Genomic DNA, 288358 nt, shown 5'->3' with positions numbered 1-288358 from the left:
ACTGGGGTAAATTTGAGTCCCTCTTTGAGGAGATTTAGGGATGTCCTTGATAAGAAATACAATTTGTGAATAAAAATGCTATGTTTCATTTAAAAAAAGCTAAGTGTGTGTGTGTGTGTGTGTGTGTGTGTGTGTGTGTGTGTGTGTGTGTGTGTGGACGTGTATGCCAGTATGCGTGCATTTGTTTGTGTGTTTAGTTACATTGTCATTCCCTCAAGTGCCTGAACATTCTCCTAAACATGTTTTTTTATGCATGGATAGAAGCATGTATTTGAGAATGCAAAATATGCCCTGTACCGGGATATTTCTGAATGCAGCAAACCTGTAATGGGCATTACCGGTGCCCTGGCAGCATTGTGCCCTGGAATGTGAGTGAAATGACCCGAACCTCCAATCTAGCACTCATTACTTCTGGGTTGCACGGCGGAAGAATCCACACGAAACACTGTGCTGCCTCATTGTGCTGTGTGTGGACCCACAATGATTGTTTTTAATGTGCATTCACTGGAAGTGATGGCGAGTCTGCGCCATCAAAGCACAAGCAGATAATTGTGGGCATCTGATCTCTTCAAGGACATTCAGTGTTAATTGGGAGCTTCAAATGGCCAAAGTGGCCAAAGTGAGGAGAGTGTTTTGTCTGTGCCGTACAAAGCGAGGGCTAAACTTTGCTCAGGCTGTGAGGTACATCTCGGCCCCTGACTGAATGCCTTGTTCTCTTCTGCAGGGCAGGCCTTGTGAAAAAGCCCATCTACCTCATTTATTCAAAGGCTGTCGGACATCTCCGTAATTGGAAACAATGACCTCTTCTCGGAAAGAAGAGTGGGATGGAAATAAATTATTTTTCCTCCTGACTACTAATTGTTTTTCTGCATTCAGCTCATTGTTGCAAACCAACCATGCAAATCTTGTTACATATTTTTCTAGATCTTTCAGGTCAACTCTTTCTATTTGGCACACAGGAATTGTGGGATATTGTGTATTGAAAGGTTTGCTGACTGACATGAAGGGATAGCCATTTCAAGCTTGACTGCCCCTGTTGCCACAAGATGGTGCCACCGTGGCATGAGACGGGCACTGCTGGTTTGTCTGGCACAGAGCCCTGCTCTTTTACATATAGACTGTATTCTTATTCATGTACTACAGCCATATTATGCATCATCTGAATGTATGAAAAAGTTTTTTGTCAAGTAGACCTTATAATGGCAGATTTTACTGTAAGTATAAGACTTAGCCTAAATAATGCCTTCACAAGCATACACTATGCAGCATGTGTAAAATAATAATGAGTGCTGATTTGATCTTTTTTGGGTGTTAATGGCTTTTTTTGGTCCACACAGATAAATGTGAACCCTGTTTATTTCCATTGATCTTTAGCTGAAGTGATCTGTTAGATATATTTACATCTGCATTATGCCTACAGATATGCTGTCCTCAAAACATATCCACAATTATTATTTTTGAATTTATAGTTTTTGTTTTATTATTTCAATGTTAGCTTAAAAGGTCGTTAATATGTAACTTTAAATAAAAAAGCCATGAAAATGCCAATTTTTAAAGCAGATAGATAGATAGATGTAAGAATAATTGTAATTTGACAGAATAGTTTTCTTTATGCATCTTTCATTATTCTTATTTTTTTTTTTTTTTTAAAAACAGACATTGTAAAAGTTGTAAACTCGTATTATTATTATAATTTTCTTTTTAACTAGTTGACTTAAATGCTATTTGCAAGGGCGATATTTTCTCAAAGAAACAAGAACCTGCAATGTTGCACTCTAAAATTTATGCTGGGTTGTTTCAACTTAACTTTGGGCCAAATATGAACTAACCCAGCTGTTGGGTTGATTTTTTACATTAAAATTTTAACCCAAAAGTTGGGTTAGTCCGTATTTTACCCAGAGTTGGTTTGAAACAAACCAGCATTTTTTAGAGTGTGTTATCAATCCTGTATTTTGTCCAAACAGACCAAAAATAGCTTGGAAACAGCATGCCACATACCTGGGTGGCACTTAATGACATCCCAGGGGGTCGCCAGAGTCTCAAACCCCCCAAATCTTCCATTGCCTTCCCTCTTTCAATGGGCTACACTTTACTCAATGCAACACAGGAAGAAGACGATGAAAAAAAACAGTCAACAAATCACAGCGTCCCCTTGCATGTGAAAAGAACCACAGCAGTGTGTGCCTGCTCTCACAACGGGCAGAGTGCATTAACATTCTGTGTTAGTCCTGTGCAGGCTTCTGGGCCCTGAAAGGCGATGCTGAATCGCTGTATGAGTGTGGTGGTCTGCTAGACAATGACTCCACTGTGTGACTTCCTCTTTTTTAACTTCCCTCTTTTGACAAGTAAAAATTCCCTCACCTCACACACAAAATTAATCTAAGCTAAAAAACTCAACTTTTTGGTTATTCTCTTGGTCATTGCCATCTCCCGCTCTTGAATGTCTCTGTGAGTTATTCTGCAAGCTTTGCTGAATGGAAAGAGGGAGACACTTTTCTCAACCCTTACATATAAGCTGATTCTTTTATCCTCTTCATATATTTAGACAAGCTTTTCGAAACCATATAGATGCTTCCACTCTCAAAGCTGTAATTATCTTCTTCTTTTGTGTGTGTAGAAAGGTTTTGAAACTTTCTGCGTTCTGGCCCTTTTGAGGCATGTGTACATGTTTTCTGGGTTGGATTATTTTGTTCTTATGGTGATCCTCAAACTGGCACTAGATGCCGCACTAACGAGTAGCTTTTATCTTTTCTGCACTACATGCTGCACAAAGAAATCATATTTATTAAAACGAGTTTGTTTCTATATAATAGAGGATAGAAATAGAACATATATTTGTATACAGTATACATGTACTTTTATGCAAATATGTGAACTTACATCAGTTCTGAAGTTGACAGTATTTCAGATGGCTGAAACTATAGAGAAATAATTGTTTAAAGAGTTTAAAAGTTATTTTAATTATTGATATTAATAATAATTAGAGTAATAGTAGTAATAACAAATAATTTCCATTATTATTTTTGTTATTATTATTATTATAGTTATTAAATATATTATTGTTGTAGGTGGTGTTATTATTACTACATTAAGCATCATGTGAATTCCATTGACTTCTCGGAGACGAGTGACAAATCTAAATTCTTGGCTGACTTAAACTGACTCTATTTAGATAAAAAGCTTTCTTTGTTTCTATAAAAGCGATTCAGTCTCGCCGTAGGAATCTTTTGAGATGATGATGAGTAGACAAAAGACCTGATGATAAAGACAACATGGCTTGTATTGATGCTTTAGCAATGTTATGTGGAGAAAAAAAAGTGATGCCCATAATGCACTGTCAAACTGAATATAGAAAAAAAAGACATTTATGGAGATTTAGCCTAACAGTGTTATAATAATAATAATAATAATAATACATATTAGTTTCATTAAATAAAATACCGTTTTATATATGTCTATGTATACGACATATTTGTTTAAATTGTAGTTACAAGTCACCTTTGTTTTTATTCCTTAATTGAATACACTGAGAAAGGCACATATATAAATCTCTGATCAATATTGATTCTCCATCGGGTCCATTTAATGCATTTTGTGACGAGTGGGGCGGGGCCGAGGGACATGGGAGCGAGGCCGGGGGAGTGATTGGAGATGAACTGCACCTGTTCGTCCCACCGGTCTCGAGGCCCATGGAGGAGATGGAAGGATATAAAACTGGAGCGACGACAGTGAAGGACGAGAGAGGACCAGGCCTGGGTTTTTAGTTGTGTTTTGGTTTTTATTTTATGCGCACCAGTCGTCCGTGAGGGGCTGGTGCGCTGTTTTGTGTTTATTTTGTTTTATTAAAATGTTGTTGATTGTCCGCCGGTTCCCGCCTCCTTCTTCCGGATGAATATGAAGGTTGATATCATTACACATTTATTTCGCTATAATTTCGTTTGCTTAGAATTTAAAAGTGCTTTTGCGAAATACGTTTATGCTTGAGCTAAATTTCTGATCTATTGTGTGAAACAAAGGCACACGGATATTGCAAGCGTGCAATTAACCAGAGGCCCATTTGGCAGTGCGCCAAATTAGGGGAATATTTGCATCACGAACAGTAGAAAGATGAGGGTTCATCTGAAAAACAGCTTTGTAGTCTACCTTAGAATGAAAAGTACAGTAGAGCCTGGACACTTTATTAAAAGCCTTTAGAACAATATTTGATCAAATATAAGGTGTTTTAAAAGGAAACACTCCTGAAAACATTCCTGAAAATCGTAGTTTATAATTGAATTCATTATGAATTGTAAAGGTCTGTAAGACTGTCTTTTGGAATGGGACAGTCAGTGATTTGGTTCAAACACAATTTTTGTTTTACCCCTTGTGATTTGCTAATTTAATTTAATCTTATGTTGATTCTTATTTAAATGTCGCCATCAAAAAAAGAAAAAGAAAAAATGCTGTGGCTTTTGAAATATGTCTGTATGACTATATTTCTAAATGATTTGGTGTTTAATATGAATGAGAACACTATTCCTTCGGACAAGAACCAGTATTTATTTTTATTATTATTATTTTATTTTTTGCTAATAAGAAAGTCAGAATATTTAACACATTTGTCCATACAAAATAAAAATGTCATGAAACTTTGATTAACACATTCTCACATCTATACAGGCCCTAAGCAATTATATAATATTTGTTAAAAAGTATGAAAGTTGTTTTCAATCAGAAGGCATATATGTTCCCTTTACAGCATATGCATCCATCACGACAGGCTTTTGTACTCGAGCTCGATACGCGCCAAATGTGGCACCTTCTTCTTGCCAAGTGTTACATTAGCTGTAATTATGTGTAAAGGGTCTATTCTGTGTGCTGAACGCTGCACCACAAGCACTAAAAGGCAAGTCAAACTGGAATTACAACAGCAGACCTCATGAACCGCAGAGCCTGGGTGTTTATGCAGGCCTCGATTGAGTTTGCTTTCCTCAAAGCATTTTCCCTTCTCTCAACCATGATGTTAAAGATACTGGACAATAAGTCATTAACACATTGTTAACGCCCTGCTTTATCAGAGGATGAGCACGCTAGCTCGTGCTGAGAATGATAGGTTAGTTATGTGTATACAGTAAGTATAATCAAATGTATTATAGGTGTCATAAATATATTATTGTTAACAAATTGCAGCTGAATTTAACATTGTTTTTCAGCACATTTTCCATCTCTGCAAAAAAAATTAAAATAAATGCATGTACATTTTTATTTAAAAACATTATTTTATAAATTATTTAGTTTTAAATGAAATGTGTGTGAGTTTATATACGAGAATGGGTTCTCGTGCAGCACAAGCAAAGGACTGAGACTAAAAGATCTGTTTATTCTCGCGATACAACGAGGTGCAATGTGACATCACACACAATTAGCCTATGCATAAATTAACTCAAGATAATTAATGTTGTTGATGCCTTGATGTTCACACAGTTTAAAATCCATTCAGCAGCTTACACCAACGCACATCCCCTAGATGGAGGCGTAGATCATTGTGGGGTAGGCTATTGATACTTTATTGATCATTTAGGGTTTATTTTCACGTGAGCCATGCCTGTTAGTTCTGCATAATCGCATGCATCTATTTCAGGATGAATCTAAGTGGTTGTTCAATGCCTTGTTTAAAGCATGCGGCGGGGTTGTGTCTTCTATTGTTGGTATTCCAGCCAAAAGATGTCGCCTTTTTCCTTCAGATGCAGATCTACAGATGCGTGAATAGGCAGTTCGCGTGGGGCGCAGAGGCGCGCTTGACGGGAAAGAAAAAAGAAAAAGAAAAACAATTGGGGCTCTCACATCCTCAGTGTCTCATTATTATTGGAAATCCATTAATAAACATTCATGTAACATTTAAATCAAATGCGCCGGGGCTTATTAATCGATGCATTATCATCAAACAATGAAAAGTACAGTAGGTGACCATCTGCCACATTAGATATTCACCATTCATCAAAGAGGCAGAGGCATTTCTTATTCTCGTGCACGCGCCTAATGCCTCAAACCTGCCTCACTGAGCAATTATAGAGCCAGTCTTGAGCTTTAACTTGCTACTTAGTTATATTTCAATAAACGGAAAACCCTCCAAAAAAAATATGTAAAGAGTTAGCAGCCTAGTTGCAAGATTTAGGGTGCATCCTAAGCGTGTTATTGTTGTGGATGTGATTTTAGACTAATCGTAGGCTACTCTCTTTTTATCAAAATGATACTGAAAAGATGAGAACACCATTCATCTTGGCTTTTTTAGGTTATAAGAAAAAGCTAGACCCGTAGCGGACCGAGCAAGGAGCTCTAATGACAAAGTGAATCGACATAGATGCCTACATCAAACTATAGAAAACTGGACTCAAGCAGCCGGGGGGCTTCAGATATATTAAATTACCATGATTGGGAATTTAGGCATGGTTCAAGCCTGTTGAAGAGGCTGGGGTGTCTGAAAGTGGTGCTATTCATCTCGGGAAAAGAGGGTCAGAAGGTCGGGGAAGTTCACAGGACCTGTTCCTATTCTTATGCTAACTTACAATACAGACTCTAATGCTTACTGGCTTGGAAGATATAAATGATCGGACAATAATCCCTGCGCTCTTGGCTTTGCTGAGCTGGTCTGTTGCTAATTGCTGCTCGTCTGGCTCTTAATGAAAGACTTTCGGTGCTGAGCTTTTTTTTCTCCGTGGATCTTTCAGAATCTTGGGGACCGGGTGTTAGGGGAGACCGAGGCGTGTTGCAACACATATACGCCTGTGGAGTTTGTGCTAAATGTGTCAAACTTCCGTTATTTGTAGTAAATCTATGACTTAAATGTTAAGTTTGGTCCGGTGAAAACTCTGTTTAAAAATTTACAGTTGTAATCAAAATATTTTTTATCTCATCACACCTAATTTTGAATATATATATATATATATTTCTTAATATACGAGAAACACTTTAATTTAAAGCAGCAAATAAAACGACAAACGCAAAAAATACACAACGCAAATATAAAAATATAGGCTGGTTGTGTGTGTTTATAACTAAACAAGTACAAGTACTACATAGGCTACTGATTATATTTCTGTCATTTAACATCAAACGACGCGATCACAAATCCATAAACTACAGTCTAAACAAATAATTTGTAGTCATTTTCTGTCTTTTAAAATATTTTGTGTTTCACGTCTCTACTGTCACATCAGAAGGGCGGTGCTCATAATTTTAGTAATGTATCTGATTTGTAATCGATTAAACTTAACCCCCCCCCCCCCCCCTTAATGAAAATTTCTTTATTTAGCCTAGCTACTTTTATATAATGGAAAAACAAAAATATGTTTTCCTACATCAAGCCTAACGATGAATTTCTCAGTATTTATAAATAGGTGAAACCTTTATGCCCCGCTGTACAATGGTTGCAATTTATCTGCTTATGACAAGCAGAAAATCCGAGCAGAATAAATGAATGAATACAAGCGATCATACAGCTCCACGTGACTAAACACCTGCAGTTAGCGCGCGCAGTTTGGTGGGTCATTTCCGGCAGTTTCAGCGTTCTAATGCGTTCCATTTAATACAAAACATGAAGAATGTACATCGGATTGCAGAATGCAGCAGAATACGGGGTAAGATTGTAGCCTACATTAGAACACATACAGCGTCCTTTCATGTTATGATTTTTATTTTTATTTAAATCGACACATTTTTTTATACAAGCTTAAACTAAGACGCATTTAACCTGTTTTATTTGGATTACTTTTTTTTTTACTTAGACATTTTTTTTTAAATGAAATTCGTGTTTTTTCATAAATATCAATAAGGCCTATGCCTTGTTTATGTCTAGATGCTTTCAACTAGTTTGTCTTTTTTAAGTTATATTAAGTCAAATGAATTAATAGTGGTACACAGAGCAAAATCATGCCATCTCTTTCATCTTAGATCATTCAATTGGCCCTTTGGGAATAACTGGACAAACCACTTGAACCTATCACATCACCTCTGACCCCTGTGTCAGCTGTGACTGGTCCTCAAGAGACTTGTGTTGACATCAACTTCAAATATGACACTAAAGAGCATCAATGAGGTCTTTTGACTGACGGATTGCAGATTGGTTGATATTTGTGTAAAATATGTACGTTTTAGACAAAATAATATTAATAGAATGCTTACATTTTGATAAAAGCAACTCATTTCAATGGATTTCACTGGTGGTCTAGATGTTTGTGAATTCCCTTTTTATTTAGGTTATTTTAACAATAAATCAAGACTAATATGTGTTGCTTGAGCATGAATAATTAATTTCTCTTCTTATTGAAGAAGTGGTATTCAAGTTATTTAACAGGCTTGTTTAGGGCAAAGTGCACGTGTCTGGTCAGTTCTGAGTCAGTCTAACCTATTGGTCAGACAGGTCATTACCCTATTCTATTGTCTAAAATGCAGAGGTCAGCTAGGAAAGATGTTGAAAAAATTAGGAGAGATCATGGTGTGTGTGTGTGTGTGTACCTTAACCATATTTTGGGGACAAATTTGTTCCCAAAGAGTGAACTAAACTTGACAAAATCTCACAGAATGTCCCTTTGGGGAAGTCCTCATTTGTAAAATTGGTATAAAAATAAAGTAAATATAAAGTTTTTTCTTTAAATTGTTTTTTATTGTAAAAACGCAGAAAGTTTTCTGCTAGGGTTAGAGTTTGGGTTATATGGCTAGGTTACAAAATGTGTAATAGTCTATAGGTCTACGTCCCAATTTAGATAGCTATGTAAACAATTTTTTTCTGGCTCCTAGTTAACATTGAGACATAAACATATTTATTATATTTTTAAAATAAAAGTTTTTTTTAAATGTGCAACCTACACCGTGCAATTAATGTCAAGTACAAAGAGTGCTATAATGTTACAAGCGCCATGGTGTATTGAAACATTAGTAGAAAACAGGGACATTTTAAACATTTTAAATTAACAAATATAGGACGATTTAAAGCAAAAAAGCAAATACGTTTTGGAACAAACACATGCTAACAACTGTAAAAACAGACGAGTGTTGAGTGTGTAAGGCATTCTTACAGTCACTGTATCGTTGTCCTCGAAATTTCTGTGTCCACTAAGTGCAATGGACTCTTCCTGTCTGGTCAGATATAAAATGTAGATTTTAAACATTTAATAAAAAGCTTGTATTTCAAATTTAACGATAGAACCTGCTCAATCAGATCACATGAACATATAACAATAATTCATCAAACTAAATTATAAAGAAGACGCGAACGTCTTGATGCTTTTTGTCTTGCGACTTGTTCTTCCACCTCACTGGATTGGTGCTCATGTATAGGCTATGATGCCGATTTCACCCCTGTAGCTTATTTCTAATTGCAAACTAATGGTGTTACAACTTACCCCGAATTACAGCAGTCCAGGTCTCTCCTACAATATTAACTCGATATCCGACGACTAACGAGTCTCTTCTTTCTCCACAGGCTTATTCAGATATGAACACTGTGTTTTTAATTTAGATTGCTGGAAATCTAATACAGAAGTCGTTTACTGCTTACAGTAAATGTTTATTGAATAGCATATAGCCTACGATGGATAGTTGTTCAGTATTTTTTGTTTTTTAAATAAAATATGATAAAATAATGTGTTCTGATGACATCGTCAGATAGTTTCTTCCCTTTGTTTTGTTAATATAATTGATGTAAGTTAATTCCGCCATGATAGCTGATGTAGCCTACAGGTGGGAAGGAGTTTCATTATGTAGTAACAAAAAAGACAGAATTTCCGCGTCTTTGTTAAACTTACTTTGTCCTCCTTAAAGGCCAAAAAAACAAACAAAAAACAAACAAACAAAAGTCTGTTACATAGGCTACAATTTATTTCTACCTTATTCAACGCATTTAACGATTGCCAGCAATATGCTGTGGGAAGAGGATATCGAAAAGGTAGGCTACTTTAAAAATATTTTTAATCTCTAAAAGGATCTGCTCGTCTTGTGTAGCCTATACGCGACAGAAAAACTGAATGAAGCAACATAATGATACTTTTATTTCTAAATAGAATATTCAACCTCCGATTAAGTTAAATACTGATTGAAAGTTATCCAAGTAAAATATATCACAACTGAATAATACGACATTTAAACGTTCGAGTTTACCTTGCTCACAGAGAACACGACATCTCATTGCCAGTTTACCTTTCATTTATAAAAGTTTGACGTTTAGTGAACGATACGCTGACGAACTCGAGAGTGAAACTCTTCCAGTATTTCTGTCATTCTTGAACTGCGGAGGGAAAACTCCCATTAAAAATAATTTCACGAAGATTATATCTTGTCTGATTTGGCACAGAGACATCCATCTTAACTTGAGAGGTGTGCGTGAATCCTTATTTTATGGCTTAATGTAATTTAACCAGTGTTTTACATCAGGTATATTTCTCATCAGCTGCCAAGGTGCTAAATGAGTATCCCAGCTCAGACATAGAAATGAACCCTACATTTTGGTTCAGAATAATGTTTTACTTAACTATTCTGATTATCTTTCAAATGGTACAACTTATGTATGCTTCACATGTAATCTTAGTAAATGGAAACAATCATTGACAGAATGTCTGCCAATCAAGCACATTCCTATTGACAGAATTATATAAAATCGTTTGATCTCCTTCCCACAGATTAAAAACAAAAACACATCACCTTAAGCACACTGCATTGACTCACTCCGGAGCAGCACATCTGTTTTTTGTGACTTCTGCATGAATAAGAGAGGTGATTTCACAGCTAGTTATTTTGCTCACTTGCTTATTATGTGCTGTCCAAGGTGCTGACAGGAGCACCAGTACCATGAGCTGTCAAGCTGTCTTGCAGTAGGTGGTTACAAAATAGCCTGTGGCCACTACATGTGGAGCTGTGTTGACGTCCACCTCCTATTACAGTAAATTTTTATATGGAGTATAACTTAGAATTGCTTTTTCAGTGTAATGCTTTAATGTCATTTATTTGTGCAGTGTATACAGCTTTTTTCATACATCACATAATCAGACAAATGAAATTCCAGAGAGAAACTGACCATAATTCTTGTATTAAACTCCATACATACAGTATAGCCATACAAAATATTTTGATTAAGCACAATTTCTTGTACATCCATTGAAACTGGAACATTTTGTAAATACAATAACAACAAAAAAAGAATGCTAACTTGAAAGTTCATGCTCTTTTGTGCAAGACAAAGAAGCATTAAAGTCCATTAAAGATAGAGAATGCAAAATTCAAGACATTGACATTAACATGAACTCTCATTGTAAACTTTTCACACATTAAGTCACATTATTCTCTTCAGTTTATATGGCACTGATAAGACTTTACAACAAATTTTCTAACATCTAAGATTAACTGGGTGAACAGACCAAATCCACACACCCATCCAGTTTTAGTGATTGTCTGAAGACTGCAAGGTTTTGACACCCAGTTAAATCAGTTAGTGCACATTTTAAACCATCCCTCATTTGCTTTCCACAGCAAACCATCTGGAAGAGACGCTGGATTCCTGAGGTGATGTGATTTACCATTTGATACAAACATAGCAGGATGGCATCAGTTTCTCCAGTAGCAGTTTTCAGTTTCATTGCCAGGAGCCTGGTTAGAGAGAAAAATAAAATAATTAATATGACATGGCTTATTGTTATGACATAAATGTCAAAAAGACAACAATAACAACAATGTGCAAAATCAAAAATAAATTTGCACTGTTGTTAGTAAGTGTAGTGCTGTTCGAAATATTGAAAATTAAAAAACGTATTAATGTTAACATTTGAAATAGACCCAAAGATCTGGAGTTGCATGGTCACAAGAGATGGCTGATTTTTTAATGAAGCCTCTGGAGTTGTTTTCTATGCTTCTGAAAGGAAAATAAAAATACTTCCAAAACTAATGCAGTGTACTGATGTTTTTGATGTCTTGAATGTCTCTTCAATATCAACTTGCAAATGCAAATGACAACCCTGCTGTCTTCTGTACTCCATTCCAGATTTAATTCAAACTTTAGAATTATCAATCAGTCCTGCTACAAATATGGCAAACTGAAACAATGCAATGCAAACACACCATCTTCAGATGGATTTTGTTCTTGTTTCACCCCACATAATAGGAAGTGGATACATGGATTTGCAACACTGCTAATATTCTAAATGTTGTAGATTTTAGAAAGGTTGGAGTCCATTTTGGTGGCTTTTCCAATAGTTTATTTTAATGAGAACAATCAAACATCTAAATTGCAGTTTAGGGTAATGCTGTGCTGTCCTCTGTGTGTGTGTGTGTGTGTGTGTGTGTGTGTGTGTGTGTGTGTGTGTGTGTGTGTGTGTGTGTGTGTGTGTGTGTGTGTGTGTGTGTGTGTGTGTGTGTGTGTGTGTGCGTGTGCGTGTGCGTGTGTGTGTGCGTGTGTGTGTGTGTGTGTGTTATTTGACAATTTTACAGCATCACTATGTTCATTCAGCTTAGTGGTCATTATAGTTTTAAAGAGGATGACATTTTGAGAAAATGTTGAGTTTTTTTTATTGCTCCAAATAATGCAGTCAGTAAAATAAATTTGTTTATCTGGCAAAGGTGAATACGTAAAACTTTTACATGCATTGAACGTATTTGTTTACAAGCCCTAATTCTTCATTTCCTTCCAAAAGTGGTGTGAATCATTTCTATACACTGTCACCCTTAGAATTTGTGTACGATGTGTACCAACGCCATTACCAGTTTTCCCAAATTATATGTAGAGAGGTTTATGGACAATTTAATCCCTGCAGGAGACTTGGCAAGACCCTTTTCTCTGTCAATTTTCACCCTCTGTTTCATTCAAACCCCTCTCTCTTTCTGCGCCTCTACAATGTGGGGTTTCTTTCTCTTTCTTTTTTTATATTCCCGCATATCTTTTTTTTTTCCACAAGCTCCCACCACCCCCAAAAAACCTTCAGACAGCATGCAGCTTATGCAAATCACTGGCCTTTTATTCTCAATTCTCGTCCTCAGCCTTGAATGAGACCTCAAGAAAATGCACACACACACACTCACTCGACTCACTTGTTCTCACCACACTCTACTGTAATGGGTATGGAGCCCTCCATGACATTCTAATGAACTATGTACCACAGCGCACCACTATTTTGATTATACTAGCAAAAATCTTATTAAAAATTTCTTAATATTGTTGCAACAGTCCACCAACGTGCCAAGAACTACACTCATAAAAATGAATGTGTTTCAAAAGGGGATTTTCACAGTGATGCTTTTGGTTGCCCAAAGAACCTATCAGGGAACTGTTAATAATAGGACAGTTTTAGCAATCTTAAAAACCTTTTTCTCTTACAAAGAACCTTTTGTGGAATACAAATGTTACAGGTTTTTCTTGGAACCTTTGATGCCAATAAAGAACATTCTTAAAAATAAATGTTCCAAAAGGGAGTTTTAGCAGTGATGCTTTAGAAGAACCAATTAAGTAAAAAACGAATTCACTAGAACCAGGTTTCTTTAAATTTATTGTATTTTATTTTTTATGGAATTGGTACAGAGTCATCATGGAAGCACTGATGCCAATAAAGAACATTCGTGGAAAAAAAACAGTCTGAAGAACATTTTAATAACTTTAAAAAAAAATTCCACTAAAAAGAACCTTTTTTGCAATTGAAAGGGTCCATGGATGTGAAAGGTTCTTAATGGAACCGTCAATGCCAGTAAAGAACCTTCTTTAAATTTTGTACACTGGTACAAAAAGGTATAAAACATCTCAGAAATTGATGGTAAAGTTCACAAACAATTACAAAGAAAGAGAAAGTAACACACCAAACTGATTGTGCAATTTTGAAGCACAAAAATGTGCTGTAAAACGTAGGTCAACAATCTGTGTTTTATTCACAACTTTGTGAAAATAATTTTTGGTGTACATTGTACTAAGAGAGTATAGTGTATTCATAAAACCTAAATGCCTGCAATCTTCTAACAAGAGTCACACATATTGTTCCTAGATAAAAAGTGGCAATGAGAAGGATTATGGGATGGAAGTAGACATTTTAGGAAGGAGGGGGGCTGTTTACCAAAGTCACTGCGGCAAGGGGGTGGTGGGGGCTGATGAATATAAAGTGCTTGCTGTCATTCCCAGGGTCTGGAACACACACACACACAAGCTGTATATATCAGAGTGTGTGTATATACGGAGGGGCGAGCCAACCATCCTGACTTCCCTCAGACACTTTGACAGACGGGCCTTTTCAGCAGCGCATTGCTGGGCCAGCCAGCTCTCGCTCCCTTAGCAACGGCACAGAGTGAAGAGCCCCCTCCAGCCCACCACCAAAACCACGGGGACGGGGCAGATAGGGTGTGGGTTACAAGGGGTGAGCTGGTCCACAGGGGTGGATGAAGAAGTTTGCAGTCTGGCTGGGACTCCCACAAGCAATGAACTTGAACTTGACTCTGATAGCATTAATGAGGATTGCATGTCCTTATACAATAATTGCATATGCACTGGATAGGGTGATTATAGCACTAAAACTAAAAGCATGAAAATGATGTTCATTATTTGAACTAAAACAAACATTAACAAAAATACACACACACAAAAAGTAAATAAATAAAAAATCAGTTAATGTTTGTTCTTTCAAGTAATGAAAATGTTTTATGGTTTTAGTTTTAGTTAATAATAACCCAATAATTTTAACAATAATAATCCTGAATTAAAGCATTGTTAATATTATTGGGTTTTATGGAAATAATTGTCTTATATTATCTTGTTTTTATTCAGTTGGTTGCTTACATTTATCATTGTCATTTAATTTAAATGTTAGCCCTTAAATAACAAAAACTAAAGCTTAAGAACTATACAGACATATAAATAAACTAACAAAAATGACACAACAAAATGACTTTATTAAACGAAAAATAAAAAAAGAACAGATATAACAAAAATGGGGGGTGGGACTCATTTTCCACGAGTTAATTTTTAAATGATGGGAAAGTTCTCTCAAAAATGTACATTCTGTCGTCATTTACTCACCCTCATTAAAAATGCCATTTTTCAATACACTAAAAATCAAAGAGGTCCAATGTTGTTTGGACCACAACAATTTTCCAAGTAAACAATGGCACACTTTTCTACATATATATACATTTTTTTTTCCTTTGGTGAACTATCCATATAAGAGCAAACATAAAAAACTATCATCTTTCAACAATATATATTTCCTTTCTATTTAAATTTTACAAGTGATGGTAATTCTCCTCATTAGGATGTAAAGTGGGCAAAAAATGAAGCTAAGCTACAAAGTGAGGATAATTATATCTCAAGGTCTTTTATAATTGTGGGGCCATGATGTGTTCCCTGGTTTCCACTCTCCTGTTTTTGAATTCCTAGTCCTGCCCTTTGCTCTCACATCCTCCAGGATACAGTTACTGATGTTCCTGTGAGTGCTTGAAGGATTTGCAGGGTAGTCCCAGCTTCTCTTTTATTTCATTGCTTTATTACAAATTACATCGGCAGAACTTGCAATGCAACTGTAGTCAGGTCACTCCAAACACATCTTTAGCTCTCTGCATTGTTACCAACAAAAGAAAAGTCTTTGAAAGAACTGCTTTCCAGAGTGACCTCATTTCTTTCAAGGTTATGCCCTCAAAACAATACAATACAGAAATTATGATTTTAATGGCATAGACCTGAATAATAAGGAACGAAACATCATCGAAACTGATCTGCAATCACATGAAGGTGCTTTTTATATGCTTAGAATTGGTCTAAAAGCCCACTTAAAGACACAGTTCACCACAAATAAAAATTTGTCATCATTTATTTACCGTCATGTTGTTTCAAACCTGTATGACTTTCTATCTTCTGTGGACCAAAATATATATTTGGAAAGGCGATCTTCCTTTCTTTGGGTCCTACATTAAAAAGACAGTGAAAAGAAGGTGAGTAAATGATGACAGAACTTGTATTTTACGGTTAACTGTCCCTTTAAGGTACAATACTGGCTTTCATCCATCTCTCAAGTTCATGCTTTGGATCAAGGCACCGTATAGTTCTGTGATCCTAACATCTCCATTGTGGCTCTGGATTACCTGCATTTAATAGTTCCGTTTAGATCTACCACTATTCTGTGGTTCTTTTTGCTGCCTGTTATTCCAGCTCGGGAATCCCAATCCCAGGCTTTTCATGGCCACTTGTCCAAGGAGGGGAGAAAAAGGTGGGGGAAACAATTTCAAAGCTCCCCCGTAGCTGATACAAAGCTGAGAACAACCCTTCGTCGGATAATCGCGTTTATCCCAGGATTAAGACGGGATCGACAGCTGAGGTATCCTAGGGGAATTTTACCGTAAACCACACAATGGCCTTTAACACAAACCCAAGAGATTCTTCTGAGTCATTTCTCGTCACTGTTCATTTCTTAGTTATGATCAGCGATGAAAGCGATTCGGAACTCGTCTACCCTTGTTAAGTGTCTTCATTAACACTATCCATTCTCAAATTGTCCTCGAGAGACATCTTCAGTAAAGCATGCATTAAAATGACTTCTATATACAAGTGTGAAGTTTTTCAGAAAGCAATAGCAGCTTCTATTCTCCTGCAGGCATACATGTTTCCAAATCTAATCTGGCACTAAGTTTTTATCACAAGAGCATGAAATGAAATCTCACAGAGCTGGCTTTTAGAAATAAATATGTGAGGCCCTATAACACTGGACATAAAGATGACATATGATGGGGAGAAAACTGTTAGTATGCCAGACAAATATTCCCAGATAGCCACCTCCCATAGGCCTTTGATATTAACATGCCAGCTGCAGCAACTGCCACATGGGGCCACAGACTGAGCCAGACAGAAAAAAGCCCTCCCCCACCTCCTCTATTCTCCGCCAAACACACGTTTCCTCGATATTTCATTGTTCATCAGTGTATTTATTAGCGTCAATTGTTTATCTCACCCTGTTTTTTCCACCGTGTTGCTGTCGAGAGAAGAAAACCTCAGTTGGTGACATAGTGTCCTAAGTGGCTTTCTATGCAAGTCCTCTAACTCTCATGCATTACTTTTTTCTCCTCCTCACTGCATCCATCTGCTTTTTTTCTATTTTATTTAGCATAAATAATTCCTCCTTTCTTTGTGACTCCGCTTTTGCTTTGCTGTGAAATACTGTCGCTGTCCCAGTGCAAACTTTCTCCGTGGTTTTCTGTATCACTGCCTCCATTTTACTGGGTAATATATTGTAATGAAGCTTTAATTAATTGCTTGCCCAACTGCTGTGCCCTAGCAGAAGGGGGAGAGGAACAAACTGTTCTTCAAATTCAACTCGATTTTACATGAAAAATGCATCAATATATACACAGAATTGTATCAATCCTAAATACAATGAAATGCACATCATGCATGATCTAAAATACATTACATTTATGCATTTAGCAGATGCTTGCAAAAACAATTTGTCAAAGAGCCAACAATAAGTGCAATACAAATAAATAATTAAACCGCACACACTAAGACAGGAGATGTAAATTAAAAAATCTGCCTTTTAGAATACACACACTAATCAATTAGCATTGACCTTTAACGACAAACTTGGTAACAACTCGATACTCTAGTAGGCACTGCAAAAATATGTCACAGAGAGGAGTGCATCTACATTGCTGCTAACAACACACTCTCAACACAGCCAAAGAAATAAAGCCCCATCCTCAGCCGTTCCCTCAGGATAGTCTCTTAGGGTTTTGGTGCAAATTTAGGCATCTGGCTCTGTCTGGGCCTGAGCATCATTCTCAGCTTATTACCCTCCAATGTCTCTGGCACTCCATCCGTACAGACAATGGTGGGAAACAGGGGGGACCGCGGACCCACGTCAAGTACTCGCAGTACAATGCTGCCATTGTAGAAGAGGAGAGGGGCCTGGAATAATAACATAGGCACTATCAAACTGTTTACCAACACAGAGCATACAGCTGATGATTTAATCCTTCTTTATTACAAATCATTTTTCAATTTCAATTTGTGATATTGCTATTGATGCTTGCATATGTGTAAGGAGAAGTTTTGTACAAAAACACTCTGAGACTAATTGACTTTCTTGCACACAGACAGTTAAACACATGTATCCATCATTCACACAGATGCAAATGACCTTGTGTTGAAGTGATTATTGTGCCAGACACCTTGGGAGATATTTCAAGGAATTGCCCTTTGCAGTCCATGAAAATATATTATCACGGTCATGCCCAAAATCCACATATGCCAGTCCATAGAGCACGTTATGTTGGACTACCAGAGAGAGAGCTATAGACCAGTAATCCAAACGTGCTAAGGATTTTATTTATTTATTTATTGTTTCATTTGAATTATTAGATTTTATTTCAAATAATTCCATTCATGCAAATACGCTTGTATGAATGAGTTATTTCACAGCACTACAGTGCATTATTCTCTAGCTTTTGTGCTTGCTTGATACAAAGAAAAAAAATCATTTTCAGACTCAAATACTCATGTGCATATTCTGCTTGACTGAAAACATAAAGAACTGGCAAACCACAAAAACAATACACAGTTCAGCGCATGATTTGCATATTGAAAACTGGAAAAATCTAGTATGGGTTTGGCACCGTGCCAAGCGGCATAATTAACACTTTTCAGCCACTGCTCTGCAGCAGTCACATTATGCTCTGACAAGCATCCACTCCCCCTGCTCGACCGCTTATACTCACACACACAACATGAACACACCAATGCAAACGTGAACATTTATTCTTGCTTCTATACATTTGTAAAAGCTGTTAACATTTGCTGTTAAACCATCTATGGTTGTGCTACCATTATGCGCCATTTGGGCAAATGCAGTGTTGTTGTGTAACAGTATCACATTAGACTCTCTGTTCAAGGGTGTAAAATGAGTTTTGTGTCCCTATGTGAGATATTTAAGCATTGAAGGTCTTTTACATAAAACCCTGAGAGATGCAGAGGGAGGAAACCCCTCCCCCTCACAGCAAGATACACAGCCTAATTAGAAATTCTCTATTAAAGGTACAGTCTCTAATTTCCAGGCTACTATTTCGTGTTTGGATGTAAATCCTCAGTTTTGTATTAGTCTGTCTTATTTTCTGCATGTAGATGGAAAAACCATTTTCATATATTAATAATAAAAAAACATCAATTGAGACAAATGTGCTGTGTTAAATCTGAAGCTTTGTGTTGTAGTATAATCTTTTATTTTACAGGCTCAAAAATGTCCTACATTATTCAGCTTTTGGCTATTTCCTTTAAAAATATGAACATGGATTGTTTTTGTCTTTCATATGCAAAACTGAGAAAGCAAATGCTCCTGCTTAATAAATATTGCAAAAATAATATCTTGGATTCAGAATGGACAAATTTTTGCATTGTACATTTGTGAGTGTGTGTGTGTGTGTGTTTATCCCTGGAAATTTCTAGAATGCATTTTAATTCTCTGCAAGAAAAAAAAGGCAGACAGAACACAAGCACAACAATAACATCAAAGTCTTTTTTTGCTTTGAAATTCAAAAATCGGAATTCAGATTTAAACGTAAACATTCAAAATAAAGAATTCTGCCACGTGCCGTTGCTAAAGCGCCACTGTGCCTTTAATTGGGGGCTCAGTCCTCTCTGCTTGTTCCTATGCAATTATGTTAATATGCAGAGCTTGTCTGGTCTTTTTCATTAACAGAGGCGCTTGCATCATTGTTTCCTTTATTTGTAAGCTCCACGGGCACCTTCCGTACATCAGTGATCTTTTTTTACATTTCTTTTTTGATGGGCTATTCTGCCAAGCCTCCTCTTTAAGGATAAAATGTCAGTCTTTTTTTTTTATCTCATTTTTGGACAACGAGGTGTTTTAGGCACACATGGTTTCCATGCTCAGTAAGTATGCAAAATGGTTTTCCTGTTATTACCAGGAGGATTCAATGGCTTTAAATATTCAGCAGATGACGCATCATTTGTCTCGTCTTCGCATTTCAATACGTTTTGACGTATTTTGAATATTTACGCTCTATTCGTTTGTGTTGTTTTGGTTACAGCACGAAAGCAAAGCTAATTTGTCATCCTAGGGCAAATATGTTTCAGAATGCCTGTGTTTCACCTATCGTAGTCATTTTCTGCAATGAACACACCAGCACAGCTCTGCATATCACTAGCAATCCATTATGACGCAACCAGTCACCTTTGTGAAATGCATTTCAGTGTCTTCCATCCATTTGAATGACATAACATGCAGCTCTCTTTAACCAGGTGGCCTGCGTATATTTCCGTTTACCACGTAACATCCTAGTGAAACGAGCGAGCAATGTGATGTTTTGCACCTCTCGCCTCTTGACCGGCTAATGATACAAACTGTGGCTATTTTCAAAGGCACCAAACATCATTAAAAGCATGGCACAGTGTGAGAGCCACATTTAAGCTGGGCAGGGCAGCATGCATGCTTTTGTAAGCTGGTGAGGGGCACTTGGCACCTTTGTGCCACCAATTTGGTGTATCATTTAGCAGCAGAAACAAAAGTGCTCTTCAGACCAGGTTGACTCTTTTGCTTTGGTCAAGAGGATGCTGTATGTCAATTAACTTAGTCTCTCGAGTAAATTCAAGCAGCTCTCGCTTTTTGGTTTCATCTGGAAATCTGCTATGGTCATTTCGGTGTCATCGCTGAACCGAGGATTTCGGCGCACGGTTTTGTCATGTACACACACATATCACAACCTCCAGTCAATTAACAGGGTAAGAGTATGAATTAATAGCTGCTTTCATTGAAAATGTGTATACAGCAGCAGGAGGAATTAATTTGCATTCAAAGCTCGCCACAAATCAGAAAGTCTTTGTGAATATCTTAGTGTGCGCTAATATCTTAGTTTAGATAACGGGGATATTTTCTTATTAGACAGGAAAGATGGGATTGTGATAGCTCTTTTTAAAAGAAAACAATTTGGGCCTAATACTTTCTAGTAGGGCATTCGCCTGATTCGTTTGCTTTACGTTTCGAGCGACCTGGCAAACCCTCCAGTGGAGCTAAAAGCAGTGCCAATAACGTCTTATATAGGCAATGATGCAGCTTACCTCATGCCAACACAGCCATTTTAGGGAGCAGCAGCCAGCTTCTCCATCAAGATGGCTTCCTGAAAGCACACCCCTCATTCAGACTTGCAGTCTTCCAGCATCTGGTGGTCCGTGGCAACTGGCAGCCTCTTTGTCCCCATTGGCACTTGGGATGGAGAGTCTCACTCCTTTCTTTTTTTCCTCTTTTCTCAGGGGGCACAGATGGCACTAAATGCTTCCGTTGACGAAGAAGGGAGGGGAGCTGGTAGAAGAAGGATGAGGGTTGACTATTATTTTTCTTTTCTTTCATTTGGACAATTGCACCATTTTTTCCTGGCTGGCAGTTGCTAAGGGGAAACAAGAAAATAAAGGACAGAAAAGCCTCTTTTATCACTGCCAAAGCAGATGTCATGGCAACTGCTATATATTATTTCTTTGGATAATATAAATGGTATCAGGCGACTATAAAGTTCTTGTTCGTGTCATGCTAAGTAACTGCACGTACAGAAAAACCTGGTATTAGTAATGTCAATAGTTGTGCATTAGCTCAACACGAATGGTGCGAAGACACGAATGTCTGGCATTTGTGTTCTCGATTGGTCACTTTGAAGGTATACTGAATCGGCCCACATCAATTACTGTCCACCCATAATTTCATTGAATAACCCTTATTCAATTGTCCTAGGTAACCAGTTTAGCAGGAAAAGATCATTGTTAATGAATAATGACAGAATTTCTTAGCTCACATTAATTTTACATAAAGTAATACAAATGTGATAGTGGCCCATACATTCTTATCATTATCGAGATGGAGACGGACATATAATTTCCTCTCTCCGATCATTTATCGCATTGAAGCCTTTGGCCTAATGTCCTGCAGTCATACTAACCACAGATTCTCAGGCATGTTGAAATATATTGTGATTTTGATTTATTTTCCTTCTTTTTACACAGGTCATGCCTGATGCTTTGAAGGATATTTCTAGAGACAATTATGCTGTTTATGTTTAACAGCCATAGCGAGTCCTTTTTTTATTCATTTGCTTATATTGTGTGTGAATTGCACATCTGCCTGATATTATTTGAATTCTCCGGAAAAAAAAAACATATACGCCATACAGCTTAACAAAAAATGTACCTACAGAAAAATTAAGAAAACATTTTTGATTATGATTTGCACTTTACTTTAAAGAACTTGTTTGTGTCTGGTACAAATGTGAAACTTTAATTAGTGTCTTTAAAGGTTGAATATCTACAGCATGCATTTATGTGCAATTTATCAAAAGAAAATTCATGAGGATCGTATAGGCAGATGGTTTGATGAGTGTAAATTTGTGAGGAATAGACTCTAATGCATACATACGCAAAAACAGGAACACATTCTCACAGATCTAGGTCACGTAACCACAAACAGAATGCTTTTTATGAATATGCATGTGGTGAGAGAAGAAGAGATTTGTGTCATGCATATAGTGTCTTGGACTTGATTGGGGATTACTATTTGCATTTGGTTCCTTTCAAGTGCATGCATTCATTAGCATATACTTTATGATTTACTGTGTGTTTGTATCAGATTAACTCAACAAATAATTGTTCTAATTACAATGTTGCATTGTAATATGCCTTGATTGCACTTACCAGATGGCGTTTCCCCCCTTAGCTCCAGTCCTCTGGTCTCTCACAAAGACACTGCAGTTTGAGAGGCTACAGTGAGGTGAAGTAATAAAAGACACCAGGATTAGACGATCATCAGAATATTTTAGTTTTACATTTAAATTATTGATATAATTCACAAACACATAGATGACAGCCAGATAATGAACACTAAATTAAAAAACTCAGTTTGCACCTTAAATCATATTTGGCATTTCAAACATTTTTTTAAGTGGCAAATATAGAGAGTGTAAAATGAAACATATTCTTTTTTGTTCTCTATCATCTCTTTGTTAGTTTTTGTTTTCTCTTCAAATTGAAATAATCAATCATTTCCTCTTCTCTTCAATTAGTTTAATTGGCACCCTAAGCATAGACACCTCTGTCTCTGAAAATAAAAGTATGCATCTTATGTATTTAGTATAAGCATTTATTATTTCCATAAAACAAAGATTAAAGTCAGGCAATCCATTGCGTAAGATTAAATTGGCCTAAATTTGATGCACACACGCCATTAGATTTTTTTTCGTGATTGCTTCAGAAATTTCTAATACTGTCTCTATAATAAATATCTTAATTAAATATAACCATAAATGAAGGATAAAGCATTTTTAACACGTGATTTACTGAAAAGCATCGTAACACACAAGACAGCGTGTGTGTGTGTGTGTGTGTGTGTGCGCGCGCGCGCACGCGTTTCTCGTGGCCTGAAGCTCCAAAAGCGCTTACACCTTTAATGATTTTAAACTCTAAACACAGACATAGTATTTACATCGTTTCCAGTAATTTTACAAAATTACATCTTATGTCATAAAAAAGCCACAGGGATGAAAAAAGAATGCCTTCATTCCGCATTCGTTTCCGCCTCATGTCTTCATCTTTGATGTGCAATTATGGCCAATCATAATGAAGCTGCTTCAGCATGATGTCACTGCCTAATGGTTGTTACTGTGAGCACATCAAGTGACGTCACGTTCATTTTTTGAATAACAAGGTTGTTTAAACATGCATTAATTTACTTTTTTATTATTATTATTATTAGTAGGCCTAGGCCTACATTCTGTTTGTCTAGTAACCTGTCTAGAGACAGTAAAAAAAATAATTCTCACTAAAAGTCCGAGATTCTTTTGTGATTTAAGATTACAAGATTATAGAGTAGGCTAATAATTCTTTATATTTTAGAACCTTTTCTACTAAATCATCACCAACACGAAGGAACCCATTTTGTGGACATGTGACAAAAACGATTTCACCTTTTCATCATCTCAGACATCCTAATTTGTCATCGTGTGAATGTTGAGAGAGGGATTTTCAACACACTTTTTAAGCGTTCATCTATACCCAATTAGTGATCGACTAGTTGTAATATTCACATGGTTTCCCTTCTAGATCAAACCAAGATCGATAAATGATATCTGATTCAAGCGTGTTGAACGCAGGCCTCATTTTGCGCGTCAGATGCTGAATAAACGCAGGCGTAACAGCAACATTGGGTTGGTCTGCATGGGTGAGGAAAAGATATCGAGGGGGTTTGAAGGAGGCAGTTTACGAACTAGCTACAAAGTTTTTTAACTTATCCAACGTAAAGTTAAATTACAAATTAAATTTAAAATACAAAATAGATTACTCGATTCTTGCTGTTTTTTCTCTCTCTCTGTTTCAGTTTTCTCTTTAAAATATTATAGGCTACAATAAACTTACTAACTCAGGCTTTATCTTCTTATAGCTTTTTAATCATTACTCAAACTAAATCACACATTTGACATCAGAACCAAAACTGACTGAACTGAAATCAAACTATAGTAAATCAACTCAAACTAATATATATATAAAAATAATGTATATATATAAACTGTAGGCTAAATTATAGACCATTTATAGTGTTTCAAACAAAAGTTAAATATAGTCCCTACTACTGTAGGTTTTCAAAATTGTTGCACGCGTCCACAAACGGGCACCTGTCCGAAGGTGCATTTAAAATGATAAAGCCTGAAACATTACTTTTGACCTATATGCACGATCATATTACTTTACATTGCAGCGATTTCAATAGTCTGTATTGCTCACACAGAGCAAAAGGGCCTGCTTACCTCATGCAGTTCCCTGCGATCATTGCTTCCCAGCTTGTCACTATGCAGTTAAGGAGGACGTTTCTACTTTCGGTTATCTAGCTTTATGAAGGAAGATAAACACTCATACAGCTAGATAACCAAAGATAGCAACTACCTCCTGTCAACACTTTTTTTTAAATGTGGAACATCTCATAAAGTTGACCTGATAAACGAAAACAGGGTTAATGCGCAATAAATAAATTACACTCAGATTACACACTCTTTTTATAGACTGTAAATACTGTTAACAAGTCAAGTGTTGAATGGATTTATGAGGTTCTCCAGACCTCGTGGTGAGGACATAATCCACAATAGTCAAGGCCTGAAGTTGCGCTCTGGAGACATTTCAAATTGAGCCTTTGGAGTTGTTGCTAGGGTTTCCATTCATATAAACGGGATTTTGTCCCTTCTGGTCACTAATAATGCTTAAAAAATGACGATTATTAGGGCTAACCATTTCAGCTGGCTCGTTAAGCCCCAGCAATCAGACAGTTATCACGCCTACATCACCATGCATCATTTCATCTTCATCTCGTGCATTATAATTCCGCAAACTGCAGTGGGTAAGGTCTTTTAGCCAACAGTTTAATGTAGCTAAATCTTACCTTTTCCTCCAAAATGATGCAATTAATAAATAAGACCCAAATAGCTTATAAAGTTAATATTATGTAACTTTTATTTTACAGGGACGCATGTTAAACAGATTTCAACATTTGAAACTGAAGACGTTTCCTGACTGTTCAAAACGTGTCTACTTAACCCACGTTTCTCTTACGTAAATGTGACGTCATTTAGTCAAAGCTATTGTTAATTACATTTGGTGATATTTCTAAATTCTACAAAATATTATGCTTTTTTCATCAAGTGTATGCAAACTGTATTGTATTCTAAAAACTATTTATATAAGCATGCATTAAGCAAAATGTCCGCAAATAGACTAAATTAATATAGAGCTATTTTTATTTATAAATATAATACTATACAAGAGTAGTTCAATAAACATGCTTTACCAAATCGAATGCCAATTTCAAAATGAAGTTATTAAAGGGCTAAAGCACTGCAAACATTCAAATAGTGTACATCATCCAAAATGACTTAAAAATGGCTTCTTAGGTTATGTAGTTATGTTGCCTATTCATATTACTGTTAAAGATACACACGCTACATATTTCATGAAAATGCTCCAGACATTCCAAATGCACCTGCTGTGATGTGAGTGTACAAAGTACAGAGGGCCACATGCACTTACCACTCAACATGGCCTGCTGTGGTCAGTTATAAGCAATCCACGCACATTTTTAGTATCATATATGCATGCATTTTTGCAAATATGTATTTATTTATAATTTTTTAAAGTCAATTTACAGACTTCCAAGTCACTAAGAGTTATTGCGACCAAAACAATTCAGTGATTCAAGCTGTGCTACGAGTCAATGTTTCAAAATACAAATGCACAAGAGTACGAAAAAACTGAGGTAATTTAAAAAGCTTACTTTTAACAATTGACGTGCATATTCCTCTCTGTCAAAAAGTAAGCTACGAGTGGCTGTGTGTCGGGGACAAATAGAGGATCCCGTGCGTCTCGCGTTAAAGAACATGACGCTAAAATCTCTGAGCAGTGCTGAAGCATCTAGTCAAAAGCCCAACTCTTCAGTGCATCTCTTCAGCGATGCGTTTTCCATTCAGAACTTGCAGTCCTTGAGTATTCAGCCATCGAACGCTGTGTCTCAGCCATCCAGATAACGGAACAGGCAGTTTAATTTCCACGATGGGGAATTCCTCCCTTGAAAAGCATGCTTACAGTGTTTATGCATGGACGTGAGAGGAGATGCGAGGTTTACTTTTTGAAAGCACGCACGCATGCGATGCTCTCGTTCCCTCCCCTCCTGCGTTCTGTGCATGCAATGTTCTCTCTCTCCAGCTTGAGAGAGTCTAGTTTCCGACTAAATGCATCCTCCTCTGGCAGTTCTCTCCTGCAGTGACGTCACTCCAGCAGCAGGCTGCCGAATGGCCAATCGCAATCCCACGCGCGTGCACCCTTTCTCCCCTTCTTTCTCTCTCTCTTGCGCGCGCTTTCCATGGGCTGCTGAGTGCGCGAGTGACAGAGTGTCGCCTATAGGTTGCAGAGTTCCTATAGTAACCTAAAATGAATCAAGTTATGCCTATAGTTTCAGCATTGCCCTAAATATTTGCCTTTTAAAACGATTAGGTTTAATAAACTCAAAATATAAAACTTTGTAGAAGTAGGTCGGCTTCATCATTTCAGTTTTGCATATACCTTTACATTGTAAATCACTATTCGTTTATCTCTTCGTGACTGCAATCTGTTACTCTGTTATCAAGTGTCTATTTGTCCCCAAGTACTGAAGCTTCTGGAACTGATCCTGGAAAAAATCCTTGTAGCTACTCCAATAAAGCAGATTATGGGTCTAAATAGAAAATACAAATGACAAGAGTGTAGGTACAATCGTGCTTTAAAAATATATCTACATATGCAGGGTTTTTTTTTTGGGGGGGGGGGGGGGGGGGGGGGGTTATATATTTATATTTAAAATAAACTGGAGGACAGCAGATGTAAATATTTCCCGTTTCTTTTCTGTTTCTGATGACCACTGTTGCATTGGGAATTATTATTATTGAAACACGTAACAGAATACATCAAAAAAGTAACACTTATTGTCGCATTTGCTACGACTACAGTACATCACAAATTACTGACAGGAGATGTTTAGCTCATGTATTGCTACAGAGAGTTTATTTCGGCGAACTTGTTGGAAACTGGTCAGCTATAAAGAACTAATTCTTGAAATCCACTAAAAATGTTTGCTCTGATTGGCAGTTACACACATCATACAGTCTATATTCCCTTTCCGCATTGAAATCCATTAAAATTGCATTTTGGACAAATATTTCCAATACGCACTCTCCACCTCAGTTGGTTTTAAATTATTTATTTGCTGTCAGTATACAATAGCTATGAATAACATTATTAAGATCAATTCTTACTTTAACCTATTATTATCAAATGTAAAATACATTTTCTCTTTATAATGTAGCCTCTTAGAATAACTTTTTTAACACGGATACGCGCGCGCACACATATTTTGATGAGTGTCAGTTTATATTCAATCAGCAAATAAGAAAATGTGTGCATCTTACAAGTCTGAAGGCAGAATGTCCATTCAGACAGAGCATGGAGACTAAATACTGTTAAGTTTCTTGACCCCTACACGCGTAATGAAGCGTGTTTAAGTGAAGAGTCCGCTCTCTTCATTCACAAAGGTCACTTGGGTTGAATGAATGTTCTGTGTCCAGTCCTGTGACTGCTGACCAAAGTGTCTCTTGAGTGTTTGGGCATACCTCTGTTACATGTGTTGATATGAACCTGTAGAGCACTAAACGGGACTTTAACCAGACAATGAACCCGAAGTAACAGCAGAAGAGCGCTTTTCTGGCTCAAGGGGGTTTTGTAGACTGGCATCATAAAATTGCAAACAGGATTAATGAGAATAACAAAAAAATACCCGTTCTGTTATTATCATTACATTTTACACCAGTCTCCATGTTACATTAGCCTACACAACTAATCGGTCTAATATTTAGGCTTGTGTGGTAGGCTACTGCTTGTAGAGACGTTTTGCTTTCCTTAATCCTGTAGTTTATATTTTCCATGCACATATTAGCATGTGATATGTGGACACTAATGTAAAGGGTTGCAAGGCCTTTTATAATCCTGTAGCCCAAGTTTTGCCAATGCTTAATTTTGGACACGTAACGTGCAACCTACAAACGCGTCTTGACATCAGCTACCCCTTGCGGTGACTTTCCCTTTATCAAGCGCGTATCAGGTGCTTTACACAATTACGTTTCTGTGCAGATAAATAGAAATAGTTGCAAAGAATTATACGTGATTTCAGAGAGTTGATAAAACTGTGTAAGTTTTATGTAAGCAGTCCTGTTTTCCATGTTTGTGAAGTCTAGATGTGTACAATAAAAGGCTCAAGATACTTAGGCTGCAGCGCTGAATTGTCACATATGTAACTGGTTAGTATTTTTTCTATTTCTATTTGAAATGCAGAGATAACTTGCGCCCCGCTGTAACAAATATCCTACAGAAACTGGGATCTAGATGGAGAAAACGATAGGCTATACATTTTATTTAATACAATCCAATCTTACAAATGCGCAATAGCCACATTTTAACGACAAATAATGTTTATTTAGACGTCGCAGCAGTCACTAATAGTCACTAATTTGCTATCATTTAGGCAATTTGTTTGTAAAATGTAGCTATTTTATTTTTTCATAATTTAACAAAAGAAACTGAAACAAAGAGCCAAAGACAAATCCATTCTCCAGTTCCTCTTTGTTCTTGTCATTAAAGGTTGATTTTACACATTTCTAAACTGTTTTATTGTCATTCATTTATACCTAGCCTATATTTACTCGTGCGTTATCATATTATTCTCATCATGTGATTACAGATTTGCATGTGCTCATTTATGACAGTCAAGATAATCCAACTTTTATGTGATTTTAGGTTTAAGATGATCGTTGATCATGCAAACGCAAAAGCATGCTAATGTAAGTGGAAAACGTATCAATAGCCTAATAAAAAAATACCTAGGCCTAAACAGCCTCATAATATATTTTTCAATTTACCAAAAACTTTTTGTCCGTTAGGACTCTCTACGTTGCTCTTCTGATAAAACGGTTTTAAATGCCCAACATATCAGAATATAGACTAGCCAATAAGAAAGGCTATAACAAGTAGCACTACAAATGTCCTTAGACTTTTAAATCGAAATATGTGTCTACTGTTTCCGAACACTATTTTAAGGTCAACTTTCTCACAGAAAAACGTAAAAGTGGGTGAAATACACATAATCACATTCTATAGAAGCCTGGAGCAGAAAATCTTGAAGTGTGGTGATATACCGCCACTTGGTGGTTATTTAAGCCATGCATTATTATATTGTTTTACACGTAAATAAATCTAAAGTACAAGCTTTTTCATTGATTTTTCAATGTTTTTGTTGGTATTTAAAGTGATCTAGCTAAACAATTTAAGCCTGCACGTTGTGCAGAAATAAGCTGATATAATCAACTCATTTATTTACGTCTTTTATGAGTCACTAATAATATCAGGTAAATTACAAACATTGATATATAAACTTGTCCATAAAGCTTTAAAACTGCGACCCCGGCAGGACTCGAACCTGCAATCTTCTGATCCGAAGTCAGACGCCTTATCCATTAGGCCACGAGGCCGATAAAATCATGTTGCAGGTCACGTGTCACAGCGCCAACGACTGAACGTTAGCTAGAAGAGTAGGTTTGTTCACCGCCAGAGGGCGCAAGGTGTATTCCTCTAGCATCACTTCCAATCAACAGATGGCCCAGAAGAGGGCGCAAGCAGACAAAAGATCACTTATTTTCGAAACGAGACGTTTTAATCATCAAAAGAGTCGCTCCGAGTCAGATTTTTCAGGTTTAAACCTAACATTACACCACTGCAAACTATTTGGCCTGTTAATTGTTACAATCAAACGCAGTACAGTTACTAAAATTAGCAAACATGTTCGCGGCAAAAAGTCTGTGACCACGGGGGCCAGTGGCGCAATGGATAACGCGTCTGACTACGGATCAGAAGATTCCAGGTTCGACTCCTGGCTGGCTCGGTTACCTTTTCAAAAGTACACAAATATTAATAATATTGCTTCTTAGTAATGCTATTTTATTTATTTTTCGTTTTTTAATAAAATATGATCTGGTTAAGGATTTTTTTTCTGTCAAGGCATTTTTATTTCATTGTTTATGAATAAAAAGCCCTTTTACATTAACTAAAAATGTGTCCGAGAGTGTCAGAAACCTGCAACAGTTGAATAAAAAAAAGTGCTTGAAATGTGACCAAATGAATCAAAAGTACATTCCAAGGACGACTGACAACGAAGAAGGAAAAATAAACAATGAGTAATCTTTATCAATAAAAAGAAGGATATTCTGAAAACAGTGGATCACTGGTACAATATACTGAGGATACTAACTGTACAAACTACACCGGATTTCTCCGAACATCAATTATTGCTGAACTGGAATGAAGTGGTCCTGTGTTGAGGCTCAATCTCCTTAATTCTCTCCGTGCTCTTGTCCCGTTCCAGTATGTGGAATTCATACCAGGCTGAATAATCCTGTTATTTGGCAGTTCACAAGCTGCTCTCTGCCTGAGCTCCTCCATGCTGTACTGGTCCTCCGTGGGGAGTGAAGAGCGCCTCCATGTTGGTGGAAGAGGGGCATGTACCAGCTCTCGCATCTCTTCTCTTGACTTCTGAACTCTCTCTGTATCAAGTGTAGATTTGGCATCTTCAGGAAGTCTGCCCTGGAACCCGCTCAAAAGCCGACTGTCACAGTTTGGACCTGAGAAAAGGTGTAAAAAAAACACTGAAAAACAAAAAATGAGCCCCTGGCACATTAAAAGCAAAAAGTCAGACAAAAATGTCATTCCAGCCCCATATTATTTTCTTTACCCTTAGATTTGCAGTCACATTTTCAAATGCACTGCAAGTGATCATGACACAACCAATATTTTTTCCTTGAAACACTATCAAACCATCCATGTCATGTCTAAGGCATGATTGTATAACTAAACACAAGCATAAATGAGATCTTTGAACTCTGGTTCTAGATGGCCGGGATAATGTCTTAAATATCAGTCTGTTCCTCACATACTGACTTCATAAGATTTAAATACGATGCACAAATGATCTCAAATGAACTATTCTTCAATTATGCTTTTTTCATCTTTGACAGTATAAATCCACTTCCATTAAGTGCAAAAAAGAAGCTCAGACATGCTGTGATTCATTTACAAAAATATATATATTTCAGAATAACAAAAGATAAAAACTACAAGAAGTAATGAAGAAAGCAGTTCATTTTATTTATTCTATTGCTGTCAAATGATTAATTGCATCCAAAATAAGTTTTTGTTTACAGAATATGTGTGAACTGTGTATATTTATGTATATATAAATACACATGCATGTATATTTCAGAAAAATGTTTATATATTATATTATATTTATTTATAATATAATTATATTAATATAAATAGACATGCAAATACATGTAAATATTTTCAGAATATGTACTGCATGTGTGTGTGTGTGTGTATATGTGTATATATATACACACATACACACAAAATAAATATACACAAAACACAAACATATATTATGCAAACAAAAGCTTTTATTTTGTAGTTGATTAATCGCAATAAATCGTTTGACAGCACTACTTTATACATAAAAAAAACTGGAAACTCTTAGAATTTAATTTCTTCCACAGAAAAATAAAAATGTAAAACACTGAATATTAAAAAAAAATCATTGTTATTGAGTGACAGCAGTTCTCACCTTTGCTTTGTTCTCCAGCATGATTTACAGGGCCACACATTTCCCTTAGTTTGGTGTTCAGCTCCTGATTGGCCATTTTGCAGAAGTTGAGCTCTTTGCTGAGGCTGTGGATCAATCCCTCATACTGCCGCTGTCTACCAGCCAAACCCTCATCCATTTGCTCTGGAAACAATAAATTGCCAATACGTTCACCTTACAAGTTTATAATGATTTGTGAATTCATGGATGATATTGCCTCATTTTTAACATGCCATAGCTGCTTTAAAAAAACATAGATAGGTTCTAAAGTCTCATTTTGCACTGAATTACATTACACCGGCTATGCTCTATAACTAAGGATAAATAATGACAAATAAAATCTAGTGAATGTGCTTAAAGGTGAATGTGCCTAATATTTAACATTTTATTAAAATGTCATTTACTCACATTCAGACTTTGAATCTATGAAACACAAAGTAATATATTTTTTAATGTAACCTGAGAGGTTTCTATCCCTTAACTGAAAGTCCAGGTAACTAAAACTTAAAAGACCCAAAATTTCATAAAAGTGAAAAAGAATCCATATGAATCGAGCAGTTTTAAAGGGATATTTCACCCAAAAATGAAAATGTGATGTTTATCTGCTCACCCCCAGAGCATCCAAGATTAAGGTGACTTTGTTTCTTCAGTAGAACACAAAAAGAGACTGCAATGGTTTGTGTTCAAAATCTCTGTTTGTGTTCTACTGAAGAAACAAAGTCACCTAAATCTTGGATGCTCTGGGGGTGAGCAGATAAACATCACATTTTCATTTTTGGGTGAACTATCCCTTTAATATCATGACTTGTCAAGAGATACGATCAGTTTATATAATGAACAGATTTAATTTAGGCTTTTATTTACATCTGGTATGTTTGCCAAATGTGATGTGCTCAATGTATCTGTCGATCATTGTTCAGATGTAAATAAGAGCCTAAATTAAATCTCTACATCAAATTAAGTGATTGTACCTCCTCAGTTGGATCAGGATTATAACACCTGATTCACTTTTTGACACATTTATTAGGCTACCTGGATTTTCAAGAGGGACAGAAACCTTTTAGGTTTACTTAAAAATATCTTAATTTGTGTTAAGTCTTATAGGTTTGCAACAACATGAGGGTGAGTAAATGATGAAAGTATTCCTTTTTGGGTGAACTATCCATGAAAACTGCAGTAGTCTCAGAACTCTAACCTCGGCACTGCTGCAGCAGCAGCTGGATGTTTCTCTCATGTTCCTTCTGCTGCTGTGTGAGTCTACGGTCTGCCTCGAGCTGCTGTCTTTCCAGAGCTGCTTCCAACCACTCAACCAAGTTCTGCTGCTCCTCGACTCTCAGCTCCAGCTCAGCTAGAGCCATCTGCAGCCTGCGCTCCTCCTCACGAAGTGACACGACCTTTGCAAAACACACAAAGCGTCATAACGGTCACATTCTTAGCTGAAGCTGAAGGTCAAGTGAATAAATAAATATTTCAATTTACTTGCTTCTCACAATGCATGGCGTTACAAAATCACACAATTACACAAGTCTTTGCCTTTCCCTAACGTGTTAAAAAGCTATTAAATGGCAGCATGAATATGGAAATAATGTGAGAAAACGTGTGGTGTTAAAAACTGTGTCTACATTTGCCAAAACAGAGTAAATGTGACCACACAGACTAGAAGCTAACGTGTGGCTGTGATAAACACAGACGTGCAAGTGTTGTTATTGTTTAACAGGGATTTGGTGCTGCATTACGATGCTTTGCCAACTGATAATAGATTGCACGTCTTTGAATAAAACACACTAAAGTGTCACCCTATAACTTCACAAAAGAGATCACTGGAGGAAACTCAGATGGTGTCTGACCTTATCAAAGTATTTACAAAGCAGAGCTCTAGTTTCAGAGGCAGACAGGTAGCTGAGTTTGGCCATCAGGTTCATCTCCCACTGGGTGAGCATGCTGCCCGATGCCCGCAGCTGCCTCTGTCTCTGGGTGATAGCCTCGTTTTTGTACTCTATTGCTGCATCCAGAGCCTCGATGGCCTCGTCCAGCTGGAACAGTGTTCGTTCTTCCTGATGTTTAAAAGAGGACAGTGCAGCTTTAAAAAAATTAATATGAGCATCATGCAGTTTTAGAATACTAACATTCTAAGGCACACATGTGGTTATGATATTCTAACTGCAGAATTAAAAAATTTAGAATTCTTAAAACTTTTAAAGCAGCATCTTAAACAGCAACTGTACATTATTTTTCTGTGAAATCTGTTGATTCCAGCTGCCTAAAGCAGAGATGTCCAAGCCTGCTCCTGGAGGGCCACTGTCCTGCAGAGTTTAATTCTAACCCCAATTAAACACAATCAATGTCTTATTAGTCATACTAAAAAAAAACTGAGAAATATCAAATATGAAAAATCCTTCATATACTTCAAGGTGTTTTTTTATTTTTAAAGTGTGCAAACATTTTATGAATATACTTTTTGGGATTATATAAATACATATAAGTAAATATATATATATATATATATATATATATATATATATATAAATACTATATATATATATATATATAAATACACATACACACACACATATATATATATATATATACATATACATATATATATATATATATATATATATATATATATATATATATATATATAAATACACGTACATATACACACACACATATATATATATATATATACATATACATATATATATATATATATATATATATATATAAAATATTAAATTGAATTGAAATATATAAAATGTTTTGTGCACATGAATTAGGTTTTGTGCATGTGAAATTGTCTACACTCCCAAAATTCTACATTCTGATGAATTAAAACAATGTTAGCTGGGAAATTCTAACACTGTGCACTCTTAAAAATTAAGGTTCCAAAAGGGTGTTTTGGCAGTGATGCCATAGAAGAAACATTTTTAGTTCCCAAAAGAACTTTCCAGTAAACAGTTCCTAAAATAATTCCTTTTGAAGAACATTTAAAAAAAAAAAAAATCTAAAGAAACTTTTTCCGACTATAAGGACCTTTTCTGAATTTGAAGATTCCATTGATGTTCAAGGTTCTTAAGAGGATCATTGATGCCAATAAAGAACCTTTATTTTTAAGAGTGTGTCTACACTCAGGGCTCAAGCTCAAATGCCGCTCTAGGCAGAGCACGATCGTGCCGCCCCCACCTCACACTCACACTTAGGTATACTTAAGATGCATGTAAACAAATAATAAAAAAAAAAAAATTCTATAAAATTACACTAAAAAAAAAACGTGTAAGCATTTTTTCAGAAGATTTTTTTTCATACTTAAGTACTGGAGGTTTAGTTTTTTTCTTGACTGATACACACAAAACACACAACTAATAGCCTACATTTCAGATGCGTTCGTGGCGGGCTTTCGCAGCGGCAAACGCTTTGATTGCGTCCTCTAGTTTAACTTGTACTTCGGAGATCATTTTTAATCAGTTTAAGCGTTGAGAAACTGCGTTCTCCAGAGCTCACAGTGACGGGAAGAGTGAGAAGCACTCTCAATGCTACAAAAACATTTGGAAAAATTAATTCCATCCCTTTTTCACAGATGAATTTGAGCGCATCCAGTGGTTTAGATCCAACAACCAGGCCAGGGGTCTCCACAAAACAGTCTTTCCAAACAATTCATTCTTCAACATCCCGCGAGTCTCCATGAGTCAGGGCCTTTTCCAGCCTTAAGCAATCCTGAAGAACTGTTGTATTCTCCTTTTCTTTAAGAGATGCGATGTCATATAAAAATCTAAATACACGCCCATGGTCTAGAAGCAGCGAAAAGCGCTCTTCCACGGAACGGAGGCGATGCATTTTTGGAGCCTCTTTGTTTCTCCAGTGCTTGCTCATTTAAAAGCTGTCATCTTTTGTACTCATGACCAGATAATTTTATTAGTTTTGACAATTTTTGGAATATACATTAAAATAATTTGCACGCAATAAAGTACTAATCGGGTGCGGTCGGGCGGAAATTTTTATTCAAAATTTTAAGTTAATTTAAATTTATACTAATGGAGTGGGGAAATTTTTTGTTGTTGATATAAGTGCGATAATTGTAACCTAATGTAAAACAAACAAATAAATTAATAATTCTCTCTTTCTCTCTCTCTCTTTTGCCTTCTTTCTCTCTTGCCGCCCTAGGCGGCTGCCTAGTTCGCCTATAGGCACGCGCTGGCCCTGTCTACACTGGACAATGAAAAAGACAATAAATAATGATTTGGTTTACACTGGATGTGGTGCAACATACTGTTGATGCCATGTTCTATTTCTGACATACTCCAAATGCTTGTGCTGAATTTGTAATGGTCACTTTGTCATGTCCAGTGTAGAGTGTCTCAAGCTGTTGCTGCGTGTCTTGTAAAGACATGGTTCAGTTTTGAAAGTTAAGACTTAAGATTTTACCTCAGGAGAGAGCAGGTTGCCCTGTCTCAGTTTGTCGTCCAGCTCTACCCTCTGTTTGAGATGCAGCTCCTTCTCCTGCCGGAGGTTGGAAATCTCCTGTCTGATCTGCTGGGAGTCCTGAGCACTGCTACTGCGCAGCAGACCGTTCCTCTCAGTCAGCTCCCGTTCCAGAGACTCGATTCGGCTCGACAAGGTCAACAGGTCTTTACTAAGAGCCTGCAGAGAAAACAGACCATGCCACAACTTGTAAAGACTCATAATGGGGTGGGGATAATAGGACAAAGCAAAGCCACAATGTTTTTACAGACTTGACTAGAGCGAAGTTTTTTGGATTCCAGGTCACTGCGTTCCAAGAGCAAGGCCTCCTTTTTGGCTAAAATCTCTTCTCTCTTGGTCAGTTCTCCTTCCAGGTCTTCAAGTCCACGTCGTTGTTCCAGAACCTTCTCCATTTCCTCATCAAGCCAGCGTTTCTGCTCCTCTATCTTCTGCTCAACCACAGAAAATTTTAATGCAATTATTTACATATAAATTATGTGCTCAATAAATTTGGAATGTATTCATCAGATGCTTTTATCCAAAGTGGAACTGAATTCAAGGTTTACATTTGAACTATATGTTAATTCCTTGGGAATCAAACCCACAAACATGACCTTGGAAAAAGCAAATGCATTGCACCAACATAAATAAAGAATATAACAATACCAGGCTGAGAGGGAATTTTGCCAGCAAACTGAACCCTGAACATGTTGAAACAAGCTACTGAAATGTACCCTTAGCCAAACGTCAGTCAAACTATTAAACACTGTGACGGAGTAAACAGATCTAAAAATAATATTTTATTGCTGGGTAATAGCTGAGGGGAGGGCATGATGAAAAGGAGCACGATTTCGTTTCTCTGTCTCAACCCACCTGCTGTTCCTCTAGTGATACGACCGAGCCGTTACTTCCACTTCTCCTCTGGCGCTGGAAGGCAGCGATTTCCTCCGTCTTAATCCTCAGAATTTTCTGCTGCTGTTCGTTCTTTATCTCCAGTTCCTTCGAGGAAAGAGAAAGAGGCTGTTTGGAAAATTATTCTCTATTGAATGACAAGAATAACTGAGAGGCTGAGGTTTTGCTGTAGATTATTGTTCAGAATACAAAAACGCAGATGACTAATGTTGGCCCTTACAGAACAGAACAGTTTCCTGAAAAAAAAAAAAACTGTGATGAACACTCCAAAAAAAACATGAAATGTGTAATTTCTGCAACAGTAGCAGCACCATATAAAGAAAGACGTGATCTGAAGCAAACAAGACAGAAAATAGCTACATTTTATACTTTATGAGGAAAATGTGTAAGCACATTTAATGTGTTATATTTTATACACTACTGTTCAAGTCTCTTATGCTCGCCAAAGATCCTTTTATTTGCTCAAAAATACAGTAAAAATAACAGCTTCCCATTTCAGTATTAAAATGGAATTTATTTTTGTGATGAAAAAAGTTGATTATTTCAGTCTTCAGTGACAACATTTATTATCAATGTTGAAAAAAGTTGTGCTGTTTATTATTTTTGATACTTTTTTAGGGTTCTTTGATATAATAATAAAAAAAAAACCTTCACATGACCAGCATTATTCGAATTTGAAATGTATTCACTGTCATTTCTTGATTAATTTAATGCATCCTTACTGGGAAAAAAGTCTAAATTTCTTTCTGACCTCAAACACTTGTATCCAGTATTTATTACATCAGGAACAACAGCAACCACAGCCTCTGTCTGGAAACAATCATTATTTCTGCAAATCCACTGCTAGTGAAGCATAAATTACACATTTCTCTTTTAATTCCATTTATACTGTTGATTTCTCTCAGGCTTCGTTTCCCACCTGTGCTGATAAAAAAATTGCTGAATGCAACACTTGGCTAACCTTGACTCTGTGCTTTCCTTTCTGCATCTCACTCTCCAGCCGTCTCTTCTGCTGGCTCTCCTCTCGCAGGCGGCGCTGCAGGAGGTCCTGCTGCTGCTTCATGTTCTGCACGTTCCTCTCGAGTTCCTGCACGCGCCGCTCGCTCTGCGCAGACAGGGAGGCCAGCTGCACAGTGTCCCGCTGCTTCTGCTTCAACACCTGAAAACACAGCACCTGTGAAGAGCTACATATATACTGCAGGAATCTAGTTTTGCAAATTAACTTGTATTGCCACCATCTACAGAATTAGTATTATAAATGGATAGAGTTCTTAAATATTTACTAAAAAAGGAACATTTCTTTATTTCTTTGAAGATTCTTCACAAACAATAAACCTTAAAGTCACTATTTTAATAAATATTAGTAAATTCTGAGTAAGGCCTGTTTCAAATGTCATTTTAGTAATTTTATTTGGTCAATTCTTTCTGTGATATTCAAAATACAGAAATTTTGGTGTGGTGACAACCCCTAAAACTGTTCTAGAGAAACGCCACTCAAATGGGATTTCCATAATGATGCCTTTCGGCAAGCCAAAGCTGCCAGACACAGACCTGAACTTTGCTCTGCGCAGCTGCGATTTTCCTCCTGCACTCTTGAGCTTTGGAGCGGTCAGCAGCGTCACGGCTGCCCTGAACCTCCAGGTCCTGCAGCTGCTTTTGTGCCTCTGTGAGCTCCACACGGGCCTGCTCCGCCTCTGCTTCCAGCTCAGAGATCTTACGACTGTACTGCCTGTTCATGGCCTGGGCATCCTTACCTAGAGAGAAAGAGAGGACAGGATCATTTTAAGAGAACAGACAGATTTGTAAACCACAAAAAAAAAAAAAACACTGATAATTATAAACTCATAACTTAGGGGTCAGTAAGATTTTTTTTGTTGCATTTTATTTTACAGCATGTGTACTTACAGTGTATTCACAGTGTACATACCTAAGAACGTTCTGTAATAAAAGGTAACTACATGGGGTAGGGTTAGGTTTAGAGGTAGGTTCTGGGTTAGTATCTAGTTATTGTAATTATAAAAATTAAAAAGCACGTAGTATGTACATAAGATACAGGACTGTAAAATAAAGTGCTACTTTTATTCATAAAGAAAACAATAAATTGATCAAAAGTGAGAGTAAACATTTTTTTTATATAAATGTTGTTCTTTTGAACTTTCTAGTCATCAAAGAATCCTGAAAAAATACAAAGCAGGACAACTGTTTTCAGCATTAATAATAATAAGAAATGTTTCTTGAGCAGCAAATCAGCATATTAGAATGATTTCTGAAGGATCATGTGACACAGAAGAGTGGTAATTAACGTATTTATCATAAAAACAGCACACAAACATTTTCAGATATTTGAGCCAGTACTCTATACAACAGATACTTTAGTTTTGTTTTAACACTGCCTTTTATTTTAGTGACCAGCAGGTTTTCTCAACAGCCTCACCTGTCTTGACCAGCTCTTTAATGAGTTCCTCCTTCATACGGATGGTGATGGAGAGCTCTCTGATCTTCTGCTGTGCCTGCAGAAGCCCTCTCTCTGAGCAGAACTCGCCTCCAAAACCTCTCACACTCTCCCACACCGAGCTCTCGCCAATGCTGGTGTCAGCTGGAGAATCAATCAAAACAAATCAAAGCTGACTGACTGAATATTGGAAAGAAACTAATGTGGGCCATCAAACACAGAGACCCTTGCCAAATGTTTTCAAGGACGTTTAACTCACATGTACGTCTGTTGCATTGTACACCCAGAGGATGACCGAGTCCAAATGCCTGAGACAGGGTTGCCCTGTTCCCAGCACAAGACCCTTGGAGCAATGGAGCATCTTTCTTCGTCCAGGTTACATTGATGGATCTGCCGAGAATAATGGCAATGCTGAATAGATTAGACATTTATTCTCAATTAACCTTTTTATTAGAACTAGATTATTTTAATTTTGCATACTTCCGTTTATCTCTGGTGGTTTGAACTTGGCCATCTTCATTTCGGTTCAATCCTTTCCCAGAGGTTTCATAGTAAGCGTCTCGTCTGCTTTCCCACTGGGTCTGGTCTGAAAATGAGCAGTTGTCTACTGACGCACACATTTCAACCTAAAAACAGTTCACATAAAGGTGAAAAAAATGCATTATAATGGTTCTGACTACATATTGTACGAATCGATCCCATAAAAAGCACAAGATATTTATTATTATTTTCCTCATGGATTTCAAAAAGTATTTGGTATATATTTTTCAGTCTTTAACCAAACAAGAAAGCTCTAATAATTTGAAGTGTTTAGGGTTGTTAGGGCACCCAATTGACCCCAATTAACAATTTCACCGATAATAATGCTAGTGAACAATATTATTTGGCAGAAAAACGTTATGTAATTTATAAAATAAATGCAATTTATTCCTGTGATGCAAAGCTAAATTTTCAGTATCATTACTCCAGTCTTCAGTGTCACATGATCCTTCAGAAATCATTCTTATATGCTAATTTGCTGCTCAAGACACATTACTTATTATTATCAATGTTGAAAACAGTTGTGCTGTTTCACTTTTTTGTGAAAACAAAATGGTTCATCTGAAGATGCATTTATTTGAACTTTTTTTGTAGAAGGGGAAAAGCTGTTTGTTGTCACTTGATCATGACGATGTTAAAAATAAGTGCTCTGACTGGCCAGCTATCCAGTAGGAATGCATTGATCCGATACTCATGATCGGTATCGGGTCTAATACTGGCAATTTTCCACGGATCGTGTATCGGTCAGACGAGACCGATCCATATCCACTATTGTGTGTGTACTATTTTGTGTTATTGTTGAGCCCCACGAAAGGCACAAAAACATTATAAAGCACCAAAACGTTTTCGTGGACATATTTCAAGTGTTCTGAAGCTGTTGCATAGTTCTATGTGAGGTACAAATTAATATAGAAGTCATTAAATTCAAGTTCACATAAACTCTTCTTTCCGCTGCGGCTGTCTGTCATCCTCTATTCAGCAATCAAACTGTGTGCCTTTGGTTACTACAGTCAGAACGATGAAACTCTCTTCAAGAGCGCACAGCAACTGAGGTTTAAAAATGTTCAAAGAAAATGCTCATTAAACTAACGCACAGATTTCGTCCGGTTCGCGAACGAATCGTTCAATTTAACTGGTTCTTCTTAGTGAACTTGTTGAACCAGTACACCAAATCGGACTAAATCATTTCGAAAGTACTTGGAATGTCTCCAAGTAAGCATTAATCCACAAATTACTTCAGTTATTTACTTTTTTAACGTGGCTGTCACTCGAGTCAAAATTAACCAATATCCCGGAGTAATTAATTTACTCAGAAAGTACACTTACTGAACCACTGTGAAGAGAGAACTGATGATGAACACGAGGCGGTAAGCTTGTGTGTTGTACTAACTGTTCAATGTGGACTCGGAGGGCTGAGCAGCCTGCACACTGTGTCTCTGTGTGGTTTCAAACTCATCATTCTATGCACGGGATGTGCATAAGCTCTCTGTGAAGCTCTGTATTGATGCCTTTAGTATTATAATACTTTTCTGCGAAATGATTATTAATAGTCTTTCTTGTTTTGTCATATCTATAATATGTTGCTGCCTTTATGACTGTGCTATACATTTAAAATAAACGTCTTTTATATTTCTATATAAATGTATATACTTATTTTTTCATGAATGTATTTACAACAATACAAAGAGCAATGTGTAACATTTGACCAGATTTTAGACTTATTCATAAAATATTTCACTAGTTTTTATAAAATTATTGTGCACCCATGATTTTTCTAGAATTTATAGTTCTTTCGCTGATGAATTATCCACTAACCTAGTTTATAATAGTTTTTTTTTCATTAAAATGAATTTGTCTATATGTAGTAGACTGTGTTTAACACACAAAAGAGTGATGATCAGGTCAACACAGAGAAGTATAGAAGTTCTACACTGTTTAAAAATGTAAACTGTTTTAAAAAAACTGCGCTGCTATTGGATTGGATCGGTATCGGCAGATACTCCGAATTTTCGGTATCAGATCGCTTCTGAAAAGATGGTACCGTTGCATCCCTACTATCCAGTGCATTGTGATTAGCCAGCAACAATACTATAGTGAGAATCAGTTACACCTTTCATTGCGGAAACATTTGAGTGTTGTTATGCAAATCTTCCAACCCAGTGATGTAGATATGTGGGGGTGTGTTTAAACGAGGCATTTTAGGAAAGCGTGGACAAGCCTTAACTTTTATAAAGAATTATATCTTTGGGTTAGAGACTTCAGTCTTTGCAACTTCACAGATCTTAGATATGCACAAACAGCTTTTAACACTCCATTGCATCATATGACCCCTTTAACGTGTCTGTGCTGAATAAAAGTATTCTTTGAAAAGACTTACTGATCCCAAACTTTCGACCAGTAGATGTAAATAAGTAATCTTGACTATTTTGTACAGTGTACCAGAGAAGAGTCACTGTAAATGCTGGTTGTTGAGTGTTTCTGTTTTATCCCCCTTTTGAATCTGAAATGAATAAAAAACTAATAATGTCATACCTAGCTAGGTAAACGTAAAATTTGGCAAGGTGCTTCTTCACTGCTGTTTCAGCTGATATTTTTTTCTGGGCTGCCATCTGCCATTTTGGAGAATAGTGCAGTTATTGAGTGTGTCAAGTATAAACATCTCTTGTGTGCGGTGAGCCATCCCAAACAAGGCTTAACACACAGCTCATAGCTTATTGCTTTAATAAATAACCCAGTATCCAAACAATACATCAAATGCCAGCTTGTTATACAACAGGCTTGAAAAAACAAGCATTAAAAGTGGGTTTAGGGTATATAATTGACTGTTAAGACATCATAACTTTACATTGGCAATTAGCTGAATTTGTTTGCATCTGAAAGTATGGGTGAAGTCAAAACACTGAATTACACAGCGTGTGTGGCAAGTGTTTGAAGATGTTTGTGTACTACTAACAGCTCAGCCCAGGTGGCGGCAGCTGTGGATTGTATCTTGAATTAAACTTGATTTGTGTTTGTGGTCGATGATGCTGTGAGACAAATCAAAACATATCAATTACCTGTCTGGCGAAGCTTCTGCCCACATCACTGTCGCAGGGAGGAGTGAGGCGGCCGGCGGTGTCTGAAGTCTGCAGTAGTGAGTGGATAGGAGCCGTGTGAGGTCTCTGTTTCAGGTGGAGCAGCCCCACTCCTTCAGGCTGGGCTATCAGACTGTGAAGCTCCGCTATTAGATCCTGCTGCTCCTGTAGCTTATCACTCTAGGAACAAAAGAAAACAACATCCGGTTACAACCAGGGGAAAACACAAAAAATGTCCCCAGTGTTGTTTTAAGTCTTGTGTGCACTGAACCAGTGATGTGGACCATTTAGAATTTAGTATAAAAGTGGCTGAAATGGGTGGATTTTGAGATTCCTAAAATTCACAAATTTGAAGGAGATGGATAGATAGATTTTATTTTTGCTGAAATTAGTTTAAGATTTTCATCTAACGTTTATTTTTACAGCTTTTTTTAATTTTTATTAACAAAATAGATTTTTAATGGTTTTAGTTAAAAATTACACAGATAGACAGACAGATAGACAGATTCATATTATCAAATCAACTTACACTTATTTTATTTCAGTTAGTTGCCAAAATAACACTCTAACTTTCTAAATGTCATTTTTCATGTAATATTTATATTTTTAGCTTTTTTTTATTAACACGTTTAAGGTATTTTTTAATGGTCTATTTAAAAATAACAACAATGAAAGAATGTACGCATTACAAACCGAACAATTCTATTTGTTGGACTAATCCTATTACATTTGGAAAATAAGAGAACTTAAGGTGTGTGAAATATAATGTTCTCAGTGACACTGTGCTCAACAAGGCAGCGCAAACAACGTAAAAGGCAACGCACTGTCTGCCCCACGATTACCTCCCCTTGCTGGGGCACGTTAAAATCATGGACGATGATCTTGTGTCAACGGTAGCCAGAGATACTGTCAAAAACATCAACTTTTGTCAATATTCAGATATTTAGCATTTCCAAATAATGTAGGTCTGTTACATACTTATTTTTATAATATGAAAATATGAAGCGTCAGATGCCGAAAGCTCCGTCATTACTCTGTCGTTCCCCATTTTTACTTTCTGCACAGTGAATTAACTGAGATTAAGACTTTCACTGGAATAACTCTTGCACAAAGTTTGCACGTTGCTTGTGTGTGACATCCATTGGCTCGCCTTGGTTTTAAACAGAAATATTTCCAACATTGCGATATAACCACTTACCACTTACCCTTGTACCGAACCATGATACCACAGTGTCATATCGACCATGAATTTTGTGAACCGTTACAACCCTAATAGATAGACAGACAGAGTACATTTTTTCTTGTTCTTTTTTTTTCCTATTCGCATGTAGTTATCAGGTTCCATAGTCTATTTAGGTGCCGATGGTAGATTACTTGAATGGTGCAAAACAAAGCGCACTTTCGTTTCATTAGCACATTAATGACACTGTCGTGATGCTGAGAGAGGTGCGAGATAAAAAATAAAGCACTTTAATTGGAATGATTTTAGCATGTGTGATTTAATGCGGGCATGGATCAGGTAACGGGCCAAATATTAATGGGTCTGGGCGTGTGCGGATTTAATTTTTATATTATCACGGGTTACGGGTCAGATCTGGTGCTGAACTTTGCGGGTACGGGTGGGCGCAGGTCTCCAAAAATGGACCCGTGCAGGACTCTAACATAGATATTATTAGTGCTCAGATAATCAGTACAACATGGTCTCTCTTAATTTAAGTGTTTTTGCAAGTGCATCTCTATTATATCATTCAGCGTTACAAAAACTCACAAGGACTGTGCATTAATTTGTAGTAAGAACACATTAAATTGATCAAAAGTGACAGTTAAACATTTACACGGTTACAAAAAATTAATTTAAAATAAAAACTGTTCTTTTGAACTTTCTAATTAAAAACTGAAGACTGGAGTAATGGCTGCTGATTTTTAGCAAATAAATGCAGCCTTGGTGAGCATAAAAATCTTGCCAACCCCAAAATGTTCATGAGCATTATGGAGTATTTTTTTCTAGATGTATAATGTTAATAACTTTGGAAACATTACTGTCTGTGAAAACGATCCATCTTGAGAACCTAATTAAAGCAGAACCCAATCAGACACATATTTACTATAGAAACTGAGTTTTTCCACTTTTAAGAATGCATTAATTTTCAACTCTGAAATATAGCATAATTAAATTCATTCAGAAACACAAAATCTAAAACCACAAAGAATTTGGTGGAGACTTCAGTTCCCTCACCTGTTGTTTGTATTGTTCCATGGCATCTTCCAGGGCAGCTAAGAAGTCTGTGTTTTCTTGCTCTAGTCGCTGTATCTGGGCTTGCAGCTGGGAAATGTAGTCCCGGCGGTCTCCGCTCCAATCCTCTTTCACATGGCCAGGATCCTTTGGCATAAATAAAAAGAATTATGCAGATAATCACATCATGACATCTCTAAAATTAATGCTTGAGGAAAAATGACCTGACAACACACATTATTGCCTTTTTATGATGAATTGTTAAACATAAAATATTCATATGTGAAAATGGATGTGCATGCAGCCAACCTGGTTGTTCAGTGGCGCCCGCCCTCTTTTCAGCGCGGTGCTGTCCTCGGTAGAGCTGCTCTCGATGCCGCTGTCAAGCCCTGATGCTGAGGTCAAACCGCTGCGTTCCTCCTCAACTGCGCAAAGCCACTCTTTCACCCGCAGGAGCTGACCTGCATTTAGGGTTCCTTCACTCAGCAGCTCCGTTAAAAGCCTGTAGGCCGAGTCTGTGCAAGTCCTATAGTGGGCGCTCTCTGCTTGCAGCTTCCTCGTGTCCAACTCAAAGGGCCGAAGTCTCTTCTCGGGGTCAGAGCGAGCGATGATGCGGGTTTCAGAGCGCTGGCGGTTCTCAAGAGCTCGTCTTAGCGCTTTGATCTGGAGTTCAAGGCCCTCGATGCGGTCTGGTTCCCCCTGGCAGTTGACTGTGGCCCGGTTCTGGATGTTACGAGCCCGCTTGGCGTAGTTGAGTGTGTTTAGGCTCTCATCAAAGTCTGAGGAGGAAGGGCTTACACAGGCAATCATGAGGGTTTTGGCGTTGCCTCCAAGAGAGTCCTTTAGGATCCTGACAACAAGATGCAACCAAGATTGACACATCTTAAAAGCCTTTAAACTATATCAAGGCAATTTCACACATTCCCTCTTTCCAAAACTTGACTACAAAAACACCACTAACAGCATTTCAATCAGAGATGGAAAAGGTAAAATAGCTTTTTCACACAACAAACTAACAATATATACACTACTGTTCAAAAGATTGTGGCCAGCAAAATTGGATTATGTTTTTTAAATAATTATTGTGATGTACTTATCCGGGCTGTATTTATTTGGTCAACACTATTATATTATAAAACTATATATATTTCTGAGATTTTTCTAATATGCTGATTTGATACTCAAGAAATAGTTCCTAATAGTAACTAGGACTATATTAAAATCTGTTTTGCTGCTTAATATTTTTGTGAAAACCATAATACTTTTTTCAGGATTCTTTGATCCTTTTTAAGGTATTGTGCAATTACTCAGAACATCTGGGTAATAAACATTTTTAAAATATATTAAAATAGAGAAGATTTATTTTAAATAAATGACTTTTTAAACAAATAAATGCACCTTTGGTGAGCATAAGATTTTATGATAAGAGAAAAAAAAATCAAAAAAATCTTACAAACCCAAAATGTTTGAAAATATGTCACACACTCAATTTAAAAATGTCCTAAAGAAAAAAGTCAATGTAACTTGGTTTTAGCATCTAAGACTACTTTCTCTGAATAAACAATGTATAAAGATTATACAAAAATAAAAATATATAATTTAAATCAGAAAGACAAGATTTACTTTGTTGAAGCTTCACTAAAATCACCAAACTAAAATTATATTTGCCTTTAAGAGTAAACAATAGCAATAGTGGTTTTTGCTTTAGCAAATACTAGCCATCAAGGCTAGATCTTCTTGCAATTATACTGTAATAATCAGCATTTTATTTTAAATGAGTAAAAATACCTGGTGATTTTGGAATCCCTGTATGGGATATGGGTGCCTCTTCTTTTGGGGTCCCCAAGTGCTCCAATGACATTTCCAAGAGCCAGAAGCCCACTGTTGATCTGAATGCTCTCTTTGAGCCGTTCACCAGTGTTCCCGGTTTTGAGGATACGCTCTGATCCAGCCAAGTCCACAAAATGAAATTTGGAAGAGAGGATCTGCACAGTCCCGGCCGCTGCTCGAGAACCTCCACGCCTCTGTCCCATGAGCACCGTGAAGATGGTGTGAGAGCGACTGGAGTAGGGGTTCATCTGGGTGGCCCCAGTGTGACGGGCCGTCTTTCCTGACTCTAAGAGACTCAGCACTTCATCAAGTCCCTCCACTTCACATTCCTTTACACCGCAAAGCACTGTGGGTAAACACAGAATATGTCTTTCTTTTTCCTGAACAGTCACATACTACAAAAAGACTTTCTGAAAACTTCCTGATTAGTCAGCTTGTCTAGACAGAGTTTTGAAGTATTATAAAAAAACAAACAAACAAAAAAAGCACAAAAATGACTTAATAAACAGATTAGTCTAAAACCAATTGTAAAAAATTCTTAATAAAAATGTTAAAGGATTATACTGTTTAGAACAAAATAGCAATTTAATATTCACAAATAATTTAAAAAATAAAATATTGCACATGGAGGTTTTTTTTTAAAAAGTCATTAATTGACAACTGATTTTTTTTTAAAGAAATTAATAGTTTTATGCAGCAAAGATGCATTACATCACATCACATAATTGAAAGTAAATCTAATGTTACAATTTATATTTTAAATAAATGCTGATTTTCTATTCATCCAAGAATTCTGAAAAAGAATAAATAAAAATTAATAAAAATCAGTTTCCACAAAAATATGAAGCAACACGGTTGTTTTTACACTGATAATTAGGGCTGCCCCCTAAAAGTTGACTAACCGTTAGTTGACCAGAAGAGGCTTGGTCGACCAACATTTTTTTTTGTTGCTTAGTGGAAGAAAAAAAAAATTCCACAGGTGAAGTCACACGGCTGGTCTGTGGTAATACAGTACATCTGGCAGGACATCCAAATGCTTGCCTCCTTTATCGACCTTAAATATGGCTAATCATATGAAATACAGGAGCATCTCAATAAATTAGAATGTCATGGAAAAGTTCATTTATTTCAGTAATTCAACTCAAATTATGAAACTCGTGTATTAAATAAATCCAGTGCACACAGACTGAAGTAGTTTAAGTCTTTGGTTCTTTTAATTGTGATGATTTTGGCTCACATTTAACAAAAATCCACCAATTCACTATCTCAACAAATTAGAATACTTCATAAGACCAATAAAAAAAAAACATTTTTAGTGAATTGTTGGCCTTTTGGAAAGTATGTTCATTGACTGTACATGTACTCAATACTTGGTAGGGGCTTCTTTTGCTTTAATTACTGCCTTAATTCGATGTGGCATGGAGGTGATCAGTTTGTGGCACTGCTGAGGTGGTATGGAAGCCCAGGTTTCTTTGACAGTGGCCTTCAGCTCATCTGCATTTTTTTGTCTCTTGTTTCTCATTTCCCTCTTGACAATAGCCCATAGATACTCTATTGGATTAAGGTCTGGTGAGTCTGCTGACCAGTCAAGCACACCAACACCATGGTCATTTAACCAACTTTTGGCAGTGTGGTCAGGTGCCAAATCCTGCTGGAAAATGAAATCAGCATCTTCAAAAAGCTGGTCAGCAGTAGGAAGCATGAAGTGCTCCAAAATTTCTTGGTAAACGTGTGCAATGACTTTGGTTTTCAAAAAACACAATGGACCAACGCCAGCAGATGACATTGCACCCCAAATCATCAGAGACTGTGGAAACTTAACACTGGACTTCAAGCAACTTGGGCTATGAGCTTCTCCACCCTTCCTCCAGACTCTAGGACCTTGGTTTCCAAATGAAATAAAAAATTTGCTCTCATCTGAAAAGAGGACTTTGGACCACTGGGCAACAGTCTAGTTCTTCTTCTCCTTAGCCCAGGTATGACGTCTGTGACATTGTCTGTGGTTCAGCAAATTCCTTGGCACATCTGTATGCCTTGACCCCAGCCTCAGTTTATTCCTTGTGAAATTTACCCAAATTCTTGAAATGATTTTGCTTGACAATCCTCATAAGGCTGCGGTTCTCTCGGTTGGTTGTACGTCTTCTTCCACACAACTTTCTGTTAACATGCTTAGATACAGCACTCTGTGAACAGCCAGCTTTGTTGGCATTGAATGTTTGTGGCTTACCCTCCTTGTGAAGCATATCAATGATTGCCTTCTGGACAATTCTTCCCCATGACTGTGTCGCCTAGTGAACCAAACTGAGAGACCATTTTGAAGGCTCAGGAAACCTCTGCAGTTGTTTTGAGTTGATTAGCTGATTGGCATGTCACCATATTTTAGTATGTTGAGATATTGAATTGGTGGGTTTTGTTAAATGTGAACCAAAATCATCACAATTAAAAGAACCAAAGACTTAAACTACTTTAATACAAAAATTTCACAATTTGAGTTGAATTACCTTATTTTCCGCACTATAAGGCGCACCTTCAATAAATGGCCTATTTTAGAACTGTTTTCATATATAAGGCGCACCGGATTATAAGGCGCACAGAATAGAAGATACTGCAGTTTCTTGAGCACTAAATCAGCATATTAACATGATTTCTGAAGGATCACGTGACCCTAAAGACTGGAGTCATGATCCTGAAAATTCAGCTTTGGAATCACAGAAATTTTCACAGGATTTTAAAAAGTATTAAAATAGAAAACAGTTATTTTAAATTATAAATATTTAAGATAACACTGTTTTGATGTATCTGATGACTCATTTAATACCGAATAGTAGTTTATTTTCTTACTTGTTCTATACTGGAGGAGAATTTGGCATCAGTTTTCCCTCACAAACTTACCTATGTTGCCCTTTTCATCCTCTCGAATATTTATGTCTTTACTGGCCGCCTCAACTTCCAAAAGGTCTCTGAAGACCTCTTTGTAAACCTCCAAGTACGACACTCGGACAGAGAAGTCAATGAGGTCATTCTCATCCAGCAGTTTGAAGATCTCAGCCACGGCTCTGGGAATGATGCCCTGTTCGTCATCCCTAAAAGTGGCTGGGGCCAAAAAACCAACAGCAGGTTAATGAATAACTCTATGAAGCAGAATGCTAAAACGCAAGATCTCAGATTGCAAGTGGAACGGTGGCAAATGAACCGGGGGAGGTGTTGTTGGCAGCACGAATGTGCAAACCCGTGGAAGCATTTTAACAAGACACAGACAAAGCCTTTACTAGCCTTGTGAATCATGCCTGGTCTAGATGAAGGCCAATTAATAATATGCTGTAAGGAACTGAACTCAGGCATGCTTTTGATCTGTTTACTCAACAAATCAGCTGTCACAATACTCAATACACCTCCAATGAAAGAAAAACATTCCACTTCTGTTATATATTGATGAATATTAAAACATTGTAACACTGTTTATTAATGTGAAGCAATCTGTATTGTATAAAGCTCTGCGGGTGGGCGATCTGACGATTTTCTAACAAATAACAGAGATTGTGACCAAACATGTTCCATTTATGTCTTAATTTAAATATCCACACATCTTTCAGTTTTAAAGATATTAACATGAATTAATGAGAAGGTAAAGTGCAAAGTTGTTAAAGGATTTATTTAAAGTCCTAGCACTCTCTATTCTAAATCTATTCTATAAAAAAACTTGTCCATTTTAGCCTTTTTTTTATTATTATACAATAAAAAAATTTTTAAAAAAATGCCTCTAACACTAGCTTGCTCTATTTTTTTTCTATTCTGTTTTATTTTTATTTATTACATAATATAAAAAACTTGGTATGTGTACTGTGTTAGGTGTATTGAGAACTGCTGGTTTCGTCTGGTCAGAGGAGAACTGGCCCCCCAACTGAGCCTGGTTTCTCCCAATGTTTTTTCTCCCTTCTGTCACCGATGGAGTTTCGGTTCCTTGCCGCTGTCGCCTCTGGCTTGCTTACTTGGGGACACTTCATCTACAGCGATATCGTTGACTTGATTGCAAATAAATGCACAGACACTATTTAAACTGAACAGAGATGACATCACTGAATTCAATGATGAACTGCCTTTAACTGTCATTTTGCATTATTGACACACTGTTTTCTTAATGAATGTTGTTCAGTTGCTTTGACGCAATGTATTTTGTTTAAAGCGCTATATAAATAAAGGTGACTTGACTTAGGCTAACTGAGACTTGTTATAGCAATTGCATATCATTGCTCTTTTGTTGATTTTGATTGCTTCCATTGTCGTCATTTGTAAGTCGCTTTGGATAAAATCGTCTGCTAAATTACTTAATTTAAATTAAAATCAAATCAACAGGCAGCTTTCTGTGCATGACTAAACAGTCAAAAACATACAAAAATACACATAAATACGTTTGATTGGGAAAAATCTTAAAGTGACAGCAGCCTAATAAACCTGCTGCTGTCTGTCATTAATGCGAATCAAACAACCTCTATTGTTGTTAGATTACAATAAGCTATTGTTAGACAGACTTAAAACACTGTTTATTTAATTTGTCATTTGTTTCTCTGCTCTGACCATTTACCTTTCCTAAATAAGTTTGAGTACTTGTTATATATATATATATATATATATATAAAACAAGTTGTATTAGTTGTAGGGCCTGGTTTTTACAGCACAGTGACTTGAAAAAGAATTTTAATAAGATTGTGGTCCTTCCTAAAAAAAAAAATAGTAATATGATATTTTTGCCATATTGCACACACCTATAAAGTGCTATATAAATAAATGGTTTGACTTATGTGTAAAAGGCTTACAAATGTTGGCTTCTCCAATGGTGTAGGTTTTGCCCGAGCCTGTCTGCCCATAGGCGAAAACTGTGGCATTGAAACCATGAAAGAAGGCCTCGATGAGGGGTTGAACACACTCTGTGTACACATCTTCCTGCGTGGAGTTTTCCTCAAAGACAAAGTCACAGTGGAAGTGGCGGTCATTGCCCAGAGTGACCCTCTTCTCCTCTGGGTCTGCAGTAATACAGCTCTCATGGTTGTGCAAAATCTCTTTGGGAAGCAGTGGACGCACCCGGACTGCAACCTGTACAGCCGTTTCCTCCACCTTACTTTGGCCGACTCCTTTGGGAGACATCCTTCATTACTTTTGTGGAGCTTTGATACTGTTTCCTATGGTCACTGAATGAAATACAAAGCAGTTATAGATAGACAGAGAGCAGGGCAAAACATCACTGACACAATCTAAGTCTACAAAAATACGGCCCAATGTACCATCCTAATATAAATAATTTTCTTCACTGATTTTTGACAATCCAGTATTTTTAATTATGCATTAAATTGTGTTGTGTTTTACGATTAAAGGAAATGTCTATAAACACTGGTAGTTTTCTGCCAGGACATTTTCAGTTTTTGTTAGGATTTTATTCTTACAATGCAGAGACCTATCAAACCAACTCAAAAATTAATAAGAATAATGAATATAAAATGAAAAAGTCACTTTACAAAATAATAACTGATAAATAACTGCAAATAAAAAAAAAATATTGTTGTTAATATTACAAGTTAACAAAAAGCAAACAAAAGAAACCAAGGTAAACACCACAATAAATAAAAAAAAATTATGTATTTTTAAAGATATAAAACAATAAGTACACACAAAAAAAAATAATAATAAAAAGGGAAATTGATCTTATGATATTCCAACTGAATATTAAACATGACTGAATATTTAATCTCTAGCAGTGCTAATATTTATTATAAACTATGTTTTAATTATTCTTAAATTACAATAAGTGCAGTTATTGTTAACGCCCATGAACTGAGAACAAGTTTTAAAAGTAGCTACATTACAACTATAAACCATAAACCAACAACTAATGCTCGCAGCCCCCGACAAAAGGGCTAACGTTAGTTAAGTTTAAATCTGATCGAAGCTAAACATGCTAAGTATTTCCAAAACACTTTTGCAGAGCAACAAATGACAACAATGACGAGATAAAGAAAGCCTCATTGAGTTCATAACTGCAGAGGAATGTGTTGAACTCTTTCCCAAAGTCAGATTAGCCGAGCCGCTACAACAGTTAGCCGCTAGCAAACACATTAAAAGTTTAAATCTCTCAAACACTCATTGACACACAATAGACACAAAGCTCAGCAAAATATGCACGCGTGGATTTGCCTTACAAGACTCAGCACGCGCGCACTCAAACGATTCTGTCATGTAAAGTTTTGAGTGTTTTTCATAACTTTCAAACTTACTGTTGTTTCCGAGTCCATAAATCCGAGTTCGCAGGGCACCGGCACATCCCACTGCCATTCCCATTTCCCATTCCCTGGATCCAAACCAGACCACGACGAGCGCAGAGGAGGCAGTGATGTCATTCAGTCGGCTTCCCAAATGCCTGAGTAAAATCTGACCTGTAGCGTGTTTGTTTAGTTTTTGTTGTAACATTTTGACTTAATTAAAGATAAATTATCTTTATGTTAAAATGAACCATTAACAAGTACTACTGAGTTTAGATTTGCTATATGGAGGATTAAAAAGAAAAAGAAAAAAAGAAATATATATATATATATATATATATATAATTGTTTTTGTTTGCAACTCCAGCCTGTATGTGATTTGTAGCCACACTATCATCTATGCTCTTATACGGTAGACTGGGGCTAGTTGTCACAGTTTATAGGCTACTGCAGACATGTTTGTTTATTATTTATGCAAATATAGGTTTATATTTGAAAGTCAATTTCTTTACTTTAAAAAAAAACAATAAACATTATTTTGGAGTTTGAAATAAACATGAACAAGTGAATTTGTCCTACTGGGGTAAGTTTTTTTTTGTTTTTTTTTTTATTTTGATTGCTTCCATTGTCCTCATTTGTAAGTCGCTTTGGATAAAATCGTCTGCTTAATGACTAAATGTAAATTAAAATCGACATGTGGCTTTTTGTGGGTGCCTAAACAGTCAAAACACACAAAAATAAAATGCCTGCTTTGGTGCAAAAAATAAATAAATAAATTTTATATATATATATATATATATATATATATACTTTAAATGGCTGATTAAAATATAAAACATATTTGTATAATCCGACTTTTGACTTAAACCGATAGACTACTCCCTCAGTCTACTAGCCTCAGTCTATTTTTTGGTGTTAGGAAACAAATGGCTTTCATAACTGTATCTGTGTAAGTAATTTCAAGATTCAAGATTTTTATTCGTCACATACATGATTATATAGAGCATATATAACCAGCAGTGAAATGTGAATTTTATCTTACATGTTGTAGTAATGCATCTTATAATGTATTTGTACATGCAATTGTTTATAGTCTCAGTTTTCATTAAACAACATCCCCTGACAAATGCACAAAAAAGAGACATAATTATTTTATTTATTTATTTAGTGAACACAGTACACATAAGAGTGAGTGAACAACAGTGGATATCACATTATTTAAAGTAAAAACAATAATTAGGATGCCAGTTTTTACAAATGTTCTCTGTATGTAATAGAATCCTGGATAATCATCATAAACATTTTGAATATTAATCTTTTGCCCCTTCAGACACAACGTCTGCAGTGATCTTTGTAGCTGGAAAGTTTACGCTGAGTGGATTCTGGTCACTGAGGCAGACTGTGACTTGTTGTCAGTACCGGTGACTTCACAACAACAAAATCACTAGTCTTCCATGGTGCCCAAAATATGTGAATGTGAAGACTTTATTCACAATATGTACCATGCATTTACTGATTACTCTTAGTTTGTTGTATTGCTCAGAACTAGACTGGCTGATGCCACATCAAATGCTGAGCTATCACTGAAACAAAAGCATGCATTTTAAAGCGTCTAATCATATTTTAACAGCTGCAGTTTGTCATGATGAATAATGACAATAACTAATGAATATAAAAAAAAGATAAATATGAATGCATAAAAAATGTAAACAAATAAATAAGTAACCATAAACAAATAGAGCTGGAACAGTTAATCAGAAACAAGGACCAAAAGACCAGAAAGCCAATAAAACCCTTGTTTAATATAAAGTGACTTGAAGACACGTTGAGAAATTATTTTTTTGGAGTTAATAATGTCAAGCCATTGAATCCCCCTGCCCTTTCCAGACGCAGTCTCTGCTGTCCATATCCACCTTTATATCTACTGGTTATCAACTGACTCCTCATTACTCAAGCCTCTTACACTGATCCTTTATTACATTTCAATGTTGGCTCCCAGTTTAAATGTGGATGCACAGAGGCTGCCCTCATAAAACATTTACCTGCACTCTCTTAACTGTAATGCTGCATAACTTTGACTTTCACCTGGAGGTTTAAAAAAAAAAAAAAAGCTCTATTGGACAGAACCCCATCCATTCGTACATGCATCAAAAAGCAAGATCTCACTGGGATTATGCAGACTGTCAAAATAGTCGAGACTGTAACCAAAGAGAGATCGTTTCTAACCATTCTGCACATCCGCATGCATTCAGGCATTTACCAAAGGTCTCGTCTCATGAAATAGGTCTCTCTTACTGTATGCTACCTCTTGGCAGATATAATGATTGAATACTAATGCATTATTTAAAAAATCTTAAGAAATCATGTCCTCTAATTGCAAAAAGGATCTTACATTTTGTGCAATTTCCACTGAAGCATGGGTAAAAGTGGGTGTAGTGGTTAGTGTGTCCTTGTGCGGTTTGAATGGACACAAATGGTCATAATAATCACTTGTGCAACTTGCTTGACTTGCCACTCGTGAACCATTTTCACAGGCACTCTGAAATGAGGGGGCAAACAATGCGAACAACAGAAATATTGTTCTGAGAAATTGTGCCCACCGTCGAAATAAACAACTGGACTACCGTTTCCAAAAGAATAACTTAATTAGTCGGTTTTGTGGGAAGAATACAATTCTCTAGAGCCACTTATGTTTTGGTGAGTGACAGATGTAAGAATAGGGAGCAAATTCACAGATCATATTTTTCAGAGAATGTTCAACGCTGTACACAAAGTGAATTCCTTTTTTGATGGTTGCTGTTTGCTTTGTATTGTGTTTTTGTGATTTAAAATGTGCTAAATGAATATAGTGAAATGTGCTATGCATTGTAAAACATGATTTTTTTTTCAAAGTTGTAAACAAAACAAAGATTTTTGGAGCATATTATTTCTTTCTACTTCAAAATTGTATTCAATGTGTCTCTTGGTGTTTCTTTGTAATTATTTGCAACATCTATTTGAGTGAGTAAATCCTGCACCATTTATTTTCAGTGCATAAAGAATATTTGTATATACTTTTGCTTAATTTTGGTTTATCATCATACATGCATGTCTGTTTTAGTTTTTGCTAATGAAATTATTAAATGTACTGTTTTTCTTAGCTGTGAACTGAATTCTACATACTGTACACCTACTGTAAAAATGGAAACCAAAAGTTACTTCATATGGTAAAGTCATTTAAAAAAATTTATATAACAAAAAAACATTACCAAATCCACCTAAATATATTAGGTACTCCATAAAACTAAATTTAAGGGTAAGATCACGTAGAAATAGCTCTTTAGCGTAACAACTGTGTGCAAGGTGCCTCATTTTACCATGCATTCTGTTCTGATTTAACCAAGAATTAAGCAAAGGCATATAGCTTAGATAAATAACAGTTCTGTGTGAGAAAAAAAAAAAACTAACATTAATTTGGAGTTGCATATAGTGTAATAGCATTTACTTAGAAATCATATCTGTAAGGTGAAGAAGAATTATCTGTCTGCTGTAATTTAATTATGATGCCTCATCAAGCAAGCTTGTTACTCACAACAGTGCAACAGGAAGGTCTAATATTCTTTTTTATTCATATGAATTGTATTAATTTCCTCTTCACTGAGCGTGAGCACTGAACTAAAATGCTTGGCAAAAAATAGACATTTTTGAGTCTCTTTCCTTTTTTTTTTAACCCTTGGCAGTTCCTTCACTAACAGAGAAACACAATCACACTCAGATATACTCCAGTTAAACGGCTGGGCTGTCTTGTTTTGGTGGTTTGTTTTAACAGGAGGCTGTCGGAGCTCAATAGGGAGGTTGATCATGCCATAAAACCATCATATAGTCAATTAATGAGGATGTATAATAAGAACAAACATCTAGATACCCTTGTTAACATAATGGTGTTCATCATAAACAAACTGACTAATTCAAATGCTGATCCTCTGTGTATGGTTGTATTGTTATGGAAGCAAACAGCACGGACCCAATTCATAATGGAAAAGCATTTTCCTATTCTCAAACATGTCATAATGCCAGTAAATAAATGTTAACATAACAAACATGTAATATCTGACAGATTAATCAACTATCTACTTTGAAAACTGCTGGTAACACTTTACAATAAGGTTTTATTTGTTCAAATTAGTTAACATGAAAATTTTTCTGAATACATTTTAAAATTCAAAAGTTGTATAGTTAATGCACTCTGAACTACCATGAACATGTTTTATCATCTAACATTAACAAAGGTTAATAAAAGCTGTAAAATACACTGTTCATTGGTAGTTAATGCAACAAATGAGACCTTGATGTATGTGTTACCAAATGATTTTAACAGTAGACTGATTTAAAAAAAAAAAAAAAGTACAGTCAGGCAAAAACAAGTTAGATATAACATTTCAAATAACAGATATAACTTTGCAGTTTTGCTAAATCATACATGTTGTTACCAATACCTCAATAAATCCTGTGGGATATATCAGGTATAAACATCCAAACATTAATATTTGTAAAACATTGTTTAGTCTATTTATACCTAAAACTACATCTTTGGTTATGCTTTCAACAAAATAAGTGAATTGCATGCAATCATTCCAAATATATATTGGTAACATTTTGCAATGAGGTTTCATTTATTAACAGTAGGGAACTATCTTTGTTAGCATAACATAACAATGAAATGCATTCTTAATGCATTAATGCAGTTCATTTCAACATTTACTAAATTAATTGAAATTAAATTAAAATCAAAAGCTGAATTTGTTAATATTACTTAATGGACATGAGCTAACATGAACTAACAATGAACAACTGTATTTATATTAAATAACATTAACAAAGTTGAATAAATCCTGTAATTTATAGGTCATTTGCTAATGTTACCTAATGGGACTTTATTGTAAAGTGTATAAAAATATGTCTATTAAAAAGCAAAAGGGAAAACGTGTTCTTCCACAGCATCTGTTTTATAACCTGAGGGGGGAAATATGTAGAATGCTTTTGAAAACCATTTTCTAATTATATGTAGATATAAAGTAGATTTTACAAATAATTCAATTCATATCTCATAATTTCCCGTGTGTTCTTTTTTTTCAGACGAGCTCTGTTTCTCTGCTGTATTGTATGAGTCATGTTGTATACCTTCATCTGATGAGGAGAGGTGAGAAAGGTTCTCCTCATGTGGGTGTCACCTTTGCTACGAGACTCGAATAGAGCAGGTTCTCCTATGACACGTCTCCTCATTAAGGCCTCTTGCTGTGTACCACGCCAGATCTGACCCTGAAATACACCCTGTGACACCAGCATGATCACATTATATGACAATTTTGCCAGTTAACCTTATTTAGCATTCTAACCCTATTTATCTATTGCATAGTTTTTCATTTGCCTTTAACACTAAGATGAAACCCAGGAAGGCGCATATCAGACGTGGCAGTAAACTGACCAGCCCATCTTTGTCATTAGATTACAAATGTCGCCAAAATGTAGGCTATAATGATAATTTATTTGGACTGGTTACAGTCATAGATAAGGATTTATATCCTGGTTTATCTCTCTTTTTTTTTTGCTACAAGCACCTGCCTCCATGAAACGCTATATCAAATACTGTCCTTGCTCCATGATGCCTGTAGGGATTGTAGGGCAAGCTTGGGTTCTCTTCCAGGGCTGATTGTAATGGCACATCAAATGTGTCCCTGTTTGTGCACATTCTATCAAGTTTTGACCTTTTTTTTTAAGGCCATGTGGGGCTTCAAAAGGCTTGCTCCTTCAAAAGCAGGTCCCCTTCAAAGTTGTGTGCACATTCATGCCAAACGCAAACCCAGCTATTTTCTAATCACTTATCTGTCCAGGTGGTGTCACACTGGCTGAATGGAATGCAAAATATATGATGCACAGCATTTGATGTGACGCTAACAGAAATGCATGAGGGTATACGTGCACATGTTGCTGTCAAGTGATTATGGTAATTGAACTGCATAGATAAAGATAGATTTAACAAAACATAAGCATGCATTCATATTTGAAAAATTTGCAAGCTGCACCAACAGCCTGCTTTGTTCTGATTTGCATTTATAAATGCACCATAACATCTTATAATTTAGAAAACATTGCATATCAAAATTGCATATTGATATAATGTTTTTGGATTGATTTATTATTGTACTATACACAAGGCCAGTTGGATCACACTGGAACAGAGCTTAAATCACTGTGGGGCCTTCACAACCCAAACTGGCACTTGAACATAGAGCTAAACAAAGCAAAATGATGGTATTCATGCACAAAATTAATATGCAAAACTCCCTCACACAATGCAAAAAAATTGACAAACACTTAAATAAAAATTTGTTTGCAAAAGACCGAAATAAAAACACCAGCACAAGCAAAGCATAATAATAACGAAGTATTTCAGAATTCAATCTATGTGGAACAAGCAGTATTTCAAGACAAAGACAGAATCACTCAGTCTGTGCAATGGGAGTGACAGGCTGAGTCAAACAGGATGATAAACATTTGTAATATTAAACACTCATTTGCAATCAACAGGTCTCAAATAGTTACATTGAAAACTTCCTAAAATAAAAATGGAAAACATAAAAAAAGCAGAAGAAGAATTTAAAACATTGATCTATAGCTCCCGATTGAGTCCGCTCCTGCCGTAAAATATTCCAAATTGTTTCACATGACAACATAAAATAATAATAATAATAATAATAAAAACAAATCAAGCCTGAAACAAACGTAAAATGTTATAAACGATTATAACTACCTGTTGCTTCGTCCAGTGCTGTCTGTGGCACTCATTCCCACGCCAACACACACAGATGACATTTTATCAACATGGATATTAAACTGAGAACATGCGAAAGCTAGACTGTGAAAACGACGTCTTGCTCAATCGATTCCGCTTCCCATCAGCGGCTCTTCAAACTGCTCGGATGCTATCCGGCATAAACAGCGTTTCTGCGCCGTTGTCTTCGCTCTCTCTAATGTCTCGGCGTCGTTCAGCACCATGTGTTGTGAACAGCTCCGGTTTTCCTCCTGCGGGAGCTTCTTAAAGGCGAGGTCCATTCCACCGACAGGTGGCCCGACAATTTCACCGACGTCGATGACGTCACAGCGATAGGAACGAGGAGAAAACCGAACGCCCATTACGTCACCATAATTATGAGTAGGGAACAAAATGACAAATATGTTATTTTTTACGCATGTGTAAGGCGAAAATACAAGTTTCAATCTAAATGTTTTATTATTTTAATTATTTTAATTTTTGCATTCATTTTTTTTCTTAAATTAACGTAAAATAACATTTTCTTTCTGCATTTTTGTATATTCTGTATTTTATTTTACTTTGCATATTCTTTTAAAATGATTTGAGATTGTAACTTTTAAAGGTTCTTTAGAAAATAAAGTTTTATAATATAATTGAAGTTAATTAATAGCTAATAATAATAATAATAAAAATGGTATTATTATTATTATTGTTGTTAGTTTTGGTTTGTTTATTTTTGGTCAACATGAAATACCAATTTTGAATTGTTTTGATGACTTTACTATTATTCTGAAATTTAGAATATTTGTTTTATGTAATATATAGGCTAGTAAAATATTTTTTATATTTTATTACACACGTAAATTCTAATTTTCATAATAGATAAACAATAATATCCTTTATAATAAGAGCGCTTGGTGGGGAAATGAATTAAAAAAAATAATTTCATTACATATTTAACTTTCATTAATAATAATAATAATAATAATATATATATATATATATATATATATATATATACACACGTAAATTCTAATTTTCATAATAGATAAACAATAATATCCTTTATAATAAGAGCGCTTGGTGGGGAAATGAATTAAAAAAAATAATTTCATTACATATTTAACTTTCATTAATAATAATAATAATAATAATAATATATATATATATATATATATATATATATATATATATATAGCTCCTTTTCATGGACTCTGGGATATACCAAAAATATTATTAGATTAAAAATAACATTTGGCATTATTTCTCAGCCACAAAATGGACATTTAAGATAGTCTGACTATGTGCAAAAACACTTACCAATAAATTATGCCCCTGAGTACTAATTGAACAATCAGGTTTGTTTTATTGCTCATTAATTTTAATATCATTAATTGCATGAAGCATTTCAAGAGGTGTTCAGTAAGCTCGCTCAAGTATTCTTGCTCTAGAAATAAGCAGGGCCACTTTAATCTACCACTATAATCCACTAATTGCCTTTATGCCCTTAAAGGTTTTTCAATTACATCCCATTCATTTCATCTAAGCACAGAGAAATTCTTTCAATCCTTCTTGTAAGAAAAAAAAAGCATTTAAGTGTATATAATTGGAATGATGCAGTATTTTTAAAAACAAGTTATAATAAGCATCTGAAGTTGAATGAACACACGGCCAAGGTTGAAGGCTGTTGTGCTGACTAAAACCTCCCTTCACCCTGAATGAATGCAGCATTGACATGCAGGTCACAGTAAGCACACACAAAAAAGAGAAAATAAAAATAACACTTGCTGGAAATATAAGGGAAAAAGCTTTCTCAAAAGCTCACATTGTGTCCTGTACTCATATATCCACATATATATGCAGCCCCATGTCCACACACATACAGTCCTGTTAACAAAATTCAGAACAGAGCACAAGGGCAGTCACCCACTTGCATCTAGGTTCCCCTCCCCTTCCTGTTTCCCCTTTTGTTTGCTTCCTAGATGTAACCATAGCAACCAGCATCATAACGCAACCAGTACTTTGAGAAATGTTTGCAAGTGACTGTCAGGATAGTCTACCATATGTGTCTCATATATAAGGAAAGGAATATAAACAAATAAAATAAACAAATTACATTAACATCTGTCACCAGCACCAGAGCCCTCATTGGTCTGTGCTGCATGATAAAGCATTAAAAATAGGGTCTGCAAAAGATTGTGTGCAATAACTATGTAAACACATGTACTTGAAGAGGGAACTACAGTACAAGTGTTGTCACTGCGAGTCTGCTTGGAGTAGATCAAGCGATGCAACAATTCATGCAGTCTAGTCATGTTCCTAAGCAACAGAGACCTGTCATTTTGATGGCAAATCATCCAAGCAATCCCTCGGTAGACCTTTTAGACAAACCAAATGCTGCATGTGGAGAGTTTGTTTTGCTGTTGCCAATTTACTGAATGGATGTGTGCAGGATTCTGACACTCATTTATTCAGGGTTTTTTTCTCATGGGTACAGGGACTTGGAACTTGGTGCTCTTTAACAAAACTGAAGGACCTTAAAATTAAGGATCATAATTCATCTACATTAATGAATATTTATATAATGAATTCATTTACATTTCTAACAGTGATAATGATTTTGGGATATTTGAAACTAAAATAAAATAAAATAAAATTGCTTAGTAAATTCTTTCAGCTCTCAGTCTGTCTGTTTCTAAAAGAGTATAGTGATAATGATTTTGGGACATCTAAAATTCTTGTAGACTAAACGCTTAGGAAATTTGTAAATACGTCTGAAAATCATATTAAATTGTCCTGAATCCATCTACATTTCTTAGCAGTATATAGCGGTGAAATGTTTTGGGACATGTGAATTTCTTGTAAAACAAAATAAAACAGAACAGAACAGAACAAAACTAAAATTACATTTGAAGGCCATTAGTAAATTCTTTGAGGATATTTTTGAAAATCATACAGTTATCAGTATCAGTTATCTTCCATCTACATCTAACAAAGTATAGTGATAATGATTTAGGGACATTCAAATTTTTGCTAAATAAAACCATAAGAAAATTCTTTGTGGACATTTTTGAAAATCACACTCAGTTAGGTTCTGAATCCATCTACATATCTATTAGAATATAGTGCTAATGATTTTGCGACCTCAAATTCTCATAAAATATAATAAAAGTTCTAAAAGCATTTGAAAACCATTAGGAAATTGATTGTGAATACGTATGAAAATGACACTCACAGACACTCATTCACCTTATACACAAGTCTACATTAGGCCAAAGATGTTTTTCTGTCTACAACTCAAAAAGGGAGGGAGCTAAAGGCAATAGCTAAAAACTACTCATTAATATAATGCTTCAACAATTAGCACTTGTCTCAGGGTTTTATATATGCTTCATAATATCATCTACAAAATAACTTAGCCGCTGATAATGCTTTGTGCTGCCGTATACGTATAAAGCCCAGTGGCTCTCCAATCTTCCCCTGCTCTTGGGCTTTAGAACAAAGGTGCTATTCAATGCAGCAGGACAGGTAAGAGCACCCAAATGGAGCTCAAGTGGGCACTAGGCTTCTTGACTAAATAGCCAATGAGCTTTCTAATCTTCCATTCTCTGCCTCCTATTCCATTTTGATAATGTACCATCACCAGCAGCAGCTAAAAGCCTGAGCGAGGAGAGGGAGGGGTATAACAGGAAATTTTTGGATGAAAACAAAACGCGAAAGAGGTTGTCTTCAAGATGCTTCTGCGGAGCTTGTGCAGACATATTACACTTCAACATTTTCTAAAGGGCAGCGCATTAAGACCAGCCCCTGTGGTCCAAAAATGCCACAAAATCAGAAAAATATTCAGCAATGTGAATATTACGCTTCTTCCAACGTTTTCTCTTTTTTTTTTTTTTTTTTACTTTTCTGCAACCCCACCACCACCACCACCACCTTGTCCACAGCCTGCCATTACAGAAAATTACAACTTATATGTCTACATTCTTGGAAGTCGATATTTGGACAGAGGCCCATTATCAAGCACTCAAGCCATGCATGGAGCTGTATTTCCTGCTTTTAATACTCTTACTTGTTCCTCCTTTAATTTTTGGCTTTAAGAAATATGTATACTGTTAAATAGAACAAGAAAAAAGATGTCAGTCGAAATGATGTCTCCAACAGCAAGAGTTCGAGTCATGGGACTCATTTCAGTTTCAAACTTACTACATTAGTCCACTTAGCAAAAATCAGAAATGAGTCGGTGAAGTCAAGTCATTCTTCTGATTTCATGAAAAATGTGGGTGAATCTCGCAAAACATTGGCACATTTCACCCAAATTCAACAGAGAAATCATTTTTGCATTTCAATATGTAATTAGCATGAAGGCAGTACAACAAATAATAGCATGAAGTGTAAATATACAATTTCAAGCATATAGAATAGTTTTTCAAATCAAAGTAACAAGAATAAACATTTTACTTTAATTTTGAGAATCAACTTAATTGTTAATAATAATAAAAAAAATGTTTATTGTCATAAAAGAGGGATAATGGTTTTTGGAGAAAATAAACATTCAAAAGACATTCAAAAATGTTCTGAATCCACCTTTTTTATAAATTATTTTTAAAACAGTAGTGTCATTCTTGTAAATACAATAAAATCAAATAAAATGCTAAAACATTTGTAATTCATTAACATTTCTAACAGAATACAGTGATAATAATTTAGGGACATCAAAAAAAAAAAAAAATTGTGGATCTTTCTGAAACTCGCACTCAATTACATATACAATGATTTTACAATGATCTTATAAAATAGGATATGCTTTAATCAAAATTAAACAATTTTATTACATTTGAAGGTATAATAGATATTTTCCTGACAGGTTTTTGTGAGATTAACCCATGTACAATAGAATGAATCACGGTGCCAAAATTGATAAAAGAACTCCGGAAGGAATTGCTGTATGGCTGCTGACCCTAGACTAAATGGCAAAACAATAAAAGCAAGAATAATACATACAGTGCTGTACAAAATTACACAATGCACATGTCAACTGAGAGGCTGTAGGTCCATTATTGTGTATAAAGTATATAGTGCTTTTAAAATAGTGCTGCAAAATTACGTTAAAGAACAGAATTAGGTGTTTGGGAAATATACAGGTGCATAGGAGGAGGTCTACCTGAAAGGTTAGTTGGGTGGGTTGTCACATGGAGTTGCCGAGTAGCCTGACAGCTTGTGGGAAGTCGGTTAAATGAGGAGACGGTGTTCACAACAGGGTAACAGAAAGTGCAAGTGCTCAAAAGATTCGGATAAATCCTTCCAATATGTATGTGCCTTTTATATGATTACCTCCTTTAAATAAGTCTACAATTATACAGAGAATGCACATTATGATTGCAAAATCTATGCAGATATCCAGCAGTGTATTTCCCTGCGGCGTATGAAAGTGTGCGATACTAATATGTGCAAATGGATGCCTGAGTAGCTCTCATTATATGGTTCCCAGGGTTACTTGGGTCTGGGTCATGTATGCATCCAAATCCATCTGCAATATTTACTGCCAGTTTAACCCATCACCTTGAAGGAAACTTAAATGAAGGCAAAACAGCATTCAAGAAAAATATCCATTTCAAGAGAATGCCACGTTGTAACAAATTATTCACTGGTACACAAACAGCAGCCACAGAATATGTATGTATAAATGTGTTTTTTTTTTTTTGTAAGCCCTTTGTTATGGGTTTTCACTCCATCCTGTGACACATGAATGTCAAAACTGGAGAAATCGAACAAAATCCCCGGTGGAAGTTATAATTTCAGTGCAATCAATTCAACGCTTTGTCACAATAGGGAAAGGTGAGATTTGTGTGGTACCTTAATTAGGAACAAATTGTATCTTGAAGTAATTGCATAATAACCCATTAAAACTTTCACCTCTCAACAATTTCCAAGTGCATTTGTTGATTTGAGAACAATGTGGTTTAAAATGCAACCCATGGTTCAAAATAATTAAGTTTTAAGTCTTGCATGGCAAAACGGTCATGTTGCATTTAACCAAGACTCCATTATTTGCTTTGTTCACAATACTGAACCTCACCGAAAAAACAACAACATTTAACTAAACATATTTTCTGATTTGGTGCTTGCTAAAAAACCTTTAAAAAACACAATCCATATGGAATACATAACAAAAAGACTTCCCAATTGATTGAGATGTAAAAAAAAAAATTACTTCGGCAAAGACCAAGAATGCAGGTGAACCATTTAACTCTATATTCAATCAACCTTGTTGGCTCCGGTTTCTAATCACTGCCCACAAAATCCCAGCAGGGATACTCAGGTTCCATGTCAGAGTCTCCACTGGATGCACAGGCTATCTGAGGACATCTGAGATGCTCGGCCATCTGGGTTAAACGTGGGTAGAAGTCACGCTTTGCCGCTGATGAGACGTGTTTTGTGGTGGCTCTGACGCTCTGTGTGAAAGGAGACTGGGAAAAGGACAGCTGTTGCTGGAGAGCCACAGAAAAACAGTTCCTGCATAAAGCACCAAACCAGTTTTTTACCTTGAAATGTTTTGGTTCTAAAATCACTGAATCGAATCCTTCAGATTTAAAACTGTAAGACTGAACCACAGACATCCAGCAAGCTTATACATGGACATTAACATAATTTGCTATTGTCATTTATGTCTTTTTTTTCCCAGTCCTCGAGCAATAGCGCACACTAAAGCTTGTATAAAAGCAGATGTGCGTTGCAGGCCTGACCTTGGTTGCTATGGGTACTAGGGACAGACTTATATTCAACCGCCTGCCTGAGTTCCTGCTAATTGCCGTTGTCATAGCAACGAAGCACCTGATGTAATGGTAGAAAAGGGCAATAATCTTACAATGGTCCATTTATTTATAGGGAGCTATTCCACCCTGTGCCTGTCAACTTGGAAATGGACTCAGATTAAGTGCTAACATATCGAACAATAATATTTATAAAAAAACAAAAAAACAAAACATATGTTCGAGAGCACACACACAATTTTGTGCAATTTCCCGAAACAAACAGCCACTGTAACATTCTGTCATATTTTTCTGTTTTTACTACTAAATTCATCAGAAAAATGTACTTGGATCCTAAAGTCTGTCACCACTGATTTTGTGTTTTTAATACAAAACCAGAATAACAATATAAGTGAAAAGTTCGATTGTAAAAAAAAAACGATTGTATTTATGTCGTTACCCTTGTACATTTATAACAGCAACGATCAAGCTGCATGAACTCCACAAGTTCCAAACCTGGTGGTCTGTGTTATCCAGCATGATCATTGTCACATTGTTTATTTCTAGGTTTTAATTTAGATTTTGAATCCCAAGGTTGCCTTTTAAATTATTCAGCCATGCGTAGCTGAAAGCTGTACATGCACTAATAAGAACAAAAACAGACGTGATGAGTGACACCTTCACACTTTAATAATTATCAAAAAGGTAAATAACATACATAGCACTGCTGTTGTGAAAAAGAAAAAAAAAGCATTACTCTCGAACAGCGTTGACCTGAATAAATGAGCATTTAACCTCTATATTCAGACTGGATGGTCAATGAAAATACAGAGAGAGACAAACAAGACTTCTGGGTTCATGGGTTTCTTCCTCCTCACATCCTTCGTGCTTTGCGAGGGCGACAGCCATTGTGTGGCACTGGGGTGTTGTCGGTGATGGAAACAACCTCCAGTCCTCCCATGGTTAACCCTTTAATGGCAGACTACACACAGGGGAGCAAAATCAATGTAGGCCAAGTTAGCTAAGAGATACAGTTTACAACAATACACTCTCTCTACAAAAGACGTGTGTGACTCTAATGACAAAACGATTCAATGAGTCCAAATACTCTTCAACATTATATACTTACTGATTTGGACAAAAATAAAATGTATGTAATATCTTTTAGTAGAGGTGCACAATATATCGGCACTATATTCGGAGTATATATATATTTTTTAATCTTTGCTGTCATCTAATGCTCAATTAAAGTTTAATATATGGGAATTAAACTTAACAAAAATTTTAATTTGCTGAAAATGTAGGCATGCAAGGTTTTGTTTCTTCATCGGAGCAGATCACCAGTGGATCCTCTGCAGTGAATGGGTGCCGTCAGAATGAGAGTCCAAACAGCTGATAAAAACATCACAATAAACCACACCGCTCCAGTCCATCAGTAAATGTCTTGTGAAGTGAAAAGCTGCTTGTTTGTAAGAAACAAATCCATGATTTTTTTAGGCATTTAAAATGGCTGTTTCCGGCTACACAATACATGTAATCAAAATATTTCCCAGACGACCTGAGGGTGAGGATATTTGAAAAAATATAATGTTATGATGGCTTAATTCACTTGTAGCATTTAAAATGACAGATTTTAATTAAATAGAATATTACCTGCCGAACTGTAAAATCAGTGCATCCCTGATTCCTATCCAGCTTTTCTAAGTTATCTAAGCACAAGTATTTACCCTGACTTGCCTGTTTAATAATGTGATTCAAATAAGCTAGCACTGCATTGATTTATTTATGGCCAACCACCATCTGCTTCAATGCAACTTAGTCCAGAAGCTTCTGACTGTGAAGAAACCGAGGGTAGGTAAAAGAGTAATGCAAGTCTTAAAAGCCCCCTGTTGCCTGCAGCTCTGGAGGGGCTCATTATATTCTCAACCAGCCTTAATGTCCTCCCACCCGGCTCAGAGTAAGAGCATGCAGACCGCTGCTGAGCTCACAGAACTCATCGGTCAGTTTCAGAGTATTGATCGAGTAGTCAGCACACATAACTGTTGCCGAACCATACAGCACATACAGAGAATAATATATAATCACTGCTGCCATTCTACTGAATGTATCACAAAAAGAAACTGGATGAAAAGCAGGAGGTCAATCAATCAACTAGATTTTTACATTTTTCTAAGAAAATGTGACTGGCTGTGCAAAAGCCACCACCATTATGTCCCTACGCAGTTGCAGATATGTTTTGGGTGGTGTCATAGATTATGGATAATTTTTATTTATTTCCGTACAAATTACTGGTTACAATAGAGTTTACTGACATTGTTTTATAATGTGTCTTGTGATTGGTGGATATCAAACCATCTCTTTTAATTTCCTTATTGATTGGCTGCAAGTTTGAATTTGCTCTTTGTTTGCATTTAGGTGTTTTTTTTATTTTTCTTTATTTGTAATTGTTTAGTCCTGATGAAGGCCAGTGTGCAGATATGTGTTGGCACAATAAAGGACATTTTTTTTCCATAGCTCCTTTTTTATTCTTTGATTTCTACACTCTACAAGTCTTGCTGGGTTTATAAGTACCTTTTCTTTTTTTCCACACGCCTCGCTGGTTTTGTGAAGCTGCCCTAGAATAACCCCATAAGACTTCTGGGTGGATGGGCCATATAAGTGAAAAAAGCCTCAATAATAATAGATACGGCATAGGCCCTTCAATAGATTTTAAGTTCTTTTTTGGCTGCAAATCATCACAGGAAGTCTTAAAGGTAAAAGCACATCAGAAAAGGTGACAGTTTTAAGACTACCTTAGCTATGAATTTCAAACAAGTCTTTTGTTTGTTTGCAACCCTGAACTTGTTTTAACTCATTTACACATTTGTGCACATCAAACTGTGAACGGAACCTCTAAGTTTCCATTTGCACATTAGCAACAGTGTTTAGCATCACTTCCACTGTACAGTACTAGATTTTTGTTATTTCTTGTTTATTCTTTCAGTGGTGTTTGTTAAAGCATACCCAGGGTTAAAAATCTGAACAAACAAACACCAAGAAAATTAATCAACATCAAATAAATCATTGTCTAATACCATTTATGCTTTGTTGAGAAGTGTGTCATTATAGTTTTCACCTTGCACATGATTACCTGGGTGGAAAGAAAATCTCATATACTACTGTTCAAAAGTTTTTGAAAGAAATTCATACTTTTCAGCAAAAATACATTAAATTGATCAAAAATGACACAAAATACCTTTATAATGTAACAAAAGATTTGAAATATATGTGGTTCTTGTTTTGAACGTTCTTTTCAAAGATGATTTGCACAAAAATTAACTCAGCACAACCGTTTTCAACACTGAAAATGCTCCAAATCATCATATTAGAAAGATTTCATTCTGAAGGATCATGTGACAGTGAAGACTGCGGTAATGATACTGTAAATTCAGCTTTGCATTACAGGAATAAATTACATTCAAAAAAAAAAATTAAGATAGAAAACATGTTTTTAAAATTTAAATAATAATATTACTGTATTTTCTGTATTTTTTTATCAAATAAAAATTCAGCCTTGGAAAGCGTAACTTTTCAAAAAACTGAAAAAATCATACGGACCCAAATTTTTTGATGGTAGTGTGCATCTGTAAATCATAACGACTTGAAAATTGTCTCTTTTGACCACAAAAAACAACAACTCTGCAACCACACACAACTAACTAAACAACTCACAACACACAAGCAGTCACTGTCCTCAGAAAATGTATAATGTAGTTGTTATTCCTATCTTCTTATTGTATTAATTATTAGATATACATCTTTTATTTATTTTATTCAATAGCTGCCTGCCCCCTTTACACATTTTCTATGTTTTTTGCTCCTTTTATCTGTATTGTGCATGTACAATACAACAATGAACAACAATATAGAGAATCTTGGACCTTTGAATTTACAAATATTTTAATTATTAAAATTTTGCATTTGCATTCTTCTATACCTTTCACCACTGTGACATTTTTTGGTATTCACTGCAAAATTCACTGCCTAGTTTATTAGAAAACAGCAATAACGTGTTTGTCTCATTTGAGAGTGGAGGTACTGTAAATGATTCAAGATGCCTCGTTTCCATTCAAATGTGCACAGCCTCACTTTCACACAGTTACAGATAAGCTGTCATGAGAAAGTCTTAATAATCAATGATATAAAATATAGGTAAATGGAAAATGTCACAATAAAAAGTAATATTATAGTTTCGCAGAGATTTTTATTTTTTTGCTGTAAATCTTTGGCCTTAGCAATCTACTCACCAAGCGCCCTGGACCGAGTCCTTTCACCAGCACACGGACGTAGCTGACCCCCTTAGCCCTCGCCTTCTGCTCAAGACAAACATACATACATTTAGAACATTTAGCATAATAAAAACTAATGAATCACTGAGGAAACACAAAATTGCAGGAGCCTAGAATCTGAGGTCTGTCCGAAACTACTAATTTAGATCATAACGCCTGTGTCCATACAGCAAATGAATGGTTATCAGTGGGAAGTCATATACTGATTATACAGCATGCTGTGACTCAGGGTTGTCATTAGACTCTTCACGACACACGCTGATGAAATTACAAACAAATAGAATGGAAGTAACCGAAGAGACATATAAACATGAAACCAAAGATTTGAAATGTTATTTTTAATTTTTCTATTTCTCCTTGCCAGGCATATAATCAGTATAAACACTGAAACAGTTAATAGGACACTGCTGATAACCTCAAACCAGAGAAACATACATGCACATAAGACCGTGATAGTTAACAAAAAAAAAAATACAAATACAAATCCTTTTACAAGTTCTCTATGTTTCAAATATGTTTCTTACATTATATTTAATGTCTGTCCTGACAGAATGTTTCAGCATGACTTTAAATTTAAAGCAGAAAACCAGTCAAATACAATCTAAGGAAGGGTACTTTAACAATTAAACAGGGTGTGGTAAATTACTGCAAAGAAATGTGCTGCCATCAAGTGGACAACATCTAAATGACAGAAACAAAAAAAGATGCACCCCTGCGATGACATGTATTAATAATTATTTTTGATCGAAATTTCTGATATATCTCTCTCTACTAGACAGTTCAAATGAAATAATATATGTGACCCTCGACAACAAAACCAGTCAGAAGGGTTATTTTCTTTTTTTTATTGAAATTCATACATCATCTGAAAGCTGAATAAATAAGCTTTTCACTGATTTTTGGTATATTGAGATAAAACTATTTGAAAATCTGGAATCTGAGGGTGCAAAAAAATCAAAATACTGAGAAAATCGACTTTAAAGATGTCAAAATAAAGGAAATTTACAAAATATCTTCATGGAACATGATCTTTACTTAATATCCTAATGATTTTTGCCTTAAAAGAAAAGTCAATAATTCTGACCCATACAATGTATTTTTGGCTATTGCTACAAATATACCCAAGTGACCAAGACTGGTTTTGTGCTGCAGGGTCACATATGTTTTATGCTTTGACAACTATACAAAACTTTTTTATTTTTTTTATTAAAATCTTTTGCACTCAGGATAAGTTCGCATGCATTTATTTTTATCAAGCAAAAGGACTTCAACAATTCTTGACACATTTTATTTCAGTATACAATCAGTATGATTTTATATTTGTCCATCTTACCGCAGCGGCTGAAATCCCAGCGGTCTGTGCTGCAATAGGAGTGGCTTTCTTCACATTCTTGAAACCCTCTGATCCACATGAGGTTCGGACCATGTACTGGCCCAGACAATCTGTGACGTGGATATGTGTGCTTGAGCAAGAAATTAAGGACAAAATACAGTTAGCTATATGTAAACATGCAGTATTAGGTATAAATAATAATTATAATGCATATAGTACTGTATTAACATCTGTAGTCCCTAGATACACAAAGAAAACACTGTAAATTAATTTCACATGGGCATTGAAACTAAAATGTACAGTAGTCTATGTTATGCAACATAAGCACTTTGACCAATGCAACAGATGGATAAAAGACAAACATAGTTAAGAGATTAAATAAGCTTATGCTATAGCTGCATGCGCACAGAAAAAAAACTGTAACTATATCTGAACTAAATCCATATTAATTTGTCAATCACGACCATTTTATTTTTTTGCCAAGCAACTTACTTGTTATATGTGGCTTTTATGTGTGCTATCGGTAACTCTTCAAACTTCTTGCTGTCCCATGTCAGGGAGCTCTCCTCACCCGGAAATGGAGGGAAAATACTAAATGGGGAAAAGAATATTAGCAACAACAATAACAAAGCATCTCTAGAGAAATAATTTATGTAGACAGAGATACTTTATACTAAATGATAACTATTACTATCAATGTAAAAAACAGTTTTTGCTACTAAATATATATACAAATTTTTTTTTTTCACAGAAACTGTGATACACTACCACTCAGATATTTAGGGTTGTACAGAAATTGAATAAAGCTGACAGTGAAGACGTTTATAATGTTACAAAATATTGTTTATATTGTTTTAAATAAATGCTGTTCTTTCTGCCTCTATTTATGAAAGAATCCTAAAGTGTATTACAATCCATTTATTATTTAAAATCTCTGGGTTTAATTTATGTGATCATTTATATTCTTAGAACTGACTAAAAGGTCTGGGAGACCCTGGGTTAAAATTATATTTGAAAGCAGGTGTGTGTCACTGTTTCTGTCATACTCTTTCAGTCTTTTGGCAGGGGATGATGGCTTCTTGGTTTCCACTGGTTTGGCATCAGCCTCTTGTAATCGGATGGCACTGCTTGATAGCGGATGCTGAAGCCCCACATTTCCCCCACTGCAGGAGACAACAACCAATTAGGTCCCTTAGTAACAAACGACATCCAGAGTGTGCAAAGCTGGTCTCTAGACTCATATGTTGATGACTTGGAAGAAGCTCAAACAGAAGACCTTTTATCGTGTTATTTCTTAGTTGTGATTACTTCGCTATTAAGGTAAAATAATACTTAGGAGGTACAGTGCTGTGCAAAAGTCTTAGGCCACTAGTATTTTCACTAGTATTTTCAAAAAATGGGCTTAAGTAATTCTATATTTATTTCTATATTTTGCTGTAGTTTGTAAGTAGTAAATATCAGTTTACATTTCCAAAAATTATTTTTGCTATTAAATGTAATAATTCAGTGAGATTTTTGATTGCACAAGGAGTCTGACAACAGCCAGTCCTCCACACAAAGATCTGATCATCATCATCACTCTGTCTGGAATAAAATGAAGAAACAGAACAAACGGAGACAGACTCAATCCAGAAGAACTGTGGCAACATCTCCAAGACACTTCAAGAGACATACCTGTAAAGCTATCTGAAAACCATGCACAAGTGTACCTAGGATAAAAGCTTTTTTAATGCATAGTGTGGTCACACCAATTGTTGATTTAATTTAAGTTAATAGAAGTTAATTAATAAAATCTATTTATGGCATTATATTCGAAGGCATCAGCCATTTAAATGGCTGCCCACTGCTCCGGGTGTGTGTTCACAGTGTGTGTGTGTTATCACTGCTCTGTGTGTGTGCACTTTTTGAGTATGGGTCACCATACTTGGCTGAATGTCACGTCACTTTCACTTTCATCTTCACTTCATAGCATTTTTACAAAAGTGCCTAAAACTTTGCACAGTACTGTAGCTTTGCAGGTTTCTTGAAGCGTCTTGGAGACGTTGCCACAGTTCTTCTGGATTGAGTCTATCTCAGTTTGTTCTGTTCCTTCATGTCTTTCCAGACAGACTGATCATGATGATGATCGGATCAGGTCTCTGTGTGGAGCACTGGCTGTTGTGCTAACAGAAATCTCACTGGATTATTATGTATATAATGGCAAAAATAATGTTTGGAAATGTAAACTGATATTTACTAATGACACACTACAGAAAAAAAAATAGAAATAACTTACTTAAAACCACTTTTTGTTGGTGAAAATACTAGTAGCCTAAGAATATTGCACAGTACTGTATGTCAAAGAACACCACGGTATAATCATTTTAGATGGTTTGAAAAAAAAAAAAAACCCTCAAAACATTATTAGTATGGTACATGTCCAGGAAAACATGGTATTACTAGGAAGCAATGTCCAAAAAGGCATAATTAATATCATATACCCTAGAATTCTAATAAGTCATGTCCAAAATCATAGTATTACCATAGTAAGTTACCATATCCTAAATAAATAAATGGCATAACAGTAGTATTATGAAACCATAATAATAAAAAATAGATTAATAGTATGTCAACTTTTGTTATATGATATATGAAACATTAAGTTAACAGTGGAGGATATTTGCCCGTCACACAAATATCAAACATGTTATGAGAGGGGCTGCTATAACAACCCCATAAGCTACTTACATTATCATCCGTCCAGATGAATTCAAGGGCTCAAAAAGCTGCTGACACGAACCTCGAATGAGGCTATATAACCTAAGATACATAGTATGTGTTTAAATCATGCAGTTTATTCACAAACACACACACACACACATGAAGCTAGGTAGCTTGGCTGACATTGACAGTCGCGATGCGTACAGAGCGTTCAAAGGAAAGTCACTATAATACTAGATTTCAGAGGGGTGTTGTATTTATATTTTAGACGCCAACGTATCGAATGTGACGTAAAGTATTTTGTATAAGGTTTCATATAGTAATAACAAATAATTCAAGTATAGTGTTTGTTTATTTTTATAAATATTATAAATTTTATAAAAATAATTTTTCACTTAAACTTGTTCCCCCTATTTTCGAAATAGTCGCGTCTATATGACAAACTCCGCAAAGCACTTCGGGAACACGTGCGGTCGAGATGGCGGCGCCCTTCACTAGAGTTTATCGACCATTATGGAGAATAATAACTACAACTATATTAAACAAAGGCGTGCGAAATTTTTCGTCCACTAGGCAACAGTGGTCTGCGCTAAATGTCAAAACTGCGGCTGTGGCGTCTCCGTGGGCGCTGCATGGAGCCGTGTGTCTGCAGCGGCTGCCCCTGGTCTCTCAAAACAGGAGCCCTATTGAGGAGGAGTTCATGGAGCTTATGCACCAGGTATGAAAAAATCAATATTTGACATGAAATATATATTGTGACCATGGACTACGAAACCTCTCGTAAGGGTTAATTTTTCTTAAAATATTCTGAATAAATAAGCTTTCTGTTGATATATGGTTTGTTAGGATAGGGCAATTTTTGCCAGAGATATAACTATTTGAAAATCTGGAATCTGAGGGTGCAAAAAAAAAAAAAGTAATAATAATATTAATAATATCATTGAGAAAATTTACGCCTTCAAAGATGCCCGAATTAAGTCCTTCGCAATGCATATTACAAATCAAACATTAAGTTTTGCTATATTTTTGATAGGAAATTTTCAAAATATCTTACTTGATATCCTAAGGATTTTTGTCATAAAAGAAAAATACATAATTTTGACCCATTCAATGTTTTTTTTTTTTTTGGCTACAAATATATCTCAGCGACTTAAGAATGGTACTGTGGTCCAGGGTCACATATAATGTTTTCGAATGATGTACCGGTAGTTGATTACGGCACCATTTACATACATATATTTTTTATTTTATTTTTCTAATTTTAGTGTGCTATGTAGCATATTTTGAGGCTGGGTGTCTGTATGTATCTTAATATTGTGATCTGACCTTCAAGCATCCCCCTATAATGCTGTCCATTCATTAATCTGGTCGCCATGAGACACCTATAACCCTCATAACTTACTGTTTCAGATGGAGTTAGAGAGAAGTCTGCTTTCGGATCATGAGCTGAGGCTCCTGGAGGACGCTGCACGGATGAGCCGAAAACAAGAAGAGGATTATGATTCAGATGAAGAGGAAGAGGATTACAGAGACAAAGAAATTGTCACAGCCCAAGATCTGGAAGATATTTGGGAACAAAAACTGAAGCAATTTCATCCTGCTCTGAGGTTGCAAGGTAAGCATTACATCGGCAGTGAAAGTGTCACAGATTAAATCATTGCTTTGATGCAAGTCATGTTTTTTAAGACATTTCAGAATTATAAAACGTGTTGAATGTACACAAATTACAGGTGTTGATGAGAAAGGCGTGAGCTCTTCAGAGCGTTGTTTAGCAGAAAGCCTGATCTTGCTGGTGAAGAAGGATGTTGGCAGTCAAAAGCTTTGGCTCCTGCCTCAGACACAGTGGCAGACGGGAGAGACACTTCGACAGACGGCAGAACGTGCGCTTGCAAGTCTTCCAGGTGCATACAGATTTGTCTATTTTGTTTATTTATACATATATGCGTATGTGTATTTTATTCACATACCTTAATTTTTATTATCTGTGTTTTGGAAGCTTATTCTGTCACCAAAATAAAATACTTGTATGTGCAAACATGCTTGGCAATAAAGCTCTGTCTGATTCTGATGCTTATATTGTAATAGTCATTTAGACAGCTTCGGTTTTAACTGGAGAGTTGGTTAGCTCTTAAGAAGAGCTGATCATAAAACATTTTAATAAGCTGACAATTAATGATGACAGTTTTAACACTGATTCACAAGCAGGGCTAGAAAAAATGTAAATAAAACATGATTTAATTTTCTGGTTAAAGATTAATTCAGTGCCGTTATGATTATATCAGTCTATATTACAAGACTGTAATTCTTAAATCGAATGGGCTGCAGGTTAAATTATTAAGCTTCTGTTTAATCTGTCCTCTGTAGGTGCTGATCTAAAGGCTACTTTCCTTGGCAATGCACCCTGTGGATTTTACAAATATAAATACCCAAAGGACTTTCAGAAAGAGGGCAGTGTTGGAGCCAAGGTGTTCTTTTTCAAAGCAGTGCTATCCAGCCATAAGCACTTACCTCTGGAAAATAATTCATTTGCCTGGGTAAAAAAGGATGAACTCCAGGACTTCCTGAAGCCAGAGTACCTAAAACAAGTCAGACGCTTCATTATGGCTCTGTAATATACGAAGAGATGGAAATGATGGAGAATATGTGGGAAAACAGACCGCAAGTTTATGCTTTTCATATTTTTGGACAATGATTCCATGAGATTGGACCCTATTCCATCATATAAGGGCAATATAAGTGATGTTCAGATTGTTATATAGATAAACTCTGTTGTCATCTGCATGCATTTGTATATTTATCCTGCTCGTAACTGGAAACCTATTTGACGATTAATGCAATATTAAAAAGGTCGGTTTTTGACTTCATAGCATGTGATCTTGTTGAGAAAAGTGTGCTCTGTCTTGCAAAATAATGCTCAGGAGGGAGAGTTCCAAAAATCAAAATAAGACTTTATTGCAAGAAGACAACAAAACCAAGATAACTGCAGAGCATCTGAATATTTCCTTGTCCAGGATACCATCTTTATTCTATTTTGTTATCGGTCACTGTCCAGTGAGTATAGAGACTTGTTAATGCGTCATTCCCGGTACTCTTCCACACTTGTATATTAGTTTTCATTATGCTTCATTTCATTGTAGAAAAATACTTTTCAAAAGAACTTCTCTTATCTAACACTTTCCAGGTGCTCAAGGTTACATTTTAGGATTTTAACGAGCTGTCAGGATTTTAATGAGTTGTACACACATGATCTATTTCCACACCATCTCATCCTGTTGCATCTCCCATCTTTGGTACTTCCTTCTGTATTCTCTATTCATAAGCAGAGTTATGCAGGCCATGAGGTCTACATAGTCAGTAAATTTGGCCTTGAGGCCTTCAAAATGCACCCAGCTCATGAGGTAGACTTACTGTCACAAACATGTAAAGTATCATCTTCAGTTGTGTTCTATAAGAAAAATAAAATATTTCATCAATCTCATCTTCGAGAATTTTGGTAAAATGTAGCATTGAATAATTTCCCCAGCAGGGTGGTAGTTATATTGTTTGTTATTCCTCTACTTCTCTGTCACTTCTTTATCTTTATCAGTCCATGTTGTCCTTTAAAAACTACCACTTGAGGGCAGTAGATGGACAAAGAATGGAGGACAGACCATCCAACAGGAACCCCCCCTTCATGAAATCACAAAGGATATCCAATTATGCTTTCAGCCAGTTTATTTTTATCTTGTCAAATTTAAATGCCTTGTACTTGGGGTTTCTCTCTCTTGCTCAGTTGTCAAATAGTCTTTGACTTTTGTGCTGTGCTGGTGGAAACTGGGATTAGTAATACTATGAATTATTTAGGCACCTTGATTATGTAGGTCTCTAAAAATTGGCTGTGGAAAGTCAGTTCTGCCAGCGTTTTGGGATTTGGAGGAGAAATTACTTTCCAAATTCCTCATAAATAGTGCAACTGAGGGCTTTGCAGTGGGACACATTTTTTTTTTTTTAAAGAACACAAACTTAAAAAAGGCCAGTTTTTGTAAGTCTAAGTGATATGGTTTATATAATAGGCTTAATTTTCTTTGTCCAAAAATGATTTCTTGTTTTATTTGGGGGGTAAAATAGGACCATAAAAAAAACAATTCTTAACAGTTTTTGTGTGATTAATGGAAGAGTCAATGTCAATGGAAGAGCTTTTCTTTGTACGCTGAAGCTGTACACTCACTATAAAAAGTACTTTTCAAGTTTAATTCTGCTTTGCATTCACCCCAATTAAGTGGCAGCAGTTTGTGCTTCTCCATTCGTCTTTCAAAACTGCAAACTACATGTTTCTTTCTGCACTTTTCAAATCAATCCATAAATCAGTTGGATTGACTGATCTTGCTACACCAGGACATGAACATTAACAACATCTTTTTAGCCTTGGACTAGGAATATTCTTTCGTGTCACAGAAAATGTACATTTAATGTACATTAAATAATTTGCATAAGTATTCACCCCCATCGAGTGGATGAGAGCAATTTCAGACTTGCATTTAAGTGGATAAGTTTCACTGGGGACTGCAGTGTTTCTCCATTCTTCTTTCAAAAGTGGCATGCTGCTTACATCAAATATCGTTTCAAGTCATAGGAGTCTTGTGGTTTTCCTGCAGGATTTTCCTGTATTTTGCACTTTTCATACCCTCACATGTCTTCAAGGTCTTTCTCTAGAGAAGCATCCCAACAGCACGATACTGCCATCACTATGCTTCACAAAAGATATGTTGTATTTGGCTGACGTGTGTTTAGTTTGATGGACAAAAAGCTTTATTTTGGTCTCTTCAGATGACAGAAACATTTCTTCCAGCTGGTCTTGGTGACCTCTCTCACTAGTCACTAGTGTCCTCCACGGTCACTCGGTTTTTTGAGGACAGCCAGCTCTAGATTTACAGCACTGCCATGCTCTTTCCATTACTTAATTATTGATTTAACTATACTCTAAGGGATATATTTAATGACTTCTTAAAGTCTTCTTGTAGCCGTTCCCTGACTTGTGCTTTTCAATTACTTTTCCGCTGAATTGCTTGGAGTTTTTTTTTTTTCGTTTTGAACTGAATGATGTAAGTTCTGCCACAATATTGACTCACCAGAAAGTTGGAGCTCCCAGCTAGAGTTGTTTTTATACAATCAGCTGTAACTCTCTGACGGCACACAAGTAATTTTATCTATTAATTTGATTTATTTACGTGTCATATTATATCATATTATGGGATGAATACTAATGAAACAAATTAGTTTGGATTTTATACTCTGTATTATTTAAAATGCCTTTATAGACTGTTTATGTGTTGATCAGTGGCAAGAAAGAATACCAGTGTTATTCATTGCTGTAAAGCCACTAAACATGAAAATTTATAAGCATTGTATCTCAAGTCTGCCATTAATCCAGATATTGGCATATTGTTCTAGTTTTATTAGTTTGGGTATACATACAGTGCTCTCCGCACCTAAGCATGCTACTCAGGACACTAGTGTCTAACCTAATAACGTTGAGAATAAAGAACATTATGCATGTTTTCTGCTAAGACATTTCGACCCAAATCCCATTTCAAATTAAATTGGCCACATTTAGCTCATAAACACATTTTACCACAACAGCTTAATTTATAATTGAAGGTTAAAACGGGGGCTCGGAGGTCTTCAGAGACATCTAAGTGGAGCCGGGAAAGCAATAAATGGGTGCGAGTATGAACCTTCCCTCCCTTTAAAGACCTCAAGCGCTGAGCTCAGCTGTATGAGATCAGGTGAGGTTATTGAGGTGATGTACAACAATTAGCTGATCAGCATGTTTTGTCCTCGCTCACGTCTCACATCTCTATCACGGTGCTTTGTCATGTCTGAGAAGATTAAACATCCTTTGACAATATTAGAATTGATATTTCCTCTGCACTTTTTCCTCTCCTGTTTTGTTTGTTATTAGACACCAAATCCCATTTCAAATTAAAGTGAATGACTGCCCCTAAAAAACAAAACCTGGAATCAATCAACCATTTACAAAAAGAGAGCACAATGCAAAATGTTTGGCTGTACGGAATGAAGTCCCAAAGAAGATATTTAACCCCAGTTAACCTAACATTGTTTCCATTTGTTTTCTTTTTTAATCCAGAAAAGCCAATTTAATTGAACAAGCACAGACTCTATTGGTCTGTAAAACTTCAGCATATATATATATATATATATATATATATATATTATATGCTTATCCCTCACTTACTTTTGTGAGTGACCCCTACAATATAAAGGCATCTGTTTATTTTCATTTCAAGACTCATTTATACCATGTGAGAAATGTATGCAACTTGTTTACAAAATTACATAATTCACATTCTGTGAAATATTGTCAGTGCACTTAAACCAAAACAAATATAACACATTTTTTTCATATAGCTAATTTACTATAAAATATTGAATTTATATTAAGATTTTTTTTCTATGCACAATTAGGCATAATGAAAACCATTTTGACTGTAACTATTGTCTAATAAACATATAATAAATGAAACATTTTAAATATTTTTTCCCAGTATAACTGTTTATTTTACATAACATTACATACATATATATATATATTAGGTAAAATTATATATTTTAATAATTTAATGTAATAATACTATAGCACTTGGTAAATTCATTAAGGTGTTGTGCAGACTGTAAAAAATGGTGCTGTGTCACAAAACAATGACTTCTACAGTCATAAAAATGCATTGATTTTTACGGTGGCCGAGACAGCTCAACACGCTGCAACTTAAGAAAACACATGCCAATTGAAAAAACATCAGCAAATGAAGAAAACATCTTCATCAGTTTGACAACACAAGTGTTGCAAATCATCACAACACATGCATATAACGAAACGCGCTGCAAATCATCACAACACCTGCATATAACGAAACGCGCTGCAAATCATCACAACACCTGCATATAACGAAACGCGCTGCAAATCATCACAACACCTGCATATAACGAAACGAGCTGCAAATCATCACAACACCTGCATGTAACGAAACGCGCTGCAAATCATCACAACACCTGCATATAACGAAACGCGCTGCAAATCATCACAACACCTGCATATAACGAAACGCGCTGCAAATCAATCACAATATGGAAGGCCAAGAGGGTCAAATACACGTGAATTTTAACGCGTCAACAACACGTTAAATACGTGTATTTCACGCGTAAACAACACATATTTAACGCGTTAAATGTGTTGTTTATGTGTGAAAAATCAGCCCGTATTTAACGTGTATTTCACGTGTTAAATACGTGTTAAATACACGTGAAGTACGCGTACCATTCATAGACAGGCAACCACCATTTAACATGCTATAGATCAGCTTATTCAGCCTTTTGTCTTTTTTTGTATAGCCTATAGAAAAAATATATTTAAATTGCAGTTTTATGAAATATTTATTTTTGACCACTCATGCCTTTTTGTAAATAAACATATTAGCGGACATTCTAGCTTTAATAGTGGTTGAACTTAAAGGCTTAGTAATTAAGCAACAAATCTTTTTTTATGGATGGTAACTGTAAAATTATAACTGAAATATTATTAGTAATTAGTTACTGCAAAATAAATATCATTAAAATAACTAAATTACTAGTTACTGCTCAACTCCGACTTTCAGTGAAAAAAAATAGTTTGAACATTCTCCTGCTGAGAAATAACTGATAAAAATGTAAGAAAATTTTGAGTGCTCAAGAGACATTTTTCATATCCATCTTATTTGACATTCAGTATCTCAGGGCATAAATAAGGTAAGTTAAGATGTATATGTTTAAAATTTTGTGGTGAAAGTATAATGTTTATAAAAGTTACAGTATTTTGTAATGAAACAGGACTTTTTGTTTAGCTCTTGCCTCGCCGAAGTATACTATTTAAATACTGTTGCTTTCTGAGTGCCACACACAAAAATACCAACTCATAACTCCACGAATACAGCAAGGAGAGTCAAAAGTTATAGTCTGATTCTACTGTGACGATCCAAGGGGCTGTAGTATTTTATTTTGTCCAGCAGGTTTCTCGGGGTAACACTTGTGTCTTTAGGTTAAGTGGTGTGATGCAGGTGTGGAAAATTGATTGTGATTAACCATGCTGCTTATAAGATGCTGGCTTTCTTACCCTCGGGAGGGAAGGAGATTGGAGCTTGGTCTCTGCTGGTCTTGCTGTTTGGTGGTCAGGCGGACTTTCTCACGCTCTCCAGTCCAATGCTTGATGTTGTGTTTTTGAATCTTTATATTTTTTATGTTTTACCTTAATGTAGTTATGTCTGTTTTCTGATTAAAATACATATTTGTGCAAATTTGATTATGTTGTATGGACTCTCCATTCATGTTGCTCTTTGAGCCAATGGGCTGTAACACTACACTGTAAAAAATTGCTGTAGTTTCTACAGCTAAATTTTACAGAATTTTACAGTATAAACATTTTACAAGATGCAGCTGTAATTCGCAATGCATTATGGGTCAAATAAGATTTTACAGTTGTTAACAGTATATTTCCACGTCAACTAATTCATTTACAAGAAGCAGGTGTTGTCACTGTAGTTCCTGCTTTTTACACTAACTTACAGTGTAGTAAATACAAGCGGACTACGCCACCTCCTTATTTAAGGCAGGAGGAGCCCTCTAGGGGTCACAATACGGATTATGGACAACAAATGTAGTTTGTTACAAAGGGTAACAATTTTATTGTTCCAATAGAACCATCAAATGTTAAAAACTGTTAATAACATTCACAGAAGTTGGAATTGGCTCTCCTCAAGACTGCAAGAGGGGTGGGCCTGCTCTTGTGGACCTCCTACCACCTGTAAGAGACAGAAGACAGAAGAAACCCCACAGCATACACTGCAAATAAGTAGTAACCTTTAGGTCACTATTTCAGTGCCAACTTCCAGTACACACCACACAGCAGTGTCACACCACCCAAATCACCCACACCGAAGGAGGTCTAGTGTAGATGCAGGCCCGGCCCTGTACAAAGCCTCTGACCACTGGAACACACAAAAGAGGAGAGCAGTACCAAAGAAAACAAAACAAATGACAAATAACATTTAAGATCAAAATCAATTAGAGCTGAAACGAATCGATTTAATCGATAAAAATCGATTATTAAAATAGTTGTCAACTAATTTAGTCATCGATTCGTTGGTAAATAACTTTTATTAGCCGTAAACGGCTCATTTCGTGCATATTTCAAATCTGCGGTGACCAAAGTGTGGCAGTAATGAGCCACCGGAGGTTTTACTCAGCCAGTACAGCAGGAGAAGTTGCGAATAGCCAATAGCTGGCCTCGTTTATGTCACGTGCTTCCCGAACAGCGTCTCTGCAGCATTTAGCGGGATGTGGGAGAACTTTACTTTGAGCCTTCAAAAAAGAAGAGTAACCTGTAAACTCTGCACTACTGAACTGTTTAAGGGGACGTTCACATATCGCGTCTTTTGCGCGCTCAAGTTCGTTATTTCCAACACCGCACCGAGTTAAAAACATCTCAACTTTTCAGAATGCTGCAAGCGCATCGCGGGTCATGTGACAACTAACCAATCAGCTTCATCCTTTCCCGTAACAACGTTAAAAGCTCAGTCAAGATGAAAAGGAACAGCTGATCATAGTTGTATATGGATTTCCATTTTGAAATAAATTTAGTAGCAGAGCTACTGCAAGCGATTTTTTGAGCTGCAAATCCATTTATCCTTTGCTGAAATTTCCGCGTCTTCAAGGAGAGAGCACGTCATGGTTGCTTATCAAAGGCAGACGCCTCAGGGGCGCTTCTGCGCGAGCGCTTTGGAAAGAAGGAGAAAGCGGCGCGCCTAGCGTTTTTAGGCGCGATTTGTGAACGGCCCCTAAGACTTTCATTTGTGCAGATTCTCCAGTACAATGTTGTTTGCAAATGTTTAGTCGTAAAAGCTGATAACATTGCTTTTTAACAGTTAACATTAAAAGCTTTACAAACATGTTCTGTGATCAGTTTGTAGTTTACCAGTTCAAAATTCAGTCGTGCAGCCTAATTATGACTGAATGACAGAGGTAAATGTTTAAGGATATTTGAAATGCACTTTTTTTCTAAGTATTCACTGCTCTTTTTCACACAGCAGGTTTTTTGTGTGTGACTGTCCAATTTTTTTTTCTGGACAACCTTCTGATGGATTTTACTTTAAATTGTGAGTTCCATTCAGGTTTCATGCCACTGGCACTTTATTCGAAGGATTGTTTACAATTTCTCAGCAAAAGCTATAAAGCTGTTTCCCAGTAAATAATAAGATACAATGCACTGCAATTTTATTCTGTTTTATCCTTATTCTTAGTGAAAATATGTTCTAAAAGGTTCCTTAATAAGCTTCGTTCGGGATGTTAAACTACTTTAGGAGCTCTTAGGACTGCCATGGTGAAAACATTATTTTAAATCTCCTTGTGAAATTTGCTAGAGTATGGGTCAGTGTTCTGATTGCAGAAGAGTTCGACAAAGGATTACTAACACAATAACACAACTCCAGGTATATTTTTGATTAGGATATAACAGTGCAAAATGGTTAAAATCTCTTAAAAATCTATGCTGAAGGATAAAGACCATTTATTAATAATTTACTTGGGGAAAAAAATGGAAAAAACTAAAATATAAGTACATAAACCGATTAATCGTAAAAATAATCGACAGATTAATCGATTATCAAAATAATCGTTAGTTGCAGCCCTAAAATCAATATCAAATAACAACAACAAACCACAATACAAATCTAAAATATACAAGAAACAGTGGCTGGTCTGCCCCTTTAACCATAAAGAGACATGCATGTTAATACACATCAATGCAGCCCACAATTTAAAACAACAAAACAAAACCTACTTCAGTGAAAGTACAACTGCAACAGTTACCCAATCTCAACTCTCAATCCCCAAACATGATTGATAAAAGGTACTATGAAACAAGAGAACAGATTACCACAACATCAAATACATTTATATATTAATTGCGTCAAACTCATAAATGATCAGTCTTAAAGTGTATATACTGTGTTTACCGTTATTCAGCATTCCAACACGGCCATCAGCCCATTGAAGGTACCGCAGCAATAAATGTTTGTCTGCCTCATTTCCCAGACAGAATAAACCTCTTAAATAATCAGCCTAAAAGAAGAAAATAACAAAGATAGAATTTCACCATCAAGGAGCAGTTGGAAACTTCATGCAAACAACCCAAACTAACAAATAAAACATACCTATGAAAGGGTACAGACACACGCCAGAACTGCAGAAAAACCACCACCTATTGCTGCAAGAACCCTTTATGCGATCTTAATAATAGAACTAACCATCTACACCTGAAACTGGTTGCTGGCCAGTCTCCTCCCACATACTGTAGTGTGGCATTATGGGATTGCGCCCGCATCATTCAAATCAGAAACCCAGCCGGCTGGAGCAGCCCGAGAACTATTGAAGATAAGAGGCTTTATTCATAATTCCTGGTAAGTTCACTTAATTATACTTAAGAAATATATCCTTTTATATTTATTTAATTTAATGTGTAAACGATTTCATGTCACAATAGCCTCCTATCCTGACATTTAGTGGCTTTGGTAACTTCTGTGCAGTAAACTGGGAATTGCTATCATAGCATAGTTACGCCAAATGTTCGATTTTTGGAAGTAACATTTTCTTACTGAGAGCATTAAAAAGTAGTGTTTACCTAACTTAAAATAAAACCCAATGCGAACGATTGTCATAGCAACTACTTTCTATCATAATAACTGACGAACAGCAAAATTTGAAATTTCATTTGTTTATATGTGTTTAACTATCCCATATTGACTTGACGCCTTACTATAATAAGTGAAAGACATCTTTATATGCCCGACTGGACAAGTTTGCCTGATTTAAAAAAAAAAAGAAAAGAAAAAAAGACTGAGGAATCATCGAAACGCGAGACTGATTCTGATTATATTAACCTTTCATTCAACTTCAAAACAAGCTTAACCGCACACATAAACTCACGGAAAATAAATGAGGTAAATGTTCAACTGTTGAGTTTATTCATAACATATGATATAAGAAGCATCACAAGTGAGCTGTTTTGCTGAGTATCACGATTGCAAATACATAGTTCAATAAACAATTAGTTAACAAGTTACTTACTTTTTTAGACACAATATTAACTGTTGTTGTATTTCACCAACGAATACAGTTCCAGACAAAGACCAAAGCAAAACTATTTTGCTCATTCTCAAATCAAAGTTGATTCCCTCATTAAGTTATTTACTGCCACCTAATGGCGGATTAGTTTCAGGTTTAATAAGTAGCTTTGCATTTTTCCAACATTTATTAATTGTATTTTCAAATTTCATGTCATTACACAGTTGTAATTTTGCACTGTTAATTATTTAATTTGGTTGGTGGTACAGGTCTACAATGTAATATTACAATTTATAATTATAAATTATATAATTTATAATAGTTTGTATATTTTAAAATATATGCCTTTTTGGGTGTTAATTTTGGTCTCATTTACAGTACATAATGCTTTAAAGAAATCACAAGATTATTTTCTTTATTTCTTGCAGGTGCAAAGAATAGCAGCTGATGTGGAGAAATGTTCGATGCTTCAAGACTCTGAAGCTGATTTTATTAGGTAATGTATTAATTATTTAAATAATTTGATAAACTTGTAATTTAGATTACATTTTATATTGAAATACTGCATTGTAGGTTACATTATTGCTTATATTTATTCATTTCAGGTCCACCCAGTGGCTTTTGACTATTTGAGGGTCAGATGGTTGTGAATTCATACCTCAACTTTGTGCGTCCTGGGAGCAGGCATTTTTGCACACATTCATTTTTTCAAAGGTAACAAGTTTTACTTAAGTAATTTCATTTGCGAAAAAGGTTACTTATTTAAAGGGTTACTCCACCCCATAATGAAAATGTAGTCATTCATCACTGTTAACTGTTAATGTCGTTCCAAACCCGTAAAAGCTATGTTCGTCTTCGGAACACAATTTAAGATATTTCAGATGAGAACCGGGAGGCTTGCATCTGTCCCACTGACTGCCAAACAATTAACAATGTCTAAGCCCAGAAAAGTATGAAAAGAATTGTCAGAATGGTCCATCTGCAATCAGTGGTTCAACTGTAATTTTACGAAGCTACAAGAATACTTTTTGTATGCAAAGAAAACAAAAAGAACAACTTTATTCAACAAAGTGGTTATTTTTTATTATGTCAGCCGCACCACATGGACACGCTGTTTTCGTTCAAATCAAAGCGTAAATAAACATAGAAAGCGTGTCCATGTGACCCAGCTGACACAGAACAGCGTATGTAGTGTGTGTCCAACAGATATTCTCCAAAAATGGCACTACACTGACGCAGAGGAGACTAATTGTTGAATAAATCCTTATTTTAGTTTTCTTTGCATACAAAAAGTATTGTCGTCGCTTCATAACGTTACTGTTGAACCACTGATGGACTATTCTGATGATGTCTTTCATACTTTTCTGGGCCTTGACAGTGGTATTTACTGGAGAGTCGATGGGACAGTCACAATCTTCCCGGTTGCATTCAAAATATCTTAAATTGTGTTTCGAAGACGAACAAAGCTTTTACGGGTTTGGAACGACATGGAGGTAAGTGATTAATGGAAAGATTTTCATTTTGGGGTGGAGTAACCTTTTAAGTACTGGTAAATGCTGATTGTATTGTATAAGTGGCATTTTGACATTTATTTTAATGAGCTAGTTTCATTTGATACATAACTTTATCCTGATGCTTTTGCTTGTTTTTATGTGCAGATGTTTTCTTGGACTCACAACACTAACTGGATACAAGACGGACACATAGAGGCAAAACAAGTGGAAAAGTCTCAGAGAAGAGGGACAACCCTCATGTGTGTGCTCATCTCAGAAAGTTGATGGACTTTCAGTATGTATTTATTAAATTGTCTTTTGCAGGAATATTCTTAATTTAATAGAACATAAGCTCAAACAACAGAATTTGTGATTTAATGTTGATTCCAGCATTTTATTTTAATCCTTTTCTTTAAAACATATATTTTTTTTTACCAAAATTATACAAATTCTGTTGATTGACCTTCATTTTTATAGAAAGTTAATGTTCTACTCTGAATATGGCTTTTTTTTAAACAGTTATTTGTGATGCTATGCTATTTTTATGATAAGATTTAACTGTTGAAAGACTGAAATTTTTATTTTACCAGTAAAAGCCTTGCAATGTCTTTCTGCCAGTTTTAATAAATACTTATTTGCAACATCATTGACTTGGTTTTTATTGATTTGTAAATGTATTAAGATAGAGCTCATGATAATGCATTTATCAGTATTTTATAGTTTATGCCAGGTAAATACTGTACTTTAGTGAATTTACAAAATATTGCTGTAAAATAAACTACTAGTAAAATTCAATGTTATTGTAAAAAAATACTACAAACTGCTGTATTTCACATACAGCAATTACCTGTAATTTGCTTTGCAGTAATGTCCTGTAATCCATTTTACAGCAATTAACATCATTTTTACAGGATTTTATTGGCAACTTTTTTGCCAGTAAAATCCTGTAAATTCTACAGTACATTTTTTACAGTGTACGTTCTGTCAAATGTTTAATAGAGCTCTCCAACTGATTCATGGGTTTAGGTATTATTTGCATATGAAAAATCGTAATGACTCATTTCAATCTTGAGAATCTGGTGTAAATAATGATATGCCATTTTTCACAATCAGAGCATGTTTCATGAAGTTATAAAGGTAAAACCATGAGAATATTGCAGCATGTGCGCATTTGGAGTTTTTTTTTTTTTTTATAATTCGATGACGAATATCTTCAAATCTAAATGACAGATTATTGTATAATTGGGCTCATTTTAATCGAGAGAATTTAAAATTTTCCATGAGCTATGCATGTTTCATGAAGTTATGAATGGAAACGTAACCTATGTTTTTTCTCAATTGAATGGTTTCATGTGTGTGATAATATCGTAAGTAATATATTTAGATCAAGTGAACAAATTACGATGAATTTGAGCTCCTTTTAATCTGGAAAATTTTCAGAAAAAATGACGTATGATTTTGCATGATCTATGAATGTTTCATGAAATTATTAATAAAAGCGCAAAGTGAAACTAAAGTTATTTTTCGTGCTGGGCCTGATGGGTTTTATGTGTTATAGCAATATGAGCAATATATTTGGATCTCATCCATGGATTACAGTATCTCTGGGCTCATTTTAATTGGGATAATTTTCTGAAAATATTGATCTATGCATGATTCCTGAAGCTACGAATGAAAACGAAACGTGAAGTATCCAGCTGTTTTTCTTTGCACCCTCAGTGCGCCAGTCCGCTTTCATGTGTCACAGGTCTATGAACGAAATCTTTCGATCTGATCAAAGGTAGGGATGTCCAGATCCGATCACGTGATCGGAAATCGGGCCCGATCGCGTGGTTTCAGACTCGATCGGAATCGGACGTTACCTCCCGATCAGGACTCGGATATATATATATTCTCATTAATTTTTAACACATCTTTTGTTATGCGGTGGCACAGAGTTGGACCCTTTTGACTCCACACAGAAACAGCAACGCGTGCGGCATGACATCACTTTGTTTTCAAGAGCTGGTGTGAATAAATATAGATTCAAACTCAAAGAGACATGATAGTTTGCGCATGACCTGATATTCCATTCGGACCCAGGATACAGCGAGATGAACATCACAGAGCGCTAAACTCTCATGCAGTGTGTGTTTCATTCATACTCGAAGCCGGAGCGCGCTCTCGCGCTGATATCAGGATATTCCTAATATGGACAAAAGCGTCCAGCTATGCTGTGGTGCGCACAGGAAAACAGAAACTTATGCAAACACGAAGACATTAATATACGATCACGACAATAAATTGTTCTTCAAGTCATCTCCAGCAGGTGATAAAGTATGAACAATGCAGTGCTGATTGACATAGTATTTATTACATATATGTATAGAAACTATTCTGCATTATGTGATAAACAGTGTTTGTAGTATATAAACAAATAATTATTATTTGTTATTGTCCAGCATTTATAGATTTCTTAGCCAATTAAAAGCTAGAAATTAGAGAAAAAATAAAGTTGCCTATACTACCAGTCAGAAGTTTTTGAACAGTAAGCTTGTTAAGGTTTTTTCTTTTTTTTAAGAAGTCCCTTCTATTCACCAAGCCTGCATTTATTTGATCCAAAGTACAGCAAAACAGTAAGATTTTGAAATATTTTTACTAGCCTATTTAAAGGGGCTGTAAGTAGGAATTACTCCCATCTAGTGGTGAAATTGTATTTTGCATTCAAACTGATTTTGCTCTCCAGCGCCTCGCTTTTTACATGCTCGCTTTTTTACAGGCTAAAATACATGCTCTCTGTGCAGTTTTATGTGTGTTATAAATTTATGAGGAAAATCTTTAGATATAAATGACAGATTTGACAGATAGTTTTGGGCTCTTTTTAATCAGGACAATCTGCTCTAAATGATGGTGCTTAATTTTACACTGAAATCTTGTTTTATGAAGTTACAAGTAAAACGGTGACATCAATAGGCCTATTATTATTATTATATGGGTCTGGGGTTGACTTCTTGTACAAAACTCGTTCCAGTTTATTCAAAGCCTCAAACAATTTCTCAATGTGTTGTGATGATTTGCAGCGCGTTTCGTTGTATGCAAGTGTTGTGAGGATTTGTAGCGCGTTTCGCTATATGCATGTGTTGTGGTGATTTGCAACACTTGCGTTGTCAAACTGATGAAGATGTTTTCTTCACTTGCTGATGTTTTTTCAATTTGCATGTGTTTTCTTAAGTTGCAGCGAGTTGAGCTGTCTCAGCCACCATAGGTAGTTTTTCCTTTTCAAATTTTTTGCAGATCGTTTAGCTCCCTCTTGTGGACCCTGGACCCAATTTGAATATACCAATGGATCTCTATAGTAAAACTCAATGAATTTCACTTATATTTAGAACTCATTTCTAGAGCAAACTTACACTACTAAAGAAGAACCATACAGTATATGCCGGGATTTACTTGTGCGAAATTAATCAAATCGAAATAAATGGTTGGCTTGACACTTCAGTGACAAAATGACATAAAAAAAGAGTCTTTACACCATTGTGGAAAATCTGACACTGAAAAACCAACATAAAATGTGTCATTGAATATGGGTTCCTTGAGCACAAAGCAAATGGTGTTATTAGGCGTCATTACAGATATATTCAGTGATTTGTTGCTTTTTCATATCTGGCCTTAGTTCATCTCTCAAACACTGAGCTTTGGATGCACTTTTGTGAGTGTACCCCTTTGAAAAGTCATTATATTTGTGAGAAACCAGGATGGGTATGACCCCCTTGGCAAAAAAGAGCTTCTGGAAATTGCCCCCATCCGTCATTATTACACCTTTTGGGCAGCGTTAAGGAAGACAGGGAGGCATGAGCCCCTTTCCTGACCTGGTATGAATCCTGAGAATGGGAAGAATGAAAATGAACTGAAATCCTTTGGGGAAAATGGAGGGATTAGGAAAGTTTGAAGAAGTCCCTGTTAAAGTGAGAACTAGATTTTACAATGGCTTTGAGATTTTTTCCCTTTGTCTGGGTATTATCTATCTCCATATGTTATCGATTGATACCCTACTAACAGTTTACAAGTTTATTGTCTCCCTCTCAAGATTCTTTCAAGAAGCTATTTTGAAAAGTGTTGGTAAATTTAAAATGTTTGTATCTGAAATAGCTGAAACGGTGTCAGTGAATTGCAGGACTTAGCTTCTCAATAGATGCACAGTTTTGAAAGCAGTTGCTCCACACTGGCCTGCCAAATGAAGCAATTATGTTTTGCAATTGTTTGTTGTGTTTAAATTAAGCCATAGATGCCAGGAAAGGCACTGAGGGTCATCAATCAATACACATTACTATTTAAAAACACTGTGGTGCCACACAAAGTGCGTAATTAGTGAGAAACATATGGCTGCATCATGCATGACTTTGCTTGGCTGAGCTTACTGTATTCAATCCCTCCAAGAGAAAAAGTATATGAAATGTTTATGAACACTTTTTGGTGGGGAGCCAAACACATTCAAATAACACAAAACAGCATTCCATTTTGAATTTAACTTCTTGCTTTATCAATACAAACTTGGAAGTACACTACTGTGCTATTTCAAAGTAAGAAACACAATAAAACAATTACTTTACTGTCCAACCGTTATTAGAACAGATTTCCAGGAATTTAGCATTAAATCACATGCTCACCAATGGATGCTCTGCAGTGAATGAATGGGTGCTGTCAGATTGAGAGTCCAAACAGCTGATAAAAACGTGTCATGTGGATTATTGTGATGTTTTTATCAAGTTTGAACTTTCATTCTGATGGCACCCATTCACTACAAAGGATCCATTAGTGAGCGAATGATAAAATGCTAAATATCTCCAAATCTGTTCAGATAAAGACAAAAACTTATAGCCTGAGGGTGAGTATTTGCAACAAACTGTAATTTAATGGTGAATTATTAATTAAATGTTTTTTTTTTCAGTTGATTTAACATCTTATAGTTATATCTGCTTTTTATTAACTTAGCAATATTTGTTAAACAACAAATTACAATATCATGCACTTTGTTCATTTGTCCTGCTTTGTAGTTTCAGCTTACTCCAGAACATACACACTGCATTAGAAAAACCAGTGCATTCATGTGCTGGCACCTAAATGTTTTCCAAGGCGGTCTATCATAGTGTTCCTGTAGTTCAAACAGTAGGGCAATGCACTAATAACAGCATGTTCCCAGGGAATGCATGAACTGATAAACTGCATACATTGAATGCAACATAAATTGCTTTGGATAAAAGTGTGTGCCAAATATAAATTGGCAATAAAAAATGCAGCAAGATAGCGGAACTTTGGAAGTGCATGAATTTACACGCAATGCAAAAATCTGTTTGGATGAAATTCCACATGAGTGCAAAAATGTAGTGAGAACTCAAACATAGAACCATAAAAACGACCTGAACAAACACTTTGCTAACATATTAAATTAATCATTTAGATACACATTCCACAAAGAGTGGAATGTGACAAGTAAAACCAACTGATGTTGGGAAATCAAGTAGGACAAAATAATTTACAGTGATTAATTCATTATATGTAATACAACCCATTTGAATGTACCTGTGACTGAACTCAAGTTGAAACCCACTAAACCAATAAAGTTTAGCGGAAATTCCAGAAATGGTTATGGTGAGTAAAACTATTACATTTTAATCACACTAGCAAGCCTTCAACACATAACCAACATTTTCTGAAAATGCTATACATGCACTCCTACTCCTAATTGTTGATGCATGAACAAGAGTAAAAACTAGATGGCTTTAAATTGCAATGCGGTTACCTGTAAAAAAAGAAGAAGCTAGATTTAATTTAAACTAACTTCCTTATGTCCTCCCACACCCATAGGATTTCCAAATAAGCACATTTGTAAAGATGCGTATACATTTCCCTTGCAAATGAGGCTAAATAAAAGAAATATAGAGATGGAGAGTGGTTGCTTTCCTATGTTGTTTGTGTTGGTCCACTAAAATGAAAACATTTTAAACAACCTTCAGAAAAGAGTAGCTGCCAAAAGAAAAATCTTTTCATCTCAGATGCATATGATGTATTACATCATGACTTACCTCAAATAACTGAGCCATTAACAAAGGTATCATGTACTGTAATCCATAATTTGACAGCCGTCCTGGATTAATGAAAGCAATTGGCCTCGCTGTTTAAACCTGCATATGTTCTTATGAGTTTTAATGCATTTTGCTGGTCAGGATGATATAATGAGTACTCCCTATGGACCATTAGACATCAAAGCACACAGGGTTTGCAACCTATGCATCATTTCCAGTTGTGAGAAATGATTTGTTACAATAGTGCACCACTGAAATGAAACCAAAACCACATGCAGCCTCTTTAAACTGTTGGATTTGTTTTCATAGGTCAGTAAATATTGGAACATGAAACAGCGAAAGCAATTTCACAGGTTAACTGAAAGTTTACCGACATAGCCCTTTCTGCAATTTTATGTCCATTTCTAGTTTTTAATCACCTCCAAAATCTGTGATAACACTAATAACCGGTTTTCACTCCAATATCATCTTCTCCCTGAGGATTATCAGAGTCCTTGAGAAATCCACTCTCACTAGAAGGAGATCACATAATTAGATCTGTCTGTCTTAATGCATTCATGATATAGATGGTGTGAGGTGTTAAAACCATGTGCGCATAATCAGCGATTGTGCTCCTTGGTGCCTTTTTAAATGGTTTTATTTTCTTTTGTGGTCTTGTTTTCTGCCTTTTCCCATATGGCGGTATCGATTAGGTGGCATTTGTGAGTCAATAGATCACTATAGATTTGAATGATTGCTGTGTGGCTCTCTTAGCCGCTGCTCCATCACTTCGCCTGAAACCACTGTGCCTTGTTTCTAGGTGACATGGAATCAATATGCACTTCACACTACAGCTTACCAGAGCAGTTTGTTTGTCATCAGTTAGTTTGGTTGGTGTGAAAGCAGTATTTCAAACTAGATTGTGGAATAAGAAATGGTGGAACTGGCATGAGCAGCAGTTCATCCTACATTATAAAAGTGATCTGCTACTGATTTTGTATAATCGTATCTTCGCACACTCCTGGTTACACTTATGTATTATATTTCTCATAGCTCCTTGAGCCTGAATAAATTTGTATTCTCTCTTTAATTTTACGAGCCACCTCATATCACTGCAGATAGATTAATATAGTCCCAATATAATGTAGACAATCTCTTTCTGGCAGATTGTCATTTGGCAACACTGGATTGGCGCTCCTCCTGTTTTGTGTCAGCTTTTTCCTGAGATCTATATATCTTGACAAGCTAATGATCCAATTATGTGTCTGTCTCAGAAATTTATTTATTATTATTATTTTTTTGAAACTCCAGATTCTGTCAATCACTGAATTATCTTTTATGGCTTTAAGGGAACAGTTCACCAAAAAAATGTAACATTTGCTGTCAATCACCGTTAGGCCATCTAAGATCTAGATGAGTTTGTTTCTTGATCAAAACAAGATTTGGAGAAATTTAGCATTACATCACTTGCATCACTCTGCAGTGAATGGGTGGCGTCAGAATGAGAGTCCAAACAACTGATAAAAAACATCACAATAATCCACAAGTAATCCACATGACTCCAGTCCAGTCACTTCCAGTCCACTAATCCATAATCCAAATCTTCAGTGAAAAGAAGTCCATCCCATATTGTCCTCTCACATCAAAATCCACAGATAAGTCACCTGAATTACTTGTGGATTATTGTGTTGTTTTTATCAGCAGTTTGAATCGTTTATTTTGACGGCTCCCATTCACTGCAGAGGATCCATTGATGAGCAAATGATGCAATGCTACATTTCTCCAAATCTATTCTGATGAAGAAACAAACTCATCTTCATATTTGGTGGCCTTTTTAGCACATTTAAATTTTTAGTTCATCTGTTTCTTTAATATACTGATACTTCTAATTAGCTGTGCTTTCTTATTCAGAAATCAGTTTAAGTGAACCCGAAGCCCTAATTTTAAATATTAAACTTCATCTCACACCAGTTTTGGATATGATACATACCTCAAATCATGTGACTTTTTAATGAAAGGTGTGCTATTAATTTTCTGTGTGATCATACTCACACTTTTGTTTTGAGTCAGTAAGAAACACCTTGCATCAACACAAAAACCAGACAGAACATTAACTACTGTGGCACTAAGAGTAATTCCCAGAAACATTTTGCACAAGCAAGCACCATTCAAAATTTCTTCAGAAAACATACCAATTCAGTTGATTTCTGAGCAGATAGCCTAACTGATAAAGTTTCATACTGTGACTTTTATTCAAGGGAATAATTCTGAATACATAGCTTATGTGGATGTAATTTGTACTTCAGCTAGCAGATAACCTAATGGATTTAAAACTAACCAAGTCTTTCCATTTTTAAAGATCCTGCAAATGATCCATAGGTAGCAAACTGACCCAGCATCAACAGACTCAACCATTCCAAAGGTCTGGATGAGTGACAGCTTGGCATCACCCTCTGCCCATTTAAGATGACAGAGGCAACTCTACAGCCAGGGGAAATTATGCAAATGTTATATTCCCATAAGTGAAACTTGTCATATCTGAATGTCAATGCTGATGTATTACCTACTGGAGAATTTAAACATGATCATGAATCCAGATGGTACATTTGAATGCTGTTTAATGAATCTTCATGGCTTAATTTAGATTATTGATTATTTAAATCTCAACGTCTGGCATCTTAAATCCTGCAGTGATATTTTATATGATTCACTCTCACTTTAGCTGAGAGGCAATATGATCAGCATACATTAGAAATGACAGCTGCTTTATTTTACATTCAAGGTCCAGCTATATAAAAAGATTCAATCTGTCCCTTCAATAAGCAGAATCAACATCCAAGTATCATTATCCTAGATAGTAATCTATATTTTTGCAATGTGCATTCAATTACAATCCTTCAGATTTTTCTGGGTCACATTAATGGTAATAAATAAATGATCTGTCCCATAGCAAACTCTGGGAGACTGTGCTGTATATTGCTAATAATAAGTCAGGCTCTGTTAAAATGCTACTTTCAGGCTTATATAGATACATACCTCTGCATGACTAACAGACAATGCAGTTATGCTGGAGGCGGTTGTGAGCTATGGTTCCATTTCAGTTTGTTGCAAGATTCAGCTCAAACACAAAGAATGATAACTTAAATATAACCCTAATCATAAAACAAGATGGGATTTTATTTCCAATTGTATTATTTTTTAAGCACGTTTAATAAAAATATACATCATTACATTGTGAATAAAGTACTGAAAACAAATGTCGCTGTTTTAAAGGGATTCGTTGAACGTGGTTTAGTGAATTTCTTCTTTAACTTCAGAGTCTAAATGTCCAGTGAGCAAATATTGTGACATTCACATGCAATTTGTGCACAGCTGTTACATTGAGAGCCATTCAGGATTTACATTACATTTACATAATTTAACATTTGTATATCATTTATTGCACAAACGTTATTAACATACTGTATCTTCTCTTTTTTGTTGTTCAGAACAACAACTGATTTGGACTCCACCATAAATCTACACAGCAGCTACCAAAAATATCCTTGTCTCCTCAAATAAATAAACACTAATTGATGTCGTGGTGCAATATATTTCTAATCAATTTAATGCCTCTCTTTAAAGTAGAAAAACACCAACTCAGCACTTTAGTCAACATTAGACTTACAAAAAACACATTAGAGAGGGGAAGATTAACTTACTACAAATATATTTCACCTAACGTAACCTAATAGACCTACAGACTTACTGATGCAGTCAATAGAATGCAAAACACTCACATTAATGGGTTTGATCAGGTTGAAAAATGCTGATGAGGACTGTTTTGGTTACTGGAAACCATTTGTCTCTAAAATAATTTGAGCGCTACGATCATTAGTGTGAAAACATGTCTCATAATTGTATTAAACAAGACACCCTCCATATAAAGGCTTCCAATTTTCCAATTTTGTGTACGACAAATGCTTGTGTCTCTGTACCTGGTCTGGATAGATGCATTGCTCTGTTAGGTGTTTTTATGGCCTCTGGTGGTAAACTGGAAATTCAGCAATACTACACTTTTGCCCTTAAAAAAAAAAAAAAAAAAAGATTTAATAACACAATTGTGGTTAGTAGAACAATTAAGCAGACAAGCAGGGCCGGACCGTGGCATAGGCGACATAGGCAGTTGCCTAGGGTGCAAAATGACTGCGAGGGCGCCGCACAAATTATTATTATTTTTTTCGGAATTAAGGGCCCTCTTGTGAACATTGTGCGCTCCTACACCCATATATTAAGCAAAATAATGCCTGACAGTTATCATAATTTTAGTACTTATTGATAATCGAACTGATTAAAATAATGTTAGAATAAAAAAATAAAAATAAACAAAAGATTTGACAACATGTAGTGTTGGACTAATTTAAACGTTTTCATCATAACGAATGAATTATGCATGGAGCAAGCAGTAAAAATGTTTAAACATTTATGTGCTCTTAAAATATTGTTTCTAAAAAGGCTTGAACTGTCCAATTGGGAGCTGTCAGGAGAGACGGGCTGGATTCAGTTGCAGGTTACACTGAGCTTTATTGAAAGCAGATAAGACAAGGCAGATGAGTATCATTCCACAGTTTAGCTCGTTCGACAGCCGAGTCCCAGAGAAATGAAAGCTGGAATCTTCTAGGAGTACTGCATTCATGAGAACAAGAGGCAGAGCAAAACAGCAAAAGACACTGGAGCCTGAAGACAAGACAAAGACAAGGTGAGGTGAGGTGAGGTGAGTACACAGACCAGCTCGAGCTATTGGTAAGAGTTACAACAGTCTGACAATGGACAGAGAAACACAGGGAACTATAAAGGGAAGAAATTAGAAGAACATTGAGAACAGGAGGTGGCGAACAATTAAGGTTAACAACGGAGAAACAAGGAGGGCGGGGAAAACTCAGATCAAACAGGCAGACGCAGTGAGCTGTCAACCCATCCAAACACACATTCACAACCCCAAAAGGCAGGTGATTAGCCCCGAACCCTGACAGGAGCACCGGGAGAATTTAGGTGGGACGGTCTGTATTTTTTTGTAATGGTGTTATCACGTCACTGGGTTGAAATATGGATGCTGTCTGCTAGCACTCATAGCAGCCCCATTTTTTTTATTGAATATTTTTAAGCAGCCCATATTATTATTTTCACTAGACCATATCAATAAAAAAAATCTAAATAGATCATTATCATTATTTTTGCAGAAATCATTGTTGTATTTGTGATCTATCTGTTTAGGAAGGCTTTAAGACCAAGCGGAATCCTCTGCTGGCTGCTCATGCTGCTCAGCAAGCGTCGGGACTCACGCTAGCGGCGAGTTTTTTTTCATTCCATCTACCTGAGAGAAGACATCTTTCATTGTAGTTAATGATGTTAGAGAGAGAGAGAGAGAAAACTTCTAGCGTATTCTTAATTGGACCTCATTATTGAAGTACAAATCCAAGCAGAAGCAGCCCACACTCTCTGAAGTTCTTTAATTGAAAAATATGCATTTTCATTCATTCAAAGGCTATATGTTTGTAATGATATTTTAGTTCAAAACTTTAAGTGCCATTGTTTAAACTGCTTTATTGACTGACATTTCATAGACCTTCAATGTTTAGCTTTCAAATTTCATGCCATTTTGTATTTTAGAGTATCTCCACCTTCTAAATTATACACTTGTAAGTCACAATTTTATATTGGTGCAATATACTCAGGCTGATGAAATTATTATAATTTTTTTTTTGTATGACATTACAATTATTTTTAGAATAAACAGGTTAAGCAAAACAATGATTATTTCTGAGAACGTTTTACCTGCATGCAGACTGCCTACATTAGGGTACAGTACAAATATTTGGAGTGTCCCTTAGTCTGTCCCTTATTTCCTTAAAGAATAAACACTTTTTTCTACAAGAATAAACACAATTTTATTAAAGAATAAAAGATTATGAACCACAATGGCACCTTGCTCAAAAAACAACAACAAAAAACTAAAATAAATAACAACAACAACAACAAAAAAGTCAGTTAGCAAAAACTAACAGATTAAAGGAAATGGGTAATAGAAAGCCCAAAGGTGGCACTAAAAAGGCCAGTACCGAAAAATAAATAAAATAAAAAATAAATTGGCCGGTCTAAGGCATGAAACTCCAGGGCTGAAAATGGGCACTCCGGCCTTATTTCTAAAAAAAATGTTGAAAAATAAAATTATCAGGGGCACAAGGCAGGAAGCGACACAAAGAAGAGGAGCAGAAAAAAATCAAAATAGAGGTAAAAATCCCAAGTTAACGACTATGTATTAGCCCGTGAACTTTATGTTTTATTTAGAAATAACATTTTACAACATCTTAACTGGCAACACTGACACCATGGAATGTTTTTGCTTGAGTTAACTGCTTATTTAAATTTTACTTTATTTTCTTTAAAATAAATGTAAGCTTTTGTAATGTTGTTTTAATTTCAGTTACATCACTGCTTGCTTTTAATTTACCAAAAAGTGTCTAACTGTCTTTTGAAAAAGACCATGACTAGAATTCAAAAAATGAAAGAGGCTAATTAAGTTCAAGTAATTTTATACTGTATGCACAAAATTTAAATGAAAGGTATGGGTATGCTAATTAGACTGGCTTGCTAGCTAGCTGGCTAATATCTACAAAATCTAAAATCTCGCCTAGGGCACCAGAACCTGGGCCCGCAATGAGGTAAAGGTTTAGAAGGCAGATTTCCTGCACCATAAAACACTGTAAAAAACATTGCTGCACATTGTAGCTTTGGTTGTTTTACTGTTATTTTTTTTTGGTAGCTTATTTTTGTCCATTACAATAGTTTAGAAAAGTTGAGTAGCCTTGGAAAAACTGATATTACTAAGGGTGTTCAGGGAAAATGCCTACAACAATGTTTTGTACTTTGTACATTTGTACTTTAATCTATCACTTTTACTATTGGCTGGTTATAGGGATTTGTGTTATGGACATGAGTGAAACACAAATGGACATGGTGATTAATTGTGTGCCTTGTTGAGAAGAGGTGTGATATTACTTTCAAGTGCCCTGAATTTCACCTCATCTAAAAAAAGACTTGAAATGAAGGAAGAGACATGTTTAGCCCTCAGTCTGACCCTCAAGAGGTTTTTCTTTTTCCTAAAAATTTTATCACATTGGACAAAATCCTACTGCTCACAACAACTTACTTTGTTCATTCTTTTTTTCTAGCTTGTTTTCTTGTAATTGACATGGGTTTTGAATTTCTTTTTGTTAGTGATTGATCATAGGCTTCTCTGATTTGAGCTTACACATCACTTTTTTTTAGTGAACATTACCAAAATCTCTTTCATTTAAAAACTGAGGTGCATATGAGCTCAGATAAATGAGGCCTACAATTAATTCCAAACCGAAAACAAGACCTGTTCTAATCGAACGAAATAAAAGTTGATTGAATACAAGGTTTGGCGATAACAGCATAATGACAGATTTACAATAGTGTGCTACTGGAGCACTTTACATTGCCACCAGTTTAAAAATGTCAATATTGCAAGAAAAGTACTTTTATTGTGCATCATTTTATTGTATATTTACATATTACAGATATATCACAGTAACTTTTGGGTCCTTCGATGTCAACTCAACCAAAGGTCTTTGTCTAAAAAAAATTAGTTTTCAAGTACTGATTATTACTGAGTTATCCTCTATAGGGCGGCCAAAATGATGATTTTCACCTTAGATTTGGAGCCAAAAATACTCTTTTTGGGGTGGTGTTGGTGCAGTGGATAAGACACACGCCTTTGGTGTGAGAGACCCAGGTTCAAATCCACTGTGAGACACCAATGTGTCCCTGAGCGACACACTTAACCCCTAGTTGCTCCAGAGGCATGCGACCTCTGACATATATAGCAATTGTAAGTCGCTTTGGATAAAAGCGTCAGATAAATGTAATGTAAATGCCAAATTATCTCCAGATATATCAGTATCCTTTTAGATTTGGATTTTTAACACATTTCCCTCTGCATAATCATTTTAAGACCCTGTATAGTTCAATTCCAGGCATATGTGATCTAAAGTGATCTATCTAACTGATCTATCTATGGTGATCTAAATGTGGCTCAGTTTGCCATATAAAAAAATAAATAAATAAAAAATAAAAAAAATAACACAATACAATATTATAGCTGAGTAAATTTCTGAAATATGGTTGATCTGACACGGAATGAACCTTAACAGATTGACTTTAATGACATTTACTGTACATGTACATTTAATCATTTACTGTTCATTGCACTGCGTTATTCTTATTTATTGGCTGATGATGTCTTTAACATTTATGGGAAAAACCTTACTTCTGCATTAAAAAATTCTGGTGAATAATTGACAAATGTCTGTGTGATTTTTTTTGTCTTTCGCATTAAATCAGCACAAAGCTTAAAAAAGGAAGAAATCTGCATCTGATTTAAAATCATTAAGATCATGTCATTCTGGGGTATCGAGCTGTGAATGACTCAGTCCCTGAAAATGTTTGCTGTACTTTTGTAGTCTACCATCTATCTTCCTCAAGACTTTGGGATGAGCAAAGAGTTTATACTGTCATCTTACTGTACTGTCATCTATCATCTCATGTCTTAACGTTGCAGACCAGCACAAACTCAACCTTCACTGTCTCTTACATAATGACATGGCCATGAGTTTTCTAGCTGGAAAGGCTTTTGATAAATAAAAGCCCCCGTGAAAGTACATTTTGTTTAAGTCTATTTTTAATATTTACTTTATTACGATTCAGACACAGGACACTTTGTTGTTTTATGAATACATTTTGCACATTGCATGCATGTAATATCATAATAATTTCCTCATCTCTACTCTTTCTAGTTGGCTAATAAAATGTCATATAAGATGAAAGATCTTTGGACAACCCTAATGACTTCACTAATAGGTACACAGCTCTTTACAAGCATAATCCACAGAGCTAGCTGTAGCCTTTAATTAGACACTAGGTGAGCACAAAAAATGGATTGCTCTTCCTATGTATTGATTCCTTCATCTTTAATAATTTACATTTAATCACATCTTTCATAAATGTTCATTGTAAATAATGTCTGCCTTGATGGATTTGCACACAGACTTGAGCCTATAGGAGAGAATTAGACTCCGATCTGTGTAAACATGTTTAATGCTTAGTGACCTCATATCTATGAAATGTCATGTCTGGTGTTTGTGTAGATAAAATTAGATGGCAAAATCAGGCTCAGTTTTAAATTCTGCTCCAGACTAATATATAACTGCAGAATTAATGCACTGTTTGTTGTGGCATATGTCTGCTGTCTATCATACCAAGATCAGTTCATAAGACATTTGATATGAATCTTAATTAAATTATTACCTTGAAATCCAAACAACCTTTGTCGCATCAACCGTAAACCTTCCTAGTTGTTGTTGTTGTGGTTTTTTTTATGAAATAAATTGCGAATTAAGGATTCTAGGCATTGCCTGTGGATCAAAGCTAATGAGAGAATTTGATTTGATTGTTCTACCTTTGTTGAAGCTCTGAATTATAATTGTATCACAGCTCTGCAATGCTCAAGTTGCCCTTAAATCCCCTCTGCGCAGCTAGATCCCTGTCATGTTGGTTAAAAGTTCATGTGAAAACAGATTCTTGTCAGACTCGATTAAGCTTTCATTTAAGATTTGATCATGGCTGTGAGCCAGTAATGAAATTTAAAACTTTACTGAATTAAATGATTCAATGATTAAAATGTGTCATGAACATTATTTCAATAAAGTCAAGTTAAAGGCCATTCCTGACTTACCCGTTGACGAGATATTTTGGTAGATGACAAAAGAAAAAGTACTGAAAATTAATCAGTTCAATCTGGAGTTTTAACAAAAGCCTGAATCTTTCAAAAGTCTGCCGGATGACACAAAAGTACATGTTTTGCATCATCTAATAGACTTTTGCTGACAACTAAACAGGAAGGAAACATGTTAACAACACAAAGCTGGTTAAAACTGAGCAAACGTGGGCATCAGATAAAAGTGTTTAATCCTATGTTATTAACCAGTATCTTTGCTTTACTCCAACCATACGAATAAGAAAAAGAAACTTTAGTTAATCACATTTGTGTTTCATTGCAGATGTAAGAGTGTTGAACATACTTCTCCAGAATTGAATTGCAAATTAATTGTTTGTCCTTTCCTCATTTCACTTCTGGTGTGAAGCTACGTTTACATTTGCCAAAGATATAATTATTTATATTAAAAACAAACATGCATGCCAGGCCCAGATGAGATAAGTAATGCAAAAGTAATGTAATATATGACTTTCCATAAAAAAGTAACTAAGTAATGGAATTAGTTACTTTGTATGATGTGCCGTAATATTGTAATGCATAAATGGTTCAAAATGATGTTTCTTTATTATTGTTCTTTTATATTGTAATCTGTGTGAAACATTTTTTGCTTTGTCCATTTTTGTGCACTGTTTTATTGTATTTGAATGTTAAAGTTCCTTTTTTGTAATATGAAAAAGTTACTAAACATTTCTGCTAAAAAAGCATTTTATGATGCCAGTTTTACTAATTTCCAACAAGAAGAAACTTGGTTCAAAATTATGCTCTTATTTGAAGTACAGTGGTTAATTTATTTTGCACACATTTATTGCTTCCTACCGTGGTTATACAGTCGTCTAACTGATGTCTTGTATTAAATTCAATGCAATGATTTCATATATATATTTAACATGTTTCGAGGTATTACTATTGCACAGAGAGCATATGAGAGGGAAGGAAGATGTAAAAAATATTACAGTTGCCCTCTGTTTCCTCAGCTGGTCATTAGATATTTAGCCGAGTAAGGTGTACCTGTGAATACAGAGATATGGTAATCTTCTCTTGGTCTGCATGGCACATAAAGTATTCAGTATTTCTCCCAGCACAAAATGTGCTGCTTCTTTGAACATATAGTGACAGAGGTTGATTTCTGTCTGCTCAGCACTTCAATAACATTTCCATTCAGTGCTTTGACACTTAAGAACTGCAGTTTGCCTTCAATTTAGGCGTTTCCACCATGGATGTGACCTTAACCTGTATAAAGTAATGCTTTATTCTCTGCAGGCTCTGCCTTGCATAAGATGTTACCTCTATATGTCTGTCTGAAACCAAAAAAAACATAGTGATACCAAACATGGAGATGCACTTCTTACGCAATTATATTCTCTGTTAATACATTTCACCAGATAATCAGGTTAGGAGCTGGTCAAATAGCCATGCTGTATTACACAGTGCTGTATTTCTCAGCGAGTGAATCAAATGTAAGAGATGACTCACTTCTAGAGACATTAAAAATGGACCTGAGTGGCTGCTTCCGCTGTTTTATGTCAGCTGATTATATCTTCATGGCAAATGGAGTGACAATATTTCCTTTTCAAAATCGTGGCCTGGGTGACAGGAAGTTGCTCAATACATGGCTTTGCCGGCTGACACATTTTCACAGTTACGGAGCAGAACTGAATGGTGTCCTTTGAGGTGTCTTGAAGACAGTTCGTGAGTGTCAGGGGAAAAGTCTGTAGCGCTCTGTGACTACACTTGTTGACTGTCAAGGCCTCTGATGCACCTGTGAAATTAAACACAAGCCTGGTCCTCTGACTCATCCGCATGTACAAGCCAGAGCATTCATTCAGTTAATGAACGACCAAAAAGGAGTTCAGAATACATTTGTCACACAAACAGTAAGTCCTTGATAATGATTATGTGTTATATATATATATATATATATATATATATATATATATATATATATATATATATAAACCATTTAATTCAAATTAAAGCAGTGGTTAAATCTGCACCATGGGAATTTTATGTATGTATGTATTTATTATATTTAATAATTTATTATATATTCTTGTTTTCAGTTAATGTACAAGGAACCAGGGTTAAAATGCTGACCTGAAAAAATAAATAAATAAAATAAAATAGGAGGATAGATAACAGAAGAAAGTAAATTTTAACCCCTTAACTGTCACCCCGTCCCGAATACGGGATGCCTAGGTTTACCTTACTATATTACAATCAAATCAAATCTAATCTTGACAAACTATATATCGTTAAAAAGGTCTAAGACTCCCAAATATATATTTTACCAATTTTTTTGTTCAAAATGATGTAGGAAAAGTAATAGATTAATTTATGACAAAAGTGCACTCTACATTATAACAGGAGTTTTGAGACTTCCTCGTTGCCTTTTTCTCTATCACATTTTAGAAATCATCAGAAATTATATATTGACTGAAAACTTCAAATCTCAAAATTCAGTGATGCAAATCGATTGGACTGTCCACATCTTTAAATAAACACTTTTTTTGGACCAGCAATAATAACAAAACTTATTAAAGACCTTATTCAATATATTATTAATTAGGAGTTGCATTCAAAATCCACATGACTTACAAATAGCATCAGTTTTTATTTGTATAATAGTTCATTTTAGTTTTTACTCCACAATGTTGGCCATTTGGTACAAAAGCACTTTTTTTTTCTTTTTTTTCTGCAGAATACATTTTCACAATGTTCAGTCAAACTGTGTTTTTTTCTGCAAAACAGAACAATGTAGAGGAAATAGTAAAGCAACATTCTTGTGCCTGTTAAATATGCTTCAGTGATGAGTCAAATATATTTGCTGCTCCAATATTTGACAATGACAAACATTTCAAATGTTCATTTATTCAGGACCATGAGTTATTTTTCCACCAGAATGAAAAAAATGCATTTGAGGAATGAAAGATATTTAGAAGCTTGACTGCCAGTCCTCCTTTCTTTCTTTCTTTCTTTCTTTCTTTCTTTCTTTCTTTCTTTGATTTCTGGAGAATCACACTGAACATGCTTATAGGACTAATAATTGTTATTATGTACTAGTATAGATGACTGCATATGGTTATAAAGTTACATTTGTGAAGCACAGTGAGGAAACATACTACATTCAGTCTAATTTCAACTTGAAAAGGACATAATTAGCATACATGATGGTATTGAAAATCAGTTCTGAAGATTGCAGCTTTGAGGCTGCCACAGCGATAATTAACAAGACTGCTATATCAAATTATGATAATATAACATTATAAATAGATCCAAAACATAATAGATAGAAGAATTAGACATGTGTAACGTACTGTGAGAGTGCAGTAATTATTCTCAAATGTAATGTTCTTCCATATGAAAACCCATTTTTGTGCTCCAGTATTTCTCTGCATGCACATTTGCTCACCCGCATAATGCAGAAGCAATCACGATGACTTTCCACTCTTATGATAAAACTATGCATAATTCGAAAAGCTTCATGAGATGGTTGCTTTTATTCAGTGATTCAATTGGTATAATAGGTACAGAGGAGACCAGGGCAAGTTGTCAAAAGGCTCTTAACTATGAAGTACATGTATATGAATGAATTATTATTAAAAAATAATCATAAAATAAATAAATAAATACAAATAGAACCATATAGTAAAATATATTATGTATATAAATTATATTGTGTGTGTATTCAGTGCCTTAATTGCTACTGCTGCCGTAAACAGATAAAGCAATGCAATAACAAAAGCCTAAAAGCAAAGAAAATAATAATCTATTAAATAAAGGGGAAATTTTATTGAAAATATGAACTGTAACAAAATTTTTATTTCATAAATATAAGGTTGCAAATGCTATCTCACAACCAATTCGTACGTATTTTACGAGGTGTGAATTCATACGTATGAGATCACTCATACGATTTTGTACGATTTGTCTAGACCCCAGTGATGTGTAGGTTTAGGGGCGGGGTTAGGTGTAGGTCATTCGTACAAATTCAAATGAATTGTGCAGCTTGTAAAATACGTACGATTTAGTACAAATCGTATTAATTTTTTACGAATGAGGTCGTACAAATTCATACGAATTAGCCACCTCATAAAATATTTACGGATTGCCGTGAGATCAGGCTGAAAGTTCACATAAGTGTCTTATGCATTACAATTTTATACAGTTTATTTTGGCCGGTGGTCTTAAATTCTTAAAATCTTTTTTTACATTTTACATTTACATTTAATCATTTAGCAGACGCTTTTATCCAAAGCGACTTACAAATGAGAACAATAGAAGCAGTCAGGTCAACAAGAGAACAACAACAGTACACAAGTGCCATGACAAGTCTCAGTTAGTCTAGTATAGAACGCATAGCCAGTTTTTTTTTTTTTTTTAATAAATGAAAAGACAAGAAAAGGAAAAGTGCTAGTATTAGTTGGTTAAGTGCAGGCGAAAAAGATGAGTCTTTAGATGTTTTTTTAAAAATGAGTAAAGACTCAGCTGTTCGGATTGAGATTGGGAGGTCATTCCACCAGCTGGGCACAGTCCAGGAAAAGGTCAGTGAGAGTGATTTTGAACTTCTTTGGGATGGCACCACAAGGCGTCGTTCACTTGCAGAGCGCAAACTTCTGGAGGGCACATAAGATTTAACCAGTGAGTTTAGGTATGTTCGTGCCGTGCCAGTGGTCGTCTTGTAGGCAAGCATCAGTACCTTGAATTTGATGCGAGCGGCTACTGGTAGCCAGTGTAACCTGATATGGAGAGGAGTAACATGAGCTTTTTTTGGCTCATTGAAGACAACCCTCGCTGCTGCATTCTAGATCAGTTGCAGAGGCTTGACAGTACATGCAGGAAGGCCCGCCAGGAGAGCATTACAAAAGTACAGTCTGGAGAGAACAAGAGCTTGGACAAGAAGTTGGGTGGCTTGCTCTGACAGGAAGGGTCTAATCTTCCTAATGTTGTATAAGGCAAACCTGCAGGAGCGGGTAGTTGTAGCAATGTGGTCTGTGACACTTAACTGATGATCCATCACAACTCCTAGGTTTCTGGCTGTCCTCGAAGGAGTAATGGTTGATGAGCCCAGCTGTATAGAGAAGTTTTGATGAAGCAATGGGTTAGCTGGAATCACCAGGAGTTCTGTCTTCGTAAGGTTAAGCTGAAGGTGATGGTCATTCATCCAGCTAGAGATGTCACTCAGACAGGCTGAAATGCGAGCAGCTACCATTGGGTCATCTGGCTGGAATGAGAAGTAGAGTTGGGTGTCATCAGCGTAGCAGTGATAAGAAAAGCCATGCTTCTGAATGACAGATCCTAATGACGTCATGTAGATGGAGAAGAGAAGTTAAAGTTTTTCTGTTTAATGTTTTGTACTATTTTACTATGCAAAATTAAAAGCACAGTAATTAGACTATAAATTCTATTTATTATCAGTTTCCTATTGTGACAACCTGTGATATGCTGTTGAGGCATGTTGTCATTATGTTTAATGAACTGTAACTTTTACCTGTGGAACATGGTGGAAATGTTTTTTTGCCCCTATACTCCCCCTTTGTCAATTATTGGAGTGGATATATGCATACTAATGCGTAAACATGTTTTGCAGCTTAATGTTCCAGCTAAGTTCACAGTGGGTAATGTGGTTATGTATAATTGAAACAGAGTCATAATGCAGCATTATGCAGATGTGGAAGACTGAGATTTGAGATCTTTTCCTTTCTGTCTCTCCCTCTGTCTTTACCTTTACTAAAGTGCAAGAGTGGAGAAAGGTGACAGAAAACATAATTCACACATGGTCTCCAAGCTAACACAGATACTCTTACCTTTATCACCCCCCCCCCTCTCTCTCTCTCTCACACACACACACACACACACACGCACACACACACGCATACACACACACACACACACACACACACACACACACACACACACACACACACACACACACACACACACACACACACACACACACACACCTCTCCTCTCACATATCTCTCATCTTTCTTTTACTGCTGTTGATCAGCAGCATTTTCACCCGCGCTCTACTCTCTCTGCCATTGTGAGACACACACAATAACTGAGACAGCACTTTCATCCCACATTATTTGACCTTACTGACAAAAAACACCTGCGCTTGATGTTCTTCAGTTTTTTATTTCAAAAAGTGTCTCACAGAACATGAATTTGGGATTGTAAATAACTACATTTCTTCAGCTCTCTTTCTCTTTTCCCCCCATACCATCTTCACTGGCAACAGCATAATGAGAAATCATTTTTACTGTAATAGGCATCATTTGGAAGATGAATATTAATAAAACTAGTAAGAACTAGATTTTTATTTTATTTAGTTTTGTTTGCTCATGTAGAACTTGCCAACATAATAGAAGTCTATGGGATTTTGGTGGCAATTGGGATTGGTAAGATTTTTATTATTAATTTTGATTAACTGAGAAATATTATTACAATTTGTTTTCTATTTTAGATGGCAAGACTTAATTTTCAGCAGCATTACCTCAGTCTTGCTTCAGATTTGCTGCTTAAGAAACATTTCTTATTATTAACAATGTTGAAAAGAGCTTAATATTTTTGACATTTTATTTCAGAATTCTTTGAGGACTTGAAATATATATTCTTGTTGTAACAATGTGAAAGTCTTTACTTTTATTTTAATGCATCCTTGCTGAATGAAGGTATTGATTTCTTGTAGTCTGAATATTATGACAACCCACATCCAATAGACTTAAATTAACATTACTTCACTTAGAAAAGTAACAGCACACCTTAACTGGAAAAAACAACAAACAAACACACATTTGAAGGTATTTTAGATGGTTGGATGAACTTTAAAGAGCAAAATGGAGTTAGCTTATATGTCAGTTTGACTCAAAGTTCCACTGATAAAAGCACAGATCAAGATTATGAATATGCGAAATGACATGACCAAAAAACTTTGATTGGTGTTAATGCACCAGCATGCATCTCTCTGGAGCATTGCACTGCTCTCCGCTCGGTGAGCTGGACGTGTGCCCTCTTGGCTAAACGCCTAGATTGCCCAACTCAAAGTCTCAGGCCCAAAGTTAAAATCAACCTCGGGGCTACAGCACGATCCACCCCATTAATTATTCTAAATTAATTATGGCATAATAATCACAAAATCGTGCTGACTTATGACTGAAAACTGGGGTACCTTGTAATAATTCTCGGGGGAATCGTAAAGGAATAGGCCGTGCCATTTTTCTATCTGACTAATTCTCATTGCATTGCCTTTTCAAGCTGCACAGCCTCCGGCTTCTCCGTTCACATTTATAATATAACTTATAGCTTATCAACTGTTCTAAGAGAGGACAAAGCACTTCTCAGATCTTCTGTTGTTGATGTTGAGGCAGTGCGTTCAATCTCTGGTATTTTGGAACAAATTCATCTGTCTCTTGGCTACTATTAGTAATGCATTATTTGGCTCAGTGTTTGTTCTGTGTGTTAGGCTAGTAAGTCATGTTTCTGTTCTTTTAGCATTTATGTAATTGTGCTATTCATCCTTTGTCATGTTAATGTAATATTTAAAGTTTTGCTTCAAGGACATTTCTCGTACTTTTATGTCTGTAATTCTGGTACTGTCATTAGGGATGCAGAGTATACAGTACATTAGCCATTGGCCAATGTTAAATATTTATTATTTATTATTATTATTATTTTTTACATATTTGATATCAACTGAATTAGGTATATGCCTATTTACCCTATTTTTTGTGTTTTCACATTACCTTTAACTTTTAATAGTGGTGTTAAATTGATAGTTCACTAGACTTCATTTTTCATAGTATATATTATAACTGAACATACTGTACATTATATATAACCCACATCCTAGCACATCCCTAAATCCTATTCTATTCCTATTCTAATCTATCTATAGCAAAACTGTACATGAAATTTATGTTATTTTTCATTTTATTTTTCTATTTTAGTTTATTTATATTTACATATGTGTATTTTTAGTCTCATCTTATTTTTTTTTATTGTTATTTTTTTTAGGCATACTTGGCAATAAAGCTCTTTCTGACTTCCGATAATTTTGCTAAGTTTTAATTCACTTGCAACATAAAAAAAAATAGTTAAATTTTTTTCAGTTTGTCTACTTCAAATATTTAATTAAATGTGTTAATAATTTCCATTTCTTTGTAATAGTTTGTTAAAAATTTACTAGCAATTTCTGTTAAAATTGTTCCAACACTATATTTTTTCAGTGCATAATAAAAATAAAAGCTCAGCATAACCCTTGGGTTTTTTGAGTTTGTTTGCAAACATCTCAATAATTTAAGCATGTTAAAAAAATGGTTGAAACTTCCTTTTATGTAAGAGTTTTCAAAGATTATACAACCTTATTCAGAGGAATTAAGGGTATGACAGATATAATTTGCAAACTTTTTGTGTGTTACTTTGTTGTTTGTGAACATATAATTAATTTCATATTCTGACATCTAGGTCATCACTTGAAACAAAGTCAAAATGAATCCCATCACACTGTTAATAATGAACATTGGGTTGAACTCATATGATGCAGTTAAATGTCTGAACTGCTGATGATGGTATAATAATGAGTAATGTACTGCTGTTGGACAGCTTTTGAAGCTGTAAAAGTGTTTCTACCTCTCAACTCACTCTTTCCAACTTGTCCTTGAACTGTATTTTCAGACAAGATCAAACAACCATCAGGATCCAGGATAGAGGTTCGTCCTAAGAGTCTTTGATGTGAGTAGAAATAATGAAACTAATGGCACCTTTCCTTGTATAAGCATAGAATTAAAAAGAATATTGCTTACCTGCATAGCAAATTCAACCTGCCCCAGGATGTTTAGGTCTTGTTTTTTTTTTTTTGGAGGAAGAAATCTAATTAAATCATAACCACATAATGTATGAATATTCATTTGTGATTTTGTTTTTATTTGTGGCAAGCTTATTTTTAATTTGGGGCAAAATGATTCAGAGAAGATGCCTTAGGGGTTTGCCAGAATATTTATTTAAAGAAAAAAGCTACATAAGACATGCACAAATGGTGTCATTTCTGGGTGAAGCTGTATTTGCAACTGTTCATGTTCAATTAACTTCAGATTGTCTTAAATGACACATATCTAAAATCATTTGAAAACTGACACAGATGCTGTTTTTTCAAATGCCATTTGCCTCCTGCTGGGGATGCTGCATATTGTTTTTCTCTCTCAACATCCTCACTGTGAGAAGGGCAACAAATTAAGCCTAACTTTTTCATTGCGACAAAGCTTGTAGGTGACCTTTAGTTGACATGAAAGTTGCCAGGTGCTGATCCGCTGCAGTGCTGAGAAGTACCACAGATTTCTATTTATTACCCTTAACAGAGCCTCCTTCTAATTTACACTTTAGCCACAGACAGAATATAACTGGTGGTTTAAAAAGAGCAAAAACAGCCCATGAGCAATACAAAAATAGTGCACTGTACTCATATAAAATTTAGAATAGATTTTTAAGGTCCTCATACATTGGTAATTCAGCTTTTGTAAATTATGCCCCAGAGTTATAGAATTATTACCAATGGATATTATTGAAGCCAGTTCACTAAATCAAGTATATTATTATTATTCCAATTGAATATATATATATATATATATATATATATATATATACAACCCGAATTCCGGAAAAGTTGGGACGTTTTTTAAATTTTAATAAAATGAAAACTAAAAGACTTTCAAATCACATGAGCCAATATTTTATTCACAATAGAACATAGATAACATAGCAAATGTTTAAACTGAGAAAGTTTACAATTTTATGCACAAAATGAGCTCATTTCAATTTTGATTTCTGCTACAGGTCTCAAAATAGTTGGGACGGGGCATGTTTACCATGGTGTAGCATCTCCTTTTCTTTTCAAAACAGTTTGAAGACGTCTGGGCATTGAGGCTATGAGTTGCTGGAGTTTTGCTGTTGGAATTTGGTCCCATTCTTGCCTTATATAGATTTCCAGCTGCTGAAGAGTTCGTGGTCGTCTTTGACGTATTTTTCGTTTAATGATGCGCCAAATGTTCTCTATAGGTGAAAGATCTGGACTGCAGGCAGGCCAGGTTAGCACCCGGACTCTTCTACGACGAAGCCATGCTGTTGTTATAGCTGCAGTATGTGGTTTTGCATTGTCCTGCTGAAATAAACAAGGCCTTCCCTGAAATAAACATTGTTTGGAGGGAAGCATATGTTGCTCTAAAACCTTTATATACCTTTCAGCATTCACAGAGCCTTCCAAAACATGCAAGCTGCCCATACCGTATGCACTTATGCACACCCATACCATCAGAGATGCTGGCTTTTGAACTGAACGCTGATAACATGCTGGAAGGTCTCCCTCCTCTTTAGCCCGGAGGACACGGCGTCTGTGATTTCCAACAAGAATGTCAAATTTGGACTCGTCTGACCATAAAACACTATTCCACTTTGAAATAGTCCATTTTAAATGAGCCTTGGCCCACAGGACACGACGGCGCTTCTGGACCATGTTCACATATGGCTTCCTTTTTGCATGATAGAGGTTTAGTTGGCATCTGCTGATGGCACGGCGGATTGTGTTTACCGACAGTGGTTTCTGAAAGTATTCCTGGGCCCATTTAGTAATGTCATTGACACAATCATGCCGATGAGTGATGCAGTGTCGTCTGAGAGCCCGAAGACCACGGGCATCCAATAAAGGTCTCCGGCCTTGTCCCTTACGCACAGAGATTTCTCCAGTTTCTCTGAATCTTTTGATGATGTTATGCCCTGTAGATGATGAGATTTGCAAAGCCTATGCAATTTGACGTTGAGGAACATTGTTTTTAAAGTTTTCCACAATTTTTTTACGCAGTCTTTCACAGATTGGAGAGCCTCTGCCCATCTTTACTTCTGAGAGACTCTGCTTCTCTAAGACAAAGCTTTTATAGCTAATCATGTTACAGACCTGATATCAATTAACTTAATTAATCACTAGATGTTCTCCCAGCTGAATCTTTTCAAAACTGCTTGCTTTTTTAGCCATTTGTTGCCCCCGTGCCAACTTTTTTGAGACCTGTAGCAGGCATTAAATTTTAAATGAGCTAATTAAGTGGATAAAAGTGTAAAATTTCTCAGTTTAAACATTTGCTACGTTATCTATGTTCTATTGTGAATAAAATATTGGCTCATGTGATTTAAAATTCCTTTAGTTTTCATTTTATTAAAATTTAAAAAACGTCCCAACTTTTCCGGAACTAAACCCCCTTTGGTATTTTCTCTCTTGACCTGCTGATATATGTGGAGACACTGATTAAACACTGTGAGATACCTGATGATCTAAGCTCACTATGACAGAGACTCGTCTCCCATGGGCAACCTGCTGGGAAAGTGAACGTTTGATGAAGTTCCTGGTAGAGAACTTCATAACGGCTTGTGTAATGCTTCAAAAGTTGCCTGACTCATGGGGATTTTGGATTCTATAGAACAACACCTCTCTCCAACCCAACCCAATCCATGCTTTTGATGTAATACAAGGCAAGGCGCTACTCTAATGGATGTTTGATGAAAGTGAGTTTCGCTTCCATTAAGTTATGAAGTTTTTTTTTAGAGAGCACGTCTCATCTAAAATAGCGCACAGTATCTTTTTTTTTTTTTTGGCACCTGTGAATGAGATCAGAACAAAACCCGATCAAAGATCTTAGGGAAAACATAAGCTCACCTCTGAAATGAGTTCAACAAACCGAATCAACACATTCTGTGCACGTCGAGTGCTTCACCAGCTCTGCGTCCACAGTGATCTCGTAATAATCTACTCACGGAGCCAGTTTGATTCCTATTAGCAAATCACATATTTACCTTTTGCTACACATGACACTTTCCACAAAGAGCATATAAATCAGGCTTCTTAAAGCGCTTTAACCTTTAGAATGCATTGTTTGCTCATGTGCTTTATCTTTTCTCAATACATGGTTCAAATATTCTGTTGACAAAGCATTGTTCAGTTAAAATGTGTAAGATTGAAAGAAATTGGATTTATAAATGAAGAATATATGAATATTTAAAACTGATTTAGTTTATTAGTACTATTACAAACAGGGTTTACAGATATATTTCTTGTGTTTTATCTGTTTTATGACTAACATATATGCATAACATTAAGTAGTTTGTGTATAAGTATATCTAAATGGATACATATTTTATATGTAATGTAAATGTAAAACAAGTACGAATATTTTTTATTAATTCTTTAACTTTAATTGAACAAAATGTAAATTATAAGCATTATATAATGCATAAGTACAGATGTCGCGTGTTGCTATTTTTCATGTTAAGTTAATTTTATATTAGTTAATAATTCATCTTACATTATCTCACTGAAGAATATAGAATTAATGTCAAATGTTAAATAAAAAATGTAAAAAAAAAGATTTGTTAAAAATGTTAAATAATTTATAGGACATCGATTTGAATCTAATTTGTGTAAAATGCCACACAACAGACAAGACTTGCAACACATTGTCTGCTTGTTCAATCAGTATTCAAATTACAGTTCAACTAACATCAAATCATTAAAGGTCTCGATTATTAAAAGGTGAAGTCTTTGTTAGCTTTATGCCATGCAGTTTTCCAAATCCATTACATGTTGATAAAGGAACATGTTGCCTATTTACTTGAGGCTTAAAATCTGGAGCCATTACAGATGGGGAAGTTCCAAAATATTGATTAGATAACCTCTCAGTCTAGAGAAGATGGCAGTTTAAAATGACTGCCAGACCTCAAACAGGTGAAAAGGAGGATAATGTGTAAGCCGTAAAACTGCCTCATTAAATACAGAGGAAATAATGGCAGCATTTATGTTCACAGAAAGACAAAGGCTGTATATGTGTCTTACAATCCGCAGGGGAGTGACAGGTAGATAGAATCTAAAAGGCAGGAGGGGAATTATCTTTCTTTGAAGATGATAAAAGCAGTTAACATTCAGATGTGTAAAAGGATTTAAAATCTTTGAGAATGATGTGCTTGAATATCCATCCATCCATCCATCCATCCTCATGAAAGTGCATATAAGACTGACAGACTGCTACGGTTTGAGTTAAAAATCTTGGTTTGTGTTCTACTGAAGAAACAAAGTCACCTACATCTTGGATGCTCTGAGGCTAAGCATTTAAACAGTTTCAGTTTAATTTTTGGGTGAACTATCCCTTTAATTTAAAATATTTTCATACATGAAGGCACTCACTGCTGTTGGCATCCTGTTAGGGGGAATTTTGTCCTGAACCAACTGTAATCAAATATCCTAAATTGGCCTGAATTCTGGGCAGATATGTGCTGTTAAGTTATTGCTATATGGTTCATTAGATAAGCGCAGTACTTTAAGAATCAAATGACAGCTAAATGTGGGGGTTTTGGCTATGTTCACACCTCAAGCTCCTAATTACAATTTTCTTGTTTGTTTGCTTGTGAAGTCATTTACAGGACATCTTAAATGTTACTCATATGGGACAGACACACAGTCCTAAACTGACCTGAATTATACACCCTCCTCTGGTATGTTCATTATATCAACAAATTTAATGATGATATTATATTTTTCCTTATTTGCATTAGCATTTATCTTTTCACTTTCTACTGTACAGTCACTGTTCAGAGAAAGCTTCACAACTTAATGTACAACATAAACAATTAAATGCTTGCATATTTCTGTATACTTTACAGCTCATTATTATTTTATGATTCATAGAGGGTAAATCAAGCATGCAATAATGGCCAATGCAGAGCCACATCCATGTTGTGAGCTTTACATAATCAGCCTTTATGCACAATTGAGCATCTAAAATCCCATGAAGAAATATAAAACAAAGACCTGTTGTGTTGTTTTGTCAAAACTTGAATGTATACGTGAAGTTGAGAAGCAATGCATTATCTTCCTTGTTGTGTTGTCTGTTTAAGCTAAACAAGCCCATAATAATCCTATATGTCCAAAAAATGTAAAGACATATGTGTTGTTTCAAGACAGATAGACAGGCAGGCAGGCAGGCAGGCAGGCAGGCAGGCAGGCAGGCAGGCTGGCAGATAGATAGATATATAGATAGATAGATAGATATATATATATATATATATATATATATATATATATATATATATATATATATATATATATATGGGTATCAGGTGTCAATCATCGCAATTTCTGGAGTGAGTTCAGTTCCGTTCACACACAAAACAATAATTTAGGGGGTTCACTCCCGTATTTAAATACAGTTGTGACTCATGAAACTGTACAGTGTGTGTGTGGCCTGTAAGTGGTGGGATGCTATGATATGCTGACAGGCTTTAAAGCTGAAGTGAAAGTGAGACCTGCCTTTGTTTCAGCAGTCGGTTTGACAGCTCCTCATAATAACCCCCGGGCACTCTGTCGCCTCAGGTGTGGCTCAAAAAACCCTGAAGTAGCCTACTTACACTATGCAGTCTCCTATTTATTCCTCATCAGCAATGATGCTGTAAATGACCTCTGCCATTCACTGGCAACCCCTTGTTAAAATGATCACAATATTGGATTAACCAATATGAACCACAATAATTCATTTCAGCTTAAAAAACAAACAAACCTAAATATAGTCAGTTTAAATGACACTGTATCCAAACATTTTCACCCCTTTTGAATGGTTCAAAATAATATTAATTATTAAGCTATGTGAATTGGAGAGTTACATTAAATATGATTAATATACAGAATGTACAAAAATTGAATGCTTTCCAATGAATGTCACAAAGACAAGGTAACGGCTCAGCTCAAAATGAAACCAAAGAAAAAATGTTTTGCATAAAGAAAATAAATATGAATGTAACAAAGTTTTATTGAATGGTTTATTGATTGATTGCAACATTATTTTTATGACATTTAAGCACATTTCCCCCTAAATTCTTACTGCTGTGATTGTTTTTTCTCAGTGGTGATTCTCATTAGTTTCTCATTACAATTATTTAATGAAAATAAATGAAAGCATCAAGTTATATGTATTTATTTATTTATTGTATTATATAGTGAGAACTGGGGCAACATTTACTTAATTGACATTAAAATTGTTTTTTTATGGTACAGAGTATTTGATTGTAGGCAAGACAAAGCAAGTTTATTTATATAGCACATTTTGTACACAATGGCAATTCAAAGTGCTTTACATAAAAGAAAGTAAAAATAAAAACAAGCAGTTTTAAAACTTTGGAAATTATTTAACAATTTACTTATTATTTAAAATGTATTTAAAACAGTTAAAAATAGAAAATTATTTTACATAAAATACAGTACACAATATTTAGTACTAAGTATTTATGCATTGTGATAATATAATATAATATAATATAATATAATATAATATAATATAATATAATATAATTTTTGCTTTAATTACACACTGTTTTCCTAATGAATGTTGTTCAGTTGCTTTGACGCAATGTATTTTGTTTAAAGTGCTATATAAATAAAGGTGACTTGAATAAAGGTGACTATAATAATATAATATAATATAATATAATATAATATAATATAATATAATATAATATAATATAATATAATATAATATAATATAATATAAAAAAATATCTTTGTGTAGAGTGTACTTCAATTGCTTGTGAGGCTTAGTTTTGTACCTGGTTGTTTTTGCATTGATTGGTTTGAATTACTTCTTGGAGATGCAATAATCAGGGTGAGAGGGGGACTGGTCTTGCCTGTCCTTTTCCGGGATTTTAACAATAAAGAGCAGACCACAACCAGTTATTCTTCCTGCTGAACGGGTGATGTGCTTTAGTCAAGCTGTGGTTTTTGGATTCGGTGGTGTAAAACAAGCCATCAAGGCTTAAATGGACAGATCATCCAAAAATGAATATATAAAAAACTTCAAACCTGAATGTATGAACACAAAAGAAGATATTCTGAAGAATGTTGGTAACCAGAGAGTTGCCTGTACCAATTTTCTTTCTATAGTTTTTTTCCATACTGTGGAAGTCAATGGTAGATTTTACACTAGTTGTATTTCACTGATGTCATTATGCAATTTTTTTAAAGCCTCTCTAGGGTTTAAAATTTATTAAAATATGCATTTTCCTTATTGACTTGTTTGTCTTGCTTGCTGTATGTTTACATATAGACTGAATAAACAAGGAAAATCTAAAATGTTACAATTAGCCTTGTTCTCCTCTCTTTGCTCAAAGAAAACAATTAGCCCTCATCTGGAATACACTGACTCATGCTTAATAGGATGTGTTGAACATTATGTATTAAACAAATGTATTTTAATAAATTATTTTGATGTACCCCATGACTTCATTATAAATAATAAGCTTGCAGGCTGCATGAAATTTCAAGATGTCACTACAGTTAATAGCAACCAAGCTATTTATGTAAAAATTTAAATGGTAATGTGCAAAACAACAACAACAACAAAAAAACTTGTTTTTTGGCTGACGTATTGTAATTAATTTTATATTAGCAAAATATATTGAACACAACATCCTGACAAAATACCCTTTTAATGAGAATTTGCAGTTTGCATTTATGAATGTATGAGTTTTGAATTTGCAGTTTGGATCTCGTTAGAAGAATATATGTCAGAGTTTTATGAATTCTATAAAATGATGATGGTATTTTAATTTTCCTTTGAAGGTGTCTGAATCCAAAATAGACTATATAAGGAAAAGTCGTTTTATAGCTATTAATATATATATATATATAGAAAATTTTTAGTATTATATATATTTTTTATTCTACGCAGTGGTCTTACATAAAATACTTTGTTGGTCGGGAATCTGATTCCTCCTCCTCTTGCAGGTGTCAGTCTTAATTCTGTCCAGTAGGTGGGACTTTTTACTCGTCATCCGGAGCATCGCCGCTTTCAGCAGTTCTTTCCTCCGTCTTGGACACTGAGAACATCTCTATGATGGACTGTGGAACGGGAAGTCGAGACGAGTTGTGGCATTTACACTTGTTCTTTTGATAAGGCGACCAGATCACGAGCCCAACCTCGCATGATGTTCCCAGGCGCGCGCACTCTCATGTAGCCAACGCGTTTAGATATTTAACACTCGAATCTTCATCAGCGATCTTCATCGTCCCCATCTTCATCAGCCCTGGAAGACGTCGAGTCGTTTTAGACCCAAAAGTCATGGATGCATGGTTCTGTTCAGCGTTTCCAGTGTTCACCTGGAGGCTTTTTTTTCTTTCAACAATCTTCCAGGGTTATTGGAGCTCCATGCTCGATTGTCCACTAACATGCAGCTGTTCGCCCACTGAAATATATTGCAATAAGTCCGACAGTGGAAATTTCTTTCCTTTACTTGCTCTACAAGATCCGGCGAGCAATGGCAGTAACAATAATGACATTGAAGAGCTCTTCAGGAACATCACGTCCATGTAAGTGGGCTTCTGTGCATCCTTTTCCTACTGCGCAAATGTTCATATATATATATATATATATATATATATATATATATATATATATATATATATATATATATATATATATATACAGTGGTAATGTGTGTATATATATATATATATATTTCGCCGCGTCTTCCTCGTATAGTCTAACTTGGGTTCTATATCAAATGTGCACCGTTATATCAACTTTTATTTGCATTATATTCATTTAAAAACTAATTAGATGATTTAGACATTGGTAGTCTCAGTAAGGACACCAAATAATTATTTTATTATTGTATCAACCGTTTTACTTAAGCGCGTTTTAGCATTATCAAACCTCGAGGATATCGTTGATGGTAACGCCGTTTTGCTGGTGCCAATTGTGTGTCGTGCTTCTGCATTCATTAATGATCAAAGCGTGCAAGAACCTGTTTGCGTTTTCATTGATTTAATCAGTGCAACCAAGTTTTTCTATATTATTGAATGAAACCTCCTTTTGCTCCTTTTAAAATGACTGCAAGCTTACACATTGGAATTAGCCTATTGTCCACTCTACCCTTATTGCTCGAAATGGATTGTTTGTAGGTGCTCATTAATATTCAGGTCTAAGCATAAATCCGTTTTCGTGACATTTATATTATAGAAGTGATTGCAGTAATAATGTAACGCTGGTAATGGATGATTTGAAGTGAGCAGCTGTGCACCAACAGGTTACAGAGATTTCTTTCATTCAGCACTCTGGACAGCTCCTTCAAACTGGGTGATTAAATTTAGTCTTGATCTGTTACTTATAAAACTTACAAATTCATATAAAATATTAGAGTGATCTACCCGTTTTTCTTGCTGCCAGTCTATGTTTCCATCTCTTGGTTTGTCCATTTCATGCCTGGCTGTATGCTGTGACAGTATTTTATTTATTTATTTAATTTTTAGTGAACACATGATTTATTTAGTTGCCGGCTCAGAAAATGGAGGGTATCCGTCAAAGTTTCAGTTTTTCAGTCAAAGTGTCTGTCCTTCATATGTGAAATTCTGTATGAGAGCTGGTTTGTCTTCCTCGCTGAAGGTTTTTGAACCAAAATATTTTAATTTTGAGTTCAGTTAAATTTGGTCTGAGGCTAAATGGACGTATTTTTTATTCTTTTTTATGTGTGTGTGTGTGTGTGTGTGTGAGACCCTGGCTGTGAAAACCCATCTAAAGTCATTTTTTTTGTGTGTGTGATGTACTGTTTTCTACATAAAATCTTTCCTTATAAGATAAAGTACATTATGTGAAAATGTAATCTTGATATCTTTAATATTGACTAAGACCACGTCAAAGATTGAGATCATAGTGAAATTAATGCTTAAAATCAAACTTTGATGCTTGTTATCTAATAATTAGGTTTTTGAGACTTTAGCCTGGATTTCTCAGAAAGGGCCACACACACACACACACACACACACACACACACACACACACACACACACACACACACACACACACACACACACACACACACACACACACACGTGTGTGTGCAATTAAAGCAAACATGCATATGAAGAGAATACACAAGTCTTTTGCAATAGCATTTTAAACTTATGACTTACTACAAGCACATCATCAAGTTTGTATGAGGCCGTTTTTGTGTTAAGTAGGCCAGGACTGCCATTTGAGAGTTGAGAAGAACATCAGGGTTTGGCTTTTTACTAGGAAGAAGCGTAACTATAATGGCACTTACCCTGTCTCTTCCCTGCAGCCCCTGATATCCATGCAGTGCTAAAGATGCCCATTAAAGGAAATTTGTGCTCAAATTTGTTTGTCTCTCCTGTAATAATAGGGATTTTTGTTGGGGAAGCTGATTGTAGATCAGTGTAAAAGGGCTACTCGGAGCCATCTGTGGGGGCCCCTCTTTTACTGAGGAATATAAATGAAGCACCTTCCGAGGCAACAATCAAAAGATGCATTGATAACCTGTGGGAGCAGAGGAGGTTCAAAAAGGAAGTGCTTGAGATCTGGAAACGAGGCTCGGGTTGAGCTGTTTGAGCTTTTGAAGTTTGTTTCTAAGGTGATTGTATTTTAATTAACTTATGATGAATCATGGAGACAAACAATAGTCTTGTTCGACATACTGTACTATAGAGAGAGAAACTGCCAGAGAAGGCAGTCTGTACAGCTGTTTTCTTCAAAAAGTCCCCATGAAATCAAAATGTAAGTTTTTTAACTTTTAGTATTAATATGTTAGCCTTAAGGTTATGAATAAGCTGGTCTGTTCCAAAACAATGACAAAAATTTAGGAGATTTAGGAGATAAAGGCATTCAAAAACATATGTCTCTCACCTCCGCTAAAATGGATCACAGATTTTCATGACATCACATCAGGCTTCATTTTCTCATAAAATATTCTGTCCAATCAAATGCTCTCTAGATTCCGAAGGGCCCGCCCCCTAAACTAACTATAAATACAACCCGAATTCCGGAAAAGTTGGGACGTTTTTTAAATTTTAATAAAATGAAAACTAAAGGAATTTCAAATCACATGAGCCAATATTTTATTCACAATAGAACATAGATAACGTAGCAAATGTTTAAACTGAGAAATTTTACACTTTTATCCACTTAATTAGCTCATTTAAAATTTAATGCCTGCTACAGGTCTCAAAAAAGTTGGCACGGGGGCAACAAATGGCTAAAAAAGCAAGCAGCTTTGAAAAGATTCAGCTGGGAGAACATCTAGTGATTAATTAAGTTAATTGATATCAGGTCTGTAACATGATTAGCTATAAAAGCTTTGTCTTAGAGAAGCAGAGTCTCTCAGAAGTAAAGATGGGCAGAGGCTCTCCAATCTGTGAAAGACTGCGTAAAAAAAATGTGGAAAACTTTAAAAACAATGTCCCTCAACGTCAAATTGCAAAGGCTTTGCAAATCTCATCATCTACAGTGCATAACATCATCAAAAGATTCAGAGAAACTGGAGAAATCTCTGTGCGTAAGGGACAAGGCCGGAGACCTTTATTGGATGCCCGTGGTCTTCGGGCTCTCAGACGACACTGCATCACTCATCGGCATGATTGTGTCAATGACATTACTAAATGAGCCCAGGAATACTTTCAGAAACCAATGTCGGTAAACACAATCCGCCGTGCCATCAGCAGATGCCAACTAAAGCTCTATCATGCAAAAAGGAAGCCATATGTGAACATGGTCCAGAAGCACCGTCGTGTCCTGTGGGCCAAGGCTCATTTAAAATGGACTATTTCAAAGTGGAATAGTGTTTTATGGTCAGACGAGTCCAAATTTGACATTCTTGTTGGAAATCACGGACGCCGTGTCCTCCGGGCTAAAGAGGAGGGAGACCTTCCAGCATGTTATCAGCGTTCAATTCAAAAGCCAGCATCTCTGATGGTATGGGGGTGCATAAGTGCATACGGTATGGGCAGCTTGCATGTTTTGGAAGGCTCTGTGAATGCTGAAAGGTATATAAAGGTTTTAGAGCAACATATGCTTCCCTCCAAACAATGTCTATTTCAGGGAAGGCCTTGTTTATTTCAGCAGGACAATGCAAAACCACATACTGCAGCTATAACAACAGCATGGCTTCGTCATAGAAGAGTCCGGGTGCTAACCTGGCCTGCCTGCAGTCCAGATCTTTCACCTATAGAGAACATTTGGCACATCATTAAACGAAAAATACGTCAAAGACGACCACGAACTCTTCAGCAGCTGGAAATCTATATAAGGCAAGAATGGGATCAAATTCCAACAGCAAAACTCCAGCAACTCATAGCCTCAATGCCCAGACGTCTTCAAACTGTTTTGAAAAGAAAAGGAGATGCTACACCATGGTAAACATGCCCCGTCCCAACTATTTTGAGACCTGTAGCAGAAATCAAAATTGAAATGAGCTCATTTTGTGCATAAAATTGTAAACTTTCTCAGTTTAAACATTTGCTATGTTATCTATGTTCTATTGTGAATAAAATATTGGCTCATGTGATTTGAAAGTCTTTTAGTTTTCAATTTATTAAAATTTAAAAAACGTCCCAACTTTTCCGGAATTCGGGTTGTAGATGCTGAAGCCTTGGCTGTAATCGGTCACTTGTTTATTTAAATTCTACACAGAATGCCATATCTTATAGCAATACAGATGTCATTGGGGCTGTCATACCCTGTCAAATGCGACTTTACGGAGCTCAACGGCTATGAACGGTTGGGCCAAGCTGTGGTATAAACGAACGCTATTGGATATTTAAAAAAGGGACAGGGCTGCTTGATATGTCCCACCCACTGATCTATATATTCTATATTACAGATAAGTGGTCCCACATTGTCTTCCTGTTTCAGTTAAAATGACGTCAACACATAGAACAATGCTCCATGTTTCAAAGCATTTCAGGGGACATTTAAATTTTCTATGAATTAAATTTATAAAATGACTTTAATTTATTTATTTATTTTTGGCGATAAGGCATTCTTTTCTGCCAGCAACCCCCCCCCCCCCCCCAAAAAAAATAAAAAAATAAAATACAAAATGAAAACAACAAAAATATATTACTGTCTTACAGACAAATTACAATCACATCTGATAATAGTGATAATTACAACAAAAAACCCTCAAATGTAAAACATCCAGATACATTATGGTAATGATAATATTGAGGGTAATGTGGACAATTCCCATGAACAATATAAAAAGAAAAGAAAATCGTAATGGTCCCAAAAACAGACTTCATCTGCTTTTTGCAAAATGTTACTTTTCTTCTTTTCTTTTAATATTACAGTGAAATGTGACTGTCAATTATTTGCCTGTACCAGTTTTTACTAAAATGTTCATGGCTCCTTGTTTAAAAAGTAATAATACACATACAATAACATGGGCTATTCCATCAATTAATGTTAAATGAATGAAAGTAAATGATTAAAATCCACTGCCATCATTTGTCATGATTATTGTGCTAGATTATGAGGTTTGAGCTCATTTCTCCATCCTAGCTTGGTATCTCAACATGAACATTCACTTAATGGGTGATGGGAAAAACTTTTGGAGATGATGACAATGCCTTGGTGTTCTATAGAAACAGTAAGGATTTGTTTTTGAACAGATCTTATAGCTCTTGTAAATTCAGCTTTTTCTATTATAATCAGCAAAGGTATCCCACAATGTAATGTAATAAAGAGTTGATTTACCCTGCGGTTTCTTTAATTGGAAATGTGCCCAAGTTAAGCTCTGTCTGTGTTAATGGTGAGGTTTCAAGGTCAAAATGAGCACTATTCTTTATAATTAGAGAGTCTTTCGATAGCTAAAGTTCATCTGAAGGAGCTCCAGTGCTTAATGCAGCATAATGCATAATTATGTTGTATGATATGGATATAGAGAGTGGAAAGAAACTAGATCCAGAGCTTCTGTTCAATTTAAGCCAGTTCAGACTGACATAACATTTTTATTTAATCTAGTGCCAATTATAAAGCCAAAACATGCCATAATTTTACTTGTCATTAGTTTTGAAAATGGCAATGTTTTTAATTTTGTTTAATATCTGGTGATTTTTAAAATATGTTTAAAGACAAACCATTTGCAAATTCATTAGTCAAAATATTTTTTTTTCCTTAAAACTCCGGTGCACCAAAGACAGTCACAGAATTGTGATTTGAAACAGCCCCCGTTTCATGTTGTCACAATCATGTTACCAATTCTGATCTGGAAGTCCAAGGTGAGGACTAATTTGCATATTCATGACCCCTTGTATACTAAATGAAGTAATATTCAAGGAATTTTAATGACAAGCATTAAAATATGTCAATTTGATAGTCAAAGATGAGTTTTAATGGATAAAATTAGTGACTGGAGGGGGACTTTAAAATTTAATTAGAGATCAAATTAATTGTTCTGAACACAAATGTTCTCTAAAGAAACAGTCTTAAATAATTTCCATCATAGTTTCCCTTCTATGTCCTGTTTTGTCCCACGTCTCAAGAATGAGTGCAAGATGAGGGGAGAGAGCCAAAAAAAACATGACAATTTTCAAATTAAATGAGCAAAATATCTCTCAAAATATCAAATAAATATTATGTTAGCTGTAGGAAATAAAATGGGAGGCACACATCTCACATTAGTGATTTTACACTTGGTGTTTGTTTCGAAGCACATACTTCGTCTGCCACCACAAGACTCAACTTTCAAGACTGCATTATTCCACCATGAAATATTGAACACTTTGAATCTATGAGCAAAATTCCTTTGATCCTCCTTTTCTAGGTCACGTAAAATCCTACATGCCACAAATTCCTTACCAACACAACTATTTTTAGATCCAATTTAATTATCATTTTCTCTCTTTGAAAGCCTAATTTGTGCACACTATGCAAGTAATGATTGCAGTTTAAGCTAATAGGGTAAAGACCTAAGCTGCGAAGTCCTACTTGCTGCATAACATGCTTGAATAGATTTCAGCCACCGTTTGACAGAACCTTAGACGTATAGGTTCATATTATATCATGAAATGAAATCTGTCAGACATTCATGCATGCCTTCTTTCCTTCAAGAACATAAGCTGAGTAGATATGGAGATTGAAATTGAAATATGCCATGAAGATTTTAAATGGAAAATGTCCTATCCTATTAAAAGTATGTACGGTTCTTGTCATGTGTGAGATTCTCCAAGGGCTTGGAATATGTGAGAAATAGATGTAAGAAAGTGTCTCAGAATCCGATTTGACATATATTACATGAAAAGACTGCTGTCACTGTCACTGCTTTTGATTTTATATTAAACGTCTCCGTTATTATAATCCAGCTTCAGGCACTGTACTTACATGATTTGTCTCTGTTATGCATCTGTATACATACTGACTGTGTTTTAGAACATGTTCACTGCCAACCTTTAAGGCAGCATCCTAAATATAATAGAATCTTTAAGTTATTAAAAACTTTACAAAACCAGCAACTCATACAAATAACGTCTCAGGTTACGACTGTAACCTATGTTCCCTGAGAACAGGGAACGAGACACTACGTCAGAATGACGCTTTGGGGAACGCCTCAGGCGTGACAGGTGTCTGAAATCACTATCAAATCATGGCAATCATAATGACCGGCGACAGCCCGTGAATCATTAACGTGAATGATTAACGTGCGACCTGCAAGTATAAAAGGGAGCCTTGCAAACATGACAAACATCCTATCGTCTGAAGGGACTGTTGCAGGCAGGCCCCGAGGCATGGCAGGAAGACGTAGTGTCTCGTTCCCTGTTCTCAGGGAACATAGGTTACAGTCGTAACCTGAGACGTTCCCTTTCGAAAGGGAACTCTACACTACGTCAGAATGACGCTTTGGGGAACGATATACCAACGCCACCATGCTAAGGGGAGTGCCTGCCAAGCGGCAGTGACAACTGACAGAACTAGCAAATTCAAATGAAACGCTAGAACCACTCACCCTCAGGTCACACTGGGTTGTCAGTGACAGCACTCCCTACGGTCATAGCCCAAGCTATATGATACCACAGAAAAACCTCCATAAACATAGTTTTAGTGAAAGGTCTACCTGGGCCTGCTCAAGGGCCTAGGACCACAACTTCAACTTCTTAGAAGGGGTCCCTTCTAGGGAATGTGGCTAGGGAACCTGAGGGAACCCCAGCCAGTCACTATTCAGGGGAACGTGCCACCTGAAATGCCACCAGGCAGGCCTGACCTGGTGTCACCATACAAGACACTATAGTCTGGCCACTTCCTGTCTGTCCGAAGACAGAGCCTCTAGACACTTGCCTTTAGGAAGGCATCCAACCCGAGGGACTGCGAAGCAGGCAGTGAACCACTCGGACCGGATCTCAGAGACGGGATATCTTGGAGAGTATGACTCAGCATAGTGCATTACAACCCTTGCCAGCGAGGGGAGTTTCTCTACTCGATCCACGGATCAACCCAGTGTTTGTGTTTCAAAACACTAAGGAGGCCTGTGAGGGCCTAAGGACTGATCTAACTGGGAGGCCTCATGAGAGGCCTACGACCGACTGATCAGACTCAGGAGACCACATACTCATACTGACCCTCAGTGAGGGGAGCATTAGATCTACCTGGTAGGCAACCAGGCTGTAGCAAGATAAAGAGGTTCCAGGAGGGAACCCGTAGCAGAGAATAAAAACTTGAGTCGAGCCAGGGCGCAAGCTCACCTTTGGTAGCTGCCTGATAAGGTCTGCTAAACTGAAAGTAAGCGGCCACTAGCTTACAAAACCCAGCACCACTGTGAAACTACTCAGGGAGACCTGGAGAGGCCTACTACCTGACAACCACAGTATGTGGGAGCTCACCATCAGAGAGGCCTGGTGCAGCCTACTATCTGATAACCATAAAACGTGAGAGCTCACTTTCAGAGAGGCCTGGAGAGGCCTACTACCTGAAAACCCATGCTCAGTGGAACACACAGTAAGTGGGAGCTAACCTTCCAAGGAGGCCTGGAGAGGCCTACTACATGATAACCACAGTATGTGGGAGCTCAACTTCAGGGAGGCCTAGTGAGGCCTACTACCTGATAACCACAGCGCATGGGAGTTCACTTACAGAGAGGCCTGGAGAGGCCTACTACATGACAACCACAGTATGCGGGGGCTCAACTTCAGGGAGGCCTAGTGAGGCCTACTACCTGATAACCACAGCGCATGGGAGTTCACTTACAGAGAGGCCTGGAGAGGCCTGCTACATGACAACCACAAAACCTGGGAGCTCAACTTAAGGGAGGCCTAGTGAAGCCTACCACAGTACATAGGAGTTCGCTTACAGAGAGGCCTAGAGAGGCCTACTACCCATTACCAGAAAACCCACATTAAGTGGAGACTCAAAGTATGTTGGAACTCAACTCCAGGGAGGCCTGGTGAGGCCTACTACCAGAGAACCATGACATGAAGGAGCTTACTTTCAGGGAGGCCTGGAGAGGCCTACTACCTGAAAACCACAGCTGACAGTGGGCCAGACTGGCAGTCCAGTTGACTGTCTATGGGGCTTTGCCTTCAGGGAGGCCTTATGAGGCCTACTACCTGATAGTTCAACCTCAGGGCCACTTAGTACCACAGTATGAGGGATTCAGCCCTCAGGGAGGCCTAGTAAAGCCTACTACCTGATCTCCACAAAAAATGTGGGAGCCCATCTTCAGGGAGGCCTGAAGAGGCCTACTTCCTGAAACGGTCTAATCAGCTGGATGTGTACTGCTGCTGGGGACTCGCCTAACAGGGAGGCCCGGTCGAGCCTACTAGCTGATAGCGAGTCTTTCTGCTACTTTAATGAACACTGCTGGAACCCTACTAATAAAAAACTTTCCTAAAGTTTTGACCTAGTGTATGCTCCACAATGTTGTGACCCACCTCCGAGGAGGCCTGTTAAGGCCTACTACTCGGTAGTGAGTCTTCTGCCCAAACTACCAGGGCCAACCACCAAAGGTGAGCTGGCCTAGGAGCCCTATCTTAGGGGTTACCCAGTCAAGGAGGCCTGCTGGGGCCTACTACCTAACTGTGCAGCCTTCAAGGCAGAAAACTGTTACTACAGCGCTTACAGCATCCTGGTACCTAATCACATTGCCAAAGGCAGTGTACTCAGCAAAAAGCAATACCCTCATAGCAGGGGAGTACAACATACGCCACTCTGCCTAGTGGAGGCCCCATTTTAAGGGCCTACCTACTAAATGCAAGGGCATCAGCTCATGGCAATGCTCTGGCTTCAAGGGAGCGGAGTTCAAATACCGGAATGAAATGTAGTTAGAACTCCCTGCTCAACCGGAGCCATCATGGTGTGAGGTAGATAATACAGAGCTGAGAATGGATTACTCAAAACTACCCTGCGTTAGCGGGGGAGTAACACCATATGCCCCTGAAATGTTAGACAGGGAGCGGGCCTGCAAGTGGCTCCAAAGGGTGACAGGGATTTGTCCTGTGCCCAGCCTGGGGGAGCGGAGCTTGCTTGCAAGCCAACCAACTTTCACCCATCGTCCGAGCGGTTCAGCTCAACGGGCTGAGTGGAGCCAGCTCTAGAGGCCTAAAAACCAGTAGCTCTGTTCGGCAGGGTCTGGCAAACTATCACATCGCAGAGCGAAAGACAGCCTGACCCGCCTGAAGGATCATACCTCAACTACCACCCTGCATTACTCTATCACCCCTGAATGCAGTGAAAGGGGCGGGCTTTGGCCAACAACTCCCATTTAAGGGAGGAGGCTGAAATCTCGGGGAGGAAGCCTACACATAATAAAATGCGGCAGCTATACTTAGCAAAACGCCTCCAACATCCCAAACATAGCCTAGGCCAGCTACAGAGGCGGCCCGGGTTAGGGCCAACCTACAAACATAGATCTACCTGAGGGCTCGGAGGAGCCACAGCCTACTTGATTGAGAGGCTGTGAAACACTCAACCTACTGCCAGGGGAGCGAAGTACTCAGGATACCAATGTCACAAACCGAAAGGTAGGACATAAGATCTATCTGAAGCGCCAGCGTCAGTCTAAACCTAAAGTAAAAAAGTTTTCTTTTTTTTTAAGGAAGACCAACTACTCTACCCCTAGGCGGCTTAAAGCCCTGAGGCTAACATAGAAATGAGTGGTGGCCCACCACGCATAAAAATGTCATGACAGGAAGGCCATCACCTACTCACACGGGAGTCAAATCTTTTTTTGAGCTTCTCCCTAAATCGTTCTAGCCACAAGCTGGGGGGGGGGGGGGGCTTCAGGGCCCTGAAGTTCCAATACCTTACCTCATTGCTCCTCTAAGAATGACTCCCTAGGTCTATACAGGGAACAAGGTCTGTAGAGAAATACAAATCAGTGTTAGTATACACACAGAAATTATATTAAAAACCAACCAGTTCACCTGCGGCGTGCAGAGTGAAGACTCGCCAGAGAGTTCTCTATGAACCTGGGGGCCATCACCTTACATGCCTGAAAGAGGCGCTCTCACCAACCAAGCCGAGGCGGGCCATCAGAACCTTGTTCCCCTCATAGACCCAGCCCCAGGCCTGGTGTAAGAAACGCCTGGGGAGTCGGGACAAAGAGGAGAGGGCTAGGATAGTAACAGCCCTCCAGGAGATGATCCATCACTAACGCTGTGATCGTTTGTACTGGATCACCTCCCTCAGATCCTTCTTTTTCCTGCGGGAGTCACGCCTCCTCTGTGACCTGCTCCTACATGGAGGGGGTGCACGAGAGGCGACACTAGCTCTCTGGCCCTGTCTACGGCCCTCAGGTCGTGAAGGGCCAGGCTCTCCCGCCTGTCTGGGCTCGGATCCGGATCTCAGCGGTATACAGGTCTTAAACGCCGCTGAGCGCGCCTTCGCCTCCCTGAACTTTCCAACCACCGCCTCCACGGAGGTGCCAAAAAGTTCAGAGGGCGAAACCGGTGCATCAAGGAGAAAGGCCTTCTCTTTCTCCCCGATGCCAGCCAGGTTCAACCACAGATGCCTCTCCGTGGCCACCATTGCCGCCATCGATCGACCGATCGAAGCGGCAGTCTGTTTAGTGGCCCGGAGAGCAAGATCTGTGGTGCGGCGCAGCTCAGCCACCGCCTCAGGGGACAGCCCTGCCCCCTGGTCGAGATCCCCCAGCAGGTCGGCCTGGTACGCCTGCAACACCGCCATAGTGTGCAGGGCAGCACCGGCCTGACCCGCTGCCGTGTATGCTCTGCCATTCAAACGCGCTGTGGTCTTGAGCGGTTTGGATGGCAGGGCTGGAGCACTCAGTGTCGACGCCCGCCCAGACACGAGATGGTTCGCAAACGTCTCGTCAATGGGCGGCATCGACACATACCCATACTCGCCGATCCCCTCAACATCAGCGAAACTAGCCCGCTGATGTCGGTGGATCCGAGCAGAGTATGGGTTCTTCCATGCCCTCTCGATCTCAGTATGGAGATCAGGAAGAAATGGAAGGCTCGCCTGAGCTGGTGGTCTATGGCCGGGGAGAAATCGATCGTCCAGCCTGCCACGAACAACTTCTCCCCTAACGCGCCGCCATGGCAGTTGCAACCTGTCAGTGGCGCGTTCCATTACATCCAGCAGCTCAGCATACACGGGGCAGGGTGGCTGAGAGGGTTCAGGGTCCACCTGAATGACCTCCTCATCATCCATCACCTGCCCGTCCTGAAGAGCATCTGTTGCAGGAACAGTAGGAGAAAAATCCTCTTCGTCATCCACCTGCAACTCACCCTCGTCATCCGCCGAATCATCTGAGAGGTTTACACCCCTCTCAAGACGATCGGCGAGATCCCTCTGGGAACCCCATTACGCGAGTCGCCGCTCTGCCTCAGCGCGAGCGGGACCTGAGCCACGAGGTACAGATGGTGAGCCCTCCTCACTCGAGAAGAAGGCTAGACGAGAGCGGAGCGTTTTCAAAGCAAAAACGCTCACAGTTTGCACAGACAGCTCCCTCAAGAGCCGCCTGTGCATGCTCTTTGCCCAGACAGAGAACGCACAGTTCGTGTGAATCACCCGGCGTCAAATACCTTGGGCACGGATCCGCACACTTCCTGAAGCTTTCAGCCTTCTCCGTGCGTTTCATTTTCTTTGCCGACTTTTCCAGCGATATCAAACAGACAGTCCCTGAAGACGAAAAGATGTTTGTCATGTTTGCAAGGCTCCCTTTTATACTTGCAGGTCGCACGTTAATCATTCACGTTAATGATTCACGGGCTGTCGCCGGTCATTATGATTGCCGTGATTTGATAGTGATTTCAGACACCTGTCACACCTGAGGCATTCCCCAAAGCGTCATTCTGACGTAGTGTAGAGTTCCCTTTCGAAAGGGAACTCTCCTCACACAGTTACTCACAAGTGATTGTATAAGAAACTATTTTTTAGATAAGAACAGTTTTTTAGTATTTGAAAACATTCTCAAAAATATAGAATATACTGTAATTCTCTCTCTCTCTCTCTCTCTCTCTCTCTCTCTCTCTTTTTCTGTTTTGATAATGGATTTCAAAATATTTTATACTGTATTTTAATTTGCAACCAATTATAGAACCTTCCTGGTTGGCCACATGGTTAGTTAGGATTGGCACAGTGTTTTGATCATTATTTTACAGTCCATAACGGGGCCATTAATGTTAAAAGCACCTATTTTTGGGCATAAACCTTTGAAATAAGTAATTTAGCTGTTGATTACAGAAGCTTTGTATGTGTTTCCCCTTGATTCAGCTCAAAAGGATCAGTGTAAGCAGGCATAATGAAAAGAAAAGGATCAAATGTTACAGAAAGCTGCTTTTATGTGTCCCACAGGGACCACAATGGAGACACAACACTTATGAACCACTGTTTCGCATTTGGGATGCATGATTTTTCACAATGCATATCCTTCCTTACTTCATTTGAACCAGTAGTTACTGTAGTTCATTTGTAGTTACTAGAGGAAGTTACACTTGTACACTTGTGAGTGAACACACACTATGTTTGCTGTCCCAGCCAGTGGGCTGCAAATTATGAAGAAACAGCATGTATTTACCCGGACCCCAGATGGGACGTGCTTTAAACACACTTTATTTTCACAGCCAAAAGTTTCCCAGATTTGCATGCTGTATGGTGCTTTGGGCTTCTTGCCAGTACAAAAGAGAACAGTGATCCAGTATTTTATTTAAAAGCTTCTCGTACAACAATGGGCTGCTAGAATGCTCATCAGGGGATATGCCATGTATTGCTCAACTCAAGACAAGACATATTGAGTGCACAAAAGAAAGAGCTACATGATATAGTACTAGAAGGCTTGTTGACAGCCGTACCTGCTTCGACACCCTGCTGCTGATGTTTTGCACCATGGAATCAAGAAAGCCATTGACAGCAATATTTAATTTTTTAGTGTAGTGGCCAGTGAAAAATCTAAGGGTGACACCCATCCAATAAAGTCTGCAGCATCAGTGGAAAGTTTAAAACAATACAGTATTTATATGTAATCTGTCAAATTAGTTAAAAATAGTAGATTAGTTTGTTAATTAATGGTGATTAATCGAATCCGAAATAAAAGATTTTGTGTACACAATATATGTGTGTGTACTGTGTATATTTATTATGTATATGTAAACACACCCATGAATGCATATATTTTGGAAAAATATGTTATGTTTATATATTTAACATGGATGTGATTAATCGCGATTAATCGTTTGACAGCATTCATTTGAACATTACAAATTCTAGGCTGTTGGGAACTTAGGAAATTCTTTGCAACATGTTTTGAGGTTTGGATCTGGTGAAACATGAAGCAATATTAGTAATGTAATTCAGTGCAATAAGGCAATGCTCATTTTACATATTACCCCCCAGCACATACACACACACATACAGAGACTCAATCTCCCCCTTGCAAATACTCAACAAAATACATGAATATGCCAAGGAAACTTATAAAGCTCATTCACCCCTAAACAATAAATCTTTCAGCCCAGTTTGTGACTGTAATCTTGTTACCTAGTGAGGGCACCACAGCAGACAGTCTCACTTGTCTATTCAAAGACAGTGGAAACAGGTTCTGGCTCTCTGTTTCTGTCTCTCCTCTGCTGTGCTCACTGCCACTGTCTCCTGTGTCACACTCTGTGCTTCCCAATGACTTCCTGTCCTGTCAGCCTCTTTCTCACCTTGCCTTCCTCTGCCTCAAAGTAAGCTGTACCTTCTTGTATACAGTTGTATACAGTACAGATACAGTAACGTTCAAAAGGTTTGGTGTAAGACTTTTTTTTTTTAACAGAAATTAATAATTTAATTCAGACAGGATGCATTTAATGGATTGGGAATACCACTGTTTTCTTTAAACTATTAAGCAGCACAAAAGTTTTCAACATTTATAATAATAAGAAATGCTTCTTGAGTAGCAATTAGCACAGATATATTTGTAGCAATAGCCAACAATGCATTGAATGGGTCAAAATTATAGATTTTTCTTTTATGCCAAAAATCATTAGAATATTAAGTAAAGATCATGTTCTATGAATAGTGTAAATTTCCTACCCTAAATATATAAAAACGTAATTTTTGTTTAGTATTATGCATTGCTAAGAACTTAATTTGGACAACTTTAAAGGAGATTTTCTCAATATTTAGATTTTTTTGCACCTTCAGATTTTTAAATAGTTGTATCTTGGCCAAATATTGTCCTGTCCTAACAAACATACATCAATGGAAAACTTATTTATTTAGCTTTCATGTGATTTATAAATCTCAGTTTCACAAAATTGACCCGTAAAACTGTTTTTTTTTGGTCCAGGGTCACATATATAGAAATCAGCTTTGCTATCACAGGAATCAACTGGATTTTAAAATATTAAATACAAAAAGAATATATTACGTTTTTACAGTATTACTGATTTTACTGCATTTTTTGATGAAAAAAAAAATGTTTAAGACTTATTTTTATAAACATTAAGTCTCACCAACAACATAAACATTAAGTCTCTCTTGAATGGTGTATTATATATATTCTGTTTATAATGGCAGATGTTAAATATATATGTGAAAAATCTTAATTTTAACCCCACAGCCAGACATTCTGAGTCAATGACCATCGCTGTATTTTCTTGATATATTCCCCTCACCAGAAAGAAAAATGTTGGCCTGTTTTTCCTGTGATAAGTGCGGGAAATCAGAATGGCCTGCTATTCTGTGTTAAGGAAGTCATCTCGTGCAGGTTTTCCAAACAAGTGCTCGCTGTAGCCTTTGGCATGGCAAGTGACATTGGCATTCCAACACTATTGCTGCTCTGTCTAATGCTCTCTGCCTCATGGGACCTAATTATGCTCATTTTCATTTTGGCTGAAGCTCAGGAGTGGATGGAGGGTAGAGTTGTGCAGAATGTAGATACAGCTCAGGAGGGGTTTTGTTGTGCCTATATTTAGACTGCCAGTTCTAGCCATGGACCATGAAGCTGCGATGCATTGCACACAGTTAATCTGAGGCACACTGATACATGGCCTAAATGCATGCCTGCCTAGACGTGGTTAGTTTGGTTTTATGTGCATTAGCTTCGATAATATGCCAGCAGCACTTTGGATCAAAAATACTTAACATGGAGGAAATCTTCTTTGAGGATGTGTAATTGCTTTTTTTGCTGGTCAGAGTCAGATGTTTCAGAACATTTTGGAATAAGAATATTTCACTACAAAATTAAAGTTTTAGACTCACCTTTATGTCATTAAAAAGCTGTATAACCTTGTTTTTTCTTTCATGTAAAACAAAATGAATTTTTTTTAAACGGTTATACAGTTACAAAAAAACAAACATACAAAAAAAAAACAAAAAAAGAAACAACAGGAAAGCATTTAAAAAGGGTACCATAAAAGTAGTCCATATAATGTTGTGTGAGGAACAAACTGAAATTTAGGTCCAGTCATGTGGGGTTGGAATGTCTTAACGGTGAGTAAAGAGTAAACAGTATTCTTTTTTTGGGTGAATTGAATTACCTGGATCCATTGAATAAATGGTTTAGATGAGTCTTAAAAGTCATCACTTTTTTTTCTTTAAGGTCTAAAATTTTAAAACTTGGTTACTTAAAAACTAAGATAAGTTTAAGATGAATCCAAAATATAAGACTGATTACCCCTTGGGTACCTGCTAGTTGGTCAAACTAGTTCTTAAGGCATTGTCGTAACATAGAGGCTAAGATTATGCAACTGGCCCCTGTTTAAAAGAATAGTTCAGCCAAAAATGGAAATTTGCTGAAATTGTATTTACCCTTAGCCTGCCAAGATGCAACTGAGTTTGTTTCCTCATCAGAACAGATTTGGAGATATTATAATTACATCCCTTGCTCTCCAATGAATCCTCTGAAGTGAATGGGTGCCATGAGAATGAGAGTCTAAATGCCTGATAAATAATTCCACACAACTAATATGTTTTAGAAAAACAAAGTAATCACAAACAAAACAAATTGCACAAATTCAACAGTGTCCTCTATCCACAATTTAGCTTCCTTCAGTGAAAAAGTTGTCATAGGAGAGAAATGTGCACAGATCAAGCATATTTTGGCCATAAGTGATGGATTAAAAGTGGGTTAACCCTTGTGGATTGTTCAAATTCACTACCCTTTCGAGTTTTTCGGGATGAAAACAGCCACTCAATTAAACTGCCGTAAAAATGTATCAGATTCAAATTTTTTCAAATTTTTTTTGCATAAATCTGTTAATCAACCTCAGTCCTGATCAAAACTACCAAATGTTTTTTAAAAAAATCCAAGATTTTAACTCTTTAATTGCCAAGTTCATAAATGATGTCACTGATTTGGGGGAAAAAAACACACAAAATGACTTATTTGCAATATAAAAGTAATTGTGGCTGGATTTTTTTTTTACTTTTTATAACAGTCTTGGGCATGTCAAAGATTAGTAGCAACATTGGCTTTGATGCATTTTTAGTTTTTGTGCAACATTAGATTTAATTTTTTCTCCCTAATTTGTTGTTGGTGGCTGTTTTTGCCCCATTGACTTCCATTATAACGACATTTTTTGATTGCAAAGCCATGACACCATGTAATCATGCATTCTTGATTTATTGTGGTTTTCCCTTTTGGGAAGAGGTAAAATTTGTTAATTTTACAGTTGATCACTAGGTGGGACCATTAACCCTTTAGATAGGCCTGTGCAAAAAAAGGCTTAGTTTCTGGCTTGTATATGGAGCTATATGGAGTATAACAGCAAATTATAATGTTTGTCTGTGTGTGAGATTCTTGATTGTTGGTGGTTTTCCATGTTGGGAAGAGGTAACATTTGTTATTTTTACAGTTGATCACTAGGTGGGACCATTAACCATTTAGATAGGCCTGTGCAAAAAAGCTTAGTTTCTGACTTGTATATGAAGCTATATGGAGTATAACAGCATATTATATTGAGTGTGTATATGTGTGTGTATCAGAAAGAGAGAGAGAGTGTGTGTGAGAGAGACCTTTGCGCACTTACCTTAATGTATTTCAGAAAATCACAATGTACACCTCAGCTCTTAGAACTACATGGAGTAAACAAAAGTGTATTTATGCACCTGCTGCCTTTTAATGGTGGTGAAAGTATTCGGTTGTTAAGTGATGACGTAAGAAGCGCTGTTTCCAGGTCCAGGCCTCAACTCGCTTCACTTGAGAATATGACCTCAGCAGCCGTTTATGAGCACTGTTTATTCATATTGATAATTTAAGTTGACCGCTTTTTTAAACTTACGATATACACTACAGTCTCCGTGCTCACAGCGTCCCAAACACAAATAATTTTTATATATTTTTTTTATATTTATATTTTCATTGTCTGGCTATCTGGTACTTCGGTATGGAGTTAAAGGTTAATATTATAACTTTTTCGCTAGTATTCTATCACATTGTGAGTTTATATTAGCACCTTTTGTTGTTTTCTCGTGGTAACTGATAGAGCGTTTGGACACGGAAGCGCTGCTACGTGACGTCAGACTTAACAAGCGAATAGACTAAACAAAAGCAAAGTACGTGGATTTAAACACTTGCATGCCATCGTGCTGGTCATTTAATGGTGAGAAGAGCAGCAAGCAACACGAGAAAGGGCTTGACTTGTACCAAAGTTTTAGAAATGATTATGTAGCGTGACCCCTCCAGCGAGCTGCAGCTTATTTGAAGTTGGTATTGCATTTTGGGTCATAATACATTATGATTTTTAGACAGGATTTTAAGGTTTTAAACTGGCTTTACCATCAAGAAAAGAGGAGCATTTCACTTATAGGCCATCTGTACTTTTCACCATCAAAAGGAAGCAGGTGCATAAACACACTTCTTTTTTTATTGTTTACTCCATGTAGTTCTGAGAGCATGAGGTGCATATTTTGATTTTTTCAGATACTGTACATCAAGGTAAGTGCACAAAGGTCTCTCTCACACCCTCTCTTTCTCTCTCTCTCTCTATCACACACACACACACACACACCATAATTTGCTATTATACTCCATATAACTCCATACAAGCCAGAAACTAAGCCTTTTTTTGCACAGGCCTGTCTAAAGGGTTAATGGTCCTACCTAGTGATCAACTGTAAAAAATAACAAATGTTACCTCTTCCCAACAGGGAAAACCACCAACAATCAAGAATCTCACACACACACAAACACTATAATTTGCTGTTATACTCCATATACAAGCCAGAAACCAAGCCTTTTTTTGCACAGGCCTATTTAAAGGGTTAATGGTCCCACCTAGTGATCAACTGTAAAAATAATTTTCTTTACCTCTTCCCAAAAGTGAAAACCACAAACAATCAAGAATGCATGATTATATGGTGTCATGGCTTTGCAATCAAAAAATGTCGCGATAATGGAAGTCAATGGGGCAAAAACAGCCACCAACAACAAATTAGGGAGAAAAAATTTAAATCTAATGCTGCACAAAAACTAACAATGCATCAAAGCCAATCTTGTTACTAATCTTTGACATGCCCAAGACTGTGATAAAAGGTAAAAAAAAATCCAGTCCACAATCACTTTTTATATTGAAAATATGTAATTTTGTGTGTTTTTTTCCCAAATCAGTGACATAATTTATGAACTTGGTAATTAAAAAGTTAAAATCTTGGAATTTTTTTAAAAAATTGGTAGTTTTGATCAGGACTGAGGTTGATTAATAGATTTATGCAAAAAAAATTGAAAAAAATATTTATCTGATACATTTTTACAGCAGTTTAATTTAGTGGATGTTTTCATCCACGAACATCCCGAAAGGGTACTGAATTTGCCCACAGTGTACCGTTGAGTTTTTGAAAAATTTCAAAGCATTTTCCCAAAATATGGGTCAAAATGAGATTTGTCACCAAAAATCATTCCATTAGCTCAAACACAGAGAAAGTTGTGGCCAAAATAAGACTCAACTTTACCCCCTAGTGGACGAAAACGTCCCCAACAACGCACAAGGGTTAAGTGATTTCTGGTAGCCAATGCTGATATTTCAAATCAACATACCCCTACCCCAAAAGGTTCTTGCCCCTATTTTGATAGATCCATCCCACACATACGAACGTAACCAAAGTCTCTTTAAGACAGGTCATGTCACTCGGCGGCCATCTTTGAAATGAAGCAAAACTGTTCACTAAGATTAAAATTAAATTTCATATTTGAAATCATCAGAGAAATGTGACAACAACTGTGTAATAAATATTGTTTCTTTTGCTCAAAAAGCATTATGAAAAAGCTTATTTCTCAGGCTAGATCAGCCAGTGCGCATGCACAGTCCTAAGCGCATGTCTCAGAACCATAGACTGTAAAAAAATATGGACGTAGTGTCCGTGACGTCACCCATAGACTCCTCAATAGCGGTTTTGAAGCGCAAAGTGTGCAGAGCGTGCCGTCGCCATCTTGGCAGCGCGTCACCGCGCGACTCTCCCGGATAATCGAAAATGGGCAAAAAGGCGGGAGCTGATTGCTGAAGCCACGCCCACCTAGCGCGACGGCATTGTCAGCAGCGGCAATCCACCTGTCACTCAAGTGGCCACGCCCTTAATTATGCAGAATTTTAAGTCTTAATATAATTTAAACGGATGAGTTTAAAAAAAATTCACCCCCCTCACAGTTGTCATTAAGGGAAAAATTAGCAATATAGACCAAAATCATTTTTTGAACCAGGCTGTAAACATGTTTTTTTCTGCTGTAAAGTTGGGTATTTTAACATGGGGAGTCTATGGGATTGACTCCCTTTTTCAGCCAGCCTCAAGCGGCCAGTCGATGAATTGCAGATTTTGTCACTTCCTTATTGGCTTCACGAGAGAGAGCACGAGGTTGCTGCTCGCTCAGAACGCTAACTGTTTCTATAGCAACCAGGACTTGCTAACGGCAGCTGCAGTGACACGCTGACTTTACCAATACGCACAACTGGCACATCCGGGAACGTAACTGTCAATTTCATCACCGCCCCTTTTTAGGGGAAAATAAACTAGATTTCCCATAGACTTCCATACAAATTAGTGGCAAAAAAGCAACGTCGGTACACAGCCGGCAGACGTGAATAACTTTAAGAAATCTCTAAGACTAAACATGTCAAGTAATTATATGTCCACCCTGCCTGCCACAGAGCATGAAAGATACATCCACAAACTTAATTTGTTCAATTTAAAAACACATCCCTTCATTCTCCCAGTGTCAAACTGGTGTAACAACCTCACCCAGTGGCCAGAGTCTTACCTGGACATTTACTCATACCTCATCAGGTCACCAGGTAAGCCAGTGACTGATTTTACTTCGTATTTGAAAGTAAACATCTTTAAATGTATGTGTTTATATTTAGAGTAACGTACTGAGTGCACTTTTCTGTCCAGCCATACAACTAGCCTGGCTTAGCTTTCGATTAGCATCATACATAATTCATGATATTTCCATAACAGCAAGATATTGATGATGATGGCAGGCAGCCATGACCTTCAAATTCGGGGTTTTACAAAAATTATTGGTGCACTCAACCACACAATAACTCTTTGTCATGATGTAAGGTTAGTCCACTTCCTCGATCCAATACTGTATGGCGGTTTGTTTTCCCCTTAAAGTGGGCGTGAATCTGTTCATAGACATTCTATGATGCTGCGCCAGTTGTGCGTATTAGCAATTGGCTCTTTCATTCAGAAGGCGGGGCTTCCTGCAATTGAGCGGCCATATAGAGCGTTGCATTTTTCCCCTATTCAAAACTGTACGAGTGACACGTCTTTGGCAATCTTTAATCTTTGACGTAAACCAGGCAACGATTATGGCAGAATCTACTGTGCCAGCCAGAAAAGGGTATGATGTCAATTGTGTTACTATGGTAATACAGGTCGAATGTGTTTTGGTGTGTTTTACTGTGAAACACAGCAAAGCCAATGTTACTCACCTATCGAGAAGAAACAAAGCAACCTCGGCTTCCAGTTGCAGGCCTTCCCGCTCCTTGAGTTCTCTCCAGCGCTGGAAAGCTCATGAGGATTATTGTGATGTTTTTATCAGCTGTTTGGACTGTCATTCTGATGGCACCCATTCACCGCAGAGGATCCATTAGTGAGCAAGTGATGCAATTATAATTTTTCCAAATCTGTTCTGTTGAAGAAACAAACTCATCTATATCTTAGACGTTCTGAGGGAGAGTACATTTTCAGAAAACGTTCACTTTCGGGTAAACTATTCCTTTTATGATGGAGCTTTTATCATGAAGTCAGGGGTCAGTAAGATCTTAGGGGCCAAAAGTGCCAGATTTACAATCTTTCTTTAAAATTTATCATGTCTTGTAAGAATAGATCTTGGATTTTTTCAGGTGTAAAAATCTGTTCTAAATCAATTACATAAACGCATGTTGTTCTGATGTCTGATATCTTATGAAGATGTGTAGTGAATAGGGAGATATTTGCACGTTTTGAAAGGTCACTGGTGACAGTTTAATTGTCCTGTGTATGTACTAGAGGTGAGAAAATATTGTGTATATACCTCTATTGAACACCTATTCCTGAGGAAGTCAGACCAATTGATCCGAAAGCTCAATGTTTCAATACTTTTAGAAGTCTAAAGTGAGCAAAGCAGTCGATACACATTTCACTCATTTCCGAGTTTCGATTCTCAGCTGCTGTATCTAATATAGTCCTTGCTGTCTCAAAATGTATCTGCCTATCCAGATAAAAGCTCATTTCAAAAAGTGTATTTTGTCAAGCAAATCAAAAGTTTAAGCATTTAAAGGAGCATTGCGAAGGTTCTGAAATTTCTAACCGTTACTGACACCAGTGGCCGTTAGAGGAACTGCAGCCAGTCTCATGCTCGTTCTCAGTGTGCACACTCTTTTTTTTTTTTACTTACGAGGAGTGTCCGTGGGTGTCTGAATTGTGTTGGAGGCTGGTCGCTTCTTTCCATCCGCAGAGTCCATTTGAAAACACTATTGCCGCTGCTTACTATAATGGCTGGCGTGCCGTACGGCTGTAAGCCCAAGTAGACGAGAACGCGCATGAAGTCACATTTTGTGAATTTTCGCGCCAATTCAGGCCCGACTCCTCCACACACAATTGAGCCTACAGGCTGATAGAGGCAACCGTGGTGGACAGTCGAGGTGTCATTCTTTTTTTTTTTTACATCATGGTTGGCTCATACATGTACAAATGAAAACTCTATCTTAAAGATTTTTTTTTAAGTAAAAACCTCCACATAGCTCCTTTAAACTATAGGTTTGTCAGGTCCTAAAGGTATGTTTTATACAATTTAATCAAAGCATATTTTTATTCAATCTCAATTTACTTGAACATGTATATGTATAACACATGCAACGAAACACCCTCATTTATGTTTTATAGTAAGCCTACATAATATAAGGAGTTAATTAATTTCAGTGAGTCATCTTTGTGAAGCTGTTCATTTATATGAACTGTCCAAATGAACCGATTCAAAACAATGAAAGCTCAATCCATATCAGAGAGCAATTGAGTGTTTACTTTGTTCTTCAGTTTGATGCATTGTGGCCCATTTGTGCACCTTTTACGAACATCATTTGTGTAACGTTACACCACCAGTCACAGAGATAAAGTTTCCTTGCGCAATTTCATTTTGAATGTAAAAAAAAAAAAAAAAAACGTTTTAACATTTGCTGCAAGTGTTCAGTTCTTTTGATGTTTTGACATCAAGACTCATGGAGAAAAAAGTCAATTTTGTAATGTGCTCCTTTTTGATACCTCAAATTTTCTGGCTTGTTCAAGAGAGGTGTTCTACTATTTTTTCCTAGAAAGCAGATCTTTTTTCCCCCTGACAACAGTACATTTGGGGGGAAATTCCCCTACAGAATTAAGCTGAGGAAGATACTTTGCTTTGTTGACCATCCAGAATAGAGTAGCAAACCTAGTAAGTATCCAAAACACTCTGGCAGCATGCTGACAACCAGCTTGGGAGCCATAGGAAGCACATAGCGTGGCCTGGCAACCCTCTACAAAACCCAAGCACTTGGACAGACAAACACCTCTCACATTTTATTCAGTAAATGTAAGTGCAGCTACTTGTAATCACAGTTGTTCTTCATTTAGAAAAAATATCCTGCATACTCTAGAAGTGCTGTCTCACATAAGGCCACATAAATTTCCAGCGTTTAAAATGCAAATCTGCACTCAGGCACCTACGAATGATTCATAGTTTGTTAGCGGTAAAGGTGAAGCATGATGTTTTTATACACTGGAAATGTAAATCCTGGATTGAAACCTGAAATCAGCAACAGATGGAGGCCAGCTGTAATTTCATCGACTAGATCCATTAGAAATTAGGCACGTTGTACACCTGTCTCCGAGTAATTACATTTATTCAGATGTTATGTGGATGTAGTCGTAGAAGGAACGCCAATGAAGAATCACTGAAGAGTAAACAGTACATATTAACCAACTAACTTATTCTTGGAATGGAAGTGCAAGATAATGGAAAAACTTGGCTTCCGGCTTTTTATGGTTCTTTACCCAAAGCCTGACTCTGCGATGAAAAGGAAGGTGTCGCTCAATGCCTGAAGAGCACACCTGAGACAATCTGTTTTATTAAATGCTCTTCCATTAAGCTCTATGCAGTTGTGCTGTAGATAATTTAAACAAAGCTATTAATCATGTCCAAGCATGGGTTTTGGGAACAATGGAGAGACTAGAGAAGATTATGGAGAAAACAGCCATGAACTTGCACACAGCCTGAAAGAGGCTTTTCATCAGATGCTGAAATGAAATGTGCTCAGAGCCTTTGACTGATATTTGAATAATACACATGGTTTAGGATATAAACAGGGTTGCTCCAATGCATCTGGATCACAACAACGACATCCAGACTCAGTTATAGATTTTTGTGCATCCTGCAAGCTGTATCTGATTATTGAACAAAAAATATATTTTCAGTCTTACGGATGTAACTCACTAAACTAAAAAAGATAAGTTTCTTTAGCAGTAAGATTTAGTTTGGGACACTGTTGTTAGCAATATTATGAATTATTAATATAATTTATCATTTACAAGGCTATTGGTGTTTTCATTTTTATAAATACATAAAAAATAATTGTATTAAGAGTATTGTTATAGATTTCTCTATATCCAGTATGCAGTGTCTGAATTAACAAACACAACATATACTGCTTTGTATATTATGTAAATCACTGGCAATATTAATATTATTTATTTCTTAATTCATGCATACTCTATATAAAAATTATTGTTAAAGTATAGTTGCAGATTATTTTGATTGATAAACTAATCTTTTTTGTTTTAATGAATCTAACTGATTTGTATATTATTTGTAAATCACTCAACTAAAAGATATCATTATTTTAATATTTTATTATAATGATAAAATTACAACAATTTGATATATTTTGTAAACTATTGATAAGAAAAAAATATCCTGCATATACTCTAACTGTCATGTAACAAATGTGAACAAACCTCAGAAGTGCTGTCTCACATAAGGCCACATATATTTCCAGCATTTCCAGCACCAAACTTTTGAAGTACTAAAAAAGGTGGGGACTGTTGCCAATACTGGGAATAATTAATAAATAAAATTAAATTCTATTTATTTAATAAAGTTAAATTCTAAACATACATACAGCACATACATGAAAACTATATATGAAATATGTTAATGTCAAACACATAAATTTTGTCCATTAATTACCATAATTCTGGATTGCCACATAATGACCAATGACCAAGGTCCCGAAGCAAAACCACTGATCCTTGACTGGCCTTAGGCATGGTTCAGTGGTGGGCTGAAGCTGATCCTCAGTCAAAGCTCTTTGAGGAAATTAGTGACCTGAAGATGCTGTATAAAACCGATGGGCAGTAAAGGAGCAAGGCCTTTGCCTGTAAAACATTAACTGCAGTGCAACTCATTTGTAAAGTGTCTCTCTCTCCACTGCTGTAAACAGAAAGATTAAATCTACTTGATGTACTGTGCTGGACTGTGCTTCTAGGGGCTGGTGGCATTGTCAAGGTGTGTGTGGATCTAGAAGCATGTTTGCTTCTGTGTGTGGTTGTGTTCTGTCAGCGGTACATCTGTGATTTCTCCTGCTTGGAACACTGCTGTCCAGATTGTGTTTGTTTTAGCTGGCAGATAAGAAGCCTGTGGAATAGGAAATAAAGGCAGTGCCGCTGCATACCCTGGAAATAACTGATTTCAAATGCAAGCATTTGTGTTTTCAAGCAGATTCTGACACTGATAATGGTGTTTCAGTGACACAGTAGGGGAGATCAGGGATAATTGTCATAATTTAAATTATTTTCACTTGGATATTTGGATTTATTCAGAAAGGATTTAGCATCAATGTGATTGAACCCAATTGAAATCCCTTTTTTGTTTTGCATTTAAATGCCTTTTTAAAAAGTCTGTATGTACCTGTATATATATAATTTTTAAGTGTTCATATCTCTTGATGTTTTGACATTAAGGCTGATAAAGAAAAACCTAGGATTATAAAATCTATAATTATTTTTTTCTTGCATGGCTGGGACTTTATAATGTGGTGTTTTTTGTTTATCAGTGTATTTTGTGCATGCAAGCACATTTATTATTGCTAATACTAAGGGTAAGTTGTTTGAACAAACCTCTACCATAAGTATTAAACTTTTGCACATAATTCATCATGCACCGTTTGTGCTACAGAAATGAATGATACGTCAAATCGTGTGGCTTGTTCAGGAGAGGTCTTTTATTACTTTTCCAAGAAATCGGACTGCAATTCTTCCTGGTGGACAATAAATGGGAGGGGAAAAAATCCTACAGACGTACTCTGAAGGATGAACTTTCTCTTTTCACTTGGATTTATTCAGAAAATGTATGGCATAATGCTTTGAAAAATTGCTTCCAACTATTTTCTTAAAAGTTTAACTGTCATTACTCAATTAAATCATACATAAATAAATCCAAAAGGACAGCATTTATTTTATATATATATATATATATATATATATATATATATATATATATATATATATATATATATATATATATATATATATATATATATATATATATATATGTATATATATATATATATATATATATACATATATATATACATATATATATATATATATATATATATATATATACGTATATACATATATACATATACTACTACTTAAAACATTACTACTTTAATGCTTCTTCTGCTCATCAAGCCTGTATTTATTTGATCAAAAATACAGAAAAAACAGTAATATTGTGAAATAGTATTACAACTTAAAATAATAGTTTTCTATTTGAATATACTTTAAAAAAATAATTTATTCCTGTGATGCAAAGCTGAATTTTCAGCATCATTACTTCAGCCTTCAGTGTCACATTTAACATTCAGTCTATTACATGATCATTTAGAAATCATTCTAATATTCTGATTTATTATGAGTGTTGGAAACAGTTCTGCTGTCTAATATATTTGATGAATAAATGGTTAAAAAGAACTGCATTTATTCAAAATAAAAAAAATTCTAATAATATATATTCTAATAATATATTTTCTTTACTATCACTTTTTATCAATTTAACACATCCTTGCTGAATAAAAGAATTGATTTTATTTAAAAAAAGAAAGAAAGAAAAAAAATTACTGACCCCAAATTACTGACCAGTAGTGTATATTGTTATTACAAAATATTTATATTTTAAAAACATAGCTTCTTTTTTTTTTACTTTTTATTCATCAAAGTATCCTAAAAAAGTATCACATGTTCTGAAAAAATATTAAGCAGCAGAACTGTTTCCAACTTTGATAATGAATCATCATATTATAATGATTTCTAAAGGATCATGTGACAATGATCCTAAAAAATCAGCTTTGCATCACAGAAATAAATGATAATTTAAAGTATAATAAATTTAAAAACAATTATTAAAAATTGTAATAATATATCACAATATTAAATTTTTTTCTGTATTTTTGATCAAATAAATGCAGGCTTGATGAGCAGAAGAAACTTCTTTCAAAAACATTAAAAATAGTAATGTTTCCAAACTTTTGGTCTGTACTGTATATATATATATATATATATATATATATATATATATATATATATATATATATATATATATATATATATATATATATATATATATATATAATATATATATATATAATTTTTATTTTAATGATTTAATTTGCAAATAATTTTGGGATGAGGTAAAGGTTTAATTTAAGCTTGCACATGATATGGCTATAATGAGTGCACTGTGTGTTATAGTGTGTTACAGTGATCCCTGCTCCCACATTCAAGTTGACTTATGTCTCTGGTTGTTCTACACAGTATACATGATAATTATCTTTGTGCTCCCCACATGTTCTATGCATTTGACCTTACAGTCCAGGGAGAACCAAATTGTGTTGCTAATTATTTCACGGTGTGGTTTGTACGTAATCGCACCCTTAGGCCATCTGCCTTACCAACACACCAATGCATCTGCGATGAATGTTTCACCAGCACTCTCTGAATTATGATACATTTTTCAAAACTCCAGGGACCTTCCATTGGGTTCATGCCCCGGCCATCAAGCGGAAAAACACATATCCCCTGCTTGAATAAATTGGTGGTGCTGTTTTCAGTATTTTCTCTCTTTCTATTGTAGACACATAGAGAACTGGACAGGATTGCAGATTCTTAAGGATGTCGACATGGAATTGTACACAGGACTCCAGAGACTGTGAGTATTAAAAGAACCGATCCTATACTGGTGATTATATGTGTTTTACACTAAAGCCTGGTGCACACTGAACAATTTAGGCTGTCAAACACTTCCTTTAAAAAAATCATTACTGACATTTGCTCAATGGATTTCTCGTGTTTATGTGATATAATTTCAGTTTTGTTTGTCAATGAGGATGTCAAAATGTGAGGTGATTGATAGCACATTCAACACTGTCAATCGTGACAAAAGTCCTGAGATCTGTATCGCACACATCGTGACAGCTGATTTCATACAGTCTCCAGTGGCATTTACCCAAAAGAAAATTCACTGGGTTTATATCATACAATATGACAAGTAACAAAGTAGCAAAAAGTAATTGTAAAATCACAAAGTGTGCAGTGGAATAATACATTTATATTGTGATTATTATTTTGTTATTTTGAAATTGCTTTATTATCTTTAATATGAAGATAATAGATATATTTAGGATTTGTATATACTCTTCTATTCAAAAGTTTGGGCTCAGTAAGATATTTCTCTGATGATAGTCAAGAATACAATCAAAAGCAGTAATATTGTGATGTAAAAAAATAAATAATAATAAATAAATAAAATTAAAAAAAATATATTACTGACCCCAAAACGTGTAGTTAAAAAAACGTTAAAAATTCTTCTTTGCACCTTTCCTAAAAACTTATGGTACTTATATTAGAATAATGTAAACTTTTTTTGTAAAATTTTTTGATTCACTGTGCCAAATGCTGCCATTACCAAGCATTTTAGAGAACTATTTAATTTCTCCAAAAATTCTCCAGAGTGGGGCTATTATGTACCAATATCAAACTGGTAATTGTTTGAGAATTGTAATTTCTAATGCAATTGAATAAAATAACAAGTTGCTAATCTGTTCCTCATTTCAGAAAATATAATCAGTTTTAACATCAGTGAAAAATAGTTAAAAGATTTCACGAGTTAAAAGTATACATTGAAAAGCATATAGATGAAAACAGACTAGACCATCTGCTGTGGATCCAGACTTCCCACAGAGTTTCATCACTCCTGCTTATGAGCTTCCCTTCACCTCTGTCAAGCCCTCCCATCTTCCTCACCCCATCCTCTCTTCATCGTATCCTCAAGACTGAGTTTCCTCCTCCACTCCCCTTGATCCCTCAGTAAGGAAGCCAAGTGGACTGTTCCCAGCTTCCCATTTGCATTTTTCTCATTAACGTTGCTCTCTTCTGCTGATGGTGGTCTCTCCTGGTCCAACCCACGCCTGAAAACAGCTCTGACCTCCAGGCCTCTAAATTACCCTCTGAGTTTCCACTAAAGGTCATCAGCCTCTGCCTGTGTTGAGCTCTGTGCTTCACATCTTTTTTTAAGCACAAACACTGTAGATAGCAACATTACAAAACCAAACGCATGAATGCAGGACCTGTCTGTGGAGGTTCGGTGTGGATTAGGTTAGTTGAGTCATACAACATCTCAGCCCACCTGGGGTTTTGATGGGTATGCTGGTAGTTTTGTGCACTGATATTATGTTGACTTAACAATGATGAGTTGATGTACAAACTTTTCTCAAATCTATCTATCTATCTATCTATCTATCTATCTATCTATCTATCTATCTATCTATCTATCTATCTATCTATCTATCTATCTATCTATCTATCTATCTATCTATCTTACATTCACATACAGTATCTATCAATCGGTCCATCCATCTAAACAAAGTCTTAAAGGAATAGTTCACCTAAAGATGAAAATTCTGTCACCATTGACTTGTTTCAAACCTAATGTATACGACCTTAGTTCAGTACAAAAATTTATTTTTGTTGTTTGGAAATATTGTTTGTACCCAAAATATCTCGTTTGTGTTCCACGGTAGCAAGACGCCATGCTGTTTTGGAAGGACCGTAAATGATGTAAGTATTGTAAGAGTGTAAGTAAATGATGACAGTATTTTATTTTTGGCTGAACTATCCTTTTAACCTCGTATAGATCTTGAGGTATTCAACGCACACAAGGCCTGAACAACATTTGAAGTGCTAGGTTTTTTTAAGCATTTTTTTTTTTATTCAGCCAAATTTTTCTAGTTAAACACTGGTAGAGACCACCGACCTGCTCGTAGGGAGCAGCATACACAAAAGCAACATTGCATCAGCGCCGGAATAAAACATCTGCCTACACTTGTAATCCCACCCCCACAAGTTCACACATCACGTGAAGGACCATCAGGAGGGTTTCACAATAAGGCCCCTTGCATTTGTTTTCAGGCTTTTAAGAGCTGAATGGTTAAGGAGAGAAATGGTATAAACACGGCTAACATCCTCCTTACATCTTCTACATAACAGAGATGGATAATTGTATTCCTAGAAATAGTTATAGCTATAGAGCCATCATCATAATAAAACTAATTCTGTACTGATTACTGTTCACTGGATAAGGGTGTTGTGAGTGTAATCACTTTTTGCATTAAATTCCTGTAATGAAAAGATGCAGTCATTACCAATTAATGCCACCGAGACTGTGCACAGAGTCTTTAGGATGCACAATTCATTCCAGCTGCCGCTGCGGCTCAGTGCTGTGAAATTGGGGACCCTGATGATACCATTATTCTAATGACACTCTCTGAAGAGAGGGGAAAGATGGTGAACTGAGATTGCTTCTGCAGTTTATCATCATAAACAGTGTACATCAAGCCGCAAGGCTCTAATGAACTGTTGGCTTCCTCAGGTTTGAATGATCGACTTGCAATGCCAGGTGCAAATGACCAACAACAAGGCCCTCAGTCAAAATTACTGGATGAACCGTGCTGTGTGGAGGCTGAAATAAATGTTGGTGGTCTCACCTTGGGAAATTAATTTGCCCTCATCATTGCTGGATTGATGCTGCTCATTTGTGCCCAACCAATGACACTTGTCATTCACAGATTTTTGAGAGGATCTGTGCATTTTTCGTATATGACCCATGCTGTCAAAATGAGTCGGAATGTGCACAGGCTAATTTTGAGCTTCAAAATGTCAATTTTGTTCGATTTTTGAGTTTTTCACAAAATAAGTACATAAATCCTTGTCTAGCGATCTCAATGCTCCGAATAAAAATTAAACATCTAAAAGTATTTTTATTTGAACATTTTATTTCAGACTTTTATCCGAAGTGCCTGCATAAAGTTAACATTTGGGGAACTGTTTGGGAAAAACATGGGATGTGTAACATTATATTAGATCCATACATTACACTATGTCTTAATTTTTTGCTTTGAATGCTCATTTAGATGAGAAATGAAAAAGTAATACACTATACACTTGTTTCTTATATTTGTTCTTTTTTTGCATTTATAACAACAAAGATAAAATAAAAAATGGCTATGCTGTGATAATTAATCTAGTAATGATTATTAAGAAATGAAGTGGGGGAAATGATGTAATGTTGCTAGGTGACTTTTCTTTGGAACCTTTAGAAAACTTTAAATCAGTTTTTCTCTAAATTTACTTTGTAGACTCAATTGATTTCAAACAGGTGTAGCTCAATCATTTTTCATCCAATAACTTCCATTTTTAATGGAGAATAAAAAAATTAAAAAAAAACTCATAAAGTAACTCATTTTGCCAGAACAGGTCACATATAATAGTAACTCTCTTTTTTTTTCAGGACAATAATAAATTGCAGTTTACGGACAATCCAGGCACGTGCATTTGCCCAGAACCCACACCTGCGCTACATGTGAGTAAAATGTCTTTAAAGTATGTTTTTGTCTTTCTATGAATTTATCTTTTAAGTGAATGAATAATTCATGTTAACTTCCATGCACTTGTAAACAGTGGCTAATGTTGGGCAATTTACATTGAGTGCTCTGATTATAAGAAAGTACAATTTTAATCTTTCTATTTCAAAATTTCATTTAATTAAATGTTTTACTTATCATTTCATTGTAATTAATTGTGAATTTACTAGTGATTCTTGGGTGAAAATTGTGGTAACACTGTTATATAATGCATTATAAAAGTAGTTTTAATGCATTGATTGTGTCTTGTAACACATCTTATTACATGGCTCTGTGGAATACTTGATTCTGATTGGTCAGTCGCGACATTCTGAGGTATGTTATCCCTATATAACAACCTGTAAAAGCTAATAACACAGGCTCATCTGAGTAACAGCAGTCGGCACTGTACTCTTGCTTGAACTATTTTTTCTTGGTGTAAGCTTTGCGTTTGTTTAACTAAGAAAATATTACAACTCAATGTTGATCCAGGAACAAGTTTCCTCAAGTTAATAAAGGAAACATGTTGGGGAGGGACTTGGTTCTATCAGTCAGTTGTTGATTAGATGGCAGATTGGCTGAATGTGCAGCTTGCAGTAGATTGTAAGAAAAAAAGCAGGGTTTAAGCAGACTAAATCCAAAATACATCACTAGAGAGAAGTCTGTCTTTTCAATGCACAATCTCACAAGCAGAGCAACGCATGATTTTCTAGGGTATGCAATAATGGTCTCAGTTATAGGCAAGTGAATGGGCTAAGCACTTCATGAATGGGCCAAAAAGTAAAAGATCCTGTGTTCACTTAAGGCACGGACAAACAGATGTACATGCTAATTGTGGGCTCATTAAGAAATATGGGCAGGAACTTCAGTTACAAAGACGATGACTGCTTGTGTTTTATTCATTTGTGGCTCTCAGAGGATTAAAGTGGCCCCTTTTGAAGCTGTAATAGTCAATGGAAATAAATCACATTCAGTAACGGGCAGCATAAAAAAAAAAAAAAAACATTAATTAAGGCCATGTGGAGAAATTTAAGTACAGTACAACTACTGAGATTTTAGACCTCCTTGACTCTGATAAGTTTGAGTTTCTCTTAATAAACAAACATACATTATTCAGTGGATGAATGAATCTGTCTCTCTCTCTCTCTCTCTCTCTCTCTCTATACATACAATTAAAGTTATATACACTCTTAAAAATAAAGGTTTCAAAAGGGGGGTTTCTCAGCAATGCCATAGAAGAACCATTTTGAAAATAACATTTTAATAATTTAAAGAAAATTTGTCCACTATTAAGCACCATTTATGCAATGGAAAGGTTGTTAAAGGATGTTAAAGGTTCTTCATGGAACCATCAATGCTAATAAAAACCCCTTATTTTTAAGAGTCTATAATAAAATAATATAATGGGAAATAGATAAAAAAATATATTTTGCATTAGGAAAATTAAGCTGATTTTACTACTGTTAAAATGTTTATATTTATGAAGAGATTATTTTCAAACAATTGGCAGTCCCTTAACTCTTCACTTTGGGTTTTAGGATAAAATATGACCTTTTTTTTATGAAATAACTTGCAATAACAAGAATATATAAGTAGTTTATATATTTTTGTTTGACTGATAGCACGCTCCTTAATCTCAACCAAATTTCCATTACAATGAATCCCCCAACTCCCAAAGAAACCCGCTTGTTATTTCCACACATTGATTTGAATGAACCTTTTGGTTTTTATGCGTCCTAAATGTCCTATGTTTTAAAAGACGGAGCGCAGTCTGGGTGGCCAGACGTTGTGTCTCCACAGCCCACATATTAACAGGAGCCTAATAAATTTGAAGGACCCATTGAAGGGAAGGAGGAAAGGTCATATCCTCTTGGGAGGGTGGAAAGTCGCTCCCTCATTAAGTCCTTCTCCTCTACGTGATTATTCTTTCCCAAAATGTCACTTTCCTCAACGAACCCCCTCTTCTGACATCCCATTCAATTAGGGCCAAATATTATGTGTTCATTTGAACATGACTCAGATCAGCGCAAGAGTATTTCTAACAAATGACTTCACTGTAGGGTTGAGTGATCTTATGTGTGGAATACAGCTAGACATATTGTAATATTATAATAGTCTAAATGCTTTTTGTTGGTCATATTTTTTATGTTTCATCATACCATATTTACAGTCTAGTACATACTGTCCTTTTTTACAAATATGGGTTATGTGAAGTACAGCATACATCTAGATTTGTGATACAATGACATTGCTATACAGTACAGGGAACCGATTTTGTGAATATTAATATTTTATCTTTTTTTGTTGTTTTCTTTTTTTGTGTGGGTGGGGGGGTTGAGGTTGTTTTAGCTTTTTTTAATGCATACAACATTATTTAATTAAATGTTTGTTGATGCTTCATTCATGTGGAAATACAAACTGAATTTATTTATTGCATTTATTCAGTGAATCAATTCAGTGAAAAAATGACTTATTCTAAGTTTCAAGTTTCTTTCACTTTAGCTATAAACATGCATTTTGATCACATTTAAGTCTGGATTTAATTCATTGGATATATACAGTTCTCCCTGAACTAATTATCATGCTTAGCACTCTGGAGCCAATAACACAAAGAACAGTTACTGTAGATGCAGTTAATAGGACAGCTAGATGCATTAGCTGCCTTAGAAAGATGATTAGCCTGCATATTCTAAATATAACATGCATTATGGAATATAAAAAGTCAAAGAAGTGGTTTAGGTTGCAAGGACAGAAAATACCTTTTCCAGATTTCGATCCTGATTTTGATCCTTTGATTTGTATAGGATTAAAATAAAGTGACTTATTCATTAGTGGATATAGAAAGAATGATGTTATGTCATTTTTATAGTTTTATTCATGATGAAGTCGCTATTTCCGGAAGGACTACAAGTAAAAAAAAAAATGGTAATAAGAACAACTGTATTATATTAGAATCTATTTTATTATGCTTTATATATTTATATGAGTGACTATAAATAAAATTACCTCAAAATCAGTACTTTCAAGTACCTTTATTTTTAGTATAAAACCCCTGAGATCCCACACTGATCTTAAAAGCTTCTGCCCAGTGATGCCTGATATTTTTATTATTATTATTATTATTTATTTATTTATTTATTTATTTATTTTTTTGTGGTCTTACTGATTTGTTGTTTCTTCTGGCAGATCACTTTACTCCATCCCAACACTTCTGTTGACTCACCAGAGAATGACAACTGATTTTTTTGGCCCTAAATGTTTTAGTCAGACTAGTCAGACTCCATTTGGCAGATGCAACATGTATTGTTCATCGAGACAACGGTGGCGGTAAAATGGTCCATTCTAATTGTGTGTATTTACAGTTAGTGTCCATGCATGTTACAGCTACCTTCACAAACGTGAGCTGCTATTTTCTCAAACACTGCAGCTGTAAATGATATAAAGTAATATCATGGAGGGTTTTCTTTAAAATGTATGGACACTAAGGGCTCCATCATTAGTTAAAGGGTTAGTTCATTGAAAAATCTAAATCATGTTGTTCCAAACCCGTGAGACCTCCGTTCATTTTCGGAACACAGTTTAAGGTATTTTAGATTTAGTCCGAGAGCTCTCAGTCCCTCCATTGAAACTGTGTGTATGGTTTACTGTCCATGTCCAGAAAGTTAATAAAAACATCATCAAACGACTTAAGCTGTTAACTTGTTTAATGTGGCTGACACTCCCTCTGAGTTAAAACAATATCCCTGAGTAATTAATTTACTCAAACAGTATACTGACTGAACTGCTGTGAAGAGAGAACTGAAGATGAACACAGAGCCGAGCCAGATAACGAACAAAAGATTGATTCGTTCTCAAGTCAAGAACTGTTTCTGTCAGACGTGTCCGATTCGAGAACCGAGGAGCTGATGATACTGCGCATGCGTGATTCAGTGGGAAGCAAATCGACACACAGAGCGTCTGAACCGAACTGATTCTTTTGGTGATTGATTCTGAACTGATTCTGTGCTAATGTTATGAGCCCAGGTAAACCGAAGGCTTGAATGAAGGGCAATCATCGCCAATGACGCCATTACGTTGAGCGCAAAAGAACCAGTGAACCGTTTTCTTCAACCGATTAATTGAATCGAACTGTCTGTCAGAACCAGTGGTGATCCGAAAACCGATGACTCAATCTTTCGTTCATTATCTGGCTCGGCTCGGTGTTCATCTTCAATATCTTAAACTGTGTCATGTATGACAGAAGTCATGTATCACGTCAACCGTTTTGGAACTGGCGATTTTGCAGCTTCTGCCATTTTTGTGCAAAATGTGCGTGAGATGGCCAGTAAACAGACTGTAAGCTGCCCAAAGATGGATGTAGCAAAGTAGGAATATTTTAGAGGCTGTGAAAGCTTTCCAAACATCTCAGTAAGATTAGCCTTTGCGGTTGATAAGCTAATAGCTGTGGTTGGGTACAGAGCAGGAATTCAGAGGGGTCTGCCCACTAACGTGATACTCTGCTTGGATTAATTGCTGCTTTTGCTAGTGGTTGAATGCTACACTTTGTTTGTTACACCGCTTGGGAAGCACCCTGTCTTTCTTTGTGGTTTCAAAACATTAAAGGCATTATACAGTATCACTCATTTTTTAAAATTGTTAAGGCCCTTAGCATCTTTATAAAGGGCTATCATAAAGAATTAAAATCATTAACGTAATTTTTACCCCTTTTACCTTGTATTTAATACTGTGCCTTTTTAATGAAAAAAAGAAAAAGTGTCAAGAATTGTTTGACTTCCTTTTTGTTAAACGTCCCATCTGGGTTTCATTCCATGAATAAATTATCCATTAAGAAGTACTTCATAATTTAATGATAAATGGCAGAATGTCTTGGGATCTTATGCATCTTACGTGGAGCTTCTTTATGAAAAGAAATAAATGTTCTACTGTGACTACCTTTCCACATCTTGGATGGCCTGAAGGGTGAATGCATTTTCACCAACTAGGTAGGCCTATAGCTGATATGGTTAGTCGTATTTTGAGAGTTTTTTTTCAACCTGATGGATTTATAATGAGCCTTTATAATAATAAAAAATAGCATTTAATAATTGAATATTTTTCTTATCACAAGAGTATAGTTCTCCTTTACCAGCTTTCATGCCGAAATCTGTCAGTGAGAGCCAAAGATGATCTATAGTTAGTCACTATAATTGCAATATGGCATATATATGACACACAAGTCATATTGTTTTCTCTGCAGGCTTAAACTAATATAAAATTTTCCCCTTAAGATTTCTGTACTTTAAATAAGATTAGGGTGTATTGATCCACCCAAGCTCACGTGCTTCGCTCAGTCAGCAGCTTAGGTTTTGACAGACAGTTACATGCTCTGGGCCTGACACCATGTGTACACAGGTAAAGACAGCCTCTCCAAGCCGCTGTCACTCAGTCTAGTCCGAAGTGTTTTATCACAGCTACGAGCTCAAGCTCCTTACTGTCGGCTCAAACTCCGGAGGATTGTGGGAAGATGTCTGCCATTCACACCCTGTCCACTCACCGTTGGGGTCATCTTGCTTTAGCCTGCTTTCCCAACAACAGCTGATAGTTGATTCTGCAGCATAGAACAGTATGTGTTTCATCCCAAATGATGAAAAAAAGAAAGTTTGTTGGTGTACTCAACATTGTTCAGTTCCAGTTGTGTGGCCTTTTATATAATAGCAGAAAAATGTGAACAAAAACTTCTCATGGTGACATTTATTCAAGTTGTTGTTTCTGAGATCTTTCAGGCAGTGAGCTAAGTTGTTTACATGACTGGTTCAGTGCTGCAAATTTGCACATATAATTACATTTTTATTTCCATTTTAGTTTTTTTCCCCACAGTAACTTTGAGTTCCCTTTCAGTCAGTCACTCTCGACATCATGTTGGTGATGACGACGAATTGGGATATCGCTTCGATAGACCAATCTACTTTGAGTGTAATCTAAACGAGCCAATGCACATTGGCATGCAATTATTGTATCCAGTTGCAGCTGATCACAGCGTGAGTATATTAAGGCAGTGGGTGTAATGCATACCAGCTTTTTGCTTCAGAGCCGAGCGACAGATATTTGTAGAGCTGCGGGCTGGGTGACCCCTTACATGTTCTCTAGGTTCTATAGCCTTCGTGTAGAGCTGGTATCCTCCTGTGTTCTCACCTCAAAAGGGTAGTGGCACTGAGAGGCCCCGGTTAGTGTCGGCTTGCTAAAACTGAGTGTCTGTACTGTAGAGAACATCCGGCGCCAGACCTTCATGATGAATCTGTGAGAACCGTGGAAGGCTGTGTTCCATATTGAGACCTAAGGGGTAGTGATGCGCAGGTTGACTCATAACCCGTGGGCCCCGCGGTTAACCAGTGGTTCGGGTTGGGGCGGGTTAAGAAATTGGCACTTTATTGCGGGGCGGGTTGGGGCGGGTCACTAAAAACAAAATAACTGCGCTTTGTATCTGCTGATTGCTGATTGCCGACTGACCCTGTAGGTACTCTCATTCATTTCATTCACAAACGAGATGTATCAGTTCATTCAACTCTTTCACCTACGAGAATATCGTATTCGTTCACTACATTCAAGAAGTCACATGCTCCGTCACATCTTGAGCTTTGACAGGATGAAACAGTTCACAGAGCTGTTCACGAGCTGTTTCACGAGCTGCGCATGCGCTTCTAATAGCGCCGCGCTCGCGCGCTGCTGTGGGAAGAACTTCATTGAACGAGAAATTAGTCTTTTACTGTCTATGGTCAGTGGATTACGTAAACGAGAACGATTCGTTCACCTAAAAGATTTGTCCACGAACGAACCATCATAGTGCAATTACCTATAGCCTATATTAAATATCTGGAAAAGATATTTTCATATTTTATTATGTTCTTTGATAAGGTTACGATACGAAGGCATAAGTAGCAACGTAACTTCCGTGTGTTCCGATGTGCGGGGCGGGTCAAGAAATTTTATTTTATTTCGCGGGGCAGGCTTGGGCGGGCCAAATAATTTCATAAAAGCGGGACCCGCGGGTTGTAAAAAACCCCGACCTGCGCATCACTACTAAGGGGTACTTGTATGTATATAGTCCATGGTATAGCCTTAGAGCCCGTTTTTCCCCAGCAGACTTCTGCCTTCCCACGGGGGTTACAATCATCTCCAATTTCTCCATATACATCGAAATGGATGCTATATGTGTATTTGCTTCCGAAAACTCCTTCGGGAAGGATGGGGTTTCCCCAGTGTCCCTGTTCCCAGTGGAACGGGTACGTTTTGGTAGGGATCCCAATTCGTTGGTCCCCGACGTGATGTCGAGAGTGACTGAATGGAAGGGAACGTCTCGGTTACGCAAGGTAACCCTTGTTTCATGAAGGAGGGAAAGGAGATGTCACGTCCCGTCGCCATGGTTGCTGTACCAGTACTGAGCCGCCAGGTCACCGGCTAGGCTCTGAAGCAAAAACCTGGAATGCATTGCACTTGCTGCCTTATTATACTCACACTGTGATCACCGGCAGCTGGATGCAATAATTTCATGCCGATGTGCATTTGCTCTTTTAGTTAAAGTCGAAGTAGATTGGTCTATCGAAGCGATATCCCAATTTGTCTGTCACTGACGTGATGTCTCTGTTCCCTCCTTAAGGGAACGAGGGTTACCATATGTAACCGAGATTTTTCTCTCCATATACAGTAAGAAGGAAACATGTTTTTATCGAATTACAGACTGCAGCAGCTTTCGTCTTCTCTGTTTCTGAATAATTTCCTGAACATGCAAGCTGAAACTTGAGAAATAAATAAAAAAGTTAAGTCTAAAACTGATGTTTAAATATAAATGTAAAGCTGAAGCAATATGCATGAACCATTATGACCTGCAAGTTTACTGGTTGCACTTTAAGATTTAGATTTTCCCCTTCTTTAATTATAAAACTAATTGTAATCAATTAATAAATATGAAGGAATTTTGCACATATAGTTTGATTGAGTTAAATCTAAAAGTACTAGTATTGGATTTATTTGCAGCATGCGGTACTGTACAAGCACAGGTTTCATGCACAATATTATGCTCACTCTGTGCATGTATCTGACTGATCTAATTTAAACCCACAGAAGCTTCTCCTGTCAGGTTAGGCTTCCAGACAGTAGGACACTGGCATTATCAAATATCTTTTTTTTTTTTTTGCTATATCAGTCAGCTTGGCAGAAATTATGCTAATAACTAAAAGTGGAAACTTTGTGGGCAGTGTGATTTCATTTCACATCCCATATTCAGTCCATCCTTTAGAGTCCACAGCTGGCTATATTTTTCTTTTCTTTATTTTTTTCATTTGATCTATTTCTTTTTGTGCCAGACAGTAAGTCAGCATGAAAACAAAGCCAAAACTGGGACATTTTTTGGCAATTAAAAAATCCAGACCTGGAAATGTATGTGAAAAAGAGGACACGGTCACTCTAATTTTACCATTAATATTTTTCCTAACTCTACCATGATTAGCATAACTATATGCTGTTTACAAGTGCCAAGCAAAATAGCACACTATATATATGCAGGGCTTAATTTGTGCCGGAACAAGCCGGATCCGGATCCGGCACCTCCGAAATCCGATCCGGCACCTCATTTTGGCGGATCCACCTCCTCCAGGGGCGGCGTTTCCGTATGGCAGACAGAGAATAGCCAGATATGTGCCGTGAAAAATTATCCAAAAATAATATCTCTATTATAATTCGTTATTATTATTTTAAATCACAGGGTTTTAGAATAATTTAACCAATGATAAGTATTAAAAGGAGCTTGTAAAACTTCGTAATGCCATTGGATCCTCAAGCTCTCGTGAAACCTCGTCACTTCGCGCCTTCACTCAGATTGACGCGCGCACACAGCCTGGAGGAGACAGATCTCCGCTTACCCTTAGTAAGGGTAAACAAATAACTGTTTGAATAGTATAGCATTTTCTTTACTCAAACATTAGGTCTGTTAAGGCTATTGTTTGTGTGTCCTTGAAGACTGAGAAGTAGGTTTTTTGCCATCTAGCCAAAACACTTTTGTACGCAGTAAATATCCTGCTGTGCGTAAGTGCTTAATCATCTATATCATGAGATTTTGGCTAAGTGTATTAAACAACAAGAAAATCTAAGCGCCCATAGCAACAATAAACATTATACCCTAACCTGTAAAAGGTGATGGCATTTAATGCACTGCACTTGCCTCAGATGCAGACAAAACACAGATCTCCTCATTTTTGTGACAATGCAACCTGATTAGTCAAGTGACAGTTCTGTCAGCTGTCCCGATCGAAATGCAAGTGAGTCTTGTATCGCAGCGTGCAGCAGGTCGCTGTAGTGCAGACAAGATGCGCTGATGAGAAGTGCGCTCCGAGAGAGTTCATGGATTCGAAGGCTGGTTTCGAATGACTGATTTAATCTAATAGTTTGTGTTGATTTATTTTATTAATCAAATATATGTTGAATAAATGCAGAAATTTCCCTCATTATAAACTTGAAAGCTGCGAGAATTATTAAATCCATGCGATATAGCTATACACCCACAGAAATTTAGGACCTGATTAAATATAACTCTATTAAACAGAGTCCATAACTTTTTCAAAACGTCTTTAGTCCTGGAAATTGTTGTTTTAAAATCGTATGGCATTTCCATGTTATTCATGACTTTACATACTAAATGCAACTGGTGCACGCTATTTAAATCACTTAAACTGATCCAGCAATGTGTTTGCGCGGGTGTTCCTTTACCTCTCCCTCCTGTAATCACATGCCGGATCCGTTACCCCGCTTTGTTCCGGGACCTCGAAATGTACAAATTAAGCACTTTATATATGTATACATGTACTGTATATATTCTCATGTATTATTGTATACACACAGTTATTATTAAAGAAATTAGTACTTTTATCAATTTAATAAAAGATACAATACATTGATGAAAAGAGCCAGTAAAGACATGTGTAAGGTTACAAGAAAATACAGCCTTTTCAAGCTTTCTATTTTTCTATAGGGAAAAAAAAATAGGAAGAATAGCTACTTTTTAAAGAATTCTGAAAAAAGATCATCACGATTAACCGGAACAGAACTGTTTTAGACTTTGATAATTATAATACATTTGTCTTGAGCAACAAATCAACATATTGATTTCTGAAGGATTATGTGAGACTGGAGTAATGAAGCTGAAAATTCAGCTTTGCATCATAGGAATCAATTACATTTTAAAATATATTCAAACAGAAAACAAGTGTAACAGTCAAATTGTAATAATATTTCTCAATATTACTGTTTTATTGTATTTCGAACAAATAAGCAGCCTTAATTAACATAAGAGTATAGTGTTAAGTATCTCTTTCCATACTTCTGGTTGATCTCACTGATATAGTGTGTCCAATTATGTGAGGAAAACCAAATCTCTAGCCGATAGACCAGATCAAGGCAGCCCACTGATTGAGTTTTGCAGGGGCGTGCAGCTTTGCTCCAAACACCGTAACCCTGTGCTAGTTCAACACTGCCATCTGCCCCTGTCTCTCAACTCATCAGAGCAGCTGAAGGTTGCGGGGCCAGGTGCCAGGGCACGGTGACTCCGTGGATGACAGCTTTGCCGGCATTCTGCCAGGCCTAGGCACAGTGACAGTTCAGCATTCATTAGTGCCCCTCACACCTCTGTCATTCACGGGACCCTCTAGTATCTGTCCACACAAGCTTTGCCCTTATCAGTGCTTTTGAAGGTATAAAATAGGTTTGGGCTGTATCACAGTATAGACCAGGCTATGAAAAGAATCAACTGCCAGAAACCGTTCAAAGTTTGGAATTGATATGATTTTTTAAATGTTTTTAAATTAAGTTTCTTAATGCTCACCAAGGCTGCATTTATTTGATAAAAATACTGTAAAAACTGTTATATTTTAAAATATTGTTAAAGTTTAAAATAACAGTTTTATATTTTAATATATTTTAAAATGTTATTTATTCCTGTGATACAAAGTTGCATTTTCAGTATCACTACTTAAGCCTTCAGTGTATTTAATGGCAGTTAATTTAATTCATTCTTGGTGTAAAATAAATAAATAAATAAATAAATACAGAACCGGACATAATACAAACAGGAGGAACATTTTAAAGTGAACTTTTTCTTTCCTGCTAATATAACTGTTGTGATGTGTGCCGTTACAGTGATATAAAATTAAAGCTTTTAGTCCAGAGTGTGGGAACAATCTATAACATGTACCAGTCCTTGTTAGCATGGCTCATGAATATTTTGGTTGACATTGGCCCAATAGTCATACATTTAAATTATTTTCCGAAAAGCTGCTTACACTGCAAAAAAACAAAAACAAAAAAAAAACAACTCTCTTTTTTTATACAGTACAGTTGTCTTGTATTCCTGTAAAAATATCTAAACATACTAAGAGCAAAATAAATTTATGAGAATCAAAATTGTTATTATGATATTATTGTCAGGATTCTGGACTGTCTGTGTCGTGTTTTGCCTCGGTTTCTGTTCCTGTTTGTCCTTATTTGGTCATGTTGCTGTCCTCGTTTAGTTTGATTATGTTCCATTGATGCCACCTGTGTTTTTCCCCATTATCCTTTGTATTTAAGTCTCTGCCTTTGCATTCAGTGTTGGTCGGGTCTACTCATTGTGTTCCTGACTTTTCAATTGTGGATATTCCCCTGTTTCCTGGATTAAGGTCTATTGTTTGTACTCCACGTTTCTCTCTTGTTCCTCCAAGCACAGATCATGACAGAAGACCCGACCAAAAGACAGTAACCTCCGTGTCTCCCCTCCATTTTTGTTTCCATTTTTTCTTTAGTGTTTCCCTCATGGATGCCTTCACCCGTCCCAAATACCTCCTCCTCCTGCTGGAGCAGGGGGACAGATCTCTTGAGGACCATACAAGACTGTTCCTCTTGTTTGCTAACACCACCAGCTACCCAGGTTATGTGTCCGAAGATGGTCCTTTAGAGGACTTCACCACCACTTGGTAGAGGAGAGGTGGGAAAAAGACCTAATTGATTGAGAGGATGACCTGCTTCCTCTACTCCCTCCTCCCTTGGATCCCTTTGTCACCCATGTTCCAATGTCCAGCCCAGAGTGGGCTGCGGTTCCCACATACTGCCTGGAGAGGGGTCCTGTTCCCTTGTCCAGCCCAGAGGGGCCTCCCAAACCTGAGATTAGCCCTGAAAGCCCAGAGGCTCACAAATGCTCACCCTCCCGCCTCGTCTGTCAGCCACTCTGCTCGCCCTCAGCCCACCATCTATACGGTGTGAGCTCCGTGAGTCTGCCATTCTCCATTGTCACCATGGCTGGAGAATCCCTCACCTCCGCCTCCAGTCTCCAAGGCCCGATCCTAGCTCCCTCACCTCCACCATCGCCCATCGATCCAACAGCTCCACTGGGCTCCCTCATCCCTCTGGCTTGGACGGGTGTTGATCCACCATCGCCTCTGGAATCTGCTCCTCTGGGTGAACCTCATCGCTCTATCCCATTGTCTCTGTTAGGCTCCTTCCTAGTGCCAGCTCCATCTTGGTCCTCAGTCGATCCAGCTCCGCTGTGGATCTCCAGATCTCTGCCTCAGTCTTGGTCACCAGAGACCTCGACTCCAACCTGGCCCCCCGGTTCCTCAGCATCACCCTCACTTATTGGCTCTCTGTCTCTGCCTCGGGCTCCTCCACCACCTGCTCCTCTGCCATTGGTCGGACCCTTGGAGTCGGCGGCCATTCCTCCTGCATGGCTCCTCCCTCCGTTGGGTCCACCGTAGGCTACAGTAATGACTGTAGCCTTGGTCCAGCTTGGTTCCTCCAACTCCTGGCACCTCCTGTCTCCTCCCTGGCTCCTCTCTCTTTCATTGCCCCCATGGAATCTGTCTACCGGCCCCCTCCTGGATGTCAGTCATCCTGATCTGCCTCTCAAGTTCCCACCTGGGCCCATGTAGTTTCTATGGCGGGAGGATGGGCCTTCTGGGAGAGGGCCTAATGTCAGGATTCTGGATTGTCTGAATCGTGTTTTGCCCCAGTTTCTGTCCCTGTTTGTTCTTATCTGGTCATTTTCCTGTCCTCGTTAAGTTTTTTTTTCCAATGATGTCACCTGTGTTTCCCCATTATCCTTTGTATTTAAGTCTCTGCCTTTGTGTATAGTGTTGGTTGGGTCTACTCATTGTGTTTGTGTGTTCCTGCCGTTTCCATTGCAGATATTCCCCTTTGTTTTCTGTATTAAAGACTATTGCTTGTACTCCTCATTTCTCTCTCGTTCCTCCGAGTGCAAATCATGACAATTATAGCCTTTTTAAGAAAGTATTTTAATTATTTGAATTCTTACGTCCTTGGCCAAATGTTTAATGCTTTAAACCTAAACGTCACAGGATTATAAATTATGCTTAAAACAAGAGAAAGCAATTTGCAAATAAACTCGGAAAATAATTCTTTATATATATTTTTCTGTATTAAGGATGTTTCAGTGTTTTGCATCGGTGCTGCTTAAGAAAATTATTTATTTTTTGCATTGTGGATGTGGAGAGGTTTCTGTTTGGTCTTAAAGCTTCGGTGTTTTCGTTTGCACTTTGGCTAAACAAATCTAAGCTATTAAATTATTATGACCATTACATAAAAAGTTGGAGGGGCAAAAAGCCTATCTACACCCAGTTATAAAAGCTGCTGATGCCTTGGTCTTGCCTCCCACCGCAAGCACCAAAAAAGCAGAACACATTTTAGCAAAGTGTTGATTCCTTTTTAGGCCTTTGGGGAAAGTGAACAGATGACTTTTATAGACAATGCTTTTTCTACTGGTGATGGCTGATGAGACTCTGAATGGATTTGTGAGTGTAATAGGAGAGCTATTGAAGGAGACAGCAGAGACCTGCTGGGTGCAGAGAACACCCGGAGCAACTGAAACACAGGTGATGCTTTATTTGGTCTGGCTGCAGTAGCACCAGATCTTTCATATACCAAGTGTTTTTGTTCCCCATCCCTCCTTCCCCCACCCCACCCCCACCTGAGCTTATATTTCCTCTCTTTTTAAGCATCCCCTGCCAGGATTATGCCTGAAAGCATGATGTCCCATCTCATGAATCTATTTCCTCTACTCACCGGCAATCACTGAAAACCAGCGTCATCAGAGCCAGACAATCAAAGAGGACAGTATTTGAAAAGCCATTTGCGGGGCAGTGCGCCTCATGCAATGCAATCCTCTCAGTTTTCTAGTCCAGAGACTTGCAATATGTTACATTGAAAGTACATTTTTTGTTTTACCTTTTTTTAGTGCCACTAATAAAAAATCTTATCAGCATTTTTTTAGTGCAAATGCTGATAAGATGAGTCGATTATTTCATGTTAGTATACAAAGAACTGGTACATTTTACAGATTCGGTCTTTTAAAAAAGGCTTTTTACCAGCAAAGAGCAATTGGACAGCAGTTACACCAAAAAAGTCATCAATGGAACCTTTTTAAACTATTATTGCACTTGCGTGCCTTTCTGTGCAACTTCTCAGTAATTAACATGAGCGTGTTGACGTGAAAATAACACATTCTGTTAACAACACCCACTTGTGTCTGGGAAAATATTTCTATTGTGGTTCCTGTTGTTACATATAAGGGCTGAAAACATTTATTCCTTTGAGTGTCTTAATATTAGTGAGTTTGGTGAGCCATTATGATAATTAGGTATGCACCGTTCATGATTGTTCTAATTTTGCAAGCAAATGGGCCAATTCAGATATTGACTGCAATTTTTTTCTTTGTTAAAGCAAGAAACAAGTAAGAACGAAAGATTACATGAACAAGATGATTATTTGCTCCATTATAAGCTGTACTGACCTTAAACAAAAAAATCTGTAGCGATTTGAAATGACAGACAACTATCATTTGCATTTTATTCCCAATCCAGGTAAATCAAGGATCAGCCATAATAGAACAATGTATGGAGCAAAAACTAAGTTTTCCAAATTTTTGCCATGAAAGAAATGCTGTTCACCCCATACTGACATTGACAGTAAAGAGGATCTTTAACTATTTCCGATCAGCGTAAATTCAAGATTGGAGTGGCCGAACGTTCTAGGGCTCGTAAGCTGTGTTTTAAATTTAAAGCATGCATCTGCAGTTATGAATAATAGACGGCAGCATGACTCAGCCTCGTGAAGAGAGAGGAAACTGAACAGGGTGGGTGGCATGCTGCATATCTGACAACAACACTCTTAAAAGTTAGCTCTAGCCAAGCCAAAAACAGACACTGGCAGAACTCCATCTCAGCCCTTGAACCAGAGCTGAGCAATTAAGCTGGTCACTTTATTTTAAGATCAAGTTCTCGCTATTAACAAACTATTAACTACGACTTTACCTCAATAAACTACTAATTTGCTGCTTATTAATAGTTAGTAAAGGTAGATGTTAAGTTGTTAAGCGAAAAAGCCTGTGAAACACAGAAGACTTTAATTGTATCAATTTATTGTGAAATTACTACACTTTTGCAGCACAGCAAAAATAGACTCCGTTCATAAACGATCGCTGCACTGCTGCAGACACACCACTCCTGGAACACACTGACGGACCACAACCGCATAAAGTATGAAAGCTCTAATCCATCAATATGGGTGCATAAATAATACGCAATGCATAAGCACTGCAGGCGGAGTATGTGTGACCCCTGATTTGCACTGCATACGTCTGGGGTGCATTATGGTAGGATTCGCAAGACAACGTGATTTGCCAGTCCAACATTGTTTATTTTGATTTTTGTGTGTTCTAAAATGGTTGGCTAAATGTTAATTGTTGTTTTGTCCGGTTTAATTCTGTTTAATCCACTCCTACAACTCCTGCAATTAAACTCCACACCACATCCTTTTTTTTATTATCCTTGTAAAAAGGAAAATCTTTGGTGTCATATAATAATGTGCAGTTTCAACTTTGAGGATGAACCTCTCGTCATCTATTTCTGTCCACCTAGCATGAATATAGTAATGTGAAATACGATTGCGAGACTGCACAGGGTGTTTATTTTGAAATGTACATGATTTTTTGACTTCTATTTTTTATTTGTTGTGCAGTTTGGACGCGGCGTTCATCAAAAATAGACTAGGCACCTATCTTTAGTGAAGCAACGTGGAGAGCCGCTTCTGGGACGCTTTTAAAAAAAAAGTGCTGCGGCGCGTCTGGTGTAAACACAAGCATTGACAGTGGCTTCAATCAGCTCTGGTAGCCGTGTCAGAGCCATAATGCGCCGCAGATGTGTGCAGTGTAAATCAGGGGTAAATTGGGGTGAAACAGGCGTTAAAATGACAGAGCTTTGGTTCACGCTAAAAATTAACATGGATTTATATGGAAATGTTGTAATTTACATTTATGCATTTAGCAGACGCTTTTATCCAAAGCGACTTACAGTGCATTCAGTTTATTTATTTTTATCAGTATGTGTTCTCCGTGGGTATTGAACCCATGACCTTTTGCACTGCTAACGCAATGCTCTACCACTAAGCGACAGGAACAAATTTTCACAAAAAATAGATATAATTAAAGTCTACTGTGTTTCTATCAGTGGCAACTTTTAATTTAAAATATTTGTGATAACCTAACCCAAGAAAGCTATGCTGTGTTCAAATGTGTTTCTACTTGTTTGAGCAACTTAATATACAAATCTAGAAGGAAATGCATTTAAAACGTTGTTTATATTAATTGAGTTTAAATGTGAATATGTCTATGAAAGATTGTGTAACTGTTCTGTGATAATAGAGGATCACAATGCTGAAAAACCACTTTCAGTATAGGCTAACTACATTTGGATTTGACCAAAAATAACAAGAGTATTTTAAGAGCAAGTGAGCGCACCGGTGCCATCTGTCCATCAATGAGCTACAACTTCTACACACTTGAATAGCGCACATTTCTCTCATTTAAAATTAAATTGAGTGGACATGTTAAAGACTTCAACTTAACCTATGGATTTTTTTTTTTTTTTGTGATTAGTCGACTTTTAGGGGGATGCCCTAAAATGTTATATTAAAAATATAAAATGTATAAAAAAAATGTAGTTTGCAGTCATGGCCTCAGCAGAGTGGTCCACTCCCACGTGTGGTTCCTGTTATTACCACTGAAACACTGGCATGCCTCTCAATCTCTGATGGAAGAGCAGTATTTAAATTGTACCCTCACTGACCCAGACATAAAAAGTTGCTTCAGAAGCGAGGAGCAGAATGCCTTAGAGCACATTATGATGATTCATAAACTTCCTCTGTATATCACTGATTGTTGTGAGGTTATATACAGTCTCATTTTCTTCTGAATTATATTGTAGAAGTATATCCTTAGATGTATTTTCCACTGATAAAGTATAATGGTGTGCTCAGAGCTTTTAAACGACTGTATAGTACGTTGATTACCATATTCATGTCACATGATATTTACAGTACATGTTACTCAGTGGTACATGATCATGGTATTACAGTGGTACTCTTTAAATCTTACATTTGAATTTGCATTTATTGCAGCAATTTTCCATCAAATGTCTATGTGACAGTCTGAGATCAATGCTTTTCAGTGAAACGGACAGAAAAATTTATTTTGCATATGTTTGGGAGTGCAGAATTGGAAAATGCTAATGTTCTTAGGCATGATTATTTCTGTATCTCTCTCTTAGACTGATACATTTTTCATTTTTTCGATACATTCAGTGTGGTTCCTGCACAACTGGTGCCAAATTAATTTATTTCTTAATTCATTAACTACCATCCGCCCTGTTCAATTTGCACTGACATTTTTCTTCACAGTGGTGAAAGATGACCTTTTAAAAGTGCAGCTCCTGAAATATGCAGGTGGCTCTGCACAAAACACCAAAACATTTAGATTTACATTGAAGGCATTTAGCAGACTCTCTTATCTGGTGAGACTTGTAAAAGTGTTTCAATTCCAGGAATTGCTGCTGTGGTCTACCAATAACAGGGGAGAAAAAGTGTTAATTTGTTTTCATCACCATTACTCCAGTCTTCAGTGTCACATCATCCTTCAGAAATCATTCTAATATGCTGATATGCTGCTCAAGAAACATCACCTTTTATTATCAGTGTTGAAAATAGTTGTGCTGGTTATTATTTTTGTTCAACATTTTTTTTTTAAGGATTCATTGATAAGTATAAATTTAAATGTAAATGTTATATGTAAATGTAATATGTTGAAGCCTTTATGGTAAATTCTGATCAATTTAATGCATCCTTGCTGAAATAAGGAATTAATTTCTCTTTAAAAAAGTAGTCCGTTCCAAATACTAAGTAAGATGCAACAAAATTATACAGCCTTAAGAAACTAAACCTTTAATTTAATCTAATTATATGGCAGCAGTTTTTGATCATTCAGGATAAAGCAATCCCAGAATGCATTGCATCAAATGTCCATTCTAAATGTACTGTATTTAATTTAATACTAAAAATAGTGTACACTAGTAACCACCAGGCTATGTCACTGGACCGATTGCATTGTTGGGCTTTTTGAATTTGACCCAGGCATCAATAGCAGGTTCATAGCAGAGGAAATACATATGAATATCTGGCCTGGTTTAGGATCAGCTGGGCTGCAGCATTCTCCATGTGCTGCAAACATTTTATTGCTCATACTGGGCTATTGGCCAACAGTGAGTTGCACTAATGAAGATGAGAGCAGTGTAGGGGCTGTACTGTACTGTAGTAAATTTCCTGTCTAAAAGACAGGAATAGACATCTAGTGCTTTGAATTCACAGGTTTGTCATTATCTTAAAGGGTCATACGATGAGCAATCACATTTTCCTTGATCTTTTGAAAGAAATTAGTTTGATGTACTATGAAAATGTACTTTAACTTTTAAAACTCAAAACATCTTTCCCAGAAACACTGCTTGTTGAAACAAGTCTGCAAAATCAACTCTTCTGAACTTCCACAGTTTTCTGATGACCTACAGATGCATTAAAGGAATAGTTCACTTAAAATGAAAATGTGCTCACAATTTAGGGCATCCAAGATGTAAATGAGTTTCTTTCTTTATCAAAATGGATTTGGAGAAATTTAGCATTCTATCACTTGCTCTCCAATGGATCCTGTGAGGTGAATGGGTGCCATCAGAATGAGAGTCCAAACAGCTGATAAAAACATCACAATAATCCATCAATGAATGTCTTGTGAAGTGATTCAAGTTCTTATGAAGAAACAATCTAATGGTCTAAGGTTAAATATACTTTCAGCAAATGTTCATTAGGAGAACTATTATTTTGCTGGTCCGGTCATGGTGAGTTTAAAAAGAGAAAGCACTAGAGATGTTATTCCTAAACATCGAGCCATAAAATAGGGAAAAGTCTGCCAAACCTTATGCTATTCTTAACTGTATGTAGCACCTGTCACCTTGCATACCCCTTCTTAACAATCCCAGTGTTAGAAACGAGCAACTCAAGTTATTTTTAACAAAGTGCCTGATCATTTCAGTCTGACTATTCATTTATGCGGCATATTTCAGCTCAGACTGTGTTGCAATTTTATAGTGTGCATGGCTTTTGGATAAAATGGTTAAAAAATATTTGGACCCCACAACAAAAAGCAAAGGGTTTCTTAAAGGCACAGCAGCAAAAACAGATGAGTCATGGGGCAAAATTGATTGAGTCTTAATTTGAACTTTCTAGAACTATTCTTGGACAAATGAGATAAATCTGTAGGTTTACAGAGATTTTGTTTCTTCTTCTCAGATGTTGTAACTTTCTGAAAATAAAGATAATTTCTCTAGTGTAAGAAAAACTTATAATTTTTTTACAGACAAATCTTGCCTGAGAGATTATTTTATAAATGATCCCTTGCTAACTTGTAATGAATATTTTAAAAAGCTGATATTTAAGATAAAATGCCTTTTGCTTCAAGAAAAACTGTGCATATATTCTACCGTTAAGTATAATCTGAGCTGGGAGGATTACTTGCTAATTGCAATCCATTACTGATTCCAAATTACGTGACAAAAGTTGTAGTTAGTTTCATAAGTTTCATAATCCATTACAGTACACATTTTAGGTAATATAATATAATATACTTTTTGATTACTTTTGAACTAATTTGTTTATCTCATTGATTTAAATAAGATAATATTGTACCATATTGAATTTAAAAATGCAAAGAAAAATAAAATATATTCAATTTGTTGTCACTGACACCATGCCGTGCATTAAACAGTAATTATGTCAAGGTTTCCCAAACTTTAGGAACTGCAGGGGGTTTATGAGTTTATTAAAAAGCAAATTTATTTAAAAGATGAAAAAGAAGAATTAGGTGTCAGACTCTGTCCCATGTTTTTGTGTATGTTTTTGCTCCTCATTTTGATTGATTTCATCCCAGGTGTTCCATGTAATTTCTATTGATCCCAGGTGTGTCTTGTATTCCTATTATCCTGTTCTGTGTATTAAATAGTGTTCCCTTTGTTTAGTCCAGCATCTGGACTTGAATGTCTTTCTACATTCCCAGCATTCCCTATGTGTTTGGAGCAATGAAGTCTGTGTTATTTGAAGAATTCCTTGTCTCCTTGTTCACTGTTCAAGAGAAGTGTGACAGAATACTGGACCAAAACAAATGACTGCTGAGGACAATCTGTGGGGTTTGCGACAGGCTGGTCGGAGGTTGGAGCGGTATGAGGTGGATTTCCTTGAGCTTGTGAACCTGCTGAGCTGGCACGACGCCGCTCTTGGTGCGTGCTTTCAGATGGGACTGGACGGCGAGATGATCTGCTGCGATCTCCCCATATGTAATTATCGTTCATCTTGTTATTTATTTAAACTTCAATTATGAAGTTGAAGATTTGGGTGAAATGTTTCATTCTCGTCATCCAGTCAACACCCCCCCCCCCCATACCGCACCATCGGTTCAAACTACCTGCTCAGCCCCAAATCCTTCAAGACTCCAAAATAGTCCTCAGCCCAGTTCCCGAGTCAAGCCTGCCGCTATCCACGGCTCTCCAAAGCCCGCTGCTGGTTAATATGGCAAGCTCAATGAACAGTTATATGGCAAGCACCACGAACATTAATGCGGCAAGCCTTCCACCCCAAAGCTCACTCCAGTGCCTGCTCCTCTTAAGCTCAGCCCCAAATCCTTCAAAACCCCAAAATAGTCCTCAGCCCAGTTCCCGAGTCAAGCCTGCCGCTATCCACGGCTCTCCAAAGCCCGCTGCTGGTTAATATGGCAAGCTCAATGAACAGTTATATGGCAAGCACCACGAACATTAATGCGGCAAGCCTTCCACCCCAAAGCTCACTCCAGTGCCTGCTCCTCTTAAGCGCCCTCCAGAGCGCCCTCAAGTGACTGCTCCTCCAGAGCTCACTCCAATGTCGGCCCAGGCCCCAGAGTTCGCTCCAGTGTTGGCCCAGACCAGCGTCTGGTCTTGAATGTCTTTCTGTGTTCCCAGCGTTCCCTATGTGTTTGGAGCAATAAAGTTTTAATTCCTTGTCTCCTTGTTCCAAAGAGAATCATGACATTAGAGAGAACCAATAAATTATCAATGATTTATTGCTATTGAGTGAATAATATGTAATCAATAAAACTGTAGTCTGATTGCAAGTATTTTAAAATGCAATTTAATCTAATTACAAGTACTTTATTTTTGTAATTACATAATCCATCTTACATGTAATCAGTTACTGCTCTATGCATCATATCGATCCTGAGTTGCCATGTCAGGGTGTATTTTTGATAGCACCACAGAGATACTGAAAAATATTTTAACAGAAAAAGTGCACTTTAATATGCTTCACCTTTAAGTAACACCCACAAAGATGTGCAATTACATAGACTGACTTATATAACACATTTTAATAAGACTCAATCAGAAGCTCTTGAAGCAGAAGCTGAATGGTTGAATTACTATGAGTTTCAAATAAAAAATTGACTAATACTCAAAGGCCTCAGTCAGAGTGTACGCGTGTGTGTTTTTGAGTGTGTGTTGACACTTTAAAGCACACAGCGGCAACAAAATCCCTCCCCCTGCATCAGGCCGCATCAGAGAGCTTGTTGCTATGGCGACTGTCTTTGGCAGCCAGCAGTGCTTGTTATAAAACTCATAAGAGTTTCTAATGACCCTGAGAATACGCCAGTCGTCTAGTCAAATAGCTTCTCAAAAGACATGCATCCATCATTCCGGCCATCTTACAGCTGTGTGTTTCTCTAGAGCGGATTTCTTGAGAAAAAATTAAAATACCACGTGGTTGCTAGGTAGTTGATTAATAGTCCAAGTCAAAAGAGCCCACCAACAAGTCCAATCATTCTGGTCTATACTTCAGTCTAATTTTGTGGGATTTGTCCTATTTAATCTTGCACTTGGGCAAAAAATAGTATATCTGATCCTTATAACACAACTTTCCTCAACAAGCTGCTCAATTTGAGTTATCCGTATTACAAATAAGGCGAGTTACATGATAAATATAAAAATATTAATACTGTGAAATATTTTGTAAAATAGCCTTAAAGGGATCATATGATGCAGTAAAAAAAAGAATTCTTCGGAGTGTTACAAGCTCTTGGTGCATAAATAAGATCTGTAAAGTTGCAAAGACAAAAGTCTCAAATCCAAAGAGATATTCTTTATAAAAGTTAAGACTTGTCCACACTCGCCTAAAACGGCCTTCCAAAAGAGGACGATATCTGCTTCGTCATGTCTGGAGCTGATCCGTGCTGGTCGCTGAGGAAAAACATCAACTTTGCATTTTGGATCACCTGATTGGCTTGCACTATGAATGAAGCGGAGTCCAGCCCAGGTTTGTCACATGTGGTTGCCGCAAGCTCCTTCGTAGAATCCACCAGCCGTGCCATTCTCAAGCCGGCCCACCTCTGCTCAGTCAGGTCTGCCTCCGCTCACTCTAGACTGCGGTTCACTCAAGGCCGCAGTGTGCGGTGCTGTTTCATTGAGAAAGCGAAACTACTTTGTTTGGCCTTCCAAAAGTGGACATGACTAGAAATTATGTTTATATCATGTTTATAATGGGGTTTTAATGTTTATGTCTTGTCACTCTAGTTGGATATGGCATCACAATATGTCAAGGGGCGTAACATTTCCGTCACACGCTTGAGGTATTCGTCCAATCACAACGCACTGGATAGCTGACCAATCACAGCACACCTCACTTTTCAGATCTATGTCTTCAATGCTTCAGAAATCAAACTAATATGCTAATTTGTTGTGCAAGAAACATTCCTTATTAGTAAATCAATGTTGAAAACCGTTGTGCTGCTTAATACTTTTGTGAAAATGGTGATTCTCTTTTTCAGAATGGTTTGATCAATAGATTGTTTAAATAGTTTAGAAATAAGACCATTTAAAAATAAATAAATTAATAATAATCTTTTGTTAGATTATAAAAGTTTTTACTTTTGATCAGTTTAATGCAACGTTGTTGATTAAAAGTATAAATTCCTTTAAAAATAGTTTGGCTCCAAAATTTTGAACCGTGATATCAATGGTCTTTTTATTGGTGCTTATTTTATATGAAATTTAGAACCTTTGAAACACTGAGTCAGATGCTTTGTGAAGGATAAAGCATTATCTTTTCACTGAAATTAACTGATATAAGTCTTCTTTTCTGAGGGAAACATAAAGGCTATAAGTTTCTTCTGAGTGCTTCCTTAAATGAATTACTTGATATATTTGAGATAGAAAGGAACAGATCTACCAAGAGGTTTCAGACCATGGACCATTTATAACCATATTTTGCACTGAAATCTAAAACAAATTATTGATAAAAATTATTATATTACCATTTTGCCCAAATATTGATACTTAATAGGATTTCATTCGAATTACAGACCCATTCTATGACGTCCATTCTATTTCTTCTCCATATCACGTATGTCCATCTTTCTTTATAACTAGTGGATTTATCTAATGCCCCCCACCACATATCATGCCTTTGGCTTTGTTGGTTAAAAGCCATTTACAAGTCCCAGACCACCTCTTTGTATTGAATTTGTTGGCTTTTAAAACCTGCAGTCTTTCATTGCGTCTACTGAATTTGTAGACGGCGAACTGCTCAAGTTCTTTTTATTGATTTGGCTGAGCAGCCCCTGCAGCTGCTCCTTTTCTCTCAGCTCCTCTTGGCAGTGATGGAGGCTCTCTCTGATTTCCTGTTGCATAAAGTCCTTCTCTCTCATGTTAACTCTTTCATTAATGTTGTGTTTCACAGAACGTGTTCACTGAATTAGTATTTGTGGATCACTTTGTCTTGCTCTTTATACTTGCGTGTCTAATTATTTTTAAGCATACAGTATGTACACTTGAAAAGTACAGCATTTGACTTATTTTTAATGTTTAATATTCACTCATGTTTGACATTTTAAGAGAGTGTCTGCTGTGTTCTGCTGTTTACCATTCTGCTGAAGAGTAAAGCTTGTGGTTATGTGGCTCTGAATGAATACTATCATGTATATTATAATCATGTATATTTGTCTTATAAATTAAGTTATATTTTTAGGGTAATCATGAAATTAAAAATTGCTTCATCTTTCTATCTTTTTCAGCCGAAATCTCACAGGAAATATCCCATTTTGGGAGTAAAATGTGTCCCAAGCCTTATGTTCTGTTGATTTTTCTGCTTCCTGTGTTCACAGCTAAATCATAAATCACTGTTTCTCTTGTCTCCTTGCACAGAAACCTGTCCAAGAACCCTCTGACCACACTCTCTTGGCAGCTTTTTCAGCACCTTCAGCTGGTCGAACTGTAAGTTCATCGTGCATTAGTTAACAGTATTTCCAAAAGTGAGATAACTGCATGCATTTAATTGTCGAATCGCAGTATAAAAAACACACCAAGCAACAATTCCTATGTTATTCTAATTCTATGATAAGCAGCACTCGCCTGCTAAATTGGACGTTGAAATCCAGGCTTGATACTCGATCGCACTGCAGTGCTCATTACAAATGTTTTCAGCACTTTATTGTCAACTAATTTGTTTGTGCGCCCCCTGCTCCCATCCTCCAATAGACTTGTGTCTCTGTCAAAGCAAAACATCTCTGGTGATGAAGCAGAGACACTTTTACATGTCTGTGAACAGTCGAGTCGTTTGTGCTGGTTAATTAAGACATGGCAGTGAAATGTATTGGTCTTGTCTGCTGGGAGCCTGACCTCATTTTCTTGTTTGTCATGAATATTTGAACAATCTGCATGCACATAAAGTGATGAGTTTGTTTATTGATTGTGAGCGACGATGTGGTCTCTTCATGTTGCGCTTAAAATGACAAAACAATTCAATTCTTTTGAATTTGACACATCTCTGTCCTCGCTCTTTGTTGTGGCTGAATACAACTTGTAGAGCCGCTGACATATGTCCTGCTTAATTTTTTATTATGCACATTTTTGGCCTTTTATTTCAGAATGTGTTGGGGGAGTTTGGGGCCATGTGCATTGCTGTTTTTTCCCGTCCTCCCTCCTGTGGATTTTGTGGATGATATAAACAGCGCAAGTCATTTGTCCAAATCTGTCCTCCAGGAAATTAGTTTTACCAGAATCTGATTTGCGTTAACTGTTATGGTGAAATAGGCATATTTACCAGGTGGGTGCTTTAGAGATCATTTCAGCACAGTTCAGTGCTAAAAGGCAATATAATTTAGTACTGAATTTAATAAGTGTTCAACTGTACCTCTAAAATGTGCCATTATGAGGCAATAGCAAAAGATCAACCTGGCTCAAGAACTGTTTTGTGTGATTCTTTGATTTTAGGCCATTACTGGAATAACTCTGTAAGGAATGACTTGTAAATATCATGAAAATTATAATATTCAGACATGGGAAAGTTGTAGAAATGGATGAACACCACAGACATTTTTATAATGAATGTTAATCTGACTAGTTACTCCTCTTAGTTAATTTGTTATTGTTTTTAATGGGTGAAATCTGCAGTAAATTATGATTAGAAGCTAATGAGTTATTGTGAAGTGAATTTATTAGATAAGAAGAAGATGTGGGAACTTTGCTTAAATTATATCACTGTTGTAGTGCACATTAATGCTTAAAAATAAAGGTGCTTCACAATGCCATAAAATAACCTTTTTTTTTTGTCAAAATGGTTCCATAAAGAACCTTTAACATCTGAAGAACCTTTCTGTTTCATAAAAGGATCTTTATGGCTGAAGAAGGTTCTTCAGATTATAAAAAGGTAAGAAAGAGATGGTTCTTTGTGAAACCAAAAATGGTTCTTCTATGGCATCGATGTGAAGCACCTTTATTTTTATGAATATAATACCTTTATTATAGATGATATAAACAACATGTGTCATTTGTCCAGATTTGTCCTCCAGGAAATTGTTTTACCAAAACCTGATTTGTGTTCACCATTATGATGAATTAGGCATATTTTCAAGGTGGGTGCTTACAGAAATGGAATAATTTGTAAATGTCAGGGAAATTATAATTTTTGAAAATGGAAATGAATGAAAGTTCTATACTCAAAATAAATCTTTCTAGTTTTTTTTTTTTTTTTTTTTTTTTTTTAGTTAAATCTTGAGTAAATTACAATACGTTAAGAATCTTCATTTATTGAAGGTTAAAGGTGCACTAGGGGATTGTCTTCAGAAAGATTTTTTGTTATACTGTTGAAAGTCTCTTCGCATCCCGATAGCAATCATTATGTTAAGTGGTTTAAATTTATTTATCTGTATTTATATATTCTGTGGAAGTGCGTAGGACCAAGAAATGTACGTCCAATCAAAACGCTCGGTCCAAACGTTTTAAATTGCTTTTCTACCTGCCTGTCAACGAATGTATCTGCATACCTCTGTGCACCCTGTTCACGCGGACAGAAAACGTCATTAGTGCATTCACGCATGCTGTGCAGACAGAGCTAGAATGGCAGACAAACATCAAATGCAAATGTTGCTTTTAAGTTTGCAGTGTTAAATAGATAGTAGCAAAATGAAAAATGAAAACTGGCATCATTTACTCACCCCCATGTTGTCATTAAAATGGTATGTTTTTTCCAATGCTGTTTGGGCCCAACGTTCTTGAAAATATCTTCTTTTGTGTCCTGGAGCAGAAACTAAACAACACGAGCGTGAGTAAATGATGACAGATTTTTGTGTTATGTTTTGGTTGGATTATTTCTTTAAAGAAGTGTGTGCATGATTTGTCAGTTCAAAATGATGTTTCAGAGTTCAATCAGAGCACATAACCAATCGTAATGTTCTTGCTGTCCTGTATTATCTGAAAGTGACTTGGTGATACATTCACCCACTGGCATGACGTGTCATCAAAATGATTGATCATACGGTTAAATTGCACTTAAAATGAAAATGAAAGAATGCATTGCAATAAATCCGACAAAGTCATTGTCTTCAAGGACACTTAGTACACAAACATTTGCAGGCTTACTTCATCAGCATAAGGTCTGAGTGTCTCCTCTGTCTGAGTGAGTGAGCACTTCCTTTTTTCAAAGGATGTGACATCAAGATGGGCTGGGGGGTTACAGATTATATCTTAATTTTTCAGCCTGTTGTTGTGACAATATTCAGCATGACTCTTGGGTTGAAATTATAGTTCATTTTATTGAAAAAAAAATAAAAAAATAAAAATGCAAAATATTTATTTACTCGTTTATTCATTCACAAGAGCCATCCTTTCAGCAAAACAGTCATTATAGCCAATTAGATTCAAAAAGTTTGATGCGAAAAGTGAAACAGAGAAATATTTTCACAAATGTGGAAAAAAATAAAAATCTGGAAAATCTGCATTTATTTCCACCGAATATACTTTGTAAACAAACACATTTGAACTTCACTGAACAAATTGCATGTATTATGGAGATAAATAGTGAAGATTGGTATCATTTATGTTGCTGTGGTTCTGTAATATTGGTGTAATCTTCAAAGCTAGATGAGATTCACGGGCATTATTGATTTTCAGACCCAGTGAATTCATCCTAAAAGTCACAGTAATATAATATCAAGCCAGAGGGTTTGGAAAAATAATTGAGAATATAGACTTTATCCGTTAGGACAGCGATTCTCAACTGGTTGGTCACAGGTCTGTTCTGATGGGGTCATGAATAGCAGAAGAAACCATGAAAATACTGAAATGCAGAAAACAAATAATAAACCACAACATCAAATCTTAAATATGTTTTTGTTTACTTTTAAACAGTGTTGGTATCATTTTTGTGGTATCCATTTAATGTCCAATGTAAAATCTAGATTCTAAAGCGAATTCAGACACACTGCTTCAAAGTACCACAATGTTTTGTTTTATTCTTCAAAAAGAAAATTATCCCATTACATTCTGAAGAGTTCTATGCATCTTTCAATTTCTTTTCTCAATAGCTTTCAGGTGCACACACACAACTAAACCTCATCAGCATGCATAATCTTGTTATGGACTGTCAATCACTGTTGATGATCAGGCCCCCCCGTTGGCCACCGCTGGGTTATTCCTGGCAGCGTAAATGATGTCTAAGTTTAAGCTCAAAGCATTTGTAATTACTTAAATACAAAATGCATCTTTTTTGTTATTGTTGTTGATAGACTCTCTCACATCTTCTTTGTTTACTTCATGAACAAACACTCATTTCTGTCAGAATTACATTGAAATAATTTCAGTGAATATGCATGTAAGCTCATTCCACGTGTTACAGGAGCGTTTGTTCTCACAGGTGACCTGACTCCTGGAGGTTTGCAGAAAGGGATTTGCAAAATAATGAAGGGCTCTGAAAACATACAGTAGTGTATTTTCTAACCCATGCATACAGATTAATGGACTAAAGTTTCACACTAAGATCAAAGCCTGTGGGTAATGATATACAGTTCATCACGTTGTGAGCGCCTCATCTTTCTTTCCATTCAGCGACCGCAACTCTGTTTTTCACAAAGTGAAATGTTGTATTGTTCCAGTAATCAATGTCCGCTCACCAAGTACAGCTTTGTATGTTATCACATTCTTATTTGTCAGCATAATATGCAGTTCTTTGAAGAGTACATTGGTTTTAGAAAGTATGTTATGTAATTTATATGTATTTTACATATAAATTATGTATCTCATATAATATAACATTATCTTAGACACAACAGAATGTTTCTATGCAAATCAAACAATGATGCACCCACGACTGGAACTATATACAGTCATGCCCAAATATATGGACACCCTTGGTAAATATGATCAAAGAAGGCTGTGAAAATTAATCTGCTTGTTAATCCTTTTGATCTTTTATTTAAAAAAATCACAAAGATATAACCTTTCATTGGATGATAAAAATGTAAAATGGGGGGAAATATCATTATGAAATAAATGTTTTTCTCTAATACACATTGGCCACAATTAAGGACACCCCTAGAAATGCTTATGAGTAAAATAACTCTGAAGTAAATTCCCATTCATATTCACAATTTTGAGTACTCCAGGGTGATTATGAACATGAAATTATCCAGCCATTGCTTCCTGTTTCACAGAAATATAAATAAGGGAGGGGGGGCTTTTATGCAATGAGCTTTTTAGCAGCAAACACTCAAGATGGGTTTGGTGAAAACAGGGATAAAAAGTACCCCATTTGTACAATGAAATATACTGCTGTATTTTTGATGTTGTGGGCCTATATTTCTGCTGGAGGTCCTGGACATCTTGTTTAGATACATGGCATCATGGATTCTATCAAATACCAACAGATAAAAATTCAGTAAGTGACTGACTCTGTTAGAAATCTTATAATAGACCACGTTTGGATTATCCAACCGTACAATAATCCATACACAAACCTAAAAAACAACACAAAAATGGGTCACTGGGCACAAAACCAAGCTTCAGCTATAGCCATTCCAGTCCTCTGACCTGAAACCTACGGAAAATGAGAGGAGGTAATTGTGGCCAATTTGTATTAGTGAAAAACATTTATTTCATAATGATATTTCCCCCCATTTTAAATTCTTATTATCTAATGAAAGGTTAGATTTTTGTGATAAAAAAAAAGATCAAAAGGATTAACAATGCAGATTAATTTTCACAGCCTTCTTTGATCATATTTACCATGGGTGTCCATATTTTTGGGCATGACTGTACATTTACATTTAGTCATTTTGCAAACACTCTTTTCCAAAGCGACTTACAATTGGGGAATACATAAAGCCATTCTTCTTAAAGAGGCAATTTTTTAAACTATATTTTCATTACTAAGTTTGGGGTGGGCAATAATTTTTTTAATATTGTAATATTGTAATAATTATTAAAATTTTACAGCTTTCTATTTGAATATAGTTTATAATGTAATTTATTGCTGTAATGTAAAGCTGAATTTTCAGCATCATAACTCCAGTCTTCAGTGTCACATGATCCTTCAGAAATCATTATAATATGCTGATTTACTGCTCAAGAAACATTTCTTAATATTATTATTAATGTTTAAAATAAGTGTGCTGTTTAATAATTTTGTGGAAACCCTGATACATTTTTCAGGATTCTGTGATGAAAAGAAAGTTCAAGTTTTTTTTTTTGTAATAATATAAAAGTCTTTTTTGATCAGTTTATACAATTCTTGCTGGACAGTATTAATTTCTAAAACATTTTTTTTTTACATCTTATTGACTCTAGGGGTGCACGATAAATATTGGCCAATAATTAATGCACATCTTGTCAGTAAAGCCGATTCTTTAATCAGCGGTAAATTCCATTAGGTGCGTGATTTGACAGAGCAACTGTTACTACACAGAGGTTTTGTTAACTGACAAGTCAATATTTATCGTGTACCCCTAATTGACACCAAGTGTTTCATCAGTAGTACTTTGTTTCATGGACTTGTATTTCAAAGCAATACTTCACCCCAAAAATGACATTTTTGTCATTAATCACTTACCGACATGTCGTTCCAAACCCGTGAATGTCACGTACGGGAACACAGGAGACGGAAGATCCAAGTGCAGTGTGAGATTTATTGGGTAATCCAAATCAGAGTCAAAAACAAGCCGGGGTTGTAACCAAACATCAATCCAAACAGAAACAAACAAACAGGAACAAGAACAGGAACTCGAAGACTAGGAACGTGAGGAAACCAGGTGACGGAAAGTAAGGACTCCATGCAGACAAACAGAAAAGGACTGGTTAATATAGAGAGGATAATGACTAACAAGTGAAGACACCTGAGTGCAATCAACAGGAGTACAATTACTGTGATGAAGGGACAAGGCTAGTGGGAATTGTACTGCCTACGGTGAGGTGCCTATGGGGAAGTGAGACCACTAGTGGACACCCAGGGAAACAGAGACCAGACAGCGTGACATTACCCCCTCCTCCACGGAGCAGCTACCAGATGCTCCACCCGAACCCAAGAAGAGACCAAGGAATACAGAGACCAGGAGGGAAGTGGAGCGGCGGAGGACCAGGGGGAGGGATAGAGGGCCAGGTAAAATGGGGAAACAGAAACAAGTGCAATTAACAAAAACAAGGAACCCAGGAGGGAGGTGGACTGGCAAAGGACCAGGGGGAGGGACGGAGGGCCAGGTAATAGAGGGTAACAGAGACAGGAAGTGCCAAAAAAAAGCAAAACCAAAACAACAACAAAACACAAGTCCAGGGGAGAACGGAAAGTTCAGTGGCCCAGGGCCGAACCGACAGGGCAGGAATCCAGGGTGGAGCAAGGTGGAATTGGAGCCATGCGGTTGAGTCAGAAACCCACCAGGGCGGTGCAGAAGACCACCACATCCGTGCGGTCGAAACAGAAGCCCACCAGGGCGGCGCAGAAGGCCACCACATCCGTTCGGTCGAGACAGAAGCCCACCAGGGCGGTGCAGAAGACCACCACCACCGTGCGGTCGAGACAGAAGCCCACCAGGGCGGCGCAGAAGACCACCACATCCGTGCGGTCGAGACAGAAGCCCACCAGGGCGGCGCAGAAGACCACCACCACCGTGCGGTCGAGACAGAAGCCCACCACCGCGGCGCAGAGGACCACCATATCTGTGGGGTCGAGACAGAAGCCCACCAGGGCGGCGCAGAAGACCACCACAACCGTGCGGTCGAGACAGAAGCCCACCACCGCGGCGCAGAGGACCACCATATCTGTGGGGTCGAGACAGAAGCCCACCAGGGCGGCGCAGAAGACCACCACAATCGTGCGGTTGAGACAGAAGCCCACCAGTGCGGCGCAGGAGACCACCACTGAGACGTGGAGAGGCTCTGGTAGTTCAGCGGAGACGTGGAGAGGCTTTGGTAGTTCCGCAGAGATGTGGAGAAGCTCTGGCAGTTCCGCAGAGTTTAGACTGGATTCAGGAAAATCAATAGTGACTTGACTCTGCTCATGAAGATCATTGGTGACTTGACTTTGCTCATGAGGATCATTGGTGACCGGACTCTGCTCATGAAGATCATTGGTGACCTGACTCTGCTCATGAAGATCAATGGTGACTTGCATTTGCTCATGAAGATCAATGGTGACTTGCCTTTGCCCATGAAGATAGTCGGTGACTTGACCTTGCCCATGAAGAACACTGGTGACTTGACTTTGCCCATGAAAATCATTGGTGACTTGACTTTGCCCATGAAGGTCATTGGTGACTTGACTTTGCCCATGAAGATCATTGGTGACTTGCCTTGGCACATGAAGATCAATGGTGACTTGAATTTGCCCATGAAGAACACCGGTGACTTGACTCTGTCCTTGAAGATCACCAGTGACTTGACTCCTGAGGTCTAACTGTGGTAGTGCTTAACTCATGAGTGTCAACGGTGACTTGACCTGACTCATGATTGTCAACGGTGACTTGACCTGACTCATGAGTGTAAACGGTGACTTGACCTGACTCTGGAGTGTCAACGGTGACTTGACCTGACTCTGGAGTGTCAACGGTGACTTGACCTGACTCTGGAGTGTCAACGGTGACTTGACCTAACTCTGGAGGGTCAATGGTGACTTGACCTGACTCTGGAGGGTCAACGGTGACTTGACCTGACTCTGGAGGGTCCAAACAGAAATAAAACAAACAAACAAACAAACAGGAACAAGAACAGGAACTCGAAGACTAGGAACGCGAGGAAACTAAGTAACGGAAAGTAAGGACTACATGCAGACAAACAGAAAAGGACTGGTTAATATAGGGAGGATAATGACTAACAAGTGAAGACACCTGAGTGCAATTAACAGGAGTGCAATTACTGTGATGAAGGGACAAGGCTAGTGGGAATTGTAAAGCCTACGGTGAGGTGCCTATGGGGAAGTGAGACCACTAGTGGACACCCAGGGAAACAGAGACCAGACAGCATGACAATGAAAGCTTCGTTCATCTTCTCAACACAATTTAAGATATTTTGGATGGAAACCGGGAGGCTTGTGACTGTCCCATAGACTGCCAAGCAACTTACACTGTCAAGGACCAGTGCCATTTTGGAGAACATCCGCTGATAGCAAGAAACTTACGCTCTTGATGCGCTGTTTTCATTCAGATCAAAGTGTAAATACACATAGAAAACGTATCCTTGTGTCACGGCTGACACAGAAGATCGTAAGCTGCTTGTGTTCTGCTCATATTCTCCAAAATGGCACTATGGTGATGCAGAGAGATACAGAGGAGACAAGTTATTGAATAAAGTCATTATTTGTTTTATTCGCATACAAAAAGTATTCTTGCCACTTCATAATGTTACGGTTGAATCACTGATGGCAGATGGACTATTCTGACAATGCTTTTTATACTTTTCTGGACCTTGACAGTGTAAGTTACTTGGCCCTCAATGGGACAGTTACAATCCTTTTATCCAAAATATTAAATTGTGTTCCGAAGACAAACTAAGCTTTTACGGGTTTGGAACGACATGGGGGTAAGAGATTAATGAACAAATTTTCATTTTGGTTTGGAGTATCCCTTTAAGTGTCTTTGTTTTGCAGTAAAAAAACAAGTTTGTACTCCAGAACTACTAGAAGTAGTAGTAGAAGCACAAGTACTACAATGCAAATGCTCCTAGCTATGCAAGCTCAATTTCACACATAGTTGCATTCTGAATTGTTTCTGAACATAATTCATAATTCGGCAAAAGTACATGTGGTGTTCAGAGGCATTAGTGTTAACTGCCTTTTTTAGGCACTAAAGTAAGCAGCTGTCTTCTGCAGTCACTTCTCTCTTTTCACAATTTTGCAGTTAAGTTCAGCTGTCAACTTGTTATAGCTAGCTATCTGAATAATAAGGCATCTGTTTTAATGCCACAGACACAGAGAGGAAAGCTATTACCTACATCAGTACTGAGATTTGTCACGGGACAGTGCACTTACAATGTGCTGTCCAAGCATATTTACATACTTGCATATGTTTCTGGTCTAAAATAAAGCAAATATCTGGAAGCTATTAAGATGTGCTTTCAGAGAATGTATCTTGAGTTTTTTTTTTTTTACTTATTTTTTGCATAAACATGTCATTTATATTCTGATGTTTTAGTAACTGATTCTAGGATTTCGCTGCTGGGAATGAGAAATGTGAGCTTTGTGCACTTGCCAGTTTTACAGCTTTGAAATGCAAATAACCATGCTTTTAATGCTGTGTATGTTATGCATCATGTATGTGACATGTAAAAAGATGCAGTTGACAAAATGCTGAGATGTGCAATGCATGTCATGCAATAGTAAATATAGTCAATTAGCAGATGCTTTTTTTTTTTCAAAACAGGCTACACTTACCAAGGCTTGACTCTTACTTTTTTCTAGCTGAAAAACAAAAGAACATAAGGAGATTATGTTCTAAAGCTAAAAGTACATAAGGACATTTTTACAAGAAAGAAAAAAAAAAGTTTATTATAATACAATACCTGTATTCCTATAGTTTAGGAATTTAAGAATGTATTTTTATTTATTTATTTATTTATTTATTTATTGTAACAGGAATACCAATATTACACAGGAAAACTGTTCCCCACAATGCAAAATTTTTAATTATAAACTAGCCTGAATGCAACGGAACTCATATTTTGAAATGTCCATAAACTAAACACTGTAACAATTCATCATGTGTTGAATGTGCATAAATGCATGTTATTCACTGCACATTCAATAGCACCATCTTTAGACTTTGAACATGTAGCACTTATTTATTTTATGAATCGTATCCTTTTGAAGTTTACTGTAATCATCACATTAGGATGTATTGTGATTTTTCCGTCAACAAATTTAAGACCTTTTAAAAATGATAATTAGGATTTACCGTATGTTATACTATTTATTAGATATTCGCGTTTTTTTAAATAACTGCAGGGACTTGTTTTATTCTCATAGATGCTCCTACTGTAAATACATTTTATAGTTCTCACTCCTCTATTTTTAGTGGCAAATGTGAGTGAAATTCTCGCACCGTTGAGCCCTGTTGCCTGTGGTTATGAGACTTACTCAAGGGGCATGATGGAGATTGCTTATGGATCTCCCCATGAAACCTACAAGCTTTCAGTAATCAGCCTGGGTCACAATGCCACACCACCCGGGATATATAGTGTCACAAACCTGCTGCTTTCAACTAACGCAGGCAAAGTTTGATTGATTTCGCATGGCCAGCGCAGAGTTAACACTGCATGAAAATCCTGGAGTTTGAGGATTGTATAACTCTTGGCTGTGTGTTGTTGATGCAGGAGGCTGGAGGGGGTCGTCTTTGACTGCGGCTGTGAGATCCGATGGATTCAGCTCTGGCAGCTGCGCGGTGAGGCTGGCCTGCACACCCAGCACCTCTACTGCAAGAATGGCGCAAGCAAGATTCGTCTGAGATCAATGAGCATTGCCCAGTGTGGTAAGACATCTTTCTTCATAAATAATACAGCTGTAGGTCAAGCACACACTACGTTTTGTTATATAAGATTAGATTATTCGTATGATGCAATATTTATCTCACATTATGTTGTATTATTGGGCAGAGTGAGGTAAGATCTGTCAGTTGTATTGCTCTCTTAATCAAGGAAATCATGCAACCATTTTTTTTTTCTTATTCTTTCTTTCTTTTCTATTTTTTTTTTTTTTGGTCACGTTAAAAACAGATTTAATGCAATAAATATGCAAATAATAATAAATGAATCATGTATCCATTATCCATTTCTAAAAATCAAAATCATATATGTTGGTAAGTTGCCAGTTTTAGGGTTAAGATTTGCCCTGAATGATTCCAATTAAGTCATGCACAGTATATGTGGCCATATTTTATAGATCAGTGTCATTTCAGTATTATTTATGAAAGATTACAGTATTTATTGATATTTTACATTAAATTAAAATAAAAACAGATATTAAAATATCAGTTTTAGTAATTAAATGCCTTTGTCATTTTTGTATATATATAATTATTTATTGTTTATATTTCTCTACAATTATTTTGTTTTTATGATATAGTTAGTTTTACACAAAATGTTATGGTATGGGCAAACAAAAACTCAGAAAAAAGAACTGAAAATTCAGAAAATGTGTATCATATACCATTCCAATTAATTAAGTATGGACTATGTATTTAGGCAGAAACTGTGGTTACTATGATAACTTCTTGTAAGAGCGTGTTTAAGTAATGTATATAATAGTCATTGTTGTGATCTAGACCTGCCAGATATCAGCGTTGCTCACAGTAACCTGACTGTGCTGGAGGGCGGTAATGTGACGCTCAGCTGTAATGGCTCAGGGTCTCCGGTACCTGAGGTGGACTGGACCGTGAACGGCCTTCAATCCATCAACACGCACCAGGTGATCATCCCACACCAAACATACCATTTAACCTTCTTTTCAGGCTAACCATAGCATAATGTTTCTGGTCTGCCCTCCAGTCAACTGTGTACTGGCCCAACATCCACTCCATCAACCTGACACTGGTCAACGTGAGTAGAGACGACAACGGGTTTGTTCTGACCTGCATCTCTGAGAATGTGGTTGGGATGACCAACGTGTCTCTTCAGCTGGCTGTGCTATGTACGTATTTAGTGCTTATTACAGGTTTTCTAGTCTCATACTTAATAGTGTTTGCTATTGCTCAATAATACATCAAATTATGTGGCTTGGTGAGAAAAGGTATGCTAGTACTTTAGCAAACAGAAGCCAGATTAAAAAAATAAAATAAAAATGAAATCCTAAAAATAAAATTATTCAATTTTTTTAAGATTCTAAAGATAAAACTAACGTAATATTCTTAAAAATAATTGTAATTAACCCTTTAGGATAGCTTTACACTTCTTGACCTAAAACCAAAAAGGTAAAATGTTTAATGATTTTATTATTATTATTAAAATTTTAAGCATAAATAACACTAGCTACACACATATATATTAGTATTAATATATATATACTATTAATTAGTGGTGGGCCGTTATCGGCGTTAACGTGCTGCATTAACGTGAGACTCTTGTCGGGCGATAAAAAAAATATCGCCGTTAATCTATTCTCAAAGTTGGGTTGGGAGCTGGGTCTATACTAAGCAAGCTATGATGACTTTCACCTTGATATTTTATATAACCGACTGGCTGAGGCCAGCCTAAAAAGATGCTCAGGACAGTTGACGGGCCACTGCTGCGCATCGTCACGAAAGCTTATCTTTTTCACGTGTTTTTAAGCCTTACCGCTTGTCGATTTAAACATTAAAGCATCCAAAAACAAGACGCGGAAAAGCTGAACAGAGTAGCTGGTTACTCGCGCGCTGTGTTCGGTGCGCACGAGAGAGAGAGAGCCGCGTATCACGGACAGCGACACTGAACCGAGCTCTCTTCTGCAAAGTTCTCCTGTCAAAAATGTCAAAATATCCACCCTGGAAATTATGCTCGAAAAAACTGTGAACTCTTACGTGAAAGTAAACAGTTGAGGAAAAAAATGGGATGTGTATTATATTGGATGCGTTCATCGTCTCTTAAAGTGACCGCGCCTAATTTAGCTACTGGCTGCTGTAATGTTAATCCAAGAAAATGAAAATGAAAATCACTCACTGCTCTTGACTGAATTACTTTGTAGTTTTAACAGTCAAACCAAAAATTATTCAGACACCAGATATAAGTTTTGATATATATATAGCAAAACTGTAATAATGTGAGAAATGTTGAAGGTGTCTGAATAAATGTAGGTTTGATTTCATTTTTACATTGAAGACTATCCAGTGCTATTTTAGATTTAATTATTTGGTTTCTGTACCTTGGCACCTATAAACTTGAAAAAAACTTAAACATTGTGTAAATAGCACAAAAAATAAAAAAATAAACGAACATACAAATTAAACAATTTCAAACAGGGCCCACTGGTACAACCTTCACTGGGTCCCCGCTGACCCCAGCTACGGCCCTGCTCACGCCTGTTTTACACATACTCCGTCTGCAGTGCGTATGCAGTCCATGTGCGTTACGTATGTGGTGCAGTACGGACTCGATGTGCTTTCATACAGGACGCGTTTGCAGTCCGCTACTCGGTACATAAACAACCTTCTCAAAGACTTACTGTTTGTCAATTTTATTTGGGTAACACACATATTCTGAATTTTAATCTAGATTAATTTCAAGATCACAGTGAGATTAATCTAGATAAAAAAAATTAATCTATGCCCACCACTACTATTAATATGTATATATATATATATATATATATATATATATATATATATATATATATATTACTATTAATATGGATGTGCATAAGTACTTTAAAGTGACAACAATGATCAGTAATTTACTGTAAATATTGATTGATCATGATTATGTCTTATGCGATTTTTTTTTTCACAGTTACAATCAGAAAAGTCTATCATTTTCTTCTTAAGGATATAAATAAGTTGTTCTTAAGAAAACATTTAACATTACCTTTAACATTTCCTCTAGAATGTGTAACACTTTTAGCTTTAAGAAACACAGTTTCAGCTTTTCATTTAACCACTTGCAAAATAAGTAGAATGTATTTTAATTTGTATGGTATTTAATCTGCATCCTGTAATTGCTACAGGTGTGCTAAGAATGGCTTCATTTGAAACACAAAATGAGAGGTCAAGATATCAGCAGTGTTTTCTGAATCTTCAGCAGCCTAGTTAAGAGCTTGTGAACAGTAGGCTATGCAAAGAGAGTATGTGTTTTAGGGTTTTGGCATATTAAAAAAAAAACATATTGTCTGTGAATCTTTAATCAGATGTAACCTTAAACATACATTTACTGAGGTTGCAAATTTTAACGCATATAACACCTTACTCTTTTATGAAGAAATAACTTTATGGACACGTTTAAAATAGAACAAGGTACTAAATGATGATGAATTGATACAGCAATTAACAGCTATGAACCTGTACGTCTTTGTGTTAATTTAATCAGAGGGTGCGTGTGTGTTTAGGGAAGGCGTTAGGTTGTGATGCATACATAAAAATAGACCTGCACTGCGCCATGTTAAACTGGGTTAAACAGGTATATAAGATGAGAATTAACCAGAGGCAGGATTGAATCTGAAACATCTCTGCAACTTTTCTATGTTTTAATAGGAAGGAATGGAGGACTTTTCCCAATGATGACATTAATGTTTTAGGACTCAGATATGATCTGACACTCAGGCATCATTATGCTCATTAAAGAGCACATGAATTTAAGACAGTGTGTAGATGAAAAGCATTACATTTTATCACTCTGCTTACTAATGACTTTGACGTTAAATTGAAATGACATTGGCAAGATATACAGGCACTGAGTCTGTCAAGTTTGGTTTTAATAACCAAGTACATGGTCTTGTCTTTATGAAGTAAGAGTGAGTACTGATTTCTGATGGCTTATAAAACCTTTATATAGCTAATTATATTCTATTTAGGTTTTTATCCTTTTAATAGTTGGTGTTCAAGTAAATATATTGTATATTATATTATTATATATGGTATATCATTTGTATATATTTTTAATACATGTCTGTATGAAAATTTGTATTAAGAAATGAATAAAAAATAAATAAGTAAATAAATTTTCAATTAGAATTAATTTAAATAAAAATGCATGAATATATATGCATGCTATCTGTTGCCTGTGTTTCTGTTTATTATTGTGACTTAATAGCTTTAGTGCTGAGAACCGTGTGAGAGGCGTGTCCTAGTAATTACCTGCAGACCTTCAATACTGATTGTCAGCACCTGTGTGTTTGCTTCTACCTGTGTGTCTTTGTCATTATAAGATCAGTTTTTTATCTGCTTCACTATGCCCTGAAGTTGTCCATTTAGGACATGTCATTTTTGCAATAAAGACATTTTAATTATGGAGTGCCTCGGCTATCAGAGATTTCTTTTCTCTACACTGTCTCTTATTAAATTTCTGTATTTAAATGCATTTTAAATTTTGTAATAAGTATATATTTACATATTATAAAGTGTGTATCAAATATTAGTGTATAAAATACAATAATTAAATTTAATATTTATATTTGACAAATTAGTGAAATTATATTTGATATATAAAATAAAGTTAAAATATACATATAAAATACACAGTACACACTTATTTATTATTTAAACACAAACTTTTATTTTGAATGTGATTAATCGCAATTTTTTTTTTTTACATGTATGGTAGCCACCGCAGACCAGTTCTTGACCATAATGTCAGAATGCACAAATGTGCTTTCTTACCTGACAGCATGGACAATCCGTCCTAAATATCGGATTTGTGAAACATCACAACTGGGTGCAGAGTCAACAAAGCCAAAGGGTTTGGCCCTGTTCCACTGAGACGCATTAATAATGCTAATGAAAAGTGCAGCAGTTGGATTTTAGCATTCCGATCAAAAGCTCTGGAATATGAGACACACGTATGGGATGCACAACCCTCCCATTCTCTTTCTCTTTCCCTTTCCTGGTGGGATTGCAGCAGGACTCTCTAAATGACAGGCTTCATGCAGTAGTGAGAGCAGACTGGCCGAGAGCAAGGGTGCTGCTGCATGCTGATTCTAAAACACTTGTCATCTGTTTAGGCGGGATGTGTGCCGAGCCGCTCTACAGGAGGGATACAGTATATCTCTCGTCTAGTCTCATCAGTCAGCCAAGCACAAATCACTTCGGCTAGAGGAGGCAGCTGACAATAATGATGCCTTCTCATTTGAATAACAAACAAATGTGCAGTGTCGGACTGTTTGCATGCAGTTTACCTTTGAATAGTGTACAATAGTGCGTCTCTTTCGCCGTTTTAGTCTTATGTTGTGTGTTCTTTTCTTTTATCTGTGAAACATAAAATAAGACGTTAGTCTGAATGTCTAAAATTCGGTTTTCCATACAAGGAAAAGGAATAGAGATTTGTATTTCCAAGCACATTTAGACTACATTTACGCTGCACCAAATTCTGATCTGTGTAAATCTGACATTTAGGACTATCTGTACACATTTTGCAGATAATTAAATTAGATCCATTTGTTGCCATAGTGATGATTCAAGAAACATAGGAGTCGTTGTAGAAAGAGAACAGAAATCTGGCCAGAAATTTGGCCTCTGCTCATGCTCAAACTATATACTTGTACTATTTCTTTATATTTTATTTTACTCTTATTCAAACAATAAACTAGGTTTTACCCATTTAGAATATAATTTAGAATATTTTCAAGATATGATGCTGCGTCTTTTACACACACAACAGAAATACAGGTGCATCTCAATAAATTAAAATGTCGTGGAAAAGTTCATTTATTTCAGTACTTCAACTCAAATTGTGAAACTCGTGTATTAAAAAAATGCACACAGACTGAAGTAGTTTACATCTTTGGATCTTTTAATTTTTATATATATTTTTAAGTTTATATATTTGGACTATAAATCAGCAATTTAGGTTTGGTAAGATTTGATAAATGGCAAAAAAAAAATATATATATATATATATATATATATATATATATATATATGTATTATTATTTTTTTTTTTTTATTAATTATGTAACTATAACTACCATAACTATTTTGTGGTAGATTGGATGCCTTGTTTGTAGTGTTCTTCCCATTGCCTAATGGCTTTCCATGAGAAATATGTGCACTTCACTGATGAGAATTTGCTGTCCTCCATTCTGTCCCTGTATCTCTTAAATAAAGCCTCCGTCTTCCTATAAACCCTCAGTTTTTCTTTCCTCCTTACAGTTCCGCCAGTAATACTGAATCTGGACGAGCCGGAGCGGAGGCATCACACCTGCATTGAGTTCACTGTGAGGGGTTTTCCCCATCCCACACTGCGCTGGTTCCACAAGGGCCGCGAGATCCTGCAGAGCGGATATATCCGCATGGAGATGGAGTACTACCAAGATTACTTGGAAGGCTGCTTGACTTTTCAGAACCCAACGCATTATGACAATGGAAACTACACCCTAGTAGCCTCTAACTCTCTTGGGTCAGTCACCAAAACCGTATACGGCTATTTCCTTGAGCCACCGTTCATTGAGGATGATGGTAAGTTATTAAACGGCTTATTTACTCTTGTACCATGTGGTATGACTTTATTGATATTTATTGAAATGACTCTAAAATGTTTAATATATATGTGTGTGTATTTGAAGTTTGAGGTCAGTACGATTATTTTAATTAGTTCTTGAAAGGAGCCCCACCAAGACTGCATTAATTTGTTTAAAAATACAGTAAAAAACTGTGAAATAAAACTGTGAAATGTTATTAAAATTTAAATGAACTATTTTCTATTTCAATATATTATCAAATGAAATTTATTCCAGTGATGCAAAGCTGAATTTTCAGCATCATTATTCGGGTCTTCACTGTCACAAGAAATCATTCTAATAAACTGATTTGCTGCTCTAGAAACATTTCTTAATATTATCATTGTTACAGTTGCTGCTTAATATTCTGTGGAAACCATGGTACATTTTGTTTTTCAGGATTCTTTGATGAATACAAAAGCATTTATTTGAAATATTTGATTCAAAATTTTAATGCGCCCTCACTGAATAAAAGTATTGAATTTCAAAAACAAAGTCTTACTGACCTCAAACTTTGAACAGTATATCTTTTACACATTTTTATGCTTAAAAAGGTTTTCCATTTTTAATCTCATATCATTTTCTTTCTTTTTTTTTCCATTTTACGCTGCTCTTTTAGGAATAATTGAGTACAGTAAGTGCCTCTTACTTTTTAACAAATACATAAATACAGACAGAAGAAACATATTAGTCACATCACATGTCCTTGTTCTGCTTGTTGAAATTAAAACAAATATTTAGCTTCAAATAGACTATAATCTATGATAAGTTCTACATTGAAGAATTTAATAAAACAATATCATCTACCATGCAGTATCTCCTAATAACAGCTCTTCTCAAGTGCAACAAAAACACAGAGCTTAGCAAAAAAAAAAGCCCAACATAGCACACTTGCACCATCCCATACTTGAAATCATCCTTAGTATCCGTAAAAGAGGACACCCCTAATAACTCTGTACACAATTAGATTGAAGAATAGCCCTTATGAATTGCAGCATGTTTTTGGCACGTACTGTATACAAGCTCTATGCATTAAGAGTTCAGGATGGTGTAATTGTCCAGAGGAGGACGGCTCGTGCTTTGGATGCGTGATGCAGCAATATGTGAGCCCTGCTGCACCTCTGCCATTATGATTTAATTAAATGGCAATTCCTCTATGACACCTGTGAACAAACCACACACAGGTTCAGACAAAAGCCTACCCTACTAAACCAGTTTACATTGTGGCTCTCAGACAGCATCATAAATGTACAAGTCATGAAGTGAAACTGACAAAATAAATATCTAGTAAGGAACAGAAAGAATTCAATATATAGGGCGGAGATGAGCTAGTTCTCATGGCGAAAGTTGTCACAGGGCTAAATAGTTAAATCAAAATATGATTTATTTATTTCAATTCTGATATTATGAAATTTGGCATCACACTAGCATAGTATTTTTATGCGAGTACATACACATTTCATGTTAGGGCTGGTAGTCTTACTTTTGTTGTTGGTTAGTGGTAGTCACATGATTTGATTTGTTGTTGTTTTATACAATTTATTACTTATAATATCTATTGGGGGGATGGTTTATTTTTTTATCACCTTATTTATTTGTATTTGGCTAGATTTTTTCCCTCTGAGAAATAAAGGTGAAAATGTTGTTTAGCTTTTATGCAGCCAAGGATAAACATTACGAAGCAAACATTAAAAGTATGTGCTGGTTTTTATGTTTTTATTTAGCTTTCCTTTGTTTTTGTTTTTTTTTTGTTTTTTGTTTTTTTGAATAATTTAAAACTTAAACTTTTTCAGTTGGTTGCCAATGCAACATGTCTATTTTTTTTTTTAATTTTGTGAGTTTTTAATTTAATTTTTGTATTTCAGCAGTATTGCAACAAAAATATTTGTATTAGTTTTAGTTATCAGCAACAACACTCGTCTTTATTTGAGCAACATCTTTTCTATTTCCTGTAGCTCCAACACCTGAAGATGAGGCGAAGAGTCCTGAAGAAGATTCATTCGGAGTAAGAAAGTAAAACTATCAAAAGGCTAAAGTTCTTCTTTCAATTCAGTTGAATGCTTTATTGTTTTTTTTCTGTAGATGTCTATTGCTGTTGGTCTGGCTGGCTTTGGCTGCGTCTTCCTCATTGTGATTTTCGTCCTCATCAACAAATACAGCAGACGCAACAAATTTGGCATAAAAGGTATGACTAGAGTATTTAGCTGCATTTTCTTAATGTCAAAATGAAGGCAACTTCTTGCTCCATATTTTCAGGGAAGTCAATGGCTATCTTGCTGGATGGGAATTAATTGATTTGCGAAAAATGGTCTCTTTACGACAGGTGGTTGGATGGGAGTAAATACATTTTAATAAAAGACAACAAACATTTTTGTCTTAATGCGCATTTAAGTAAAAAGTGGTCCAATTTTGATGTCATGTTAACTTTAGATATTTTATTCCCAGTGAAAAAAAAGCAAAACTACCTTAATTATCTTCATCCTTTCTTGAAGCAACACAATAGATTTCCTCAGTCTTTTAGCTGTCAATCATCTTGCGAGAGTTCTCGGCTTTGGTTTTAGGCTATGTTTAGAGCCTGCTTTTAAACATTGGTCTGGCACATCATGAGTCAGATAGGGTTTGGTTTGTGCTGTGTGAGTTTGTGTGAATAGAATTTGAGTTGAATGCATCCTCCAGTCTCAGACATTGGGGAGGCAGTTGGCGGAAATGCCTGCGAGTCTTTCGTTGGTTAGCTTGACTTCCTCTGCTAATATTTAGGTTTATATCACTGTGGTGCCAGTGCATTCAGAAATGCAGTTTTATATTCAAACCTACATTTGTAGTAAAGGTGGGCAGTACCAGAAAAAACATATGACTATATGAGTAATTTTAGATCACGGAAACTATATAGGTATACTGTATGAGATTGTTTCGATTTAAATGACCATGAGTTCATACCTACTGTAGTTTTAGATACTTAAATGAAAGATACATTTCTTTTTAACTCAAGTGTTTCATAACGTAAAGCTGGTGTTGCATTGACACCAGTGGTATTATTTACATATAATAATCACACCATTGACCATTTTAAAGTTATAAATATTATCACCCATTTCTTCACCTTTAGGTCATTTCAAACCTGTAGGCACATTTTTGATGGATTCTTTATGTACCAACACAAACACATTGAGTTTATGCATTACCCCCTTGATCCAACATCCCTTGCTTTTTTCTCATATATGTGTCATAAGATGAAAACGCTCTCTCACATTGTTGTGACAGTCCTGTGAGAGACAGAAAATATGGGCTCTGTTAACTCCAAAGAGGAATGGCTCATTATGTCTCACGATCGCTGGCAAGGTTAAAGAGGCATAAACGGATTGACACTCAAAGCGTGACGTCAATACGAGCACTTTTTTTTTAGCATGCTGGCCTTCCCACAATACACCACTTGTACTGTTTTTCTCTTCAAATCAACTGGAGGTCTCAGGCAGCCATTACCTCAGATTGAGCTGTATTGGATTTTTGCCTCACTCAATCATTCGGGAGCATTTTTTTTGCCGCTGGACTATTAGGGCAAGCAGTAAAATCTGATTTTGTGGTGCGAGTGTGTGTTTCTTGTTTTCTGTGTTTGGACCTTTAGTTTGCTATTAAATCATCAAATCATGAACAGAGGTTGTGCTGTGCAGCGTCCATCTGATTTTACTTGCCTTTCAAGTCGTTCAGGGCATTTCTGCAAATGGTAAAGCTTCATAATCTGCCTCAGTCTTAAAGGTCCCATGACATGGATTATTTCCTTTTCTTTAAATGCTTTTTAATGTTTCCTTAGGTGTACTTATATTGTTAGTATGATTTTTACATTTAAAATTTAGAAATAAAAAGCATTTTTATATCCTGATATTAGCCCTCTGGCTTGAATGCTCTGTTTGAAGGGGCGTGTCTGCTGTGAGACTAGCTGTGAGAGTTGAGTAAACGACAACTGTTGTGATTGGCTGACATCTTTGCATTTGAAATGCGTATTACATGTGGAATATATATATATATATATATATATATATATATATATATATATATATACTACTACAGCTGTCGAGATTAACGAATCGTGGATTTGTTGATTATATAATTATTTTTTCGATCTTTTCCCATGCAGGCTGCGTTGATGAGCATTGAATAGACAGAGTCTGTTTATCGCGTGAATGCAGTCATCTCGTCATTATTGCAACACGTTTTCTCTCACAAAATGCTTTCACAACAGCTAACAGCAAACACATGAATGCACCACATGAATACAGTAAGACAGCTCCGAGAAAAAGGGAGCGTTCTTTGATCGCTCTCTGTAGTTAAATCACAATTTAAATAACAGATTTGTTTCATGCTACTAAGAGAAACAACGTGAAGTTGATCGTTTAGTCACTGGCTTGATTCACTGATGCATAAACAGTATTAAACGATTTAGAAAGAAAGTCTGTGTGAACTTGAATAATTAGCTACACATCAGAAATCACTGATCACAGATCAGGCATTAATGAACACTGTTACTCACTGTTTATGGCGGTGCTGTCGAATCCATATCATAAAAGTCTGTTTGTAACGCCTGTGCTGACATTGCGACTGAATTATATTTAAATATTTGGGCGGGCAAAGCAGAGAAAGGGGAGGTAACAATTCTCCTTACAACGTCACAAAGAGGAGATTCAAGATCGTTTGAACTTCCATTTTCTCAAAGGCAGAGAAAGATAGCAAAATCTCGATTTGCACCGATTAAAATTTCTAGAAACTTGGGGACCATATACAGGCTAGGGGAACTCATACTAATGTTGAAAAACCTCAGAAAGTGAAATTTTCATGTCATAGGACCTTTAATTTATGTGTTTGGTTGTAATTGTGGGTAAAAATCAAAAGAGAGAACTTGTGTTTGCATTGAGTTTTTCCTCGTAATTTTCTTGAGAATTTGTATACTCTCTTGTATACTTACATTAGGCTACAACAATAAATGGATAACTCAGTAATTATTTATTAAGGTGAAAGCGTGAACTTTCGTATACAGTAGTTAGTTTCTCTAACATGACTATATTACAAAGTTTTAACAAGGAAGAAAAGCATTGTTATGCATAGACATCTGTTGCTGCCATTGTAATGATCAATTTTAACTAACTTTGGCCCTACTGTACATGGTAGTGCTCAAAAATTAATACTTATATGATACTTATTGACAATCTTGTGTTAGTCATACTACAGCGATAAAAAACACATATTATTGCTGATAACTGATAATTGTATAAAGCAGGCCTAAATGCCTAATTATTTTTAGTGTAAGGGCTGGTTTGATCATATCCTGTATGATGCATACTGTAATTTCCTGATTCTGTGGAGGGAAACTTCTTTTAATCAGTTCCTGTCCGCTATCAATCAAAATGTCAATATGAAAACAGATAATTGATTTGCATTACCAAGAAGAAAGCACAAAGGAAATGTTGATTTCAAGCCTTTCTCTTTGCAACATTTCCACTGGGGATTTCAGAAGTTTTATTAAATTCAGTTCCATATAATGCATTCATTTCCTGTCAGGAGAGGATGTTTTAAGAGAGCCTCAGGCTTGTGTATTATCCTATGGTCATTATTTTATCTTAATTTTGTCCAGCCACAGATCTGTAATATAATCAGTATCCCTGCATGATGTAAAAGTGGTATTATAGATATATTGGGTATCGTACATGCATATGGTGTATACAACCTGTGTGCTGTTTTTATTATATATATATATATATATATATATACATATATATATATATATACTCCTCAAAAATTATTATTTATTTTGGATATATATATATATATATATATATATATATATATATATTAAAAATGAATATTTAATTTATATGTATATTTAATTTTAGATTGTTTTTTAGAAAGCATACAACAAAACTACCCTACAATAAGTATTTTCATAAATTATTTTATGAATAATTTATGAATCAGTTATATATGAAAATATAAAGCTATATTTCATAACAAAAACAATGTAAAAGCTTGAGTTGTGCATATAATTTCTTAATGTACTCTAAAGTTTTTATAAAGTATAAGGGTACATTTGCAGACGGTGAGGTTGCGCTCATATGTAGATGTTTCTGTCGGGTATTATGATAATTACTAACTGCGGTATACTGCATTTAGAATAATCCGGATTCATCAGGATATGATGATGTGCTCTAGGGCTTCTGCTTTTGATAAATAATACATATAAAAAAATAAAAAATAAGTTTAAATGTACTATCTGCATCATTTTCCGGGAACACCGCAGTGCAAACGAAGAAGCTTTGAAGTTTGTATTCACATTGTTGAGCCAACAGCTCAGTCTGTGATGTTTACATCCTGAATTGGTTAAATATATTTTCATTATGTGAATGTGCAGGTCAGAGTTCAGCAAACCTGAATGTTTGTGTTTGAATGGAGGTGCAATATAATTATTTGAGGACACACCTGTTGTGAATCTGGCAGAAATTTTGAGTGAGAATATTTTCTCTGGACCATTCAAATACAATAACCACAGTAATTCATTAATTCAATAATTAAGAAATATTATATTATTACTATTCCAAGTAACAGTTTTCTATCTGAATATATTTTTAAATGTTATTTATTCCTGTAATGCAAAGCTGAATTTTGAGCATCATTACCCCAGTGTCACATGATCCATCAGAAATCATTCTATTATGAATGACACATGAAAACAAGGCTGCAAATTTATCATTGCAAACACCTGTGATTCTGAACATGTTGACAATTTTACTTCCAGCCAACTTGAGTCGACATGCTTGACAGATAAATTGAACATTTTTGTACCTGAAAAAGCAGAACAATAACCATGAATGACCTCTTAGGGCTTCCGTACAACAGAAAAACATCTTAATTTTACATAATTTTTTCCGAAGATGCACTGTGAGTAGTCATTCTTAAATGGGCTTACTCTTATATGCTGACTTACTGTTTAAGAAATATCTAGCTTACGTATGTATCCCTCGTTCCCTGAAGGAGGGAACGGAGACGTTACATCAGAACAGACTGAGGAATGGGGTCTCGCCTGAGAATCCTATAACCTTTGAGTGGTAACATAATGAACCAATGGTATGTTTAGTACATTGGTCTGCGGGATTTGCATCGCAAAGCAACTCGCATTCAAGTCTTTGCTGAGGAGCCCAGCCGTGTGACCTGGCCGTTCAGTGGAACAGCGATTGTGGCAAAGGGACATAATTTCTCCGTTCCCTCCTTCAGGGAATGAGGGTTACATCGGTAACATAGACGTTCCCTTTCAGTGGACGAATGGGATCCCTTACAAAATGCCACAATGGCGGGACTTATAAGAAGACTTACAAAACGGATATCAACCCGTGTAGCGGTGAGACACATAAAGCTCTACCCAGCCCGCAGGGTAGAATGTTTCAAAGTCAGAGATGGCAAGGGTTGCTTCCCAAGGAAAAGGAAAACCGATGCAAACACAACCCGTGAAGGTCTTTTAGAGGAATAGCTCTTTCAGTGGCGCTGAAGCACTCAGGGGAATGCAGAGCTGGAGAGAAGAAGCAAGAAGCCCACAAGAATCGCTAAATCATGTTGTGGCGCCAACACCACTGAAGACTCGTTTTGAGTCTTTGACACTCCGGAGAAACAAGCAGCTTAGATGTGCTCGGCTCTGAAGCGAAAGCTTGAATGCGAGTTGCGCACGCTTCGCTCCTTATATAACCACACAGTGGGGTGGAGCTCGCAATGCTAATCCCACAGACCAAGGTACTAAGTGTACCATTAGTTAATTCTGTTAACAAGACCCCATTCGTCAGTCTGTTCTAACGTAATGTCAAACGTGACCGACTGAAGGGAACATTTATTATTATCAATGTTTAAAACAGCTGTGCTGCTCAATATTTTTGTGGAAAAATGTTTTTCAGATTTGATAGAAAGTTTAAAAGAACAATTAATTTCACATAAAAATATTTTGTAACATAAAATCATTACTGTCACTTTTAAAGTTCCGAATGCATCCTTTCTGAACACATGTATTATTTTCATAAAAAAATAAAAAAAATAAACACTTACTAATTAATAAACACTTACTTAAAAATACCCCCAAACTTTTTAACGATAGTGCACATTATATAGCTTGGCCACATCTTAATGTCACACCAGACATCTGAAATGGCATGATCTACTTTTTGGCAAATATTAGGGAAGGAAGTCTCCCCATGAGTCATGACTCATGATGATAACATCACTAACTGCATGTGACAGAGTTTATTTTAGCTTCACCATGAAAACCCTCCCCTTTACCTCCCTCCATGCACTTTGCCCTGATAGCTCACCTGCCTATTAAGATCCTATCATTGCTGTCACAAGGGCTTAAACCTTCCTCGGCTACATTACTGAAATAAGCCAAGGGCTGTTTAGCACACATCATCAAACCCAAAGATTTAATTCCTGACTGACTCACCTTGCCCCAGCCGATGAAGCAGTCAGTGGAGCCACACATAGAACAACAGTTCACATGTGAAGACACCCACCAACATTTCTGCCGCAACCCTGACACGCAGCTTCTTTGACAGACAGCAATGCACAAAGAAACACTGAAGCTGTCGCTGATACAGATCAATGACCGTTTTCTGATGTCAAAATCCCAGCAAGGAATGGCTGCCTTTTTTTCCTCCTCCTCCAAAGTGGAACAGGGTCATTCAGCTCCATTTTTCAATTTTGAAAAGCACTTCACTCCTTTATGATTGGGGTTTAAAAGGATACTTTGCCCATTGAATTAATGCACTGTGCTGTTTCAACCATATTCCTGCCCTACCAGCAACCGAACAAGTGTCTGTAATCACATCATTTTGGTAATAAAAATGAACATATACCCCTCTTGAGATAGAAAAAAAAATCCTTGCTCATCTCATATTTGATCATTTTTTTCAGGTTCATTTGTTGCTTAAATGCTCCCCAGCTCTCAAATGGTGCCAGTATGAACCCATTATGCCTGACTGTAGTAGTATTTGGTATTATAAGTGGTGTTTGCTAAAGCATTTGAACAGACCTGGAAAAAAAAAACTTTGATGCATCACTCATCCTGCACTATTTGCAGAACAGACATGAATGATACATCAAATCGTGTGGCTTAGTGAGACCTTTTTTTAAGCCATCAGAATTGCATTGTTTTGTAGACTATAAAATAGATGAAAACCCATAGGCTTGTCACTGAATATGTCATTTGAACCATATCTAGAGAAGAGAATAGAGACCAGCTTTTGACACGAGATAGTAGGCAACCACCAAGAACACTTTAGGCATCATGGAGGAGAGTTTTGTTTTTGTTTGCATAAAAATCAGCCATCTGGCATTTGAATTCAAATTAGGAAGGGGAATTACTGAATCCTATCTATCATTTATATATATATTTATCCATGCATCCATTCATTCCATCCGTCCATCCATCTATTCGTATGTCCACCAGTCCAATTGTCTGTTCATCTATCCAACTATCCAATCCCTCCATCTATTTATCCATCCATACATCAGATCCATACATCCACCTATTTGACCATGATCCATTCAATTATCCATCCATACATCTGTCCACTGTTCCATCAATCCAATTGTTCATCTGTCCCTCTATTTTTATATCCATTTGTCAATCCATCCATCCATTCTTTCCATCATCCATTCATTCATTCATCTATCTACTTTGTCATTCATCAATTCATATATAATCTATCGATTTATCTGTACATTTATCCAATCATCCAATTCCTCCATCCTTCTCTTCATTCAACCCATCCATCCATCCATCCATCCATCTGACTACTGTTCCATCCATCCAGTTGTCCATCTGTCTATTTATCCATCTATTTGTGTATCTATCCATCTGTCAGTTAATCAATTTGTTCTGTTCATCTATCCACTTGGCCATCCATCTATTTGTATGTCTACTTGTCCGTTTGTCTGTACATCTATCCAACCATCCAATCCATCCACCCGTTAATTCCATCAATACATCCACCTATTTGTCCATTCATCCACTCATTCATCCACTTTTCTATCGATCTAGTCGTCCATCTGTCCATCTATCCATCTATATGTGCATCTATCCATCCATCCATCCATCGATTTATCTATCTATTCATTCATTCATCTATCCATTTGGTCATCCATCCATTTGTATGTCCATCTGTCCAATTTTCTGTCCATCTATCCAACCATTCAATCCCTCATCTATCCATCCATCCAATCATCTATCTATACATACATACTGTACATCTGTCCACTGTTCCATCTCTCCAGTCGTTCATCTGTCCATCCATTCGTGCCTCTATCCATCTGTCCATCCATCCATTCATTCTATCTACCCATCCATCCATCAAAATTTGACTTCTGCTGAAATCCATCCACCTATCTATCAATCCATTTATTTCTCCGTTCATCCATTCATTCCTCCATCTATCCATCCATACTTTTATTATGTCCATCCAATCATCTATCTCTCCATCTATTTGTGCATCTATACATCTGTCCATCCCTCCATTCTTTCCATTTACCCATTCATCTAAATTTGGCATCTGCTTAAATCCAAGTTATCCATCCAACCATCCATCCAATCATCTATCCATACATACATACAATTTGACATCTGCTGAAATCCATCCAAGTCATCTGTCCATCAGTCCATTCTTTCTGTCAACCATCCATCCATCCATTGAAAATTGACATCTGCTGAAATCCATCCATCTATAGATCCGTCCATCCAACCATTTCTCTGTTTATCCATTCATCCATCCATCTATCTGTCCATACTTGTATTCTGTCCATCCAATAATTCATCTGTCCATCTATTTGTTCATCGATCCATCTGTCCATCCATCCATTCTTTCTGTCTACCCATCCATCCATCTAAATCCGTCCATCAAGTCATCCGTCAGTCTATTCATCTGTCCATCCATCCATTCATTATCTCTACCCACCCATCCATCGAAAATTACCATCTGCTGAAATCCATCCATCTATAGATCCATCAATCCATCAATTTCTCTGTTTATCCATTTGTCCATCCATCTATCCACCCATATTTTTATTCCATCTATCCAATCATCCATCCATCCATCCATCCATCCATCCAGGAAATTTGAGAAATTTGAAATTTGTGTCCTATTTATAACCTGTGCATAAACTATGCTTCTCTGTGACTGAGCTGTTTTTTTCCAACATAAGTACTATCTAGTAAAAACACTTAACCTCTCAATGCTGTTCACCAGACAGATACTGCCCATCTCAACTCTATTATATAGGGAATAGGGGACATTGATAAACGCTGTTCTCTCCCTCTTAAGGCAGTATGAAATGGAGATGAAGGTGTGCGTCGTGCAGAGATGAGGGGTCATTATCAGCCCCCAAAAGGCAGTGCACTAAATCAATTTCATGCCAGTGAAATGGCTCAGTCCCTCTTGCCGTAACACCATTAAACATGACAGAAGCTGACATGGTCTGGACGTGCTTTGATAATGATTGGGGTGAGCACATGTAGATTACACAAAAAAATAAAAAATTGTGTGCAGTTAATTATGAACTGGTGAGATGAATATGTTCTAGAACATTCAGTCCAGGGTCAGAATTCCCATTACAGATATGTTTGGTTTATTTTGGGCTTGTGTTTGTAGATCATTCAAGGTGAGGAGCAGAAATCTTCAGCTAAAACTTAAAAGGAAAAGCCTAAAATAAAAACTTTAGATTTAGATTTAGAAGTGCATATGCACCAGAATGAGATGCAAATGTCTGGTTATATACATTTTTATTTTATTTTTATCAAAATGTTTGACCATGTTAAGTTTTATTATAGTACAATAGCTCATTCTGACATTGATATGACTATTTATTTTAATCACAGTCACCTTAAATCAGTGGCTCCATTCTGGTATGTAACACACAAAATAGCCGTATTTGAAACAGTGATAGGTTATTGTCTTTTAGGTACAGTACAGTATAAATTGTTCTGCGAAAAAAAAGCAAAAATGCTGAAACATATATTGTTAACTGTTATTACAGTCAAATTTGTAATATTGTGAAATATTATTAATATTTAAAAACATTTTTGTTTTATATGTTTAAAAAAATGAATAATAATCTATTCCTGTAAATAAAGTTGAATGTTTAGCAGCAATTACACCAGTTACTTGTCCCATGATCCTTTAGAAGTTACTCAAAATATGCTGATTTGCTGCTGCTGCTGCTGCAAAAAAAAAAAAAAACACACACTTTATTATCATTATATTTTAGTTATACAGTAATATGTTAACATAACAGTAATATATTTTTTCAGGATTCTGCAGAAAGTTGAAAAGAGCAACATTTTTTCTAAATAGAAATCGTAACATTCTAAATCAATTTAATGTGCCCTTGCTGGATAAATGTATCAATAAAACATATATAAAAATAAAAAGAGTAGAACAGTTGTCCTAGCTTATGCAAAATGTAAGTATTTTGTAGCACCTGTTTCCATATATATATATGTGTGTATGTACGTGCATTTATCCTGATTCTGACTATCCACGCTCTGTATTCTAGTTTTCCAAAGACTATCTGTCTGACCTGTGCAATACACTTTTGAAAACACAGGGGCATTTTGTGCATTAACTTTAGTAGAACTGTCATCTATAATAGGAAATTTCTGTGATCGTCATGGTGTGTTGTCACGGTTGTCACAAGAGAGGAGGACACAATAGTGAAGAGCGCTGTAGGGATTGAGAAATCATTTATTTTCCACACTGAATCAAGACTGTGTTTCCCCCTCACCAGTGTTCTGCATTTATTGATAGGTCACTTAATTTTATAGAGCCTCCACAATGCTCATAATTTCAATGACGTGAGCTGTCTGCCTTAGTATACACATCTCAAGCCTTTGTTTTTTCATGAAGGAAACACAAGTGCTTGCTCGGCAGCAAAAATTATATACAGTATATGGATAAACAGATAGATAAATAGACAAATAGTTGACGCAAACAAGACCAAATGCATTTCAGAATGCAGATATTATGTCATCACTGTTGGTTACACTTTCAAACGTTGTGCTTTACTTTCTTGAAAAGTATAAAGTATATACTAATGAAAAATAGACAGCACACCTGAGGCTAAAATTATAAGTTATATTTATAATTATACGTTTGAATAGATTCAGTATGTTAACATGGTTCAGGCTGACTTAACAAAAGTTTCAAACAAAAGAAAATAAATACAGTGTTCCATTGCAAGCAGTGTAATTATTCAACACAATGCCACTTGAATGTTGATTTGTATGTAAGAACTTTCTTTCTGGACTTTTTTGCACTTAAATGATATTCAGCAAAAAAAAATAATAAAAAAATTAACATGTTTTTTGTTAAATGGAGGTCATCCATTGTTATTGTTCTTTTGTCTTTTTCGCACACAAAATGTTTAATTTATCTGTCAAACATCATTCTATAAGCATGTAGACTCAAGTTGGCTGAAAATAAAATTGTACATATGTTCAGAAGCCACGATACGATACGTATTACGATACAGGACTGCACTGAACCTCAGTAGAATTTAATAAAACAGCCATTTTTGAAACACTGCATACTTAAGGGCCAGTGCTAACTACAACCCGAATTCCGGAAAAGTTGGGTCGTTTTTTAAATTTTAATAAAATGAAAACTAAAAGACTTTCAAATCACATGAGCCAATATTTTATTCACAATAGAACATAGATAACATAGCAAATGTTTAAACTGAGAAAGTTTACAATTTTATGCACAAAATGAGCTCATTTCAATTTTGATTTCTGCTACAGGTCTCAAAATAGTTGGGACGGGGCATGTTTACCATGGTGTAGCATCTCCTTTTCTTTTCAAAACAGTTTGAAGACGTCTGGGCATTGAGGCTATGAGTTGCTGGAGTTTTGCTGTTGGAATTTGGTCCCATTCTTGCCTTATATAGATCTCCAGCTGCTGAAGAGTTCGTGGTCGTCTTTGACGTATTTTTCGTTTAATGATGTGCCAAATGTTCTCTATAGGTGAAAGATCTGGACTGCAGGCAGGCCAGGTTAGCACCCGGACTCTTCTACGACGAAGCCATGCTGTTGTTATAGCTGCAGTATGTGGTTTTGCATTGTCCTGCTGAAATAAACAAGGCCTTCCCTGAAATAGACGTTGTTTGGGGGGAAGCATATGTTGCTCTAAAACCTTTATATACCTTTCAGCATTCACAGAGCCTTCCAAAACATGCAAGCTGCCCATACCGTATGCACTTATGCACCCCCATACCATCAGAGATGCTGGCTTTTGAACTGAACGCTGATAACATGCTGGAAGGTCTCCCTCCTCTTTAGCCCGGAGGACACGGCGTCCGTGATTTCCAACAAGAATGTCAAATTTGGACTCGTCTGACCATAAAACACTATTCCACTTTGAAATAGTCCATTTTAAATGAGCCTTGGCCCACAGGACACGACGGCGCTTCTGGACCATGTTCACATATGGCTTCCTTTTTGCATGATAGAGCTTTAGTTGGCATCTGCTGATGGCACGGCGGATTGTGTTTACCGACAGTGGTTTCTGAAAGTATTCCTGGGCCCATTTAGTAATGTCATTGACACAATCATGCCGATGAGTGATGCAGTGTCGTCTGAGAGCCCGAAGACCACGGGTATCCAATAAAGGTCTCCGGCCTTGTCCCTTACGCACAGAGATTTCTCCAGTTTCTTTGAATCTTTTGATGATGTTATGCACTGTAGATGATGAGATTTGCAAAGCCTTTGCAATTTGACGTTGAGGAACATTGTTTTTAAAGTTTTCCACAATTTTTTTACACAGTCTTTCACAGATTGGAGAGCCTCTGCCCATCTTTACTTCTGAGAGACTCTGCTTCTCTAAGACAAAGCTTTTATAGCTAATCATGTTACAGACCTGATATCAATTAACTTAATTAATCACTAGATGTTCTCCCAGCTGAATCTTTTCAAAACTGCTTGCTTTTTTAGCCATTTGTTGCCCCCGTGCCAACTTTTTTGTGACCTGTAGCAGGCATTAAATTTTAAATGAGCTAATTAAGTGGATAAAAGTGTAAAATTTCTCAGTTTAAACATTTGCTACATTATCTATGTTCTATTGTGAATAAAATATTGGCTCATGTGATTTGAAATTCCTTTAGTTTTCATTTTATTAAAATTTAAAAAACGTCCCAACTTTTCCGGAATTCGGGTTGTATAAGCAGTTGACCTCTGCAATATGAAGGGCCTCCATAACTGTACCACAGTACAATATAGGTATAGCATATGTTTAATGTTTACATTGGGCACTCCCCACCAGGTACAACATTCTGATTGTTTGCATTTAGTTTTTAAGCCCATAAATAATAATTTACTCATTCTAATACATTTATATTGTAATGTACTCATATTAATATATTAAAAATCATTCCACAAATGAATGTGCTCTACTTTTTGAAAATAAAGAGTTCTAAACTAATGCACTGTCTTCTGTATCTTATGCACACACTCTCAGTCACTCACACAAATCATGCTTTTCAACTCAATTTTAAACGGTGTCCTTGTATCCAAATTAAGCACTGTCCACTGCTGTGCTTGTGCCACAATATCGATACTGGGCCAGCTGTATCGATATTCGTATTGTCAAATCTCTGTGACGATACATCGTCGTATCGATATTTTGAACACAGCACAAGTAATGATGCTGAAAATTCGGCTTTGCACCACAGTCTTCACCCAAAAGGCATAAGTTTAGATGAGCGTTCGCTTCTAAAAGGCTTCTGTTCTCATGTCACAGCTTTTGTAACTTAATCTGTCTTAGTGCTGCTTTTCTGCTCTAGTGGGAACAAATGCAGCCAATTTTTCCTCATTAAGCGTGATAATTAGCAACAATTGTAAAAGTAATTTCCCAGATTAAGCAACCTCGGCAGAGCAAAGCATGTCTATTAGCTTAAAGCCGTGTGTACACTGTATGATTCTTGCAATAATTTTGTCGTGTGAGACTAAATTTGCAGGTCGCATAGTGTGACATGCTCACCAATGGCTGATTAATTGCCTTTGTTCTGAATCTTGTACAATCTGAGAAGCGTTGATCATAAAGGATGGTAAAAAAATAATATGCAGTGGGCACTTGGTTTAAAATGAAAATGAAGCACATGATGGCTCTTCTTGGAATAGGAGTTCACTGAATTGTCAAAAATTTACATTTGCTGAAAATGTACTCAACCTCAAGCCATCTAAAATATAGATTATTTTGTTTTTTTTTTAATAGGAAAATTTTTGGAGAAATTTGTGCAGTTTGAGAGTCCAAACAGCTGATAAAAACATCACAGTAGTCTACAAATATGAGTCCTCTATCCATAATTTTGGGTGAACTACTCGTTTAAGGCCATCTGACCAACACGCCACTGAAAAGGGAATAAATTGGAACTCTATCAGAAAGACATAAATGTTAAATGTATTGCTTCCATAGCAGATGATTTTGTGGTGGCTAAAACCAAGAGGGTTGCTGGTTTGAGCCCTAGATTATCAAATCTATGAAGTATGACCATTGTGCCACTGAGTTAGGCACTTAACCCTAGCTGCTCCGAGGGAATTGTTGCTGTATTAAACATATACAAGTTGCTTTTTGGATAAAAGTATCCACTAAATGAAAATAAATCTCTAAATTTGTCATTTTTCTGTCACCAGGGTTAGATTTTAGTCCCGTCTGAAGATAATTTGCAAAATTTATAGCGTATTGTGATATTGCATTGTGGGATCCTTGGCAACTCCCAGATCGAATGTTTTCCTCATTTTTTTTTCAGCATATTTAGGATCTCTGTTGAAGGCATGCGAAGAGTCACGTATCTCAGACATTAGTCAAAGACAGTCATCCATCCGGTCGATCTGCTAGAGGAACACTTGTAGCCTTTCACTGTACGTCAAAAACAGCGTCTGCCATGTTCTGATACCAGCGTCATCCCTCAGAGAACGCGTCATGTTCACTGTAGATAAGTGGGCAAATGCAAATCAGTCTTATTTCCAGCCCTCTAGTGTTTGTTAAAACAGCACAGAAATCACTGCACTCTCAGAATCACACACCTCTAAAATAGTCTATAATCATTTTAATCCCAGATGTGAGAGGAAGTTGCTTTTTTAAAGATCACAATTTGCTTCTGAAAAATGTCAGCACACATGGTGTGTTTGAGAACTTGAAACACTCATCTTCCTCTTATGTTGATCAAACAAAAGGAATATTCTTACTTTTTTCACCTTTGCCTTTAGCAGTGCGAATGCTAACAGTTAAAAGGAAAATTCAATACTTGGATTGAGATCTGGTGACTGTGGAGGCCATTTAGGTAAAGTGAAATCATAGTCATGTTCAAGAAACCAGTCTGGTATGATTTGAGCTTTGTGACATGGTGCATTATCCTGCTGGAATGGCCATTTTATACAACCGTCCACTAAACCAAAAATTTATATTCTGTTACATTTAGACACAATATTGTCTGCTTTTCCTCAATTTCACCAATAAAAAACAGCAGTGTCTTTTTCCGAGCATCACATGGTGCTATTTCATTATAGAATGAATCCAAATTTTTTTAAATAAATCGATTGACCAGTTAATTAAGATAGTCTGTAGCTTCTTCTTGGATGAATTAGCGGTTTTAACAATTTGGTTGAATGAACGACTTGAACATTTCATAATTCAAAATTAAAAAAAATAAATAAATAATAATAATAACATATTAATGGCCATTTAAAACTCATTTATTTCGTAACTTTATTATACAGTTCTTTTTTTTTTTTTTTTTACACAACTGTTAATTGAATTTTCTTCTTGGAACACAAGAATTAGTAACAGTAGACATTGGGTAACAGCCTAATTATGCTGTACAACAGAGAGCACAACCACTCACTAGGGTTTGGAAAATAGATATTGTAAAGCTGTCTTACTGCTGCAATAAGAAAGATGCATCAAGAGCTCTTCTGAATGGAAGTGATACATTCAGGTGATTATATACAGTGCAGGTGTGTTTTTTTAATTGACAGGATATAATAGGCAGCGTGGTCCTCTCAAACATCTGTTTGAAATTGATTTCAAAGATAATGGTAATCATATACACGGGTTTCTTGTATACAAACAATACCGGATGCGCGCACATCCAGGAGGCAGAAAACCGCTATCTGTTATGCCGAGTTCAGTAAAAGTACATTGTAATTAACGTAGATTTCGCATTGTTTGTAATTTCTTGTTGACTCTATAATAAATTGCAATTTCAGAGTTGGATCTGTTTGTTTGTGTTTCATATTAATATATTATTAATATAACATTATGTAAAACGTCCAACTGTTTACGAATCAAAATCCGGACATACTGTGGCACGTTGAACATCTGACACCCAGCACTGGCTCGGTTGGTACAATTGACAATGCAACAACTCCTTGGCATTTTGACTAGCGACAACACCACCACCTAAACCATTTACTCCGGTACGAAGAGCGCGGGTCTTTTGCCTCTTGGTTGTGTGCGCAAGCAGTGATGACGTCGCCGAGAAATCCATGTATAGACGTCAATCATATATTATGTATTACTTTTGGTCCCATTTGGTCTTCACTTTGAGTGACAATCTAATTACCCCCTCTGGGACTTGGGCTTTCTAGAAATCATTTGGAGAAATACCATGAATCATGTTGCATCCTCAAGAACTTGATGAATCAGACCAGTGCTGGTTAGTGTCTGCAGAATGGCAGCAACTTTAAGTGCCACAAAAAGCTACCCATTTATGTCAATCACAGGCATTAGTCTTTCTAAGGACTAATACAGCAATCACAGATGGACAAGCATGAGATATGGATTTTTATTTTGATTCACAAATAACTAAATGACTTCAAGGGCAGCATCGGAAAATCAAGAAAAGGTTGGAACTTCAAAAATGTCGCTATCGTTCAGCAGCACACTGATTGCTGGAGGATATTCTGCCTCATGTAAGAAATAAACTGAAAGGCTTATGGACAGAATATATTGAAATCCTAACAAGAGCTGTTTGCTTTCTCTCAAACAGTGATAAGCCTCAGGCAGCATTCAGTGCTGCAAAGCCCCCTCATCGAGTATTTATGTGACATCTGAAAGAGCAGGAATTAAAAAAAATAAATAAATAAAAAACAGTGTGAATGTTTGATAACTGTAGAAATGATTTAAATGCATGGGATGCTCTCTCTTTGAATAAAGCGTAACATTGAAGTTTGTCATTAGTGCTGTTTAGAATAGAAGTGCCACTTTACATTAATGTGTTACCCTTAAAGAGGTCATGTTGTGAAGAATATATATACTTTTTTTTGATAATTTGAAACAAAACAGTTTGATGCACCAATTCATTTCTAAACCTGGGTATGCAAGAAACCATGATTAACATTTTCAAGGGCGTTTATCCTCAAAATCAAAATAATTTATTAAATATATAAAGTTGTGCTGAAAGTCGGTGCCAATAGTCTCGTGGGCAGCATGATGACATGTTGCTTCAAGCGTCACAAATTCATGTCCTGGCTCATAGACCGTCGCTTTGTTTCTAAATACTGTCCGGTCATTATAAAAATGCAAAAATGACAAATATAAATCTTAAAAAGTCCTAAAAGAACGTATGCATGCATAAATTAATAAATAAATAAATTAACAAAAATATAGCAAAATGTTAACATTGCAAAGAATATTTCAAGTAATACATATAATAAATCAGTTTCAATATATCAGTATATTAAAAGTGCAATGTTGCAATTAATAAATACATAAAATAAAAAATAAATAAATAAAATAGACCCACCTCATTATTCCAATGATTTTGAATGTTTTGCATTTGAGTTTTTTGTATGTGACATTATTTTCAGAGGGGATTCTCAATTGATTCTCATTATGATAATAATAATAATAATAATAAATAATCAGCACAAATTACATTTACTGTAAAAGCTTCTCGGGGGATATCAAATTAATAATGTATTATTAAATATAATGCTTTAATATATTTATTTCTCCCAGACAAAACAGTTACTCTGGTAATCCACTATAAATAGCTACATGAATCAAATTGAAATATTTCTCATATTTGCCTTTAATGATCAAAAACAGTACTGAGTTCTGAATCCCTGTGTTCTAGACACTGTAACAGGGTCACAGAACCGACTTGAAAAAAAGCCTTTAAGTCTTAAATTATTAAATTAAGTGTTTCTCACATTATCTCGTTTTGTCCTTGATTTGAGCTTGTTTGTTCCTGTGAACTTGTTGCTTTGTTCTTGGGATGGGATTAACACAGTTGCATTATGATTTAAAAGAGGCAAAATATATTCCAAGGGCCCCTACGTGTGTGTGTGTGTGTGTGTGTGTTTGTGTGTGTTTTGTTTGGCTTTAATAAATCACTTGGACTACCCGTGGAATTCTATCTAGAATTAACTGGAGAGCTAAAAAGATATGCTTATTTGATACATGTTATGTAACCATCTGTGGCACGACTTGAGGAGAATCAGACAATAATTACATTCTTGCCTCCAGCACTGTGTCTGATTGAGCCCATTATGCAAACCCAGATTTTGGGTGACAGCGGCTCACCTCTGTGATTATCTGTCCTGCACATTTAAGATTAGCTGGTGTGTATTTTGGCTTTCTGTTTGCCACGGTATTTGCAGATGTATTTCCTAGAGTCCTCAAGTTGTGATTGAACCCATGCCGGTGCTTTGGTCTAGGGAGCTTCAGGAGATTGTCATTGTCTGTGGTTATTGATGTGACTTCCTTCCCTTCAGACCTCATAGAACCAAACTTGGCACCATGCATTCATTTGTCTATAAATTAATTTGGATTCACATGAAGACATACTGTACAAACTATCTACAAAAATGTGCACATGTGTGGCAGAAACAACCTTAAACAGTTTGCGTTGTTAGATAACTGGAATGAATATGTTTGCAACATTTAGCCTCCATGCAGCCTGTAGCATTCTCATATCTAAGTGCAGTATGAAGTGCTGTGCTAGCACTTAAACAGTCCAAATCTATTTTCTATGCGTCTGGGCCTGCCGCTGTGGGTTTTGAATATGGCTCATTGAACAGAGTTTTCTTTTCACTGTTGGATCAGTGAAGTCATGGGGCCACGCAGAAGCCTGATCGATAGCAGTCTTACTGTCAGTATCTGAATAATCCAATGTTTCTGTGCGCTCCCTCCGACTCTGTAATACAAGGTAAATATTTAATGGCCCCTGCTCAATCGTGGCCCACCACCGACTGCCCAGGATGATGCAACGATATCAATTTTGATCACACCTCCCTCTGTTTAAATTGCTGGAGTGTGACTGATGAAAGTGGCTCTTTATTTTTTCATTGCACTTCAGTTCAGGAGATTGTGTGCTAGTGTAGACTATGAAAAAAGATGGTCTGATGCTTGTATTGTGCTTGGTTAGCCATTCTAATGTACATGGAGCCTGGTAACATTGTTAATTACATGTTCAGTTGTATCTTTTTCTTGTTTTTCACATCCACTACTTCTGTTTTTTAGTCAATTCAGTAGAGTGGCAGAATGTTCTTGACTACTGAACTTATGGTTATTTTTGTTCATCCTTGTAACATATTGTTCGAGAACTGATGTGGTTGTGCAATGATAAGCTTTATTTATTTATTCATTCATTCATTCATTGCATGTTCCCATTAACATTCAATCATGTATTTATTTTTCATGTATAGCTTGGAGTATTCATCATGGTAGTATTAGTTATACTGGTTTTATTTCATTTATGCTGATTTCATGCTGAGTAGTAATGAGAATCCAATCAGAGTCACCGCACAGAATAATTTTAAATAAATATTTTAAAAAAATAAAAAAAACACAAGATCCAGATCTAATGAGAATGTTTAAATTAATTAATTAATAAAAAGAATAATAAAATGAAATAAGTCAAATAAATAAATAAGACCTCCAGATCGAGTGAGAATATGTTTTTTTTATTTTTTTTTTATGAAAATTATGTCACAGATGTCACAAAATCTTAAAATATACTTAATTTTCTTAATTCAATCATTTTTTTTTAAACGTAATTTATTAAGGGCAAAATTACCTTGGCATTTTGTGAGATTCATCCCATTAATGTCAGTGGCTAAAGACAAAATAAATGTGTATTATGCGTTTAGTAGGTTGAGAATTCTTGTAGAATAAAATAGGCTCCAACTTTTCTCCCAGAGCTTTTTATAAAATCATAAACAAAATAAATGATTTGCCCAATGGAGGAGTCATACATTTCCAAGAGCCTACCTTGTGAAGAACCATCAATAACAGTGGTCTGTATACCTCCGAGTGAGACTTGACTGGGAACACCAAGAGTTACACTCAAATGTTTAATATCGAAGTCTTAGATTTACTTTGTCAACAAGCATTATTTCTCACTAGGACCCTAAAAGTCAATCTCAAAAGATGTGTGGTTATGTTCATTTTTACCTATTATATGTCACCACATGAGCTACTGAGTAGAGGCTTCACCAGTTCAGAGAACTGCAGAAGCTTGCAAAACTTCATCAATGAGACATTCATGTACATTTATGTTTTAAGACATTAAGCAGATCCTAAATATACATAAGGAACTGTTGTGGTCAAATATGCAATTTAAAAACATAGTGACTAAAACTAAAACCTTATGCCTTATTCAAAGCCTAATAAACTCAACACGAATAAGCAAGCCAAGTCACTTGTGCTTGTCACTCCAGTCTGGAGTGTTTGCTCTGAAGCAGTTATGGCAAGACTTCACACACCTTGCACCTAGGGTTGTATTTGCGGGGGTTACACCTTCAAGTCTGGGCAATGCTCCATAAGCCTGAGACAGTCAAGGTGAGAGAAAAAAATAATAAATAACACCTCCAGGTCCCTTCAGCTGGTACTGATACAAGAGTTGGTGAGGTATATTGATTAAATGAAAAACTATTCTTTCTGATGTTAGCCTTCGAAATTCACAGAATGTGACAAACTCACCTAGTGAGCTGCCTACCTAGACAGCATTTGCAACATCTTGGGCAAAAAGACTTAAACAGGCTTTGAATACTCCTACATTTGGCCAATTTGCATCGTGTATATCCTTCACAGAGAGGACGAAACCAAAATGGATCTTGACTACGTGAAAATTAGTACAGGATGGCTAGTGGAGATGTGGAATATATCCTAAATATATACATATTCTTATGAAAAAGTGACTATTTTACCCAGTATTTCTAAAATACTGTTAAATTTACAGTTTTAAGAAGAGAATACCCATTTAATGTGTGATTTACTGTGAAAAACTGTCCACTGACATTCCCATAATTCCCTTGAGTGACACTTTACATTTGATGTTTTTTCACTGAAATAACTGTTGTGTGTTTGTTAGTGTATTACAAAGGTACAAAACAGATATTATTACTTCGATAGGTTGGTATATTAAAATTATATCAGTTTATGAAATAATGTTTTGCTGTCAATTTTAGGGTGCTTCCACACCTGTAGATCGAATGCTTTGTTCCGAAACAGGGATTACAATTATTACAATGTTGCTTTTTATTCTTGGTGCAGTTCCCTTTCACACTGCAGAGTTTCAAAATGTACCAAAAAATTGTTAATACAAGTCACATGTTAGTTAACTGTCCTCTCATTGGTCAAAGTTCCATGGTTTAATTTCCAGTATTCTACTCATAGCTGTCATCCGTCAAGATGAAACGACAACAGCTTCGAGGGCTTTTTTTTCTTTGTAGCTGTCATTATATTAATTTATAATTTTGAACAGGTGTCCAGTATTCATCGGGAAAATATATTTTTTAAATGAACCTAACAGTTACTACAAAGAAAAGCAATAAGACGGCATTATAAAATGTAAAGTCGCGCTTTGATTTTGAAGGGTGAAGAAGTGATCATTGATTTTGAAGGGTTATAAAGTGAGAATTGAAATTTGAAATGAAACTTTGCAAGATCTTCATAATAAACATAACAATGCTGTAAAAGTGGAGTTTGAAAAGATGAATTTACCTGTTGGTCGTGATGACATTTAATGTTCTCAACAAGCTCTGTAGTTCACTTTAATCTTTTGCCACCTTTTAAAGAAATGTAAAAGCCTAAATCAGGAGTGGGGTAATACTGATATATTCATGTTGAAGAATAAAACATAAAAATACCCTGAGCTCATTTCAGACATTTAACCAAAAACCCACTGACATAAGGACAATAGAACCAGAAATTTTATTTGTGGATTTAAGGACTCATTCCTGCAGCCCTCAGAAAGGCAGCTCACTAGGTTTTGGAACAGAACTATAGAGATTTTTATTCGAAAATCAGGGTATTCAGATAAATGGATTAATTTTCACATTAGGATAACTGAATTTCACATCAAACATTAACCGACAAGAACTCAGCTTGGAATGAATTCAGTGAAATAATGCTCATTAGGTGAGTTTACAGATATCTGTCCAAGTCTACAGCATTTCAAACAGATTTTAGATATTTGAGGAGACTACATTCAGTACTTCAGTCCCTCTGTGTTGATCATTTGTTTGGTTGGCCATGTATAAATCGGTCCCCTGAGTGTGCTTTGAACAACCGGTTGTTTTAAAAAAAAAATCCTGTTTTGAGGCGGGCTTGTTGAAAATGATATGTTTACCAGCAGTAACATCCTCCTTCCTCCCCAATTCCCCAGTTCAGCTCAGTGGCTCTCCCTCAGGTTGCAAATTTAGATGATTTTCAACCAGTTAATTTCACAATGACTAAACAAGTAAACTTGATGATAGAGTTTTTGATGTCTTAGTAGTCTTGTGAAGGTTTAATGTTGTGAAATGAGCCGATGGTTGTTAAGTCTTCCTGCTTAGCTAGTGTTTAAAGTCTAATGTCTCCTTTGGCTCTTTACAAAGACAGTAATCTGAGCCTGATTGGGATCAAAGCCATCTTTGATTTTTTTCAATACTTCAGAATCACATTCAATCTGCTGTAGGTTTATCATTACTTTGTGCTTGCTCTACAGGCCCAGTGGCAGTCATCAGTGGTGAGGAAGACTCTGCAAGCCCTCTTCATCATGTCAACCATGGTATCGTCACACCCTGCTCTCTCGATGCGGGACCTGATGCCGTCGTAATCGGCATGAGTCGTATTCCTGTCATCGAGAACCCACAGTACTTTCGACATGGACACAACTGCAGCAAGCCAACCACTTGTGAGTACAACCACATTTGCAGAAATTCGACATAGTTCGTAATGTACTGAACTGAACAGCTAGTTGTTAATGTTGTATTTAAATGCGTATAAGATTTGTGTATGTGCAGTGCAAGAAATCACAGTGCAACAGGTACGATTTGACTCATTAGTGTAAGTAGATCTTGCTTTAAAAAATAGCAAGTAAGAACAAGGTCATAATAAACTTAAACCCAAATGTGTTATCTTGGAAATAAGCCACATGCCAAAATATTGCGACCTGGGCTTGCCAACTTTATTAACTCCATAAACTGGATTTTTTAATGAGCTGCGCCCAAACAACACCAGAAGAGGCTTAAAAAGTGTTGCTTATAATAAGTGGACATGGCAACCCTTCAAGAGCACGCTCTGCCAAGCAACCTTCCAAACATAAACAAAACATGACGGCTCTGTCAATGATGATTTAATTAAAATCTCTGAGCATAATGAGTCTTTGGTCACTGTAATATTACCAAAAATAAGATGCCAAAATGTTGATACGGTTACCACGGTGTCAATCATTGCAACTTCAAAAGTGAGTTTTGTTCCGTACACACACAAGCCTGCAATTCACTCCTGACAACAGTGGTTCAGATTTATATTTCAAATAAACGCTGTTCTCTATTTAAATGTATCAGTTTCCACTATTAAGCTGCACAGCTGTTTTCAACATTGATATGAAATGTTTCTATAGCACTACATCGGCATATTAGAATGATTTCTGAAGGATCACATGACACTGAAGACTGGAGTAATGCTGCTGAAAATTCATTTAAATGTACATTTTAAAAAAAGTAGAAACATTTTAAATTGTAATAAATCTAATTCCTGAAGGATAAAATAATACACCAACTTTTTTGCTCATTATATTCTTTCACTCAGAAATACTTCTACGTAAACGGAAATAAATGTTTATGACAGTATCACTGTAATTGAACTCTAGTGACACTTTAGTGAATCTACATGGTGCTTCTAAGGGAACCCGTGAATTTTACACATAAAAAAATATTTAAATACTTTCATGGCCACATCACATTTTTCAGAAAGAATATTTTTAAATGGTGATGGAAATAATATCTGTATTTATGAAAGGTCTCTACTGTAAACCTTTTAACTAGCCTAAAGTATATCCTCATCATATAGCACAGTATATGGGTCATTATGAAGATGTGAAAATAGGTATGTGAAAATTAGCACAATAGTGTTAAGAATAGATGACTTTTGCATAGCCGTAGCTTGCACTTATTGCAGAGTGCATGGGAACAAATGCCAACTCTGTTGTTTGCATAAATGGCTCAGAATGTAAATGCAGAGCTGCTGCTATGATTTATAAGATCATTAATATATTAAGTTGCTATTTTGGGGGTCTGTTGTGACTGAACCTGTCCAAATGAATTTTCTGGAGCAAATGGTGTCTTAGTTTAGACCTTTAATGTAATTAATTGGAACGAATATTCTTGTGACTTTGCATAAGTGTTTTTGTTAGCCAGTTTAAAAAGCTGAAAGGGGCACTGATTGATTTATAGGGCACAGTATGGTATACATGGAGACACACACTTGCACTCATCAACACAAACGGACTATTTATATTCCAGGCACAAAACAGTGGTCTATTCACAGGGTGAACTGACGGCTATGAAAAGGAATCCAAAGGCAGAGGACAATCACATTTTGCCCTCATGAATAAATTAACTCTTTATGCATAATGGATGGCATAAAATCTTTATGGCTGTAGATGCATAACCATCATAGCGTGCCCACATCTGATGAGTGCATGATATTTAAATGACAGTTAAGCTGCTTGAGAGAAGGTATATCTTTACTTCTCTGGCTCTGGGCTACTACAAAGCACTTTATGTTTAAGCTGTAAGCTGAATCATTTATATAAAGATACACCTTATAAAAATGGTCCAAAGTTTAAAAAGTATGTTTTCTTTTATGGATAGAATATAAACTACATTAGTAGAGCGTGTGGAGTGTGGGTTGGGTATCAGACCAGTTTCACCCAGTTAACAGATGACATTTTTAGAAATCTAATTACAGTCCAAATCCATAAAGAATACAACATGCAGACTTCAGCTTAGAGCATTTGCATTACAGGGCAGATTTTACAAAGCTAAGCAAGTCATATTTTATCCCCAAATCAAAATGAATAAATAACGTGTAGCATAAATAAGATCAAGTTCGTTCCTCTGTCAGGTGTGCTGTCTGTTCGACCATATCCAATTCCATACCGAGAAAAGAGATCCTCTGCATTGGCGAGAGTTTGCTCTTTTACCAGTTGACCCGAAGGCCCAACAGGCTGAGGTGCCGGAGCACCAGGTCCCTGTGCTTGCACAACTGATCCCGAGATTGTGCTAGTATCAGCCAATCATCTAGATAGTTGAGAATACGAACACCCTGCTCTCCAAGAGGAACGAGAGCTGCCTCCATGACTTTCGTGTAAACATGGGGAGACAGGGCAGCCCGAAGAGCAGGACCTTGTACTGATATGCCCGTCTTTCGAACGCAAACCGCAGAAAAGGTCTGTGGGGTGGAAGGATGGACACATGAAAGTATGCGTCCTTCAGGTCGATCTCTGCAAACCAATCTTGGGGACGGACGCACCCGAAGGTGCGTTTCTATGTCAACATCTTGAACGGTATCCAATGAAGGGCCCGGTTCAAAGCTCGCAGATCCAAGATCGGTCGTAACCCACCGCCTTTCTTGGGTACAATGAAGTAAGGGCTGTAAAACCCCATCCTCATATCGGTTGGAGGGACCGGCTCTATCGCATCCTTCGGCAGTAGGACTGCGACGTCTTCCTGCAGAACAGGGACATCAGACGCTTTCACTTGGGGGGATGCCAGGTGAACTGAATCGCATAGCCGAGGCTGATGGTCCGCAGGAGCCAGCGAGACGGGCTGGGTAGCGCTAACCAGGCACTTAAAAACCGTACAAACTCATAAAAAAATTATTATTGTATTATTTCAATGTAATACATTAATAAGAATCTAATGGGAACTCAAAGGTAAAATCTGAACGCATTATGGTAATTTGTGGAAAAATTGCTTTAATTTTCATTAATGTCACAGTTCAGGAAAAATAATAATAATAATTTGACCCAAAATAGGCTTCATTCTTTATATGAAATATGCCAAATGTGAAATGTCCCTTTAATTTAATGAGTTCAATTTATACAGAAATTTTGACTAATAAAAAATCTAACTTTGATTACATTTTATCTGTAGACTGCTGCAGTAGGTGTATTTGAAAGGAAGCTGTTGCACAGATTCAAGTAAGCGAGTCCTTTGAGAGCCATGACATGCTGACTTTTCAGGAATCCATAAGATGATTGACTCCCACAAGTTATTCTGCAATAACAATTGAGTTGTGCTGCATTTACAGTACTTTCCTTTTCAACCCAAAAAGAGTTCATGCCTGAACTACTAGCACCAACTAGAGTTTAGCTTCACCTATATCCCTATATCTAAGAATATATATATATATATATATATATATATATATATATATATATATATATATATATATATACTGTATATATATATATACTTTGCTTTTTGCCAAATAGATCACGAAACATACAATTATGTTAACATAGCACATTTATTTCAGAAGAGCAAGGGAATTTTTCTCTCTCTCTTTCTCTCTCTGTGAGTTGGCTCTTTAATTTATTTAATTATTAATCATGAAATATTTGCCGCGGGGATTTCTAGCATAAGTCATGGGAAATACAGCGTCTGGATCACATGCAATAGACTGAAGATCATTATTCAGGTAGCAGTATTCTAGAGGAAGTGAGTGCACTAGAACGTACAATAAGCTCCAGTGAGTACAAAGGCTATAAATATACTGTACGATCCTGACTGTGCATTGCAAATATGGATGATTTTGAGCAGTGCTGTGTCTGGCACATTTATCAGATTGTCAAATTTTGTCTCTCCAATAAAACAAAATGCCTTAAATGATCCATCCATCAATAAATAAATAAATGTGTGTGTATATATATATATATATTAATAAGTCTCTTATGTTTCATTCTGCTAACATGTTTTAACACTGATAATTATAAGAACCATTATTAAAATATATAAATTATAGCAGCAAATCAGCATAAAGTATTAGAATGATTTCTGAAGAACCATGTGACACTAAAAACTGTTGTAATGATGCTGAAAATTCATCTTTGCATCACAGGAATAAATTACATTTTCAAATATATCCAAATAGACAATAGATATTTTAAATTCTAAAATATTTGTCAAATATTACTGTTATCAGATGCCTTTGTCACTTACATAATAATATTTAAAAACATACTAGCCTACTTAGCTACAACTTAATGCATTCCAAAAAAAAGTCACGTATGAATGTGTAGCAAGAGCCAAACTGCAATTATATATAAGAAATTAAAACAATGTCTTCCATTTTAAATAACCAGTCTTAAAGATACAGCTGAGAAAAGCAATTATTTTATCATACTCCTGCAATATCCATTCATTTCTCCACTTCATCAGGTTAGTGACAATGACTGCTGACATTTGCATTCAGCAGTGACTGTGTTTTTGCGTCCTGTTCACATTTAACTGCTCGTGACGTTTAGAGAAGATATATCCATGCTGATGTCTCCTGAGTGCACCTTCATTGTTCTGGACACAAATACTTCGATTGCATTGTTTCAAGGTAACATTTGATGACAAGCTGAATTTATCAGGCTTGAGAGTGAGAAGACAAAGGCATGAGCTCAGAAAAAGGGCATTGTAAATGAATGCAGGCCAGGTTTAATGGAGCTCTGAATGTGCACACCTTCACATAGATTCTGATTCAGTCCATCTATTGTTGCTGCTCATAATTGGAATGCCATCTCATCAAACCATCTCAATGAAGGTGGACACAGTCACAACCTGGGTGCTTAATAACAACCAAACAGCCAAATTTGCAAATATTATATATATATAAACAAAATTTTTTTGTTTTAATTTAATTTATACATTTATTTTCTAGTCAAAAAAATAAACATATTGCATTTGTGAATTTCAGTTGATTTGAATTATATTGTTTTAAATTCAAATTCGCATAATCTAAGCATTTTATTATTTATACATTCATTTTCTTTTGCATTTTTTATTTCTAGTTAAAAACTACACATTATATATGTGAATTTCCTTGAATTTGAGTTCAGTTTAATTATACTTAAATCAAAATTTGTTTAATTTTTTATTCATACATACCTAGCTGAAAATGACACTTATTATTTATGAAATTCTTCGAATTAATTTCATTTTAATTCTACCTCGTCAAAATTCAAATCCGCATTTCATTTATTTCTTTTCAAATTGAAAATGACATTACATTTGTGAATTTCTCTGAATTTGTGATTAATTTTAAGTTTACTTAAGTTATTTTTTTATCAATTCAAATTCAGGAATTATAATTCAAAAGGCATCCAATTCAGTTGTACGAACCTTGGTTTAGGTCTACATACTGGCCTAGTCCACTCTTCACAAGGACATGCCAAATTGTTGAATATGTAAATGAGGGCAGTCAAATATATTCACGGCTATAACACCGCAGTGATGCTTTCAGAATAAGATTGTTTTGCATTTTAATTTAATTGTCTGCATGAACTGGAGGAATTCCTTTAAACTGAGAAATCTTGATTGCTTCAGTAAGAATGAATGGCACTATTTCTAATCATAGATTTTTGCTGCGATAAATGCACCTGCCTGTGGTGCTCTCTTAAATTCAGCTTTAGCGGCTGATACAGTTTCGGCTAGGATGAGGATTAAATAAATGATGGTGAGTCTTGGGATAGTGCCTCTGTAATTCAAAGTCTTTACACGAATGGATTGTGGTAAATAAGCAGCAGAGGGAGCTGGGCTTTACCGGTTGGGTGGAAAGCTGAAGGTTAAGTTAACCCATCCCAGACTCTTACGGCAGGTACACATGTAATTGTTCACTCAAGAGGATGGGACAAATCCAGCGGACCACTTAATGGAAGAACAAGTGAATATAAATGAGGTTTTGGGGGACAGGAAGGTGCTCCAGCCTTGACCTGATCCTGCTTCAATCTGCTAGAGCCCTGCTGCTTGAGTCTCCAAGTGTCAGTGATGATTGTAGCACTTGATACTGGCTCAAGTGTCTCTGATCTGTAAGATTTGTTGTCTTTGTGGCAAGGTGCCATACTTGTCTTAAGCTGTTTATTAACAGTTTCTATGAAACACTTACTTGTTTTAAGTTGAGTGTTTATTAAAATGATTAATTTACTGACAAACTGTCAATTAAGAAAGAGCTTGAAGCAAGATTATGCCATAAGGGCAAAAATAAATGTGGATATATAATTACTGATATATATATATATATATATATATATATATATATATACATATACAGGTGCTGGTCATATAATTAGAATATCATCAAAAAGTTGATTTATTTCACTAATTTCATTCAAAAAGTGAAACTTTTATATTATATTCATTCATTACACACAGACTGATATATTTCAAATGTTTATTTCTTTTAATTTTGATGATTATAACTGACAACTAAGGAAAATCCCAAATTCAGTATCTCAGAAAATTAGAGTATAACTTAAGACCAATACAAAGAAAGGATTTATAGAAATCTTGGCGTACTGAAAAGTATGAAAATGAAAAGTATGAGCATGTACAGAACTCAATACATAGTTGGGGCTCCTTTTGCCTGAATTACTGCAACAATGTGGCGTGGCATGGAGCCGATCAGTCTGTGACACTGCTCAGGTGTTATGAGAGCCCAGGTTGCTCTGATAGTGGCTTTCAGATCTTCTGCATTCTTGGGTCTGGCATATCGCATCTTCCTCTTCCCAATACCCCATAGATTTTCTATGGGGTTAAGGGCAGGCGAGTTTGCTGGCCAATTAAGAACAGGGATACCATGGTCCTTAAACCAGATACTGGAAGCTTTGGCACTGTGTGCATGTGCTAAGTCCTGTTGGAAAATGAAATCTGCAGCTCCATAAAGTTGGCCAGCAGCAGGAAGCATGAAGTGCTCTAAAACTTCCTGGTATACGGGTGTGTTAACCTTGGACCTCAGAAAACAAAGTGGACCAACACCAGCAGATGACATGGCACCACAAACCATCACTGACTGTGGAAACTTTACACTAGACCTCAAGCAACGTGGTTTGTGTGCCTCTCCTCTATTCCTCCAGACTCTGGGACCCTGATATCCAAAGGAAATGCATAATCCTTTCATCAGAGAACATAACTTTGGACCACTCAGCAGCAGTCCAGTCCTTTTTGAAGCGAGACGCTTCTGACACTGTCTGTTATTTAAGAGTGGCTTGACACAATGAATGCGACAGCTGAAACCCATGTCTTGCATACGTCTGTCCATAGTGGTTTTTGAAGCACTGACTCCAGCTGCAGTCCACTCTTTGTGAATCTCCCCCACATTTTTGAATGGGTTTTGTTTCAAAATCCTCTCCAGGGTGTGGTTATCTCTATTGCTTGTACACATTTTTCTACCACATCTTTTCCTTCCTTTGCCTCTCTATTAATGTGCTTGGACACAGAGCTCTGTGAACAGTCAGCCTCTTTTGCAATGACCTTTTGTGTCTTGCCCTCCTTGTGCAATGTCAAAGTGTCAATGGTCGTCTTTTGGACAACTGTCAAGTCAGCAGTCTTCCCCATGATTGTGTAGCCTGCAGAACTAGACTGAGAGACCATTTAAAGGCTTTGCAGGTGTTTTGAGTTAACTAGCTGATTAGTGTGGCACCAGGTGTCTTCAATATTGAACCTTTTCACAATATTCTAATTTTCTAAGATACTGAATTTAGGATTTTCCTTAGTTGTCAGTTATAAACATCAAAATTAAAAGAAATAAACATTTGAAATATATCAGTCTGTGTGTAATGAATGAATATAATATACAAGTTTCCCTTTTTGAATGGAATTAGTGAAATAAATAAACTTTTTGATGTTATTCTAATTATTTGACCAGCACCTGTATATACCTATATAAAAAAATATTTATTATAATGTGGATTATCAATATTTTAATAAACAATTAACTTAACATAAATTCATTATCCTATATATACATTTTTCTTAATAATTGTAGAAACATTTATTGTTGTCCTTATGGCAAGGTGTACTAAATATAACCTTGCCTTTAGCGGTTTTATTGACAGTTTGTCAACAAATTAAATATTTCTGTTAACTCTTAACTTGAAACCAGAAAAAGTTTTATCAAGTATTCATAATCCACATTTTAATGCATCATATATTGTTTTTCATAGTAATTGTACTTATAAAATCAAATTTTTAATATTCGATTAAATTACAATACTCATCTAAAAACTCAGTTTTGTCTCAGAATGGCATCTCTGACCCAGTGACCCAAGCATAATACTAATTCACAATATAGCTGTGTGTCTTCATAGCAACCACAAGGAATTGAATCAATACAACAAATCATTTCGGTTTGGACATGAGCATTTTTACTGACAGCAGTATAACAGGATACACGATATATGTTTACATAATGTGTGTGTGAATAATAGCCTTTGTGGTGTCTGTTGATTCATTTAGAAACTTAGATCTACATAATAGTTTGCCTTTATTAATGAAACATTTGGTAGAGGCCAATGAGTAGATGCGTTTATTTGAAGTTCAAGATTAGATACAGGAAAAGAGAAGCTGCTATGTTTGTGTAGAGTCATATTTGTAGTCTTTTTTTTTTTTTTTTTTGCATTTTTGCTTACTTTAAATTCACACAAATAATTGGAAATGACAATGAACCATGATGGCAAAGCATTACAAGTCCCAGGTGAGTTCCCAACAGATGGCAAAAAAAGACCTTCCTACAATTGACTCGTATACACTCGTTTTTTGTTGTTGGTTATTATTATTATTATTTATTTTTTTGAAAAAGAGAATATACAGCTGTGACTGCGAGCAGCAATTCTAGAACACCATCTGCACAGGAACTGACCTTTTACACAATGCGAATTACTCACGATTGAAGCTTTTATTTACACTTGTACACATATGCGTAAACAATATGCACATTGGGCGCATACAGATAACCTGTCACTCATATTTCATTTGGCTCGGTTTTCCACACTCATTTTTGCCATCGGTTCCTGAGGGACATTGTTTCCTATGAAGATAATTCATTATCTTCATCATTATTGTATGATCAAATATCATGGGCACTGATGAGATTCAGTGACAATACTTTAATCCATCTAAATAAATAAATAAATCCAAACCTATATGCTATGTTCTGTGTAAACCAAGATATGCTGAACAACAACTCATAGTGACCACATTTATAATATATATATTTCCAGATATATTCCTAAAACCTTTAAAATATATATTTTTTTATTTATTTTTTATTAAATTAAATAAAGCTAAAATGAAATATAAATATTAGATGAAAAACTAAATTAGAAATGTTGCTTTGGCTGTTTTAATATCACTCAGATAAAGTTTAAAGCAGTTTTTCATTTTTAAGGTCTATGTAGATTTATACATTTTTATTTCAGTTTATTTAATTTTAGTTTATTATATTAATCTTATGGACAACTTACTGAAAAGTAAATTTAAGATTAAGTGTTAAAATTAAAAAAACTTTACAACTTAGAAAAATATTGCTAAATAAACTAAAACAAATAAAAATGGCAAAAGCAGATAAGATTTCAACAAAAAATTCAACAAAATTAAATGAAACTGAAAATATAAATGCTAATTCAAAATATAAATAAATATATTTGACTATTCTTTTCAAACAGTACCATTTTACAATCCAGTCTCATTTTGCTGCATTACATGTGAACTGATGACCATGACATACAAAACAAATTTAATAGCCGTTATGGTTTTCTCTTTCTGCATTTCTCCTTTAGATGTGCAGCATATTAAACGGAGGGACATTGTTCTGAAGAGAGAGCTGGGCGAGGGAGCTTTCGGGAAGGTGTTTCTGGCCGAATGTTACAACCTCAGTCCCACCAAAGATAAGATGCTGGTGGCTGTGAAGGTGAGGCATGTTTCTGCAGTTAAAAGCACCTTCTTCTTTTCTCAAAATAGATGCACTGCTCCTGTGCACTCTATTCCATTACCAGGAATGTGCTTTATGAAAGTAAAAAGTGTTTTTTTTTTTTTTACTAGGTTAAAGGTACTCCGATTTTTGTTGCACCAACTTTTCACAATTCAAGTCAAATTCCAATAGCTAAGAAACCAAGCTTCAACCTACTGTACATCTTGTTCTTTTTGAATCCAAAATATATAATAATGAATGCAGTTTTACGGTCTTACTGGTTCTTAATAGAATGGCAGAAGTGTGTGTGTGTGTGTGTGTGTACAGTGACAAAATCTTGTTATCACAAACTATTTTTGTGTGTCCAATGTAAAATGTGAGTGCTTTTGAAAAACCAGTTAAGAACTGGTCTAGAACTACTTCCTAAGGCCATTAAGATAATTTAACCACTGGAAGGAATTCTCCTAAATACTGGTTTTCCACTTGATGTCCAATGTAAAATATGGGTCTTTTTTTTCAAAACCAGTTGAGAACAGGTCTAAAACAACTTTTTAAGGCCAATTTAGTTATTTAACCATTGGAAAGAACTCTCCACATCTGAACTTCCTCCTGTAATCCAATGTACCGCCTCACCAGAGCGATTGAACTATTACATCATAAAGATAACCGAAGATGCTGTGAAAATACTCCAGTGTCATGAGGATATCTTATGAACCTGGGGCTGTCAGGCCAGCTCCCTCCAGCAGAGCGCTGCAACAGAAATACAGCGTGTCAGAACTGTGTTGAGTGGCATGGAGCTAACACTTCCCCTGACGGAAATGAGCGCTTCACCATCTGTGTCATTTAAGCCATTCTCTGACGATGCCTCCCTCTGCTTGTGTCAGGGAGATCAGGGGAATTCTGTAATTAAAATCAAATTGCATCATGTGCCATTCAGATTAAGTTATTTAATTGCTAGGAGCAGGACTCAAAGTGCAAAGGCTAGTAAGTACTCTGAAGTGCCTGGGAAGATTAAATGCTATCACATTTCTTATATGGTAAAAAATTATAAAAGCAAATGTATATACGTTTAAAAATCAGCATTTGCCAGAATGTGAGATGTAATTTGTCAGATGGTAAATGTAATGCATGTCATGTTAGGTTAAGTTATATCAGGAAATAAAATTACAAATATTCTTGCAGAATTTTGAAAATTGTTATAATACTTTCTTCTGCCATTCAATAAAGCCATGCAATTGCTTTTTCTTCCCTGATAATAGCATGCAATTTGACATCAGGATGTTTGAATGAATGTTGTAACTTTGTTTTGAGAGAACTATTTTTTAACAAACTATTCAAAATTATGTTAATTAAAAAACAGCAGAAATAAAATAAAATATTTAAATTAGATAAATTAAAAAGTAAAAAATAAAATAACAAAGAAAACATAAATGTTGCCATGGTAATTAATTTAAATAAAAAAAGTTTAATCTAAAGCACTACTACTAACACTACTAAAACTAAAACAGAAATAAAAATAAAGCTACATATAAATTTTACAAAAAAGTAATTAAAATGACAAAAGTCATTAAAAATTAAAATGAATGACTGAATGAATACTGAAAATGTATAATCAAATGTCTTGTGTGCCTGCTGAAAATGTTCTGTAAAAGCAAATTTATCTTGGTCTAAAATGCATCAATGAATGAAAGAATCAACAACAACAACAAAAAATTAATAAAATATTTTATAAAATCAAATACAAATCTTTACCATAATGGTAACTGCTTTTAGCAAATGCAATTATAAATGTTACCTAAAAATGTTGAAAATTAAAATCCAAATAATAAGACATTCTTTTATTTGAAAACTCCCCAATTAACTTAGCCTTTAACATGAAATAGTTTATGCAAGTTGCATCATTGCACCACTTTTCTTTTGAGAATTCATGCTATGGCCTTTTGTTGTATGTTTTTGTCTCATTTCAGTTTATGGCAGACATCCTGAAATGCAATTAGGCATATTAGTTTAACCTCCATCTCATTTCTCCTTGCTCAGAGGACGACTTCAGTAAACACGTGGCATCCCTCTCTCCACTGTGCATTTGTTCTTGTCTGTACATCTACTAGAGTGAACATACTTTCTGTTTCTCAGACTCTCAAAGATCCCACCCTGACTGCCAGAAAAGACTTTCAACGGGAGGCCGAGCTCCTCACCAACCTCCAGCATGAGCACATTGTGAAGTTCTATGGCGTGTGTGTGGACGACGACCCTCTCATCATGGTGTTTGAGTACATGAAGCATGGAGACCTCAATAAGTTTCTGAGGTATTTTTATTGGGATCTCCAAAAATGTACCTACAAATTAATTCACTGCCATTTTCAGCTGAAATTAACACTAGATATAGTTATACGCCAACAACTATCATTCTTTTTCTAACAAATTATGATTATGAGGGCAGATTATTGATTAATAAAAGATGTTATGACCTCAAAATGCTTGTACTAAGCACATGGTTTGTAAACTAATACATTTTGATGTTTGCATCACATAAGCAAATATGTACAGTATGGCTTTTATAATGTAGTAAACTTGCTTGGTAGATCACCTGGTACAGTATTTCACTTGCAGGTCAGCCCTGTGAAAACACAAGTAGTGATAAAACAGCTCAACAGTTGATTCAGCAAATGCGTTTTTATCTCTGATAACTTGATAACACTAGGTTAGGTTAGGTTTAGTGTAGGATTAAGAGTAGATGGTCTTTTTTTTCAAAAAGTGATAAGACTATTAACCTTCAGTTCCACTCACTGGACATTGTCATCATATGTACAACACCCAAACTAATTAAAAGTTGCCAGGCACACGTCTATAATTACTCACTGGTAGGGCTGGGACAACGCGTCAAGGTCATCGATGACGTCGACGCAAAAAATACGTCGACGCAAAATATGCGCATCGATTCGTCCACCTGTTTTTATTTCTCTAAAAAAACGTTTACCTTATGTGTGCTGAATATACGCGATGGCCGGATCAACATTCTGGCCAACGTTATATAACCAATCCAGGGGTTTTTCTGCATTGATCTTTTTTTTGGCGGCTTGTCAAAGCCTTATTTGATCGGTGAGTGATGTAGAATAGAATGACTGTGCTGCGCCTGACAGGGCGCGTACGAGAGAGAGCCCCGGCTGCGCGCGCGCAGTCTTCAAACAACATGAGCGCTTCTTGCTCTCTCCCTCCCTCGTGCATATTAATCAAAACCATTAAACACGATAGAAAAACTCCAAAGTTTCACGCGCGCTCGCGCGCTCGCGCACTCAGTCTTCAAACTACACGAGCGCTCTCTCTCTCTCTCTCTCTCTCTCTTGTGCATATTAACAAAAATCATTAGACACGATAGAAAAAGGGCGGAACGCCAAAGTTTCACGTGGAGCATTCAGAGATTTTTTTTTTCTCCATGACAGGCTGCTGGCTCCCACTGTTATTTTTTTTTTTTTAGAAAAGCACTCTGTATTAGCTTAAAGCCCTCAAGTTTACATTGGTTACTGTATTCTTTCAATTGCTCTAAACAAGTATTTTGGGTGACCTTTTTTATTGAATGCTAGACATCAAGTTGTTGTTATTTTCATCTGAAAGAAGAACTTTTTTTCAGTAAGCTAGGCCCTATGTGTTCAGTAAGCTTGTTTCAGTAAGCTATGTGTTTTCAAGGCTTCAAGGTTTTATTGAATGCTATCTCTATACAAGTGCAAAGTAATGCATTCTTAGTCAGTCTTTTATTTTGTAATTTTTAAGAGCAATAAACATATATTGTAATGTTGTTGTTTTTTCATTCAGATATGTAAATCAACATGTATAAATTGTTAGTAGTCAATTAATGGGGAGATAATCAAAATCGAATCGGTCTGGGAAAAAAATCGTTAGATTAATCGATGCATCGAAAAAAATAATCGCTAGATTAATCGTTTAAAAAATAATAGTTTATCCCAGCCCTACTCACTGGACAATTTCTCTAGAAAGTGTTGCAAAACATGCAAGAAGTGACTATATCATTTTGCAGAAATTTTGCCACAGGCATATATTTCCAATGAGTCAGGGCTGGAATTATAGGATTTTCCTATAATATTATGCACTCCCCTTAAGCAAAGGCTGTCTGAAATTGTAAGTAGTGAAATTATTCTAGCTCCTAAAATTTTTGGGAATATCATGTTTCCTACATGAATGATATCATTTTATCACACGTTGCTACAACCCGAATTCCGGAAAAGTTGGGACGTTTTTTAAATTTTAATAAAATGAAAACTAAAAGACTTTCAAATCACATGAGCCAATATTTTATTCACAATAGAACATAGATAACATAGCAAATGTTTAAACTGAGAAAGTTTACAATTTTATGCACAAAATGAGCTCATTTCAATTTTGATTTCTGCTACAGGTCTCAAAATAGTTGGGACGGGGCATGTTTACCATGGTGTAGCATCTCCTTTTCTTTTCAAAACAGTTTGAAGACGTCTGGGCATTGAGGCTATGAGTTGCTGGAGTTTTGCTGTTGGAATTTGGTCCCATTCTTGCCTTATATAGATTTCCAGCTGCTGAAGAGTTCGTGGTCATCTTTGACGTATTTTTCGTTTAATGATGCGCCAAATGTTCTCTATAGGTGAAAGATCTGGACTGCAGGCAGGCCAGGTTAGCACCCGGACTCTTCTACGACGAAGCCATGCTGTTGTTATAGCTGGAGTATGTGGTTTTGCATTGTCCTGCTGAAATAAACAAGGCCTTCCCTGAAATAGACGTTGTTTGGGGGGAAGCATATGTTGCTCTAAAACCTTTATATACCTTTCAGCATTCATAGAGCCTTCCAAAACATGCAAGCTGCCCATACCGTATGCACTTATGCACCCCCATACCATCAGAGATGCTGGCTTTTGAACTGAACACTGATAACATGCTGGAAGGTCTCCCTCCTCTTTAGCCCGGAGGACACGGCGTCCGTGATTTCCAACAAGAATGTCAAATTTGGACTCGTCTGACCATAAAACACTATTCCACTTTGAAATAGTCCATTTTAAATGAGCCTTGGCCCACAGGACACGATGGCGCTTCTGGTTCATGTTCACATATGGCTTCCTTTTTGCATGATAGAGCTTTAGTTGGCATCTGCTGATGGCACGGCGGATTGTGTTTACCGACAGTGGTTTCTGAAAGTATTCCTGGGCCCATTTAGTAATGTCATTGACACAATCATGCCGATGAGTGATGCAGTGTCGTCTGAGAGCCCGAAGACCACGGGCATCCAATAAATGTCTCCGGCCTTGTCCCTTACGCACAGAGATTTCTCCAGTTTCTCTGAATCTTTTGATGATGTTATGCACTGTAGATGATGAGATTTGCAAAGCCTTTGCAATTTGACGTTGAGGAACATTGTTTTTAAAGTTTTCCACAATTTTTTTACGCAGTCTTTCACAGATTGGAGAGCCTCTGCCCATCTTTACTTCTGAGAGACTCTGCTTCTCTAAGACAAAGCTTTTATAGCTAATCATGTTACAGACCTGATATCAATTAACTTAATTAATCACTAGATGTTCTCCCAGCTGAATCTTTTCAAAACTGCTTGCTTTTTTAGCCATTTGTTGCCCCCGTGCCAACTTTTTTGAGACCTGTAGCAGGCATTAAATTTTAAATGAGCTAATTAAGTGGATAAAAGTGTAAAATTTCTCAGTTTAAACATTTGCTACGTTATCTATGTTCTATTGTGAATAAAATATTGGCTCATGTGATTTGAAATTCCTTTAGTTTTCATTTTATTAAAATTTAAAAAACGTCCCAACTTTTCCGGAATTCGGGTTGTACAAGTAATACAAAGTTTCATGTAATACTGTGGATAGATCCAACCCAGAGGAAAATTTAATTGCTCTCATTTAGCCCTGTAGACTTAATTGAGTTCTGTAATTTTTTATTGAGGAACCAACTTTGTCTAAAATACTTTTTCTTAAAATCCTTTAGGATAAACAAAAATGGACACAGAGATGTATGATTAATAGCATTGCCAAGATAATCGATCCGTGAGCAGTTTCAATCATTACCGAGATCTCTTCTGAAGATATAAGACTTTTTGTTCTCTGGTTCATGTCATTGCTGTAATTCAGATATTAAAGAGATCTGAAAGATTTACTGATGGGAAGTTGTGATATATAATTTAAAATGTTTAATTTAACCATTCCAAATATGAGACACATAAGGTTACTGCTCAAATCAATCAATTATGAAGTTTCATTTTGATGCTGTTTATGTAGACAGCTGTCCATGTATACTGAAACAGCTCAGTAGGTTTTGAGACACAAGATTCAGCTCATGTTTGAACTTTATTGTATGCACGTCGCAAGGTGGATCGAGGCCATGTGAATTGTAATTTGCAGGGGAGAACTTTGAAAATATAAAGGCAGATAGAGAACTGGAGTGAGATGATTGTCTTGTGGGAGCAAAGTGATAGGTGATGATAATAAATTATTCTTTTGTATAGTGAGATAATTTTTTCTTACACTTATGCAGATGGCCGGACTTGCATTTCAAGAAAAAAGAAAAAAAGAACAAATGATTCTTTTTAGAAAAGCTGCAATGATACAAGTTTGGTTGATTTTCATGGACAGCAAAAGGATTTTGGCAGCAGACTCCAGTTAAGCTTCATGCAGATGATATGTGTGTTGAATTAAAGAGATTTAGCGAGAACTTAGGTAAAGCATATTAGATAAGTCAAAGTACATCATTGTATGTATGTGCTGTACATGTGGAAGAATTGACAATAGGGCTGCACAATTAATCAAATTTCTAATTGCGTTTAAAATTATGGATGCCACGATTACGTATTCGTTCAAAGCTGCAATTAATTGTTCAAGTCCACTTATGTTATTCTGCATGCTTAAGATGTGTTTTTTCCCTTCTACGTGTTATCTTAAGGGTTTTTCCCTATTATTTTAATTTTAGTTTAACATTAAAATACCATTCATATTTGTACTTTTTTATAATTTAAAGAAAAACCAATCTGATGTATAGATGACATTTGAGGCTTAATGCTATAGAAAAGCACTAAAAGTTTTTCAGATAGTGTTTTCAGCTTGTTTACTTTCATATAAAAAATACAGCATGCAGTTGCTTCAAACAACGTTATAAACATAATTCAATGTAAATTGTGATAATCGTAATTAATAATCGCAATTACAATTTCAAGGGAATAATTGACAATTATGATTTATGTCATAATCGTACAGACCTAACTGACAATAAAGCAGACTTTGACTTTGACTTTGATTTGAAGAATAGTGCACATTGGTGTACTGCCTAGTTTATATCAGCAGCCTTGGTTAGGATTTTTTTTCTCCATTCATATACTTTATATAGTTGTACATAACTGTATATAATACGCATTTTAAAATTGCATTGCATACCTGCTGCTGCCATAATAAAGACCCATTTCGAATATTCTTTTCTTCTCTTTCTGTGGTGGAGCAGTTACAAAGTATTGTTCTTCTAAATACTTTTCAGCATTTCAGAAGTAAATAAGCATGAAAATTAGAGTGAAGTACAACAGTTACCGTATGGTGTTCGGCAGTGGTCAAAAAGGTATTAAACATTGAATTTTCTCGCAATATTACAGTTTTATTGTATTTTTTATCAAGCATATCCATATCCATAAAATATTATTTTTTATTTTAAATTGTAATAATATTTCGCAATATTACTGTTTTATTGTATTTTTGCTCAAACATATCCAGCCTTTGTGACCATTAAAAAAATGTAAAAAAAAATAAAATAAATAAATAAATTAAATTGTACCAATCTGTTTTAATGGTAACTGGTTGGTAAATCTTTCTTTAGATTATAGGTATTGTAGTTCCTCACTAGGAATTTTACAATTAAATACACGTTTTCAAAAATACTCTGACTTAAGTGGCTTCACCGGAATTACCTCTTGAGAAATCAAATCTTTTAAACAGTGTTTTTACATACAGTTGAAGAGCACATTGCTGAAGAGGCACTGTCCAGGAGAGATGCACAAATTACAGTCGAGCCCTTTTGAACAGCCACCTCATGCAAATGCTGCCGCAATCACACAAAAATACTTTTCCCTGAGTGAAGAGAAAATCTAAAAAGTTAACTGAATAGATGATTTTATTTCACCAGGCAGTTGAAGTCAAAGCACATCGTGCTTTGCCTTAACTTACTCACTTCAAATTGGACAGCTTTACAGGATTAAAGGATTAGAGAGGGAATTATTTTATGGGGCAAAAAGGCGGTACGTTTGAACACTTTGACCCTGTGCCCTTTTACATTGATCTATAATCAATTTTCCCAGCTCGAATTCTAAACGCAAGTAATTGCAAACCTGGACGAAGCTCAGCAGTGAAGGACAATTACTGCCAAGACTAACAAGTATAACCAATACGCCTTTCTTCCCACATTTCAGAGCCCATGGTCCGGATGCCATGATCCTCGTGGATGGCCAACCGATGCAGTCTAATGGGGAACTTGGTCTCTCGCAGATGCTTCATATCGCTACACAGATAGCGGCAGGCATGGTCTACCTGTCCTCCCAGCATTTTGTGCACCGTGACCTGGCTACCCGCAACTGCCTCGTGGGTAACGGCCTGCTCGTGAAAATTGGAGACTTCGGGATGTCCAGGGACATCTACAGCTCAGATTACTATCGAGTAAGTTTCATTAACCATTTTTTTTTTACAATCAAAAAGCATCATTGTAGGTACAGTGCTTTTTATATGCACTTCTGGACCAAAATTATAGGAATTTTTGTCCATGAAAGGAAAGTCACTGGGGTCCAATTTTATTATTAAATCTATTGAATTTGGTTTTCCCAGTCAAAAAATTACAAGCCTTTTAAAAACTGCTTGCAAAGCTATATTAATCACCAATCTTGAATTCAATCTAAGTTTATGCACCCTAGTTGTTAGGTGAAAAAAAGGATTATATATGGATAATTTTGGCAACAATGACTCAACAGTTAAGCTGCATAAGCTCTCATCAATGAGGCCAAAAATCACTCTGTTCCAAAAAGAAATATTATTGATTGATTTTACATTTTTACAAATCTAAATTTGTGAAAAATAAATATCCCCTCCAGGTCAAAATGACCAGAACACAACAAAGTTGTTTAAAAAAATAAGTTGTTTTCCATTTACAATCCCAATCTATAAATATTCCAAATATTTTCCTTTATTTGTGCTAACAGTAGCAACCTATTAGATCGAGTTAAATGCCAAGGACAGCAAAATATTCCACTGAGAAATTGGATTGTGGAGTGAGTCTTTGTATTCAAGGCAGTCGTAAGCTGAAGGCTAGAAACATCTTTATCAGCTGCACATACACACGCTTACGCACAGTCTGCGATATTGAAAAAGCTGAGAGATTACGAAATTATTACCGCATTGGACACGTTCACTGTGTCAAGTGATTATAAATAGAGGATCCTGCCAAGCACGTAATCCACACATGGCGAGTCATATTGACGTTTGTTGTCTTCTGGGGCTCGAGTGTCTGGCCACAGGAAAGGAGCATGACTGGAAGAGAGATCGAGGTACTGTCATCAGTGACCAATTCAACCGCCTTTGTCAAGATGTTATAAGTGGCACATCGACGTCCTGTCACCTAATGGCCTGCCGAGTATCTTTTTGCATGAGATGTTTTTGATAACTCTGTTAAGAGCCTCCGATTGTTGTACAGAAAGTTGTCTAAGCTGTCGTCTTGGGTATTCTTCACCACAAATAGCCGATTACACGCTATAAACAAGTGAAATATACAGGTCACCCTGTCATTTGGGTTTTTAACACCCTGTAAATAAACCACTCATGAATTTAAATGTCATCACATATAGGAAAGGTTTTCTTTCTAACTCTCTAAAGGTCCGTTTTTACTTGAAATTCAGCCAAGTGTTTTAAATGGTTGGAGAAATCCGTTATCAGTCATGGTTGCATGAATCTGCTTCCCCTGTTACTAAGCATAAATGCCCAGAGAGTAGCTCTAGTGGGGTTGTAATCCATTCTCCACCATGCTGCTTTGCTCTTCATACCCATAATCCAATCTAACCCTCTACTGCTGAGCCACAGACTAGCCGAAATATACCAAAATAAAGGAAAAAAAAAACATGTTGACTTCTTCCTGAAACCCACATCATGATGACGGAATGGAAATATGGTCAATCAGCAGAGAGATTCTTAATTTTCCCCTTTCAGTCTTTTATTGTCTAATGGGCTCGTCAATTTTCAAACCGCCAAGGTAATTGCTCCAGTCCCAACCACAAAGCCCAAGTTGATACAGTGGATAGTGGTTTGAATGATTGCTTAACCAATTTTAGTTGCTTGTCTTAATTTGGAATTTGAAAGAAATTTACATGATTTAAGGGCCGGGATATGTGTGAGTCTCCTGCAAGCCTATTATTAAGATCACTGTTACTCAGCTTGTTTAAATGAGCAATTAGCAATTCACATGAATTGATCCAGTAATACCATTTGAAATACAAATTAAAGTGAGGTCCATATAGGCCGCCAAGGACTATAACATATAGCACAACGATGGATGGATGGATGGATGGATAGATAGCATTTCTCAGTAATAAAATCAGTTAAATTAATTATCTTTTTTATCCTTCTTAATCCTACTTATACTGCATCAATAAATCAATTCAGATTTGAATTTAACAGTCAACAACCATGCAAGACTCTTTTCTTTCAGGTTTTTATAGATAAAACTTGCTGATTTCTAGAAATGACAGAACCTATTGATGTTTTTTATTAGCTACACTTTCAGATGTATTTTTTAGTAAAACACATTTTGATTTTGTTCCATGAAAAAAAAAAAAACGAATTTCACAAATGAGATGGTCTCACAGCAGGGGTACTGCAGTGACTGATATGAGAAGCATCTGCAATGTATAATGCAGCTTTTTATTTCAATACATACATAGGGTATCGAATTAAAGAGTTTGCAGTTTATATGAGAAACGATGATTACTGATTACTGGAAATTATTTCACCTCAAAAAAAAAGGTAAAAAACAAAACAGTATTTGTTATTTGTTGATTCCCCACCCCACCAAGAAGCAATTCTAAATATCTTGTCATTTTGCTTATCTAGTAAATGCATCTTGTTTTAAGAACTTAGACATTTTGACTCAGAAGACAAAAATACAGAGGTACGCTTTTTTGCAGTGTTCATACTTCATACAGTATTTTGTTAATGTTTAAAATGTTACAGACATTTCCGCATAGTGTGAAAATGAGTACAGTGTGCACCAAACAAGTCTATGTCCAACCACAGTACACAAGTGATTTCACGCATTATTGTTTTATGAAACATTGTCAGTATACAATTCATAATGTGATGCTATCATGTCTTGCTGCAGAGAAAATAAAGGTATTAGGAACTTCCTGTTTGCCCCTTGATTTTGCATTTTCTCCCGACTATCACCTGCAATAAGAACATCTAAAATACAAATAAACACAGACACGTTTAGGCTGAAAAGGTTGCGATAAGTTATTGACAATACATAGCAGACAGTAGTCACAGGAACATGGCTAATTTCTAATGTGGAGGTAGACATCCATTAGTCTGCTCTCTGCCAGCCGGAAGTAAGATCAATGTAACGGTACACAACAGAGGGAATAGTAATTACAAAGAGAATTTCACGCTGAGCTGGAAGGGCTCCAGCAACACCCGGCAGTCCCATGGACATTTCCTGCTGGCACAACATGATGAATGAAGTGGAATTGACGTGAATAAGAAATAGATTTGAAAATAACCCATTTTAATCGAGTGCAAGCACAATTAATGCATTATTGTTTAGTCAATTTGCCTCAAATAGTGGAGGAACAAATCATTGGTATTAATAAAGCGAATAAATTTATTTATAAATATTTATTTATTTATATTTTTATGTTTAATAGTCATCTTATGTCCTTGTTTTATATATTTTTGTTACATTTGCAAACTCAGTGTTTAACATAGTGGATCAGGATAATCAATGTGTAAAAATATAAAATGTGCAAAATGCTCTCAATTTTGTACGAAGAAAGTAAAACAAAATTATTATTATTTTTTTTTTAATCATGATGAGTTTTGCAGAGTGTTAAAAGATATGTGTTTGCATATACCTAGTTAGGATTTTTACAATCTTTTTAAACAAACAGTAATATTGTGAAATATTATTACAATTTTAAATAACTGTTTTCTATTTGAATATATTTCAAAATTTAATTTATTTCTGTTATGCAATGCTACATTTTCTGCATCATTACTTTGATGTGGTGTTGATACTTCAGAAACATTCCAAATGCTGATTTGCTCCTCAAGAAATATTTATTTTTATTAAATTTACATACTGTACATATTTATATATTTATTGATATATAAATATGTGCTGCTTTATATTTTCTGGTAATGGCGAAATTTTTTTTCCAGAACACTCTGATGAATAAAAAATGTGAAAGAATATTTATTATTTATTATTTTTTATGTAACAATTTAAAAGTCTTTAGTGTCATTTTTGATTAATTTAATGCAGCCTTAATAAATTGAAGTATTACGTTTTTTTATTTTTTATTACTGACCCCAAATATTTGAACGGTTGTATATATTTACAGTATTCATTCTAGTTGGTGTACGTGCTCTTTCATGCCCTCGGTAGGGTCTGTTCATCACGCTACTGCAGCACAGTTCATTGCACTAATGCACTGCCTCACACACAACAGTGTCTCTTTCCTCCTCAACAGTGAGCACTCTGCTTGAACTTACTGAAACTACACACAACAACCGGTAATAAAAATGACTTCAGAAAGCACATATTGTATGATCTCTCCTTTAACACACTAAAGTGTTCTATAATTGACAGGGTACATAATCTTGCATTATAGCTAATCAGAATCCATGGTTTTATTTTTGTGATGAAGTGCAGCTCCAAAACAGTTTAAACTTTTTTTTTTTCATAGAAAATATGTGATGCTGTTTTTTGTTCAAAGTCAGCCTCTGAAAACTCCCAGAGGACACTGATTGCGCAATTCACAACTTCTGCAACAAGTGTCTTAGTTTATCAGGGTCTGCAAAAGCTGAAAGTATATCTCATTATTATATATTCAGAATTTCTAGAATGCCAAGCAAGATCAAAACTTTTTAGTTCGCCAAAAGAGCTTTTGATAAACACTCAGATCTAAACTAATAGACTAAGCTCTTCGCTTGTTTAGAAAAAGAGCTAAATGTCATCCATACCACGTAAGATGTTTGTGAGCATTGCTTGATGTGTAATCTTTCTCGTAGGTGGGAGGTCAAACCATGCTGCCCATACGCTGGATGCCTCCGGAGAGCATCATGTACAGGAAGTTCTCCACTGAGAGCGATGTATGGAGCTTCGGAGTCATTATGTGGGAGATCTTCACCTATGGGAAACAGCCATGGTTTCAGTTATCCAATAATGAGGTAAATGTTGTCAAAACCATTGGTAGAACATCAATTTAAATATGTCATGTTTAGAACGCGAGTCTGCTCTCTATACAGGCAGGGATTAATGCTGTCGGAGATCAGGTTAGAAGCTCACATCTCACCACACACACACAGCTCGCCTGGAAAACCTTGTGAGATGTCTACCTAGAAAGTATTTTAAGAAATCATATCTCGTTAACTGACACGAGGGCTGTTAAAAAAGTTAGAATAGGTCCAAAGTCTGAATTATATATCCGTTTCTCGTGAATTTGTCAGTCTTGTTTTACATTATGTAAAGCTCATATTCATATTCAGGCTCTTATAGTCTCTCTATATACAGTATGTGACCTTGAAGAACAAAAACCAGTCATAAGTAGCATGGGTATATTTGTAGCAATATTTTTAATTATTATTATTTTTTTATTATTATTTTTGCACCCTCAAATTCCAGATTTCCAAATAGTTGTATCTTGCCCAATGTGTTATATTTAAAAATAAATATATTTTTTATATATTTAACTATTATATACCTCTTATTTTTAAATATTTTGTATTATTTAAAGAATAAAAAAAAAGTAAAAAAAAAAAAAGATCAGTCTAATTAAAAATAATTTTAAACAATGCATTACCATTCAAAAGTTTGGGTTCTGTAAGATTTTAACATACTTTTATTTAGCAAGGATGCATTAAATTTTCCTGGGAAAAATTCATCCTGGTTTCCATTAAAATTTTAAGCAGCACAACTGTCTTCATCACTAAAAATAAACGTTTCTTTAGCACCTTATCAGTATGCGACACTGACTGAACCTGCAATAAAGATCAGATTTCATTACAGAATTTAATTACATTTTGAAATATATTAAATTAGAAAGCATTTATTTAAAACTGCAATAATATTTCAAAATTGTACTCTCATGTTTGATCAGAAAAAAAATGCAGCTTCTTTCAAAAACATTTCAAACTTTTTTTACAGTCTCCAAACAATTGAATGGTAGTATGTGTGCTAAGTATTTTTAATGCCTAATATTATAGATTAGAATGCTAATACAAATCAATTGGGAGTTTAGTGTGAGTAAATTATGGGAACGGGACAAATAGAGAGTCAAAATCCCAACATTGTTTCAACCAACGTTGCTGTATCAGATTGATGCTCAAACCAAAAAAGTCACAGTGTGCAACATGAGTTCTATTTGACTGAAATAGCATGAAAAAGTAAACACACCACCTCTAAATCAATTGCACACATTTGCTCATTTCAGTCTCTCTCTTTTTTTTAGGTCATTGAATGCATTACCCAAGGTCGGGTTCTAGACAGGCCTCGCCTGTGTCCTAAGGAGGTGTACGACCTCATGTTAGGCTGCTGGCAAAGAGAACCGCAACAAAGACTGAACATCAAAGACATTCAGAAAGTCCTTTACACTCTGGGAAAAGCCAAGCCTGTCTACTTGGACATCCTCGGCTGAGACTGATGCGACGGCTCTCACCAGAATCCAACACAATCCAGGAATAACCAAACAAGCCCTTTTCCCCACGTCGGAGCTCCACTGTAAAAACACCAACACGTCGGAGATGGACTTTAAGTGCCTGCAACACTTTTTTTCGATACACTGGGTATACAGAAAAAAGTTTTAAAAAAAAATATTTAAAAGCAAACTTTTACATTTTGTTTACAGTATATAGTGTACAGAATTATTCTACAAAGACAAAAAAATTTCCTAAAAAGTGATGGCGAAAGCAGAATGTGAAAGGCACTGTGTTTGAGAAATTATGATTTTCAGTGTTTTATTTTATAAGCATATATACACACATATATGAATATATATTTTTTATTTATTTTCTTTCATTTTGAAGGTAAAGTATGGGTGCCTGTCATGTTTAGTGCTGTTGATATATTATTTTATCAAGACGGATACTCTTTGGTTCTGCTCTGCTTTAACAGCTGGGATTTTGTGAAGAAAGTCTTATTAGGTTTCGATTATTTTGCAGATGCTGCGGTCAGCATCCTTTTCTCTTATGATTTTCTTCTTTCAACTTGGAATCTTTAGAATACTAAAGCATTGATATATTTTCATTGTACGTGATTGTAGGCTATATAGTGTAAATTTATATTCATGTCAGCCTGTTAACTTATTTTTATTTTTTTAATGTGTTTTAATTTCTTTTTCGACACTCTTTAGAAAGGGTCAGCCAGGAGAGAACATAAATATCATATAGTATCTTAAAATGAGCACTTGGCGGCTCATTAATAATACAGGGTCTCTAATATTGTCGGAGGGCAATGCATCATGGCTGAGTCTAGTCTGTAACCATGCTGCAAGACTTTTCTGATTACCAAATCTGAATGTGGTCAAACTAGAACTAAACTGTAGGTTCAAAGTCACTGAGATCCTAAAATGACAGCTGTTTGAATTGATGTTTCGCAATCTTCATAGCGTTTGATAAATATCAATGCCATTGCATCTAAAGTTAATGATTTCATGTTGTTGTCTGTAGCTAAACAGTTCTATGTTATCCCAGGGGCCGTTTCTCTGAGATGTTTGTCGATACGACACCAAATCTTTTTGATGTCAACAGATTCTCTTGCCTCTTTGCAGTACCACATTTGCAAATGACATATTAAAATGTATGTTTAGATTAAGTATTAAATAAATATCAGAACCTTGTCAAATCAAGTCTTTCCTGTCCGTTGCGTTTAGGCTGTCCATTGTTGGTAATGGGTAGCATAACCTAGCTAGTTTTGACTCTGGCTGTCATGAATTTAATTGTGACGGCTGGATATGCCCTATCTTTTGCTCTTGAGGCTATGCAGAGTGAAATCTAATAATTTGTGGCCACCAAAAGCATTTTAACATCAGTGCCATAGACTGTAGTGGCTTGCTGGCTAGCAAGAAATTAACTAAGGAAAAAGCATTTGGGTCCTAACATATTTTAATGTGGCCGTTTCTTTGAAAGATATTCAGCAATATAATTCCTTGTTATAAAACAGTCAGTTTTAAATATGTAAATGGGCAAATCATGTCATGTATTCAGCAGGGCATTTAGTTTATTCATGTGCAAACTGAAGCCATATGCAATGGCTGCATGGTTGTCAGGCTTAACAATTAACCATAATCACATCATTAAACCATTAAATGTAAAATATGCTCATACGCCTGTGATGGAAAAACTGTATGCTGTAAATGTTACAGATTACGCAATTACCACATTTCATTATGCTTTATATGTGTCGACACTTTTGATACCTATTAGCAATCTGAGCAATTTAACATGTGCAATGCGGCTACTCTAAGAAACATATCCAGGTCATATTCCACTAAAAAATTACAAGTTACAAATTAGCTTTTTTGTTTTTCTAAAAAAAAAAGGTAAGCCTGTTTATAGGTCTAATAAGATATTTTGCATTTTGAATATATATTTTTACAATGATTAAGCACGTTTTAAACACAATTAACCAGAATTCTATAATTATTATATATACTATATACAGTCGTGGCCAAAAATATTGGCACCCTTGGTAAATATGATCAAAGAAGGATGTGAAAATGTATCTGCATTGTTAATCCTTTTGGTCTTTTATTTAAAAAATTCACAAAAATGTATCCTTTCATTGGATAATAAAAATTTAAAATGGGCGGAAATATCATTATGAAAAAAATGTTTTTCTCAAATACTCGTTGGACACAATTATTGGCACCCCTAGAAATTCTTATGAATAAAAAATCTCTGAAGTATATTCCCATTCATATTCACAAATTTGAGCACTCCAGCGTGATTATAAACATGAAATCATCCAGCTCTGGCTTCCTGTTGCACAGAAATATAAAGAGGAGGGAAAACAAAGCCCAAATTCCCTTAATCATCCATCACAATGAGAAAAACCAAATAATATATTTCTGATGTGCAGCAAAAAATAATTGAGCTCCACAAATTGGTTAAGTGGCTTTAAGAAAAGAGCTATAGCAGTGAAAATTCCCATTTCCACCATCAGGGCAATAATTAAGAATTTCCAACCAACAGAAAATGTTACAAAACTGCCTGGAAGAGGACATGTGTCTATATCCTCCTAATGTGTGGTGAGAAGGAGAGTTTAAGTAGCTAAAGACTCTCCAAGGACCACAGCCGGAGAATTGCAGAAAATAGATGAGTCTCTAGTTCAGAAAACCTTTAAAAAAATATTCAAACAGAACCTACATCACCACATGTTGTTTAGAAGGGTTTCAAGAAAACTTCAAATGGGACTGGCTTCTATGATCAGATGAAACTTAAAAATTAGCTTTTTAGCAGCAAACACTCAAGATGGGTTTGGTGAACACAGAGGAAAAAAAAGTACCCCATGTGTACAATGAAATATACTGCCGTATTTTTTATGTTGTGGGCCTATATTTCTGCTGGAGGTCCTGGACATCTTGTTTAAGTTCAAGTCTGCTTTATTGTCAATTTCCACATGTACAGTACATAAATACAGATAATCGAAATTGCGTTACTCTCAGACCCCGGTGCATACAGATAACATTAACATTAAAGCCTAAAAAATCTAGATCAAATATAAAATTTAGATACAACTAAACAATAAGGGGGTTCATAGTTCAGTGGTGCCTGGGGCAGAAGAGGGGAGGGGTGGCAAGTTCGGGAGGGAGTTCAGCTTCCTGACAGCCTGGTGGATGAAGCTGTCCCACATGTTTCAAAACTACCACCATCATTCCAGTTCCGAAGAAGCCATCTCCATCCTGCTTCAATGACTACTGTCCTGTTGCACTTACCCCCATCCTCATGAAGTGCTTTGAACGGCTAGTCATGCACCACATCAAGTCTGCCCTCCAATTTTCACAGCCTACTTTGATCATATTTACCAAGGGTGCCGATATTTTTGGCCATGACTGTATATAGTATTGTACTGTATATTGTATTAGCATGCCAAAGTACAAATAAGGGAGATGAAGAAAAGCCTTGTAGTTTAGTCTGTAAAAAGGATTTCCGGGTTCTGTAATAATTTGAGCATCACCGTTTCGACTGGACATACGGTGGCCGAGAGAGCTCAATGCGCTGCAACTTCAGAAAACACATGCAAATACAAAGCACCAGCAAATCAAGAAAACATCTTCATCAGTTTGACAGCAGATGCTGCAAATGCTCACAATGCAAACAAATAAATAATTTTATTTGTTGCTTTGTTTGGTTGTGTTGTGAGTATTTTCAGTGCATTTGTTGTCTAATTGATGAAGTTGTTTTCTTAATTTGCAGATGTTTTTTTTTCTATTTGCATTGCGTTTCTTTATTTGGTTGTGTTGAGAGCATTAGCAACCGTGTGTTGTCAAATTGATGAAGTTGTTTTCTTAATTTGCAGGTATTTTTTTCTATTTGCAGTGCACTTCGTTATTTGGTTGTGTTACGAGCATGTGCAGCGCATGTGTTGTCAAATTGATGAAGTTGTTTTCTTAATTTGCAGGTGTATTTTTTTTTTTTTAATTTGCAGCACATTTTGCTCTCTCAGCTACTGTACGGACAGCTAGAGATTACTCTGTCCACTGTATAATTTCTCTATCACACATGATGACCGTATGACTTTTAAAGTGATAGCATTTGATACTCTACCCCTGAATGGGACTCTGTATATATGAGCCACTCATGTCTATGTGATTGCTTCAGGCAGATGAAGATGTTCTCTGTCAATGGTGTTATCATAATGAAGGGGGATTTTCAGGAAACACTGTGAAACCCAGCTGTTTCAGTATCAGTATTAAATCCCTTAAGGGTGCACAGACTGAGAACTAAACCCACATTCCCTATTGCCTTCATAAATGCAACACAAATGTGCACTGCAATACAATCTGAGATATTATTCTGCTTTATTAGAACACTCTAGATTATTATTCATGGAATCATGAGAGGTATTGAGCCAGTTTAGATGCATACAATATATTAAGATTAAACTGAAATGAACTTCAAATAAAAGTAATAAATAAAAAAATGACACCACTGCCAAATTACCAAAACTATTGCCTTTATTGCCTTAAGCTATTTAACCACTTTTCCAGCTCACTTCAAAAATCTAGAAAGCCTGCACTCATTCTCCATTTTCTCCAACTGATTGTCCTCTTTAGCTAAAACAGTAATATAATGTGATGAAAATCATATAACCCTTGAGGGAGTTTAAGAGCTTTTCTAGACCAAAAAAATCTAATCTCGTCTGAGTGAGTTTCTCATATTGGGCAAGCAGACAGTGGGGTAAATTGTACCACTTTGTGTTTTATTTATCCCTGAGTTCTACTGTATAGCTAATGATAGTAAAGTGCCAAAATACATTTTAGCTTAGTCTGACTCTTAATGGTCCTAAATGGTCCTTTTTGGATGTCATTTGCTGTGTCTTAATAAAAATCCTCTTTCACATGTTAAAAAGTAACTATGAGGACATTACAATGGGAAAAAAGAGCACATATATAAAATAGATGAGCTAAAAACTTGGGGACTCGATGCCTCATTTATAAAATGTTGTGCAGAAACCATCCTAAATTTGGTCTTACGATCATCTCTGAAATATGCGTATGTGTGATTCATAGAATCAATGTACGCACAGAAAACACACGTACGCCTCTCTTTCAGATGAGAAATCTATGAATCGCAAATGATCTTGAACTTGAGCACAATGGAATTGTTTCAAACGACTCCTAATTGATGTCATTAACATATAAAAGATCACCAGTCGTCATCCAAATCCTTTAATTTAGAACAGCGAGCTGCAAGAACAGCTTACATTTCCAAAAACCTGCAGTACTCTGACAGGAAAAAAAGGTATGTTTGCTCAGAATATGATGTGATGCTAAGCACTTTTCCACATCAAAGGCAGTTTTTACAAATTTACGAGCATTTGGCGTGGATTTAAGCGTACGCACACTCTAAGATCAAATCTGAGCGTACGCACACTTTATAAATGAGGCCCTTACGATTTTAACCTGGGAAATTAATGCTGTTTATTCTGACAGCACCAATTCACTGCAGAGGATTCACTGGTGAGCAAAATATGTTCCGATGAAGAAACAAAGTCCAAAACCTACATCATGGATGGCCTGAAGGAGAGTAAATTGTCAGCTTTTTTTTTTTTCTAAACAAATTGCTAAAAGCAGAGCGACATATCAAAGGTAATGAAAACTAAAAGTCTGCACTTCAACCCTGCAATGATAACACAATTGCATAGCGACAAGTGTTAACAACGTAAAGCACAACGTTGCCAGAAGTAACCACCCGACACATATTACGGTCATATTAAATGCTACGTTTGGCAGGTAAAAAATTGCTCCCAAGAGAGCGACCCTGTTTAGAAACACTATCTCTAGATAAGTAATGACAGAATATTATGAATTATTGCACGCAGTTGCACCATTATCAAGTGTTACATTTATTCAGCATAACTCTGACTCCAATTTTTGAACTGGTAAATAAAAAAAGAAGGGAACGAAAGAATTTTCTTTGAATCAATCCAGTGACTGATCCAAATATGGAAATCCGGAACAAAGGAAGAGTCACGTTGGGAAGCTGTACATACTCGTGGTGCTTGCTCACGTCACCCCAGAGCAATATACAATTCCGGCGACAGGTGTTGACACCTAGATTAACCTTGGTTTGCAGAGAGCCAGGCTGCCGAGAGCTTATTAGAATGCACTGAGGATGAGAGCTCCACTCCAGGGCTGCAACCCTCAGGGGCTTTGCCCGCTGTGTGTGTCTGACAGCTCGACTACATGTCTGCTGTGTGAGTGTGTACCATCTAAAAAGAGGACGTGTGGACTGCGGCAACATCGCATTACTGCACACACAACCGTGCTCCATCACCTTTCAACCCAGTTTCTCCTGCAAATGGAACTCCTTTCATGTGTACGCTTTCCCTCACACTTAAATCTGATTTAGCTAAAAATAGGTTTTAAATCAACCCTCTACATTGCAAGTAAATCACTCACATATGCAAATAAATAATGTGTGTTGTTAGCTATTTTCTAATAAAGTGTTAGATTTCGCTTACAAGTGTTTGAGGCTAAGAATAAGTTCGGTACTGATATATTTTTAAACCAGTTTGAGTAAACATGATTACATTTTGTTTGTTAAGTGTAGTTGTTAGTCTTCCAGACCATATTACACACACACATCATATATAGCAAGCAGTGTTAGGTAAGTGACTATAAATAAAAATAATAAATAGCTACTAACTGCATCTTCACCACTGTTATTAGATTACTGTTCCAATTACTCTTTCTAGGTTTTATTAAAAACTCTCTAGGTTTTATTAAAAACATGAATTTTCTATAACGTATTTAATACAATTACATCAAAAGTAATTGTAAATAAATTACAGAAAAAAAGTAATCCCATTTTCAAGAGAAAAGTAATTAAATTACAGTAATTAAATACTTACTAATGGATTACACCCAACACTATTGGCAAGTAAAAAAAAAAAACCTAGCCAATGGTGATTATATTGCTGCGGTGTGTAGATTCTAACTGTATCTCTAATTTTATCATTGCTCTCTTTGCTAAATGAAAAAAATAAAGAAAATATAAAGTAATTTATGTGCTGAATGCACTTTGCACATCTGATGTTGCCAGTCAGTTCTGAGTCACTCGGCTCTTTAAAATGGTAAAAATAAAATTTAAAATCACCCTCTTCTCCATCATTTTGATGAATTACTGCTGCCATGATCAATAGAAAACATAAACATTACATTTAATTTACCGCCTGCTTTCTGTGGGCAACAGTATGATGCTAATTGTGCCAGACAAACAGCGTAGAGTTCTGTGAATGAGACACGATAATGAGCCTAATCTACATAAGATCCTTCTTTGTGCTGAAAAGAATGACAATGCCTTAAATTAAATACTATTTCATGCATTTAGCACCATTTAGCATGTCACAGCTGTGAATTGTGATTTGCTACTTGCCATTGACAGCCAGTGACCAGAGCGGGTTAAGGTTTTTAAAGTAAGTTTGGCCCGCTGGACCCTGCTGGGAGATTTTGTAATTACATTGAAAATTAGAAATATAGAAAATAATTGGTAGTGGAATTTACTGGTCACTTTTCAGAACTGACAAGCAACGCATTGAATTAAATGTGAAATTTAAAAATAATAAATGGAATTTCCTGGAGAAAAGTACTTCTAGAAAATTAGATTTATTTACAATCTCTCTCTCTCTCTCTCTCTCTCTCTCTTTCTCTCTCTCCTTCTCTCTCTGTATATATATATATATATATATATATATATATATATATATATATATATATATATATATATATATGTATATATATATATATATATATATATACACACATATAGAATTTTACAGTGTACACTAAACATCATTCAAAAAAAAGCATTTTTCTCCATTAGCCATCTCTTCTGACACACACACACACACACACACACACACACATATATATATATATATATATATATATATATAAATATGATTTCAAAATTTGGTGTGACAGGTTTGAAAGCAGTTTTGATGCATCCTAGCCCTGGACAACGGAGTAGCACAGCTTAATTCAGATTGGAAACATAATGATTAGTTGTCAGGCAGATGCATGATGCCCTTTACAACAATTTATACAAAGTGGGCATCACTTAATTGGCTTTTGATCAGAGCGGAAAGCAAACATTCCAGTCATTTCATGTAAAAGTTCTTCATGGCTATTACTGACTACTTTCCATCAATTACACACCAGGGCTGAATTACATGCTTAAAAGCTGCACTTTCTTTTTTTCTCTGTTATAATGGTTTTATGTTTGCTTTTGATTTCTGACTTGATAATATATTATGCTGTAACATATCTGATTGACAGATTTCGGGTAACTTCCAAAGCTGCAAATCCATGTGCACAAAAAGTGCATCAATATTTCATTTTATTCAGTAAATTAATCAAAGATTGATGACATTTCTAACACTTTCAATGTACATTGTTTAGTAAGAATTATCAGCGATAAAAACGGTGCCTTAGCAAGTACAATTAATAATGTTTGTTAAAGATATTATTAAGTAGGTTTATTATAAAGTGTCTCTCTGAGAATTTGAAATATCTACAGCTGTTTTGCTCGTAAATATGATTCTCACATTATTTTCTAATAGTGTAAGTTCAATGAAAAACTGAACCACATGTTAAATGCAACATAATTTTTGCTGTGTCTTTAAACTGTCATTTAAAGATCAAAAAAATATATGTATGGCAGCTTGATTACATCATAAACAGTAACTACTGCGCTCTTTAAATTATACATTTATCTGAATGTATTTACCTTTATATTTAAAGCATTTAGCTGATGCTCTTATCAGAACAGCTTACATAAAGTGCTTCATATTTAATGTGAAAGTGTCCCCAGCATATTCTAATAGACATCTGTCAGAGATCAGAACCCTTTCTGTGCAACCTCAATGATATATCATTTACATGAATCATTTACATGCTATTTTTATGCATTCCCACAATCAGTATACACATACATTCACACCTGACTAATTGCATCTAACTCCAAGCTTTTCAAGTGGCCAATTCTGTGCTTTATAGAAGCCCTGAATGCAGTGTATCTCGCAGGCATGCATAGCAGATTGATCAATATTCCTGTCACATCCACTGCCTGCACGGATCTATGTTTCTTAATCTAATTAGCTGGGCTTGACTTTATGTTGCCTGTCAATCGCAGGACACTGTATGAAGGTCAAGATCTCCTTCAGAGATGCATGCAGAGATTACAAGCATGTAAGCAACTGCTGTATTTACCTCTGAAACATTTTTTCACATATATTATGCATGTGTTAACATTCTGATGCAGGATAAATTGGATGTTGATTTTTTCCTTTCCAGAATGAGATTCTTGTTTTGAAAGGGATGCTGTTTTTTAACATTTAAAATCATAAAATCAGGGCATCAGTCTAATGTACCCAACATATTTTCCTAATTGAACCACCATTCAATTATAAAATTACATAACATTTAGCTGGCTTTTATCCAAAGCGACTTACAATTGCTATATATGTCAGAGGTCGCATGCCTCTGGAGCAACTAGGGGTTAAGTGTCTCGCTCAGGGACACATTGGTGTCTCACAGTGGATTCAAACCCGGGTCTCTCACACCAAAGGCATGTGTCTTATCCACTGCGCCAACACCACCCCTATAATAATAGATTTTTATAAAATGACCACATAAATCCTATAGTCTTAACCAATGATTGTTAGCTTTTTTTTCTTTTTTCACTAACATTTTGGTAGTGAAACAGTTTCACTCAGAAATTGCTAATTGTTTTCATATAAATACAAAGAAACTGCAAGTAACACTGACTTTTTTTAAGCAGAAAGATGGTGTTTTCTTATGAAATACACTTCAAAAATCAATAAAATAATTTTTACAGAGTATAGATGGTTTCATCGGGCGCACGCGCCTGGACCTAAGTTAACTTCCGGTCTGTGTTGTGTATATCGGTCTGGCTGCGTTGCCTTCTACAAACGCAGTTAAAGTCAAGGTGATGAGTAGACTGAAGTTGGGCTCAGGTGGTTGTGCTGCGGGATGTGTTTCCCATACATTTATTTATTTTTGGAGACTCAGCACAATTTTAAAACTGATCGATTTTCAAAAAGGCTTCGTTGAATAAACATGAGTAACGTTATGTACTGCACGTTTAATAATAATAATTCCTTACATATATGTTTAAATATCAAAACGAGGCACAGGTGTTTTTATATCGCTGTATTTCTGAAGGAAGACTTGCATGTGCCTGATAAAGCAGCGTGTGAGCGTACGAGCTCTGCTTTGTTTACAACTGTTACTGGGGAAACCTCTATTTCTCGCGCTTTATGTCTATGCTTTAAAACATCTCCTGCTGGCAAAGAATGAATTTGCATTTTCATTAAGTCCGCCTGATCCACGCAGCAAACATATTTTGTTTGTTATCAAAAAATATCTACTCTAGAGGGACTTGGCTGTTGATATTGATTCTATTTGGAAGTCTACCGGAAGTTAAGTTAGGTCCACAAAAGCGCGCATGCGCAGTAACGTTTGTTTATGTTGTTGCCGTTGAAACAGTCTATAAAGAGGTATTTAGACCACCTAGAGATTCAATCTGATTTAAGGATGGTCTCTTTTGAATAGTAACCACCCAGAACTACTTAACAACCACTTACTGTACAACACCATAGCAACCGCAGAGCTACACCTTGGCAACCACGCACAACAGCCTAGCATTGTGGCGATATGATTTAAACTGGCAAACACAAGCTTACGTTTCCTTCATAAAATATAAACATTATTTACTTCTTATTAGTTTTTAGCGAAATTATCCGTTTTGAAAAATCATTCACTTACAGACACGGTTAATCAACTCACTGATTCAAGCAGCGTCAAACCACGCGCCTATGGCCAAAGACTATACAAACGTATATATACATACTATATACAAACATACAAACTTTACTCGCGTGTTGAAAAATTAGGTGGATAGCATCGCTAAGGTTCATTTACACGTTTGTACGAACCTACATTCAAGCTGTGGAAATGCAAAACGAAATACAGACAACGAACCTAGTGCTGAAAAGGGGCGGAGCTACATAAGGCATAGGCCTAAACATTTTAAGCGGGATGTTTACATGAAGCAAAAAAGAAAAGTAAATGTGTTTTTAATAGCCAGTGAAAGTACATTTAAAATATTTTACATAGTCTTGTCAGTGTTGAATATTTCAGCTGTTTATACATTACATTTTTATAAAAAATATTTGAAAGTTATGTGCTGTATTCTATGTGATTTACCATGAAAGCACCCAAAAATAAAATAGTATACAACTGTCCTAATTGTAATTTATTAAATATTTCTTTATTCCAAGACCTGCCTTTGCTTTTCCCACGTCTGTAACTGAGTGCACCTTAAATCATGTAAAAATTTACTGAAACATGTAGCCTACTTGTAGTTTATTCTTTCACAAGAAATTCCCACTAAAACAATAATTCCACTAAATCTATAATTATCTCACCTCTTTGCATCCCTGATTAATTGTAAGTTCATTACTGTACATTATTCTGACATGCATTACAGTGTAACCGTGAAATGTGATACTAAATATACACAGTATATTACAAACTAACTCTGTCCCAACTAGAATTGTCTTATATTTCGAATGCACAAATTAATAAGGACGCTGTACAGAGTCAACAGTTTCCCGCACACCCACTTTTGCAGTAGTGAGAATGACAGCGCATCATTCAATGCACCAATGTCTTTTCAAGCATTCCCTTGGATTTCTGTCGAAGCACTGTATCTTTGACAAAGAGAGCGGGCGGCGTGCCACAAAAATTGTTTGGATAACAGAGCAACATCTGATTCCCGTAGAGGTTCTCTGTAGCTCACTCTCTGAGCTGTCAGAGGCGGTGAGACGAGCGGACCGTATGCTTTAGCTGGCAGAGGCCTCTCACCTTGAAACTCGAAGGGTCAATGTGCAGCACTGTCATTAGGCAACATTATATGCACTCTTTCACATACACATGCGGTTCCTGCTTGTAAGTTACTTTCATTGTAGCTACCGTATGTGCCTCCTTTGATGGGGTTAAAATAAGGACTTGGAGCTAAAGCACTTTTTCGTGTTCTTTCTCCGAGAGAATCCTGAATAAATGATACCAGCATGAAAACAGAAAATTCTGCTAATAAAAATGCCGCTTTTCTATTTTCATCTGAGCATGAATAGTAATACGGGGAGCTGCAAATGCATGGTAGCAGTGGCGGTGAGCAAACTTGGCCTTTTAGTAGGTGTGGGGAGACTAAAGGTAACTTCAGTCTAGAGAAGACAAAAAGTCAAGAAACTTAAAGACTTTGATCGTGCCTTGTTCATGCATTGCATCACCTTGATAATGCATTGTTCTTGGATTGCATCATTTTGATCATGTTGATATCAAACAGTCATATAACCTGTCAGAGCCATGGTTATAGTATGTTCTCATGCTGGAGATTGAATGAAAAATAATCTATAATGAATATACTGCCACACAAGAAAGGCCGGTAGGATACATTTCCATGGCTTTCACATGATGTCATCATAAAGCACTGCCATGAGTTTATTATAGAGACAATCTCCAGGGATCAGAGTTTGGCTGATTACAGTACAATGGTCCTGCTGGAAGATGCCATGACTACACTATTTGGGGACATAAGCAATTTTTTCCATTTGAAGCAGCATGCTGAATATATGGCAAGTATTTGATTATATCATAGTAAATAAATGTTTTGATAGGGTCCATTTTTTTAGAGTGGTCTTAGCAGTGAAATATTTTTCCCAGTCTGCTGTCTTTCAGATCACTATAGTTGCTGTGAAGGAGTGCCGTCTGCCAATCTGATGTGACTAGTTACATGACTTTTATGGCATAATTATGTTTCATCCTTGCTGATGTTTCCAATAGAATTGAGGAATAGACTTAGCTTCATTTATTTTATCATTGCAATCAGAATACAGTACATTCCCTTTGAGAGAATTTAAGTTATCCATCTCCTTTAATGAAATGTGATTTAAACTTTTCAATGAGAGATACATTTCTTTATTTTTCTGACAGTAACCATGCTGTTGATATTGTAAAATGCCTTTGTTTTGCATTGCAATTTTTTATTTATAAGTTCTTCCTGAATTAGATGTTTTCATGCTGACATTTTCCATATTGTAAAATATCTTAAACTCATAAAATAATACAAATACATTTTATAAGGACTATGACAATTTCTTTCTTAGTCTGAGTTATATATTTGGTTACCTATTACATTTATGTTCTTTGTATTTCAAATGTTTCTTAATAAATATGTTGCCTGCCAAAAACTAATTGGGAAAAAAAAATAAAGATGGTATTTTAATTAGATTTATATATTTTATATATTACATATTGTTATAAATATAAAGTATCCTGTTATTCAAATGACTAATATAATGATTTTCAGGTTACTATATGGTAATCTCCACTGAAAGACAAGGATTCATCAGTAATATCATTCACTGAATCGGTTTGTTCAAAACACAGATTCATTCAGGAAAGTGAATGGCGGCATCTGAAATCACATACTTCCCTATAGGTGAAAAACAGTATGTGAACAGTAGTATGTCCAAATTTACTGTCAATAATAGCCAAGTCCCCAGGTAAGGTGATCTGCTATTTACTGTATGGCAAGATTCTGAAGTGCACATCCAACTATCTCATGAGGTAATGGCACAGGATTTGTGAGCAGTGAAGGTCACATGACAATGATAACATGACAAATGTAGTACATTCAGATTACATACTACACAAATTCATATTACAGAAAGTACATTTTAATGGTCATTTAAGCACTTATTCAAAAGAAGTATGAATGAGCTGAATGAGTCACAATTATTTTTTTTTTAAACACCAGCTCATTCAAGAAATGTAGAAGTGCAACAGTTCCTATGGCCTTTTTTGGAAATATTTTCTTTGAACGAGCAAGAATAGTCAAAGTACCTTCCAATATCGTGTCTAAAGTGTAATTTATGTAATATTAGCTTCTTGCTTATTTATTTGTCATAATAAAGCAATAATCACAATAGCAATCATGCTTTCTCTTTAACCCATGGCGTTTCTGTTAGTTAAAATATTAAAAGCATGGAAACAAAAGAAGATACGTATATAATATCTTACTACAGCCAGTTCAATGTTTCAGAAGCTGGATTTGCTCATACCTCATGCAAAACCACTTGTTTTGTTGCCAATTCATTTAAGTGATGACATAACACCTCAAACACGCTGCATTATGTATTCCCATCAGTATTCGGAAGAGCACAACTGATTGACTGTTTTAATTAGACCTATGCTTGAATCCTATTGCTTCCATTGCACAGTCAATATCAGTCATCAGTTACCACCCAATCGCTCACCCCAGCCACCTTACACTGTAACTAATCGACTAAATGTCACAGGTACCCAGCCAACTGACCTGTGGTGGATTCATCAGTGATTACATTTTTCGCACTAATTTCACACCAAGATGAGCTCAAGATTAATGAAAGTGTATTTATTGGCTTAATGCTATTTGCAGATTGGTCATGTCATGTTCCTGTGTCAAAGAAGCAAGAGAGTAAAATATTCATGTTCTACAAGAGAAAAGAACACCATAAATAAAGACCATTTTGGGATGTGTGCGCATTTCTGATGACTCTTACAGGTGATATTTTGGTCAAAAAGAGCAAGGATACTAAAGGTTGGATAAAGATAAAGGTTGGAGAGCATGAGTAAAAGATTAATTGAGCTTTAGTATAATCTAATATTTAATTACATCTTAGTCCATCTGATTACTGCAATAATTCTTGTCTCATTAAAAAATTTAAAGGACAAAAAGTTTGAAATCCAAAACTTAAGCATCACATCACATATCTGATATCACTATTAATATCAGAAAAATTGCTTTGACCCTAACTACAAGTTGTTGGACTTATTTAAATGTTGTATAATTTAACAGTGTTAAAATGTTACGGCTACACAGCAAATAGCATGGGTTACATGTATGTGTTTTGGACAGTCAAGGAAACACCATATGTTGTATAAACAGTCGTTTCAGCCTTTGAGGGGAAAGAAAGATGTACAATGGTGATGGAAAACACATGAATTGGAGTAAAGAAATTCTTACCTTTATAGTCCACCAAAGGTTTCATTCAAAATTTAGTACATTCTGAAAGATTAAGATAATAATGTGTGCATAGTGCTGTCAGAAATATGCTGGCAACAAGTGGTGGGAATGTTAGAACCGGAATGCAAATCTTTTTTATAGAATACTGTCGTCAAAGATGCCATTTGAAGCTAAACGCAGATGTTTAAAAGGACAGACTATGCAGGATGAAAACTGCTCATTTTAATGCATAAATTTGATGTAAATAATAAGTCTACATAATTTTCACATATGCAGTTCACAGGGTACGTATTAGCCCTACAGTTACAGCACTGAATACTATTTAAACTATATAACATTTATTTATTTTATCTCACAATTCTTATTCTTTTTTTAGTAGTCTACTCAACAGTGAGTTTGTCAATTCTGAGGAAATATTTTAAACTCTTGATTCTCAGCAGAGGGGAAAAGAGAGTTGTTTTTCCTTATCAGAATTGTGAAATACTGTATCATCTAAGAATTGTGATAATAAAGTCAGAATTTTGAAATATAAACTCAAATGTACCTTTTATCATTTTTTTTTATTCCATGGCTTCCATAGATCGCTATGTGAAAACTGTCAAAAAATGTATAATAATAAAATTGATTTTAATCAAAGTCATTCTATTTATACAAATTCACCAATCCCCAGTGGATGCTCATCATACTCATTAAAATGTTCCTGAAAAGCTGAAATAAAGTGAAAACTCCATCTGCGCACGAGACTTCACTCTCGTTCTCCCTACATTTTTTACTTTAAGATGTGCATTTTATCATGTGCGTGTCCATAAACTAAAAAGCTGACATTTTCATCACGTGGAATTTGTTTTTGTCCCTGCAATACTGCATTTAGCTTTCAGATTAGAGTTGCGATCACTCAAACTTCACCATTCTTACAGAGAAGTAAATTAAAAGAACCCAAAGAAAGATTTTCTCAAAGTACGAATGGCTAAAACATTTTGATAAATGTGTTTAATCTTCAAATACTTCACCATTATGGGGAAGTCGTGGCCTAATGGTTAGAGAGTCGGACTCGCAATCGAAGGGTTGTGAGTTTGAGTCCGGGGCCGGCAGGAATTGTGGGTGGGGGGCATGGGCGTCAGTTTGGTTTGAAATGTGGTGGGGACAGAGACGCATTCAGAAGTGCATTTTCAGAAGTGGTGGGTACAATGATGCATTTTTTTTTCTCTTTCGCGCAGGTCATGTTTTGAAAGACGTCCTGTATCTTATTAATGTAAATAAATAAAAATGTATACAAAAATGTGATGATGTCCGACTCGTTTTATGAAGAAGAAAGCCGTACAAAGCATTAGACATGATAAATGACCCACTAATCTGCTTCATATCATCATATAAGTACCATGTTGACAATATGACATGGCCATGACGTGGTTTAATGTACCTAAACAATGATTACCAAATTTCTCTTTCATGTTGCTTTGTTATAACCACTGAAAACGGGGAAAAAAATCTAACCCAAAATCGGGCCTCGCTCTACATTATCCCGCTTATTACATGGCTACCCACCAAATAAATCAATAATTTGACACAAAATATTGATTTAAAAAAGAGTTTATTGATTTAAACACGATTGTATTGCTTCCGCTAAAGAAAATAGTTCCGTCTCTACGATTAGAATCCTGCCGCGTCCATACCAACGCTCTGTTTTTCATGGCAACGGTGTTATTATCAAGAAATAACAGACTTCATTCTACAGTGGAATTCAACCAAGCCATGTAATAATTTGATTTAATTCCCAGTACAATTTACCATATCTACACACAACACAACTTAAGCACTACAAATTTTATCAAGATTGAAAAAGCAAAAATACGTAGCACATGAACACTATTGACTATCACACCATGATCTGACTGCTCTCAATTCACAACAACATGCATCCGTCCAATCTACATCAGGCATTTTGACTAAAACTTGATCCATTCCTCCTCATCATCATCATCATCATCATCATCATCACAACTATTCCAGAATTCAGCAATAGATTCAAGCAATAATTAAACAAGATACTGACTACTCAACAATCATCTTCCCCAATACTTGCTGTATGAACGCAAACCGTAACTAGCTAATTAAGTTGGTGGCTAAGGAAGTCTAACGTAACATTAATTGCAAGAGAAGAATTAAAACAGCCGATCCCTTGTGTGCAAATGCACAAGACCTAGCCATAATACCAGCAAATCTTAATAAACATAAGTTATCGCGTCTTACCTTTGTGTCAATGGTCTGCAGACCCTTGCTGTGTGAACAACAACATCCATTTGTTCTACAAGTTATCACTTTGATATGTTATAGTCCATGGCACTAGGATGCAACCTTGTGATATTGTATGAAGGCTAAATGACTTGCTCGTCTATGATACATTCGCCAGAAATTCTGGCCAATCCCAGCAAAGACTAGGTAGCCTCGTTCCCGCTCGTTCACTGTCCATTCCAAACTGTCAACTCATTTGAAAAACATTCTTTAAAAAAAAGAAGCGCGATAGTCATATAGACGGTTTCATCGGGCGCACGCGCCTGGACCTAACTTCCGGTCTGTGTTGTGTATATCGGTCTAGCTGCAGTGCCTTCTACAAACGCGGTTAAAGTCAAGGCGATGAGTAGACTGAGGGCTCAGGTGGTTGTGCTGCGGGATGTGTTTCCCATACATTTATTTATTTTTGGAAACTCACCACAATTTTAAAACTGATCGATTTTCAAAAAGGCTTCGCTGAATAAACATGAGTAACGTTATGTACTGCACGTTTAATAATAATAATCCCTTACATTTATATGTTTAAATATCAAAACGAGGCACAGGTGTTTTTTATATCGCTGTATTTCTGAAGGAAGACTTGCATGTTATATGCCTGATAAAGCAGCGTGTGTGAGCGTACTTTGTTTACAGCTGTTACTGGGGAAACCTCCATTTCTCGCGCTTTATGTCTATGCTTTAAAACATCTCCTATTGGCAAAGAATGGATTTGCATTCTCATTAAGTCCGCCTGATCCATGCAGCAAACATATTTTGTTTGTTATCAAAAAATATCTACTCTAGAGGGACTTGGCTGATGTTATTGATTCTATTTGGAATTCTACCGGAAGTTAAGTTAGGTCCGCAAAAGCGCGCATGCGCTGTAACGTTTGTTTATGTTGTTGCCGTTGAAACCGGCATATAGAGAAAATAATAACAGTGACACGATGACTCCCCCTCCCCCAACCTAGAACGTATCCCAATGTTACAGTTGTTGCAGTTTTAATGAACAGAAAAGCGTGTAGCCAGCGCAGCAGCAGAACTCGAGGTTTAAAAAAAAAAAGTGGTGGGTACAAAATGACTCATGACGAAATCTGGGGGGGACACGTCCCCCCCGTCCCCCCCGAAATCGACGCCTATGGTGGGGGGAGTGCATGTACAGTGCTTTCTCCTTCCTCAATACCATGACTTAGGTGCCCTTGAGCAAGGCATCGAACCCCCAACTGCTCCCCGGGCGCCGCAGTATAAATGGCTGCCCACTGCTCTGGGTGTGTGTTCACAGTGTGTGTGTGTGTTCACTGCTCTGTTGTGTGCACTTGGGATGGGTTAAATGCAGAGCATGAATTCTGAGTATGGGTCACCATACTTGGCTGAATGTCATGTCACTTAAACCATTGAATGAGAGAGTTCTGAAGGACTTTACAGCATTAAAAAGTGAAGGTGATTTTTCTAAAATAAAATTGTGATTTATGTTAATCACCCAACCAACGAATCCATCAATCTGCCTATCTATGTCAATAAAATTGAAAACAAAATTCATATATATAGATAGATAAATATACATGTTGGTTCAGTTCAGTCAGAGATAGTCTGAGTGGCAATACAGTTACATAAAGAAAACCTTGCACCGGTAACCATTAATGGTTCTTCAGCCTGTGTTTCTTCAATAAGTTATACTAAAGTGGTTGTGTATCTCAGAATACACGGGCATCTCTCTCATTTGGGTTAAATATATAATCAAAGCAGACGCACCACAGAGTACATCATGTAGAAAAAAAAAATTGTGAACAATTTCTGCTCTTCAAAAAGGCTGTTTTTTTGTTTTTTTTTTTTTAAATAAAAAATAATAAACTGGGGCAAATCCTGTGATGTGTTTGTGTAACGGCATGATGTTAGCAGCAAAAATCTTTCATCAAAAGCTGGGTGGGTATTTTTTGCATGCTCTCAAACTGTACATGTACGATTCGATGAACACCTCTTGAAGAAAAGGATTATTAAGGGTTGATGTTAACCAATTATTATGATAATTTGTCGTAAGGGAGTTAGTCTAGTATATGCAGGAATCACCTTTCTTTCGTTTTCATCAGGCCAGAAAACAGATACAGTGGATCAATGCAGCATACTAAAGGTCAGATTGAAGATCGAGTCTTTCAAGATTCTAGAGCACATCCCTAATTAATAACTGCATAATCACATTGACAAATGAATGTAGATTTAAATCAATTTACAGTGCATTAATTGCAGGTACAGTTTCGGGGTTAAGTGACTGGCTGAAGGGCGTACAATGTAAATATGATCTCATTTCCTACACTTATTAACCTTAACCTGCACTTTATAATGAAACCCAGACCATTAACCATTATTAACCTTTGATTTAAGAACAAACTTACAGCAAAAGTGAGGCTAGAGTGACAAAAATAACAACAATGGAAAATTACAATACACATTTTTATGATCTGACCTTACCTTTATTCTGCCTGTATACAATTGTTCTACTCACACAAATCCATTAGCCCCTACTCTATGTAACATTGAGTCATATGGACTGGAATTACAGTACAGTTTTTCTGTTTGCTTACTACAGTATCACTCTCGTTGTAAGGGAAGACTCTTCAGAATATTAAATTTTGTGTTCCACAGAAGAAGTTAAGTCATACTTACATGAGTGAGACTAATCTTCATTTTTTTTTTTTTTGACTGAAATATCTTTTAAGTTCTGCAATCCAATCATTTGTGAAAGACAGACTCCATACCCTCAAACAGATTGTGTTTTCACACTACACTGAATCCGCTAAATAAGTCCCAGTGTGTCTTGTTAGCTGTGCAGCACACCTGGAGACATTACCACAGTGATGAGGGGTTAGCGGAGCACTGCAGAGCACTGCAGAGCCCTACTATGCGGTGACCTCATTGCAATGATTATAATAAAACAGCACATTTTATGCCACTGCTTTAATGACACTTTAAGGGCTTTAATAGATTTAAGGAATTTAACTAAGTATTTTATAGTAGGCCTAAACATATATGTGACCCTGTAGCCATCTTAAGTGTCATTTCTTAAAAATTATACATCTTCAAGTTTTGAATTATACATCAAAAAACATGAAGTTGTCCAGATGAAGTTCTTAGCAATGCATACTAATCAAAGATATTTTGTAAGTTTGGATATATTTATCGTAGGAAATTTACAAAATATCTACATGGAACATGATCTTTACTTAATATGGCATAAAAGAAAATCTAGTAATAATAATTATTGACCCATACAATAATTTTGACCCATACAATGATTATTTTTACTATTGCTAAAAATATTCCCCAGCAACTTAAGACTGGTTTTGTCACACACACACACACACACACACACACACACACACACACACACACACACACACACACACACACACACACACACACACACATATACATATATATATATATATATATATATATATATATAATGAACCTACATGCTACACCTTTAATACTCACCCTTCAGATGAAACTTTTATTATGTACTGTGAAAGCGTGTGCTGTGTTTTCATTACAAAAAATAAAAACAAAATAGGCCTAATCTTTTATATAGTACTTCTATCAGTTTTTATAGAAACCACCTTTTTTAACTTTAAAGGTGTTTTCTTTCTCAGATAAGAAACAAAATCTAAACTCTGGCATAAGGTCATGACTGTTCTCTCAAAATCTCAAAAAATCTCAAAAAGTGTAAAAAGCAGTTTTGGAGTGCTACAGGTACCGTCTAAATGTAAATGATAAATGCTTAATGAGTTGTTGTCAGTTTAGTGCAACAATGAGGTATGCATTTTAAAGTCAACCCTCTGGCTAAATCACCCTTCTGACTGGAGTCACATTTTCATTATATATGTCCTTTTGACAAGGCAGTTTTTTACAATTCCTTTTCCCCTCAGGCCCTGGAGATGACAGGGGCTTCATCTGGCCGAAGGCAGTGCTACAATAAATGACTCTCTGTGGCAGACCGTGAGGTCTTGAGGTCTGTGGGAGATGTGGTACATGCAGTTCAGCTGCCATTCTGATCAATGAAGCAATGCCACAGGGTTAGCTAGACACCTGTTTATGTAACTCTACCACACGAGGAATCATTTGAGCTTCCTCCTGCAGCTCTTTCTTCCTTGTGTCTAATCTCTTTTTAAAATCATTTTTAAAATGCTACTTTATTTGATGTTTTCCTAAACATTAGTTCTCCAAACAAATACTTTCGCCCCAGATTATGGCATTAGTTGAGCTTATGTCTCTCCTTCTGGAAGATAGATAGATAGATAGATAGATAGATAGATAGATAGATAGATAGATAGATAGATAGATAGATAGATAGATAGATAGATAGATAGATAGATAGATAGATAGATAGATAGATAGATAGATAATCTTTTAAATAATATTCAAACAACTCTAAAGTTACCCTAAGCTATATGAAAAGTATCCGACTACATATTAATATGCACAGCATGCAATTTGGTTAATATTTAATTATTTTTAAACACATGATTTGAATTTTTAAATACATATGACATTATTCCTGGAATAATAATAAGGATCTTAAATAGAGTAAAAGTGTCAAACTTCAAAATGAGAAAATGAATACATTTACTCTGAATACAACTTATAAGAATTAAACTGAAGATCAAACATGTCCCTCTAGAGTTTCAGAAAATATCTAAGCAATTTCTCAAATGCCTGAAACTCAGTATGAACTCATCAGTTTTTTCCAAGACCAAATTATCTGATTTATTTTTACAAGCTCTATTCAGACAGGACTAGTTATATTGAACGTATTGGAATAGTGCTACATAAAAATGGATGTTGTGGTTATCCAGTGATGTGTTTGTGCTGTAATGACTGCTAGTCTAAGTGCAGACTTCAGCAATGAAGTTTTCAGCTCTCTCTAGCTGCACGTCTGACCCCCGTGAGACAGTGTGTGGCACACATTATGGATTACACACCTTCTGATTGCGACTCGAATCACTTTACACCCGATTGTGGAATACTGTGATTTATCACACCACATCAAACAATATCAGCTCAGAAAGGGGCAGAGAGAGGGAGAAATGGAGCAAGAGACACCGAGTAAGTGACAATAAGGCCTTATGGCTGCTTAAGAGAGATAGATGGTAGACTGATCCCCCTGACTGAAGTGGGTGAGAGAGAGAGAGAAGGAAAGAGCTTTTGGACAGGATCATTTGGAACTGATCTTCAGACAGCCCAATCTAAAGCACTATTTAGATGGGATTCATTTTTCAAATGGTGTTTAAGTTGCAATTATTAACAGAAGATGCCGGTTCTGTATAATAAATAAGATTTATATATGTTAGGTATTTACGTCCTTATGTATATATTGAAGGGCAGGTAGAAATCATAACAAACGCTGCTGCAGTATTTGACAAAGGTCAAAATAAATTATGAGATGCATGAAGGAATAATACAATGTAGTCACAGATATTCCTATGTGGGCAAGATTAGATTGTCAGTGAAGCCTTTAGAGGAGTTTGGCAAAAAAAGCATAATTTGCTTTGTAATTTTGATGAGGTTGTGTTTTGGATTTCAAATGGGAGTAAAATCACATGGAGAAAACAGATACATTTACCTGACCGCCTCTGGGAAAAGCACCATTACATAATTATCTTTTCAATCTTTTCAATGAAGAATATAAATAAATATTTATTTGCACCAGCAGTATGGCTGTCAGTGTAGCAAATTATTTTAGTTAATAATTTTTAAAAAACAAATCATCCGAAAGAGACAATATATTGACTATAACCACCATTACATAATTTTTAACCTATAATGAGCATTTAGTGCATTGTATTTTAGTAAAAAAAAAAAAAAAAAAAAAGGAGAATTATTATTATTGACTCAAAGCCACTCAAATACATTTTGGTTAATATGATGAATTGCAACTAGTCTGATAAATTGATCAGCATATCATGTAATGTATTCAATTATATGTTGTAAATAACTAAAGACTAATGATTAAGTTTCTTAATTCTTTCCCAAAATGCTAATTTACTATTCCTCTGAAAATACTTCATTTTTTATAACATAGGGATTTAAAAGACACTTAATTTTCTATAATATTATCACTTTGATCTTTTGTTTCTGAAAACTGAAGATGAAAACTGAAGATGTTTCATAATTATTGAACTTCATAACTGATTCATTAAACTGAACTGAATAAACCTTTAACTAAACTGAGCTGACTGTCATTCTAGAGCTGTTTTACAGCTGGAATGGTATTGTTTTTTTTATAATTGATCAAACTGTTTTTGTTGTTGCTTTTCTTGTTTATTACTGTCAAGCTGCTTTGAAACAATCTCTGTTCTATAAAGCGTGATAAATAAAAGTGACATTAATTACTGTATAGGCCACATTAACCAAAAGGCAAATTACTATTTGACTATTAATTGTTTTTAGGCTACTGTTTTGACCTCTTTCTGTTAAAAGTGGTAAACTACTGCAATAATAAATCAAATCTAATAATAGATTTAAAGAAAAGAAGTATTAACGTTGACCTTCAACCTTCACTTTCCAGTCAAAAAGTCTTCTCAAAAGTGTGTTTGAGGATAGGCGTCCCTTCACAAGCCGCTGCAAACCCACATTCAGATCCATTGGTTTTTAGTATATAAAACACATTTTCTAATCAAAGTTATTCATTTCTCACTGATCCGATCTCACTTGGAAACATGTCACATTATGGAAGTTACATGGGTTGCAAAGGTCAAGTTGACTTGTAAATGAACAGTTAAGAAAACTGGCATAATGCTGAGGAGAGAAAATCACATTCAGTGACTTGTTTACTCAAATATTATCTGATGTCATGCTGGTTCAGATTGCTGTCAGACTTTTGTAACACTCAAGTAAGTCAAGTCAGTTTCATTTGTATGGTGCTTTTCACAATACACATAGTTTCAAAGCAGCTTGCAACCTAATGAGTCTTGCTTAACACTAACAAGACAGTGAGATGCTGTTTTCTTTAGAAATATGATGTTACATTAGAGATGTAACACTCATACTCTGTCAACTGTCATCTACTTTTGAACGCGTGGCAACAAGAAAAGCACAACATGCAACAATAAATTTTGCGAGCGTGCATGGTTGCGTTGTCAGCTACTCATCTGTATGACTTCGTGCTACACAGTCTGCCACCTCTTTGGCAAGATCCATCCAAATAAAAGCGCTGGCACCTCTTTTGACATCTAGAAATGAAGGTAATGTTCTGTCTGTGCCTCCCTTGGAAATGCAGGGCATGGTATTATGGGTGATTTGTCATTGTTGGCAGGTGTTTTATGCAGCACTCAGTGGACCCATAGAGCACCATGTTCTCTGACACACGCCAGGCAGAGCTGCAATGCTCAACTTGTTCTTCATCTCTTGTTCTGTGCCAAAGCATTTCAAGCCCCGTTTCAGGAAATTCTCTCAATGCAATGGCAACAGAAAATGGTGCCAACAGAGATGGAAATGTGTCTGCGGTGGGTCGATCCTTTATTCTTCTGTTGTCTCTGTCCAAGTGAAGAATTCATATAAATTTTACTGCTGATTCTTGACCTGTTAAAAATCAATGGCAGAAGAAAGCAATACTATTTTTACTGGAGAAAGCAATACTGTGGAAGAGAACTTGTATTTTAGCTGGAAGCAATGGTTTGAAGTTATAATCTTGATGATGATTTTATTACAAACACAGAGCTTTTCACTTCACAAGACTGAGTTGTGTGGTTTACTTGTGGATTATTGTGATGCTTTTATCAGCTGTTTGGACTCTCATTCTGACAGCACCCATTCACTACAGAGGATCCCCTGATGTAATGCAAAATTTCTCCAAATCTGTTCCAATGAAGAAACAAACTCATGTACATCTTGGAAGGCCTGAGATAAAAAAGAATTTTTTTCATTTTTGGGAGGACTATTCCTTTAATTTGTTTGATTTCCATGTGCAATATCAGAGTCAAGCATTGATGTCCAGATTAAAATTTGTGTCCTGAAGTAAAACCATAAAACATCACTGTGCATTTTAACATCCCTTATGCATATTAAAATATGCATATTATAACATTTATTCAAAATGACTTGTTTTTTTATTATTTGAAAGGTCAAGAATTTTGTCTTTGATATGCATTTGAATGATGCTAGCATCTTTTTCTGGACTTAACAAGAGAAATATTTAATTATTCTGAGCCTTTTTGCTTAATGAGGATTCAGAAATGTTGACCCAAACTTTAACCCAAAGCCCCAGTGCTTCCAATTATGCAGTGTTCGCTTCTGCTTTACACTGCTGAAAATGATGCGATGCAACTAATGAGCCATTTGGACAGTTTGTCATTAAAGAAAATATATAAATGAATCAAAAGCCTCAGTGCTGCTGAATAATATGAACGAGATAACCATTACCTGCCAACCAATCACTGTCGATCTTAATATATCAATATGGTAATCTATTCTATTTTGGCAAAATGCACTTCTGAATACAGTTTAAAGCCATGAGAGGCTAAAACACACTAACCTCTAACACAGTTTAATGAAATGGAAATTTTATTCCTATTTCATTGTGTTGAACAGCATGAGGAGCAGAATACATTTCGTGACCTCTTTAAAGGTAGAATTTTAGATCCCTCGCTGACCTTTGATGTCTTATTAGCAAAGCCTCAAATTCTCTCTCTGATTTACACAATGACATGTCACAGCTTTTCAAAACACAGAGAAATTATAATGCAGTGAATATGTTTTAAAACACAGAGACTGTGAGGAATACAACAGGAAAGTATCTGACACGGGAAAAATCCTTGTTTATGTATGTTTCTTAAGTCATGCACAAGAGAGACTCTACCTTTGTATAAACAAAAAGATAAGCTTGCAAGCAGTGTCCTAATTCTCATCTTTATTCTGTCTAATTTATGAAATGCGCACAGCACTCACTGTGATCTACTTTGACATTTCATATTTGTTGTGTAAGCATTACTGGACTGTGCACTCATGGTCAGGGGCGCCGGACTGGGGGTAAGACCAGTACTGATTACCAGGGCCCCAACGGAAGAGAGGGCCCTTGAAAATGTTTGGAATATATATTTTCGGGGGGGGGGGGGGGCTATGCATAGGGCCCGGGATCTTGTGCAGCAATTTCCTAAAGATGATTCTTAACCTACATTAAATTACTGTGCTAACTGGCATTTCAAAGGTTGTGTTACATCAAAGCTTTAATTTTCACCACCCAGTTGAAAAGTAAAGTGTTTTCAGAGGAGGAGCAAGTTATTACTGTACTTTATTTTTTGATGCATGATCGCCAAGACAAACATTTTTCTTTGGAATAAAGTGCACTGATGAATCAGGGAGCAGGAAAATCTATTTAGAGATTAAATAGGTTAAATTCAGAGTTCACGTTGACTTTAAATCGGACGTAAATGATTGGTGTTAGCCGTGTCCAAGCAAAGTAGAACAAGCTCTTGCATTCACGATTGGAAATAGTTTGAAAACAAGGTGAATATTAAATGTACTGCAGTCTTCTCTGGTTTCTGTATTTTTTTTTTTTAAACCAACAAGCTTAGCAGTGATTTTGACAGAGGTGCATTAGTGAAGGGAAGTTAGCATGTGGAATGTGTATTTTCTGTTTACTTAGGAATAACCACTCTTCAGACAGGAGTGCTTTTGTCAATGTCATTTACTGTGGAAAAACATTAATTTTATATTTTTCCTCATAGGTGATGAGTGTTTTTTTTTTTGTGTGTGTTCAGACAGTTTTTCGTATTTGAGCTTAGCTTAGATACACTGACACTATTAAAACATCGCTATTGGCTCAACCAATGACATGAGTTTGAAGCAGGATGTCTGTCTCCTGCACAAATGGGTCCATGCTTGCGATTCCATGGGCTTTTATGATATTTAAAAATTATGATATTTGTCTTTTAAAGTATGTCTATAATTGCCTTTTCAATTTATGGTACTTATAATGGAAAATTAAGTATTAGAAATTACATATTTCTCTGCTCAGAATACCAGCTTGTCCTACTGTTAGCAAGTCTATTACATGTTATCTATTATCTTTAATCACTTATTAAGAATATTGAAGTAAATTGCAAAACAAACTTTTTACATTTGTAAATTTAAGGAACACTGTATTCACTGTTTACTTGTTGCTTATAATCATGCATATTACTACCACATTGACTGTTTATTAATACTTTTAAAGCACAAATGAATGCCTTATTCTGTATGACCATATTTGTCACGACAGTCAGCTGGAGTGCCCATGAACTCCAGTAGAGGGCACTCCACTCAGGACTCTGGCATTTTGTGTCCATTCCCATTTCCAACTCCATTTCCCAGAGTCCCGTGCTTAGGGCTAATCACCACCAGGTGTTCCCCATTACCACTAACCTATATATACTGTGTTTGGACTCTCAATGATTGCGAAGTCTTGTTCACTTCTCTCTGGCATTTCCGAGCGGTTTCACTGTGTTTGTTCCTGCCGTGTCTGATCTTGGATTGTTTATACCGACTGTGATCTACCTGCCCCGACCTCTACTTGTTACTGTTTCTGATTTTGGATATCCCCTGACATACATGACACTGTTTTCTGATCTCTGCCTGTTTGACCATTCTCGATAATAATCTGCAGTACTGCATATGGATCCGGACATCTTTGACTCCTTGTTACAATATTCAACATCCCTTAATCCTACCCAACATCTAAACTATCTTTCTTCTACAAATATATCAATATCTTTCTTACTGTCAGTAAGCTGAAAAGATGTAATTTATTGAGGGATCAAAAACATTAATATGATCACCCAATTGTTCACAACACTAGACAAGAAAACTGTTTGTTTGTTGATTTGCTTATTTAATTAGAGACACTATTACTAGTAGTAAGTAAATAAATAAATAAAATCCCTGTAAATGTTCATAATTTTGATTTTACAACAACTACAAATATTTTGGAAAACAATTACTTTTTTTTAATTATTTTTTAATTAAATTATTTTACTTTTTCTTCTATTTGATGATGCAGAAACTAAGTATAATTTTCTGTTCTGTTCTATTACTCTAAATATGATAAATATCCAATTATTTAATATTATATCATTGTCATGTCACTTAAAGTGTCTACTAAATGAATAAAAAAATTAAAGCTATGTAAAACTGACTAATCTGCAATGGTTATTCCAGAAAGCCATGCAATAGGTTGTCATCTTACAGCATATGCATATCAACATAAGTGTTGTTTTCATGTCAGTGGATTGCATCTCTCATGTTCAGATAAGGAATGCCTAAAACATCTCTTGATTCTCCAGGAGTACCATGCACACCTTACTGAATAATTGAACAATGGCTGTTAAGAGTGAAATATTTATGCATTTTCTGCAGAGTAAAGGAAAGTAGGATGTTGTGATTGAGCTCAGTGTAGCACACTGAGTTTTCTCTGTTTACAGATGACTGTGATTGTATCGTTGCTCAAATCTCACCTGATTTCTGATGGCGGTTTTAGAATGCCACTCAAACCAAACTGACTTTTGAGTACTCAAACGGTGCTTGTGTTGAGCGCTGGAATGCAGGCATTCACAACCTCACACAGAATGAGTCATGTGGTCACAGATTTTGGTTCAGTAAGAGATGAGAACATGTAACCGCCTTCACTTTGCATGAACCTGTTTGCCTCTTTCTTACGGTGGCCGAGATAGCTCAACACGCTGCAATTTAAGAAAACACATGCAAATTGAAAAAACACCAGCAAATGAAGAAAACATCTTCATCAGTTTGACAACACAAGTGTTGCAAATTATCACAACACATGCATATAGCGAAACGCGCTGCAAATCATCACAACACATGCATATAGCGAAACGCGCTGCAAATTATCACAACACATGCAAATTAAGAATCAATTAATGAAGCATTGCAAATTTATTTTCATTAACCTTGAAATTATATTTAGCTGAGGATATTAAAGTTAGCCATCTTAAGTAACGTTTTACATTTAATCATGTAATTATTCAGCTTATTCAGGCTAATAATATCCAAAAGATAAAGGGATCATGAAAAGCACCATGAAAAGAAAAAGCACCTTTCAGTTCACCAACAACTCCACTGACCAGTAGCCACTGCACGATAAGCAAATCCCAGCCGGGTCCGACACTTTTTGAGGTTTCCTCGAAACATTTCCATTGTGGTCAGTGCTATTTGCACCGCTTTTGTTAATTGCATGTGTTTGTGAGGATTTGCAGCGCATTTCGTTATGTGTTGTGATGATTTGCAGCGTTTCTTAATATGCATGTGTTGTGATGATTTGCAGGGCGATTCGCTATATGCATGTGTTGTGAGATTTTGCAGTGCGTTTCACTATATGCATGTGTTGTGATGATTTGCAAGGCGTTTCGCTATATGCATGTGTTGTGAGATTTTGCAGTGTGTTTCACTATATGCATGTGTTGTGATGATTTGCAGCGCGTTTCGTTATATGCATGTGTTGTGAGGATTTGCAGCACTGGTGTTGTCAAACTGATGAAGATGTTTTTTTTTATTTGCTGGTGTTTTTTCAATTTGCATGTGTTTTCTTAGGGTGTACTCACACTAGCCAGTTTGAACCGTGCCCGAGTGCGTTTGACCACCAAAGTGCGGTTCATTTGACTAGTGTGAGTGCTCCGAACCGTGCCCGGGCGCGGCTCGATTAGCCGGCCCTGGGCCGGTTGAAAGAGGTGGGCCAGAGCACGTTTCAGTTGGACTCGGGCGCGGTTCGCATGCAGTGTGAGCGCTAACCGTGCTGGAGCACGGAACAGGACGCGTGGTGTCACGGTTTTGCGACGCTCCAAAAGTGCAGCTGCAAGGTCCTTGCTGCACTTCAGCTGGTACCTTGCAAACCTCCTCATACGAGCAGCACGATTACGTGAAAATTTTCGCGCCACTACACATCTGTTTAACAACAGGCTGTGAGAGGGCTGTGGACCACCGTGGACCAAAGGACACAAAATTATCCACAAAGAAAACAGAGCGATGGACTCCATTGTGTTCAAAGAGCGCCGCTCTTCCTGTTTATCCCGATACCGTCGCGCACCATAATGACGTAAGCGTGCTCCGGCACGAATGCTGAAACCCTATGTGAGTGCAGGCCAGAGGGGGAGTGGGGAGGGGGGACAATCATAATCGGGCCCGGTTCATGGCAACCGTGCCTAGTGTGAGTACACCCTTAAATTGCAGCACGTTGAGCTATCTCGGCCAACGTACTTTCTGCATGTGCTTAATGTGATTGTCATAAAACTGTCAGACACAAACTGCATGAATAGATAATTGAAACCAATTATCAATCATTTTTTAAAAATGAAAACCTGTAATTAAAAGATAACAATTTATACAATTTTGTATCCATTCCAGGGCTGGAATATATATTTATAAACCAGGGTAAGAAAAAAGCAGTAAGTTTTAGTCCAATGTGATAATTCTTTCCAGGTCAAAATGACTGGAACACAACATTATGGTTAAATCAAGTCTTGGCCATAATGCAATTATTATGTATTTTATTTTAATGAAATGTGCAGCCCTAGACTTGAGAGAAAAATAAATCCTGATGGATCTAAATTCTGAATTCTGGAACCAATTCTAAAGGAATCAAATAGGATCAGACAAGGATCTTCTAAGAATCCACAAAGTATCCAATCAAATCCTGCTGAATAAACTATAAGGCTCCTATTTTTCAGTTTGAAATATTACAGAGCTACATTTTTGCCTTGAGACTAAATGTGAAACAAATGAGTTCAGCCTCCCCAGGAGCATTGGAAAAGAATGCAAACTGAAGTTAATTGAATTAGGTTGCAAGAGAGCCAAAGATGCATTGAAAGAATAGTCCAGATCCAGCACAGACACACACTCAATCCAGACCCAACATGTCATGCTATTTTACAGTCCCCATATATATGCAGTTTTATGTGATGTAAAATGAAACCGTTACATACCAAAGTTGATCCATGTTATTTTCAGTTGTTCTTTTCCTTTTCTGTATTGATTTTGGGCAATTAATTAAAACATTATGAAATGTGTTAAATGCAAGTAAGAATATTACGCTCTGTAGCTGAAAGCATTAAACTACTGAATCAAATAACATGCAGAGGGATATGTGTAGAACTTGGCGAATTAATAATATTACGTCTAGTTACAAAAATAAGCAGTGAATCCAATGCATCAGTTTTGTGGCTTAACAAGAGGAATATGACAGCTGTAGCCAAATACCTTGACACGTCTGTGGTGGCTCTTGATGCCTTGACCCCAGCCTCAGTCCATTTCTTGTGAAGTTCACTCAAATTCTTGAATCGATTTTGCTTGACAATCCTCTTAAGGCTGCTGTTCTCTTGGTTGGTTTTGCATCTTTTTCTTCCACATATTTCTTCTTCCACTCAATTCTCTGTTAACATGCTTGGATACAGCACTCTGTGAACAGCCAACTTCTTTGGCAATGAATGTTTGTGGCTTACCCTCCTTGTGAAGGGTGTCGATGATTGTCGATGACAGTCTTCCCCATGATTGTGTCGCCTAGTGAACCAAACTGAGAGACCATTTTGAAGGCTCATGAAACCTTTGCAGGTGTTTTGAGTTGATTAGCTGATTGGCATGTCACCATATTCTAATTTGTTGAGATTTGTGAATTGGTGGGTTTTTGTTAAATGTGAGCTAAAATCACAATTAAAAGAACCAAAGACTTAAACTACTTCAGTCTGTGTGCAATGAATTTATTTAATACACAGGTTTCATAATTTGAGTTAAATTACTGAAACAAATGAACTTTTCCATGACATTCTAATTTATTGAGATGCACCTGTATGTTCTGCCCCCACATTACAAACTTCAGAGGTCTGATCATAAAACTAAGCATTTAAACATCATCTTACTAAGACATATTATTGGGAGATACAGAGTGATCTGATATTAAATGTATTTTATGTAAGTAGATCATAGTTGATATTTTTGGCCATATACATTTTTTCCTTCTCGAGCATGAGCTCCATATCATACCATATGGCACTGATGTATCAAATATGATACTCAACAAAAGCACAAACTTTTCCTTTTTTTTATGTGATTTTTGTGACTTATTTCACATGCCAGACTTCACAGGGTTAATCACCATCTGAGAGACTTCCTAGAGGTCTGGTCAAATTCTCATATTATAATCCACATACATTAATGCAGATGAACCATAAGATACATTCTTTTCACCTTTTTTGTTCTTTTTAAGATTCACACTATTCTGCAAGCTCTCACACTTGTGAGCTGTTGTATGTTTTAGGCACATTACTCAGGTTAAACTGTCTGCCCGCAGCTTTGGATGGGCATGAGAGTCATCTTTTAAGCCTGGCTGGAGCCTGCAGCCCCCTCGCTGCAGGTGGATCCTGAGGGGCCGTGCCAGGGCATGGAGGCATGATGAATAACAGATGTTTCCTGATTGGCTGTGCCATTTGTCATACACCTGCCTCGCCTCAGCTGCGGAGAGCTCCACAATATGTCACTGTCGCCGGGCGGTTGGCCCCAATGCATCACACCATCTCAGCAACGCTCAGCTCTCCAGATCCTTCTGCTTTTATAGAGTCATATTTCTCCTCCCAGCGCTAAATAAAAGAAAACTGGACAGCTCATGTTTTTCTTTCTTTTTTCGCTCAGCATGTTCTTAGCTCAAGGGTAAGGTCAAATGGACACAGTTGGTCGGGTTTTAAATGTAAGAAGCACTAGGCTTGGACTGCATTCGCAAAGCTGTGTCATGTTCAAACCATGGTGGGAAAGCCTGCAAGCAGCCCTCAAAATGCTTTTATTTAATGCAAAGTCTAGAATGTAAAAATGTCCTACACTGAATACATTTTTCCCATGCACCAGTGATTCAGCGATCTATCAGCAGAAATCAGAAAGTTTCATTTGCTTTGGTTATTTGGTATTTGATATGGTGAGTTTTCCAATAAAAAAAGTTGCTAATGTGATTCCCACTTCAAAGAACATGATTAGTGGTGTTCAATAATATTACCATTTCTTATTAATATTACCATATTATAAGGTTCACCACATTAGCGTTATTTAATACATTAGGTATGATGAAATAATGAAAATGTTTTACTGCATGTACTGTACTAATCAAGGCTAAATGTTATTTCTACATACAGTATACTAACACTTTAAGTTGCATAAGTTAATATTTAAGTACAATAAACGAATATGAATTAAGAATCAACATTGTAAAATATTTTTGACTGTTGTTAGTTTAGGGCAGGGTTGTCACAGTGCAAGATGTCTTCTCAGCTTCCCCTGCAGTCTGTGTTGTCCTGTCATGTTCGATAGCTTGTGGTCTGTGCAATCAGCGCTGATACTGCGGCGGGGGTGTGCAGATTACTGATTCTCCCCCACCTGTCCCGCATTCCCTCACTCTCTTATATGTCTCTGCCTTTCTGTCAGCCATCGTGAGTAGATTGTTTTGTCCTTGCTCGTGTTTTGTGTAGTGTGCAAACATCAGTGTCTGACCCTCTGTTCTCCTGTTATTAAAGACTCCTAATACAGAGATCCGGCAGCTTGATTGTCCGCAGTGTGCCGACCAGCTCTGGAATCTTTGTTCACTTGAGCAGCATTTAATTATTGTTCATGTTATTTTGTGCTTTGTGGCATAAAAAAAGATTCTCATTTTTCACTTCTTTGCATCTGAGTCCTCTATCTATCCTCAACCCTGACAAGGGTTATATTACATTCTTTTTTGTTAAATAGAACTATTTAAATCACTTTAGTTCATTTAAATAAAAATTAATAAATAGATAATGTTTTTTAATGGTCATTAACAGAGAATGGTGCTGAGCATGGTTGACCTCAAAATTTCTATCTTCTTTACATTGTATCAGTGGGGTTTTGTACTATATGTTTACTAAAAACTGAAATGAAAAAAAAACTAATAAAAATTACAAGCACATAACAAAATTACTAAAACATACTAAAGTTAAAATGAAATATATAAATCATACTAAAATAACATGGAACGTCTTGGTTATGCATGTAACCCTTATATGGGATCTCAATTCGTCAGTCACTGACGTGACGTCAAGAGTGACCTACTGAAATGGAACTATTGTTAACAAATTGAAACTTACTGTAAAGTGTTTCTGGTTACTTTTCTAGCTATGACTTTTCTAAGTGGCTGGATTACGATTTACTTAAACAGGAAAAAAATCCCATTCAATTAACTTTCAATTAAGGATAGATCTGGAGGGAGTCATATCTACATATCAGCAAGACCTAGCAACCACCATGAACACCATAGCAACCACACAACAACAAGCTAACAACCAGAACAATATCGTTGTAAAATTCCTAAATTTCATAAATGAATGTGCCAGCTTTCATACTGAGCTGCTTAATTTAGATGAGAATTATGTGCCAATGTGAAGACAAAACAATTATCAATCAAAGAAACAAACATAAACAACAACACAACACAAGAGTGAGATCAGAGGGGAAAAAAAATAATAATTATAAAGAGAGAGCCTGTAGAAAGCTTTGGGTTTTTTGAAGTTTTGATCTTTTGATCTTCTTGTATTCTGATTTAACAATCTATGGATGAAATGCGGATCTCTGGCCATCGTCTGAGGTCATATGATGAAAATGCTGATTATCTGGCATTGTTTTTCACGCTTTCCTTCATAAGAGCAACCTGTGATGCCGAGCCCATTTTAATGGCCACATCTTATGTATGTAATTTTACATGTACGTGTACTTCACATAGGCCGCTGCTCACTTTCATATTCAGCCTTCACAAAGCAAAAAGTGTCCACGTTCTGCGTGAATTGACTCATTCCAGACCGTGCATCCAGAAACACACCCCTGACCTTCCTCAGCAAAAGTGATCAAAACATTTTAGCATTTTCTCGTTATTAATATCTAAGATTTCTCCGCCGCATTTTAATCTCTCTTCCAGCCATGAATAATTGAAGAGAATGAGTTTTCACTTATTCTGTACCTCATATCCTGGCATTATTCATGCTTGAATCCTTAATGCCGTGATACTTGAATGGAGTGGTGCTTTTGTGTGGATCTGATCAGCCTACATCAAACAACAGGCTGCAGGATTACGCGCTCCGCATTTCTTAGACGGCTCGCATGAATATTATAAGCACTCAATCGCAGACATTAATGATAACCAAGTTAATGTACTTGAACAGCTTTTACCCAGAATTTATTTGAAGTATTTTTAGCTATCAAATAACAGATGGCTTTTAGACTACTTTTTTCTTGAATACTATGTTTGTGGCTAATGGACAGACAGTGATCAGACTCAGTAACTGGTACAATCTCATAAATGTACATTTTAAAAAAAGGTCATAAAATATTGTTGAATTGTTCAGATTTTTTACTTGAGCCAGCCTATTTATTAACTAACATCAGCAAGAAGAATGATATTCAACTGCATATTTTCACTAAACTTGATTTCACACTTTTACAAGCTCTAAAAAAGGACCACTGGCTAAATATCTAACGTAATATAATGGAATACACAGACTTATTAATTTATAAATACTTAGTCGAAAACAGTTCATTTTTAATGGCAGAATTATAAAAAGTTTGCTGAAAATCTTGTACACAATCTATCACGTCTTGTCATATGATTGATAGTTTATACGTTTTTGACAAGTACAAGGCCTTTTCTTTATATCATTTCAAGAAGCAACTTTTAACTATCCATTCCATTTTTTTTTTTTTTTTTGCAAAAAACTGTTATAAAATAAACTACAAAGATTTGATAATAAAAATAAGCTTTTTAATTTCATACTTAGTCATATTATTGGGAGATATAGAGTGACATCTGAGTGACATCTGCTATACTGCTATAAAGATCTCATTGATTTACAAGATATCAGAATACTTTTAGGAAAAATAAATAGCAGCAACTGTATAAAATTGCATATTTTTACTAACTTTTTCTGCTCAGATTTGAGCTTCATATTAACACTATATCATAGTATATGAGGCACAAAAGCCTGATATATCAAAAAATACTCCAATTTTTTTACGGTCTAATGTTTTATTACAGTAAATGGTTCCATTAAAAAAAGACTACTATTACAAATAGCAGGCTTTACAGGGTTAAGAAACTGAAGGTGCAGTTACAACAGACTAAGTAGTCCTAACTAGTGTGGCCAACCCATAACCTTAGTTCAGTGCTTTTCAGGTTTTTTGTTTTACTTCAAAGAGCTCATGACTTGCAGTCATTTGTGCTAAAGAATGAAAAGAAGATTTATATACTGTATGTTACAGTTTCCACCCCATGAAATATTTTAGAACTTGGCATAAATGTATATTAATTAGAAAAATGCCCATTTTATTACTTAATTTATTTATATTATTTTTCCAGGTCTAAAAAAAACCCACATATGGCTTCACTGGCAACCACCCTGGGTGCACTGTATTCTCAACATAGAAGAAAGCATACATGAGTGTTTTGCATGAGCATTTTAAGAGGAGCTTGTACTTGACTCTTGCTCAAGTAGCTTTCCAGACATAAATATCAGCTGGAGTTGATTTTTCTGCTTCTGGTGGAGAGGGATTTATTTTACTCTCTGCTCACCTACACTCGTTTAATATCTGATTGGACATGGTGATATATAGACGGTGATTGTTAAGTGCTGTATGTGGGTTTGAGATAACGGCGTCCACAGGAGGTGAACTGCTCAAGCGCACTCATTCAGGCCACCACATGAAGAGAAAGCTACATTAAACATGTCTCATTAAGATCTCTGCTGTGATTTACTGCTTACTACTTTATGGACTCGCCTGCTCTGTTTTTTAGTGCAGAATTTGCCCCAAGATACAAAACAACAACAAAAAATACAAATCTTCCAGGAAATTGCTTTTACTTTATAACACCATCTTTTAAATACAGTTTAGTTAAATGATGAGAAAAGTGACTGGCATTTATTGGGATACCAGAATGGCATAATTTAAGGATATATTTGTGTTAGAAGATGCTGATTTAAGTTTGCTTAACAGATCATTGTACACTAATAGTTCATGCTCATTATTCAGTGCTTGAAAAATCATGCTAATTCAAGGACTGACAGATAAGAGCACCTCTTATGGCCCATGTTTTCAGCTTCGCTTACAGTTCAAAGGCTGCAATAAAGAAAGCATTTCCATAATTTCAAAAAAGCATCATGATATTAATGATATATATATATATACACACACACACACACACACAATAGTTTGTAATTAAATGGAAAATATTAAATTTTTATGGAATAATATGACAACTCATGTGTGCATAAATAGAGACTATTAAGACTTTTTAAGATCTTTAAAGACCAAGTAAAAAGTATATAAGGAATAAATCGAACAGATCACAATACTTCAGTATTACCTCATTTTCTTTTTAGAACTTTGAAACACTGCAATACAAATTCCAACAGATCTCCATTCCTTTTCATTTATTTTATAAAAAAATTTAAAATAAAAATAAAATACTTCCTCCCTGAATTACTATGGAGTTTCTAATTAAAACCAGAACAAATTTAGGGCTATCAATTTAACATTTAATTATTTAAATACTAAATATTTGTTTGTTTGTTTCTTTTATATAAATAACAATTTAACATTTAATGACTAAAAACTAAATAACAATTAAATATTATGTGATTTTGCAATGAATCATGCCCCTGACCCAGAATAATAATAATAATAATAAAAAGCAGGACCACTGAACATAAAAATCATCTTTAAAAGCATCTTAAAAAATTGTGAAATGCTGAAAGAAAGAAAAAACAGCAAGACACACATATCAGAACAATTCAAAAGCTATTTAATTGTGTCTGTTGCCTGATTTACACGTCTGCCTTTATTTTTATTTGAAGGCTGTTCACCACAAATATTGATAATTAACATTTTACATTTATTTTTAAATAACATTATTAATCAATTAATTTAATTTAAAGCCCTAATCAAAAGTCACCAAAAGCTTCATACATGGCATCTAAAACTTGGCATGGCATGCTAACTATCATGCAAGGAGAAAACCATACAGCACAGCAAATGAAAGAGCAGTCATGTGAGTTATGTATGCACATACTGTTCTCTGCAGCCATAAAAAAAACAAAAACGCCAAAGGCATAAATAAATAAATTTATTGTTGTAAAGAAGATGCTACAACTTATACTCTGAAGCAAGAACATTTGCATAGTAACTTAACTGACCCTCTGAATACCCATCTTAATAAATGTGATTCAATTGTGTGTCGTTATACTGCATTGATATGAAATGCATATTTGGCCAAATGCAATAAAGACTTTTTTTTTTTATTCTGCATGCCCTTAGGAAACAAAAACTAAACACAATATCTCATCGCCTCTGAGGAGTGCTGAGAAACTTGGAATGAGATTAAAGATTAATCTTCTCTGTCCCTGCTGAAGATGCTTGGGCAACAATTCAGAGGTAACACACTAAATTCTGTGCTTGTTCTGTGTACAGAAGATCTGCAGCTTATTTGTCACTGTAGACTGTTGTTATATATGGCATCTGAAGATTTAAAGATCAACTCTCTACTCTCATTATAAAACCTATTTGATGAAAATGTTATTGTGTTCATGTCATGTTTATATATCTATATTATTAATATGTCTGTACAGTTTTAATAAGTTTTAGTTTATTAATTTTAGAGTACATTTACACAACAACAATGTACTTCAAAACGGACAAAATGTTCTTTGTGTTTTTAAAAAAAGTTGTGTGTCTGCGAAAATGACTAAAATTCTGCATTATTCATACCAGGCCAGTAGGTGACGATGTCACTTTGAAGGAAGGAACTCACACCTATAGAATGAATGCACAATATGCATCCGCAATACATCACAGTTTCACAAATTGGTGTTTTTAGAGTATACAAGGAGACGATAACGCATTTTCAAAAACTTGCACTTTCAAACCTTTTTTTGCATTATCGGCCACCGAAACACTGTTGTCATGTAAATGAATGGCTAAAATTAATTAAAAGGATTTTAATTATTTTACTGATCATTTTATTGATTCTCTAAAAAGGTGATATTAATTATAATTAATTTGTTTGTGAATTGCCACAGGTCTCGCAACATTTCTTTATTTACTTTTTTTCTGATTCACAAAAAAAAAAAATCATTTGCTTGTAAATTTGCACCATAAAAATACTAATTATTACATTAAATCATTTCTATTCACCCATCTTATTTTGTCTGGCCTTCAACAAACACATACATACATTAATTTTCTCCACTTGAATGAATCGAAGACTGAAGTGATAGTGTTTGGCCCTCCGAGTTCTTCCAAACATTTAATTAGTCAGTTAGGCCCTTTTAAATCGAAGGTACATAATCAAGCTAGGAGTCTTGGTGTTCTTTTTGATGCTGAGTTAAAGTTTGATAAGCATATAAATTCAGTGGTTAGAGGTGGCTTCTTCCAATTAAGGAATATAGCAAAATTGAAACCATTTTTGTCTTTTAATGATTTGGAAGTTGTTATGCATGCTTTCATTACGTCCAGATTGGATTATTGTAATTCATTGTACTATGGTATTTCTCATGCATCACTTTCACATCTGCAGTTGGTTCAAAATGCTGCTGCCAGACTATTAACCGGGACTAGGAAATATGAAAGTATAACACCTGTACTAGCATCCCTTCATTGGCTTCCAGTCAAATTTAGGATTAATTATAAGATGTTATTATTTTTTTTAAGGGCTTAAATGGGATGGCACCAAGTTACATTAGTGAACTCCTTCAGATACATACATCCTCTAGGCCTTTAAGATCTGTACAAAGGTTTCAGCTAACCATTCCTAAGTCTCGACTTAAATCAAAAGGAGACAGGGCCTTTTCTGTTGCAGCTCCTCGTTTATGGAACAGTTTACCCCTCCATGTTAGATCTTGTGCCACCCTGGATGTATTTAAATCTCATTTAAAGACTCACCTCTTCTCTCTTGCATTTGATTGTAATTAATTTGTAAGATATTGTTTTATACTTTGTTTTATAATCTTAGACTATATGTAGTGGGCGTATGTAAAGCACTTTGGCCAACGTGTTGTTTTTAAATGTGATATATAAATAAATGTGATTGATTGATTGATTGATGCATGTGAAACAAAACAAGTCTTCCCATCAGTGGCCACTGTTTGCCAGCTCAGCCTTCAGATCCTGTGGCCAGAGAGAAGTGAGAGATGAAAGACTCAAAACAAGGAGAGGCAGTCAAATATTTATGAAAGCACACATCCCCCTCACAGACAAGAGAGAGAGTGCGAGATGCCATCAAGGT

The 288358-nt window shown here is 36.2% G+C and overlaps 4 protein-coding genes, 2 long non-coding RNA genes and 2 other non-coding genes across 10 annotated transcripts; 3 read left to right on the top strand and 5 right to left on the bottom strand.

The window, feature by feature from the left end:
- Nucleotides 1-11245: 11245 nt before the first annotated feature.
- LOC132117652 (uncharacterized) lies at nt 11246-26697 on the bottom strand. 2 transcript variants are annotated; one of them, XR_009425808.1, is made up of 5 exons: nt 26292-26697; nt 24778-24961; nt 22673-22738; nt 21056-21296; nt 11246-11616 (listed from the first exon to the last, which is right to left on the bottom strand). It is a non-coding gene; the product is annotated as an uncharacterized LOC132117652 (long non-coding RNA). The 2 variants fall into 2 exon arrangements; XR_009425811.1 differs by lacking the exons at nt 11246-11616; nt 26292-26697 and adding an exon at nt 13619-14128 and having other exon boundaries at nt 24778-24972.
- A 3299-nt stretch (nt 26698-29996) lies between these two features.
- trnar-ucg (transfer RNA arginine (anticodon UCG)) lies at nt 29997-30069 on the bottom strand. The gene has a single exon. It is a non-coding gene; the product is annotated as a tRNA-Arg (tRNA).
- A 337-nt stretch (nt 30070-30406) lies between these two features.
- trnar-acg (transfer RNA arginine (anticodon ACG)) lies at nt 30407-30479 on the top strand. Its single transcript has one exon. It is a non-coding gene; the product is annotated as a tRNA-Arg (tRNA).
- A 35-nt stretch (nt 30480-30514) lies between these two features.
- On the bottom strand, nt 30515-54127 carry kif7 (kinesin family member 7). The gene is made up of 19 exons (XM_059526953.1): nt 53997-54127; nt 52545-52916; nt 50623-50823; nt 47689-48076; nt 46210-46750; nt 45904-46047; nt 43650-43847; nt 40534-40679; nt 40313-40443; nt 40036-40197; nt 39153-39355; nt 38563-38760; nt 37563-37688; nt 36962-37138; nt 36654-36869; nt 34079-34285; nt 33427-33625; nt 32214-32375; nt 30515-31215 (listed from the first exon to the last, which is right to left on the bottom strand). Exons 2-19 carry the CDS (start codon nt 52870-52872, stop codon nt 30854-30856), a joined length of 4089 nt encoding a protein of 1362 aa, XP_059382936.1. The 5' UTR covers nt 52873-52916; nt 53997-54127; the 3' UTR covers nt 30515-30853.
- Nucleotides 54128-68191: 14064 nt separating this feature from the next.
- On the bottom strand, nt 68192-76104 carry LOC132117587 (small ribosomal subunit protein uS11m-like). 2 transcript variants are annotated; one of them, XM_059526950.1, is made up of 6 exons: nt 75912-76100; nt 74231-74347; nt 73677-73775; nt 73185-73314; nt 71810-71875; nt 68192-68505 (listed from the first exon to the last, which is right to left on the bottom strand). In XM_059526950.1, the coding sequence occupies exons 1-6, from the start codon at nt 75992-75994 to the stop codon at nt 68398-68400; spliced, it is 603 nt and encodes a 200-aa protein (XP_059382933.1). In that variant the 5' UTR covers nt 75995-76100; the 3' UTR covers nt 68192-68397. The 2 variants fall into 2 exon arrangements, with proteins under 2 accessions (XP_059382933.1, XP_059382934.1); XM_059526951.1 differs by lacking the exon at nt 71810-71875 and having other exon boundaries at nt 75912-76104.
- A 210-nt stretch (nt 76105-76314) lies between these two features.
- On the top strand, nt 76315-78748 carry mrpl46 (mitochondrial ribosomal protein L46). The gene is made up of 4 exons (XM_059526948.1): nt 76315-76602; nt 77295-77499; nt 77615-77785; nt 78249-78748. Exons 1-4 carry the CDS (start codon nt 76363-76365, stop codon nt 78494-78496), a joined length of 864 nt encoding a protein of 287 aa, XP_059382931.1. The 5' UTR covers nt 76315-76362; the 3' UTR covers nt 78497-78748.
- A 43458-nt stretch (nt 78749-122206) lies between these two features.
- On the top strand, nt 122207-248806 carry ntrk3b (neurotrophic tyrosine kinase, receptor, type 3b). Its single transcript, XM_059526929.1, has 17 exons — nt 122207-122795; nt 151301-151375; nt 155012-155083; nt 179732-179800; nt 190655-190809; nt 191602-191744; nt 191825-191966; nt 197107-197412; nt 198073-198087; nt 199409-199458; nt 199536-199638; nt 222456-222644; nt 232560-232690; nt 234824-234996; nt 241128-241371; nt 245983-246141; nt 247422-248806. The coding sequence occupies exons 1-17, from the start codon at nt 122548-122550 to the stop codon at nt 247605-247607; spliced, it is 2460 nt and encodes an 819-aa protein (XP_059382912.1). The 5' UTR covers nt 122207-122547; the 3' UTR covers nt 247608-248806.
- On the bottom strand, nt 195544-258717 carry LOC132117567 (uncharacterized). The gene is made up of 3 exons (XR_009425768.1): nt 258657-258717; nt 245935-246101; nt 195544-196203 (listed from the first exon to the last, which is right to left on the bottom strand). It is a non-coding gene; the product is annotated as an uncharacterized LOC132117567 (long non-coding RNA).
- Between the last annotated feature and the right edge of the window lie 29641 nt (nt 258718-288358).

The sequence above is a fragment of the Carassius carassius genome, chromosome 3 (genome assembly GCF_963082965.1).
Source record: "Carassius carassius chromosome 3, fCarCar2.1, whole genome shotgun sequence".
In the NCBI taxonomy this organism is placed as follows: Eukaryota; Metazoa; Chordata; class Actinopteri; order Cypriniformes; family Cyprinidae; genus Carassius; species Carassius carassius.
The sequence above is the reverse complement of the archived record's forward strand: the minus strand, read 5'-3'. Positions and strand labels throughout refer to the sequence as shown.

Coding starts and splice junctions, on each gene's coding strand:
- mrpl46 (XM_059526948.1), top strand. CDS start 76,363: ATGGCGGCGCCCTTCACTAGAGTTTATCGACCATTATGGAGAATAATA. Junction 76,603..77,294: donor TCATGGAGCTTATGCACCAG/GTATGAAAAAAT, acceptor TTACTGTTTCAG/ATGGAGTTAGAGAGAAGTCT. Junction 77,500..77,614: donor TCCTGCTCTGAGGTTGCAAG/GTAAGCATTACA, acceptor CACAAATTACAG/GTGTTGATGAGAAAGGCGTG.
- LOC132117587 (XM_059526950.1), bottom strand. CDS start 75,994: ATGTATCTTAGGTTATATAGCCTCATTCGAGGTTCGTGTCAGCAGCTT. Junction 73,776..74,230: donor CCTGCCAAAAGACTGAAAGA/GTATGACAGAAA, acceptor TTCCCCATTTAG/TATTTTCCCTCCATTTCCGG. Junction 73,315..73,676: donor ATAAAAGCCACATATAACAA/GTAAGTTGCTTG, acceptor TTCTTGCTCAAG/CACACATATCCACGTCACAG.
- ntrk3b (XM_059526929.1), top strand. CDS start 122,548: ATGGATGCATGGTTCTGTTCAGCGTTTCCAGTGTTCACCTGGAGGCTT. Junction 179,801..190,654: donor CACCTTCAGCTGGTCGAACT/GTAAGTTCATCG, acceptor TTGTTGATGCAG/GAGGCTGGAGGGGGTCGTCT. Junction 246,142..247,421: donor TTCAGTTATCCAATAATGAG/GTAAATGTTGTC, acceptor TCTTTTTTTTAG/GTCATTGAATGCATTACCCA.
- kif7 (XM_059526953.1), bottom strand. CDS start 52,872: ATGTCTCCCAAAGGAGTCGGCCAAAGTAAGGTGGAGGAAACGGCTGTA. Junction 48,077..50,622: donor GGATGAAAAGGGCAACATAG/GTAAGTTTGTGA, acceptor GTTTACCCACAG/TGCTTTGCGGTGTAAAGGAA. Junction 43,848..45,903: donor TGGAACAATACAAACAACAG/GTGAGGGAACTG, acceptor TTTTGTTCCTAG/AGTGATAAGCTACAGGAGCA.